At 37.5% G+C, this 288,358-nt stretch overlaps 3 protein-coding genes and 1 pseudogene across 17 annotated transcripts; 2 read left to right on the top strand and 2 right to left on the bottom strand.

The window, feature by feature from the left end:
- Positions 1 to 104,268: 104,268 nt before the first annotated feature.
- Positions 104,269 to 184,867, top strand: DPH5 (diphthamide biosynthesis 5). 9 transcript variants are annotated; one of them, XM_045036301.1, is made up of 10 exons: positions 104,269 to 104,373; positions 109,415 to 109,571; positions 129,803 to 129,954; positions 138,048 to 138,172; positions 145,745 to 145,853; positions 157,257 to 157,377; positions 160,143 to 160,182; positions 161,630 to 161,733; positions 166,136 to 166,261; positions 181,969 to 184,867. In XM_045036301.1, exons 3-10 carry the CDS (start codon positions 129,820 to 129,822, stop codon positions 182,064 to 182,066), a joined length of 858 nt encoding a protein of 285 aa, XP_044892236.1. In that variant the 5' UTR covers positions 104,269 to 104,373; positions 109,415 to 109,571; positions 129,803 to 129,819; the 3' UTR covers positions 182,067 to 184,867. The 9 variants fall into 9 exon arrangements, 5 of the variants coding, with proteins under 5 accessions (XP_044892236.1, XP_044892234.1, XP_044892235.1 ...); XR_006584591.1 differs by lacking the exons at positions 104,269 to 104,373; positions 109,415 to 109,571 and adding exons at positions 175,700 to 175,864; positions 177,734 to 177,798; XR_006584589.1 differs by lacking the exons at positions 104,269 to 104,373; positions 109,415 to 109,571 and adding exons at positions 175,700 to 175,864; positions 177,734 to 179,785.
- On the bottom strand, positions 179,158 to 263,126 carry SLC30A7 (solute carrier family 30 member 7). The gene is made up of 11 exons (XM_003990369.5): positions 262,848 to 263,126; positions 262,525 to 262,626; positions 249,448 to 249,561; positions 245,080 to 245,167; positions 244,299 to 244,425; positions 235,386 to 235,529; positions 230,680 to 230,730; positions 226,618 to 226,753; positions 197,611 to 197,701; positions 190,798 to 190,947; positions 179,158 to 182,449 (listed from the first exon to the last, which is right to left on the bottom strand). The coding sequence occupies exons 1-11, from the start codon at positions 262,925 to 262,927 to the stop codon at positions 182,402 to 182,404; spliced, it is 1,131 nt and encodes a 376-aa protein (XP_003990418.1). The 5' UTR covers positions 262,928 to 263,126; the 3' UTR covers positions 179,158 to 182,401.
- LOC109502501 lies at positions 213,236 to 216,602 on the bottom strand (annotated as a pseudogene).
- Positions 263,127 to 263,196: 70 nt separating the features above from the next.
- EXTL2 (exostosin like glycosyltransferase 2) lies at positions 263,197 to 285,840 on the top strand. 7 transcript variants are annotated; one of them, XM_006934947.5, is made up of 6 exons: positions 263,197 to 263,469; positions 264,172 to 264,336; positions 266,677 to 266,754; positions 279,723 to 280,150; positions 280,795 to 280,865; positions 283,765 to 285,840. In XM_006934947.5, the coding sequence occupies exons 3-6, from the start codon at positions 266,750 to 266,752 to the stop codon at positions 284,251 to 284,253; spliced, it is 993 nt and encodes a 330-aa protein (XP_006935009.1). In that variant the 5' UTR covers positions 263,197 to 263,469; positions 264,172 to 264,336; positions 266,677 to 266,749; the 3' UTR covers positions 284,254 to 285,840. The 7 variants fall into 7 exon arrangements, with proteins under 7 accessions (XP_006935009.1, XP_006935007.1, XP_006935008.1 ...); XM_006934945.5 differs by lacking the exon at positions 263,197 to 263,469 and adding an exon at positions 263,499 to 263,662; XM_006934946.5 differs by lacking the exon at positions 263,197 to 263,469 and adding an exon at positions 263,724 to 263,942.
- Positions 285,841 to 288,358: the final 2,518 nt, after the last annotated feature.

The following is a 288,358-nucleotide window of genomic DNA, read 5'->3' as shown; positions in this document are numbered from 1 at the left end:
TGGCCTGACATAAAATAATCCTATTCCAATGAAGATCTCATGCTGCATATTACACTACAACTATGGGGCTTTCCTGACTCTTTGGGATCGTATTCGGGATCCACTCAATTCATATGTTGTATATATTTGTGTCCCCTAATAAGTATTCTGGGATTAGGATATGTCTGTCCTTTAAGCTAACAACTATTTTTCAGCTAATACTTCATCCATCTTTGTCACAGTTACATTAGGAATTCTGTTCAGCATGAAAAAAAAAAAGCAACACAACATTGTGACTATAATTAATGCCACTAAATTATACACTTAAAATGGTTAAAATGATAAATTTAATGTGATATATGTTTTACCATAATAAAAATATTTTTAAAAAACAAAGGAGAACAGATATAGATTTTTTTTTAATTTTTAATGTTTATTTATTTTTGAGGAAGAGAGAGAGAGACAGAGCGTGAGCAGGGGAGGGGCAGAAAGAGAGGGAGACACAGCATCTGAAACAGGCTCCAGGCTCTGAGCTGTCAGCACAGAGCCTGACACGGGGCTCGAACTCATGGATCACGAGATCATGACCTGAGTCGAAGTCGGACACTTAACCAACTGAGCCACCCAGGCTCCCCCCGCGATTTTTTAAATTTATTTTTAAAATTTTATTTAAATCCAAATTAGTTACCATACAGAGTAAATAATGGCTTCAGAAGTAGAATTTAGTGATTCATCACTTACATATAACACCCAGTGCTCATCCCAAAAAGTGTCCTCCTTAATGCCCATCACCCATTTAGCCCATCCCCCCACCCGTAACCCCTCCTGAAACTCTCAGTTTGTTCTCTGTATATAAGAGTCTCTTATGGTTTGCTTCCCTCTCTGTTTCTATTTTATTTTTTCTTCCCCTGTCTTATGTTCATCTGTTTTTGTTTCTTTTTAAATTTTTTTAAATGTTTATTTATTTTTGAGAGACAGAGAGAGAGAGAGACTGTGAGCGGGGGAGGAGCAGAGAGAGAGGGAAACACAGAATCGGAAGGAGGCTCCAGGCTCTGAGCTGTCAGCACAGAGGCCAATGCAGGGTTCGAACTCACGAGCTGTGAAGTCATGACCTGAGCTGAAGCTGGACGCTCAACCAACTCAGCCACCGAGGCACCCACCCCCATCTGTTTTCTTTCTTAAATTCCACATATAAGTGAAATTGTGATATTTCTTTCTCTAACTTATTTCGCTTAGCATAATACACTTTAGTTCCATCCACGTTGTTGCAAATGGCAAGATTTAATTCTTTTGATCACCAACCAATACTCCATTGTATACGTATACCACATCTTCTTTACCCATCCATCCATCTATGGACATTGGGCTCTTTCCATACTTTGGTTATTGTCGATAGTGCTGCTATAAACATTGCGGTGCGTGTGTCCCTTTGAAACAGCATTTTTGTATCCTTTGGATAAATACCTAGTAGTATAATTGCTGGATCATAGGGTAGCTTGATGTTTAATTTTTTGATGAACCTCCGTACTGTTTTCCAGAGTGGCTGTACCACTTTGCATTCCCACCAGCAGTGCAAGTGTTCCCCTTTCTCCACATCCTCACCAACACCTGTGGCTTCCTGAGTTGTTAATTTTAGCCAGATAAAAGCTATAGATTTTTGAAAAAGTTAAGCTATAGGGGGACTATAAATATAAAAAAATTAGCTTATGACAACAAGTACTCCCAAAAGACCTCAGAATGTATTTCCTTTTGTATAGAGGAAATATGAGTTGAACTTCAGAGCCCAGACAAACTCACATGTGCTATTTGCAAAGAGATTTTGGAAAAGCAAAGATGTTTGGCCTCAACAACAAATATTAACTGAGCATCCATAAGAGTTTTAGCACTGTACTAGTTAATTTGGGACTACCTATATTTAACTATGTTTAGTCTCCTAACATATTCTTCTCTATATTCCTAGTTGATTCCTAGAGGGACTGGATGGCACTACTCCCTCTGACCCAACTACAAGTAAAGGTTAAAAGGTTTACTAGACTTGGAGTAAGTAGATAAAAGTTAGGAGCTTCTTCCACGAATGGTTGGGCCTACTCTTTCTACAGTGAATAAGTCTCACTTTTGAGGAGAGTTTCAGATCCATAAAGTGCTCCATACTTAATAAATACTAAGTGTCACACTTTCAGTGGGTACACAGTAACTGTAACTGACTCAGTAACCTGTCCCAACCCTTTAATCAAGATATCCAGTATTAAATGTCACCAAATCCTGTCTTCAAGGTGCAAACTGATTGACTCTGGGGTCTAGAAAAGAATTTTCTACTTAATATCACACAACTGAATTTGCTGCAAAAATGTTATATGGAGTTAATCTGAGGTGAAATTTGGGCCAGTACATCAAAATGAGATTGAAATAAGAAAGAAAAGGGGCGCCTGGGTGGTTCAGTTGGTTAAGCGTCTGACTTGGGCTCAGGTCACAATCTCACCGTGGTGGGTTTGAGTCCCGTGTCAGGCTCTGTGCTGACAGCTCAGAGCCTGGAGCCTGCTTTGGATTCTCTCTCTCTCTCTCTCTCTCTCTCCCTGTCCCCCCTCTCCCTGCCGCCCCCGCTGGTGCTCTGTCTCTCTCTCTCTCAAAAATAAATAAACATTAAAAAAAACATTTAAAAAAAAAAAAAAGAAAGAAGAAATAGAAAAAGATACAATAAAGTCTCTCTTAACAATTATTTGATTCTTCTAATTTTTCACCATGGAAATATTGCTAATTTGTATATTTATTTCAAGAAAAATAAACTACCAGTACCTGAAGAAAATTACACACAACTGTTAGTTAAATCCCACTAGTTAGTTTAACTAGTTGTTAAATCCCACTAGTCACTTTTCCTTAAACTTCCTACAAGTCTTAATCTTATCTACCATTTTTACCAACAGGCTGATTTACCTAAATTCTCTTCTTCCATTTGTATACATATTTATCCAATCTGCCTTCTCTGGTGAGGGGTTGTTGTCTGTGATCAGTCCAGCCTATAAGAGACCAAGAAAGAAGATAGAAGATAGGAGACAGAAGATAGAAGACAGAAGACAGAAGGGGCACCTGGGTGGTTCAGTCGGTTAAGCATCTGACTTCAGCTCAGGTCATGATATTACAGTTCATGAGTTTGAGCCCTTCGTTGGGCTCTGTGCTGACAGCTCAGAGCCTGGAGCATGCTTCACATTCTGTGTCTCCCTCTCTCTCTGCCCCTCCCCCACTTGCTCTCTCTCTCTTTCTCAAAAATAATAAACATTAAAAAATTTTTTGAAAAAAGAAGTTAGAAGACAGAAGACAGAAGTGCCTTTTGTGCAGCACTGAATCCTGTGTGGAATGAGACAGAAAGCACCAAATGTTATCTTCAGGAAAGACTACTGAGAGAAGTACCTCTCAGCATACAAATGCTCATCAAAGCAAGTCAGAAGGTGCGTCGGAGATTAACGAGATCCTTGTTGGGGAAACAAGTGGTCAGAGAACAAGAAGCAGCAGCAGGTCCAAATGGGTGAGCTGCATTTTTGTATGTTTCTTAGCATAATGCTGTGTAAGCAGACCCAATTTATCTGACCAAGAGGGTTAGGACAGATGATGTTCCAATACCCTCAACATGGATCAACTAATATTTGTGTAGCATTTTTAAGTTCCCCAAGCAGTTTCAATTGTATCATCTCAAACGTCCCTTGAATCAATCCTGTGATGTAGATGTTAATAATATCCACATTTACAGGTTAAAGATAGGAATGAAGACTGTCATTCCACTATAGAAACAGCATCTGGAGTTTGGCCTCCACTCACCAAGTCATCTAGAAGCCACCATATCTCTGTCTAGATGCATGTTGGAGTAGCCAGTCTAATAATCTATTCCCTGCTGACCACCTACTGACTGGATAGTCAGAGAAGCATCTGTACTAAGAACTGCACTCAGGCTGGGAGGACAATGAGATCTGGGAGATCTTGGTGAACCTTCTGAGATCTCAGTGTCTCACTTAAAAGGTCCTAAAAGAAAGGTAGTGGGAAGGAGTGGCCAAGTATGAGACCTTATTAAGTTGTCCACTGATAAATCTCCAATTTTTAATGGAAAGATTACAGAATGGGATGCCTGGGTGGCTCAGTCAGTTAAGTGTCCAACTCTTGATTTTGGATCGGGTCATGATCTCGTGGTTCACAGGTTCGAGCCCCATGTTGGGCTCCATGCTGATAGTGCGGAGCTTGTTTGGGATTCTCTCTCTTGCTTGGGATTCTCTCTCTCTCTCTCTCTCTCTCTCTCTCTCCCTCTCTTTGCCTTTTCCCCACTCGTGTTCTCTTTCTCTCTCTCTCTCTCTCTCTCAAAATAAATAAGTAATCTTAAAAAAATAAAATAAATAAAATAAAAAAGTGTTAGGGAATAAATCATTTTTAAAACTAAAGAAAGGGGGCGCCTGGGTGGCTCAGTCGGTTGAGTGTCCGACTTCAGCTCAGGTCATGATCTCACAGCTTGTGAGTTCAAGCCCCGCGTCGGGCTCTGAGCTGACAGCTCAGAGCCTGGCGCCTGCTTCTGCTTCTGTGTCTCCCTCTCTCTCTGCCCCTAACCCACTCACATTCTGTCTCTGTCTCTCTCAAAAATAAATAAACATTAAAAAAAATTTTTTTTAAAAACTAAAGAAAGATTACAGAGTGATTTGGGGCATATAACTCAGAAGCAATGGAAAGGGTTTAAGAAAATTCTCATTTAAACAAACAAAAAGCCCTCCTTCCAGAGCTATCTACTTATGTACATGAATAAGGCTTCTTAGGATATACAACTACAAAAATAAAACTAGAGGTTTTATTGATACCAAACTTGTCTCATTCTAGCAAAAAGCAATAACTATTCATGAATAGATACATTAGCTAAGTGTAAAAGAAAAGCCCTAAAATAAAAGGGAAAAAAGGTAAAATTTGAAAAATTTAAAGCCTAATTCACCTCACAGCCATCTCATTGAGATGTATTTCTAATAAAATTATGTATACCTTTAGGTCAAATAGTAAAACTTCTTTTGATCAACTGTATATTAATAATAATTGTAATGGTGACTCATTTCAGAAAATGTTTGGGCCTCATGGTTACAGGAGATATTTTTAATTTTAAATCTTAATCTATAGAAATATTTTTGTTGAAATAAAACATAATAGGTTCATCAATAAAAGATATTCAAACATAAATATATATTATATTAGAATAAAATTCCATAGGTGAAGTGGAATGAAAGCATAAGTTTAAGGGGGAAAATGACAAAAAAAAAATAAATAAATAAATAATAAAATAAAATAAAATAAAATGCTCAGATTCACTATTAAGGAGGGCACCTTTTGGGATGAGCACTGGGTGTTGTATGGGAACCAATTTGACAATAAATTTCATATATTGAAAAAAATAAAATAAAATGCTCAGATTCATAAAAAAAGGGGGGATGACATAAATATCTGTAAAGAAAGCTTAATGATTTACTTTTTAAGTGGATGGTTGGAGTGTTAAATTGCCATGGTATTTAGATCATGTTAATTACTATTAAAAAAGTAATATAGCAGGTTTATTTTTTCAGTAGAATTTTTACAACATGAAGAAAATTTCATCCTCTGCAATTATCAGTACCATAATAAAAATTTTCAGCTGTCATCAATGTGCAAGAGGGGCACAGGGTGCCTGGGTGGCTCAGTCTGTTAAGCATCCTACTTCAGCTCAGGTCATGATCTTGTGATCCATGAGTTCGAGCCCTGAGTAGGGCTCTGTGCTGACAGCTCAGAGCCTGAAGCCTGCTTCAGATTCTGTGTCTCCCTCTCTCTCTGCCTACCCCCCCAACTCACACTCTGTCTCTCTCTGTCTCTCAAAAAAGAATAACCGTAAAAAAGTTTTTTTAAGAGGAGCACCAACCTTTTCAAAATTCTCTGAGGCTGTATGTGAACTGGAAAGTTTAAAGATCACTAATGTCATAGGAACACATCACTTTGTCTAACACATACAAGAAATGCAGATTTTTCTAAAATCTGATGTAGGAGGCAGAATATCTAGCCAAAGAGTACAAACTCATAGCAATTCATTATTAAAGCAAACATAACTACTGAAATACGTATCTCAGCGAATTCGTGTCTCCTACAATTGTCCGATTCTTTCATGACTACATTTGAAAACCAGTTAATTGGGCATATCAGGCAAGAACTAAGAATGTGAGAATCTGATATAAAATAATCACAATTTTGTGATTTGTAGTGATAAGCCACACTGTGACAGATGAAATTCTGTTACATAATAAAGGAACAGACATACACATGATCACATAACCCTTGACCCCTAATATAACTCACCTGGCTCACGCGTGGGATTATATCCGTTTTCCAAGAGTTACTCCTAATGACTAATCGGGAAGTTACTTACCCCCATGGAATGGCATACACCTAAATAAAAAGGCTGACATTGTGCACAGGAACAACAACACATCAAACAGGAAATGACAATCTCTACATGTTTTAATTTATCTTTGGGGCAAATTGACAATAAACCATCAATGTTAAAATGGAACTGAATTTTAATGAAAATTCAGGGGGAAAAGTATTTAAAACAACTTTGCTGGGGCTATTAGAACATGGAGTTCTGTTACAGAAGTGCTTGGAAAAAAGCTTGATAATCTAAACACATTGAAACTCCCTAGTGTAAAACTCTCTAGGCTAAATTATGGGAAAAGCCAATGTCGTATCAGCACCAAACAATCGTCCAGCATCAGAATGAAAAGAAGGAAATGTTGTTCTGAATAGCTTGCCAAGGCTAAAGAAAAGTAGAACAGTTGCTGAAGACGGATTGGTTGTGAGTAACAGACCAAAAGGATGCATTCTAATTTGTGTTTGCCACTTCAATTTTGAAACAGGTCATTCTCTTTAAACTTAGGGTAAATACAGCTGCATTAGAGAAAACCAGAGACAGGGAACGAGAAAGAGAGAGGGAGAGAAGAAAAAGGATGTAACAGGTGACAGTGAGAAAAGCATTTTAGTTTTTATGTTTTTCTCAGTCAATATGTCCCATAACCCTTTATAGGTGTATGAATGCTGTTTTCCCTTTTTTAATTCTTGGTGTGAGACAAAGATTAGGTTAAGTATAAAAAAAGTAATCAGGATACTCCCAAAGTAAACCAGGGATTGACAATGTATCTCTTATGTAGTCTTTAGTACATAAACTTTGCTTTGAACAACTTGACTGAGTATCCAAAGGAAGAATTTGTAAGCAAAATTACTTGACAATTTAATATAAGGCAGTGGCTACCAAACTTTTTGGGTGGAATGATTTTTAAGGTTATTATAAGGGAAATTTTCAAAAAAAAAACCCACAAAGTTTAAGGGAAAGCTACACTAACTCTCCATGTATCCGTCATCCAGCTTTAAACAATGATCAACTCATGACCAATCTTCTGCCATCTACCCCAGGCTATTGCGAGGCAAGTTTAAGATATGAGATGATTTAGTTTTGTTTTTAATCTAAAACATTTGAGGGTACTCCCCTGTCATGTTACAGTGGTTGAATTTTAATATTACTCAGAGTAATAAAATGTACGTGTATATATGGATTATTGTCCACTCCACACCCACTTCTTTGCTATGACCCCTGTGCTACCATTCCCAGAGGTCTGCGGCCCATGGCGGGGAAACTTCTGGCATAATGACAATAGCTGTTAACAGCATTGAGAAATGTGCTTATTTATTAGCACCTTTACATATACTCACAACACAAATACAGCTAATATTTCTTTATTTCTCAGGAATATACTTGTCACTACAGGTTTACAAACAAATTATAAAAAATTGTGTTAGAATTTTTAACAGAACTTTTTTCCTCTTGCCCACTAACCCGAGCATTTCTTGCCTAACATAGAACAAAGAACTAACACAGGCCACTGCTTTCTAAAAGTTGTTCTCCCCAACAGCTGTTTAGGGGCCTTTATGACATTGACATCACCTATGAAAAAAAGTCCAGATCTTTGTGGGCTGGAAATCCTTGCACAATACAGCTTGAGGGTTGGCATGCTTGTTGGCAGGCTCCCCAAGAAGCTAAGGAACAAACGAGCAAAGACTGTGTTCACACACTTGGAAATGACAATTCCACACCAGAAGCCTTGGTACACCCTGCACACTTCCTTTCTAGAAAAGACTAATATTCAATGCTATTAGGCCAGAACTCCTCTTATACATGAAATTGGCTTTTGTAACAAGAAAAAAAAGGAAAAACGCTTCCCTCTTCTCCATATGAGAGGGATAATTTCTTTAATTTCCTTGGTAAGGGGCATGAAAGCAAATCTTTCCTGGTTTCTGCTTAGAGCACACCTCATGTAGTACTGATCAATGCTAAAGGGATTTACATATTTTAAGAATAGTATACTGTATCTCACAATTATAAATATCATTCAGGAAGTTTGTGAATGGATTACTGGTAGACATTCAATCCGGGTCAATTTCAACCCCTAAAACACTTATGTTAAAATGAACAGAATTATCTCCACTAAATTATATTCAACACTAATTTTAGCTGCATAAAGAGAAAAAATATGAGTGTTACATTTACACTTTACTTGAGAAAAGCAACCCACTCAAAATGAATTATCTTCCTAGTTTTATGGGATATTCTGTTTTGTAATTATACATTTCTGAACAAAAAAATGTCACCATTTGAAGATTCCAATTTTGGCCTTATTTTTCTAAACATGTCCATCATAGAGCTGAGCAAATAGAATACGTAAGACAGCAAAGTCTTGCTTACATAGTATAATGTTTTTCTAAAACAGTTCAGATGTGAAAGAAGGCAATCTGGTTTTCAGCCAGGGAAATTATTATCTGCTTCATATGTACCATATTAATTAGATTAACCCAAATCCTAGTAGTTTGCATAATTGTATTTAATTTGCCAGAGGGGTCAAATTATAGCATTGGACCTCTGTAATGCTGTTTAGTCAGCAAAACCATATCACATTCTAAAGAAACTGAAATGCATTTGTAATCTTAGAATAATAAAATGCGGTCTTCAGAGTCTCAATTTGAATAGAACCCCCCCTCCCCCGCCGGCCCCAGAAATGCACCTGGCAAATATTTAAATTCATGAAATATGGTTAAACATTAATTAGAAGTTTATTTACTTCACCCTCTTCCAGTTTCCTGTCAATTCCTCAAGTGTATTTTCTACTCATGTAGCTAAACTATCATTAAAATATAAAATTTCAGACACTGAGCTTCTTTGTCCATTAGTTCCTTCTCATGGGTTTAATATGTTTCCTCTATATTAAATAATTTTTTTTCCCTCCTCACTTCTACCCCTCAGAAATAGGGTGGAATATAAACACAAAGAAAGCAACTGAGGAAGAAGTTTTGGAACTTGTTTATAATGGGGACCAGAGGATCACTAAAATTCTAAGAAATAAAAAACGTGCTGTATAAGAATGTCAGGATGTTTGGCTAAAACAACCTTCTTCCAGATTTTATTGAATGTTAGACATTCAAAAGGTGCCCAAGCAAACTTTGCGGTATTTGGTATTCAGTGACTTTGGCTTTCTCTGAGCCACTTGGTCTCCCACCAGCCACCCTGAAAATCCACCAGCCGGGTCTACTCTGGAATTCTGTATTATAAAAAAAAGCTTGGCCCAGTTCTGGGTTAGTTCTCAGCTGATGTAACCCCTGTTTAAAGCAGTGATATATTCAAACACAGATTATCACCAGAAACACTCAAGGCACCTTTGACAAAATACAGATTTCCAGAGAACCAACTTAGGTTTACTAAATTAGAATCTTAGAGGTGGAGGTTTACGTGGCAGTAGGGTGAGACAGAAGCTAGGAATCATATTTTTTAAAAAGTTTCCCAGAGAATTTTTTTAATGTTTATTTGTTTTTGAGAGAGAGAGAGAGAGGATGAGAGGGAGGGACAGAGACAGAGGGAAACAGAGGATCTGAAGCTGGAGCCTCACTGACAGTGGAGAGCCTGATGCAGGGCTCGAACTCACCAACTGCAAGATCATGACCTGAGCCAAAGTCAGATGCTTAATTGACTGGGCCACCCAGGCACCCCTCCCAGAGGATTTTTTAAAAACAGCTTTATTGAGATATAATTTGTATACCATACAATTCAGCCATATAAAGAATACAATTCTGGAGTTTTTAGTATATTCACACATATGTGCAGTCATCACCACTGTCAATCTTAGACTGCTTTTATCACCTCACAGGAAACACCATGCTGTTTAGCTACTATTCTCCTATCCCCCCATCCCCACCTTCAGCTCTAAGAAACCATTTCTGATTCTACAGATTTCCCTATTCTGAATTTTCATATGAATGGAATCATATAATATATGATTTTGTGTCACTGACTTCTTTCCCTTAGCTTAATGTTTACAAGGTCCATCCAAGATGTAGTGTGTATTAGTACTCCATTCCTTTTTATGGCCATATAATATTCCCTTGTATGGATATACCACCTTTTGTTTATGCACTGGGCCACTGATGAACATTTGGGTACCCAGAAGATCTGCTCATTAGTCATATTTGGTAACTATCAATAGAAAAGGACCAAGTGTTGACCTCAGGGCAGTTCCAAGCTCTCCTCACAAAGTAGCTGAGGGTTTTGTACTGCAAGCGGGGAGAGGAGCATGTCCTGAAAAGCAGGACTGAGGATGGAGTTCTGACTCTGCACTTAGTCATATGACCTGGACAGTGTCTCTCTCTTTTTTTTTTTTTAAGTTTATTTATTTATTTTGTGTGTGTGAGAGAGAGGGCTAGGGACAAAGAGAGAGGGAGAGAGAGAACCCCAAGCAGGCTCCATGCTGTCAGTGCAGAGCCTGATGTGGGGCTCCATCCCATGAACCGTAAGATCATGACCTGAGTGGAAATCAAGAGTCTGATACCCAACCAACTGAGCCACCCAGGTGTTCCTGGGCAGTGTCTTTCATTCTATCTCCATTTGCTCATTTGTAAAATAAGAATAATGATTTCTACTTTATGGAATTGTGAGGATACATGGGACAATCTGGGTAATGTGTCTAAAATTGCCTACATGACAATTTTATTTTGTACATTTAGTATTTTATATATGGCAGCAATTATTCTTACTTTCATTTTCTGGGTTGAAGTAAGCCAAAACAATGCTTACATATAGAGTTATAGAGGTTGGATAGATTATTTTCACCTAGAAAATAAATTATTATAAATAAAATAAGCCTCTCCAAGTCATAAGTAAAAAGACAGATTGGAAAGTGAAATTCCTTTATTTTTTTAACTGAAGTCAAAGTAATGAATAAAGACCACCTTTTCATTTGAAAAAAAAAATAGTTGTTTTTGTTTAAGAGTACAAATCAGGGGCATCTGGTTGGCTGAGTTGGTTGGGCGTCCAACTATGGCTCAGGTCATGATCTCACAGCTCCTGAGTTCGAGCCCTGCGCTGGACTCTGTTTTGAGACCTCAGAGCTTGGAGTCTGCTTTGGAGTCTGTGTCTCCCTCTCTCTCTGGCCCTCCTCTGCACTCATGCTCTGTCTCTCTCTCTCAAAAATAAACTTTTAAAAAATTTAAAAAAAAAGAGTACAAATCAGATTTTTCTTGTTCCATTGCATTTTCAAAGTCTACATATTCTGCACATTCTATGAATCTTTTGAAAGTTCTACCCATATAAGTGCATGTATGGATATATGTGCACACACACACATGAACACACATACAATTACAGTCAACACTTACTGAACCCTTGACATATGCCAGGCGATATACTTTATGTGCATTCATACACATATCCTTCCAACAACTCTCTGTGGTCAGCTAAGGAAATTGAAGCTCAGAATTGTTATGAACCTTGCTCTGGATCATATAGCAGGTGAGTAGCAGAGCCCAAGCTCCTAACCACGACACTTGTAGTAGTTTTTCCTCCATATGTTTGTATGTAAGATTATGGAAAAGATATTTTTTGTGAACTACAGAATGATATTTCTACAGCTTGAAGGAGCCTTTGACAGTTACTAGTGAAATCCCCTTAATCTACAGGTGAAAAGACAAAGCAAGGCATTGAAATGGCAAGCCCAGTATATTTAGTTCAGTCTCCTATCTTCCAGTCTGGTCTCTGCACTGCACTACACCATCCAGGCACGAAGGTTCCATGTCGTTTCTTACAGGCAATGTATTATGAGAATGCCAAGCATGTTTAGGGTACTTATGCTTTTATGTGTGCCTTAAGGATCCTTACCTCACTCTCCTGCTGGAAAATTCCCACCTACTCTTAAGGCTCAGCTCAAATGTAACCTTTTCTATGACAATTCCTTTCCTTTTATAAAGTTCAGTCCTGGTGTCCTTCTTTTTGTTCCCAAAGTACGTTGCACTCCTTATACTATTGCATTTTGAGCCCTGTTTAAAGTTTGCACCAGAGAAAAGCAGCATTGTAAACCAGCAGCACTGGTTTTCAAAGAGCTCTGTGGTACCTCTTTACTAGAGACCCAGGGATTGGGGAAGGAAGGAGCTCTAGGTTTCGCACTCTGATTAATCAAAGAAGTTCTGCTTTTATCTGTTTGGTTTATTTTCATCCCAACTTTGATCTATTTGGCTTATTTTCATTTCAATAATAAGATTCTTGATAGGAAAGAAAAAAATTGAAAACCACTGGCATAGTTGAAAGACCCTGAGCTTTGGAGTCAGACAAGACTGACCCTGAGTCCCACTTATGCTACTGCTATCCCAGCTGTACATTCTTGGTTCCAATACTTAACCACTTTGGACTGTAGTTTCTACATCTGTCAAACTCTGCAGTGTTGGCTGGAGGGTAAATAAACTGTGTGTAATAGAATTGTGCTTCACACACAAAGCCTGGATAAATTATTCCCTCCCTTATTTGTTATAATTATTTCTTTATTTCCTTGCAGTTTGTAGGATCTTTACATTCTTTCTACCTAACATAGCCTAGCTCAAATAGGCACTTAATGCATGTTTTATCGAGGGAAGCAAATGTGATGGGATACTAAACTGTCTTCTTTTTCCTTTTTTAAAAAATAGCTTTATTTAGGTATATTGGAAGGTTTTTACATCCCTGTCTCCATAATTCATAAAAGGAGGGAAAATTAGTAAGGAGATGGGATCCTATAACAAAATAGTTTCAATATTGAGGATAAGGGTGGATTATAAAAAGCTTTGAATGCTATGTTAAAATTTTAAATTGAAAGTTTTGAAAGGTAGAGGTGTGACAATAATTTGTTAGCAAAACAGATAATGTAGTACAGTGATTCTTTTTTTAAGTTATTTTTTTAATGTTTATTTATTTTTGATAGAACACAAGGAGGGGGAAGAAGAGAGAGAGGGAGACACAGAATCCGAAGCAGGTTCCAGGCTCTGAACTGTTAGCACAGAGCCTGATGCAGGGCTCGAACCCATAGACCATGAGATCATGACCTGAGCTGAAGTCAGTTGCCCAACCAACTGAGCCACCCAGGCACCCCAGTAGTACAGGGATTCTTAACAGAAGGTGCTGGAGTATATATATAGTAGTTGAAAGTGTGGAATCTGAATTCAAATCACAGCTCTGTTACTTATTAGCTGTAGGACTGTGAGCAAGTCACTTAATCTCTTTCTTTCATCGGTAAAACTGTTTTAATAGTAGCACTTACCTCAAGTGTTGATATTCAGATTAAAAAGTTAACATACATAAAGTACTTAAGATAGTATCTGGCACATAGTCAGCAGCATGTAAGTGTTATAACAATGATAAGAGGTAGCTTTATTATTATTATCACAAGCCCCCTAAAGGCACACATAAAAGGAAGAAGATTGCAGAATCACTTGGTCCACCTTTGAAGATTCAGAATCATCTGAGATTCTTTTATAAACTTAACAGAACTTTGTGTTGGGAGGAAGTGCCATTATGAGGCACTCTTACTATTGGAAGTGTATTGTATTCCTCAAGTATGTTAGGACAAATAAAAAGTTGAGAATCTCCTCTGTCCTGATAACATCGAGGAGGGGTTGTAGTGGAAAGAGTCTGGAAGTAAGGAGACGAGTGAGGAAGTTACTACAATAGTCCAGGAACTTAAATCAATAGTCCAGACAAAAGTGAAACACGACCACCAGGGAAGTCTGACTTAGAAATGTCTTGGGGGACGCCTGGGTGGCTCAGTCAGTTAAGTGTCTGACTTCCACTCAGGTCATGATCTCGTGGTCTGTGAGTTCGAGCCCCACATCGGGGCTGTCTGCTAACCTTTCAGAGCCTGGAGCCTACTTCAGATTCTGTTTCCCCCTCTCTCTCTTCCCTCCACCCTCCCCAACCCCTCCCCCCCCCACCACCACTCCCACTCTGTGTCTCTGTCATTCTCTCTCTCTCAAAAATAAATAAACATTAGAAAACATTAAAAAAAGAGAGAAATATCTGGATTAAATCAGATCCTCATTGGAGACTGCCTAAAAGTAACTTTGAGGCTCTTAGGAGGCCTAGAACTAGCCCTTTCCATTGATAGGATACTCCAAGGTTTGGAGTGGAGTTCCCAGTCGGACCATTTACTCCTGGAGACTTGCTCTAGTTCAACTTAAACACCTAAGGCAGTTTGTAGGATCCAAATATCAGACTATGATGTCAGGAGGCCAGGAGGCTTTCTATGCTGGTTGACATAGTGACCCAGTTAGGAGAGGCCAACAGATCTTCTAGCAACAGAAAATGTTTCCAGTAAGCCATGCTTCATGATGGAGGCTTTCTTCAATTGGCTTTAGTTATGAGCTGTTAATCAGGAAGCATGCAATTTCAAGAGCTATAAGCCATCTATAAGGGAAAAAGTTTGGGAGGAGATTTTGCTGGAAAAGAACCCCAAACATGTGTAAAGTGTGGTTCTCTCTTAGAGCCTTATTCTGAGTCCCCTCCATGCGCTTCCTTATGTGTGGTAAGCAGAATAATGCTCCCCCATCATCCCCAAAGATGACCACATCCTACTCTCTGGAACTTGTAAATACGCTGCCTTACATAGCAAAAGCAAATTTGGAGATGTGGTTGAGGTTATAGACCTTGAATTTGGGAAAGTATCCATCCACATTACCTTGTAGTCAGAAATCTTCTTCCAGCTGTGATCAGAGAGGAGCAACAAAAACTCTACCCACCACTGCTGGCTTTTAAGATGGAGGGAGAGGGCCATGAGCCAAAGAATATACTAGCCTCTAAAAGTAGAGAATGGCCCTTGGTTTACAGCCAGGAAGAAAATGGGGCCTCAGTCCTTCAACCACATGGAACTGAATTCTGTCAACTCTTGAATGAGCAAGAAAGTGAACTCTCTTCTAGAACCAAGAGAAAGGAAAATAAGCCTGAGGACACTTTGATTTTAGCCTGGTGAGACCCATACTGGACTTCAGCCTACAGAACTATAAGATAAAAACTTTGCATTGGGTTAAGCCACTAAATTTGTGATAATTTTTATAGCAGCAGTAGAAAAACTAACACTTCACATTACTATATTTTGGAATAAAAATTATTTCCAGTGGGCTGTGGAAACAGAAAATGTAATTTAAAAGTAGTTATTTTAAATTAAATATTAATCTGTTATTGCTACTAAGTGTGACTCTATTTCATTTTAATTAGCTTATGGCACTATGGGGAGTTTTTGACTGTCATGAATATGTTCCTCTTGTTTCATGAAAGACACTCACAGGATGCAGGCAAATGCTCTTCTGACTGTTAGGTTAACTAAAGTTAAGTGAGCAAATACCCAAATGTTTGAGAAATAGGATGTAACTAAAAGGAATCATTAGGACAGCAATTCTTGTGCTATTAAATAGCTACAACATGCATAGGCTTAAGCAGTAACACTAAGACATTGATGACCTTGCTCAAGATGGTGACATAACTGGACCATCAAAGGCATACAAGGGCACTCAACACGGTGAGGAAAGAAAAGATTTTCGGTAATCTGGAGAAATTGATTTTAAAAATCATGCTTGGGATTGTAATATTTTACTTCAAACATTGCCAGTTCCTACTGATCTTCCTTTCTAGTGTCTCAAACACCTTATACAATGAACTCTAAGATCCTATCTATGTTTGGCTGATGAAGTAACAAACGTGATTTTAAATAAAAGAACTATCATTCCAAGATTAGATTTAGATTTTCTCCCATAAAGGATTTTCTTGAAATAACATTTGTTGCAACAAAATTTGAACTATAATGCTCATTCAGTTCCATAATACCTGGCATCACAATTCCCTTATTTAATACAGTTAACATTCCATATGGAATTCTGTCTCTTTTTAATAAAGATTCTATCATGGATTAGATCTCTGCTTAAGCTTATTATCTGATCTTAGTTTTCATTATAGTTTGTCTATGTATGTCCCCACAGGACTGCTATGCCCGGCTTTTCTTTGCTTATTCTCAAATGAAGATGAGCAGTGCAGAGCCGTGAAAAAGTTGCATAATTGGATAAGGTCATCTGTCCCACCTCCAGGCTTCTCTGTCCCCTTCCAAGAGCCCACCGCCTTTTTGCCGTGCACCTCTCCTCCTCCATCAGAACAGGAATGAGTGTGATATCATCATTTATAGCTAAAACTGAATCAGATATTTGTGTTTTTAAGCTTCTTATCTCTAATTGTAGAAGGAAAGGATTTATCAACAGTTGAAGTGATTTTTTTTTCTTTTAGGCAAAACAGCTAGTGGAAGGGAAATGCTGGGTTAAATGCTAACCCCAAAGGCAAAACAATTTTAGTTATAGTAGGGTGTTGTGTGTGTTGGGGGAGGAGGAAGTTGTGGTGAGAGAGGTTTGTGTGGAGAAAGATGATCAGGTATCAGAGCGAATACCAGGCTATGTAAGAACCCTTCTTATTCCATGTCTTCTTTTCTTTTAAGCTTAATGTATCTCCTTTCATTCTTTGGCTCAAGAGTCTCATATTTTGGAGCTCTAGGGTCCATTCATTCCTCAAAAGCAGAGCTTGATGCATGAATTAAGTGATTAAACTTTGTATGGGAGGTGCAATCCCAGGGTAGTGACCGTGGGGGAGAAAGAAGGTAAGTGTGAGGAGGGTAAGTAACAGTGTCACTATGCTGGTCACTACTTCATAATAAGCCATAGAGAGATTAAGGCAATCACCTGCAAGTTTTCATCTGCTCAGCCACACTGGGAAACTGTGCCTGAGAATGGATGGGAGGGAAAGAGGAGACAGAATTGACCTTCTGTCACAGAATTGTGGCTCCTTCTGGTCTCCTAGCTTCCAGTGGTTCTGGGAATTAACTCTACAAGGAGTTAATTCTCCTATGCTTCTAGGTATAGCACTGGACTCATCAGAAAGCCAGATTCCATGCCCTGTAGTGAAGTGTTTCATCCGAGCCCATAAATGAGAGAAGCAGCCAGAGACTTTGGACTTATGGTTGGCTACCTGGCCACACAGTGATAACCAAAATGAAGGGTCATAATTCTTGGACAAGCAATTAGTTCACTCCCAGACAGCAAAATCATTTGAGGCGTGAAGTAGGTATACCATAGAAGCTTTCAAGGAGGAGCTGATGGTCCAGAATGCAAGACAGGCAAGGCCAGTGAAATAAATCAAGGGGGCTTGTAAGCTACATCTTATATTTTTTCTACTTTATGAAGATTATAAGTTCTTTATTTTTAATCTTTATTTATTTTTGAGAAAGAGAGAGAGAGAGAGTGTGTGAGCAGGGGAGGAACAGAGAGAGAGGGAGACACAGAATCCGAAGCAGACTCCAGGCTCCGAGCTGTGAGCACAGAGCCCAACACAGGGCTTGAACTCATGAACCATGAGATCATGACCTGAGATGAAGTCAGATGCTTAACCAACTGAGTCACCCAAGCACCCCTAAGATTATACGTGCTTTTAGGGCAGGACTATGTATTTTCATCTTTGACTCCTCCATAGCTAGAATACTACATGCTGAATCTTAGGTGAGTTTGACCTCAAGGTGTACTTTTATTTTATTTTATTTTATTTTATTTTATTTTATTTTTTTAAAATGTTTATCCATCTTTGAGGAAGAGAGACAGAGTGTGAGTGGGGAAGGGGGAGAGAGAGAGGGAGACACAGAATCCGAGTCAGGCTCCAAACTCCAAACTGTCAGCACAGAGCCTGATGCAGGGTTCAAACCCACAAGCCGTGAGGTCATGACCTGAGCAGAAGTCGGATGCTCAACTGACCAGGCCACCCAGGCACCCCAAGGTAGCTAGCAGGGAAGACGAGAAGCAGGACTGAGCAAGCCAGGAGAACCACTCAGCAGTTCAAACTAGAGTTAGTAAAGAATCATGTTGAGCTAGAGCCTGATCAAAGACATTGCTAAGGTGGTCTAATTTTCCTGAGATATGGTAACAATGGAGATATTAAAAATCAGGTGGTAGAGCATCCTGCCTCCATTGGAAGTGAATAACATGTAGCATCCCATTCAACAATTGATGATGTAGGGCACAAGATCCAGTTCCCAGGAATAGAGCACAGGATACTAAAGATCCAGCCATTGTAATAGTGTCCATGGTAGATTTCAGCTCTAGGCAGAGAGCTTGAATTTTAAAAAAACATTTTGTTTAATGTTTATTTATTCCTGAGAGAGAGAGAGCATGAGCAGGGCAGAGCAAGAGAGGGATACAGAATCTGAAGCAGGCTCCAGACTCCAAACTGTCAGCACAGAGCCTGATGCAGGGTTCAGACCCACAAGCCATGAGATCATGACCTGAGCAGAAGTTGAATGCTTAACCGACTGAGCCACCCACGCGCCCCAAACTTGAATTTTTTTAAAAGGGGGAAACCAAGACAAGAGGGCTCATAGTTGGGCTATATGAACATGGGATTTTATGGATTAGTGAAATTATTAATAGTATTTGAGTTAATACTAATAATTTTTAGTCAGTATTGATTATGTATATTGGTTATTTTTCTATATTGCTTAATTTTCCCCAAAACTCTCTTATTTATTTATTTATTTATTTATTTATTTATTTATTTATTATTTATCTATCTGTTTATTGAGACAGAGAGAGTGTGTGTGAGCAGAGGAGGGGCAGAGAGAGAGGGAGAGAGAGAATCCCAAGCAGGCCCAAAGGCCTGTATTTCATTATTTATTAGCAGTGAGACCTTGGGGGAAATTAGTCAACAGATATGAGCTTCAAATAAGTCAGAACTGTACCTGGCAGAGTGCACACAGCATGTAGTAATAATTCAATAAAAGCTTGTAAAATAAGCTCACTGCTTCATTTCCATCCTTTTCTACTCAAGAAAACAAAACAAAACACAACAAAACTAAACAAACTCAGAGGCACCTGGCTGGCTCAATCCCTAGAGCATGTGACTTTTGATCTCAGGATTGTGAGTTCAAGCTCCATGTTGGGTATAGAGCTTACCTAAAAATGCATAAATAAGTAAATAAATAATCATCACCTTTTTTTTTTTAAGTTTATTTACTTATTTTGAGAGACACAGAGACACGCAAGTTGGGGAGGGAGGGAGAGAATCCCAAGCAGGCTCCACACTGTCAGCACAGAGCCTGACGCGGGGCTCAAATTCACGAGCCAGGAGATCACGAGCCAGGAGATCATGAGCTGAGCAGAAACCAAGAGTCAGACGCTTCACTGACTGAGCCGCCCAGGCACCCCTAAAAAATCACTACCTTAAAGCAAGCAGTAAATCATTACAGTCTCATAAAAAAAATTTTTTTAAAAACCCCACCAAAACCAAACCAAAAACTATCCCCAGTACACAGCTGCTATTTAAATTTCTAATTACCAAGGCAAATTCATCCCACTGAGTGTAGCTACTTTTCAACTAATATAATTTGTCACTCACATGCACCTAGCATCTCAGCAGCCTCCCAATTTGTACCCCCAACCTGCAGCACAATCAAAGAAAAATGTGTGATGTGCTGCTCCTCTCGTCCTGATTCTGTGCAGCTATTCTTGTGTTATTCGTTTATCTGAAGCTATTTTGATTTGACAAGCAGGAGGAAAATTAAAAAGAGTGGGTATTTATCCCCCCAAAGCAGGTCTATTTTAAAGAAAACCATTCTCACTTTTAAAACCATAGTGCAATTATACATGAAAATAAATATATATTAAAAGGAACAGGTCATCTCTTTCATCAGTAACCTTTCACTGTAAATATGAATTTCATTTCCTGGGACTCAAAGAAAATAATGCTTTAATTCATGAGGGAGGGAGGCAGGAAGGGAGGAAGAGAGGAGGGGGAGGGGGAGAGAGAGAGAGAGAGAGAGAGAGAGAGAGAGAGCAAGAGAGGAAAAGAACATTACTGCCACCTCTCGCTCACTTCTCTAGAAATGAGAAAACGTCCAGGAAACCTGGCACTTGCCAAAGGTTCACAGAGACAGTCTGACTTTTGTTTTTACTTCCATGACCTTTGCTGGGTTTCAGTGCAGTCAGACCAACTTTGCATATATATTGACACTATGGAAACCACACAGATAAGCTTTGGGTTTGGTTTGTATGCTGTATTGACTTTGGCACTTGACAATGATACACATATTTTCCTGTTAGAGCTCCCAAAGGCTTTGTTCTGATCTTGAGTTGCTGGTCTCTTTTATTCAGCTTTTGAGTTTCTCCATAATTACTTCAAAATGCATGTATTTTTAAACTATTTATTTTTCTGCTTAACTATAGTTCAGTTTTGTGTTGGAGTGCATGGTAGGAATGCTGGCTTTAACAGAAGCGGGGAGGATTCTGTGCAAGCTGGGAAACACACACTGTATTGCTGAGCTTCCGCAGGGACACAAATAGGGGAACCTGGGTCTCTGGAGGAACAGACCCTCAGAGGGTCACCCTCTGAGATACAGACATTCTCTATTTCTACCCAGGAGTTTCAGAGTGCCCTGTGTCTTCTCTGATTGTCTTTTAAAGATTTTTTTTTTCAATGTTTATTTATTTTTGGGACAGAGAGAGACAGAGCATGAACGGGGGAGGGGCAGAGAGAGAGGGAGACACAGAATCGGAAACAGGCTCCAGGCTCCGAGCCATCAGCCCAGAGCCCGACGCGGGGCTCGAACTCACGGAGCGCGAGATCGTGACCTGGCTGAAGTCGGACGCCCAACCGACTGCACCACCCAGGCGCCCCTCTGATTGTCTTTTAGAACTGGTCCCTCCTATCCTTCTGGCAAGATACCATTTACTTCAGTTAGTTCCCACCTCCTCGTAACACAGGGGACAGAGTATACACTCCTGGAACTCTACAGAAAGACATCTCAGGAATGACAATTTTGAAAAATCTGATAAATATATTCTAATTTTTAAATTGTGGTTGCTGTGGACTGAATATTTGTGTTCCCCCCTCCCCCGCCCCCACTGCCCAAATTCATATGTTGAAGCTTAAATTCCCACTACAGGGCGTTTGGAGGTGGGGCCTTTGGGAGGTAATTAGGTCATGAGGCTGGAGCCCTCATGAATGAGATTGGTGTTCTTATGAGAAGAGACAGGAGAAAGATGATTTTTCTCTTAGCCATGTGAGGATACAGCAAGAAGCAGCTGTCTCCAAGACAGAAAGCAGGACCTCGTCAGACACCAAATCTGCTGGCACCTTGATCTTAGACATCTTAGCCTCCAGAACTGGGAGAAACAGATTTTTATTGTTTAAGCCACCCAGTCAATGTCATTTTTATTATAGCAGCCTGAGTTGAGTAAGGCATAAAAAATGAAATTTACCGTTTTAACCCTTTTTAAGTGTACCATTCAGTGGCATTAAGTGCATTTACATTATTGTGCAACCATCGGTGATATCCATCTCCAGAACTTTTTCATCCCAAATTGAAACTCTGTGCCCATTATATAATAACTTCCTATTATTCCTTTCTCCCATCCCTGGCAACGACCATGCTACTTTCTGTCTTTATCAACTGGACTACTCCAGGTACCTCATATAAGCAGAATCATACAATATTTGTTCTTTTGTATCTGACTTATTTCACTTAGCATAATGTCCTCAAGGTTCTTCCATATTGTACTATGTGTCAGAATTTCACTCCTTTCTAAAATTCAGTAATATTGTTTTGTTTCAATAATAACTATCCCAGTGGATGTGAAGTGGTATCTCATCGTTATATTCTGACTTTTGAATAAAATAAAGTGTGTGGCCTAAATCTCCAATTGTTCTTATGAAAGATTTGAACTCACCACTGACAATGTTATAGCAAAAAGAGTATTTTATAGGCTGCTTAACATGGTGTCATTTTACTGGAGTAAATGAATAGTTAAAGAATGATTAGCTAAATAGCTAAAAAGAACCAGGCAAGATAGATGAATATGGGAAATAGGCTTGAAAAGTTACTTTCGTAAAATGCACAGGACTTCATGCCATAATTGGATTAGAAGATGGAAGAACATAGAATGTCTTTCATGTTTCTTACATGGGCAATTGATAGATAATAGCGCTATTTATCAAGATGTGAAAAACAGGGGTGAGAGGACTGCTTTGGGGAAAGGGAATTATAATAAAATATGCTGTGTGTCCAGACGGACATGTTCAGTACGTACCTGAGTCTAGCAAACCAGAGAAAGCTGAGGGAGATGAAGAAATTTTGGAGTTATTAGCTTATGGTGATGCCATCGGCTTGGAGACCTCCTCAATGTGCAGGCTGAGAAGGGATGGCAAAGGACAGATCAGTGGGATGCAACAGTAGCTGGTGTGGACAGAGGAAAAGTAAGAAGGAATGGTTACAGAGTGAGGAGAGATGGTTCCATGGAAATCAGGTGGAAAAAAAAAAAATTAGCCCAGAGTGTTAAAGGTTGCAGACTGATTAGATAAATAAACAATGAAAACTGCCTACTGGATTTGGCACCTAAGGGCCACAGGTAACATTCATAGAGCAGTTTCAGTTTGGGGGCAGGGTAGGAGCCTATGGGGATGGAAAGAAAGTGGGGAAAGCAAATAATGCAGTTTTTCAAGAGGCCCAGGAGCAAGTAGGAGAAATTCAGGATGGAAACTTGAGAAATGCACTTTTTTTTTTTAACTGAGAAAGACTTGACCTTGTTTACAGGCTAAAGGGGGAAGAGCTGAAGAAGAGAAGGAGGCTGAAGGCACAGGAAAGAAAAGAGACAGCTGATGGATCCAAGTCCTCAAGGAGGTGGGAGGGAATGAGATCCCCAGCACAAGTGGCTGGATAAGGATGAGGTTTGAAACTTCTTTTGGAGCAGGGAAAAGAGGCTAGGTTACAGCATATGCAGATATGCTTGTAGAAGTGGGGGGAAGGGCAGGAAGTTAAGAGCATTCATGCTTGATAAATAGCCTTTGTGAAATAGGAAGTAAAGTCATCTACTAAGAAAGGATGATATTTTGGAAAATCAGTATGGTAGAATAGTGTTGTACATGTTGAATGAGGTAAGAATTTACAGTAGAAGGAAACTAATGTAATAGTCTAGGCGTGAGGTTATATGGGACTTAAGTGGAGTGATGGGCAACGGGGTTAGAAAAGTGAGATAGGTCTCATGCTCCTTCTCCTCATATTCTTCTGAAAGTTAGAAGGATTACTTTTCTTCTGATGAACAAATCCCAATAGACAACACCCATGCCAAGGGAAATGCTAAATGACACCAATAGTTTTAAATATCCAGGGCTAGAACAAAGCATCCTTGGAGCAATTATACTTTCTTTTTTTTTTTTTAAGTTTATTCATTTATTATTTCTGAGAGAGAGAGAGAGAGAGAGAGAGCGCACGCGGGCGCGCGCACACACACACACGCACACACACACACACAAGCGGGGGAGTGGCAGAGAGAGAGAGAGGCACAGAATTTGAAGCAGGCTCTAGGCTCTGAGTGGTCAGCACCCAGCCTAATGAGGGGCTCGAGTTCATGCACCGCGAAATCATGACTGGAGTTGAAGTTGGATGTTTAACTGACTGAGCTACCCAGGCACCTCAAGACTTTCTAAAGACAAGTTGTTATTAAGAGATGCATATCAATATCAACTGCCCTACCTACTCCAATCTTTGAGCTGTTGGTCTTAATGTTTCTCTTTCTCTCCCTCTCTCCTTCTCCTCCCCCTAACCCCCACATTCTTTTTTTTTTTAAGTTTATCTTGAGAGAGATTAAGAGAGAAAGAGAGGGAGAGAGAGAGAAAACATGATGAGGGGAGGGGCAGAGAGAAAGGGAGAAAGAGAATCCCAAAAAGGCTCTGCGCTGTTAGTGCAGAAACGAAGTTAGGGCTCAAACTCACAAATGGTGAGATCATGACCTGAACTGAGATCAAGAGTTGGAGTTGGTGACTTAACTGACTGAACCACCCAGCTGCCCCCCCCAAACCCCCACATTTTTTCTTTGGTACATATACACAGAAAGTAGAACAACAGAAGAACTAGGGTAAAGGCACAAAAAAGACTGATGCAAAACCCTATGTAAACCAGAAATAAAGATCATGATTATGAATAACTCATTTTTTAACATTGTGGTAAAATATACATAACATAAAATTTACCATTCTAAAACTTTAAAAAATAAATATTATTTTTGGAAGAGTGCAAGCATGGAGGAACAGAGAGAGGGGAACAGAGGATCCAAAGCAGGCTCTGCACTGACAGGCTGACAGCAGGGAGCTCACTGTGGGGCTGGAACTCAGGAACCACAAGATCATGACTTGAGCCGAAGTCTGATGCTCAACCGATTGAGCCACCCAGGCACCCCTACTATTCTAAAACCTAAGTGTACAATCCAGTGGCATTAAGTGCATTCATGTTACAGTGCAACCAATAACACTATCCATCTTCAGAACTTTTTCATCATTCCAAATTGAAACTCTGTACTCATTAAACAATAATTGCCCACTCCCCCTGGCTCCTGGTAACCACTTTCCACTCTCTGTGTCTATGAATTGGACTCCTCTAGATACCTTATATAAGCAGAATCATAAACTGTCCTTTTTTTTCTGGCTTACTTCATTTAGAATAATGTTTTCAAAGTTCATCCATGTTGTACCATGTATCAGGATTTCATTCTTCTTGAAGGCTGAATAACATTCCATTTACATATACAACACATTGTGTATATCCATTCATCCATCAAAGGACAATTAAGTTGTTTCCATTTTTTGCCTATTATAAATAATGCTTCTATGAACATGAATGTACAAATATTTGTTCTAGTCCCTGATTTCAACCATTTTGGATATGTATCTAGAATTGCTGGGTTATATGATAATTCTGTTTGATTTTTTGAGTAACCACCATACTGTTCTCTACAGTAGTTGAACCATTTTATATTCCCTCCAGCAATGCAGAGTTCCAATTTCTTTACATCTTTGCCAACACTTTTTATTATCTGTTTATCTGTTTTTAAATGTTTATTTATTTATTTTGAGAGAGAGAGAGAAAGAGAGAGAGAGAGAATCCCAAGCAGGCTCCATGCTATGAGCCCGGAGCCCGACACGGGGCTTGATCGCGAGAACTGAGAGATGATAACCTGAGCCATAATTAAGAGTTGGATGCTTACCAACTGAGTCACCCAGGCACCCCTGTATGCTTTTGATAATAGCCATTCTTTTTTTAAATTTTTTTTAATGTTTATTTATTATTGAGAGAGAGAGAGAGAGACAGAGCATGAACATGGAGTGGCAGAGAGAGGAGGAGATACAGAATCTGAAGGAGTCTCCAGGGACAGAGCCGGACACGGGGCTCGAACTCACAAACCCAGCGAGATCATGACCTGAGCTGAAGTCAACCTCTTAAATGACTGAGTCACCCAGGCGTCCCTAATAATAGCCACTCTAATGGGTGTAAAATGGTATCTCGTTATGGTTTCGATTTGCATTTCCCTAATGATTAGTGATGTTGAGCATCTTTTCATGTGCTTATTGGCCGTTTGTACATTTTCTTTGGGGAAATGTCTGTTCAAGTCTTTCACCATTTTAAAACTGGCTTGTTTGGGTTTTTTGTTAGTGAGTTATAGGAGTTCTTTATATATTCTGGATATTAATCCCTTGTCAGATATACGATTTACAAAAACTTTTCCCCATTTTGTGGGATGCCTTTTCATTCTCTTGATAGTGTCCTTTGATGCACAAAGCTGTAAATAGTTCATTTTTGACCCCAGTGGATACAAAGTGGTGTATTAAAAGAAGCTTCTGAAATAAATTTGAAACAAAATCTCTAGTCATCATCTATTTATTGAATATCTTCATGCTACTGAATTAAAGAAAATTTGCGCTGAAAAGGCACAACCTCTTATAAAAATTTCTGTAAATGTGGAACAACAAATTCATTCATTCATTCATTCATTCATGCATCGAATGAATATTTATTGAGCCCGTATTTTTCCAGGTCTCCCTTGTCACATGTCATTGGCAAAAGATTACAAAGGAACCATCTTAACGATCTCATTATTAGGACACAACTATTTTTCAGTCAACATGAAGCAAGTTATCTGTCCCAGGCTACTGATGCCTCTAGACTCTGTCTTCCTGGATTTTCTTATTCTGGCAATAAGATATGATAGGCTGAGGAGAACAATGGCCAAGAATCCAAATAACCTAACTTGTTTCTATCATGATAAGTCCTGTAAAGGACATTTCAGTATTAATCCTCCTTTCCAGAAATACTGACACTCAACTAGCATTGAAAATCACAGAAAGCTAGCCTATGTTTTTCACCCTTGCAGATGTCTGACTTGACTACATGATAATCTGTTTTATCCTATAAAAGTACAACACGCTGGGCAGGAACCATGCTCCTTCTTACAATATCAAAAAAGCCACATAAAAATCTGGATGTCCAGCTTCTCTTGAAAAAGTGTATCTGATAACCCTCAGCCCACCATCTCACCTGTTAAGAAATGGATAGTGCTAAGGAAGAGTTGTCCTTTGTAGATATTCACCACAGTCTCTGTTACTTCTTATTGTGTATAGGTATTTCTTTCTTTTTCTTTTTTTAAATGGATGTCCATTTGTCCATTCATTCATGCTGAGTATCCACTCTAGGGAAGCCATTGTGTTAAGCATTAAGGATTATTCAACATTGCCACTGGACAATTTGCTCCAGGCTTTTAGGGAATAAGATAAAGCAGAAAACAGATCTGGCTGACCCTGGTCAGGAAAATTAAACTGCCTCTAAGTGCAGCCTTTCTTAACAGAGTGACAAGCATTTCAAACTGAAATATTAGGCCCTACCTCGTTGAGCACTGATCTTGAAGTTGGGGTAGGAAGAAAGATACAGTGTCAGGGTTCTTATGAAATCCTCCCATTTGCAAGAGGCTTCCCAGGTAAGTGGATATACAGGTCCAGTTTCCAGAGAGAAAGGACAGGCAGTAAAGATATTAGGGTTTTAAACAATAAGAGTTGGTGGTGGTGGTGGTGCTGGAGGCGATGGGCAGTACATTCACAGGTGGGGCTGAAACCACTGTGGGTTGCTCCATTGATAAAGATTAGGCCAAGGAACTGAGCAGAGCTGAGCCTGTAAAACTGAAGGCTCTCAGTTCTTATACTTGAGAAAGATAAGAGAAAGGCATAACTGATTTAATAGACTTGTTTATGAACTACTAGGTATCACAGAGAAGAGAGTTCCCCCTGACTTGGGGGACTGAAGAGGTTTTTCCAGAAATGACATTGTAACTATTTTAATCTTCAAGGATTAAGTCAGCGTTTCACAGATTGAGATGAGGTTAAAAGAACAGTCATCCAACATATAAAGATGAATACATTAGGGACTTACTTTCAAGTAGCACAGTCTTATGGGGAGGAAAATATATAGAAATCATTAGAATAAATTAAAATTAGCACAATAATATAAATATTAATATAAAATAAGAAGGCAACATAACAACAAGAGCAAAGAATTCTTCTAGTAGGAGGGAGGGGAGGAGGTTCATTCAGAAGAGTTCACCAGATGGTGAAGATCACTTCCAGGAGTTCATCAGGCAGATTGTGAGGACATTCCAAGCTGAAGATGGTGTGTGACTGAGCATCGAAACTTGAAAGTACATTTCAGAGAGCTACAGACAATTCATCATTGCTGAAGCTAAAGGTAAGAAGAAGGAAGCAATGAAGATAAAGCTGCAGAAAGATGAGGGCTGGAAAACTTGGCAGGTTGGAAAAATGCCAAATAGTCTGCCGTGGCTGGAGTATAAGATGCGTGGGAAAGAATGGTTGTTGCTAATGTTGTGAGACAGTATAGAAGGGATTGTTAAGGCCAATGTATGTTATGGAGCTGCGGTTTTTAATTTTTTTAGAAGTATAGTCCCCTTTAAGAATAGGTTATTTCTGAGGACCCACTCCCAGAAACTACAGAGGATCATAAATATCCTGAAGTCCACATATTGTTCTCCCAGGGTTCTCAGGTCTCAGTTAAGAACCTTGCTTTAAAGAGGTGCTTCCAAACCTTTTAAGTAAAGCCCCTCCCCCCCCCCCCAATAACCAGTAATATTTGAATAGTATACTGGGGTCATCAGAAGGAACTGCTTTAGGTTAGAGGCAATGTCCCAAAGGCTATAGTGATCTTGTCACACCAGTAACCCATTCTAGTGAACTATGAACCACTAAGGGTTTCCAAGTAGAAGAATGAAATGATCAGTTCTGCATTTACAAAGATAACTCTAGTAGCAAGGTAGAGAGTAGATGGGAGGAAATCACATCAGTTAGAAGTTTTCCTAGAAGAGCATACGGAAATGGCTGTAAAGGCTTGTCATGTAGCATTGGTGGATGGGAGTATAGACACTTTTAAAGACAGAACTAAAAGACCTGATGCCAGTGATAGCTTCTAAATTTCCACACAGAAGGAGCATGATATCCATTGGGTTAGCAAAAGGAAATAGGAGATTTGCAGAACCACCAAATATGTTTATGTAGATAGTTTACTACACAAGTGAAGTCTTACTGGTATGTGCAAAATGATTTACCTGAAGCTCATGTTGTTTTAAAAAATCAAATCTAGGGGCACCTGGGTGGCGCAGTCGGTTAAGCGTCCGACTTCAGCCAGGTCACGATCTTGAGGTCCGTGAGTTCGAGCCCCGCGTCAGGCTCTGGGCTGATGGCTCAGAGCCTGGAGCCTGTTTCCGATTCTGTGTCTCCCTCTCTCTCTGCCCCTCCCCCGTTCATGCTCTGTCTCTCTCTGTCCCAAAAATAAATAAACGTTGAAAAAAAAATTAAAAAAAATCAAATCTAAGCGTGATAAAAATCATTTAAGTCCTCTATTAACATAGATGTTTCAGAAAATTTTAGCCTGTTGAAAGGCAACTTGATAAGCAATATTGTTTAAAATGTTGTTACAAACTAATTAAAGAGTCTGATAAATTTCCATTTTAGATATTTTATGTCTTATAAATCCTTCTAAACACTGGCTCATGAATATAAGGGTTTTTTTTTTCTCCCTACATCATCATATTTTAGCTTTATCTGATCAAAAGGGTGGGGTTCATGATCCACAGTAACCACTAAGCTGCCTAAGAAGAGGCAGCAGCATGGCGTGTGAAAATCATTTAGGTATGCAGCAGTGAGTATAAATCGAATAAATTATGTTCAGTGCTCTGGTACTTGATGCTGTGAAGTTTAATAATCTAGTTAAAAATATGTCTACCGAATTCTGCTCCTGCATTATTATTTTTATTTGTCACCATGGAGGTACCATAGGTGTGATTTTTTTTTCTAAATAAAACTGTTGAGGGGATTTCCTACCTCTTTTCTCTTTTGCTCTCTAAAACAAAGGTTTAGAGACTTTTTTTTTTCCATAAATGATTACATGGGTACTCTGAATTTTAAACTGCTTTATTTTTCTACAGAAATCAAAACTATGGTCACATTTCCTTGAACTCCGGCAGTTGAGAACTCAAGGGACCCTCAAGGAGCAGAGTGCAGCTTAGGAAGGGAAGGACTGACCGACCACACTGCTCTACAAACCTGCTCTGTGCAGTTATCTGGTGTAGGCAGCTGCTGTACGTTTTGTGCACAATTCACTTGAAGACAAAAAACATGCTGAAGTCAGATGCATGGGAAGGTGAAGCTGAACACGTCAACCAAAAGAATGAGTAGGAACTATTATACATCTCCCTCAGAGTGAAAAAAAAAAAACAAAAAACAAAACAAAAAAAACACACGCAAGAAAATAGAGTGGTTTCAGAGAGATTCCCACCCACTTTACTGCCGGAAGGAAACCCAACCCTCAGAGACCCAGAGAGGAACGCTGAGCTGGATGGATTCTCCAGCACAGAGAGCCAACACCTACAGAGAGCGAATTTGCATAGGTATACTGTGCATGCAGCACTTCCTCCGCTTATAAAAGCTGTTGTAAACTGGTGCTCCTATGCCAAGCTAATTGTGGCTGCCCTACATGTGACTAAAGAATCAGAGAAGAGAGGGGTCCCCAGACAGAAGGAAGTATGACACTGCTTCTCCAGCCAAGGCTGATGTCCAGAACAGTTGCAAAAATATTTCCCAGGAGCTCGTGTCCTATCAAAAAAAAAAAAAAAAAAAAGGGTCTGAAAAGTCTATAGCCTTTACACTCTAATATTGAGCTAATTATCACGTGCATTCCTAGATTTTCCAAATTTGCCAATATCATGCCATGGTTGAAAGCAAATTTTCATTACAGTATCTGAGCTGACCTAAAATAGTTTACCTCGGCCTCAGGACAGGATTAACTTCCATCAGAAATTCTTGGTGTTGGTGATACAATAAATTTCCTAAACGGATATTCTTAGAAGCAGTGAGATATTAGACCTACATTCATAACTAGGGAGTATATAACTAGTAAGGGTACAAGCTGTCAATGTATCATAGCCAAATCATGATTTCACTGCAATGGGAACTCAAGTTCAGTTTTTCTCCTCTTTTCTGGTCCTATTTACAGCATGACCTGAAAGGAGATCAGCCATCATAGTCAATAACACAAATAAAGATCTGATTTATTTATTTTTATTTAAATTTTTTAAAAGTTTTATTTATTTATTGTCAGAGAGAGAGACAGAGACAGAGACAGAGAGACAGAGACAGAGAGCATGAGCAGAGGGGCAGTGAGAGTGAGAGAGAGAATCCCAAGCAGTGCAGAGCCCAGTGTGGGGCCTGAACTCACAAACCCTGAGATAACGACCTGAGATGAAATCAGGAGCCCGGAGGCTTAACTGACTGAGCCACCCAGACGCCCCTGACTTATTTTATTAAGAAAAGAGAGGGGCGCCTGGGTGGCGCAGTCGGTTAAGCGTCCGACTTCAGCCAGGTCACGATCTCGCGGTCCGTGAGTTCGAGCCCCGCGTCGGGCTCTGGGCTGATGGCTCCGAGCCTGGAGCCTGTTTCCGATTCTGTGTCTCCCTCTCTCTCTGCCCCTCCCCCGTTCATGCTCTGTCTCTCTCTGTCCCAAAAATAAATAAAAACGTTGAAAAAAAATTTTTTTTAAATCTGCAAATAAACAAAAACTTTTATTTCATCTGATTATGTCAATCTTCTTTCTCAATATAGCTAAATTCATAGTTGAAAACAAACACACACGTATATTTATATATATGCTAAATTTTGGTAGAAACTCCAAAAACTTGAATCAGATGTGTTTTTTACCACTACATTTAGGAAATAAATGGTTCTGATTGAATGAATCTCCTAGTTTATTGAGAATAAGAAAACTTTTTTGTTTTGATCTATGTAGTGGGAAACTTAGCTAACATATATTACTTTACCATCTTCCCTTAGTAGGAAGAATATGACGACCATGATAAATGACCGTGGATCTTAGAATGCTGAAGATTACTTTCACTTTTTACTTTTACTTTTAAAAGTAAAACTGGCCATCATAGCCAGTAATACTTTTACTTTTCCCCCTTATTAATTCATTCATGTGACAAACACTTACTGGACATCTACTCTGTGCCAGCTCCTATGCCAGGCAAAAGCTCTATCTGATGGTCATTATACCTGCTATAGAAAGGTATGGACAACAGAGTTCTACGTGTAGAAATTCCAAGTTACTACCCTGGAAACTGTTCTTAAAAATTCTTATCAGCTTGTGGCGCCCAGGTGGCTCAGGTGGTTAAGTGTCCGACTCTTGATCTCAGCTCAGGTCCTGATTGGCTCAGGGTCGTAAGTTCATGCTGGGTGTGAAGCCTGCTTAAAAAAAAATTCCTATCAGCTTGTTTTTGGTAATATTGAGATTTTGCCTAAAAGCTTACAATCTCTTTTCTCTGCGTGCTCTTAAAATAAAATCTGCTTAATTGCACTTCCTGGTTAATCACATTTTTTACTGCAGTACAAGATATTTCTATAAAGCAATTACTACAATGCTATGGGAACCAGAAACTGTTTACTCGTGTATGACTGGCAGAAACGCACTGTGTAACCAGCAGTCTTTTTTCACTATCTATGTGAAGAAGCCGTCTCCTGAGAGAAAGGATAGGCAGTGTGATACAGAAACAGTACCACCTCAGGAGTCAGACAAACCTGACAGTTTGACTCTGGGTTAAGTTCTTCACTTGAGTCTTGGTGCCCTTACTTGCGAAATAGAATAATACTGCCTAACTTAGTGTTATTCTGAATATTTGAGAAGATAAGTCATTCGACAGATATTCACCAAGTGCTTTATCCTGAGAGCAATGGAGAATCGCTATAAGGTCTTAAACAGAAGAAGCAACATAATTAAATATGAACTTTGGAAACAGAACTCTGGCTGCAATACAGGGAATGAATGAGGGTAAGGCAAGATTGGAGGGACGGAAACCAATCAGGGACCTGTCATTATTCAGAAATGAGTGTAGCCTTCGTTGAAGTAGAGGCACTGAGGATGAAGAGAAGTAAATGGGTTTGAGCACTATTACGAAATTAAAAGTACAGCATAGGGAGTGTAGTCAAAGGTATTTTAATAGTGTCGTATGGTGGCAGATTGTAGTTACACTTGTGAGCATACCATAACATACAGATTTGTCAGAATGCCTATGTTATATGCCTGAAACTAACATAACATCATGTGTCAACCATACTCAAATAAAAAAATGAAGAAAGTAGTATCAAGAAGAGAGGGTGACATGTTGCATGTGGGAGGTAAGAGTTGTTTGTTTGTTTGTTTGTTTGTTTGTTTGTTTGTTTTTTACTGCAGGAACATGTTAGTGGATATCTTGGATCTCTTGCTTGGATATCTGAGTGGATGGAGGTGCCGCTAACTAGAAGAGAAAACACTGGAAAAGCAGCAGGTTGAGAGAAAAGTGACAAATTCTGTTCTGGACAGGTAAGGTCTTCTGAGAGGTGCCTGTGGGATGCCCAAGTAGTGATATACACCATCAGGTTGGAAATACAGGTCTGGAGATAATTCAGAGGAACATGACAAAAAATAGAAACTCAGTCTCAATCCATTACTCAACAGATCTCTTACATGGTTGAGGATATCTTTGCTTCCCCCACTGGCCTGGAAACATCCACTGCTCATGGACCATGAGCTACTTATTATAATGCAGCGTAAGTAGTTCATCTTTGGAAGTTTTAGCAACCCCTTATGCGACCTGGATGACCTGTCTAGATTCTGTCTCAGCCTCTCAGTTTTCCAAATGTCATTCAAAAAGAATCATTCTCTTCTTTCATTTTCAGTGGTCTATATATTAGTTTTCCACTGTGGTTTCTGAGAACTTCATACTTCTGAAACTCTTTTCAAGATGTGCTTAAAATATGTACCTACTCTCCCTCATGTTAGTTTTGCATATAGCTATTGAGTGTACCATGCTGCTGTCTCATAGGTATACACTGTACTTCATAATTGGGGAGGAGCGTTCGAACCAGAGAAAACACGAGCATCCCTAAGAGAGAAGACCAGTGTGCATTCCCAGCCCAAGGTGGAGCCATGGGGCACCTAGTGTATGACCCAGTGTATGACCTGACACAGGAGAGGCAGGCAGGGGTAGGAACATGCTGGGAACATGCAAAGATCCAGAGCTGAGAACGTCACTTGTTCAGAGAACTGAAATTTCAGTAATTCGGAGAATAAAGAGGTGGAACTTCAGAAGTATTTGCTAGAAGAGTTTCAGATCAGGAAGGGGCTCCAAAGCTACATGAGGAAGTGTGGACTCTATCCTGATAGCAATGGGAAATTACTGAAGTTTTACATAAGGGAGACTTGAAGTTTAGAAAGCTCACTTTTTGTGCTCCTTCTCCAAACAAACAAACTTTATGTAAAATGTCGGGGGGGTGGGGGGGAGTGCTCCTGGGCGGCTCAGTCAGTCAGTTGAGAGTCTGACTCTTGGTTTCAGTTCAGGTCATGATCTCACATTCCTGGGTTTGAGCCTGGCAATAGGCTCTGTGCTGACTGAGAGGAGCCTGCTTGGGGGTCTCTCTCTGCCCCGTCCCCACTCACGCACACAGTGCATACTCCCCCCCTCTCTCAAAATAAATAAATAAACTTTGGGAAAAAAAAAAAGCTCACTTTGGTTCTCACATGGAGGATGGCTGGATGAGTGGTGGCAGCCAGGGGTCTGTTACAAAATGCCAGATGAGATAAAAAGGTAGCTTAATTTATGTCAAGGTACCAGGGAAAGAAAGAAGTGGATACTTTCGAGAAACACTGGATAGGAATAATTTTCAGTCTGGAATATCTGGATGTGGGTGGGGAGTCAAGGAAGGCGTAAAGCATGACTGTCACCCAGGTTTCTGGTGTGGGCAACAAATGGAGGCATCATTCTACTCTGTCCCTCTTTCTTCTAAGGAACTTTCCTTTGCCTACAGTTGCCCTTGCACTTTTTTCCTCTGCAGTGGTGACTATAAAAATACTTATGTTGCTAAGAGTCAGTTGATATTAAGTTGATATGGAAGAAAATGCATGTTGCTCCTGTTGCTATTTGCTGCTACTGTTGTTGCTACTTGCTCCACTGATGGAAGTTCTTACCCTAAGAAGTCAGAAGCTGAGACCTGGAAGACAGTGGTTTCCCTGCTCCGTTCTCCAGGGTGTTTTAAGGAAAGAGCACCAAGGGCACCAAGCCTTATTCCTTAAGAATTTAAGTTCCCTACTCCTGCTGCCAAAGTATAATATATAGAGTCACAGTTTCTTTTAAGTTATCATAAAGTATATTCCTTTAGTCACACAGCTGCAAAATTCTACAAATTGCATTAACACGTAGCAGTACCTGTCCTCACCAATTCTAAGATCTGATTTATTGAAACGCAAACCATTTCTAATTCCTCACACACTGACCACAAGCATGAGTCACAACTTTGTTTAACAAGTGTTTTGAAAACTATCATGGCTTAACATAGTACCTTGAAGAGCTTTTTTTATACTAAAGCCTATCATCTGATATGCTCAGAACATATCAGAACTTTCTTTCAATGCAAAATATTTTTAAATTCAGTTACCCTGAAACTCTTGCTTTTAGTTTGTTAGTAATTCTGTTTCAGACAGGATGTACTTCATTTGAAGAAAAAAAAAGATAGTAAAGGAACTTCCAACAGTTTATTTCTCTGAAACCATTTTAAGAAGTAATAAAGATCCACTCCTTTTTTCCTGAGAACTAAGAATATTTTTTAGTAAATGCCATAAAGAAAATGTCCAAAATTTTATGAAAACACAGTATTTTAGGCTATATTTGTTAATAGATTGTGGTATTTGAACACTTTTAGTGAAGAAGAAAAATACTATAGCAGAATTTTAGGTGAGCCAAGAAACAGAAATAAGTTCATTAAATTGGCTATAGATTTTCCTCTCTTCCGTTTTAAAAAAAGTTTATGTCTAGTGTTATGTATCTGACAGGTGCTTAATCAATATATTTTCTTTTTGACTAAAGGTCCTGCATTTTTCAGTCTGAGAAGGCAGCATATTTTTGTTTAATGTTTGCATTGCAACTTGAAGTCACAGGTCTTGTGTTTGTTTATAAACACAGTCAAGGCCCTCCTTTTGTCAATCAACACTATTGTCATGAGTCTTCCTTGCACAAAAGCATTTTAAAGAACACAAAATAAATGTTTTCAAGGAGACAACCTAGTTGGAATGCAGTTTTTTGTTGGCCTATTCACTTGTGGGAGAAAAACTAATGAAAACCTCATTTCAGGCCAATGGATTGTGTAATTTATTTATTTATTTATGTATTTATTTATTTGTTTGTTTGTTTGTTTGTTCTAGGAAGGATGATGTCAGTGATGTTGAAACCAGAAAAAGAAAGGCTTTCTTCTGTGCATGTCCTGTCTCCAATTTTTTATTAAATAGTATTTATGATGAAAATAGTACATGCTCCATGTTCTTATTTCACTGGTAGAGATGGTCAATACATAACAGACGAGCCTGGCCATTATTGATGTTTTAAGTAATTTAAGCATTTTCTCAACATGACAGTACTTTGATTCTTTTTTTTTTTTTTTTTGTTCTGGGACTGTAACACAAACAAACCTGAAGCACTTTATTTCCACTGACAGCAACTATTTTGCTTTTAGAATCTTTTTACTTTTTATCACTGCTGAGTTACATTGGAATAGAAAATCTGACATTTGCTAAATGTAATACATAGTCATCCCAAATTTTAAATATCAAAAATTAAAGTTATTTTCTTTATTTGGAAAGAAAAACCTTCTAAGTGTTCAGTAGCTAGGAGTAGATTTAAATATATTGTGTAGTTTATATATCCCATATCACTTGGCATTGCCTCCAAAGGATCTGACATCAGAAAATTCCATGTGTCCTTAGAATATTTTGTTATACAGAAATAACTGGGGGTGCCTGGGTGGCTGAGTCCGTTGAGCATCTGACTCGACTTCAGCTCAAGTCATGAACTCCTGTTTGTGAGATCTAGGTACCACTGCCACCCCCCACCCCCCAACTCCCTGCCCCCAACATTGCTGTCAGTGAGAAGCCTGCTTGGGATTCTTTCTCTCCCTCTCTCTCTGCCCCTCCCCTGTTCTCTGTGTGTGTGTGTGTGTGTGTGTGTGTGTGTGTGTCTCTCAAAATAAATAAATAAACTTAAAAAAAACCTGCTGGTTAAGATGATTTCCCCCATTTTAGTCTTCATCATTAGAGTATGTGTTAAAGTGCCTTATATTAGTATTTACCCTTTTTAATAGAGTACTTTTCTCTATAACCTTTGATTTCTCTATTACATAGCAGATCCTGATGAGGTTTTGGGGTGATGGTGGGGTGGTCTGGAGCTCATGGCCAAGAAAGAATTTTTGAAGACATCTTTGGTGCAAAAAGATAATTTTATTTAAAGCACAGGGACAGGACCTATGGGCAGGAAGAGCTGCATGGGGTCATGACGGGTAACTTGTTACATACACTCAGGTTGGGAGGGGGTCAGGGATAGAGTAAGTCTCTAAGGAATTTTAGAAGCAAGGTTTCCGGGACCTTGAGGGGCTAGCTGTTGCTAGGAAAACACCGTTTATTATCATTTAGTAAAACCTCAGTCATGAGAACCTTCAGATGTATATCAGGGGGCCATAAGCTTGGAGTACGATTGCCAGAATACATCTTGGGGCAGTTGAGGTAAAGGAAGCAAACTTACAGGATCCTGGAGGTTGGGACAATGTTAAGCTAGGACTCTTCTTTGCTGCTAGCAAAGTGTCATCATCGAGGCAGCTGAGCTCTTAGAGGGAGGTCACTCTGCTGATTTCAAGGACTTGTCAATGGGCTTCAGGTGGTAAGGGAATTTAGTTTTTCATTTGCCTTAGTTTCTCACTTTACCATGGCGAGCACTTAAACCCCCTTCCTTTGTTCTTGGGTAGCCTGGAGTGTCCTGGGAATATCACACATATTCCACCTGTGGGGGAGGGGCGAGGGGTGTGCCAGCTTGTATTTTGTCCTCAGCCTGCCCCACACTCCCTCATCAAGCCTAATACCTATCTACTTGTTAGGAGTACTTTATATGGGATTCCTTGCACTGAAAAGATTTGACTAGGTGATCTTTCCTAACATTCCACAATAACAAGAAGATTATAAGGTTGTCATATGTTATCTAATTTATTCTCCTAACATTGGTCTGAAGTAGAGGAGTAAGCACACTTACTCTCATCTTATAGCTGGAGAAAAGAGCTGTAATTCTCCCTACATAATGCAAGATCTAGTACCTAAACCCCAGTCTTCTGACTTTCTCTCCTTACAGAATAACCACAGTTGCATATAAACAACGTGTCTATTTTCTGAACCTTCTCAGATGACCTCCCACTTCCTAAACTCCTGCAGAACTTCTTTCTCAAGAGTGATACCAGTTCTATAATATGCTGATAGAGGTTTGAAGTTGAGCTAATCATGTGGCTTTAGATGAATCATCAAAGCAAGCCAGTGGGAAAATTGAAAAAGATTGAAACATGTAAAAATGGGATTTCCAGGATCAAACGAGCTGCAGACACCAAAATACATTGCAGGATGCCGGGTAAATGCAGTTTTGGCCTAATTTTACAAATATGAACTACTTGAGAAACTGGAGATTCTTTGTGATGAAATGCACTATCTTGCAAAACTTAAACATTATAATAACAACACAGCAGTGTTATTCTCTTATAAATAAAACTTTCTTTGTTAGGAGTTAGTTGTTTTACTATTCCAGGAGATATATCTGGAAAGGGTCTAGTTCACACTAAGTGCTTGATAAATATTTGTTGAACGAATAAATAGATGTCTCAAGTCTAGAGAGGAGTCTGAAATTCAGAAATAGATTGAGAGCCACAGCTAAAGAGGAGGGAGCTGAATTTATTTATGCCAGATGGATGAAAGACAAGTATGTGGATGAGAATTTCTCAAGAAAGCACCTAAATAAGAAGTATAAACATGGATAGGGGGTAAAATTATTACAACTATATTATGTCATCTAGAACTGGACTTCAGTAAGGTAATCAGTATAAAAGAAATATAAAAATCAGTAACTGTCAGACACAGAAAATAGTTTGGAAAATGTAAAGGAAACTGTGTCATAGATAATATAATACATATGTAAATAAATAGAAATAAATGTTACAAAAATATATAGAACTTACTTGAAAAAATTATAAATACCCACTTAGAGACATAAAAGAAGACTTGAATAATGGAGAGCTAATCCCAAACTAGAGGATAGATTTGGCAGTCAAAATTCCAATAGCCCACTATGTACCTATTAGAATGGCCCAAATCCAGAATGCCAACACCAAATGCTGACAAAGATGTGACACAACAGGAACTCTCATTCATTGCTGGTGGGCATGCAAAATGGTACAGCCACTGTGGAAGAGTGTTTTGCAGTTTCTTAGAAAATGAAACATATTCTTATCATACGGCCCAGCAATTGTGCTTCTGGAATTTACCCAAAGGAACTGAAAACTTATGTCCACACAAGGGTGCCTGGCTAGCTCAGTTGGTAGAGCATGTGACTCTTGATCTCAGGTTGTGAGTTCCACATTGGGTGTGGAGATTACTTGAAAATAAAAACTTACATCCATACAAAAAAAGATATTTATGGTGGCTTTATTCATAATTGTTAAAACTTGGAAGCAACCAAGATAACTTTTAGTAGGTGAATGGATAAATAGCTTAGAAAAAGAATATAGCTTAGATAACAGAATATTACTCAGTGCCAAAAGGAAATGAGCTGTCAAGCCATAAAAATATGGAGGAAACTTAAATACATATTACTAAGTAAAAGAAGCCAATCTGAAAAGGCTACACACTGTATGATTCCAACTACATGACATTCTGGAAAAAGCAAAACTATACAGACAGTAAAAAGATCAGTAGTTATCGGGGTTGAGGGACAGGAGGGATGAATAGGCACAGCATAGAGGATTTTTTTGGGCAGTGAAAATGTTCTGTATGATACTGCAATGATGGATATATATTATTATACATTTGTCAAAAGCCAAATAAACAATACCAAGAATTAACAAGGTACACTACAAGGTATAACATCAAGAGTTAACCCTAATATGAACTATGGACTTAGGTGATAATGATGTGCCAATGATGGCTCATTCATTGTAACAAATGTACCATTCTGGTCCTATGTGATGGGAAGGTTGTGACTGTATGTGTGTATTGGGAGTGGGGGTCATGGAGTACATGGAACTCTGTACTTTCCACTCATTTTCACTATGAACCTAAAATTGCTTTAAAAAAAAAAAAGTCTATCAGAAGAATTCTAAAGCTTTAACAAGGAACCTGAGTGAAGATTATAATATTTATCTTGTATAGCAAAAGTACCAAAACTTCCAGGAAAATTCTGCAAAGGAAGAATCCTGGGAGTGAAGAATTGAGCAGGGAATTGGTCCTGAAAAATATCAAAGCATAACGTAAAGCTACATTACATAAAATAGTATGCTGTCAGCATAGGAAGAGGCAGATGGAACTCTGGGTCAGAACAGAAAGTCCAAAAAGGGACTCAAATCAATATAAGAATACAGAATACAATGAAAAGAGGCATTTGAAATCATTGGCTCAAAACCAATTTATCATTTGGACATTATGGTGATGGACTAGCCCGTTGGGAAAACAAAACAAAACGAAACAAAACTGAAGCTGATCCCTACCTAATTTTTCAAACCAACTATACATAAATGGATCAAAAAATTTTACACATTATAGAAAAAAACACATAACATAAAATTTATCGTTTTAACGTGTATAATTCATAAATGTTTTTATCACCCCAAAAAGGAGCTCTGTATCCAGTCTCTCTCCTCTTTCCAGTCTCTGGCAATCAGTAATCTGCTTTCTGGGCCTATGGATTTGCCTGTGCATTTCATATAAATTTAATCATACAATATGTGACCTTTTGTGTCTGGCTTCTCTCACTTAGTGAAATGTTTTCAGGGTTCATCCATGTTATGGCATATATTAGTACTTCATTCCCTTTTATGGCTGAATAATATTCTTTTGATTGAATATGTTTATTCATGAATGTTTATTCATTAGTTGATGTATCAACGATTTTTTAAAAAATGAACTCCTAAAAGAACTGAAAGGAAGATACTTGAACATTTTTATATTTAACTAAAGGATAAGGCCTTTAAAACATAAAATATAATTATTTGAAATAAAACATGTAAACAAGGAGCATTCTGTATAAAGGGAAGAGAGAAGATGTATTCTTCAAAAATGTCAATGTCCTAGGGGCACCTGGGTGGCTCAGTCGGTTAAGCCTCCAACTTCGGTCCAGGTCATGATCTCGCAGTTAGTGGGTTCGAGCCCCATGTCAGACTCTGTGCTGACAGATCAGAGTCTGGAACCTGCTTCAGATTCTGTGTCTCCCCCACTCTCTGCCCCTCCCCACTTGTGCTATGTCTCTCTTTCTCTCAAAAATAAACATTAAAAAAAAGTCTAGGTCATAAAAGACAAAGAAAAGCTGCAGAAAAGTTCCAGATAAAAAGAAGCAAAGAAATATAACAATTAAATACAATTCCTGGGGCTCTTGGGTGGCTCAGTAGACTGAGGAACAGACTTAGGCTCAGGTCATGATCTCATAGTTTCTGAGTTTGAGCCCCGCATCAGGCTCTCTGCTGTCAGCTCGGAGCCTGGAGCCCGCTTTGGATTCTGTATCTCCTCTCTCTCTGCCCCTCCCCAGCTCACATTCTGTCTCTCTCAAAAATGAAGAAACATTAAAAAAAATTAAAAAAAAAAATACAATTCCTGACCCTAGACTTGATTCTGTACTGGAGAAAGATAAGAAGAAAAATTGATTTCTTTAAAAAAATGTTTTTTCGGCGGGGGGGGCGGTGGTGCCTGGGTGGCTCAGTCAGTTAAGCATCGGACTTCAGCTCAGGTCATGATCTCACGGTTCGTGGGTTCGAGCCCCGCATTGGGCTCTGTGCTGACAGCTCAGAACCTGGAGCCTGTTTCAGATTCTGTGTCCCTCACTCTCTACCCCTCCCCTGTTCACACTCTGTCTCTGTCTCAAAAATAAATAAACATTAAAAAAATTAAAAAAAAATTTTATTATTTATTTTTGAGAGAGAGAGAGGGAGCGCACATGCGGGGGAGGGGCAGAGAGAAAGGGAGACACAGAATTCGAAGCAGGCTCCAGGCTCTGGTGCTCAAACTCAGCAGCTGTGAGATTACTACCTGAGCTGAAGTTAGACGCTCAACTGACTGAACCACCCAGGCGCCCCTATTGATTTCTAATAGTAGTAAGTTTAGTGTGTCTGGATAAATAATATTTAATTTTAATTGTAAGAAGCAAAACTCATCTCTTTCATACAATTCTGCCATAGCTCTCCATGTTTCTACTTGGCTTCACAGCCACTCTCTCCAGTCATTTGTCCTCCAGGCCAAATGTATCAAATAAGGATCTAAAAGCAACATAAAATCACTTTTGCATCAGTAAAGGGCTCTCAACTGGAAAAAAAAAAATCATCCTAGCCTGCATGCATGTGAGAAGATTACATATTTGCACTCCTCATTCCTCTGAAAAAGCTAATCCAAGCTTCATTACCGTCAAGCTTGTGAACATTTACATAAACGATAGGTTTGTTATCACTTATTACTGGATTCAGCAGATTACATGCAAAATGTGCAAAGACACGATTAAAAAATCTTTGAACTTCTAATCAAAAGAGTAAGCAATATTAATTCATTTGGACAAGTGTGATACACATACTTTATTATAATACTATTTTGCATTTGAGATTACCACACTACGATAATTATTCTTCATTAACGAAGGTTTGTTGCTATGTAATTTCACTGTGGCTCTAGGCAATAACATCCTTTCTAGAGAATTAGTTACATTTGCTGTGAAGTTATTTTACAAAAAAAACCCAAAAACCCATATTCTTTATAAAATATAAATTTTACCATCATGGTATTTGATTCTGTAAAGCTCATAGAAATATCACTGAGAACTATGAATATGGGAAGAATGAACAATCCTCAAATGGAATAAGAAATAAGCTTCAAATTTAAAAGCCTAGTATATTTCTGTAAGTATTGATTTTGTGAAGCCAAGAAAGAAAAAAAGTGCCCCAATCTTATTGCTGCCCCACTCTATTAATGGAGATAGATGTAGACATAAATAATTATAACACAAAGAAGGATGCACATTAATGTAACAAAAGAAGTGACATGCTAATTATTTCTAGACGGATCCTGGAAGGTTTCATGGAAAAGATATTTGAATTCATCTTTGAAGAATGGGTAAGATCAAGTAGTGGAGGAAAGGAGAGAGGGGGAGCAGGATGTAAAAGGCAGACTCCTGAATGCCAGCCTAAATGGTGAATCTTTGTTCTCAATAAATAGAAAGCCACAGGGTTTTGAGTTCCAAAGTAAAGAGCAGAGCTATGAGGAATAGCCTGAGGGTACTGTAAAAGGGACATTCGATTGGGAGAAAATTATGGGCCACAAAGTTATTTCAGTGATTGGTCGGTTTGTCTGTCTGTTCCACAGAGAGTGGTCACAGGCTTCTCCAGCCAGACACCATGTTTTCCATCACTTTATATTCCCTGAACTACACGTATTTAGCAAGTGCAGTTGAGTGCATAGATGAAAGGGAACCAGCTCTTGTCTATGCTAACGGTGGAGGGAATGAAATGAAAGAGGGACACTAAAATTGAGGAGGTGGCATTGTAAAGAGATGGTTGGATATAGACGCTCAGGGAGACAAAGGAATGAAGTCATTACTCAATTTACCCCAATAAAAATTTACTGAGCACTTATTATATGCCAGATGTTAAATGTGGCAGATGTTAAATATACAAATATAGATGTGGCAGATGTTAAATATACAAATATGAGTTAATACCTGGTCTTTACTATCAAAGAACTAGGGTAGAAAATAAGTCTAGGGGTGACAGTGAAGGAAACAGATAATAATATAATATGCAATAAATATGTGTGTATATACATATAGATGCAATAATATGAGTGGAAAGTTCACAAATAGTAAAGAAAGAAGGAATTTATTTTGCCTAGGGAGAATTAGGGAAGACTCCATTGAGCAAAGATGGTGGAGTAGGACTTTGAAGAATAAATAGGAGTTTTTAAGGTAAGGGAGTGCAGGAAGCCATCTCACAGAGAGGAATTAACATTTGCAAGTATGTGGAGGTCTTAAAAACCTTAGTGTGTGTGTGTGTGTGTGTGTGTGTGTGTGTGTGTAAGTAGTTTGGAATTGCAAAGGCATGAATTGCAAGACACAGCTGGGAAATAAGAATGAGATCAGAAAGCTAGGTAGGGGATAGGAAGGTTTTGCATTGCAAGCTAAAGAGTGTGAACTTTATTCTGTGTGTGGATGAGAGTTAGTGAAGGTCTTCGAGCTGCATAGTTATGGACAGATCTATCTACCTTTTATTTTTTTTATTTTTTATTATTTTAGAGAGAGAGAGAGAGAGTGCAGGTGCAAGTATAGAGGGAGAGAGAGAGAGAGAGAGAGAGAGAGAGAGAGAGGGAGAGAGAGCCCCAACATGCGGCTCTGCCTCATGACTCTGAGAACATGACCTGAGCAGAAATCAAGAGTTGGACACACACCAACTGAACCATCCGGGCACCCCCTCTATCTACTCTTTAGATGAGAAGCAGGTTAATGAAAGCTTGGCAAATGGGTGGGTCACAGGGGAGGAGAGTGGGAGTGAGCAGAGAATGGTAATAGTAAAGACACTGTTGCAAGGGTCAAATGAGAGAGAAGGAAATCCTACTAAGACAATGATAATAGAGAAGGACTAGATAGAATAAAATCAAGAGATATTCAGTGATAAAACTGGACAAGCTCAGTGACATGGGATGTGAAAAAGCCAACTCCTAGGCATTTTGACTGAATTACTCAAGTTGAGAGTTGTACTACCCAATGAAGATTTGGTCTGGGGTAGGAGAGCCTGAGGCATCTGTGGCATCATACCCAGGGGCAAGTTTCTAATAGAGAGTAAAATTCACATCCACAACTTCGGAGAAATGTTAGTGCTAGCATTCACATTTCACACATGAACAGATGGTGATATTATTAACCAAGATATGGAATACAGGCTACAGATATGCAATGGTTTAAAATGCAAACTATAATGTTGGGTTTTTGATGGTTGATTTTGATTAGCTGGTGGGATAATCATGTGAATATGTCCATAAGGAGTTTAGAAGTATGGTACTTCCATATGACAGAATACTATGAAGTCCTTTAAAAGATTCACTAGCTCCATTTGCATCAATTAGAAAAGATATCCATGGTATGTTATAAAGAAAAAATACAAATTGTAGAATATGTAATATGATCCCACTTTTGTAACAAAATATATACATATATAAATATGTATATATAAATATATTACTATATACATATATGTATAAATATAAACACATACATATATACATACAAAATAAATTTATGGGAGGAGAGACAGCTAATCAATCCTTTACTGGATAGTCTACTATATTCTTTATATTGTTACAACAGACATTCATTGCTTTTTTTGTTTTTTTCAAGTTCTTTTCAGGGTTAAGAAATTGCAGGAAAAAAAACTAGAAAAAAATAAGGTTGTCAAGTGAGAATGTAAAAGGAGGAAAAGAGGGACAAAGACAGAAACCTGAGACAGGCACAAAGCAGAAATACAATTTCAGAGTCAGATAGAGAAGAAAGATGAGGATGGAAAGATATCTGAGGGTTAACAATCCGGAGAAGTGGTTGGTGTTGAAGACTTCAAAAAAAAAGGTGGAGCCTGGGTGGCTTTGTCAGTTAAGTGTGGAACTTCAGCTCAGGTCATGATCTCACAGTTCCTGGGTTCGAGCCCTTCATCGGGTTCTGTGCTGACAGCTCGGAGCCTGGAGCCTCCTTCTCTGTGTCTCCCTCTCTCTCTGCCCCTCCCCTGCTCATGCTCAGTCTCTCTCTCTCTCAAAAATAAATAATCATTAAAAAAAAAAAAAAAAGGCCGATAGAATAATGACCTGACAGTGGCAAATGGGGTTAGAGATTGGCCAGTTTTGATAAAGCAATTTCTTGAAGGCACGATCAGATTGCATTTGGTGAAGCATGAGATTAAAATGAGTTCGTAAAGAAGAGTGCAGTTAGTTACCAGGGAACGGGCATCAGGCAAAGGGAAACTACAGCATCTGTGTAATCTAAGGCTGGAGAACCAGTGTTCTGACAAAGGCTGAAAACACAAAAGGAAGAGGGAGTAGCTGAGCTATTTCATTGGATATATTTAAATTTCCTTTAAAAAGGGATTAATACTGTATGCACTTTTATATTTGATTTCCAAACCTAGTATGCTTTTATTTACATTTACATTTGACTACAAAGAATCACGCTGGGGGCTTTTACAACTCATTTTTAATTCCCAACTTTGCCATTTTTCAGACAAAAACAGGAACCGGAAAGAAGTGGCTGGGCAGGCTGTCTGTGGTGTGACGCACACTGCTGGCCCAGACAGCTAGAGGAGATGTTGTCTTGGTTCTCATGAAATGCAGTCTTCTAACGTTGGATCAAACAACCTTAATTGTTCAAAGTGACAGTAAGTGTTAGAATAAACCACAACAACTAAATCCGTTGGCAGTAATAGAACTCCACCCAAAGGCTGTTTCGAAAATACACTTGTGAACACTGCTATTACATGTATCATAGACCTCTTTGATATAGGAGTTGGACTATTTTTCTGCAAGCTGTTCATATCTTGACTTCACATGCACAGACACACACAGGAGAACAATGAAAACAGCCATTTAAACATATATTCGTTTGGGGATTGTGCAAGACAAGTTTTTGTCCTCAGACAGTTTCCTTCCTCATCATCCATCAGAAACTTATCAACATTGGCATATGGTTAGAAAATGCATGTTAATTTTAAATTTTAAATGCTGACAGCCTGAAAAAGGGAAAGTCTATGGGGCATATCTCCTAGGTAAGATAACAGAGTAGGAAAGCAAAAAAATGCATCCTAAATTTAACTATGCATGATTTTAAGATTATCTGTGAAACTAAGATTATTTATCATTTGGGGTGATGCATAGTGCTGGTAGAAGGTTGGCTATATTGAAGACAAATCTATTCTATCAAATTTCCTCCCCCAAATAAATTGGTCTTACTTCACAACCTTGAATTAAAATAAAATAAAATAAAATAAAATAAAATAAAATAAAATAAAATCTATCTAAAATGCCCGATGAGCATCTTCTGTGGTAGTGTCACATATGGTTGGACTTTAGAGAGTTTAATTGTGTAAAGAAATAATAAAACCAAAAGAAAGAAGGTTAGAAAAGTGGAGCAGGGTTATACAAAGCCTTGCATGAAATATTTAACATTTTGGGATTATGTCAGGCACCAGATATTACCTTTAAGATTGTACACTCTCTCCTCTGTTACTGTTAGACCTGTGCATATTTACTTTGACACATTTATTTTTTTAATTTTTATTTATTTACTTTTAAGTAATCTCTACTCCCATTGTGGGGCTCGAACTCACAACCCCTAAATCAAGGTCGCATGGTCTTCCAACTGAGCCAGTCTGTTGTCCCTTTATTTTGACACATTTATTTTATGTTTTATAATTATCATTCATGGAACTCTCTCCTTCCAGATTATGAGCAATCTGAAGAGCAGGGAAAATGTCTCTGTTGTAAAATCTTTTTATCCCAGAGTCTAGCATAGACTAGAAGCTCAGGAAGCGCCCAAAGAAATAAATGAACAGAACATATGGATGAGTGCACACATGTAGTACATGGACACAAGGCCATGAAAAGTGGGCGTTAAGACAAACAGATATTTCCAGATAAAACTGTTAGGTCTGGACTCTGGACTCTCTCCCATGGCTCTACTTTTTTTTTTTTTTTCTTTAAATTAGGCTGATATTCATTTTAGCCTTGCCCAAGATATCCCTCTCTATCTTCAGGCTTGATCCCAAAAGCAATGCGGACCATGAGGGCCAACACTGAGGCACAGTCCACGGGTCAAAGGCTGATGCAGGGGTGTCATCACTTGGAACAGCAAAGAGGAAATAGAATCAACTCCGTGTAAGGAGATTTTCAATGGAATGGACCAAAACGGTTGTTAGGTCTTTGAGGCAAGTCCTGGGCTAGAAATGGGAGCTGCAAGTAGTTTGTATTCTAGGCAAATGCAGTAAGGTAACAAAAATTGGTGAGAACAAGAGAGAAGGGGGTCCCAGCACTTGGCATGTGATGAAGGCTGCTCTCCTGAAGTTCCTTCCCTTTGGGTGCCACTGTGCAGCTGGGGTAATAGGCATGACAGGGTAAGGACGCACAGGCCCCTCTCAGCTTGGTTTCTGGAGTTTCCTACAGTCTCATCCTCATCTGTGGGTTTCATTCAGTGAAGCATGCTTCATGTGTTACCATTTTGTTCATTTTGTTGCCCGTAGTGTAGCAGGCACTAAATGAATGCAGTGAGTGAGAAAACACAACCATGAATGCGCCACAGTCCCTGCACTCAAGGAGCTCTCAGTTCAAAAAGGAAAACAGACACACGGACAAATAAGGAGAGTAGGCAAATAGTCTAGGGGAAAATGGACAAGTGCTATGGAAGCTCAGAGGAAATGCCCAAGTCCACTTGAGAGTGGTAGAGTTGGGATGGGAAAGTCTTTAGGAAAAATTTGATAGAACAGAATCCGAAAGGCTGGAGTAGAAGTTTAGCAGGCACACTAGGAGGACAAGAATGACCCACGCAGGTAGAAAGATTAACCAATTGAAAACCAGCACATTAAAATTTGAGGTACATGAAAGAGTAGGATATATTCAGAATTCCAGTCATTCACAAGGTGGGAAGAAGTGGTAAGATATAAGGCTGGAATTGTACCCAGTGGCCTAAACTGCATGTCCTACGGTACCTACTAAAATTAACCAAAACTGGAAGAAAAGTTAGGTGGTAAGAAGTACAGATGTCATGAATTTGACCCAAGATGCTGGCGAGGGGGGATGGAGAGCAAGGCATACACGTGAAAAGCAATCTGTAGGAATAAATTGCCCAAAGTGCTTGGTGATATGATGGCATGTGCATGGTGAAGTGTGGGATAGTCATGGATGAGCCCTGGGTTTCTGGAGCTGGTGGCTAGATTGGATGGGGTGGGCCTATCAAGACTGGAAAAACAAGAGAAATGGCAGGTGTGGAAGAGATGAGTTTGGTTTGGGACATACTGAGCTTGAGTTAGTATGTCCAAAATTAAACTCACAGACATAGCAAACCATAGGAAGAGGCCAATAGGTAGGTGAAAATATGGTTGGGTCATGACCCAAATTAAACATCCCTCTTCACTTCTGTCAAGAAGGTGGATGCCTTCTTGACTTTTAATTCTGATAAGCCCATGTCACACATGACTTATTCATGAATGTTCATTACATATTTCACTCTTCGGTGAGAATATGAATTTTTTTGTTTAATGCCTAAATCAAATAGGAGTGTCAGGCTAGAGGAAGAGTGAAGTCCCTTCTAATGTTCAGATCTCTGCGTGTGCATAAAATCTGTGCCTTTAACAAAATTCTAAAAAAAAGAAAATGTGAAAACACATTATTTCTGCTTTTCCTTGCACAACTTATGTAAAAGACATTTTTGGTTTTGGCCTCCCAGTACTACGTATCTCCAGTTTCCTTCCGGGGAATTAACTGTGTATTGTGTTAATGTGAGAAGACTCGGGCAGCCTATCACATGAGCTAGGCTAATCAGGCACTTTCTCCCAGGATTTTGTATTTTATGGGCAATGCCAGGATGGGGGACAGTGGCAGGATGGTGGTGGCACCTCGTGTAGGTCATCCGTTGAGGAAGCAGTCACTGTGGGGTTGCATCTGGCTTTTTGACTCTAGTGACCTTTTAGCTCCTGCCTATTTCCAAGCGTCCTGTGTTCCAGTCTCCTGTTGGTGTTGTGAACCTGACATCCTCTCAAGAAATTCTCTTTGCTTCAATTAGCCAATCAGTTTCTGCTACTCTTGATAAGAAACCTGGCAGAACATTAGAGTAAATTAAGGCATTTGGCTGAAAAGAAATACTGGATATTTATTTCCTAATTAAATCTCTAGCTAAAATAAAGTAATAATTACTATCAAAGGCATTGCATGTAGCCCAGAATCAGAAAAGATCTCAACAGTGAGTTCTTTTGAAAAAAAAAAAAAAAAAAACAACTTTATTGGCCTATCATCCATTCATGGCTAGACACATTCCTTCCTGTCTCTGTGGTTATATGGTCCTTACAGTAAGTTGAACATAAGTAGGGTTTTTCTAGCAAAAGTTGATTGAGGAGAAATTTTAGCAATTTTTATTTTTCATTTGGTTTTAAATTGTAGAAGACTTATTTTGTGCAGGTAAGTGTCTGACTAGGAAAGGTATGTTGTTCTTATTAATTTGGTAACATCTGTCGAGTGGTTATTGCACACAAAGCAATGTACTAGATGTTGAACAAGTATGCTCTTTCACCAGTTTGTATTTTATAGTATTTGGCATATTGATGCTTGTATAGTGAGTTCCTTCTGTTCTCATGAGAGAGATGGGGCAAAAGCAGATAAAAATAATAACAGCACGTCGTAGCACACACTATGAAGCACACAGACCAGGAGCTGAGATTGTGACCAACAGTGAGACCATCTCCAACACAGGGGCCAGGGAAGGCCTCCCCAAGGATGGGACATATGCTTACGCCCAGAAAATAAGAAGAGGCTGCCATAAAAAGTGTGGAGAAGTGCATCCTGGTTTCATCATTTACAAAGTGGCACTTTGGGCAATTTATTTAAACTTTCTGTGTCTTTGAGGGCGTCTGGGTGGCTCAGTCAGTTGAGCGTCCGACTTCGGCTCAGGTCATGATCTTGCAGTCCGTGGGTTAGAGCTCTGCATCGGGCTCTGTGCTGACAGCTCAGAGCCTGGAGCCTGTTTCAGATTCTGTGTCTCCCTGTCTCTCTGACCCTCCCCCGTTCATGCTCTGTCTCTCTCTCTCTGTCTCAAGAAAATAAATAAACGTTAAAAAAAATTAAACTTTCTGTGTCTTTGTTTGCTCATCTGTAAAATGTGGAGCACGATAGTACCTATTCCATACTATTGTCGTGAGGACTAGATGTGTGTATTATACAGAGGGCTCTTACAACAGTGCCTGGCGCATAGAAACAGCAAAAGAAATTGTAGTAATTTTTACTGTTCAAAAAGGGGGACCAGCAGGTGCAAAAGCCTGAGGTACTTGAGAACTTTGGCAAGTTAATTAAACTGAAGTAAGATTACAGTGGCCAGAGCAGAATGGACAGAGACAGTGGCACAAGATGAGGCTGAAAACACAGACAGGGGCAGATCACACAGGGCCTTGCAGTTCATAGTAAAGAGTTTGGGATTTTTAATTGTTGTTGTTGTTGTTTTCTGAGTGACATGGAAAGCCATTGAAGAACTGAAGCAGGAGACTGATGTTACTGGATTTATGTTTTAAGATGATCCCTTTAGCAGCTATGTGGAGAACAGATTGGAGGGGAACAAGAGTAGAAACAGAATGACCAGCCAGGAGGGTACTGTACAGTAGTCAGGGTGGGAGATGATGATGGCCCAGACTGAGGTGGAAGGAGCAGAGAAGAAGAGAAGAGAACAGCTCATGATATATTTTGGAGACAGACTTGACAGTATTCACGAATTGAGTTTGGAAAATGGGGGAAGATCAGAAGAGGGCTGCCACATACAGTTGTGAGGGATGTTCACTGTGTAAGAGTACCAAGGTGACAAGGGCACATAGAGCTGAAATCTATCACACACTGAGCTCACAAAGCCCTGTCCCACCATGGGCTACATGCATGTGCAAAAAGTGCCCTTTTCTGATTTTTACCAAGGCTAGAAGCATTCCTACCTTTAATTCTGGCTTGGGTAACTAGGTAAATGGTGTTGTCATTGACAGAAATAAGGGCATTAGAAGGGAGATGAGATACATTTTAGAGAAAAAAAAATCAAGGATTTGGGCCCTGTTAACAGTGAGATGACTCCAAGATACCCACGTAGAGATCTCAGATTGGTAGTTGCCTAATACTGATTTTTTACTCATCAGCCTTGTTATTTCCAATCATTTATCTGTAGATGCTTTTGAAGTATCACTCAACACAACTATATACAAATAATGGAAATTTTACTAATTCCTCTCTAATCTGCATACTTTTATTTTCCTTTAATGCACCTGCTCAGACCTCCAGAACAAGGCTGAATATAAGGGGTGATAGTGATCATCCTTGACTTATTCCAGATCTCAAAGATAAAGCTTTTGGTGAATCTCCATTATGTATAATTGCTAATTGTTTCTTTGTAGAGATCCTTATCATATTAATGAAGTTCCTTTCTATGCTTAGTAAGCTAATTTTTTTTGCCATAAAAAGATGATAAATTTTATCAAATGCCTTTTCTGCATCTATTGAGATAATAAAGTTTACTCTCAAAATTTTTCTTCCTTCCTCATAATTTTCATTTTTCATAATACCATTAAATTTTGGTAACACAGTTATGTTGGCCTCATAAAACAAGTAGGTCACTCTCTATTCTTTGGAACAGTTTGTGTTGGAACGGATCCCTCTCTTCCTTTAATTTTTGATAGAATCCATTGGTAAAGTTATCTGGACCTGAACTTTTCTTTGTGGAAAGGATTTTGAATATAGATTCATTGTCTTTACTTTTAAGTTTATTTTTATTTATTTTTGAGAGAGAGAGTGGGGGGGGGGGAGGGTCAGAGAGAGAGGGAAAGAGAGAGAATCCCAAGCAAGCTCTGAGCTGACAGCTCAAACTCATGAACCATGAGATCATGACCTGAGCTGAAATCAGGAGTTGGACACAGCCGATTGAGCCACCCAGGTGCCCCAATATGGATTCATTTTCTGTAAGAGTTATGACTACTCAAAGTTTTCTATTCTCTTTCTTTACTTTTGGTAAATTGTGTTTTCCTAAGAATTTGTTCATTGCAACAACTTTTTAAAATTTATTGATGAAGGTGTTTAATAACATTAGTAACATTCTCTTCTTATCTATTTAGAAAACTGCATTTGTTATTTGTGTCTTCTGTCTTTTTTTTTCTTGGTCAGTCTAGTCAGAAGCTTATCCCAAAGAACCAGCTTAGGGGAGTGACTGATAATAGGATGGGTTTTTTTTCTGGGGTAATGATAGTGTTTTGAGATTAAATATTGGTGAAATTGGCCCCCCAAAATACAATTGTAGATTCAGTAATCCACGTTCCTTAAATAACCTTTGCTGTGAGAGATTGTACAACCTCTGTGAATATACTAAAAACCACTAAACTGTACATGCTAAAAGGATGAATTTTATGTATGTACCTTATGTATAAGTTATTTTAAAATATATATATATATATATTATAAACAAAATAATGACCTGTATAACCTGTATAAATGTCAATTAAGTTTCTCATATTAGCCTATATCAAGGCTTCCAGTAATATTGCTTGTCTTTGTTTTTGAACACTGTTAGGTTCTTTATGTCACCTAGGTGTTGACAAATTAACCACATGAATAATATTGCTGGGAAGGTAAGAATCATTAATATATGACTTCTTTAAAATCTTCATATTTTAAATAATAACTAATAGTCTTCAGAGAATTCTGGTACATGTTCTGTCCATACAGACCAAACCAGTCTAAGGAAAGTAGGTCAGAGAACACAATCCAATCCAAACTTGGCACAAGATGATGCAATGTTTTTTTCTTCACATAATCATGATGTTCTAATCACTCTATGATTCTGACCTTTAAGTCAGTGGGTAGTCTATTATTACTTGGTGGCTGCTGAATCCAGAGTCAACATTTTGGAAGCTAAAGAATGCCCATCTTCTTTCAAAATCTTTTGGCTTATTACAAGCTGAGCCCGGCTAAAAACTCTTGCCAGAGTTTAGTTGTTTCATGCATATGAACTAAACAACAACCAGAACACAGTTAGCAGAGGATGAAGAAATAGAGAGTACATTTATTTTCTAACATATTAAAGATGTTAAAATCACATTAAATATACTAAAACATTTAAAAATAAATTACCATAAAGCACATGATAGTCTTAAGAAATTATGGATCAGACTTTCCTATTTCTCAAAATATGTTATTCTTTTTCTTTCTATAGATAGTAGACAAGAATTTTTAATCAGGTTGGAAAACTTAAATTTTAAAAATTCAAGTGACAGAATATCTGCTCTACGTATAGGCTACTGATAAGATATATTCCCTGTCTCTAAAGGATATATAACCCTGGGCACCTGGGTGGCTCAGTGGGTTAAGCATCCGACTTCAGCTCAGGTCATGAACTTACAGCTCATGGGTTCGAGCCTGGCATCAGGCTCTGTGCTGACAGCTCAGAGCCTGAAACCTGCTTAAGATCTGTGTTTCCCTCTCTCTCTGCCCCTCCCCTGCTCACTGTCTGTGTCTCCCTCTCTCAAAAATAAATAAACATTAAAAACAATTAAAAAAATAAAAGATACATAACCCATAAATTTACAAGGAAAAGGAGGAAAAATAATCTATGGTTATAATTGAATACCTCTTACAAAAGTGCATGTGTGTCCTTTTTGGGTTTTTTTTGTTTTTGTAAGAATAGAGTCAAGCAGTTTCCTCTCTAATAAGAGCAATTATTCATTTATATTAGTACTATATAAAGTGTTGAAGTTATTTTTAAATATATTTTCAGGTTTTCTAGGGTCTTTTAAAAATTTTTTTTAATGTTTATTTATTTTTGAGAGAGAGAGAGAGAGAGAGAGAGAGAGAGAGAGAGATGGAGAATGATTGGGGGAGGGGAAGAGAGAGAGGGAGGCACAGAATCTGAAGCAGGCTCCAGGCCCTGAGCTGTCAGCACAGAGCCCGATGTGGGTCTCGAACCCACAAACCGTGAGATCACGACCTGAGCTGAAGTTGGACACCTAACCGACTGAGCCACCCAGGCGCCCCTCTAGGGCTATCATCTTCTATCATATCCAAAGTTTCTTTCTTAACAAAAAAAATTCTAGAAACAGAACATACATATAAGAGATGGTTAGAGGTACATATAAGAATACTTAAGAAAAAAGATTTGAAGTCTTGACTCTTTAAACAAATGTAATTGTCCTTTTACTGAGGAATACGTAGTTTCCATATAGTGATTTATTTGGTATTGTAATAGGTTGCCTCTTTGGAAAACTAGATATATAACTCTAAAATGGGGTTTGTAGCAGTGCAGTACCCTCTATCCATGAGAATGGAAAGAATTAAGTGCAAATAACTTAATGTATAGGTGCATATCGAGGAATGAAAACAAAAATGACAAATACAATTTTATTTTTTATTTTTTTAAGTTCTATTTATTTATTCTGAGAGGATGAGAACACAAGCAGGGGAGAGGCAGAGAGAGAGGGGCAGGGAGAATCCCAAGCAGGCTCCACACGGTCAGAACAGAACCCAATGTGGGGCTTGAATTCAGGAAACCTGAGATCATGACTTGAGCTGAAATCAAGTCAGCTGCTTAACCAACTGAACCACCCAAGTGCCCCAACAAATACAATTTTAGATCCAGTAATCCATGTTTCTTAAATAACCTTTGCTGTGAGAGGTTAAAATACTATGGAAGTGTGAAAAAATGGTTTATTAAATATTCATTCTTTAACTTCAGGCACCTATGCCTTCATGTAGTCAATGATGCATAAGAAACTTTCAAATCATACCCTAAAGAAAATCCTTATGACACATAACAGACAAAAAAATTACATATGTTTTATAAAGAATTCCTACAAAGCAACAAAAAAACATAAATCAATAGAATAATGGGTTCTGGGTTTGAACAGATAATTCACCAAAGAAGTACAAATACATAGTAAAGATACGAACAGATACTGAACTTTACCGGTTAAAAATTTAAGTTAAAATAAATATATTTTTTCTAATCAAATTAGAAAAATTTAAAAGATTGATATCAGCGACTGTTGGATAGGTATGGGGTGTAGAGAAATGAACTATTATATTGTTGGTGGAAGTATAAATTTGCATAAACTTTTGGAGGATAATGTAGTTTTCCCTATCAAAGTTTGAAAAGTATATGTTCTATTACCGAGTAATCCTATTTCTAGGAATCCATCCTATAGACAATGGTTATATGGTAATATAAAAATAAAATAGAAATGGTTGTTACAGCATTATTAGTAACAGCAAAAATTTAGGAACAACTTAAATATCTACTGATAAGTAAATAAATAAAGGTATAGTCTTAAATCATTGCAGCCATTAAAAAAAAGAACGGATAGGGTTTCCAGTGTATTGACAACTTTCTTCTTCTGAACCTTAGTAGTAGATGTAGGGATGTTCACTATGTGTGTGTGTGTGTGTGTGTGTGTGTGTGTGTACACACATAATGGGCATGTCATTATGTTTATATAGTATATAAAAAACAAAGAGGATATTTGGCAAACCTCTGGAGAATGGGATTATAAGGATGCTTATAGGAGGAATGGAATAGCATTGGAGAGATTTCATAACTTCTCTAAAATATTTTTGATGGTATATATATATATATATATATATATATATATATATTTACTTTTATACATGTTTCAATTGACAAAAAAAAAGGAAACTTGCCCAGGACAGTTGAAGAAAGCAAAACAAATTTAAAAAGACCAAATCTGAACACGTTCCAATAAATATTTATCCAGCAATAGAAAGTTCATTATTCAGTTAACGGACAGTATTCAAGCATCAGTTGAGCACATAACAAAAAGTTGAGCACATAATAAAAAGTACTTGCTAAGGGATAGTTTGTACAAAAATTTAAGACACTGTGGTTATACCCATGTTTCTCACACTGTAGTTAGAGAAATAAACTTATCAACTACGGCTGATCCATTTTTTTTCAACGTTTTTTTGTTTTTGTTTTTGTTTTTGTTTTTATTTATTTTTGGGACAGAGAGAGAGAGAGAGCATGAACGGGGGAGGGGCAGAGAGAGAGGGAGACACAGAATCGGAAACAGGCTCCAGGCTCTGAGCCATCAGCCCAGAGCCCGACGCGGGGCTCGAACCCACGGACCACGAGATCGTGACCTGGCTGAAGTCGGACGCTTAACCGACTGCGCCACCCAGGCGCCCCCAGCTGATCCATTTTTAAACGTAAATTTTATGGTAATAAATATGAATTCAGCTAGAAATCATAACACATTGAAATATTTTTGCAAATGGTAATAAAAGTAGACATTTGTTCAGTGCTAATTAAGTTCTAGGCATGATTCTAAGTGCTTTATATGTGTTCATTTAATTATCACCACCAATTGTTATAACCATGTCCATTTTATAGATGAGGAAAATGAGATATAGAGAGGGTAAGAAACTTAAAGCTTACAGCTTGCAAGGAGTGGGGCTGGGGTCAAACCCAAGCACTTTGATTCTAATACTTCCATCATTCTATACTGTCTTTCAAAGTATTTCCAGTAAAACCTAATATTCATTTCAAATAGTGTGCTGTTATATTAAAGTACATTTTGTGTCTACTCCGCAAGGCACATAAAAATAGCTGTGAAAAATATAAAATGCTATAAAATGTAAAATATTATGATTGCAAAGCTTTAGTCACTCCCTCCTTCCCCATAACTAAAAGATGGTTTACTACTACAGTGGGTTATACTGGATGTTATGCTTATTGAGACAAAGTTCGTGTTTGAAGGAAATAATATATAATTTTGAGAAACTGATCAAAATGAACTGTTTCTTATTTATTTACATAGACTAATGCTAATTGCCCCAGCAATTATTTTTATATATTCTAATGCCAAGGAACTATGGAGCAAGTTGTCATGATTTATTTATTAAGATTTATTCTGTAATAATAGATACAACTTGGGAGTAAATAGACAATGCAATTCTTTTTTTTTTCCAGCAAACTAAAATTCAATTTAGAAGATGGAAGGCATTTAAAACTCTAGAGAATAATAACAATGTATATAAGGAAGGATTAGAATGAGTGTCAAAGGCATATAAGAAATATATAACAGTTCAAAAATATATGAAATACATAACAGTATAGACACTGTCGAGATATGAAATGCAGGAATTTTTATGCCTAATGTAGAACTGAAATTTGGTCTGCAAGGGAGTGAGAGAATCGAGGAGTCATAAAAAACTTTGGTTTTGGACAAATAAAATAAATATAATTATGATATTATTTTACCTACTTAGGAGACTGCTAAAATTATGTCATATAATTATGTTAGCACCTTTTGAAAAAATACTTTACACTCCTCAGTAGGAAGGTTGCTAGTCATTTAAAACCAAGAATGTGATAATGTTTGAAAAAAATGTTCTTCCTTTTCTTTAATCCAAGTAACTCTTCCTTTGTAATTCTTTTATTCATGAATTACTAGTAATTAATTACTGCTTTGACTTTAGTAGTCAAACCCAAACAAATGTATGGATCAGTTGATTACTAGTCATCATACATACATCTTACTAATAAGAAATGTAAAGGTTGTTGGCCAAAGTTACCCAGTAATATTCAGAGCTTCTAACTTTCACTGCAAAGCTTTACCATATTCCAGTCCTCATGGCATGGAAATATGAAAGCAAAAACACCACGAATCTGGAATCTCAAGTGAATCATAAGATGTGGAAAAAGAGCAGGGCAGTACAGTGATTTAACATCTCCCAATTCCTTAAAATGCAAATATTTGTACCGGGAAAAATCATCTCAGTAAAATACTTCATGCTGTAGAAGGGGAAAGGAAGTTACATGAGAATTGGCTATTCAGGAAAGGTCAAGTTAGAGACAATTTTAATGATGGAAATGCAAGGAAGTGGTTAAAGAATATTTCCTTTAAAAAAAAAATCAGAGCAACTAGTTTTATTATCTTTAATGAGCTCCCTGGGCCTTATCTAATGTTTTCCCAGAAAATCTCTTGTAAATAAATTTACAGTGGTTCTTAAAAGAACTCCCACTCTTCCCACTACATACAGGGAAAAGAGTCTGTCATATTGTGGGGAGAGGACAGGGCAGTGGGTAGGTATTAGTGCCAACAGACTGAGAGCTTGTCCCAAAATAAATGCCTGGAAAAAATCCAAACTTTCAGTCATCAATATTCAGTCCCTATTCCACACAAACAAAAAGGAACAAAATACACAGAAAGAAAAGCAGACAAATGAAAAAGAAACTATCAGAGACCCTCCCAAAATGGTTTCTTTTTAAAGTGGGTTGGAGAAAAGGTCAAGGTCAGTGTATCTTTCTATACAGATTGTCCTTCTGATTAAGGCTATAGCAAAAGCAATATGGAACAGTAACCAAAACAATCACAAAGGAAGTGGAGGAGAATCTTGTTTACTAAGGTTGTCCATATTTGGGTCCCTCAGGAAAATGAATAATACTGAAATTTAAGTGCACTGGGGCATGACCTCAAATACAAATTGCATACTAAAATTTCCAGCTTGAAATTTTCAAAATTAATTTTTGAAATTAATTAATTTTAATTAAATTAGAACACTCAAATCAGCAACTGGGCTTTTTCTGCATGTGGATTTTTCAATTAGGTTTATAGTGTTTCAGTCAATGAATGGACTGCTTGATTTTTTGAGGATTGGAAATAAAACATTACTTTCCAGTAGCTAGGTCAAGAGTATAGACAGCAATTAATACTACCTTTTCCTTGAGCCCAGAGTGTTTTAAATGGGATATATTCTTTGTCTACACTCTTCCAATAGCTCCTCATTCCCAGAGGGAGAAAGAAATTTTACCTTATTTATAAACAATAAAATCTTCCTTGGTGCCCATGTTCTTCTCTCACTTGTGCAGATAAGCATGTGTCCATAATGGAGTTGGGAAAAACAACTTACCAAACCTCATTAATAACATGTACTATGGGGTACCTGAGTGGCTCAGCTGGGTAAGTGTCTGATTCTTGATTTTGGCTTAGGTCATGATCTCATGGTCTTGAGATAGAGCCCTGTGTCAGTCTCAGCGCTGATCATGGAGCTTGCTTGGGATTCTCTCTTCCTCTCTTTCTCCCCCTTTCCTCCACTCCCTCTCTCAAAAAACAAACAAACAAACAAACAAACAAACAAACAAACAAAAAACCCAGTAAAGTCATATACTTTATGATGGGCCTCAAAAAGATTGGTGAGCAATATGACAAAAAGCATAAATAATAAGAACCCAAGACACCAGTCCAGTGTCTAGTTTTATTACCTTGTACAGATGACACCTTCTTAGCCTCAGTTTTATCATTTATTTTTTTAAGTTTATTTATTTATGGGGGGGGGGGTAATGAGAGAGAACCCTAACCAGGTTCTGTGCTGTCAGTGCAGAGCCTGGCATGGGGCTAGATCTCATGAATCCTGAGATCATGACCTGAGCCAAGATCAAGTTAGAGACTTAGCTGACTGAGCCATCCAGTTACCCAAGTTTTGTCATTTATGAACCTACTTTAACACTAGTTATGAGAGGGGTGCAGGCCATGCCTGGCTGTAAGTTGAAAATAAGGTATCCATTGTGAATGGTCACAAATCTAAGACCCCACCACCATGGGAACAACTACTAGGGTTAACTAGCTATTTCTGCCATTTCATTTAATATAAACTTTTTCTTCTCGAATAGGTAGAAAGAGAATGGGCAGAAAAGTGAAAAAAAAAAAGCTATTTTGTAAATGTGTATTGTCTTTTTAATTTTGAAAATTAGCAAGCTCCAATAACTTAAAAGATTTAAAATGTTGATGATTTTTATCATTATATAATTATTATGCCTATACTTCCAAATATCTAAAATGCTTATTTCTCTGACTTTGCATTGACCTAAACTATATTACATGAAACTAAAAATAATGCAATTGTAAGCAATAAGAACCCTGTAGCGAGCCTGGAGCCTGCTTCAGATTCTGTGTCTCCCTCTCTCTCTCTGCCCCTCCCCTGCTCATGCCCTGTCTCTCTCCCTCTGTCAAAAATAAGCATTAAAAAAAAATTTTTTTTAAAGAACCCCATAGCATATAAAGCATATAGAGGAACTTCTAAGGGGAGACCGTTTGAAGACATGGCAAGAGCACAGGCTTTGTAAATAAAGTCTTGGGATGGAAGGTCCACCATGAGTGGGCCCACCACCCATTTATTCATTCATAGCATCTGTTGCTGTTACCTGCCTATGTTTCAGGTAGTGTGTGTTATGCATGGGATTTACAATCTATTTAGTAGGGAAATAGGAATAAAACTTACAATTTTACAAGCACTAATTTAAACTTAAAGTGTGATAAGCTATTCAAAGTAGGAGTATAGGGTACCGTGAACATCTAAAAGTAAGATCTAGGAATTAAACAGAATAAGGAGAATTTATATTTGTTAGTTGAAAGATCTTTTACACTTTAAAGTTTAGATACACTATAAAGTAAACAAAACAAAACAAAACAAAACCCTGCAAAATAGTGTGAGCAGTATGATTCAATTTCATTTAAAAGTTCACACCCCAAAATTGTAAAAATATTATTACATATAAACAGATTCATAAAAATTATAGGATACATGAAATATATATATGTATATAAGATACAAGCAATGAGTATGTATTACTTTTGTGCTTGGAAAAAAATAAATAAAAATGCATTTAAAAATAAAATTTAGGGGTGCCTGGGTGGCTCAATCATTAGTCATCTGACTTGGGCTCAGGTCATGATCTCACGCTTTGTGAGTTTGAGTATCACATTGGGTGAGCTCGAGCCCCACTTCAGGTGAGCCCTTCTCGCTCTCTCGCTCTCGCTCTCTCTCTCTCTCTCTCTCCCCCTCCTGGGATTCTCTATGTGCCCCTTGTCACTTGCACCCTCTCTCTAAATACATAAATAAATAAAAATAAAAATAAAATTTAGGAATATAAAACACTGCAACATCAGTGTGGCATTTAGACATTGACCTGAAACTAGTAAATACTCAGTGAAAGCTTTAATTACATTGGTAGAAAAACATACTAACATATATATTTAAGTGTATATAAAATATTCTTCAATAAAACAAAGAATGTTTTTTAAAACATATTAACCAGTTTATTTTATGGTACAAGTTCAAAATTTCGTATTCATCATTAAGGATAATTATATTTTTCCATTTGCAAGACAAATCAGAATAAATCCTGATTTTCCTTAGTTTTCAGGAATACTGAAACAATTAACATAAAGATGATTTTGGCTCTCACAAAAGAAAAACAAACACATTGAGTATTTATTATGAATAAACACCATGCTTAATGCTTTGGAGGAAAATATTGATAAATAGTTTGCCAACTCAACAAACATATACTGGGTAGCTACTCTGTACTGGGTCTTGTGCAATGCTCTGCAGATTCCAAAAAGAAAACAACATGGATTCTGCCTTCAAAATACTCCCTTCAAAAGAATCACATATGGGGGCGCCTGGGTGGCGCAGTCGGTTAAGCGTCCGACTTCAGCCAGGTCACGATCTCGCGGCCCGTGAGTTCGAGCCCCGCGTCGGGCTCTGGGCTGATGGCTCAGAGCCTGGAGCCTGTTTCCGATTCTGTGTCTCCCTCTCTCTCTGCCCCTCCCCCGTTCATGCTCTCTCTCTCTCTGTCCCAAAAATAAATAAACGTTGAAAAAAAAAAAAAAAAAAGAATCACATATGTCTCAATGTGATAGAGACACATAAATATACTACCAGAAAAATCAAATAACCATAGGTAATTTTTATATCTACACATAACTCTAAACATGCTACTACATGCACGTTCTTCCACAGAATGGCACAGAGTTGTGCACTTTATAATCACGGGAACCAAGGGCAAAGAGCTTAAATAGCTCCCTTTGTTGCAAAAGCATAAAAAATAAATTTGGGCTGAGGGGACAAGAAAAAGGAGAAAGACAAATTTTGTTCACATATCTATCATACTTATAAAATTTGGTGGCTCCTTTTGAAAAAGTCACTTTCTAGGCTTTATGAAATGATCCTGAATTGTGAAATGGTTTAGCTGCTGACAAGGTAAACCATTATAGGAAAGGTCCTTCTCATATCTCAAAAAGTTCTGCTTCTCTCTTTTTGTCAGTTTGTCTAGTGGTGACTGTGGTAACAAAGAAAAGCCTTAGATCCATAGTGATAAGACAGAGTAGTTATTTTTCTTTCTTGACAGTCAGCATGGGCATTTATATTGAGAGTTCACTAACAAGCATTTTCATTATCCATGTAATGAAACTTCTTTGTAATGGTGTTTGGAGACAGAACTAGCTCTTACTGAGACATTCAATCATTCATCCCACCAACACCTTTCTGTCATCTAGAATTTGCCAAATAATTGCTGGACCCTGGAAGTAAGAGGTGAGGAAGGCATAGTACAGGCCCTTAAATTCACACCGAAGCTTATTATATAGGCAACAAGTTTCCTATAATCTGGCATTATGGTTAATAGAATTAACTACATACCCTTAACCATATAGTCTTCATTTCTTTATTCATTTAATAAATATATGCTGACTTCTAAGTACCAAAAATTGTACTATACATAAAATAGTTATAAAAATAGGCATGACCTCTGTTCTAAAATATACTTAGCCTGTCTGGGGCAGACTGAGGGAGAAATTGTTAGTTTCCTAAACAATTTCCATTCTCCCTTCTTTCTCTTTAAAAGAAACCTGATTCTTGTCTGGGGAGCAATATGTCAAGCTCCAAACAATGGGTCACAATTAAGCCCATGATTCTCAAACTGTGTGCCTAGTCTCCAAGTGCCAAAGTAAACTCACTGTGGGCCATGGCATAGTTTAACTTTCAAGGGAAACTGGGACTCAACATCTGTTGCACAGTGTGCAACCTACTAGTGTAGAGTACAGTTTCCATATTAAATCACTACATTCTTTTGACTATGCCATATCAGAGGAGCTGGATTTTCAGTGGTTGCCATGATTATTAACAAACAAAACAAACAAACAAACAGGTATGGATTAAAAGCATGGAGAACAACAAATGGCACTGTCCAATCTGATTCTAATGTTTACGAAGTTGCAGAGCACCAAACAGGTATTAGATTCAGGTATTACATTCCATTAGTAACATGTGGTCATTTAAACGTGAAAAAAGTATTACTGTTCTTTTGATTTATGTGTGTAATTTATTCAAATACCCACTAAGGTGTAAATGGAACTTTTATGGGTTTTTTTGTTTGTTTGTTTGTTGGTACCATGAGAAAATTACTGAGACCCAAAGGGAGCTGTGAACCAAGAAAGCTTAGGATCCTTTGGTCAAAGCCAGTCATGTCAATCCTGTTTTCTGCTTCCATAGCTTCCTTGCATCTAAGTGTGACCATATGACCCAATTCCAGATATGGGCTTGGAGGTGAGAGGGGAAGGACAGTGCTGAGACAGCGTTTGCTTTCCTGATCAAAGGGGACAATGGCAACAACTGTTAGTTGTCCTTCAACAGTTCAATTCCTTTAGTAATACAATCCTACAAGTTACAGGTTCAGACCACATATTCCAGCTTCCTTTCCACCCACATGTGACCAACTGACTAAGCTCTGACCAAAGGTACATGAGCAGAAGGGATATATGTAAATTCTGGATCATACTACTAAAAGGAATGGGCATGCCTTCTACTTCTTTCCCCTTTCTTGACAGGGCCCAGGAAATTAAACAATTATCTTCAAATACACATAGATAATACCAGCAGGATTCTGAGACAAGAATGTTAGGCCTCCTTATTTCTAATGCACTGCTTTTTCTATATACCACACTCATTGAGGTCTTGGAAATCTCTGCTATAATTCTATATTCTATACTCTATATGTTAATATGATGAAGTATATTTGACACGGTATCATATTATTTATTCAAAGTAATAATAAGATGAATACACATTATAAATGCATTTAGAACTAGATCCTAACTCATGCCTCTCCAAGGGGCAGTTCTCATGGGAGTTGGACAGCTCCTATGGCTAGGAAGAGCTGTGAGGCATTGCCTTGTGAATTGGGGTTTCTCTCAATCACGGGTGAGAAGGCAAGAAAGTGATTGCTTTTTATTCTATAGAATGCAGGGGGTTCTAGTTCTAGTTTATGTAAAGTAGCTGAAGTAAGTGTGACACACAGAGACATAAAGACAAATGGACAGCTAAGGACAGACATGAATCACGAGACTATAAAATAGCAAAATAATGAATTAAAAGATTAGCAAGAACTCAGACATCACATCTGAGGCAGTTGCCTTCGTAACTAAATTATTGGGAGTTTTGTAAGAAAACATCTAGAGGGATTTCAAAACACAGTAAAATCCTATTTCTCAAAAAACATAGAACTATTTATTTTACCCAATCTGCCATGCTCAGATTCACACCACTCACAAAATTATTTAATTCCTTAAATATAAAAAAGAATGGTTGAATTCCTAAAAAGATGATAATGACTGAAGATATCTACAAAGCATACCTATGTACTTTATTCCAGGTCATCTATAAGACCTCAGACAGAACTGTAGAGTGTTTGCAAAACCATAGCTACTGAGCTTAAATATTGTGGTGACCCAGGGATCCTCATGTTTCATAACACTGTCCTTGATGGCTTCTTCCAAGAGACATTTAACACCCATATTTTTTGGCGATGCTGGTGTGATGAGCCCTGGATTCTCTGAGTGCATATATCACAGCTTTATTGGAGTAACCACCCTTAGGAAGTACTTAGGAGAACAAAAAGCAAAAAACAAAAAACAAAAAACAAAAAAAAAAATGGAAGATGGTGATCACTAACATTTTAAAAGGCTTATGTTTTAATATTATTTTCCACTAACTTTGGGTCCTTAATATCATGTGTAGATGACTTCTTCATATAATTAAAAACTTTAAAAAATATATGAGGTTGAAAATGAATGTATGGTGAGTTTATCTGACATCTAACTGAAAAAACAAGGACATCCTGTCTATATCTGTGTAAAAAAATACACATCAGACTTAGTGAAGCCAAGGAAGGAGAAATTCAAAGGTGTATTAAAAAGAGACACTTTACGCAAAAAGTGCCTCATTTGTTTAGGTTATAATAGTCTTAGTGACTCATGTCTGAAAATGGCTTAGTGCATGTGTATTTGTTCTCCCAAAATGTGAAGCACTCCCACCTCAAATGAAAAAAAGTTCTGAGTGGATCAATAAAGAATAGTTGAGGAATTAGGCTAAGCAGCAAGAGTATTAAGAAGCTGGAAATTTGTGGGGCGCCTGGGTGGTGCAGTCGGTTAAGCGTCCGACTTCAGCCAGGTCACGATCTCGCGGTCCGTGAGTTCGAGCCCGGCATCAGGCTCTGGGCTGATGGCTCAGAGCCTGGAGCCTGTTTCCGATTCTGTGTCTCCCTCTCTCTCTGCCCCTCCCCCGTTCATGCTCTGTCTCTCTCTGTCCCAAAAATAAATAAAAACATTGAAAAAAAAATTAAAAAAAAAAAAAGAAGCTGGAAATTTGAATCCTAATTTTCTGCCCCTTCTTTAGTCCTCATTCTCTTTCCAGTCCTGTGGATAGGCCTAGACATACTAACACTTCCTATGTTTTGAAAGAGAGAGGGAACTCCAGAAAATACCTCATTTGTTAGTTAGAAAATTATTTTGTAGCATGTAATTTGCTTTTTGGTTTGGTGCCTCTCTTTATGCTTGCTAAACTGTTATGCACCCTGTGGCAATAAGTATTTGCCAAATGACATATAAGATGAATTCAGAATAAGATGGTGGAAAAAAATTTAATTATCAGAGAAGAAATAAGTATAGCAGCAAAGACTTCTTTACTTGTAACCATTGACCCATATTCTTAATAACAATATAATTATTAACCTTAAGTAAGTACCCTGGTGACTTATAATTTAGTATCAAGAATAAGACTATAGGGGCGCCTGGGTGGCTCAGTCGGTTAAGTGTCTGACTCTTGGTTTCGGCTCAGGTTACAAGCCGGTCATGATTTCATGGTTTGTGATTCTGAGTCCCACATCAGGCTTCATGCTGACTGTGTGGAGCCTGCTTGAGATTCTCTCCCTCCCTCTTCCTCTGCCCCTTCCCTGATCACTCTCTCCATCTTTCTCTCAAAAATAAATAAATATAAAAAATAAAAAAAAAGAATAAGACAACTATATAAATAACTATAAAATATGACAGAATATGTATTACAAGTTTTAATGAGAAATGAAATATAGGCCTCACCACCAAAAGGTTCTATATTATCATCCTTTTTCTTCAAACTCATTAGAGTCTCCAGGCATTTTTTCTTCCATTCTCTCCCTGTTTTTCTCTATCCTCTCTCCTTACTTCAGTTCCAATCCTTTTTAGATCCTATAGGTCATCAATCCATGTTTTGCTAATACCTCAATTTCCCCTGTTTTATTATTCATGTTACAACCCATCTGGCTGTCCATACTGGTTTTCTCTCAGTTCTTCAAATATACCCTGTTCATTCCCACTTCAGGTCCTTTGCATGTGTTGTTCCCTATACCTAGAACACTCTTTCTTGTCCCCAAATTCCTTTAATCCCCTCTTACTTCGCCTAGCTAACACCTCTTCATTCTCCAGATCTCTTTCTATACTGCACATCAGGGAAGCCACAGTTGATTCCCAGGCTGTTATTCCCTTTTAAACATGTTGTCCCAATCCTTTTAAAACCCACGACAAGTGAAATTAGCTATCAGGTCTTCTTTTTTGTTAGATTATAACCTCTTTGGGTGTGTTTGTTGGGGGGTACCAACTCTGTCTTAGTCACTGTTAAATCCCCAGCACTAGTTTATCATTTGATACATGTTAGGCATAAATATTTATTCCATACAAATAAATGAAAGGAGAAAAGACTCCACAAACTCAGCTAAGACGATCAAGGAAAGATTTATAGGGAAGAAGGATTGTGAGTTAGGCTTTGAAAAATGGACACAATAGTGAGAGGCAGTGGGAATAGTTGGTGCTAAGGCTTGGAACAAGAGAGCCAGTGGGTGCTCAGAGAAGAGTGGACAGTCCACTTTGTAAAGTACGGGTCATATAGGGGAGTAGGAAAGATTAGACAGGAAAGGAAGGTCAACATAATATGGTGGGGGAAGGCCTGATTTGAAAATCAATACTTAATTTCATAGTTGATAAAGAGACAATGAAGGAAAATGGTACATAGGCTAAGTGAAAGCAGAAAGAGAGTGTATGTAGGAAACCTGTTCATGAACTCATATAGTACAGGCAAGGGATAAAAAAACTCAGCTGCTGACTGTGAGAAATAAATGGAAAAGAAAAAGCAGTGATAGAAAGAATTATATGTTTATGGTGGATTGTGTGGAGAAAGACTAAAATATTTACCTTAGATATTTGGTGGGGACAAGGAAAAGAGATAAGCCAGTAGTGTGTCTCCTAATGTTTCTGTGAGAGTAACTGGAAACATGGTGAAACCAGGAAAGTTAGGATATTCTGGCTTTAGGGATGGTGAGGGGAGGGAAGTGACGAGTTATTTTGCAACATTATTGAGCTAGATGAAAAAAAAAATTCACCTAGAATACAGTATTCTTAGGGTACGCTGTAAATCAATGGCTAAAGATTAATGCAGAACTTCTTCTCTAATGAGATTTTATATTTATATTTCTGGAAGTCCCTTAGTCACTTCACAAGCTTTTGCACTACAGGGTGCTTTAAACAGTAGGGTAAACACAGTATGTCTTCTTGGGGAAATAATCATACAGAAAATCTGATACAATAATTACCAACCAACTTAACCCTTTCTCCAACTTAAAAATATTTTTATTTTAGGGGCGCCTGGATTATTCAGTTAGTTAAGCGTCCGACTCTTGATTTTGGCTCAGGTCATGATCTCACAGTTTGTGAGATTAAGTCCTGCATTGGGCTCTGTGCTGACAGTGCAGAGCCTGCTTGGGATTCTCTCTCTCCCTTTCTCTTTCTGCCCCTCCCCCACTCATGCATGGGCATGCGCTCTCTCTCTCTCTCTCTCTCTCTCTCTCTCTCAAAATAAATGAATAAACTTAAAAATATATATATTTTTTTATTTTAGAAGTATGTTATGGAAGAGGGGTGCTTGGGTGGTTCAGTTGGTTGAGGGTCCAACTGTTGATTTGGCTCAGGTCATGATCCCAGGGTCATGGGAATTGAGCCCTGCATCAGGCTCCGCACTCAGCTCAGAGCCTGATTGGTACTCTCTCTGTCTCTCTGTCTCTCTCCCCCTTTGCCCTTCTCCCCCAAACACTCTCTCTCTCTCTCAAAAAAGAATGTTATGTAAGAGAATACAGGATTCCCATGGATATTTAGATGATACTCTCAAATCAAAGAAATTCGCAAATTGCATTAGTGTTTATGTTCCTTATCCCAATCTCCACACCCCTCACTTTGAGTTTATTTTGCTATATAAGTTGTCAAAATAGTTTGTCCACATTCATACAGCTAATAAGTGGTAGAACAAGAATTTTAAACGAGGGCTCCATAGAGCCTGCTCTCTTAAGTATTTCATTATATACTATTCAATAATTTAATGGTTAAAAAAATTTTTTTATGTTTATTTTTGAAAAAGAGACAGAGAATGAGCGGGGTAGGGGCAGAGAGAGAGGCAGACACAGAATCCAAGCAGGTTCCAGGCTCTGACCTGTCAGCACAGAGCCTGACGCAGGGTTTGAACCCACAAACCGTGAGATCATGGCCTGAGCTGAAGTCGGACCCTCAACCGACTGAGCCACCCAGGTGCCCCAATAATTTAATGGTTTTTGAGTTTTAGTTAATATTATATTTAGCATCACTAACCAAGTAAATGACAACATAAAGCCAAATACTGGCAGCTGGTGTTTGTCAATTGTGAATTAGCAGGGTCTCTAAGAATGCAATCGGAACAAGTAATTTTTCATAGTGTTTAGGGGAGATTGAAGATGGGATCATAAAGGAATTAGTGAGGTGTTTCCTAGTTCACTGATGATTAATCAGGTGGGTATGTTAAACATTCTTTTAAGGCTCAGTCCATCCTTCAAACTTTTAAAATACTGAGCTGACATCACCTTCCTATTCAAAACCTTTAATGCACAATTTACAAAGTTCTTCACAATCTGTTCCAAATTGTCCTTCAACAATGAATCCCCAATACAATCAGCTCCAAATACACTAGATTTTCAACCAGGAGTTAAGACAACTAAGGTTGTTAAGACTTAAGGTTAAGGTGAAAGACTTCAAAATTTAAGAGTAAGAGTTGGTCAGATTAAGGGGTAGGGGGCACAGAGTTGGGAGGTAGAGAGTTCCAGGCACCAACATGCAGAAACAACACCATGTAGGAAGAGAGAGCCAGGCCCACCGAAGATAGCTCCGTGCAGGAGAAGTGGAGGGAGATGAGGCAGAAGCCAGAGCCAGAAAGAGGACTTTATGAGTCACGTGGGATGTGGCCCTTCCCTCTGAGGACAAAGGGGAGTTAGCGAAGGGTTTTGAGCAAGGAGCAAAATGCTCAGATCAGATCTGTGCTTAAGAACATTTACTGTAGGGGTGCCTGGGTTAGTGTCCAGTCGGTTACGTGTCCGACTTCGGCTCAGGTGATGATTTCACGGGTTCGTGGATTTGAGCCCTGCTTCGGGCTCTGTGCTGACAGCTCAGAGCCTGGAGCCTGCTTCGGATTCTGTGTCTCCCTCTCTCTCTGCCCCTCCCCTGCTCATGCTCTGACTCTCTCTCTCTCAAAAAATAAATAAACTAAAAAAAATTTAAAAAATTAGACACCACTGGAAATGGCATTAACAGACACTGAACTATCACTACCACTTCCAGGTTTTACATGTTCCACTGACTTCTACAGGTAAATGTGGAAACTGATTAATGGATTTACCTAACAAAACTATAGTTTTGAAATCTTATCAGATTTGAAGATACAGAAATTAAGGCTTTCCTCTTAAAGCCTCTCAGTGCATGTTAGCATGGTTTTTATAAACTTTAGCAACCAAAACAAACAAATGACTTTGGAGCACTCTATTTTTAAAATGTTGTTCAATACATGAAATGTGATAATACAGTTCCCAAACCACTTTATAATCCTTTTATAAAAGTGCTTATTTAAATACACAAATATGATCAATGAATACAGAATTACATAATCACCAAGAGAAGTTGCTAGAGTTTTCATAACGGTCTCTTGGCTTTTCCTCTGCTGATATTGGTGCCAAAGAAATTAGGTTATAACTATTGTTTCTCTGTGGCTGAAGAGACATTTCCAAGTACAGAATGAATGGAGTTCATTCAGAGGCCTTGCAAATGGGCTGTGGCCCCTTTTTATGCACCGTGGGTTCTAGCAAGGATATGTAGAACAAAACTAACTTTTACTTTTTAACGCATTGACAAGGTCCTCACATTTTAAAGGAGCTCCACACAGTGGATTTATTCAGGTTTATATCTTCTGTCATCCCAATTTCCAAAGAAGAATATATTAAGGATGGCAGGAAGTCTTCCATTCAGAGAAGGCAACTGAATTTTCTTTTTTAATAACAGGGTAAATCATATGTTGTTTAAAACCTAAATTACAGAGGACCTGGGAACTTCCAATAGATTAGGCTTTACATAACGACATGAAATGATAACATTTGAGAAAAAAAAGCAGCCAATTCCTGTGGAAGGAAAAAAGGTGAAAAAGTCACGCATCTTTCAATGAACCTTTTTTTTTTCTTGTGGTTACTATTGTTCCTGAATATATCAGGGCTGCGTGTATTTTTTTGAACTGATATTTTTAAAGACAAACCGAGACTCTACAGTTGGGAGAAAAAGAGGTTGTAACCCACTTCCTCCACACCCTCTTGATACTTACCATCCACCCTTTGTGTGGTCTTTGGCTTATGCAGTATCCTGTCTCATTATGACTGGACTATCAAGAGTCAAACAACTGTCACCAACAATACAGTATCAAATTGAAGGTCTCATTTTTTTAAAAAAAATATCCATTTTGTCAATTTACTTTTTTGTTTGTTTGTTTAAACCACAGAACAACCCCCTGCCAAGTTCACAGCTGGCAAAGTAACAGAGCAGTAAACTGGAATCTAACGCAGGATGGCTCCAGAACAACGCAGTGAAAATATTTTAGTATGAGCCGAAAGTAATTTCAAATTATTTGACCCATGAGTTTAATATTTAAAGGTTCACTAATACTTGTTCCTATCTTAGTAAGGGAACTAATTTATTCCTAGGTTGGTCCAAGGGCAGATCTCCCCTTCTCAAAGTAATTTGCGGGTCGGCCTACAAAGGACACACAGAAATTCAATGAAAAGAGAGTAACGAGGTAGAAAGAACACGGGTTCTTGGCGTCCGCTTGCATTTGAGCCCGCAAGTCTGCCAACACCAACGCAGGCGAGCCTGAGGGCAGCACCCAGCGGCTGGCTCAGGAACCTGTATCCTGCACACTTCACTCAGCGGCAGGGGACCCGTAAGCGTAACGCTCCTTCCCTCTGGCCTTTTGAAGCACTTGACAGAAACTCTTCTTAATGGAGATATTAAAGAATAAAGACCAATTCTGAGATTCAGATGGAGAATCAAAAACAAAAAAATCTAAGTCAAGTGAAACTATCTCTGCTATAAGTTCTGCCGAAGAGAGGACAGCTTCTCTGCCAAAGAAGACACACAGTCATCAAGGGTTGGAAGCAGCAGAGACATAATTGCTAATTAATCCTCTCATGTTTTCCTTAAGCAAATATTTTAACTTACTGCATACCCTGAGCTTTACTTTTATTAGAGAAATGTTGTATAATGACTGTGCATGCACTCTAAGCATTTTATTATATAATAATATTACATAATTACAGTGGAAATAATGGTACTATCTCACCAGGTTGAGGAAAGGACAAAATGAAATAAGTATAAAGTCCTCATAAACCATATTCTTGAGGCATTGTATTTGCTCAGTAAATGGTCATTATTATTATTGCTGTTACGGAAACTGTTCATGTAAAGCTTCATTTCTTGGTCCAGCTAGAAACCACTATTAATGGAGATACTAGAGGGTAAATAGTAACTCAGAGTTTAAGTAGGATCTGAAAAAAAAAGAGAAGAGAGAGAGAGAACATTTTGATCCAGAGGTATTTGAAAGGTTTTGAACCACCCCAAGACTTGAAGACTTGGGTTTCCTGTAGTTTCTTTAATTCCTGAAGTTTCTGAAGAGATACGCACTTTCAAGAAGTTAGGCTTTCACATTAAAATAAGGAATTCGAATCCTGGTTCCATGACTTAATCTCTCTCTATTTTAATTTTCTCACGTATAATATGGAACGATGAATTCTACCTATACCTCAGGGCTGTGGTGAGGATTAAAGAAGCCCATGTGTGTAAATGCTTCAGGCAGTGCTGGGAACATAGTAAATGCTAAACCTATCTTCAAATCACTACCATCCTCATTATCACCAAAGGGCAGAACAGGCAAATGGGATTTATGCCTCATTGCCTAAGGTTATCTCTGATTTTCTGTTCTCTTTGTTGGTAAGAGAACTCCAGTTTCCATTTTTTTTTTAATGTTTATTTATTTATTTTTGAAACAGAGAGAGAGAGAGAGGCAGAGGGAGAGAGGCAGACAGAGAATCCCAAGCAGAGCCCAATGCAGGGCTTGAACTCACTAACCGTGAGTGAGATCATGACCTGAGCTGAGATCATAAGTCAGATGCTTAACTGAGCCACCCAGGCACCTTGAGAATTCCAATTTTGGTTGTTCTGTAGCTGAGCGTTCCAAAATATAAGGCAATTACTAACCTTCCTGTTTATAAACTGGAGGGGTATCTTAGAACATGGTGGTTATGAGGAAAATAATCACACATTTGGTAGGCTAAAGGAAAGGAGGAGAACCCAGCAAGGCATGAAGCTACCTTGTTCATCCCCCAGGGACCACAAGGCCAGGCGTGTCCTCATCTTTGCTCTTTTCTGTAGGTGCCCTTGCTCTCCTCTGCTTCCTCAGCAGGACCCCAGTCTTATCTACCTGGCTTTTAAGCCGAAAGTCACTCATCCATTTGTGTGGGGTTTTTTGTCTCTAAATTCACATTCTTGAGAGAGAATGCTGGTACCTTAGTCTACCCTTGGACAGATTCCTGTAGTAATACTTGGTTTTGTTTTGTTACCTCTCTTCCTGAAGCTCTTCATTTACAATTTCTGATTTAAGAAATGAAAAGAACCTGTTTCTTAATTACAGGATCAGACTCTTGAATCAAGTTGGCTTAAACGTATTCTTAGGAATTTGAATCTTGAGTGGAGGTGCCTGGGACAAAGGATTCATGAGCTTCTGATCTCGAGTCCTCAGAATTGTCCCGGTTTATAACCTCCCTGAAGCTTGCTAGTTCAGAGACACCATCGGTTCTGTGAGCTACTCTAGCAGTTTTCCTTTTTAAAGGTCTGTTTCTTAAGCACTTTTCTGTTTCTTAGAACTAAGAGACCTTCTGTGACTGAGTTCTCTCTGGGGGATTTAATCAGCTACAGTCTATTACAGACTTGGGCAAGCCAAACTAAGCTAAAGGAGATGGCAGGTGTAGTAGGCAATTTGATATATCCATTACAGGGGAAAATGGGTTATAATAAAAGAGTCATACTTGTATCTGTATCTATCATAGTCCTAGCAGGATATAAAAAAACCTCATTTAATTAAATTGTATTTAAGTCAATAGGCATTCATTAAATAGGAATTCAGGGAATATTTAAGAGGGTAAAGCTAAATCTTTGCTCTCAAGTAATACCCAGTCTCAGGGGAAGAATATATGTACATATATAATTGTAATATAAGGCAAGGTATCCTCACTACTATGCTAATTAAATAAGAACATGGAGAAAAAGGACCACTAATTTGGGTTATGGGATTAGCCAAACAGATCAGCCTGTCGAGAAACTCAGATACCATGTTGCAAGCTACAGATACGAAGGCGAGAAGGATTCCTTTTCAGAAGCTATGGCTCTATGACATCTTAAGCAATCTACAGAAAGAAAAACACTGCCAGGGCTTGTAGGCACTAGGGAGACTTGATTGCTTTCTAACTCTCAACCTCACTTAAGCATGGGCCTAAGTAAAGGTCTTTAGTGGTCTATAGAAGGTCTATAGAAGGTCTATATCCCTTCTCCCCAGCAAAGTACTTCTCCCCTCCCTAACCCTAGTCCTGGGCTGGAAGGAAGAATTGTGATCCATGGCCAATTTCTTCACCAAGGCAGTTCTCCATGCCTGAGTTACCTCAACAAGGAGAAAATCTGAATTTATGGTGCCCACACCTTTGAAGTTTCAAAGGTAGACAGAGAAAAGCAAAGATGAGAGTATAGAGGTAAGTCATCTTTCTCATATCTAAATCTGGGGTCTCAGCACAAATTCTAGTCACAAAGCATCCCTCAACCAGACTGAGTATCCACTGTGCCAAGGATGAGCCCTGGATACCAGTGTAACCCGTGTCTCCTTACCTTCTCCACTGGCCCTATGGGACTGACATTCTGCCCTGGATATAGCCCTTTTCACCTGAGAACTGATTTCCTAAATCTTAACAGTCTTCTCTCTGGTTATGATTCTGGAGTCTGGACTATGTATTCTAAACCCTAGTCCGATGAGCAATTCTTTTAGAACCCAAACTGATGTCCTCCATACTCTAGAGCAGGAAATGACAAACTTTCTACGAAGGGCCAGATGGTAAATATCCTAGCTTTGAGGGCCAAAGGGTCTCTGTCAAAAGTACTCAATCTGCCATTGTAGCACTAAAACAGACACAGATAATACTTGAACAAATGGGTGGGGCTGTGTTCTAATAAAATTTTTACAAAAAGAGAGAGTGATTTGGCCCCTGAGTGTAATTTGCAGAGCCCCCTGCCCTTGAGCATCATTACCTATGCATTCAGGATTCCTTAATACCATGATCCGTCTGTTGGAGAGATAGCTCACCTCCAACTTTCTCCATCTGCTCTTTATTTGCAAGGGTCTAGGATGACTCACCCGGGTCATAGTTATAACATCCAAGATGTTCGTACACTTTATTTCAGTTTCTGGGATACTCCAGAGCCCACAAATAACATTTGTGTGTACCCTGTCTTTGCCTCTTTCCCTCTAGAGTCAAAGTGAAAAAAGAGAAACCAGAAATTATGTAAATAATATATACATATTTAGTTATTAGCAGTTAAAAACAACAACTGAAAGTAACTGCTAGCTGGGTGATGGGTATTAAGAAGGGCACTTGTGATGAGCACCGGGCGTTGTTAAGTGATGAATCACTAAATTCTACTTCTGAAACCAATATTGCACTGTATATTAACTAACTAAAATATTGAAAAGTACAAAAAGAAAGAATAAAAAAAGAAAATATGGTAAAAAGCCTTACAAAAAGTAACTGGTTCTTAATTCAGGAACAATAGGAAGGGAGAAAAGTTATGAGACAGTAATCTGTTATATTCTGTAGGGAGCAGATATCTTGGTCAAAAGTAAAGAAAGTTAGCTGTGTTACTCCCTAGAAAGTGACAAGAAAACTGAGGCTCATAAAAGTTAAAAGAGAGTTCCACACTGATGTGTCATGGAATTGCTCATTAGGCCTACCTAGAAGCAAGGGAAGGGGGCGGATTACAATATCCCAGATTGGAAATTTGAATATATTTTCTGAGTAAAGTTGTTAAATAGAGTGATTTTTTTAAATAGGGTGGGCTTCATAATATTTTGTAAGTGGACTAAAAATACACACAATAACAATAACAATTGACATTTAGTTAAGTGCAATGTAGTGGACACTTTTCTGATTTTGCCATCCAACACCCATTCCCCTTTCTCCTGATAATATTCCCTGTATTTTCCTCTGGGAACCATGCTTCCTGTGCCTTTGGTCCTTATGCTTTGAATGTTGCTTAAACTGTCCCTGATTCAAGAGGTGGGTGTGTGATCTAGGTCTGGACAATCAGAACATTGAATTTCCCTGGACCCACAACTGTTTCAGGGATGGAAACATGCGAAAGCTGATTTAATCAGAGCGAGGCCAGGACTTTTTAAAGTGTTTCTGAGGAGAGTTGCTCTTTTTTTCTGTTAGATTGGAAACCTACAAGATGTAAATATAGAATTTGTAGGAGTCAGAATTAAGAAAATACTTCTTTCATAATAAAGCAAATATCAAGGAAAGCAAGCCAGAGAAATCCAGGGAGATCAAGTCCTGAGAATATAGTTTGAATGCACAATATTTTAGGAATGAAACAAAAGCTAATTTTTAAAATTCTAACAGGTTTTCTTTTTTCTCTCTCCATTCCTCACTTTATCTTTCCTTCTCTCCCTCCCTTCCTCCTCCCTCCCTTCTTTCTTTTTCCTTTATGCCTGTAACTAAGGGTGCTAATACAGTCTATTTTATGTTAGCCAGTATATATACATTTTCTTTTCTTTTTAAAAAATGTTTATGTATTTATTTTGAGAGAGAGAGAGAGAGAGAGAGAGAGAGAGAGAGAGAGAGAGAGAGAGAGAATCCCAAGCAGGCTCTGTGCTGTCAGTGCAGAGCCTGACATGGGGCTTGATCTCACAAACTGTGAGATCATGACCTGAACTGAAATCAAAAGCCAGACACTTAGCTGACTAAGCCACCCAGGAGCCCCTATACATTTTCTTTAACCCACAAAACAATCTTATGAGAGAACATAATTATTCTTGTTTTCAGATCAGTCAACTGAGGAAATTGCAAAGTATGCCCATGGTCATGCCCTTAATATGCCTCAAAGCTGTGATCCAACCTCAGACCAGTCTGACTCCAAAGCAGGTGGCTCTCACTGCACTCCCTGTTCTCAGGGGACAGGGCTCCTAAGGGATCCCGCCATGGGTTTCAACAACTCACATCTGTTTACAATTTAGGGACTGTATCTATATTAGAGGCACGGTGTGATGATAACATTTGCTCTGACTTGTGATGTGAAAAGAAAATTATTTGCTTTAGAAAATGTAGTGATTCTGGGGCGCCTGGGTGGCTCAGTCAGTGAGGCGTCTGACTTGGGCTCAGGTCATGATCTCACGGCTTTGGGATTGAGCCCCGCGTCGGGCTCTGTACGGACAGCTCAGAGCCTGGAGCCTGCTTCGGATTCTGTGTCTCCCTCTCTCTCTCTGCCCCTCCCCTGCTCACATTCTGTCTCTGTCTCTCTCTCAGGAAATAAATAAACATTAAAAAAATTTTTTTAATAGAAAATGTAGTGATTCCTTGACTATAAAGGATATTTCCTTTATCCTTAGTCAAGGATAGTCAAGGATAGTCAAGACTATTCCTTGACTATAAAGGACATTTCTTTAAAGCAAATTGCACTTTCCACTTTTAGCCTAATGTCAGGTGTATGTCCAAGAAAAAACTTTGGTACTCATTTACCCGACAATAGACATTTGGAGATGTTAAGGCATTTAGAGCATACCAGGCACCAAGTCTAGCAATGGAATAATGATACTTGGATGCCTAGAACAAAAACTTGGTATAGGAAGGGCATCTTAAATTAATAGGGCATCTTATGTTCCCAGCATCAGCCTGAACTGGTCATATCCTGGGAGTGAGTCTGGCAATGTAACACTGTCCTCTACATGTGAAACTTCATAGGGAGCTACTTTTTCCAAACAAAATATAGGAGCCTGAGATGCAGTACTAAATAAACCCTTCTGTGCTTCAGTTTCCTCATCAGTAAATGAGGATGTATAATATAGCACTATTATTATTTGTACCCCATCCTTTCCTCAATTAAATAAACTACTGAGTTGCTATCTAGTTTTTAGATTTAAATATTTATAGATTTTTCATAGAATATGATTCACTTTTGTCTCTTTTGTGTTTGTGCTCTTTCTGACACACACACACCCATGAATATGCTAAAAAATTACCTCCAAAAATGGGTAAGTTGTAATACATGCCCACAATTATAAGTTAAATGCGATTTTGTCAGGAAACGACCAAAGGTTATTACCGTATAGTATGAAATAAGGAAATATATCAAGATAGTTTTATTTATTTTTTAAGTGTATTTATTTATTTTTGAGAGAGAGTGTGCATGTGAGTGGGGGAAGGGCAGAGAAAGAGGGAGAGAGAGAATCTCAAGCAGTCTCTGCACTGTCAGCATGGAGCCTGATGAGGGGCTCAAACTCACGAAACTGTGACATCATGACCTGAGACAAAATTGAGAGTTGGTCGCTCAACAGACTGAGTCACCCAGGTGCCCCAAGATAGTTTTCATTATAGAAATATATTATTTTAAAATACCTCCCCTCTCAAATTTTCTATCAACATTAATGTAGCTATGTAGCTTATATAAGTTATAACAAAATGGAAGCCAGTTTTCTTGAACCATTTAATGTATGGTTACTTGAGAGCAGTGATATGATTATCACTCGAATAATGTAAATATTGTGTATACACATTACTTATATCTATTTAGAGGAGAAAGAGTAGACTGAGGCAATGGGGAAATATTTCAAATAATTTTAGAAATCGGAGAAATTTTCCTTTATTCCTTTCACCATAATACATTAGGATAGCTCATTGGGATCTACTTCAAACAAATCAAAAGTCTCTTAGTGTTATTGAATTGCAAAGACCAAAATCTCTAAATTGTTATCTCGGAGCAGCAGACAGCTTAGACAGCAAATGTACATTTCTTTCTTTTCCTCAGCTTTACTGACGTATGATTGGTAAATAAAAATTGTATACATTTGGGTTGTACAACATGATTTTTAAGGTGTACAATGCAATGATTTCATACAATTTACATTGTGAAATAATTGTGGCAGTCAAGATAATTAACACATCATCACTCATATAGTTATCTTTTTGATATGTGTGGTGAGAATACTTAAGATCTACTTTCTTAGTAAATGTCAAGTATATAATATGGTATCATTGACTATAATCACCATGATGTACAAGTGATCCCCAGAACTGATTCATCTTGTAACTGCAAGGTTTTACCCTTGGCCAACATCTCCCCATTTCCCCCAGCCCCTGGAAACCACCTACTCTCTGGTTCTATGAGTTCAACTTTTTTAGATTCCATATATAAATGAGATCATACAGAATTTGTCTTTCTGCATTTGGTTTATCTCACTTAGCATAATGTCCTCCAGGCTTATCTATGTTGTTGCAAATGGCAGGATTTCCTTTTTCCTCTATGGCCAAGTGATATTTTTATATATATTATATATGTGTATATATGTGTGTGTGTATACATATATATACATATATATATATACGTATATATATGTATACACACACACATATATACACATATATAATATATATTATATATTTATTTCCTGTATTCATTCTATCTGTTGATGGACACTTAGATTGTTTCCATATCTTGGCTATGGTGAAAAATGCTGCAATGAACATGGAGGGCAGATATCTTTTCAATAGATTTGGGTAAGTACCCAGAAGTGGAACTCTGGATCATATCCTTGTTCTATTTTTAATTTTGGAGGGGAACTTCCAAATCGTTCTCCATAGTGGAGAACACCAATTTATATTCCCACAGTGTACAAGGGTTCCCTTTTCTCCACATTCTCACTGATACTTATCTCTTATCCTTTTGATAATAGCTATCCTGATACCTGTGAGGTTTTTTTTTTAAGTTTATTTATCTATTTTGAGAGAGAGACAGAGGGAGGAAGGGAGAAGTAGATAGAGGGAGAGGGAGGGAATCCAAAGCAGACTCTGCACTTATCAGCGTAGAGCCAGACATGGGGCCCCATGTCACGAACTGTGCAATCATGACCTGAGCCGAAACCAAGGGTTGGATGCTTAACCAACTGAGCCACCCAGGTGCCCCCTCATTGTGGTTTTGATTTGCAGTGCCCTGAGTGATGTTAAGCCCCTTTTCATACATTTGTATGTTAGTCATTTGTATGTCTTGTTTGGGAAAATGTCTATTTAGGTCCTTTGCTCACTTTTAAATTGGGTTTTTAGTTTTATTGCTATTGAGTTTTATGAGCTCCTTCAATATTTTGGCTATTAGCCCCTTATCAGATATATGGTTTGCAAATATTTATTCCCATTTCATAGGTTGCCTTTTCATTTTGTGATTCTTTGCTGTACAGAAGCTTTTTAGTTTAATGTAATCTCAATTGTTTATTTTGCCTTTGTGGCTTGTTTTCTGTGTCATATCCAAAAAAAAATCATTGTCCAGACCAATGCCAACAAGCCTTCCCCCCTGTGTTTTCTTCTGGTTTTCTCTAGAAGGTGTTACATTTAAGTATTTAATCCACATTGAGTTGACTTTTTTGTAAAGTCCAATTTCATTCTTTTGCATAAAAGACATATTTCTTTTAGTGTCCATAAAAGGCAGAAGGAAGCCATGTGGCATACTGGTTAAAGAAGAAGGACACTGGTGCCAGACAGTTGTGGGTTCAGATTCAGGTTCTGAATGAGGTTCTTAGACTAAATGCATTATTGTGTGTAAAGTATTTAGCATGGGTACTGGCATTTGGTAAGCACATATATATGTATAATAATGCCAGATTTACAAAATAAAAATCTTCATAGAAAGGCCGTTAGTGACAAAGGAAATATTAAAGGTAAAAACGACTATATATTCTTGAAGTTTCTTTACTGGTAACACATAAAAAACCCACAAAAATCAAATTCTTAATATAGTTTTATGAATTAAGAGTTAAACCACTTGGGCATATACAAAGGACTATGTAAATGCCAGGAAGATGCTGTACTGGTAGAGAATAATGCTTGTATTGCTATGTAACTATTTTAACTATATTCAACTCTATTGCCCAACATCTTATTAGTTCAGATGCAGTATGAAATGCTATGTTGTATGCTACTATACACTTGATTTGCTTAGTTATAATATTTGGGATTGTTACTTTTTACAGTTTTTTATAAACTTGACAGTGAATGAACACTCAATTTAGCTTCAGTTACACAATTATAAGATCTTTTTCATCACACAATTATTCTTTTAAAATTGAATGTGCAAGTACAAATGTCCAGAGTGTAGACAGCTGTCTAAACAATAGAACTCTATGTATCAGGACAGGTGCTGTTATTATCCCCCAAATCCATAACACAAGTGTTGGGTTTATAAAAAATATGGAGGAAAAAGACTTAATAAACAAAAAAAGAGATAAGTATCCCAGTAGTAAGTAATTTATTCCATGCACAAGAATCAAAGAATAGTCAATGAAGACTTTAAAGAAAAGTATAGGAGATTGTCCACTGCTTTGGAAGCATTTTGATACCACATAATACCAATTTGGGATGTTGATTAGAGCTTGCTAAGCCCAAGGCACTGCTTCAGTGTTACTAAGAATCATCTGGCACATTTACAAAACCTGACAAATCAACTTAATTTACAAATTATTAGACTATTAGTTACTTCAGGGCAAGGTCCAACTTACTCTCATGGTTTTGCTAGTACCTCACACAAACTGGCACTTATTAAATGAAGGAGCATGGCCAACTGAAGTCCTACACCTACTGGAAGAAAAGCCATACCGCAGGTCAGTTTGCACTATCCCATATGCTTAAATCAATGGCCAGATTTTCTAAAAGCGGTAGTTCTCAAGTAGGGGAGCTATTACCCCCTCGGGGACAATTGGCAATGTCTGGAGTCATTCTTGGCTGTCACAACTGTGGGGATATGATGTCATCTGGAGGGTAGAGGCCAGGGATGCTGCCAAACATCCTATAGCGCACAGGACAGCCCCCCAAAACAAAGAATCATCTGGTCCACAATGTCAATAGTACTAAGGTTAATAAGCCCTGATCTACAAGTTAACTGAATATTTACAATAGCATGAGATAGTCATCCAGAGCAGACCCCATTAAACCCTATCTTGTTTAATTAAAATGTTTCCTTATACAATTCACTACTCATTTTCCCAAAAAGAAATTCTGCTGAAATGGATGGAAATGTGGAAGCAGAATGAAAAGCCTTCCATTTAACTCCCAACTAATGGACAATTTTTCATACAGCTTTGTGTTTATCACTACACGTGATATTTAGGAACCATGGGTAAACATAAGTGATGATGGTATGCTTCCACATAAGCTGTTGCTTTTCTCCCAAAAAATATATTGACTTCTGTTAGTGAGACATTTAAAGAGGTCAAATATGGGAGGGCTAGATTGGTGCTCAATCCTGGCATAAGATTAGAAGAGGTAAAGGCAGTAATGATAAAGAAGATAGTTCACATCTTTTGGGTGCTTTCAGTCTTCCAGGTACCATACTAAGCACTTTACATGTGAGTTCATTGAGCTGGAAAGATCTATCAATTTCAGAAATTGAGTGTTCCAGAGAGAATATTCTTTTCTCATTTATATAAACATGGTTTCATAGTTTCTCTTTGACCTCTCTTTTCCTCCTCTAGCCTGAGATCTTCTGGAGGCGAGGGTCTCTTGTCTTATTCATCATTGCAAAGCCAAGGAGCTGGCACTTCACCACAGCATAGGGCATTCATTGCCAGTTTGTTACATGGATAAGGGCATCACTGCTCAGTGAGATATAAATCTAGAGACACTATCTAAAACCCTCCAGATTCTGAGAAGAGGGGCTGCCACAAGTCTAGTCTGTGAGCTCCTCTAAAGATAGGACATCTCTGTTATCTTCGCATTCACCGTGAATTCGCAGTTACTAGAGAAGAGTCTAGCACACAAGGCACTTGGAATATTTTGAATTGAATTTATCTGGAGACTGTACCTATCTTCAGAAGTTCTTCCAAGACAGGGAAATGTGATCCACTCCTTTACTTGGGTCTTGACTCAGCAAATACAGTTACTCCTGTTTTTCACACGTGTTTACAGCTCTTGTGTGATTCCTGCTTTTTAGGGGTTTAGCTTGGATAATAAAAATCAACGGCACTCAGACAAGGTCAAAGGGAGGAGACATTTCACCCGGACAATTTCTTCACTTGGCTATACATTTACCAGTGTGAGGTGCAGAGTGTTTATAGAAGGAAAGGCAAATATTCCTTTCTAAGTCTAACACCGGACTTACCAGCTGCCCAGTTAGCCTGCTGCCCTCTGTGGGGAGTCATCCTGTGGTGCTCCGGTGGATACTGCAGGAAAGGGAGGAAGAAAAGAAGTAGGAACAAATTGAATGTGCTGAGGCAGAAACTATGTCTATTTGGGGCATTTCCCACTGTCAATCTACCCTCCTGATGTTTTACCAACAGAGACAAGAATGACATGTTTTCTGTGTCTCAGCCACTCAAAAAAGTTTTCACTAAAATTCAAAAATTGAACACACTGGCACAACAACGGCAATGATAAAACATTAGCTTGCTTTTGTTTTAGAAAAGATGCTTTTTCATTCTCTTCATGAATTAATGTTTATGAAACACTCATATACATGCTTATCTGTCATCAATTGCTTTGAGAAAGTTAAACAGAGAAGTTTCTGCCCTCTGAGTTTCTGTATTGTAGAGAATAAGGGAGAGTAGAAGAAAAGGTTATAGTCTCTTCCTCTAAAATGTCATAACCCAAAATACTGTATAAGTAAATGTTTATTGTAACCAGGCAAAACTGACAATAGTATAGATCTGACTGAGCTGAATGGAGAATATATGCCCTCAGAGTATGGAGTGGGTAATAAACATATAAAATATAACACCTTCCAACTTCCCTCAACACAACTTCTGGGTTTGTTGGTTCTGAGATAAGAAGAAAAGGTCTCTTAGATTATCTGTGGTCACTTCGGGTCAGTCTCCAACAGCAGATCCCTTCTTGGTCTACTACTCAAGGAGTTGAAAGACCCCACAGTGGGCCGCCAGAGAGCCGTGACACATGCAAAGCACTTGCAACCCGTCTTGTTTTCTTATTTTCCCTGTTTCCATTGGCAGAATTTTTTTCCCTGCCCAAAGCAGAGCCGCAAATGAAAGCAGCTGCCCAAAGTGGAGGAAGTTCAAAGACCGGGGAAGAAAGAGAAAGGAGGTGGGGGTCAAATGAGGAAAACAACTGAGGACAGCAGAAGACTCTTGGCAACTCTGCCTCGTACAAAAGTCTGAAACAGAAAACATACGGGGGGCAGATGGACTGGTGGCAGCCGTGGGCAAAGTGATGCACCCATAGGCTTTCAAGAGACAACTGAGTATTGTATTTTACACAGACTCACAAACTTTTAATGCTTCCAGGGCAAGAAATATTTCAAAATATCTTCTTTTGAACTTCTGGTGGCCTTTTCTGCTTCCTGCCATATATTCATTCATGTTTCTGAATCATGCTGGAGGTGAAAACCTATTTGAAATTATTGTATGAATTTCTTCTTTTGGTTTCATTACTTAGGGGTTATCGAGAAAATATAGGTATGGTTATCTTGGAATCTGACTTCAAAAGATTCACTTAGAGGAATTAGTGCAGATCTAGCATTTATTTCTTAACTTCAAGGTTTTAGTGCTTCATTAGATATTAATATTTAATCTTGAAATTATTATAAAAGGATTATAGTTAAAATGTTCCAATTAGTTGCTTTCTTTTGAAGAACTTAAAAGAAGTAAAATAAATACAACTTATGAGACATTTCAGAATACACTTGAAAAACAGGTTTAAAGAATATATAAATAACCTTACCATATTTTAGGATTTTTAGCAACATTTTATGCAATTTAACTTTATATACTTATAATACAATGTTATTAATATATGAATTCAAGCATATTGAATGGAATGTGGGAATTCCAAAACAGATTGGAAAACTCAATGGACTGCAGATTCTGGGAGGACACTTGCTTGAATATATTCACAAGTTCAAGCATCTACATTTTTAGCACAAAAATTTTCTATTGCTTCTTTAAAAAAAATATATCTACAAAGCAAGACTGACTGTGAAATAGGACGTGCAAATGTTTGATCTACGTAGAAATTTCAGGAACGTAACTGCAGAACAGTAAACACTTTTTACAGACTGACTGCCAAATCTAGAAGTCTTTTCTTTCAGTCAACACTTTCCCACCATCGTGAGAACCATTTCTCATTAACAACCAAATTGTTTTCAGATGCTGTGCTATAAGGGGTTTCCTTAGAAACCATTTGGTAAAAGACTGTGGCTTTCTTCCATAGAATCTCAAGCAGTGAAAAGGCAGATTTTCTGGCATAAATCAAACCCAATTTCTAGGGTTCACTAAACCCTTTCTCCTCAAAATAATGTTTTGTGACTTGATCTTAGCAGTTAATAGTACATGCAGGAGAGCTGGTGTGAACCAGTTTTGAATGAATCTTATTCCATTTCTTTTGTAATTCAACTGAAATCATTTCCAGGGCTTGTTATACCTTGATGAAGGTTTAACTGCACAACTAATGGACAAAATAGTACATTTCATTGTACGGCAAAATCTGTAAATTTTTTTCTACTAAGTTTGCTCAGGTGGATTAATCTTTATATTGATAGGATAATACTATCTCTTCTAATTTCAGAGTTGTTCTTGCTTATAAATACACTTTTTTTAAAAAAAGTTAGGCAACAAATAAGTTTTTTTGTACTAAAAATATACACATTTCCTCTGGCTAGTATATACACAAATATATACAAATGATGTTTTAGGGAGTTTCTAGATACATGCAAATTCATAAGAAATACACTGAAAAGAAGCATTTGTATCAATAATTATGTCTCAGGTGTGGACTTGGCAGAATACCTTAAATGGAAATCTAAAATTATTACTGGGATGTAATCACGATTTTCTATATCTTCATACCTTTTGCACACCTTGTTCTTTTTGCCAGCAATGTGTGTCTGGCTACCCAACAAATCTTATTCCTCCCTCAGACTCTGCTCAACCATCTTCTCAGTCATTTATTCATTCACTCATTCATTCTATAACTTTTTACTGAGCATCTACTATCTGCTAGATTCTATGTTAGATGCTGGAGAGAACAAGACAATGTCCTTTCCTCATGAAGCTGCTGGCTGAATCTGAATCAGTCATCCTTCCCTAACTTCGACAGAGCTACTACAATTTAGCCACTTGACAAGAATTTAAGAGCATTTACTAGGTACTAATTCTAGAAAGTTGCCATATTATACATAGTGCAATCATTTATCTGTGAATCTATGTCACCTCTTTGTGTGAGCTCTTTGAGGAAAAGAGCCTTTATATATTTTTGTATTCTCAATACCTAGCACCATTTCTGGAACACAATAGGAAAAAAAATAAATTCTTGTTGAATAAATGATTAAACTAAAATATTGTAGCTAATAAAACAAGCTTTCTTCTACTTGAAAACTATCAATAACATGCCATGGGTTTATAAAATTATTGGTCCCAATTTGCTGAAAACTTAAGCTAAGCATTTTAGAGAGATGAAAGATGGAAATCTGTTGATGAAAATCAATTAGAGAGATGAAAAATGGACAAACTGTTCTAAGAAGTTTGGCAACTAGATCCTAGTTGCTGCTATATTACCAGGCAAGTCTTTCCCAAGATTGAGTTAATAAGCTTATAAGATGATCCACCTAAGTTCAAAAAGATAATCCAAAATGGAATTGGTCTTCTTAACTAAATGACATGTCTTATGGCAATTTGGTTTGAGGGTATTTGAATTAAAAAAATTCAACCCTTTGTTTCCAAAGTCATCTCACTGGGAGTAAATGCCCCAAATCCCTACCCTATAAAGCCCTTTAAGACCTGGCACTCTGCCCCCACCTCTCCATGCTCATCTCCTGCCACTCACTCCCTCTTTTCCACGTGTTCCTACCAGACTAACCTCCGTGCTATTATTCCTTGATATCTGAGCAGTTCTGCCGTAGGACCTTGGCTTCTCCCTCTGCCTAGAAGACTCTTCTTCACATACCTTCAAAGCTCACTTTCTTCTTCCTACACTCTTTGCTCAAATGTCACCTTTTCAGTGAGGCCTTCCTTGACACCAAATCTCAAACAGCAGTCCTTCCCTCTCCACTCCCAAGCACCCCCTAAACCCTTTACCCTGCTTTCATTTCTTCATAGTATATCCATCCCCATCTGACATACTATGTACTTACTTTTGTTTCTTTTGGTCTCTTTTCCCTAGTAGAATGTAAACTCTACAAGGCTAAGTATTTTGACTATCCCCTTAGTGATTAGAAGTGTGCCTTACACATAGAAGACACCCTCTAAATATTTATTGGGTGAACTGAGTTGATTAACCTATCAAAAACTGTATTCATTATTAATTCTTTATGTTGTACTGTGCTAATAACCATGGACTACAAATATGGTCATAGAAACCCCCTGAATTTGTGGATTCAGAATTTATTGTTTTGATCTGATATGTACCTGAAACTGATTCAGAAGCCCAAACCTACCTAGCACAACTCTACTGCTGCACTTTTGTCACCCAGATCTTCTTGCCTCAAAATCATTACACTGGAGAAGGCAGTTTTGTGAATACCAACAGATTTATAAACATTTCCTGTCTATATGAAATTGGGATGGAAGTAGGGACATGATCCCCCCCCCCCACACACACACACAGTAGTTTTAATCCAGTTGGGAACTTCAAGTTGAAAGCCTCATTTCCTCTATAGAGAAATTCTTGTGAGAAAGTTTCAAGCATAGCTAATTATTTCTAAATGGGAAAAAAAGCTTTAAATTAGAAAACTAATTTCACTGACTATTGAGGGATCTTTTTGCTTTATAAAACTATGGAAATGAATCAGTGATTATAGTGTGTTCAGTCAAAGTCATCAAATGCAAGAAAAGATCAATTATCATAAGGTTGTCAACATTTGTAAGACATTTAAGATGCATTAAAAAAGTCAACTGTCCACATGTTCTAATTGAAAACATTTAATTACCTTCTTTCTTTCCCTATCTCTGATAATTATCTAATTCATCTCAAAATTCCCTGTAAAATATTAATGTATTAAGTTAGAAATAACCAGTTATTTGATTTGGGTTTATGTCATATTATCTTATACTTAATTCTCATAGAGATATAATAAAAAGCCTCAAGGGCTTACTTCAAATTTATGATAAATAAAATTGAGAATATTCTATTAAGTAATTCTCCCAGCTATTAAGCCATTCCTTACTTAGTATTAGCCAGTTACTACCTTAGTTCCACTGATATTTCCAAAAATTTTTCATAGCATTTATTCCCCATCAACAAACATACATGTACATGTGTGTATACACATGCATGTACACACATACACAAATACATAGAAAGAAATCTTGGTCAAACCCTACTTTTCAGCTTTATCTATGATGTCCTATAACCTTTCACTCAAGCAACTGACTTTCTTTCCTGGTCCCTGAAGTTTCTTAAGTGGCAGAGTGTTTTAATTTGCAATCTAGTATTGCTTTTAATTTGAAGCTGGCTTGGCATTCTCATTCAGTACTCACTGACACACTTCAGGAACTCAACCCTCACATACATTTTCTTTTTTAACTCTCAAAATACATAGGAGACTGTTAAACTTGGACTAAATTAAGCAGCAGATATGTTGAGTCTTCAGCAACAAGGGCTAGAGTCATCGGGGAGAGGTCTGGTCTATGCCACTGGTATGATGACCAATTCATCCTGCGTTAGCCAGGATTTTCCCAGTTTAATACTGAGATTCCCATGTCCCAGTAATCCCCTCAGTCCTAGGCAAGCCAAGAGAGCTGGTCACCCTCATGGATGACAGGATGAAGGAAACTGGACTGACAGGAGCCTGGTCTCTTAGTGTGGCCCAGTGAGCTACTTCCAAAGGAACAGTAAGTGCGGATGTGGCTCTAAGAGTCAGGCCAATGGAATCTGATTCAGTTGGTGAGGCAGGAACAGCAATGCCTATAGACAGATAGCAAGAACTGGAATCCAATAATTTGCTATTGGGTTAATGTGACCTCATGGGTATTTATGGAGCACAAAACACAAAGCCTGTGCAAGGAAAGCTAGCCTAGGCTCTGATCATTTGGTAATATTAATGGCAGTGAAATGCTCTCTGACCTGCTGGGAATGAGTTTGCTGGTGGAGAACTTCCAATTACATCTGCAAAATCGATGGAACACAGTCATGGATGAAATTAACATTCAAATGGGCTCAGGGTTACATAGCTAGGAAGAGGCACAGCTAAATTTTAAACCTAGATCTTTCTGCCCACGTGTCTGTTGCTCAGGCATTGAAATAAAGGTTATAGTATAAATTTTACTCACAGAAATCCATTTTCTTATAGTAGTTGTGTCCATATCATTGTCTGTCTTTCAGGTTGTTAAATTCTATGGGGGTAGGGGCGCCTGGGTGGCACAGTCGGTTAAGCGTCCGACTTCAGCCAGGTCACGATCTCACGGTCCGTGAGTTCGAGCCCCGCGTCGGGCTCTGGGCTGATGGCTCAGAGCCTGGAGCCTGTTTCTGATTCTGTGTCTCCCTCTCTCTCTGCCCCTCCCCCATTCATGCTCTGTCTCTCTCTGTCCCAAAAATAAATAAACGTTGAAAAATTCTATGGGGGTAAAGACTATTCTTCATTTATCTTTGTGTCCTTTAATTAGCAAAATATTCACAAGAGAATAAACTTTTGACAATTGTGGTTGAATTAGAGAAAAGAGACTTGCATATTCCTACTCGTTAACTTTACTCTTATTTGGTATTTTTGCTTGCCTCATGGAATAGCCTTCTTTAAATTCTATTCAACTGCCAAAGCCCAACTTAAGTTTTAGAATCTTTACTTGAGGTCATAGAGATCTCTCTCTTTTCTGAACTCTACCTCAGCATTTAATCTTTCTTGTATTTAATTCTTCTTATTCTCAGAGGTGTCGTTAGCTCGTTTGTACCCTTCACTATTATGCTTCAGCAGACAGCCAATCAACACTGGTTACTTGAAATCCAGACGAAAAAGTCTGTCAATAAATTTGTTCTCTTAATCAACAACTCAAAACAGGAATGAACATTCAAAACAGGAAAAGAATTCTAAACTTCCTAACAGCAGCCAGACATTACTATAGTCTGGGTGTTGCTATTTAGTGTGCAAAAGAATTCTTTATGTCCTTTATGAGGAAGGACATGGAGACTGTCAGTAGATTGATAAGGTTTTTTTAAGAAGAAGAAATCATTTCCTTACTAAAAGACATTCTCAGCAATTTCTAAAAGAGAAAAATATTAATATATAGTTTGTATCAATGCTGTTAAAATAGAGTTCTTGGTATAAAAACTAATAAAAGCCCAATTACTGTTGGGGAGCTACCTTGCAACAAGCTTAGTTGTGAAATTCAAGTTTAGAGCATCATTATTTCCACGTGATTGACTGAGGGAAACAGATGAGACAATCAACATGAGGACTATTCCACTTACTAAGTATGGAAGTAAAAACAATACTTTCTACTTTTAAATCCAGACTTTTGCTTATTTGTTTTTGTTTTATAATCATTAAGATTCTGTATTACAGGGTTTTCTGGGTGGCTCAGTCGGTTAAGCATTGGACTTCAGCCCAGGTCATGATCTCTCAGTCTGTGAGTTTGAGTCCTGTGTTGGGCTCTGTGCTGACAGCTCAGAGCCTGGAGTCTGCTTCGGATTCTGTGTCTGGCTCTCTCTCTGCCCCTCCTCAACTCTGTGTCTCCCCTTCTCTCTGCTCCTCCCTGACTCACACTCTGTCTCTCAAAAATGAATAATTGTTAAAAAAAAAAAAAAGAGAGAGAGAGAGAGATTCCATATTACAAAAAGTCTCGATTTCTTCCTCTCATCCAAATCTTTAGCATATTATTTTCCAAGGGCCTGCAGAAACTTAGTATGTAACTGACTTTTGTCAGTGTCAGGTAATTATGAAGTAAAAGTCACACCAAAAACATATTTTCTGATTCCCATATTTAGTACCTAAACAAAAAAAAGAATATTTTTTCCAGTTCAAGATTATAGTCTGAATAATTCCAAAACCTTATAATCTATATGTGATATAGAATGACTGTACATATTCAGTCATTTTGAGAGGGTGCAAGTGAGCAAGGGGCAGAGAGAGAGAGAGCGACAAGTGGGGCTCACCGGGACTCATGTTTTTACCAGAAGTGGGGGTCTTATTTACCCGAAGTGGGGCTTGAGCTCATCCAAAGTGGGGCTTGAGCTCACCCAATGTGGGACTCAGACTCACAAACTGTGAGATCATGACTTAAGCTGAAGTCAGATGCTTAATGCCTGAACCACCCAGGCACCCAAATGACGGCGCATTTAAAAACACTGATGCTAGGGACACCTAGATGGCTCAGTTGGTTAAGCATCTGACTTTGGCTCAGGACATGATCTCACAGTACATAAGTTTGAGCCCTGCATTGGGCTCTCTGCTGTTAGCACAGAGCCTGCTTTGGATCTTCTGTCTCCTTCTCTTTCTGCCCCTCCCCCTCTGGAGCGCTCTCTCTCTCTCTCTCTCTCTCTCTCTCTCTCTCTCTCTCAAAATAAATACATTTAAAAAAAAACTGATGCTAAAATCAGAGACTGATTTACTATGAAGCTAATGAAGTACAACCTCCAAGGATCCTTTGCACAGTTCCCCTCCAAGGCAATGAATTTAATGATCATACATTTTTATACAATTTTTGAAGTAAAATACATGAACTACAATTAAGTTAGAAGCAGTGTTTCTATTCATTATGACTTCATCACCTTTCCTCATGTTAGGTGTGCCAGAGTGGCCACATGCATCTTGGGATCCAGCTAAGAAGATTCAGTTAGGGATATATGTAGCTTGGATTTAGTGGGATAGGCTTAATGTGGTCTGCAGAGTTTATGTATAAGTAAATTGTAACTAGCCAACCAAATTCAAGACTGGCTTCTAGCAATAATCCTATCATTCTGTGAACTGACACATCCATAACTGTGATGCAATGATGAGTCCAGAGGTCATACTATGGCATGAATGTGTCTTATAACTGGAAGTGTGGAGCTAAGTCCCAAAGACATTTGAGAGAGGTATTCTCAAATTAGACAGCAATATTAAAAATTTAGAACACAATTGCTAATATCAAGTTTAATAGTGAGTTGTGAACTAAACAACAACAACAAAAAAGCTTTTCTTCTAACAATAAAAAAATAGGACCTCTAACTCTACCCATGAAAGATTTTGACTTCCCACTGTAGACAACTAAACTAGACAAAATATATGAAATATGGCCTCCAGATACTGCACAAAAGGCAATGCAGGCTTGTGATCTCTGAAAGAAGGGTCATGAATTAGTAGTAGGATCAAATTATTTCCAAAATAGAGGCCTACAATAACAAGGTTTAAACGCAAGCCTTGGAAGGATAAAGCCAATATACTTAACTGCACACTGGAAAAAGCCCAATACTCTTTAAAGAAATGCAGCAAAATCCAGTAACCAACCATAAACTTTAGTACTCAATAGTAAAATTCACAAGGTCTAGCATCTTGGAAAAGTATTAGGCATGCAAAGGAGTGAGATATTATTACCCATAATCAAGAGAAAAATTAATTAATTAGAAACATATCCAGAAACAGCCACAGATCAGGAGAAAATATTTACCAAAGACATATAAAATGGAAGACTGTTATCCAAAATGTACAAAGAACTCCTAAAACTCAACAGTAAAAACACAAACAGGGAGCCCGGGGGGCTCAGTTGGTTAAGCGTCCAACTATTAAGATCTTTGGCCAATTAAAAAAATTGTTTAATGTTTATTTATTTTTGAGAGAAAGAAAGTGCACATGTGGGGAAGAGGCAGAGAAAGAGGGAGACAGAGGATCTGAAGCAGGCTCTGTGCTGACAGCAGAGAGCCAACATCAGGCTCCAACCCACAAACCTTGAGATCGTGACCCAAGCCAAACTGGTCACTTAACCAACTGAGCCACCCAGGTGCCCCTAAAATCTTTGGCCATGCTGACAGTTCAGAGCCTGCTTGAGATTCTCTCTCTCCTTCTCTCTCTGTCCTTCCCCTGCTCTCTCTCTCTCAAAATAAACTTTAAAAAAAAAAGAAAAGAAAGAAAAACATGGAAGGATTTTAAATGTATATTACTAAGTGAAAGAAGCCAATCTGAAAAAACCTACATACTACATGATTCCAACTATATGACATTCCAGGAAAGGCAAAACTATGGAGATGATAAAAACATAAAAAGTTGCCAGGAGTTAGGGTTGAGGGAGGAATGAATAGGCAGAGCACAGAGGATTTTTAGGGCAGTGAATCTACCCTAAGTGGGGATACATATTATTATACAGTTGTCCAAACCTAAAGAATGTACAATCCCAAGAATGAATCCTAATGTAAACTATGGACTCTGAGTGATAATGATGTGTCACTGTAGGTTCCCTCATTATATAACAAATGCACCATTCTAGTGGAGGATGTTGATAATAGGGGGACTATACAAATGTGGGGACAGGAGGCATATGGAAAATCTCTCTACTTTCCATTCAATTTTGCTGTGAACCTAAAGCTGCTCTCAAGGTGCCTGGGCGGCTCAGTCAATTAAGCGTCCAACTCTTGATTTCGGCTCAGGTTATAATCTCACGGTTTATCAGACTCTGTGCTGACAGCTCAGAGCCTGGAGCCTGCTTTGGATTCTATGTCTGACTCTCTCTCTGCCCCTCCCCTGCTTGTGTCTGTCTGTCTGTCTGTCTCTCTCTCAAAAATAAATAAATATTTAAAAAAAAAGAATAAAATAATTAAGCCTGAAGAAGCAAACAAACAGAGCATCAGTAACCTGTGGGACAATATCAAGTAATCTAACCTATGTATAATCATAATTCTAGGAGGAAGGGTATGTGACATAAAAATATTTGAAGAAATAATGGCTGAATGTGCCCAAATTTTATAAAAACTATAAACCAATGGATCCAGGAATCACAATAAGTCCAAGTAAAAGAAACATAAAGAAAATCAAGCTAAGGTAAATCACAATCAAATTGCTGAAAATCAGTGATAAAAAGAAAATCTTCAATGACCAGAGGAAAAAGATACATTGTATTCAGAGGGACAAAGAAGAAGAGCCAATTTCTCATCAGAAGTAATTCAAGCCAGAAGAAAATGGAAAGGCCACTTTAAAGTGCTGAAGGAAACTATCAACCAACAATTCTAACCTCATCAAAAATATATTTTAAAAAAGAAACATGGACTTTTTAAAAAATGAACAAAAGCTGAGAGAATTCATCACTAGTAGGCCAGTACAAAAACAAATGTAAAAGAATTTTTTCAATCAGGGAAAAATGATACCAGACAAAAATTTGGACTTACATCAAGAAATGGTGAGTGCCAGAAATGACAAATATGTGAACAAATATAAAAAACACATTTATCTCATTTTTATTATCTTTAAAAAATAATTATTTATCTGTTTATATTTATAATTATAATTATATAATGTAATATATACTATAAAAATATATAATTTTATATTTATATATTATAAAGTATATAAACATATAAAATTAAAATGTATGACAAAGGCATATAAAAGATAAGGAGGAATGTCATTGTATTATTTGAATGCACACCATGATAAGTTAAAGGTATATGCTAAAAAACCTAAAGCAACAGCTAAAAAAATAAAATGAAACCAGCCAATTAGTGGAGATTAAGTACCCAATTAATATTTTTAAAAGCAAAAAAAAAAAAAAGAGAGAGAAAAGGGGGAAATTAGATGAAATAAATAGTAAGATGGTAGACATAAACCAAGTAGTATTAATAATTATATAAAATGTAAAGATTGAAACAGTATAATTGAAAATATAGATGTCAAATTGGATTTTTTTTAAAAAAGGATCCATTTATATACTGTATACAAGAAATTCATTTTAAATACAGAGATAGAGATAGAGATAGAGATAGAGACAAAGATAGAGATAGAGTTAGAGTTAGAGATAGGCTAAAAGTAAAAGGATGGAAAAATATATACTCTGAAAATACTACTCAAAAAGAAAAGTGTAATAGCTGTATTACTAGTAAGGTCTTTGAATCAGTAATCAGAAAATTTTTTTAACAAAGAAAATTCTAGAACCAGATAGCTTCACTTGTGAATTCTACATTTATATAATAATTCATTCTAATCTTTCTCAAACACGTCCCAAAAATTGAAAAGGAGGGAACACTTCCAAACTCATTTTACCAGGCCACCATTACCCTGCTACCAAAACTAGACAAGGGTACAACAAGAAAACATTATAGGCAAATATCCCTGATAAACATAAAGACAAAAATCCTCAACAAAACATCAGCAAACTGAATTAAAGAATACATTAAAAGGGAGGCACCTGGGTGGCTCAGTCAGTTAAGTGTCTGCCTTTGGCTTTGGTCATGATCTCATGGTTTGTGGGTTCGAGTCCTGCATCAGGCTCTCTACTGTCAGTGAGGAGCCCACTTCGGTCTCTCTATTCCCCTCTCTCAGCCCCTCTCCCACTCATGCTCTCTCTCTCAAAAATAAATAATTTTTTTTAAAAAGTTAAAAAAGGGTGCCTGAGTGGCTCAGTCATTTAAGCATCAGACTCTTGATCTTGGCTTAGGTCACCATCTCACAGTTTGTGAGTTCAAGCCCCACACTGAGTTCTGAGCTGACAGCTTACAGCCTGCTTGGAATTTTCTTGGCCTCCTTCTCTCCCTACCCAACTCATGCTCTCTATCTCTCAAAAATAATAGATAAGTGAACTTTAAAATAATTTAAAAAAAGATAAATAAAAAAAAGAATACATTAAAAGGATAATATACCATAATCAAGTAGGCATTATTCCAGGAATTCAAGGATGGTTCAGCATCCCCAAATCAACCAAAGTAATAGTCCACATTAACAAAATGGAGGATAAAAATCACATGATCATCTCAATACATACAGAGAAAGTATTTGACAAAATTGAACATCCATTCATGTTAAAAAAAAAATCTCCACAAAGTGAATATAGAGGGAATATACCTCAACATAACAGAGGCCATATATGACAAGTTCACACCGAATATCACATTTAGTTTTGAAAAGCTGAAAGCTTTTCCTCTAAGGTTAGGAGCAAGATAAGGATGCCCAGTCCGGCCACTTTAATTCAACATTGTGCTGGAAGTCCTCGGCAGAGCAACTAGGCAAGAAAAAGAAACAAAAAGCATCCAAATCAGAAAGGAAGAAATAAAACTGTCTCATTTGTAGGTAACATGATATTAGATATAGAAAACTCAAATGACTCCACCAAAAACTATTAGAACTAATAAACAAATTAAGAAAAATTGCAGAAAACATAATCAATACAGAAAATTTAGTTGTGTTTCTATACAATAATAATGAACTATCAGAAAGAGAAATTAAAGAAATAATCATATTTACAAAAGCATTACAATGAATGAAATACCTAAAAATAAATTTATCAAAAGAGGTGAAAGATCTGTATTCTGAGAACTATAAGACATTGCTGAAAAGAAATGAAGAAAACACAAATAAATGAAAGATGTTCTGTGCTCATGGATAAAAAAAATTAATATTGTTAAAATGTCCATACCACCCAAAGTAATCTACAGATTCAATGCAATCCCTATCAAAATTCCAATGACATTTTTCACAGAAATAGAACAATCCCAAAATTTACATGGAACCATGAAAGACCCCAAATAACCAAACCAATCTTGAGAAAGAAGAACAAAGTTGGAGGCATCACACTTCCTAATTTCAAATTGTATTACAAAGCCATCATAATCAAAGCAGTATGCTATTGCCATTAAAAAAGACACATGGGTTAATGGAATAGAATACAGACTTCAAAAATGAACTCACACATACATGGCCAATTAATTTACAAACGAGTTAAGAACATACAACAGGGAAAGGACAGTCTGTTCAATAAATGAAAACTGGACAGCACATGCAAAAGAATAAAACTGGACACCTATATTACACCATACACAAAAATCAACCAAAATGGATTAAAGACTTGATTGTAAGATCTGAACTTTGTAAAAGTGTCCTCCAAGAAGAAAACATGCCCTTGACATTGGTCGTGGCAATGATTTTTTAGATTTGACACCAAAAGCAAAGGTAAGAAAAACAAAAATAAGTAAGTGGGACTATATCAAACTAAAAACTTGTGCACAGCAAAAGAGTCCATTTTAACAAAATGAAAAGGCAACCTATAGATGGAAGAAAATATTTGCAAAGTCATATATCTTATAAGGAGTTAATATCCAAACTATATAAAGAGTTATACAACTCAATGGCAAACAATCTGGGCAGAGAAATGGAATAGACATTTCTTAAAGAAGATATACAAATAACCAATAAGTATATGAAAAGGTGCTCAACATCACTCATCATCAGGGAAATGCAAATCAAAACCACAATATCACCTCATACTCCTTTTTTTTTTTAATTTTTTTTCAACGTTTATTTATTTTTGGGACAGAGAGACAGAGCAAGAACGGGGGAGGGGCAGAGAGAGAGGGAGACACAGAATCGGAAACAGGCTCCAGGCTCCGAGCCATCAGCCCAGAGCCTGACGCGGGGCTCGAACTCACGGAGCGCGAGATCGTGACCTGGCTGAAGTCGGACGCTTAACCGACCGCACCACCCAGGTGCCCCCACCTCATACTTCTTAAAATTACTGTTATCAAAAAAGAAAAGAGATAACAAGTGTTGGCAAGAATGTGGAGAAAAAGTCAGAGGGAAAGTGGATGGGGGGATAGGCGATATGGTTTAAGGGGAAATGGAGCTACAGGCTTCTAGTTATGGAAAGAATGAGTCACCAGAATAAAAGGCACAACATAAGGAATACAGTCAGTGATATTGCAATAGTGTTGTATGGTGACAGATGGTAGCTCCACTTGTGGTGAGCACAGCATAATGTATAGAAAGTTGAATCACTATGTTGTACACCTGAAACTAATGCAATATTGTGTGTCATCTATATATTTTTTAAAAGGATGTAGAGAAAAAGGAATCTTTTTGCACCATTGGTGGGAATGTAAATTGGTGCAGCCACTATGGAAAACAATACAGGAAAACAACCAACTTAAAATAGAATCATGACATTATTTGGAAATCCTATTCCTGGTATATATGCAAAGGAAATGAAAACAGGATCCTGAAGAGATATCTGCACTCCCATGTTCATTACAGTATTATTTCCAATAGCCAAGATATGGAAACAACCTAAGTCTCCATCAATGGATGAAAGGATAAAGAAGATATGTTATACTCTCTCCCTCTCTCTTGCTCTGACCCTACCCACTTGTGCTCTCTCTCTCTCAAAAATAAATAAACATTTTTTAAAGGGGGGGGGGTGCACCTGGGTGGCTCAGTTGATTGAGCATCCAACTCTTTTTTTATTTAAAAAAATTTTTTTTAAACGTTTATTTATTTTTGAGACAGAGAGAGACAGAGCATGAACGGGGGAGGGTCAGAGAGAATCTGAAACAGGCTCCAGGCTCTGAGCTGTCAGCACAGAGCCCAACGTGGGGCTCGAACTCACGGACCATGAAATCATGGCCTGAGCGAAGTCGGCCACTTAACCAACTGAGCCACCCAGGCGCCCCGAGCATCCAACTCTCGATTTTGGCTCAGGTCATGATCTCACAGTTTGTGGGATTGAGCCCCGCATCAGGCTCTGTGCTGACAGCATGGATCCTGCTTGGGATTCTCTCTCCCCCTCTTTCTGCTCCTTTCCCACTCACATGCTCAACTCTCTGTGCCCCCCCCCCCCACCCAAAATAAATAAATAAACTTAAAAAAAAAAGAAGATATGTATATACAATGGACTATTATTCAGCCATAAGAAAGAAGAGATTCCTGCCATTTGAGACAATATGGATGTACTGTGAGGGCATTATGCTAAGTTAAATAAGACAGAGAAATACAAATACTGCAGGGTTTCACTTATATGTGGAATCTTAAAAAAAAAAAAGTCAAACTCATAGAAACAAACAGAAAAGCAATTTTGGGATAGGGAATGGGAGAAATAGGTAGAGGTTGGTAAAAGGATACAAATTTTCCACTGTAAGATGAATGAGGTCTGAGATCTGTATAACACAGTGACTATAGTCGATAACACTGTACTGTATATATAATTGAAATTTGCTAGGAAAGAACTTAAATGGTCTCACCAAAAAAAAAAAAAATTAAAAGAGAAATATGTGATGTGATAGATATGTTAATTAACTAGATGGTAGAATCATTTCATAGTGTATATGTACATCAAATCACCATAATGCACACTTTAAATATCGTACAATTTATATGTCTATGATACCTCAGTAAAGCTGAAATTTAAAAATTATTAAAAGGTTAACACAAAAATAGAACTACCCAATGATCCAGCAATTGCACTACTAGTGTTTGTAGAAGCATTATCAACAATAGCCAAACTATGGAGAGAGCCCAAATGTCCATCTGCTGATGAATGGATAAAAATTGGTATGTATACACACATACAATGGAATATTGCTCAGCCATCAAAAAGAATGAAATCTTGCCATTTGCTATGATGTGTGTGGAGCTAGAATGTATTATGATAAGTGAAATCAGTCAGTCAGAGAAAGACAAATACCATATGGTTTCGCTCATATGTGGAATTTAAGAAACAAAATAGATGAACATATGGGAAGGCGGGTGGAAAAAGAGAAAAGAGGGAAATAAACCACAAGAAACTCTTAATAATAGAGAACAGACTATGGGTTGATGGAGGGAAGTGGGTGGAAGATGGGCTAGATGGATGATGGGTACTAAGGAGGGCACTTATTGTAATGAGCACTCAGTGCTGTATGTAAGTTATGAATTACTGAATTCTGCTGAAACCAATATTGCACTGTATGTTAACTAAAATTTAAATTTAAAAAGGAAATAATTAATTAAAAAACAGTATATGTGATATATTTATAATAGTTTTATCAACTATTCATTCAATAAATATGTAATAAACATGGGGAAGGAATAAATAATCAAAGACTGCCTTTTATGTCACAGGCATGCTATTGTATTTAATCACCAAAGATATGCTTTGAGACAGGCATTAGTATCACCAATTTATTAATAAGACAGGTGAAATTCAGAGATTAAATAATTTCCTTAATGATACATAACAAGCCGGAAGAATCTGAATGACAAGAAAACCCACTTCTTTCCTTTATACCATTCTGTTTTTTTCTGCTGGCTCACATAGATAATGCAAACATGAATATGATATTGCCTTTAAATAGTCAGTAAAATAAAGTGTTTAATAGGCTAATACATAAAAATGCATGTAATCTTTTTAGAAAAGAGCCCAGCATAAAGGATCCACTATATATGAGTAGTTATCACTGTTGTTGGCTCCAGGTAACCTGCTGCACTGTTCTGAGTTGTCATTTCTTAATCTGAAAAAGGGCAATATTTATAAGCCATAACATTATGAATATAAACCATATGTTATCTCAAGATAGTATACTGTTAAATTTTTATTTAAATCTATTGTTATTTAACAAAACCCCAAAGTGTAAAAATATCCTAATAAGAAATAGTGTTTTATTAAATTCTAGTCACTAAAAAGAAAAAAAAAAGCCAAAGTTGGGCAGATCTGTACAATAAAAAGCTAGAAAGTAAGTTTTTACAAATAAACATATAATATAAACACATTTAGTTCTCCATAGCTATTTATTGATTGATTGATTTGCATAAAGGAATAAAACCAAATCAAGATTCACAGAAACAAAGTCATTCTGTTATCAGGAATCTTCATTTATTTAAGCTCTCCTCCCTCTCAGAGGATTCCCACAAAAAGCGCTGTCACACTGAATCTAATCATGTGGAGGAAAAACCTGAAATAACACTTTAATATCATCAAAGCTTTGAACTACACATGCCATCATAGACATCCACATCTTGTTATTGGCTAGGATCTAACCACATAGACACTCTTATTAAAGGAACTATTTTTTAGTATGCTTACTCTTAATATAGTAGGAAGTTATAGGTTCCGATCCTGGTGTGCATAAAAAGATAAACTCTGTAAGAAAACTAAAACACAATTTACATTCAAACTTGTTGGTTACAATTCAATTTTAATTATAGGCAATTCTTTTAGGATTTGCTTTGAAACAAAAAGGAATCTCTTTGAGAAATATAACTGACATCTATAATGTGAATGCAGGCAAAACAAAAAAAAACAATGTAAAATAGTGGATACTATTTTAAAAAATGTATGATTAATAACAGTCATTTGTTTCTCAGGCTGTTACTGGAACTGCAAAATAGAGTCTGTCCTCTTATCTCAGAGGAACAGCCGTCCTGCCCACTTCCAAATAACCCCCCAGCACTGTGCTTGATGGCCTTCCCTAAAAACTATGCTTAAGTTGTATAGCTGTTTCTGTATCTGTGTCTCTATCTTCATTTCTGAATCTATATCTATTGCTGTGTAATTTATCACCATATCTATCTTTCTCAATGCAGTTTTTGCCTCAAACTACAATCCTATTTTTCTTTTACTAACACATCTCCAGGAAAAAAAGAAAAAAGCAGTTTCCACTTTAAGTGCTCACTAACTCCTTCCTTAGGGCCTTGCCATATAGCTTCCTACCTCACTACATCTCTAAAGCAACTAAAATCCTTTCTACTGGGTTGATTAGTGTCCCTTCTCCCTCAAATTTATGCCCACCTAGAACCTGTGAATATAAACTTATTTGGAAATGGGTCTTTGCAGATGTAATAAAGTTGAGACCACACTAGATTAGAGTGGGTTGTAATCCAATGACTGATGTCCTAAAAAGAAGAAAGAAATCTGGACACTGAGACACAGACACTCAGAGGGAAGATGGCTATGTGAAGAAGGAGCCAGAAAACGAAGTGATGCAGCTATAAGTGAAGAAATGTCGAGGACTGCCAGTAACCACCAGAAGCTAGAAGAGGCAAGGAAGGATTCTTCCTTAGAGTGTTAGGAGGGAGCATGGCCCTGCTGATACCTTGATTTGGGGCTTCTGTCCTGCAAAGGTGTGAGAGAGTTAGGTTTCTGTTGTGTTGAGCCATCCAGCTTGAGGTATGTTGTTGCTAGAAAACTAATACATCCTCCTAATCACAAAATCCAGTTGTCCCTCACTTTCCTCGGTTTAAAGAAAATTTTATAGTAAAATTCTTCCATTGGATTTGAAGACTCTATTAATATCCCCGTGAGCTCCTTTCCCTCCCTTTTTGCCTTTTTGTGGGCTTTCTCCAAAACTCTTTGCTCTTCTTTTCATTCCTTCTCCTATAAGACCTCTCCTAGTCTCATGATTTCAACTCAATACAGATAACTTCCAAACCGAAATCTTCGCCTCTGACCTATCTTCAGAGCTTTACATCCTACATTTTTACCAATAGTAATTTTTAAATTCTGCGATCTGTTTTATTTTATTTTTATTTTTATAGGCAATTTTTCTGATAAAAGTCCATAGCCACTTATATGTGCTAAGCACGTTACATATATTAACTTGATAACATTCATAACAACCTCATGAAGCCATTACTATTATTATGCCTTTATAATAGCCGTTACTATTATTAAGATGAGAAAGTTGTGTGAAGCACTGAGTGGTGACATTAACTTGTCCAAGGCCCTGCAGTCGGTAAGTTATGGAGCTCGATACAGACCTACACAATTTCACGGGGTACAGTAATTCTTAAGCATTTAGGCAACTCAGACTTTTTTGAGAATTTGCTGTAAACGTAGTTATTCTCCACAGAAAAATTCTTTCCCATAAAATTTTAGAGAGTTCAAGAATCTCTTAGAAGTCCACTTATGGATCCTAAGTTAAGAACACCTGTATTGGAAAAAACTGAGTTACCACGGACATTAGGAATAAGAAAAACAGAACTGGATTCAACAATCTAATTTGATCCATTAATTTGACTCCCTAGGAAAAGATAATTTCTGCTACACTCAGCAAGTTAGTAGATCTTTATCATAAAGAAAATGGTGAACATCATGCTCATTCATTCAACTCAAGTTAATGAATGGCTCCCAGTCTAGGAGGGAAAACAAAATACTTAAACAATTGTTTGCTAATTTTAAGACAAATACTTAAACAAACATAAGAAAATGCAATAGTTATGACAAGAACAATAACGTTTGTGGATATGTGGAGAATAATATAAAAGGATGGTGATGAACAAGTAGATCAGATTAGAAAATCATTTTAATTAGGTTAAAAAATCCATGCAGGAGATGATTAGAGAGACTCTAACAAAATGCAGTGGAAATAATCTTTCCCAATGGGTAAAAAGGAATAGATTCAAAGATTACAAATGAGACAAAATTGTCCAAGTTAGGGGCCAATTAGACACACAAGATGACAGAGAGAAGGGGAATAGAAGGACAACTCTGGAGATTGCTAAATAGGATGACTGAGCATAAGAGATGCCATTAACTGAGACAGGAAATAACAGAAGGGAGTTGGGGTGAGGAGAAAAAATTCCATTTGGACATGCTTGTTTTAAGATTAGATTCAGGCATCAATGTAAAATAGAGTTCAGATAAAAGACTGGGGTAAATATTCTGGAGTCAAAGATATATTATGGACATAGTTGAAGAACTTAAATGGATGAATTATATGAAGCATGATGAATATATAGCAAAGGGATATATAATTAGAGTCCCCCAGAGAAACAGAACCAATAGGAGGGGTGTGTGTGTGTGTGTGTGTGTGTGTGTGTGTGTGTGTGTATTTTAAAGAGATTTCTTTCTTTTTTTTTTTTAATTTTTTTTTCAACGTTTATTTTTTTTTTTTGGGACAGAGAGAGACAGAGCATGAACGGGGGAGGGGCAGAGAGAGAGGGAGACACAGAATCAGAAACAGGCTCCAGGCTTTGAGCCATCAGCCCGGAGCCTGACGTGGGGCTCAAACTCCCGGACCGCGAGACCGTGACCTGGCTGAAGTCGGGCGCTTAACCGACTGCGCCACCCACGCGCCCCTAAAGAGATTTATTTCAAGGATTGGCACATATGATTGTGGAGGTTTGGCATTCTGAAACCCGAAGGGCAGGTAAGTCTGAAATTTTTATGATGGGCTGGCCAGCAGGCTAGAAACTCAGAAACTCTAGCAGAGGTTGATCTTGAGGCAGAATTTCTTTTTCTCCAGAAAATCTCAGTTTTTGCACTTAAAGTCTTCCAACATTGGATGAAGCCCACCCACATTATCTTCTTAAAGTGAACTGATCTTAGGTGTTAACCACATCCACTAAATACTCTGTATCAGTGCTTGATTAAATAACTGGATAGTACAGCCTAGCCAAGTTCACACATACAGTTAACCATCACAGGAGTGAAGACAGGACCCAACAGTCAATGGGAAAACAAAAGTATACTGACAAGTAGTCAGAGACGTAGAGAACTTGAAGACAGGGATCAAAGATGCCAAAAATAAAAGATTATCAACATGATCAAAAGTGTCAGGCACCATGCCTGGGGTCACATGAGATAAGAGCTGAAATCTGTTCATGGACTTTAACACTTAGTAGTTGATTGTGACCCCAGTGAAACCTATTTTGATGGAATTTGGGGGAAGGGGACAGAATTGCAGTGGATTGAAAAGTGAAAGGCAGTTGAGGAAGTAAAAGCCTAATTGCAATGTATTAGTAGGAATAATAATTGAAATGTTCCAAAAAACATTTTCCCTTTCTTCAGCTGAGGCCTCCCCACAACCAAATTATTTAGGTCTTCCCCAAAGCCAGAACAACTCCCTGAGGGGCCACCCCAGCAACAGGTGCAGTCACGGCTGTTTAGAGGTCAAGCATTATGAAAATTAGCTTCATGTCACAGATGACAAAGTAGACATTAAAATGGAAATTCTGGTAATATTTTTAAGAGATATAAGAAAATCCCTAGAAAAGTTCTAATTTTTTTTTGTGGAAATAAATGCAAATATATTCATTAATAAATATTACTTTAAAAAATCATGGGTAATCTATATACTTTTCTGGTATCAGAAAAGATTCCAAAAATGTGTTAAATGTGCAGTTTGTTAAGTGGTCATACTTAAAGTTTGGATATATAGGTAAGTACAATTAATAAAAAAAAAGCATTTATGAGAAATGGGTACATAGAATTATTTCATTATGATAAAATAGTACTTAAGTTATTTGTCAAGGTTAAGTCTTTGCCTCTAATAAAATCAAGAAGTATTACTTGAAATGCAAATGCTTTCTAAAATACTTGAATTTCACAATTGTTAGAAATTCGTTTGACATATAATCTTAATACTTATTTGATAAAAGAATAATCTTATGTGTGTTTCTTAACCAGATACATATATACAAATTATCTGGGCCTCCCCAAGGCTAAAACTACTTCTGAAGGGCTTCTCTCAGCATTCAGGAGAAAGACCATTGGATCTATGAATTAAAAACAAAATTAGACAAAATATTTCTTTTTTAACACTGGTCTTGGGATATAGGACCTATACTTAATTTATAGGCTACTCATGGGGCATCTGAGTGGCTCAGCCAGTTAAGTGTCTGACTTCAGCTCAGAGCCTGGAGCCTGCTTCGGATTCTGTGTTTCCCTCTCTCTCTCCCCTTCCTCTGCTCACACTCTGTCTCTATCTCAAAAAATAAATCAGCATTAAAACATTTTTAAAAATTTATAGGTTACTCATGATACATATAGTTTTATTGTCAATGAAGACTTTACCTAATTGATGAATAGTTCTGCAGACCCAATTATCTTCAAATACTTTGGTAAATGAGCTGTCTCTTCTATTTCCCATTAAAAAGAAAAAGGTAAAAGGTTAAATAAAATAAAATTACTGAAAAAAAGAAGAGAAATATTTTTTAAAGGCAACAGTAAAACAAATTATCCAGAAACACAACCAAGGGCAAGGCAAGTGCCCCTGTAATAAAGAACAGGACACCTTATCAAGTGGAAAGTTGGAGAGATGACACAGCAAGGGCTTCTCTTTGTTTCAACATTCACAAGAATTTTTTATTATTAAGTTTTAAATTCCATACATCAGGGGTGCCTGGGTGACTCAGTCAGTTGACATCTGACTTCGGCTCAGGTCATGGTCTCATTCATGGTTCATGAGTTTGAGCCCCACATCGGGCTCACTGCTGTCAGTGCTGATACTGCATTGGGTCCTCTGTCCCCCTCTCTCTCTGCCCCCTCCCACTCATGCTCTCTCTCAAAAATAAACATTAAAAAAAAAATCCATACACCACCCAGTGCTCATTCCAACAAGTGCACTCCTTAATCTGCAACCATTTCACCTATTTCCCCACCCACCTTCCCACTGATAGTTTGTTCTCTATACTTGAGTAGTCTGTTAACTTGGTTTCTCTCTTTTTCTTTTAGTTGTTTCCTTTGTTTCTTAAATTTCACATGATTGCTATTATATGGTATTTGTCTTTCTCTGACAGACTTATTTCGCTTAGCATTATACTCTCTAGTTCCATTCGTGTCATTGCAAATGGCAAGATTTCATTCTTTTTTATGGCTGAGCAATATCCCATTGTGTGGAATCTTCTTTGTCCATCTTCTTTATCTATTCATCTATCAATGGACACAGGCTGTTTCTGTATTTTGGCTATTGTAAATAAGGCTTCAATAAACATAGGGGTGCATGTATCCCTTTGGATTAGTGTTTTCATATTTGGGGGGTAAATACCTAGTAGCGTGAATGCTGGATTGTAAGGTAGTTCTATTTTTAACTTTTTGAAGAATCTCCGTATTGTTTTCCAGAGTGGCTGCACCAGTATGCATTCCTGCCAGTAGTGCAAGAGAGTTCCTAGTTCTCCACATCCTTGCCAACATTCGTTGTCTCTTGTGCTTTTGGTTTTAGCCATTCTGACAGATGCGAGGTGATATCTCATTGTAGTTTTGATTTGCATTTCCCTGATGATGAGTGATGTTGAACATCTTTTAATGTGTCTGTCGGCAATCTGTATTTATTTGGAGAAATACCTGTTCATGTCTTCTGCCCATCTTTTAATTGGATTATTTGTGGATTTTTTTGTATTGAGTTGTACCAGTTCTTCATATATTTTGGAAACTAATTCTTTATTGGATATGTTGGGTGCAACATCTGACACAGGAAGGGCTTCCTAATCATAGCTCAAAGTGTTTGAAGATTTCACCATCAGACACTAAGACTTGACCTCCAAGAGAGGTATATGCAATCTGTTTTTACTGCAGGCCCATATATGGGCAGGCAACATGAACTGTTCTTCCTCCCACACTCCTCCTCCTCCTCTCCCTCTACAGGCTCCTCTCACTCTATTATTTATTTATTTTTTTTAGCATTTATTTATTTTTGCGAGGCAGAGAGACACTATGTGAGCAGGGGAGGGGCAGAGTGAGAGGGAGACAGAATCCGAAGCAGGCTCCAGGCTCTGAACTGTCAGCACAGAGCCTGGTGTGGGGCTTGAACTCCAGAACCGTGAGATCATGACCTGAGCCGAGTTGGACACTTAACCCACTGAGCCACACAGGCACCCCAAGTCTCCCCTCACTCTAAAAGGTCACTCTTTTAAAAAAATTTTTTTAGTGTTTATTTTTAAAAGAGAGAGAGAGAGCACAAATTGAGGAGGGCAGAAAGAGGGAGACACAGAACCTGAAGCCGGCTCCAGGCTCTGAGCTGTCAGCACAGAGCCCGATGAGCAGCTTGAACTCAAGAACCACGAGATCATGACCTGAGCTGAAGTCAGATGCTTAACCACCTGAGCCACCCAGGTGCCCCAAAATCCACTCTCTTTTTGATGGGCACTTGGGTTGTTTCCAGTGTGAGACTTTTATGAATAGAACTGCTACAAAAACTCTTGTACAAGTCCTTTCCTGGGCATATGTATTCATTTCTCTGAGATAAATACTAGGAGCTGAATGGGTACGTCATAGGGTAAGTACACATTTAATCACAAGCAGGCCTCCAAAGTCCCCTCATCACTTTACACTCTACTGGCAAGATAAGAGAATCCAGATATTCTACATCGTTGCCAACATTTGGTGGTGTTCATCTTTTTAATTTTAGCCATTCTAATAGATGTAAAGCGGAATCTCACTGTTAGTATTAATTTACATTTCTCTAATGACTAATGATGTTTTGTATCTTTTCCTGTGCTTACTAGCCATTAACCAATCTCAGATTCATTCTCAGGTGAAGTGTCGTCATTCAAGGCAGTTTTTAAAATGAAGTTTTCTTATTTTTGAGTAGCAGTGTGAAATAATAATATGTATGTTGGTGGTCACTGCTCCCAATTTCTGACACAGAGCTCCTAAAATGCTTATAAAATAGGGATGCTATGAGAATATTTTGTTCTAACGTTTAGTCAAATTTGACCTGGCTTTCTGAGACAGACCTCCTAAGACCTTTGTAATCTCCTGAGTGACAGAGGCATCTGACACTGAGGTTCTGAATGCCCTGGAATTTCATGGGTGACAGGAGCCTCTTTTGTTCTAATGAGGTGAGTCTTGGTGGGCCCCTGGCTGGGGGCTGATCGCCAGAAAGAGAGCCACAATTAGAAGCTTGGTACTTTCAGACCCCCCCCCCCCGCCCCCCCCCCCCCGCAATCTCTGCAGAGGGGACAGGCTGTAAACAGAGTTAGCAATCAATCATGTCTATGTTATGAAGTCGACATAGAAATTCTAACAGTTCAGGGTTTGGGAGTTCCCAGGCTGTGAACACAACCATGTGCCAGGAGGATAGCATATCCTAGTTCCACAGAGACAATTCTTGTGCTTGAGACCCTTCCAGACCTCAACCTATGTATCTAATCATATAGCTATTCTTGTGTATCCTTTATCATATCCTTTACTATACAACAAACCAGTGAACACAAATGTTTCCCCGAGTTCTGTGAGCTGTTCTGGCAGATGATTAAATTGAAGGAGCCATGGGAACCCTCAATTTATAGCTAAACTGGACAGAAGTTGTGGGTTACCTGGTATGATATTGTGATTTATAACCAGAAATATAGTCTTCATCTACTGTTCCTGGCACATCCTCCTAAAACCTTGTTATTTTCTATACAGTAGTTTCTCCCCGCCCCCCTCGCTGCCCCACTTATCCGCAGTTTCACTTTCCATTATTTCAGTTATCCATGGTGAACCTCTACCTGCAAGCAGATGACATTGCTTCTGATGTACTGCCAGGTCATTAGTAGCCCAATGCTACATCACAGTACCTATGTCATTCACCTTACTTCATCTCATCACCCAGGCATTTTATCATTTGATGTCATCACAAGAAGGGTAAGTACAGAGGCACCTGGGTGGCACAGTTGGTTAAGCGTCCGATTTTGGCTCAGGTTGCGATCTCACAACTTGTGAGTTCAAGCCCCACGTCAGGCTCTGTGCTGACAGCTCAGAGCCTGGAGCCTGCTTTGGGTTCTGTGTCTCCCTCTTTCTCTGCACCTCCACAGATCATGCTCTGCTTCTCTCAGAAATAAGTAAACATTAAAAAAAAAGGGTGGGGGTGGGGCGCCTGGGTGGCTCAGTCAGTTAAGCATCCGACTTCAGCTCAGGTCATGATCTCGCGGTCCGTGAGTTCGAGCCCCGCGTCAGGCTCTGGGCTGATGGCTCAGAGCCTGGAGCCTGCTTCCGATTCCGTGTCTCCCTCTCTCTCTGCCCCTCCCCCGTTCATGCTCTGTCTCTCTCTGTCTCAAAAATAAATAAACATTAAAAAAAAAATTTAAAAAAAAAAGGGTGGGGGTGAGTATGGTACAATAAGATATTTTGAGAGAGATCACATTCACATAACTTATTACAGTATATTATTATAATTGTTCTATTATTATTGTCTCTTATTGTGTCTTATTTATTAATCAAACTTTATCATAGGTATGTATGCACGTATACAAAAAACCATACTATATACAGGGCTCACTCTCAGTTTCAGTATCTGCAGTTTCAGGGATCTACTGGGGGTCTTGGAACCTATCCCCTCCTGATAAGTGGAGGTGTGGGGGGGGGCACTGCTTAAGGGCCATGGGGTAACTTTGTTATACTATTCGCCCTTTTGTCATAAGTTCCTGAAATAGTTCCAAAGCCAAAAAGGTAAGGAGTGTCTTGTCATTCACAACCAGCCCTTTTAAACCACACCTGAGTTAATGTTTAGGCGCTAACTTTTGTAAATGCCAAAGGGTGAGGGCCACTTGCCAGGGGAACCAACCCTGATTAGAGGGTTGGAACTTTCAATCCCATCCCCGAGCCCCCAGCCTCCAGAAAGGGGAGAGGGCCTGGAGGTTGAATCAATCATGCATATGTAATGGAGCCTCCATAAAAACTCCGAAGTAGAAGCTTCAGAGTTCCCAGGATGGTGAACACCTGGAGATGGTGACAGAGAGGTGAGCCCAGACAGAAGGGAAGCTCTGTGCCCCTTCCCTCGTAAGTCACCTACACATCACTTCCATCTGGCCACTCCTGAGTTATATCCTTTTAAAATAAATCAATAATTTAATAGGTAAAATGTTTCTCTGTGCTCCATGGACTGCTCTATCAAATCAATCAAACCCAAATAGAGGGTGGGAGGAACCTCCTATCTAGTTAGGTAAGGTAATAACCTGGACTTCAGTTGGCATGTGAAGCGGGGACAGTCTTGTGGGACTGAGCCCTTAATCTGTGGGATCTGATACCATCTCCAGTTACATAGTGTCAGAATTTAGTTACATTGTAAGACAGTCTGTATCCACTGAGAACGGGAGAATTGCTTGGTGTTGGAAAAGAGATCATACTTGGGGACCTACTGCTTGTGATTGGCCTCTAAAGTGGGGGGCAGTCTTGTGGGACTGAGACCTTAACCTGTGGAACTTGTGCTAAGTCTGGTTAGTGTCAGAACTGAACTGTAGGACATGCAGCTGGTGTTGGAGAATTGGTTGATGGGGGGAAACCCCACATGTTGGAAGTAATGTGGTAGCAATGCAAGAGTAAGGGAGAAATAAGGAGTTTTCCTTATGAGAAGGAACTTAATAAATTATTCAGATACGAGTCCTTTGTCAGATATATGCATCTTGAATATTTTCTCTCAGTATGAGACTTGATTCCTCCTAATGACGTCTTTTGACCAGAACTTTAGATTTTGATGAAATTTCAATTTATCAGTTGCTTTCTAAGATTGTTGCTTCTTTATGCTTTTATAAGACATTATTTTCTTAGAAAAGAAATTATTTTCTTGATTTATTCTTCAGTTTAAAAAAGTTAACTGTTAATAACAGTCTATTTCAATTTTAAAGCTATTGAAGTTCAGTAAAATATTGTCTCTTATAGTTCACATTGCTTCATTGTTTTAAGATTTAAACACAAACATAAAATCAGTGGCCACACAGATTGTCAGAACTGAAGGAATTTAAGTTCTGTCTCTTTGCTTTTAAGTTACTGTACTATCAATGACTTTAAGTCTATTATTTAACAAAAGACTGTGCAGTATCATTGAGCTACTTGAAGAAAGCTCAAATAATTTCTAACCATAATGAACCATAAACATTTTCTGTAAAGGACCAGATAGTAAATACTTTACATTTTGCAGGCCATGCACAGTCCCTATTGCAACTACTCAACTCAGCTGTTCTAGTGTGAAAACAACCACAGATAACACGTAAATGAATAAGCATGGCTTTGTACCAATACAACTTCACTTATGGACACTAACATTTGAAATCCATATAGAGTTTTCATGTCATGCAATATTGTTCTTCTCTTGATTTTTTTCCAGCCATTTAAAAATGTAAAAACCATTCCTAGCTCACAGGCTATACAAAACAGGCAGCCGGCAGATTTAGGTATGCAGTTTACTGACTTCCAGCCAACGGAATGTTTTTTTGTTAATATTCCTTGCTGTCCCCCTTTGTAGGACAGGTTTACATCTAGTTCACCCTCATACAGAAGGTGAAACCTTTTGAGTATAGATCTCCTCACAACAGGTCTCTTACTAGACCGTTTGGCTTTGGTAGGCTGTAGTTGGTCTCCCGCCCTGGTTACCCTGAGTTGTGGAAATAGAGCTCAGGGGCCAAGTGCTTTTGCACAAATCCCTGGGGCAAAAAAGCAGCTTGAGTGCTACTTCATCTCTCTGGATTTCTGTATTCATATTGCTTTTTTTTTTTTTTAATTTTTTTTCAACGTTTATTTATTTTTGGGACAGAGAGAGACAGAGCATGAACAGGGGAGGGGCAGAGAGAGAGGGAGACACAGAATCGGAAACAGGCTCCAGGCTCTGAGCCATCAGCCCAGAGCCCGACGCGGGGCCCGAACCCACGGACCGCGAGATCGTGACCTGGCTGAAGTCGGACGCTTAACCGACTGCGCCACCCAGGCACCCCCATATTGCTTTTGTCCTCTGAGTTTTCAAAATTTCTAGCCAGCTCAGTTAAACATTTTACCCATCATGTATAGCAGTTATCAGTAGAAGGGTTAAAGGATTTTGCCATTCTGCATAAACAGATCTTATAATCACAAATAATTTTTATTCACACTACCAAAAAGCACTGGGTCATTTTACCCTCTTTCCTTACATTACAATTTTTAAAAGTTTTGGAGGCTAAAGTCCTAGATAGACTGTTAGATTTCTTCCTAGGAGTTATATACTTCACTCTAACGTATCTTAATAAGAAAGTGTCAATATTGGTACAATAAATTTAATATTGTTTGACTACTTAAAGTACCTGTAAATGTAGGCAGAAACTTTAACCAAGATTTAATTACTGTTTACAAACAAATCCTGGATTAAATGGTAAACAGAATTTTAAAATTTTAAGTTAAATCAGTAAGAAATACCACATGGAGAAAATAACATGTCTAAGGACTATAGATTACTTTGTCTATTCAATCTAACTTAAATGATGTAGGACCCAGCAAGATTTCACAGACCATCAGCTTTCGAAGGATCATTCAAGTTCCATTCTGCTTATATGCTATGAACTGTCCGCATTAGTGGAATTTCTGAAACACATTCTCTAAATGAAGTTGATGTAATCTAATTCAGAAGTATATCCTGATTCTGATCATTTTTTTTTTTTGGTATGGACAACCTCTAGCAGACTGCCAAATGAAAATTTATGCTGTCAATTCAGTTTTTAAGTGTCATTTAGACAATCTGTACATGAATTCCAAATTCCTTGCCCCCCCCTTTTTATATGAGAATAAAGTTTACTCTCTTAGCAAATTTCAGCTCTACAATATTATCAACTATAGTCACCATGTTATATATTAGACCTTAGACTTTATCTTATACCTGGAACTTTGCAACCTTTTACATACTCTCCATTAGCCCGTCCACCCCATACAGTTTCTATGAGCTTGGCTTTTTTTCCCTATTGAACATATGATACCATGCTGTATTAGTCTTTCTGTCTAGCTTATTTCACTTAGTGTAATGTCCTCAAGTTCTATACATGTTGCTGCAAACAGTAGGATTTCCTTCTTTCTCATGGATAATATTCTATCGTGTATGTGTGCATACACACACACATCTTCTCCATTATCCATTGACAGACTTGGGTTGTTTCTGTATCTTGGCTATCAGAAATAATGCTGCAATGGACATAAAAGTATGAGTATCTCTTCAATATCCTGTTTTCATTTCCTTTGGAACATGGCCCTTTCTTGACATGACTATAACAAATTCTGGACTATCAGCGTAATTCAGGTTTTGTACATGCTTCAGTTTTGGTGACCAACTTGTTTTTTTTATTTTAGATGGCCTAAGACTGTTGGATGAAGAATGTGACTGGCCTGTCCCTGGGTCCTGGGTGGTAGGCTCTAAATCCTTAGAATTTCCCCAGTGATAGGAGTGTCTTTGTCATTCGTGGTGGGCTCCAAGAAAGTTTACATTAGCGGGAGAATCAGGATGGGGACTGGACAAGACAGAAAGACCAATCACATGTCTAGAAATTTGGGACTTTGAGCCACATGGTATCTGCCCATCCATCAGGAGAAGAAGTGGAGACATAGACTTAATTGAACCTCATAGCCAATGATTCAATCATGCTTATGTAATGAAAACCCCCTAAAAATTCTGGACACTGAAGCTCAGATGAACTCCCCCTATACACTGTCTTACATCAATGGGGGGCTAAGGAGAGTGCTCTGACTACAAGAGGAGAGGACATGGAAATCTCATATTTGGGGCCCTCCCAGACTTCACTCTAGGTGTCTTTTCTTTTGGCTAGTTCTGATCTATCTATCTATCTATCTATCTATCTATCTATCTATCTATCTATAACTACAATCTAAGTATAGTGCTTTCCTGAGTTCTGTGAGTTGTTCTAATGAACATGGGAACCTCCTAAATTTGTAACCAGCTGGTCAAAAGTGAGGGTAGCCCTGGAGTTCTCAGGCTTGCAGGTTGTATCTGAAACAAGAACAGTCTTGTGGAGCACTGTACCCTTACCCTATGAAGTCTGGCCTAACTCTAGGTAGTTAGTGTCAGAATTGCAGTGCAAAGGTCTTACTGTATTTACTGTCACATGTATTCCTGAGCTACTGTCTCGATCTTTAAGTTCTTTGGTTCATATAGGAGTGACCATTTTTTAAGAGTAAGCCTATTGTGCATTACATAATTTTTTTTTAAAAGCACTGTCATGGTAGATAGTAGTGATTATTTCTGAAGTAACCAGAAATGAGACATATTTTTATACAATAAATTTTTATTAAGTATATTCCATAGGTACATTCTAGTTAGCAGGATACAAAGACAAAATACGTAACTTCTACTGCCAGGGAGCTTACATTCTAGGAAAGACTCAGACAAACCATTATAGCAGACTTAATCAGTGCTATAAAATAAACAGAAATAATAAGTAAGGTAAGGCCAACTGAATAGATGAAGAGAAGCAGGAGGCTTGGAAGGAGTGACATCAAGACTGATGTATGAGAATGGAGCAGGGAATAGCCAAGAGGAAGAGGTTAGAAGGGAAAAGAGAGGAGCATGGAAGGTGGAATGGAGTGCTACCTGGGATCTGATACAAAGTTGAACTGCATAAAGGAGGTAAGAGTTGTGGTTAGAGAGAAACACGAGGCCAGAACACAACATCCCTATGTACACTATGCTAAGAAGTCTGGATTTTATCCTGGATGTGGTGCAGAAGCACTGAAGAATTTCAAGCAGGGGAATAAATTCATAAGAGAGGTGTTTCAGAAAAAAAAGTTTTATAAGCAGTGTTATGAATAGATTATATATCAGATGAAATTGGAATCAGTCTTAGGAAGTGATGAAGTAGTTCCAGAGGAAAACAGTAAAGCCTTGGAATTAGGATAGAAAAAATAAATCAGCACCAAGAGACATAAGAAGGTAAAACTGTATTGGATTCAATTGAATTTGAGGGGATAAGCACTGGGGAGATATCAGGGTTCGGTTTCAATGGTGCTTCTCTTCACTAAAGGGAACTGAGGAAGAAAAACATCTATGGTAGGAAGAGTAGAGTTCAGTTTTGCACACATAGAAATTCTATGGAAGAATTAAGTATGCAGTTGAATAGATGAGATGGTAGCTCAGGAGAGAAATTCCAAGTGAAAATACAGATATGAAAGTCATAACTTTAAAGTGACTCTGGAGCCATGGGAGCAAATAAGATCATTACACAGGAGTTTACAGGGTAAAGAAAGAGTAAGACCAAGAAACAAATCCTGAGAACACCAATATTTGAGGAGTAGATGGACTTAGAACATACAGGAATTCAAGAGAAAATAGTGTCTGCATCCAGTAGCAGATTTTTCCCTGGTTTAATACCATGCAGGTCATTAGAGACCATGGCAAGAATAGTTTCACTGAAAGTGGATTAAGAAAATAGAGACGTGGGCGCCTGGGTGGCTCAGTCAGCTAAGCATCTGATTTTGGCTCAGGCCATCTCATAGTTCGTGAGTTCAAGTCCTGCTTCGGATGGTCTCAAGCCCTGCATTGGGTAAGCTTGTGCCCTGTTTTGGGTAAGCACGGGCCCCACTTTGGGTGAACACAAGCCCTGCTTCGGGTGAGCCCCACTTCTCTCTCTCTGCACTTCGTAGGATTTTCTCTCTCTCTCTCTCTCTCTCTCTCTCTCTCTCTCTCTCTCTCTCTGCCCCTTGCTCACTTGTGCCCTCTCCCTCTCTCTCAACAACAACAAATAGAGAGGATGAGGAATCTGAGATGACCTCTGCCTATAGTTTCAATATGCTTGTGTGTGAAAGGAAGGAAAAGTTTTGGGAAATAGCTAGATGGGGGCAACAATTAGAGGAAAGCTGTTTGATTATTTTTTTTAAGTTTATTTATTTTGAGAGAGGGAGAGAAAGAGAGAGGAGGGGAGTGGCAGAGAGATGGGGAAAGAGAGAACACCAAGCAGGCCCCATACTGTCAGTGTAGAGGCTGATGTGGAGCTCGAACTCATGAACCATGAGATCATGACCTGAGCTGAAACCAAGAGTCGGATGCTTAACTGATTGAGCCACCCAGGCACCACTGTTCTGATTTTTTTTAGTATGGGTACATTCTAATATGCTAAAGGGAAAAATCCAGCAGGGAGGGAGAAATGGAAATTGTGGAAGAGCATAATAGGTAAAGCAAGGTCTCTGGGAATGTGGGGGAAGAGAGCCAAAGAAATTCAGAGAAGGGGTAGAGGGATACATATTTATCAAACAAGATGAGGAATACTGTATTCCGAGTGGGGGGGGGGGGGGAGAAACAACCGTAGGGAAAGGATTACAAAGAGAAAACTGAAGTTACCACTCAAAGAAAAATTATTTACAGGGACAAGGGATTGCAACTCATTAGCAGGAAAGCCCACTCATCTTTGAAAATGATACAAAACAAGTAACAATTTATGCAAGTTATCTATAGATGAGTACCATGCAGAATATCAAGCCCAAAGAATAAGAAGTATTTCCATGCCATGTTTCCTTTTCCTGAGGAAGCCAGGAATTAGCTATTGAAACAGATACCTAAGTGGAGATCCCAGAAAGCATGGCCATACCATGGAGGAATATTTACAACATTTTAAACTAGTAATCACTATGCATTTTTCTATGAAAATGGTTTAAAACAGCTCACAAAAACTGACTGGTTACATCCTATAACTAAAATTTTACAATAGAATGTTGGCAGTTTGCATAAAGAAAAAAAAAAGCCGCTCTGAAATGATGATGTTAAGTAGCTGGCTAGAATCTTCATAAGGTGAGTGACTCATTCCTGCACACCGATCCCACGGGGCACCTGATTTAAATTTATGCCTCTGCAAATTACAAATCACTTCATGTGAAAGATCTTTAAGACTGCTTAAAAATTAGGAAATCAAATCCAGAATACCAAGTGTCTATTTACTTCATTCACTTAATATTATAACTATGTCCCAGTTACAAAAATGAAGAGAACACTGCTTCTGCCTGCCAAGAGTACAAACTCTACTGATGGACCTGAAACAATGAATTACTGTAAGAGGATATGTAGTACTAGGTGCAGGAATGAGAACACAAAAAAAGGCCCTGTTTTAGATGTAAGAGTGTAAAAAAGACTTCTTGGAACAAAGTCTACATGAACTGACTCCTAACAATGAAGAGGAGTCTACTTGGAAGATGGCTCGGGGGGGGGGGGGGTGGTTCTCCACTGAGTGGGAACAGCAGCAAAATGGTGACAGAAAGAAAACTTGACCTCTGGAGAAGTCAAGTTTGGCATGGCTGCAATAAAGGATACAAAACAGAAGAATGGAGCAAGGATTGGAAAAATAGGCAAAATCTAAATTAGAAAGGTCTAAGGAATTTGGACTTTTTATATGTGGATATGACAGAAGGACTGAGGAATTTTAAAGAGATTGCAATGAAATTTCTTTTTAGAGAGCACACTCTTACAGTGTAAAAAAATGGATTGGGGCAATATTTTAGATAAGGGAGGTGGGTTAGAAAGCTACTCCAAGGTGCAGGTGAGAAATGACAAAAGATAGAATTAAGGTTTGAACAGTGGTCATGGAGCATACTGGAAAGATCTAAGAGTTATTTAGGAGACAAAACTAACAATATATGAAGAGCAATTAATCAGGGGGTAAGAGAGAGCATTCTTAGTGTTAGTCTACTGCTAAGAAGCTGGCATTCTGGGTAACCTGAAAACTCCAGGTAACGTGTCTGTAAGGCTGAAGTCCACCTGCAATGCCGTCCCATCTGCAACAAGCTGGGATCCCTGGACAACATCCCATCAACACAGTTCCCCCAAACTGTGACCAAATAACCTTTGGTTATCTGGTAAGCAGTCAAACATCCAGAAAGAGCTTTTATGTGTTACCTAGATACTATAAAAAGAACAGTATTAGACCAAGCTATTAGAGCAGTAACCAGTATAATTAATCTCCCCTGCCCCACTCCCCTGCTGTACTACTTGTACCTGTAGGATAGCATGTATCACTGTATATTATTAACTTGTCCCTATGGAGCACAGCTATTTATGCTGTTTCCCCCACTTGAATATAATCTCTAGAGGGTACAGATAGTAGCTTACACTTCTCTTTAACCCCGAGAGTACAGAACACCTAGCCGTATGCATGACAGGCACATAAATATTGTTTTGTATTGAAGCAGGCACAATTATGGCCAATTAGATATTACAGGGCTTCAAATTAGTTGTGGGAGGAATTACGCTAAATCTTCGCATGTGATGAACCTCAGGAGTGTGCAGGAATCTGTCAAAAATGTGATCCTCTGGAAGTAAGTACAGCTAGCTCTCAGGAGGCTTTATGGGTGAGGGGTGTAAAAGTATTGCCCAAAGATCTGCAGAAATGAGTAATAATCTCAGTTCTCTCAATATGCCTATTCATTCCTATGTCCAGCTGGTTACAAGAGAGGAGTAAAATCCCACAACTCATTCTAGTTCTGTTGAAATCTTACCATAAAAGTGGGGTTGTTGTTTGTAGTAATCCAATGTGACAATAGCTCTAGAAAGGCCAGATGAGAAATTTCCTAGGACCCATTTCTTTGTGGTTTTAAACATTTAACTGAATGTAGAGTGCTGTTAACTAAATGAAAAAAAAATTCATTTTTATTTTTCTGACATTTGACAAAACTTTTAAATGTAAGAAATTGTTTCCAGTTTGGATTGATGTCAGGTTTTAATCAGTATCTGCTCTCCCCCCCCATTTAATTTTGGTCATGGTCATTCACATTGAGTTATACAATCAACATATCTCACTCAAGTTACTTGCTTAAATACAGTGTATTTAAGACTGATTATCACCTCAGGCATAATTCACTACAGTAGTTTACCAAGTGACTTCCCCGTTGCTGGCCTCTTTCCTTTGGATTTCATTAAGTGTGTTGTCTCTTGAATGCTCTTGGTAAGCAGCACTTTCACCAAGATGTTCTACAAATGTTCAGTTAGCATCTATCATGGGCAAAGCACTGATACAGGTGTTACAGAGGACATAAAGACAAATAAAACACTGCCCTTTTTCCCTAAAATCTACAGTGTAACTAAAGAAATAACATAAGATATTGAAGAAAATCAAAAGAGGAAGGAAAGAAATTGCAGCTTAGGTGAGGTGAGAAGATACCATAGATGAGGGGCTTCTAAATCACAACTTAAAGGGTAAGATTCCTATGGGAGTCTTCCAGGTGGACGCAACAACATTGAACAATGGGTGGCCACTAAAGTTGAGACAAACCAAACAGAGACAAGATACAAAGCGCAGGGTATCAAATACTTAAAGAAGACTATAAACACTGGGGCATGAACCTCAGCACATGTTGTCCAGTGAAGACCACTCTTTAAAGTGTTATTTCAGCATATAATGATATGGCACGTATCATTAGTTTAAAACAAACAAAAAGTCAAGTAACATAAGATCCAGGGTGTCTATCCAAGCAGAAGCACAGCAGGTGAAAAAGGTTAATAGGCAACAGGTCACTGGGCCACCATGACCAGTTGAGCAGGTTGTATGTAGTCCATGTGACTGGCACTTCCTAAAGCTGTGCAGGGCACAACCCGTTCAAAAGTACTCAGTGAACCTGACAGTTTCACACAGCTAAATACCTAGCTTTTGGGGAGTCTTGCTTTGCAAAAGGGAACATTTATGGTGAGGTGGAGTCAAGGGCAAGAAATCAAGTCTCTATTAAGCATATCAGTTGTATGGTTCAATCTCTTGAAATAATAAGGCAGAGATGCATATAGTGATGAACTAGGTACAAAACGAGGAATTCTATTACTGAGAAACATGGGGGGGGGGGAGACAGAAGCACAGGTGAGCAGAAACAAATAATGTTGAGTGATGCCAGTCTCAAAATTAATATGATTTGGAGTGTAATTTCTATGGCCCCAAAGTATTACAAAGCCATGCCCTACACACCCCCAACCTACTGATGAAGTTTAACTGGCCACAGGATAGTATTATTAGAAACTAAAAAATGTCATCACATCTTTATTCAAGAGGAAAATGTTCAAAACTCAGTTTTTTAAAGGTCTCAGTGCCACTTTCTTCTTCCTTTCATTACAAATAACATTTCATGTTATAATTTTTAAAAGCTTTAAGCATTAGCCTGGAAATCCATGTCTTCTGAATACCAAATATTCTAATCGCAAATTCACTTTTTTTTTTTTATGGGAGGGAGGATGGTACAATCTGACCAGAGCACATAGAAGTTGTGTAAACAACCAGCCAGAGAAAATCTTTAGTAGGCCTTTTGACACATACTTTACTCATATTATCTTATTTAATCCTCACAAGAACCCTAAAGACAGTAATTATTTACACTGGCAGATAACACTTACTGAATGACTACTAAGTACAAGACACTGTTCAAAGCATTTTGTATGGACTATTACCTCATTTAAGCCACATGACAATCCTATGAGAGAAGTACTTTAATTATCTGCATTTGTACAGTTCTGTAGTCTGACTCCAAAGCCCAAGCTCTTACCCACAGCTTTCTACTGCTTTTGCAATTGACTTACATGGAATAAACAATATTTTTGATATTACTGTTAGAATTCCATCAACTATTATTTAATGAATACCTTAAAAGGAGCAGTAACGAGAAGAAAAGATAGGATTGAAATTGATTCTATGTGAGCCTGGATCCCAATAAGCCATTATTTTCAGAAAATTTAATGAGCTCTTATAATAAGTTGTTAAAAAATGCTAAAAAGAAACAATGCTATTCAAAGAATCGGAAAATATTAATGCGAAACAAACCAAAAAAACAAATAAAATCAAGTAAAATGCAGGGAAATTAAGATTAGAATAAATCATATCCTATGCCTGCCTAGGATTTAGAAAATGCAAACCAAATCCACCCGAAGAAAATTAAGCTTGTGGAAATTCTGCAATTTGATATAGGCAGGGGTTTAATTTTGGTTGAAAATGTTTCTAGATTTATCATGGAAAAAAAAATCACTCTAAGTACGATAAGTGACCATGCTGCTAAATTTGAGTAATTCAAGGTCTACATAGTTTATTAGTGTACATATTTAATCACAACTAATATGGTTTAAAAAATTTACATTCTGGTTATGTTAATTTCCAGGCTTCAGGGATTATTATACTGCTCATTTTCATATTAAAATCTTTTAAAGGAGGTAAGGTAGGGAAGGAGGAGTAAGAGGAAGAGACTTACTATTGAAGTTTAGATCAGGAAGTAGAACAAAGGCCACAAAGTGCAAAGAGCCCAGGTATGTGTAAGTAAGCTTTTTTTTCCCCTTTGTTTCTAACCCGTTTTTTTTTTTTTTTAAGTTTTTTTTTCTTCAATGTTTTTATTTATTTTTGGGACAGAGAGAGACAGAGCATGAACGGGGGAGGGGCAGAGAGAGAGGGAGACACAGACTCGGAAAGAGGCTCCAGGCTCTGAGCCATCAGCCCAGAGCCTGAACGCGGGGCTCGAACTCACGGACCGCGAGATCGTGACCTGGCTGAAGTCGGACGCTTAACCGACTGCGCCACCCAGGCGCCCCTCTAACCCGTTTTCATACCTGGTGATTTCTTCCTCCAAAGTCTATTGCTAAAAAGGTAGAATCAGGGATACACACTTTCAGTCTTCTTATGTTTAAACAACTACACAAATTAAAAATCCATCCAACTATATACTTATTATTTTGAGGACTTTGCTATATGTAAGGTATATCCTGTCTCCATGGCATTCTTTTGCTCAACTTTCTTTGTGAGATTCATTCATGTTGTTTTGTTTAACAGTAGCTCATTCATTCTTTTTACTGTATAGTATTGTATGAATGTACCACAACTATCCTTTTAATTGCTATTGGGCATCTAGAAAACTTTTAGATCCCAAATGAACGCCTTTTCTGCTCACTATATTTCATGTACTAAAATATTACTTGTGTATTAGCCATCTTATACTTTAGGTATTAGCAAATTACCAGGCAACACTTATTTGGTGCTAACCAAGTCTACAGTGCTGAACTCTGTGCCACAATGATACAAAGACAGTTTTTTTCAGAAAGAGCACCTCAGAGTATAACAATGTTCACTTAGGATGACCGTTTGTGAATCAATAAAGTATAGTATCTAAAGGATTGGTCTATAATTAATGAACTCATATAATTATTTCATAGAATTATTGTGAAGTGGGAAAAAGAACAAGAACCAATCTAAGTGGGATGGAGAACACTAATTCTCATAATCTGATAGATTCTGCAGATAAGAATAAAATTAATTTCAAACTCTATTACCTGTCAATGTTTATTGAGTCTTTACCAATTGCCAGGTACTATGCTAAGCCCTTTATATGTATTCTTTCATTTATCCTCACAATAGTCCTATGAGAGGTGGTACCATTATCTCTATTTCACAGATGAAGCAACTTGAGATTTAGAAAGGCAATAACAGAACTACTGAGTGGAAACTCCTGGACTTAAGCCAAAGTCTCAATGACATTAAAATATTTTATTTATTTATTTTGTAATGTTTATTTATTTTTGAGAGAGAGACAGACAGACAGAATGTGAGCAGGAGAGGGGCAGAGAGAGAAGAAGAGAGAGAGAATCCCAAGCAGACTCCATGCTCAGCATGGAACCCAACTCGGGACTTGATCTCACGACCCTGAGATCATGACCTGAGCAGAAATCAAGAGTTGCACGCTCAACACACTGAGCCATCCAGGCACCCCTCAACATATATCTACTGAGCACATGCCAAACACTGTTCACATTGGTAAACCAAATGGAAAAAAAAAATTTCCTGCCTTTGTAGTGTTTATATTCTAGGAAGACACTGATGATAAAAATGGACACAACAAATAAGTAAATCACACAGTTACATTAGAAGGGGAACAGTGCTATAGGGGAAAAGAGCAGATGAAGTAATTGGAAGTGTACAGTTTTGCAGCTTTTGTAGCAGGAGGTGACTCAGAGATGTAGGACAGTGGTCTAGTGACTGGGAGCATGTGACTAATATAGAGCCTGGTAGGCCCCTTTTCAAAAATTTTGGCTTTTGAGTGAAGGGGAAACCACCCTCCTTCTCCTGACAAATCTTGGCTAATTGTGATATGACTCCCTACATAAATCTTAAAAGGGCACTGTGTAGTTGTTTAAACATAGGAAGAACAAAACTATGTATCTCTGGTTCTACCTTCTTAGCAGTAGACTATGGAGAAAGAAATCATCAAATATAAAAATGGGTTAGAAACAAAGGAAAAAAGCTTACTTATACACACACGCACATGCGCATGTGAGCGCGCGTGCGCACACACACACACACACACACACACACTCAAGAGTAAATATCCTAGGGAGCTACTTTACACAAAAACACAGGTCTCCAGGCAACTTTCTTAAAATCAGTCCACATGGTTACTCTCAACCTATTAAGCCTGCATTAATAACAAAAAATCCTGTATTTTTCACAGAAAATAGTTCTAGATTTTTTATTTTAGTATTACACATTTTACATGATCAGATGATGTAAAACATATAGATGAGTAAATAAAATCACTGAATAAAGTGATTTTTTTCCTAAGCCAATGCACATTAGAATAACTTCAAATCTTGTCTTAATCTTAGTAAATAGAACTTCCCTAACACCATGCTATCTTAATTATCACTTATTTGTGAATTGATAGAAAATAATGGCTATCAATCAATTTGAGGTGTCTAAGCTCTACAAATATTAATCAAGATATCCTCTAACAATGAGGCAATCTCTGGGAACATGGAGGTTAAAAGGCCAGCTTCAGAGTAAAATAATATTCTCTATTCACAATAAGATCACATGGAGTTTACCCAGTAGCCCTGATGTCTTCTTTTCAATAGGCAAACAATTAACTGAAATAGGAAAATTGAAGGATGACTTCTTTTAGATGTAAGTTAATTATGATTTGTTCATAATGTAATGCAGTGTCCCAACTGTTATCACTTTAAAATATAACTACTATATGATGTGTTTATGACAATGGAATGGAAAAGCCATCAGTATTAACTTCTTATGACTATCTATATCTTTCACACTTTATGACTACTGCCTGAAGGTCACAGATTAGATATAAGGAAGAATTTCTGACAGTGTGGGTATAAAAATGAGTTACTGACAAAGGTTATGAAAACTGCTTAAAGATCTTTCAGGAAAAGCATAAATGTTCACCCTGAGGGATGATTTGGTACTCTCCTACCTGCAAGCGGAATATAAAGAAGAAAACTCTCTAGGCCTTGTTATTTTTTTTTTTAATTACTTTTTAATGTTTATTTTTGAGACAGAGTACAAGTGGGAAAGGGGCAGACAGAGAGGGAGACACAGAATCTGAAAGCAGGCTCCAGGCTCTGCACTGTCAGCACAGAGCCTGATGCGGGGCTCAAACTCAGACTGAGAGATCATGACCTGAGCTGAAGTCTGATGCTTAACCAACTGAGCTACCCATGTGCCCCTATCCTTGTTATTCTTTAAACTAAAACTAAAAAGGCTTTCATTTCATCCTTTTCTTTTTTTTTAAGCCCTAGAATCACAGTTCTTTATAACCATCCCCCCCCCCCCCCCCCCCCGCCAGATGTGAGATTCAAACTTGCAATGGCATTATAAATATGTATTCTGACTAACTGCTTTCATTATCATCAAAATAAGCTATGTTTTGTTAATCTGTTTACCTAGATGAGGGGGTTATCTTTCATGCAAAATGCAATCAATATGTGTACTTACGTCTGCAACTCCCTTGGAAATGCATCAAAAAATAAGATGGGTTGATGGATGGATGAATGGATAAACATGTGATAAAACAAATACAGCACAATGTTAACAAGTATAGAATAAACCTAAGAGGTGACTATATGGATGTTTATTATAAAACTGTTTCAACTTTTCTAAGTGTTTGAAATTTTTAATAATTGGGGCGCCTGGGTGGCTCAGTCGGTTAAGCGTCCGACTTCAGCCAGGTCACGATCTCGCGGTCCCTGAGTTCGAGCCCCGCGTCGGGCTCTGGGCTGATGGCTCAGAGCCTGGAGCCTGTTTCTGATTCTGTGTCTCCCTCTCTCTCTGCCCCTCCCCCATTCATGCTCTGTCTCTCTCTGTCCCAAAAATAAAATAAACGTTGAAAAAAAAAATAAATTATTGAGGGAAATGCAATCATATTTGAAACTGTTTTAAATGGTAAGAGAGAAATGTCCAAATCACACAGAATAATTCTGCAAAAAAAGAACAGCAAGAGTTTGCTGGTTATATTTGTTGAGTTGGGGAGATTTGCTAACACCTTTACTTTATCTCCAGAAAAGTTCCTAAATTTACACTCTTATTGAGAAATGAAGGCAGGTAAAAAGGTTTAAGAATTCTATAGGGAAAGCAGTTCCTTTGAATTCTGAAGAGTAAAAACTGAAATTGCTTCCATATCTAAAAAGAATATTTCCTTACCTACCCAGAATAACTTCATTTTCAATACAGATTTCCTAAAAGGAGATAGACAACACCTTCCTTTTGATTAATTATTCCTTTTGACGTTGCCTTTTCACTGTAAATCTACCTGGAATTACCCAAAGCAAATCTGACAACAAAAACATGATCAGTACATTGGAAAGCTTACCTACTCAACAGGGTGCATATGAAGTATACGTGAACTGTGTCATAAACCTTTTAACGTAAATAACTTTCTGAAGTGGCATAAGTGAGGCATTGTTTTTGTTTGACATTCCATCAACGACTTTTTGGGAGTCATCTAAAATATACCACACCCTGCATTTATTTCATAAAGATAGGAAACTACACCATAATTCAAAGAAATTGCTCAGCTACTAGTGTATACATAAATGATCTATTTAATAATTATTTACTGAATACCTACTATGTGACAGACACTGCACTAAGTGTATCTTGGGTAACTGTATAATATACAATTGTGTAATTGTGTAATATAAGATACAGGCCCTAACTTTATGAAATTGATGGTTTGGTTAAGGAAGATACACAAATGGACAATTATAAAACACTTAAGTTGATTGATAAGTATATGCATACAGTATTATTGTAATTACAAGGAGATACTCAACCCTACCTCAGGGATCTCTGGGAAGGACTCCTAAACTTAGTCTTAAAGAGTGAGCAGTGGCCTAGATAGGAGAGAATGGGAGAGAATATTTAATGTAGAGGTGGCAGCCTGACTAAAGTCACAGAGGCACAAAGGGAGAATGTTGTGGGCACAGAAGAGTAGTGCCAGAGTAAAAGCTCGTGGTATGGAGTGGAGAGACATGAGGCTAGAGAGAGGTAGGCAGAGGTCACTCCAGGGATGATCCTGTGGGATATTTTGAAGAGCCTGGACTTTGTCTTGGCCTCAAAAGGATTTTTAGAAGGGAATGACATTTTCAGATTGTATCCTAGCTAGATCTCTCTGGCCCCTAGAAGTATGAATGTGCAGGAGACATGGTGACCAGCTGCAGGAGTGACATGAAGACCTAAAGAAAGACTGCGACAGTAGGTAAGGTTTCTACCAAGAGAGGCAGATATGTTAGACTGAATGGGGGTAACTTCCACGTGTCTGGCTTGCATAAGTCTGTAGTTGATAATGCCTTCCATCCAAAGTAGATAATAAGGAAAAGCCAAGTTGAAAGGGAAGAAGATGGATTCAGCTTTGAATGTGATGTCTCTGGGTTATCTAGGTGATTTCCAGCAGAAAGTTAAATATAGGAGGCTGAAGGGGAGGTCTAAATGGGAGATTAAAATCTGAGTCAGCAAAATACTAGAGATACCCAAAATTATTGAGAGTGAATATTCAGGGTTTTATTTTGTTTTTGCTTTTAATTGTAGCCATTCTTTTATTACTATTTTTATTTTTGAGAGAGAGAGAGACAGAGGGTCACAGAGTGAGGGGGCCAGAAGATCTCAAGTGGGCTCTGTGCTGACAGCAGCAAACTGGATGCGGATGCGGGGCTTGAACTCACAAACTGTGAGATCATGACCTGAGACAAAGTCGGATACTTGACTGATAAGTCAGATGCTTGACTGACTGAGCCACCCAGGTCCTCCAATTTCAGCCATTCTAATAGGAATATACTAGATTCTCACCGTGGTTTTAATTTTTATTTTCCTAATGTCTAATGATGTGGCTTATTTGATGTTAGTGTATCCTCTTTGGAGATCTGTTTACCTTATTCTCTGGGAGATTTTTTCAAATTCTTTGCCTACTTAAAAAATTAAGTTGTTTTCTTATTTTTACCTTTTGAGAGTTATTTATGCATTCCTGATACAAATCCTTTACCGGATACATGTTTTGCAAATGTTTTCTTCCAGTGTGTGGCTTCAACAATGTCTTTTTTTTTTTTTCAACGTTTATTTATTTTTGGGACAGAGAGAGACAGAGCATGAACGGGGGAGGGGCAGAGAGAGAGGGAGACACAGAATCGGAAACAGGCTCCAGGCTCCGAGCCATCAGCCCAGAGCCTGACGCAGGGCTCGAACTCAAGGACCGCGAGATCGTGACCTGGCTGAAATCGGACGCTTAACCGACTGCGCCACCCAGGCGCCCCTCAACAATGTCTTTTGAAGAACATGTTTTCTCTCTCTGAACTTCAATTTCTCAATTTTTCTTTTCTACATCATGCTTCTGGTGTTGCACCTGAGGAGTCTTTGCCTAAATAAGATCACAAATATTTTCTCCTATCCTCTCTCTAGGAAGTTTTATTGTTTTGTTTTCCATATAGTTTATATGTACATCTATGATCCATTTGAATTAATTTTTGTGTATGGTATGAAGAATGGATGGATGTAATGAAACTGGATAGAATCAGTCATGAAGAGTGTATTGAATGTGAAGTGCAAAGGGTGGATGAAGCCTAGGAAAAAACATAAAATTAAGGGTTAAGTAACAGGTATTGGGCAAAAAAAGACACAAGGCATTGTCTGAGAAGCAGCAGGAAAATTCTGAATAATCAACACTGCCTAAGATAAACAATGGAAACTGTCTTCTTAACTTGGATGAAGTCACTAGTGACCTTACCAACAGCATTTACAGTCAAAACAAACCATTTCGATATCGGAACTACATCTAACTAACTACTTTATAGGAATTCCCCCTGTGGAAGCATTAAGTCTGAAATTCCTGAGCACTCTTAAAGGTCACTTGGAAAGGCACGGGGGGGGGGGGGGACGAGAGGGCGGCTCTGGGCTTCCCGACACTGAGGATGGCTGAGGCACATCCCAGTCACGCCCCTCGGGGCACTTCGGAATGAGGTCTTGGGGTTGGGGACAAACCCCAGGAATCACCGCCCCGCTAGGAAATCAGAGTCACACTGATGGCCGGGTTTGGCTACACTGACACCTCATCAGGGAGGTAGCTGGTTAAACGATAGCGGAATGCCAAGGCAAGGATGGAAATCTCTGCACTAGGGCGATCCCGAGCAAATTAGGGAAGTCCGTCCCACACGTCACCCGTTCTCGTGACCGAAGGAGAAAAGGCGTAATGCGCCGCGCTGCGCTACCCAACCTCGGGTCCAGCTCCTCCCAGGCAAAGAGCTCCTGCACTTACCCTGTCCTAGGTTGGGGAGGTGTAAAGCGACTGGCTAAGGGGATCGCGGGTGCTCCTCGTCCTTTCCCAGAGGCCATGCTGGGGACTCTAGACACACTGCCCGACCGACTGACCTTTCGCTTCCCCAACCTAGCAGCGGGCGGGTCACTTCTGGCGCAGCCGGCAGATCTCCCCCACCCCACCCGCAGAGGCGGCTTGCCCGCCCCTCCAGCTAGTCGTAAAGTGCAGTAAAGGCGCTGACGTTTTGCGGCACCGTCGGTGAGGCCGGCGGCGTGGATTTTCTCTGTGCGCGAATCATCGCTTTCGGTAGCTATATTTTCGGAAAGGCTGCTTTTAGGCTTTTGGGGACCCAACTACAATTCTCTCTAGGGTAATTGTGTGCTCCTAGGTTGGTGTAACGAGAAAATGCGGGGTAGGGTTGTTCGCAAACATTCATTCCGGTCCTTATGTAAGAGGCGTGGAGTGAGGTTCTCAGACCTCGCTCGTGATTGCCTTCTCTTCTCCGGCTGTTTTGGTTTTCAGTTTCCATGTTCATCACTAGATTTTAGATATCCTCGGTGTAGCTGACACATGTTTTTCTTGTTCGCTTCGTCCTGCAGTCTCCCTGGACTTTGAAATGCTTTACCTGATCGGCCTGGGCCTGGGCGATGCCAAGGACATCACAGTCAAGGGCCTGGAAATCGTTAGACGCTGCAGTCGGGTGTATCTGGAAGCCTATACCTCAATCCTGACTGTAGGGAAGGAAGTCTTGGTAGGTGCTTAAGGATCTCCAGTCCTGGGAAGAAAGCTAACAGCTGGTTTTCATTACACTAAGCTGAACGCAGTTTTCAGGTCTGCTTGTTGAAACCTTTTGAAACCCATCCCCTGCTCATTAAGGATCTGAGGAGTACAAGAATGGAAATAATACAACAACCAAGTGACTTGGAAAATGAAAGGGTGCTTTTGTCTTACTTTACAAGTCTAATTTTGTGGTTTTCTCCAGTAAATAGGAAAGGAAAGTTACTTTACACTCCTGGGGATAGTTCTCAAAATCCCTTATTTCATGAGATAGTCCATTTTTTTCTGAGTTGAGTGCTAATGAGGTACTGACATAGCCTTAATGAGTTGGTTATATATTCAGAAACCACGCTGAAAGCTTCTCCCTTTGAAGTATTTCCATAGGGAATGGTAATCGCCTTTCTGTCTGTATCCTATCCAGAGACGGCTTACCTTTAAAAAGACTCCCCGTAAGGCTTATACACATACTCTTGTGTATACTGAATAAGCCTGGGACTTAATAAACTTAGGATTTGTTAATTTATCATGCATTTAGCTGGCTCTTGTTAAGGGCTCAGTACATTTTGGAGGAGGGGTTAAGTAGTTCATGTCCATTGTCAAACTCCAAATGGAATGTAAATTAAGATGAACAGAGTGTTGGACGTGTTATAGGAGGAGGGAGAGGATTTTAGAATTGTCTGGTCTATCAAGGCTTCTAAACAAAAAAAAATGACCTAGAGAATTTCAGGTCTAATGCCCTCTCAGATTCACAGCCCAGGGAATTCTGGTCTCAGAGTTATAAGGAATTAAGGACTGCTACTTGAATTGGTATTGATATGAAAGTTGCATCTAACAACCAGCTTTGATTTGTTGACTCTGATTTGTTAGGATGGAAGCAAAGTGTCTAAGCTCAAGATAATAAGTATTCCTCTCTTAACAGTAATTAAGGAAAACTAGAATGGACTTAAATTCATCTAAGAGAGTAGAGACAAATAAAACAAATCAGCATTTTTTAGGGTAAGATGTCAGGATTTAGCATAGAGGAAAGTTTGGACCTGACTTTAAATCTTCTCTGTTACATGTTACCATGTAACCTTGGACAAGTCCTTTAACTTTAGTTTTTTAATTTGTGAAATGGGGATAAGAATGACCACCACATAGGTTCTTAATGTAGTGCCTGTCACAAAAGTCTCCAGAAATGGTAGTTGTTGATAGGCACATTTCTGGATTTATCTAAACCTCAATGATCTCATTTGTGAAAATAGAGATAATAACCAGTTGGAGATTTTATTAAGGTAGGGTTTTATTAAGATGATATATTTGAGGTGGCTCAGTTGGTGAAACGTCCAACTCTTGATTTCCACTCAAGTTATGATCTCATGGTTTGTCAGAGCCCCATTTCGGGGCTCTGTCTCACAGACTGTGCACTGTAAGCACAGAGCCTGCTTGGGATTCTCTCTCTTTCTCTCTGCTTGAGTTCTTTCTCAAAATAAATAAACATTAAAAAGATAACTTAAAAAAAGATGATATATTTGAAAGTGCTTTGTAAATTTTAAGTGCTAACTAATGGTAATGTTGGTTGCTGTAATTTTTTCAAGTATTCTTTTCCCAAAAATGTAGAATTCGGGCTGGGCCCAACCTCACCTACAGGTAAATTATGTGTTTTTTGTTAAGGTGCTGGAATATTCATTTCTCTACAATAATAAGTGCTAATATTAATAGAATACTTACTATGTACTGTTCTAAGTGCTTTATATGTGGAACAGGATTATTATTCTATAATTACTGTTCACAGTTTACAGGCACAAAGAAACTTGCCCAAGGTCATACAGATAATGAGTGATAGAGCCAGAATATGAGCCGAGGCAGTCCTGAGTTGAGAACCACCACTCTTCACCTTTGTAATATACAGTGTCTCTGTATACTCAGGGATAGATCATAGCTTCACAGAATAATAATTTCAGAGAAAGGTAGCATTCAAGCAAAATGGTCAATTTTGAATCTTCTTATCACAAAATTCCATCAGTCTGTTCTTCATGACTTTCTCCAGGTCTTTAGTTCATGTTTTTCCCTGAGCAACTTTCTGTGTGACATCAGCCACCTTTAGTGACTCTTTTCTAGAATAAGTTAAGGTATAAATAAATAAATAAATTCATGCCTTACATTGTCCAGTAAAATGTCAGAGCCACTTTTTCTTCAGTGACTTCCTTTTTATTTTTCATTTCTACCTTTTCTTTCTTTAAACAAATTGATTTTTAAAAATTGTTGACACGTGCTCACACCTGTATGTGCAATCTGGACTCAATAACTGGATAATTATTACACAGTGCAAAAAAAAGATTGGAAAAACCTATTTTCTGCAGTGAACATGTGCTTTCTTTTATCAATAATCACACAATTATGAAAGCCATATATAGATGTTACTAAACAAATCTGGAATTTATCTGTTCTTACATTGAAAGCTATTGTTTTCAAATTGCCAAACAGGTAGTATTGTTTATATGTTCTGTAGTATTCAAAAGTTCATTAAACTAGAGACAGTGAATCCAGGGAAGAGTTTTAGTTTTGTTATATACACTTTGAATTTCTTTAGGCGCTTTCTGTGAATAAATTATGATCTTCTATGCCGATTTGGTGTAATACACTTGTAGTGCCTTATACAAAGAAGTAAAAGGTATGGCCTTTGTTCTCAAGTGGTTCATGATTTATCTGTGTTATACCCAGGAAAACATAAATAATAAAGGAAGATTTAAATAACAATTCATGACAACAGTGAAAGAAGCTATAAAATTATATTACTGGGAAGAACTTAGATGATCTTACTTAAGCCAGTGCTCTTGTTTTCATGAATTAGGAGAAGCTGCCTTACATAATAAATAATTACTAGTTATTAATTCTAATTGAAATCCATATAAGAAAGAAGATCACTTCATGGGGCACCTGGGTGGCTCAGTTTGGTTAAGCATTCAATTTCAGCTCAGGTCGATCTTACAGTGCATGAGTTTGAGCCCCATATCAGGCTCTGCTGTCAGAGCAGAGCCTGCTTCAGATCCTATGTCTTCCTCTCTCTCTCTCTGTCCCTCCCCTGTTCGCGCTCTCTCAAAAATAAACATTAAAAAAAGAAGAAAAAGATCACTTCAGTCCGTGGTGGTCAAGGGAGACTACAGAATAGATGGAATTTAAGCTGTGTCTTAAAATAATGCATCCCAATCTTTTTGTTTTATTTCTTTTGTTTTCATAGTCTAGATTGAAAATGGCAATATTTGCACGGCTCCGCAGGGTAAATAGAGAAAGCAGCTATGGCCAAAAGGAGCTAACTTTGGGGCTGTAGCCACCCTGTAAAAAGCAGAGGAGATCACTAAGCTCTCCCTGTCTATGGCTTATTTATGATACATGTGATGTTTTGTAATCAACCAAGGTTCTGTGACTTTGGACAATCAGTTAACTTTTCTGTGGTCTTTTTCTTATCTCTAAAACGGGGATAAAAATAGGGGCTATCTCATAGATTATAACGAAGATTCAATGAATTCATAGGCATAAGTTCTTAGAACTATGCCTGACCCCAGAGTGATCCTAATGTAAATATACTATAAATGTTGTTATTATAGATAAGACTTGGCAAAGGGAAGAGAAAGAGACAGTTGTTATAGATAAGATTTGGTAAAGGGAAGAGAAAGAGCATAGTGTTCTTTACTGAAGGAAAAATAATTATGAGCAAAAGCATGGAAAAAACAAGCATAATAATTTGCTATACTTGTTCTTGGGCATCACTCAAATAACTTTCATTTTCTTCCAGTATGTGTGTTCCCTCCCTTTTCTTCCTAGTCTACTTCATCTGGGTACCAACTCGCTCTAGTTCCTGTCTTCCTATCTGATAGCTGTGGAATGATATTGGAGGGATAGAGGAGAAGACAGTAAAGGCCTTCCCACTGAGAAAGATGAGGCAACCAGCTGTGACCTTCATTAACTTCCCATTAACTTCCCATTTGTCCTTGCCCTAAATCTGAATCTGTTTTCCCTCCAGTCTTAGAAAATGACTTGTTAGGCGCGTGTGAGTGTCTCAGTCAGTAGTGTCCAGCTCTTCATTTTGGCTTTGGTCATGATCTCACAGTTTGTGGGATTGAGCCCTGCATTGGGCTCTGCGCTGTCAGCACAGAGCCTGCTTCAGATTCTGTGTCTCCCTCTCTCTGTCCCTCTGCTTGTATTCTCTCTCTCTCTCAAAAAAAATAAATAAATAACTTAAAAAAAAAAAAAAGAAAATGGCTTGTTAATTGAAGTTCTCTTCCTGTTCAAGACTAAGTAGATGTGTTTTTCTCAAACCTCTTCCTCTCCCTTACTCTGAAACTTTATTCCCATCAATTATTCTTTCTTCTTTATGTTCAGTCTGTCTTAATATGCTTCTCTCCTGAACCTGAAACCATATTCAGGTATTGTCTCTTTTGAAAACTCTCTCCTTTAATTTTTTTTTTTTTTATGTTTATTCATTTTTGAGACAGAGACAGAGCGAGTCGGGGAGGGGCAGAGAGAGGGAGACACAGAATCTGAAGCAGGCTCCAGGCTCTGAGCTGTCAGCACAGAGCCTGATGCGGGACCTGAGTCGAAGTCAGATGCTCAACTGACTGAGCCACCCAGGCACCCCAAAATTCTCCACTTTTAAACATCTTTTCTCCATAGTTTCTATTCTCTTATTTATCCAAAGTTTTTGAAAAAGCAGCATACTTTTATTGTCCCTACTTCACTCATGTCTCATACTCCTGTGAGCTGATTTCCATTCCTCTGAAATACTTGTTGAGCAATTATTTAATAGCTGAGAATGCCAGAGGATACTTTTCAATTCTTACCTGTTTTACTGCTTTTGACATACTTGCTCACTCCTTGAAGCTGGCCTTTAAGACATGACTTTTTCTTGGTTTTATTTGTACTTTTCCATTTTTCTCAGTCCCTTTTGTAAACCCTGTTTCTCTGTTCTTTCTTTAAATGTTAATGTGTGTGTGTGTGTGTGTGTGTGTTTAAGATTTTGTTTTAAGATTTTGTTTGTTTACACATTCTACTTCTGGCCTCTACTTTTCTATTTTTTTTTTTTTTGACTAGGTAATACATTGTATGGTATAAAATTCAAAAGATATTAGGGGTGCCTAGGTGACTCAGTTGATTAAGGGTCCCAACCCTTGATTTTGGCCCAGGTCATGATCTCACAGTTTGTGTGATTGAGCCCCATGTAGGGCTCTGTGCTGATAGCATAGAGTCTGCTTAGGATTCTCTCTCTCGTTGCCCCTCCCCTAGTCTCTCTTTCTCTCTCAAAATAAATAAACATTTAAGAAAGAATTTAAAAGATACTAAATGGTATATACATTGCAATATTTCTAGCCCAGTTCCCCTTCATAGAGGCAGTTATTACTAATTTTTCATGTATCCTTCCAGGAATACCAAAAAGTAATTTTAATTTTGAGTTTTTACCTTGCCCTCCTTATGCAAAACCTGCCAACTTAAAGCAAGAAGCTTTAAACATTGCTTTCAACTTAAAGCAATGAATTTTTTGAGTCTTACCTTCATTTTCATGGAGGAGATTAGGGCTGATGCTATACAAAAACTGGCTAACGAGTCATTTGATAATGTATAATATAAATTTAAAATTATTTTGTTAAATAATACTGCTTTTCCCTCCTGCCCCTTCCCTGACTCTTAATAGATTCCATGCTTCTATAGCACTTAATGATGTGGTTAGATAATTCCCCACTAGACATTATAAGCCACAGGATAGGGGCCATGTATGTCTCATTCAGCACTATTTGCCGACAACAAGCATAGAGGTTGGCTTGGAGGTTGTGTATAGGAAATAGTCTTTGGGGCACCTGGGTGGCTCAGTCAGTTGAACGTCTGACTTCGGCTCAGGTCATGATCTCACACATTGTGAGTTTGAGCCCCGTGTCGGGCTCTGTGCTGACAGCTCGGAGCCTGGAGCCTGCTTCAGGTCCTGTGACTCCCTCCTTCTCTGCCCCTCCCCTGCTCATGCTCTGTCTCTCTCTCCCTCAAAAATAAATTAACATTAAAAAATTTTTAAAAAAAGAAATATTCTTTGAGTAAATGAATAAACAAGTAGGTAAATTAAGAATAATGTAATACCAGTTTCTTACTACTTTTATTGTCTCTTCCCTTTTTTACATTTTTTTTTTTCAAAAAGATCAGCTATTTGGTTATAATGGAGTGTTTGGGGTGTATGTGCACAGTTATGCATATGTGAATACTTTTTTTTTAATATTGTGTTTCAATTAGATAATGAAATGTTTCTTAAGTAATAAATATGGAGTGATACATGATAGAAGTCTTGAGAAGAGTGGGGTTTTCTGTTGTTGAATCATCAAGTATTGAATAGGATTTAAAATTACTGCTAGCATTAAGCTAGTCACATGTGATTTTTTAAAATTTTTTAAAGAAATGTAACAAGTTCAGTGAGTGATGGGCATTGAGGAGGGCACCTGTGGGTTGAGCACTGGGTGTTGTATGGAAACCAATTTGACAATAAATTTCATATTAAAAAAAAGATGTTAGAAGTTCAGGAAAAAAAGAATTTCCTTCAGTTTTCAGTAATCATGTGTATGTCTTAGATATATGTCAATATAAATGTTCTACCACTGATAAGTTTTCTGGGCTCATGAAATTAAAGGAAGTTATATGCAAATGAATTATTAAGAAAAAATATAAAAGTGAAAATAAAGAGAACACTTTTTATCTGTAAAAACATTGTTGTCATTGGGAACTTCTGGAACATCTCTGCAAAGATATGCAGAGAAAGGGAAGGGATCTTTTTTCAAGAACAGATTCTAGTTAAGTATTAAGAAATAGTTATCAGAGTTGGAACTATAGCCTTTATCTTCAAATGCTTAATCATTTGTTCATTTACTCTTTTGCTTGACAGATATTGAGTACCAGATAACGCTTCTATTATAGCAGTCCTTGTAACATTTGACTTCTAATATAATCTTTATAGCTCAAACTTCTCAATATGTAAGAAATAGTATTTGTCTATGCATCCACTTTTACTATATTTGAATTACATATTATTCCACAGGAAATCAGTTAATAAGATTCATGACTTTGCATAATAGTTTGTAACCACTGCCATATGACCACTGGCACACCAGTTCACTCTCTGTACTTACATGCTGCCACCCATTAAGGTCAGCCTCCTGGGTTTATTCTTTAGAGTTGAACTTCAGGGAATTGGTTCACAAAGCAGTTTGTGTTGAGACTTCCTATATACTTAGAATTCTTTTCCCTCCCCTGCATCTCTGCCTTTTTAGCAGGAAGTAGGAAATACAGTTGTTATTTATTTTTTTATTTTCTTATTATTTATTTTAGAGAAAAAATGAGTGGGGAAGAGGTGCAGAGGGAGAGAGAGAGAATCTTAAGCAGGCTTCATGGCTCAGCACGGAGCTTGACGTGGGACCCATCCCATGATTCTAGAATCATGACCCGAGCCAAAACCAAGAGTCTAACACTCAACCCAGGCACCCCAGAAATACAGTTCTCAATCAATCTTTCCTGCAATTATATAGGAATGTTTGCTGGTTCTGTAAATAACTGAATCTTAATTTTCTATTATTTCTCATTGAAGTTACCTTTTATTTTAGCCAGAGTCCTATAGGTTTTCCTATGGAAAATTTAATTAAACCCAAATTACCATGTATGTTTATAGTTATTATTTAATATATTCATTTTTATTAGTATGTTTATGAAGTAAGGCTCGTACAAACATGTTCTTTGTTCATTCTACAGTATTCTGCCTGGTCTGTTAGACTCAGATTTAGATAAATTTAAAATGCAGAAAGTCTCAGATGTTAGAAGGTCTGCCTCCTCTTGGGATATTAAGATAGCCCCGAAGACAGAGTTTAATTGCAACATGTTATAGAGTGCTAGCTCACTGATGAGTATTCAGTGATCTATGTGTGGATGTCTGGATGGTTGCCAAAATTTGCACCAGCCGCAGACAGAGATTAGTGTGTGTGTGTGTGTGTGTGTGTGTGTGTGTGTGTGTGTGTGTAAATGGTCACCTGCTGTCTCATTTTGATATTGGACTTAAATCTGTAGGAAGAGTTCTACGGAAGAAAATTGATTCTTGCTGATAGAGAAGAAGTGGAACAAGAAGCAGATAATATTTTAAAGGATGCCGATATCTGTGATGTTGCATTCCTTGTGGTTGGTGATCCATTTGGGTAAGGCAAAGCAGATATTTTAATTTATTTGCTTGTTTTTAACTCGGTAAGAATTATTCCATTTAAAACTTTTACTTGCCAGGTCCTAATAAAGGACTGTGTTTACCTAGGTTCTAAAATCTCATAAAGTTTCATTATCTTTGAGATTAGTGAAGAAAATCTGCTTGATAAGGATGTCATCATATGTAACTCTTACATTGGTTATTAAGGGTCTGTTCTAAAGTTTGTATCATTGCTTTTGCTATTCTTTTAGAAGATAACTTAGGACATCAAATGACCTAACTAGTATATCATTATTAATAAGTTTATTACATTATCAACAGTTATACCTACCATTTATTTTTCAGGTAAATTGCAAGCATCTTCTGATTTCTTTATCCTAGGCTTTTTTTTTTCTTTTTTAATCACTTCATATTTATCAACATTGTCACTTTACTTGCCTTGAATTTAAAAATCTATCAAGCCTCAGATTTCAATTTCTTATATCCCTTGGGAGCTCTGTTCTTTCCCCATTACTAAAAAGATGGGTTTCTACTTGTCTAGTCAAGCATCATCAATCTCTAATGTCAAGCAAAACAGAGGAGTTCTTTGTCTCCAGCTGGTGACCCAAGATTTATGTCACAGATTTAAGGAACATAAGGACAATTAAAGCACTATGAACTCACCACCAAGGATGTTTTTCAAAAAGAATGGAGTTACATGTGCATGTGTCTGTCAAAAAAAAAAAAAAAAGTAATTTACATCAGTATGGTATGCCAGAGATTATGTTTCCTTATTATGCTTGGTTGCAAATGACATTGTATAATCACACATTTAAAAATAACAGTTTGTTTTAGCCTATGACATTGTTTCCTGTAAGTCTTCCTCCAAATTAGCAGTACCTATTTTTCCTTTATTTATTTCTTTTAGCCAGAAAATAGTAAAATAAAATAAAGGTGATGAAAAATTCTATGTATAAAATGTCTTGAAACTTTTGTAGGATTTTCTCATTATTGCACTGGATTCCTGCCAAAATTCCATCTTTTTTTATAGTGATACCTTCTGAACTCACCAAACTTTCTTACTTGATGGTATAACAATTCTTACAGTCACCTAAAAGAGTAATCTCAGAGTTACTTTTGACTTCCATGGCATCTAGTCACTGACAGAGCCCAATAAACCAGTGCTGCTCAATGTGAGGTTTATAGACTGGTCCCAGCCCACAAATTTACTAGTCCATGATGAGAACTACAGAAATTGAGAGTAAGCATTTAGAAATTCTATAGCAGTTTTTAGAAGTAATTTTATCTCTGCTGAATCTCATAATTTGAAGCTTATATTTTGTATTTTATGGTTTAATTTTCCTAATCATTAATTTTGATTGCATTTTACAAAACTATTGTTCCATGACCATTTAGAACTTAAAGTATTGACCTTTTACTAGTTAGTATGAGAAGCACTGCTTTTGACCTTTCTTTTTTTTAACCAAAATTTTTTATATCTTTTTTATTCCCTAGTTTAATCTAGTAGCCTTTTGTCTGGTCCAGGTACAGATTCTTATTTCATTACCTATGTTGTAGTCAAATTTATATTTGTGAAACCACAATTTGAAAATCTTACTTGAGCTCAAAGTGGGAATTAGTAGCTCTGTCCGTTGGCCAGACATGAAAGGTACTGTCCAGCCTGCCCTTCTAACTGTATCTGGTTCTTTTGTACTGGTTTGCCCACACTCATGCCAACCAGTTTGTTCTTCCACCATCATCTTGATTTCTCATTCTATACATCTGTTCAAACTCTTCCCTGCATCTATAATACCTTTTGGTATATTTCTGATTGTCAGAGTCCAGCCATCTTTTGAAGCCTGACTCAGACATCATATTCTCAGTGATGCAGTCTTTTATTACCCAGATGAGAAGTTCTGTTTCTAACTGCTGAAGTATTATTCATATGAGTTTTCATACATTGCCTCACAATGTATTTTTTTTAATAAATGTATACCTCTACCTTTTATATTTGTAGGCTGTCCTTCACAATTTTATCTCCCTAGTTTCCCTCACAATATAGTAGATATCAATGAAATATTAATGGAAAGAGTTGTTTAATATTTTGCCTGGGGTCACAAAGGAAGATGAGGCATATCTTAGACTGACATTTCTCCATTCAATAAATATCTTTGGAACACTTATATCATGACAGGCACTCCTACATGCTGGATATATGTTAGATGATAAAACACGGGCTTCACAGTTTAGTAAGGGAGGCTGACATCAATGACAGAAAAAATAACAAATTAAAATTTTGATAGGCCTGTAAGGAAAAAAAGGACTCACAGGAATAGGCTAATTTGTGCAGGGCATATGGAAAAACCTTTTTGTTGAGGTAATATTTAAACAGGTGTCTGAAAGATGAAAGGAATAGCAGAAGGGAAGAACATTGTAAGCAGATGGAACAGCAAGAATGTATTCAAAGACCTAGAAGGCCAAAGTGACTGGAGTAGCAGGGAGAGGGAATGAGAGGGAGTTAAAGAAGTGAGTGAGACCCAGATCTTGTAAGGCCTTGGTGGGGGTAGGGTTTTGTTTGAAGTACTCTGGCACATCTTTGGTGGCTTTTAAGCAGGAAAGAATCACAGTCTGATTGACATTCTTAAATGATCATTCTAAATGCTTGCATGAAGGGATTTAGGGAGACAAGGTGGCTCTGGTGGAAGACAGAAAAAGGCAAACTGGGAAGAATTTAGAAGGAGGAATGCCAGTATTATGTATGTAGGTGAGGAAAAGGAAAGAAGCAAGTTTTCCAGAATTCTGGCTTTAGTTACTGAGTAGTTGATAGTGCCAGTTCTTGAAATGATGAAAACTTGTAGGGGAAAACAAGAATTGGTTCTGGAAATGTTTTAAATTTGAGATGTCATGTAAGCAATTTGATTTCTGCTACTTGAGCTCAAGGGGTTTTCTTGGATATGTGGCTTTTGAATTCATGAGTATATATGGGGTGGGAGAGAGGGAGAGATGCGGTGTTTAAAGCTAGAGAAATGGATGAAATCACTTTATTTACTTTTTAATTTTTTTAATGTTTATTTTTGACAGAGAGAGACAGAGACAGAGCATGAGTGGGGGAGGGGCAGAGAGAGAGGGAGACACAGAATCTGAAACAGGCTCCAGGCTCTGAGCTGTCAGCACAGAGCCTGACGCAGGGCTTGAACTCACGGACTGTGAGATCATGACCTGAGCCAAAGTCGGACGCTCAACCGACTGAGCCACCCAGGCATCCCTGAAATCACTTTAGAAAAGAACAGGGGGAAAAGAAGAAGACCTAGGATCAAGCCTTAGGAAACTTGTATTTCGTGGTCTGTCAAGAGCCAGACAGAGGAGGAAGAAAACCAGAGTGTGTTGTCACAGAAGCCAAGAAAAGAGATACTTTAGAGAGGAAAGAGTGGTGAACTCTGATACACTGCTGAAAGATTAGGTCGAGGATGAGGATAGAAAAGTGTAAATTAAAAGACAAAGAGTTTGGAGTTTTTCTGTGGTGGTTTTATGGAGGAGTTGGTGCTTGAGCTGGGTCTGTGTAGAATTCAGTAGGTGGAAATTGTGGAGGAGGTCTGTGGGACTCAGGGGGTAGAAGGGAGAATTCCACATACATGAAAAATTGAGGCCTAAAGTGCCTCGATGCTATTACTACCCTGCTCAAAAACCTTGAGTAGACACTGAAGTTGACTTCATGGCCTAAGTCTTTTAATAGTCTATGTACTTTCTTCTTTGGTTACTCTTTGTTTTTATTGTGCTAGAGTCAGATTGTACAGTTTTGCCATTTCGTGTTTTTGCAGTATTTATCTACCATGTTTTTGCTGCTCGTACTTTTTCCTTAAAATAGACTTTTCTTGCCAGTTTGTTTCTTTTATTACCAATTTATTGACATTTAATTGGCATAACAGCACTGTGTAAGTCTAAGGTAAACAGTGAAATGACTTGACTCATTTTGAATGGATTACCTCAGTAAGTTTAGTTAACATCTATCATACAAAAAGAGAAAGAAAAAAAAGTTTTTTCCTTGTGATGAGAGACCTTAAGATCTACTCTCTTAACAACTTTCAGATACACTGTACAGCAGTGTCAACTGTAGTCATCCCCAGTTTCTGTTCAGTAAAATAGTAGATTCTTTAAGACCCAACTCAGATGCCACCTCTTCCATGAGTCCTCCATTATTTTATTCAGGAATGAGGGCAGCCTTTTTTTTTTATTTTTTTTTTTTTTAACTCCTGGGCAATTAATTTGCTCTATGTCATTGACCAATAATCATGCATAATCTTACATTCAGATTTGTGTAATAATTACTGTACCTTGGTTATTTTTAATTTACCCACTGGATTACTATTGAGATATGGTAGTTGCAGACAGAATGGTGGGGAAGGTGTACATTTTCATTGGGCCTTGAAGAATTAGGATTTGTGTGCATTAAATGCATAAACCTGGAAGAAAATACGGAATGCAGCAAAGCACCAAAATTCTTCCTTATGTACAACCACAAAAATTTTTTATTTTTAAATCCCTTTCCCCTTATCTGAATATAAACTTTGAAAAGTACTTAATCTCAAATTCTTCATTCTAATATTTTTAAAATTGTGATAAGGTTTATATAACATAACATTAACCATTTTAAGCATTTTATTTTATTTTATTTTATTTTTTTAATTTTTTTTAATGTTTATTTATTTTTGATACAGAGAGAGACAGAGCATGAACAGGGGAGGGTCAGAGAGAGAGGGAGACACAGAATCTGAAACAGGCTCCAGGCTCTGAGCATTCAGCACAGAGCCCGATGCGGGGTTCGAACTCACGTACCGTGAGATTGTGACCTGAGCCGAAGTCGGACGCTTAACCGACTGAGCCACCCAGGCGCCCCCCATTTTAAGCATTTTTAAGTGTGCAGTTCAATGACATTAAGTACATTCACACTGTTGTGTAGCCATCACCATCATCCACTCTTAAATTTTGAAAGAAGGTAATTGAAAGTCAGTTAAGTCAGTTGATATAGGTCTCATCTTTTCCCTTTTATCCAGGTTACTGATAGGAATGTGGAAGTTAATCACATAAAGAATGTAAATGACTCTAAAAAAAATTGTATGTCAATAGATCTGACCCAGTCATGTGAGCAATGACAGTCTTAAGCTTTCTATCCCCATAAAGAATTTAGTTGACCAAGGTCACGGTTAAACAAATTTTAATGGTGATTCCATTTTGTTATTCCATTCTTTATTTTAGTATGCTCTGTAGCCGTGTATATTTTATAAGCAATGAACACATAATTTTTTTTATCCTTATGTTGTGTGCCTTTTCCTTCATGGCATACACATACATAAAAACATATCTTTATTCACTTGTCTTCTATTTGCTTTAATGTAGGTCATTTGATTTTTTTCCATTCCATGCAATGGATGTGCTTGGCATCTAGTAGCTATTCAATAAATGTCAACATTATTATCATTAGTCCATTTATTTCTCCAATATAAGTAAAGCTGCCGTGTATGGATTAATGTATATGACCCTTTTCCCCTCCTTCCATTCTCTCATCCCTACATTTTGGGTTTTTTTTCTCCAAAAAGTTTATAATACCAAAGAAAAAAAAATCAAAAGTTTTGAACATGGATATTTTCAAGCATGTATTGTCAAATTACTTTTCAAAGGACTGTACCAATTTATAATGCTTCCAGTAGTTTATGAGAACATCACTTTCAGCATATCATTACAAATGTTAAGGAACTTTCAGATCACAAGCCATAGCACTGTCAAATGTGGCAGTACTGTATCTGCAAACTAACGTTATTATAAAATAAACATTCCAAGTCTTACACATTTAAATTGGTCACCTTTATGTTCTTTATTTTATTGATTCCATTGATCAGAACATTCTTGAATCTCTTTTGAAATTGCTTTCAGAGCAATTCCAAGTAATAAGAATATTATTAAGATAAATTTGTTACTATTTCTTATTTCTGGGCACGTGGCTCTATCCAAAATCATATATACATATGTATACACACGTGATTTTGGATAGAGCCATGTGCCCAGAAGTAGTAATAAATTTGTCTTTACACACACACACACACACACACACACACACACGCACACACACTTTTCCAGTCACCAAAATGAAGCATTTTCATGATTTGTGATCTAGAAGGAATGCCCAATATGATGGTTTAAACCTGTGTTTCAAGCCAGTTTTTTCTTTTGCATGAAGCAGTATGATTTGGGTAATCATGATGATAAAATACCAATTTTTTCATAGCAGAAATCTGAGGGACTCATTTAATCACATTCATGGCAGTTTCACAAAATCAGATCACTTTGTCAGGTCATTAAATCTTCATAGTATACCAACCACATCTGGTCATTTTAAATGAAGTTGTGGTAAAGAGAGGTATAATTTTAAACCAGGTTTTCTTTCTGCTCATCTGTTCAAATAACTCACCAAATAACTAATTCAGTATTCTTTAATCTTAGTGTTAAGTAGTGAAATTCTGTTGAAGACGATATTAAAAACATTCTTTATAACTGTCATTTATATTATTTTTTAAAAGCTTGCTCTAAATCAAATTAATGATTGTTTTCCATACTAGTTTTTATTTTATGTGTGATTAAAAACAGGCTTCCCTGGTGGGCATTTGTTAATCTGTTTCTGACTGCCTCATGGGGTGAAAGCCCTTGATCTTCCTACTTGGTATGCATTGACCAGTTGACAGGTTCTGCTGGTTTGTATGTAGTTTCTCAAACATGCTAATGTTGCTTTCCCCAGCAGGACCTGGAGTTTTCATCCAGGGGAAAAAGGCTTTTAATAATGCAGTTCTAAATTGATGTGGGGTTACATTTCATAGTATCCATACTTGCATTTACATATATTCTCTCTCCACCAAAGTCTTATCTTATCATAATCATTAGATTTATCTCAACAAAGGAAAGGCAACAGGCAGAATGTGCACTCACATACACATGCACACATACAATTATATACAGTAACCAGACTGAAAACAGTTATAAATAAAATCACTGCTAGACAGATGTAAAATGCAACTACGATTATGTCAGATAGAACCCTAATATAAAGGCAGAACTTGATAGCCTATAAAAATGTTCTTTATCATCTGTTCTGTAGTATTTCAAAATACAAAAAAAGAAACCTTCAAAATAGAGCAGAAAGTATAGAGTAGGTCTAGTTGTGCCATCATTTAGAACTCAGAGCAGTCATTTTAAGAGTTTAAAGGGGTCCTAAGACCAAAAAGTTTGAGAATTGCTGCTCAGGAGTTTGCTTGCTGAACTTCCATTCCACAGATGTGTTTGCAGGTATTAAAGGGACAAAAGAGTAAGTACAACTTCCCTTTTTCTCTGTAGCTACCAAGGCGGCTCTAAAAGGGTAACAAGTGCAGTTTAGCACTGTGAAGGGCATGTGTAGACTTAACACTTTTCTTGTCAGAAAGCCCCCAAATTGAGGAAAAGGAGCCCCCATAACCCTTTGATTGGCTTGAACTCATGAAATATTATACCTTTACTCTCTTAAAAAGTCAGTGTTACTTTAATCCAACCTGATCTTTTCCCACTACAGGGCTACCACACACAGCGATCTTATTCTGAGAGCAACAAAACTGGGAATCTCTTACCGAGTTATTCACAATGCTTCCATAATGAATGCTGTAGGCTGCTGTGGTTTACAGGTAATGCTACGAAGATTTTTTTCTTAATGGTAGTTAGCAAAAGTGTTTTAGAAAACTACAAATTGCAGGTAGATTTTGTTATATTTCATGAATTTTAAGATGTTATTTTATGTAATACATTAATGTGTACTAAATTTTTAAATATTAAATATTTTATACTATTTCCCTAGAACTTAGATCTTTTTCCCCCTCATTGAATAGACCACTGAAATTAGCTACAGAAAGACTTTAATCTTATATCCAACTTTCGCATACAAAACGAGGGAAATTTAATCTAATTAAATTGGTTCTGTATTCCTAAAGCCTTTTCACACTCTTCCAAATAACTTACTCTGCATCGCTGATGCATGTTTTTCCATATGGTTATTATTTTCTGTCCCATCACGAGCATCGTGATACAGCATTTCTTAAAGGAATCTGTAAAAGAGCCAAAAGCCAATCATGTTAGGCTTTTAAGCCACCTATGTAATTATCTCAGTGTATTGGTTATTTTTAACCCAACAGTCTTAGTTTTGAGGAGTTAAAAGAGTGCTCCATAACTGTTTCTGGGGTTTTCTTCCAAACTGCTGAAGTTTGGTATCTTGTGTTCTGATGTTCACACATATATGATCTATGGCAACTGTGACTGCTCATGGCCAACAGTGGTTTTAAGACTTAATTCCTTGTTAGGACTTATTCCTATTTCAGATACATTTTAATAGAAAAAAAATGTACATCTTAGAATCTATGAAATGAGATATCCCCAGTGTGTCTTCCTGGAAAGCATAATTTAAAATAGATATTTACAACAAGAAGAAACATTTACATTGGACACCAGTTTGTGTCTGTTGCTTTAGAGGTGTCTTTATTTTCTGCGTTACCTTGGGAAGAATATCTCAATTTAATTGACATGCTAGCCAGTCATCTCAGAAATATTGCCTTTGGTTCTGAAGAATCAGAGAAAAGATATAAATGATTCACCTTTTAGTATTCATTACTTGCACTTAGTTAATTACATTTAAACTGGCAAAGAATTTTGCTCTCTTTTGTCTTCTAATAAAATGCATACTTAAAAAAAAACCTTGCCAATTCAAGGCCTTTTTGCACTTTTTTTTTAAAGTTTATTTATTTTGAAAGAGAGAGAGTGTTTGTGCACCTGTGCTCGCGTAGGGGAGGGGGCAAGAGAGAGGGAGAGAGAATCTCAAGGAGGCCAGGCTCTATCTCGTGAACCATGAGATCATGACCTGAGATGAGATCAAGAGTCCAATGATTAACTGACTGAGCCAGCCAGGCGCCCCTCTTTTTTACACTTTTAAAAACCCTCTTGAACATTCCTGTGCTGGAGTAAGTGAATGGAATTTCCTGATTCATAGTCCAGTATTCTTTCCTGTAGACCATGTACTTTTTAAGAACTGATGGTTGCCAGGAGAAAGGAAAAAAAGAGAAGAATAAATTAATCATGTGATACACAAAGATGTGTAATAAACCTTAAGCTAATGGAGTATATATATTTTTTTCATATTGGTTTTATTTTGATTTCTGGTGAGGAAAGTTACCTAGCTCCTTTCCATCATATTTTGGTCTAAATTATCATGACTTATCATTTAAAGTTTTTTGCTTCTTTCTAAACATAAAACTTTTCAAAAGATTTTTGTCTTCATCACATGCATATCTGTTATTTAGACTGGCAGGAACTAAATTAGGGTGACCCTGTCCTCCTCCTGATCCTCTAGGTTGATAGACAGGTACAGTGTTATTGTTCTCATGTTTGAAATAGATGAAGGTATTTCAGAGGAAATTTACTGTGAGAATTGACAGTCTCCATAAGCCCTTAAGATCATATCCATATTACATAGATTATTTTTAACAATTCAGCTTTCTCTCAGTTTTATATAGGATTTTTCTGGGCAGCTACAAAGTATTGTTTCCCCATCTTGGTTCTATTCTCTAATCTGGGTATGAAAATGACTTACTACTTGTGTGAAAAACAGGAAGTGCCTTTTTAGGTTCTGCCTTAGGTATTTGATAAAATTTCTATGAAAGTATACTTTTTGTACCACCCAAGTTATTTATATTCTAGGAGAAAGAGGTAATTCTTGATACTGTTTCTAAGTGTTCTAAGATAAAAGGCATTAAAAATACAGTCATTATATTCATGGCACTTTTACATTTTAAAACAAATGTATAGATACCCTGCATAATACCTAAGGTTTTCAAAGTCCCCTTCCTTATAGTAGCTGCTCTTTTTCTTCTAAGTATTTAGGGTTAGCATTTATGGGAAAAACAATAACTTACACGAGTGGTTCTCAGACTTTAGTATTCATGAGAATTACTTAGAGGGCTTATAAAAGAGATTGCTGGCCTTCCCCTGAAATTTTCAGATATAGTAGATCTGGGGTGGGGGTGGGGGTCTAAGAATTTGCATTTCTAGCAAATTCTCAGGTGATGCTGAAGTTGCTAGTACATTTTGAGAATCACCAAACTAGACAGATAAAAACTTTCTTAGAAAGTTAATGAACTTGTGCTTTTTTTTTTTTTTTTTTTTTAGCATGGCCTAATTGAAAGAGTAGATTTCAGTTCTCAGAAATATGTTTGCTAAATGTAGAATGTTAACAGGTAACCTTGCCATGCTATCTTTCTCAATTTTTTAAAAGGGAAGTGGGCACCACTTTCGAAAGAGATTCTGTCATCTCTGTGAAAGCTTTCCCATGAGTTCAAAAACAGCCATCAAGTTATTGAAGAGAAGTACTGTTTTGGGTAATGTGACAGACCTGAATAGTATATGTTTTACAACATTTTTACCTTAGGTTAAAGAGTAGCAGTATGGAATTCCTAACATGGAAATAATGGGCACAGATTTTTTTAAGCCTATCAGTTTGTTAGCCCCTTTTGAACCTATCTTATCATTGTTTTCTAAAGCAGCATAGAGAGCTCAGAATCAACTATTGAGTATTTTTCATCAACTTTGTAGTTTATTAACTAGACTCTTGATTATCAGTATTTTTTTTTTCAATGTTTATTTATTTTTGAGAGAGCATGAGTAGGGAAGGGGCAGAGAGAGGGGGAGACACAAAATTCAAAGCAGGCTCCAGACTCTGAGCTGTCAGCACAGAGTCCAACGTGGGGCCCAAACCCATGAACCGCGAGATCATGACCTGGGCCGAAGTCAGACACCCAACCGACTGAGCCACCCAGGCGCCCCTTGATTATCAGTATTAATGAAGGTAAGTAGGTGTGTAGACTAACACTTCAAAACACACAAAACCAGTTGATACACATTCTATTATAGGCATGCCATAAAATAGTTGTTTTTATTGCAAACCCCATATTCCTATGAAAATGTTTCTTCTTAAAGGGAATGTGTAGTAAAGGCTACCAAGTTAGACATCATTAAGAGGTTTAGTGATCCATTTATTCAACAAATATTGTTTGCCTATTTATTATTTGCTTGCCTTGGATACACTGATAAACCTGTCTAAAAAGGTCTCTGCTTTCAAAGAGCTTACATTCTAGTAGGAAGGAGAGGCAATAACAACAAGAAAATAAACATCAGGTAGTGGGAAGTATAAGAAATTCAAGTAGACTGATATATGTTAGAGATTTGGCTGGGTCTCTGTTGTAATTGGGTGGTCAAAGGAGGCCTCTCTAAAGTGGTGTTACTTAAGATTAGATATGAATCAAGAAAGAGTGAACATATTCCAGTCAAAGGGAATGGTTTGTGCAAAGACTCTAAAGTGGATATGACCTTGGCTCATTGAAGGAACCAAAGAAGGGCTTATTGGAGAGTAGCAGGCAGGAGAAAAGTGGTCTGAGGTCAGATAGGTAGATAGGGTTGGATCACTAGGCTCTCTAATCCAACGTCAGCCGTTTGGATTTTATTTGTAGTGAATTGATCATGTAGCAGAGTGTGATTAGGTTTAATTTACTTCAGACTCTGAAGTCTTTCCTTTTGTCTTGTGAGGAATTAGTAGTCCTGGCATAGATATTAATTACATGTATGTTAAGTGAAAGAAGTTTGACACAGAAGACCATATATTGTAGGATTTTGTTTATATGAAATGTCCAGAAAAAGCAAATCTGTAAGATAGAAAGTAGTTAGTGGTTGACTGGGATTTAGAACAGGTATTTCTTATAAATGGACATATGGAATCTGATTGAAGTGATAAAAATTTTCTAAAACTACATGTGGTTGCACAATTCGGTAAGTTTACTAAAAATTGAATGTACATTTGTAATGGGTGAATGTTACGGTATGTGCATTATGTATCAATAAAGTACTTTAAAAAATGAATTATAAGAGGTTTGCTAAATGAACAGTAAGGCAGATACCTTCCCAACACAGGGAACTATACAGTTAAAGAGAGTCATGAAGCACTTTGGAATCTTCAAGGTATAGAAATACACAGACACCAGTGAATACATACATATGTACCACAGAAACCTTGGTTACCTAGAGATTAATTAACACAAGACTGAGAATATATATGTTGGGTAAAAACTGACTATATATTGAGTAGAACTGGTAAAGAAAAAGTAATAATGGAAAAGGTTGAGTTTAATTGCAGATTAAAAGTTCTTGGTTTTATATTTGCTCAGGCAGTAATTAAGGAGTCCTCTAACTTCTCTGGATCTCAGGTTTCCTAACTGTAAGGGGATGTGAGGACAGGGAGGAACACCGGACATGGTCAATGGTTTTCAAAGTGTACCAGGATTTTTGAAGCTGCTTCAGCAATTCTGCAGAAATTGAAGTACTTGAGACCAAATAGCAATGAATAAATCCCCAGGGAGACTTGATCTTTAACCCTATTGATGTTTTATTTAAGAATTTATTTGGAAAAAAAGACTTGGCACTAAAAAGTATGGAGAATACTAACTGAGATCAATTCTAATGTCCTCTAGATTTAGAAGCCAAAAAACCTGGCCTGTTTTCTAACTTCAGGCAAAGGTTACCTTAACCAAGATACATTAGATGCTCAAATTTTCATTGAGTAAATCTTAGGTTTTTTCCCAATTCATATACTAGTTATAAACATATAAACTTTAAAATCATGTTATTTGAAATTCCTAAGTAACAAATATTTCTAAAACTTGTGAAATTTGTATTTTGAGGATTTTTCTAATCAAAGGAAAATCCATTTATTTGTGTAGAGCCAGGCAAGTTGGTTGTATTTAGGCATTCCTGATAATGAAATATCAGGGATTTTTCTCACTACGGAGACGGCAAGAACAGAGTCTTTTTCTTGAATTCTTAAGGTTAAACATTTGGCACCTTAGTCATGCAGAACCAGAATTGTTTTCATTTACCATTGTCTCTGCTTTAGAAAAAACTGTTTTTAAAAAATATTTTTATTTTTCTTGATGATAAGTGACATATATACTCATAGAAAATTAGGAGAATATAGTAAGTATAAGGAAGAAAATATCTGAAGTCCCACTACCTGGAAGTAACCATAGTTAGTTACTAGTTTGGTATATTTCCTTTCAGTCTTTTTTTTAATGTTTATTTATTTATTTTGAGAGAGAGAGAGAGAGAGAGCGAGTGAGCAGGGGAGAGGCAGAGAGAGAGGGAGACAGAGAATCCCAAGCAGGCTCCATCCACCTTATCAGCACAGAGTCCTATGCGGGACTTGATCACATGAATTGTAAGATCATGACCTGAGCCGAAATCGAGAGTCAGACGCTTAACCAGCTGAGCCACCCAGGCGCCCCTCCTTCATTCTTTTTATTCAATTCTTACCTGGATACATTGACCTGAAGATGACAGGCCAAAGAAAGAAGAAATTACAAATTCTGGCACACTTTCTTTATGTGGTATTTATCATTTCTTGTTAGTCATTTGTGTGATAGAATGAATCTTTTTTTTAAAATTTGGTGACTGAAATGGTTTTGAGACATTTTAAAGGACAGATAAATGAGACAGTTCAGTGAAACCAGGTAGCAATGATTTCTGCATAAAAACTGCATTATCAGTTGCAGCTGACTTCAGGGAAAAGATTGTATAATTTTCTCATCATTACGAAATGCTTCCACTTTCTCTGGCTGTTGCATGAGTGACCTTGATTATTGCCATATGTTCCTCTGTTTATATAATACATTTCTACTTTGGAAAATATGTATATTACTTTTAAAAAGTAACAACTCATTTCCTTCCTTTTTTTCATAGCACAAGACTCATTGTGATAATCAGCATTGTTTTGACCTTGTAGTAGTTCTTACTGTTAGTTTTCAAAAGCATTGAATTGATTTCATTGTTGTCCAGGGACTAATGTAGAAATGATAAAGTCTAACCTTGTACAGTGAACACTAAACTAGGTAATAAGGGGATCCACACTCTACACTGCCACGTAACCTTAGAAGAACGCATCTGAGGAAGCTTCCTGTTCTTTCAGTCACTTTGGAATTATTTTGACCACCTGCGGAATCATGGGCATATTAAAAATGTTTTTCTTTCCATTTCCACTGGAACTGTTTTTAGTCAGTATTTTAATAGCCATCTTCTCTCCCGCTTAATAGTTTTATTTTTAAATTGCAGATATGATTGTACCATTCTTCTACTTGCACAATCCTGATACATCGTCATCCCATACAGAATATTCAGTTACTTTATGTGTTTATGTGTTGGGCACATAAACTTCCTGATTTACTCATCTTCACATCTCCCTTTGTGCTTTATCACAGTACCAAAACATATAATCAATATGCAACAAATATTTGCTGAGTTGAATTGCTTATTTATTTACTTATCCTTCCCACCCCAGCCCAAGTTGGTTTATTTTTGGAATTATGTACTTTAAATTAAAATTCTTTCGTTTAATTCATATGTGGATTCTCTCATTTATGTGTGATAACATAAATTTTATAGCTCTTTTGTCTTCAACTTTATGTATCTTGTATACAGTGGGCATGTGCATAATTTTTTTTAGTGTCAGCAAAATCAGTGTTACATAAATGTTAAGCAAAACGCATGTGGAGATTAAAAAACAACAACTCCAAGACCGATATTCTGTATAGAAAACTAGTAACTCTTGATTATGTGGTTTGTGGTGTGTTTTTTGACATCTTTGCTGGCTCAGCTTTCTTTTACCTCACAGATTTAAGTGATCTGATTTAGGATTCATGTTTATATATAAAAGATACATGTGGGGCTTCACAGAGTTGTTTAAAAAAATTTTTTTTAATGTTTATTTTATTTTTGAGAGAGAGACAGACAGAGCACAAGTGGGGGAAGGGCAGAGAGAGAGAGGGAGACACAGAATCCGAAGCAGGCTCCAGGTTCCAAGCTGTCAGAACAGAGCCCGACACGGGGCTTGAACTCACAAACCGTGAGATCATGACCTGAGCCGAAGTCGGTGCTTAACCAACTGAGCCACCCAGGTGCCCCACAGAGTTCTTAATAGCAAGTTAAATTTTCTGATTTTTCTGTATGTTGAGAAGATATTTTTTAACTTAGAAAATCACAAACTATTTTTTTTGTTTGTTTATTTTGAGGCAGGGGGCAGAAAGAGGGAAAGAGAATCCCAGGCAGGCTTGCACTGTCAGCGCAGAGCCCAACATGAGGCTGGCTTCCATGACCATGAGATCGCGACCCGAGGCAAGAGTCGGACAGTCAACCGACTGAGCCACGCAGGCACCCCAGTCACAAACTATTTTTTATTTGAATATAGAATGACAAAAGTATTAAATCATAATTATAAAAATGGATTTTACAAAGCATTCTGTGCTTCTGAAAGGAAGGAAACATTGGTGGCAGTGCGATGAGTTAGAAGATTATTAAGGTCATTCAGGCAAGTGGCATTAAGGACTCAAACTAAGGTAGTGATAAAAGAAATGAAGTCGGTTCTAGATATATTATAGAGCTGGCATTGACAGGAATTGGCACATGGTAAAGCTGTCGGGAATTAAGAGATACTTGTTAGAGGCAAGTCGGGCAATAGCTATTTCTAGATAATTGCTTAATACCATGCTAAATATTGCCCAACAGTTCCCACCTCTGTTAAGTTGTTCCTTCCATCTTGTTCTTCCCCCAAGATCAAGTTCCCCCATCTTTTCCACCCTTTAAGGTCCAGCCTATATCCTGTCTTCAGGAGTTGTCTTCAGGTGCTTTCCAAGTGGGAGTAGTGCTGAACTCCTTCAGTACTGTCTATGTCTCATTTTTTAGAATTATTATTTACTACCTAATATTTATCTTTCTTATGCATCTTCTTGCTTTAACTAGATATTGCTTTATATGTTAATTAGATCATTTTGAGTTTTTATCTTCAACAGATAAAAACACGATCCAATATCAAGTTGGATAAATTGCTTTCTTTATAACTTGCTTCAGATTCAAACAAACAAACAAAAAGACCTGTGTTTATCTACTGTTCTTAGAAAACAGCTCTTTTTATGGTCTCTAAATTTAGATTTGCATCAATACTGTTTTGGGGGAAAATGATCACAGTACAAAGGCTAACATGTATAAGACAGTGCTTAGACTTCTGCAGCCTCAGTTCTCAACATTGTTTTACTCCAGTTTCTTTTATGGTTTACTGGTAAGTCCTTGGATTGTGAAACATGGCACTGATCTTTCTGTTCTTTGAGGGACTGACATCTTAAATGGTGAAACTCTTTGCATAATGTTCCAGAACTCATTGAAGAAGTTTGCAGCACAACCATGGGAATGGTTACAGTCTATAAATCAGGGTCCTAGAAAGCAGTGCTTATGTGAGGCTTTCTTTTAATCCCCCAAATTAGACAATTCCAAGAAGCTTTCCTACAGCATGCTGCAGCTAGTGTTTATATGTGACTAGCATCTCAATTCTCTCAGAAATCATCTATCCCTTTCTTTCTGAATGAAGAATTTACCTTCATGAGTATATTTCCATGACTCTTCAAATATTGAAGGCCCATTTAGAAAAGTGTTTATATATGGTTGCATACGTAATTGTCTTTAACCTCAATAGTTTAATTTTTTACAGAGTAATAGCAGTATTTCAAAGTCTGATCAGAGATGCCAAAAATCCCTTTTAGAATGTAAACTGTTGAACTTATCAGAGCTAAATCATAAACTTATTTTCAAATATTTGGTAATATTTTTGAGCTCATTCCAGTAAGGAAAGCAGTTGGATTATAGCAAGACACAGCATTTTAGACCATTTTTATATCATCATTATAAACATTATTATATCATCAAATCCCTAACGTTTATTGTTTTTACTGTGTGCAATGTATTAGGCATTCTACACACTTTATGTCATTTAATCCTTTAAAAAAAAATCACATTATTAGGTTTATAATTATGCGCATTTTCCCGGGGAGTTTCTCTTGAAAGTCAGGAAGGTTATTTGTTCACGGTGGCCCATCTATTAATGTTTATTTATTTTTGAGAGAGACAGAGACAGAATGTGAGTGGGTTAGGGGCAGAGAGAGAGGGAGACAGAGAATCGGAAGCAGGCTCCAGGCTCTGAGCTGTCAGCATAGAGCCCGACACGGGGCTCGAACTCACGAGCCGTGAGATCATGACCTGAGCCAAAGTCAGACGCTTAACCGACTGAGCCACCCAGGCACCCCATGGTGGCCCATCTATTAAGAACCAGCGCTGTGACTTCAGAGCTCTTGCCTGCTCTGTGAGGTATGTGCAAGACTGCATTCTCCATGAGGGCCAGAGCTCGGATTGGCTTCTCACTTTATACCTGTGCATAGCATAATGTGTGGCACATAGTGGATGATCTAGAATAAATATCTTTTAGATAAATTTGCCTCTCATAGAACAATAACAGTAGCAGAACCCCCACCCCCAGCCCCACCCCAGCAGGGCTAGGCCTATCTCTTGCAGCTTGGGTGAATGTATTCCAGGAATCCCACGTTGGAACACATTGGAACTCATCAGCTGGATGCATTTTTCACAGAGAAACATTATATACGTGGCAAGAAGATTCATGACTCTGAATTCCTGCAGTTACATGGCTCTTGCTATACTGATCTGAGAATTTGTCAGAGGATGGCATGGCTTCCATAGATCTTTTTTAGACAGTTTGCAAGTGGACTTTGAGAATAAAGCTCATTGGTAGGTGAGTTGGAAGTTGTGGCCATGTGAGGAACCTGATGAGCTTTCCCTTAAGAACTCAAAGTCCCCATTAAGAGTATCAGTTACAGGTTTTATGCCTCAGTGTACAAAAAGTGAGAAAATTTGAGCTTTCCTGGGGTGGAGGGATAGAGGGCCTTGAATGCTCCAGCTTTTCTGTTTCTGTTCTTTCTGCCTCCCCCTTACCTCTTGCAGCAGCTTCTGAACACTGATTGGAGAAGCCTCAGGATGATAATCCCTTCTGCAGACCAGTTCTTCATTTGAAAAATGAAAAACCTTGGGCTTAGAAAAGTTCAGTACTGTCCTGTGCACAGTTTGTGGCAGAGGACTAGACTTGATTTCCTGTGTCTAGTGCTTTCCAGCTCTTATAAATTGTTTCAAGCACTGTTTCAATTGAATAATTAAATCTTTACCTAACAACTTTAGTTTTATGTTTACCATGTATTAAGTCTTTGAATTTAATTGTCCTTTGCACAGTGACTAGATAAGAACTAATATTAGCATATTACTTCACAGTTTGAATAACTTTTTACATGTTTACAACCCCATGAATAGGAAGGACAGTATGTTTTTACTATCCCTATTTTAGAGATTTAGAAGGAACAATGTCACACAGCTACCAAGTTGCAGAACTAGGATTTAGAACTGAGTTTTCTTAGCATAAGATGTGGAGTTGGGCTCACTTCAGTGAACTGTGCAGCCAGACTGGAAGCAAGCTGGAACAAAGCAAGCCTCTTGGTTGTGTGATGGCCAACTGGGGTGGGTAGGCCACTTGGGAAAGGAGGAGGTTTGGGCAAACCTTCATTGAATTCTATAGTGAGGAATCAAATCGTGGGTAAAGTAAGGGGGTAGGTTTTAAGAAATAGCTACAGTGAATGTACTGTCTGAATTGTCCTGAGCTGCCATGGTGGAAAGGAGCATTTCTTGGACCTCAGTTTGAGTCTTTTTCATTACTCACTAGCTGTGAGACCCTGGGCAGATGAGCTTGATGTTTCTGAGCCTTGGTGGTCTGTAGTGTGAGGATAATAAAATTAACCTAGTGAACAGTCCCTGCTCTGACTGCTCAAACGTCTTTGTTTATTTCCTTCTGGGTTCTGTTTCAGTATTTTTAGCAACTACATAGCTAAATCGTGAACTGGTTACATATGTTGCTATACTGAATGCTGAACTACTAGGAGCACTACTGTAAAGGGCATCAGAGAGACACCAGCTGCTGTGGACCAAAGAGAACATGTATTTTGTGAGAGATTTGATCCCCCACTCATCTCAAGTCTGGGTCTCACTTTATGTTTTGGTTGTTAACTTTGAAAGAGTAAGCAGTGAATTGTTCTATCATTAATTAATGTTTTTACTTTTTCTAGTTGTATAAGTTTGGAGAGACGGTATCTATTGTTTTTTGGACAGACACTTGGAGACCAGAAAGCTTCTTTGACAAAGTAAAGAAGAACAGACAAAATGGCATGCACACGTTATGCTTACTAGGTGAGGGCTTTGGAGTTTCCTTAAAGTCACAATATGGAGTCATCGTATTATTCTCATTTTGATTTTGTGTTCAGGTAAAGCTGTTCTGTGCATAACTAGCTAGAGGTTAAGGAACGACCTGGTCTAGCTGCTCTGTGTGCCACATGCTTCCCTTACTCTCAGGGAGATAACGCATTTTCTGCTCCAAATACCACCTGGCTATTCCCTTGTATATACCCTAATTCGTGCTACTCCCTTCTTATGACCTCATGAATCCACTCCAGCATTCTATCATCTTACGCGTTTATCCATCAAAACCCTGTTCTTGTCAGTTTACTGCAATTCAGCAGACCTGTATTAAGCATTTATTCTTACCAAGTGCCATCCTTTGTCTTCCTAGAGATGTTTTTTGAATACCACAGTATTGATATCAGAATCACAGAATTACAGATCTGAGAGAGACTCTGAAGATCATGTTATTGAAGCCCATTTTACAGATGAAGTTGAGGCCCAGAGATATTTAATCATTTTTCCACTGTGTCACCCAGTTTATCAGTGGTGGAATTGGTGGAATCCAGATAACCTGTCATTCACAGCTTTTTACTATATCATGCTGTACTTTATGCCCATTGTAGAGTTAGGGTTTTTTGGAATACTAAGGAAGTATTAGACATGCGTCCTGCCCTCAGGGTTTTGAAATTTAGTTGCTATGTACACAAAAGTTTAAAGAACAATTAAGTTATGTTGTATGAAGAGGCAGGAAGGACAAACCAGAACTTTGGCTCTCGATTTCTCTTTCTAAGAGCTTCCCCCTTTTCTTGGCTTTCCTGGGAAAAGACAAACAAGGCTAAACAATATATCTTCCTTGCTCTATTAACAAAAACAGGAACAAGGTGTGAAGTGTAAGATATGATTTCAAATCCTCAAACCGTACATCTCATCATTTAATCATCTGGAATGCTCATCATTTAAATTAGTATATATTTATTGAATGCCTGCTGTGGTCCAGACCCTGTAGGGATTAGTGAGAATATACCATGTTAGGATACTACAGAGAATTTAAAATTTACTTGAAAAGACCAGATATATATGATGTAATTAAAGATTAACAAAATATAGTAATAACTATATAGATATTTCAAAGAACAAAGAGCTTTTGAGGGGAAGTTAACATAGGCTTTATGAAGGAGTTGGGACTTCTGTTACTTCAGGGGTAGTTTAAGATAGGCTGGTGTGTGGGTAATAGTAGAGCCACATGAATAAATTGATTCAGTAGACTTTTATGGAATATCTATTGGGTACTTTGCATTATGCAGGGTGCTGGCACTAAAGTGAAAAGGAGACGCTTACCTTTAGCAAGTAGAAGTAGAAAGGAATAATTCTGGCCTGTGTGAAGACAAGGGAGAAGTATTAAGACTGGTCTGGCTTGATATTAAATATTTCATAATGTAGTCTTACGTTCGATCAAAAAGCATTTGCCTGTAAAAATTCTCCCCAGCCCTCTTCATACTTAAAACCAGGTTCTATAGAGCAGATCATTTAAAAAGTTAAAATACTAAAAACTCAACATTTCAGAACCTCAAGGTGAATGAACTAAATGAATGTGTTGAATTTTTAAAAATCTTGCAGGTACCATATAAAGGAAGTCTAAGTCTATTAATTGTATTGCAGGCCATTTTCAATAACTGATATGCATTTTTTCTTATATGTGCTAGACAAGTGGAAAAATTAAATAATGATATTTCGAACCTGAAAGGTACATTCACCACTGGTTCCAAGAACATTTACAAATACTTACAAGGGCTTAACCTCTGCTGTATTTTCCTAGGAAACTCTTTAGTCTCCTTCATAAGAAAAACTTTGATAATCACTTAGGAAAGCTGTAGAAATCCAACAAAAAGACCCTTCAGTTGCAGTGTATTTATTTTTGCAAAAGCAGACTTTGGCTGAACCATTTGTTTTTAGCATGTAGAACAGGAAGCAGCTGTTGCTCTTGCTGTTGTATACTGAGTTCCTGTGAGGATGTGGAGTGATTGTGCTTTTTTACCTTTTACCAAACTGTGTGGCTGAGCATCAGTGATTAAGAAGTAAAAAGAATCAAGGATTTGTGACACTTGCATTTCAGGCTTCATGAGAGCAGAGATTATGTGTGTTCTGGCCTCTGTGGTAGCCCCATACCTGGCAGTCAGTGCTTGGGAAAGCGCTGTTTATGAATATTGGGTATTAAAGGGTTTATTTACAAGTTATTAGACATGTCTTAACCATTCACAAGAGAGCAAAGGTTTCTTTTCAAAATGTGGTGAAAGTTTTCTTCTGTTACATTACATGCATTAAAGCTTACGTTCTAGTGCCTGAAAAAATAGGTTAAGAATAGGAACATAAGAAGACTTCTCAGTTGGGTCTGTGCACTTACCAGCTAGTAGAAATGAACACAAAGATTTGGATTAGCTGTTAGGTAGTGTATATGCCAATATTTATCTAACTCTTTCCTGTGTCTTCTTTTCCAAGAGGAAATTAGATCCTTTCAGGATGGTCTTAGGTCCAACCTCATGTTTGTTTTCTAACTAATGACCTTTACACACCACAAGCTTCCATTCTTCTGTATATTTCTATAAAAAAGTAGATGGATACAAGTGTGGCGGAAGAATGACATGAGCTCTGAAATTAATATTTTGGAGACTTGACAAAAACGCTTCCCCCAAATTTAAATGACTCTACCGAAGTTGACACACGGGGTTTTGGATAAAGTAGTTAATTAAAAGAGAACTATTTTTCACTTCCTACAGACATCAAAGTAAAGGAGCAGTCTTTGGAAAATCTAATCAAGTAAGTTCTTATTCTGAGAATGCTTATGTCTGTTTCTAATTCCTTATACAATAAATTCTACTTAAAGGACATGGGTTCTAAAGATTGTTGAAAATTAGCTTTCCTTAACTGCTAAAAATTAATCACCTCATCTTATGACGTGAAAAGCAGTGTGATGGAGTGGAAACGGCAATAGATCTTATGGATTCAGGACCGTGACAGTGGTTGACACCTAATAGGCACTCTGTAAATATCTGTGGTGTGAATTAATGAATTGGTGGTCAGAAGAAGACGTGGATTTGAGTCCTGAGTCTGCCTCTGGTTATGTGCTCTTAGGCAAGCTACTTTGGTTTCTGGGTCTACTTTGCCTCCTATGTGTGATGAGTGCTAAAATCCTTTTTTTGCTTATCGAGGCAATGTGCAGTACAGTAGCTACTACCCACATATAATTAATGAGCGCTTGAAAAATGGCTAATGTAATTGAGGAACTGCCTTTATAATTTAATTTTAATTAATAAAAATACTCAACTTAGTTATTAGAAAAGTATATTTGGAGTAACTTCACTGTGTAAATCTTTTGCAACCATGAATTTTATGAAATTTAAATACAGATTAAGTATTTCCAATGAAAATTTAACACTTGAATTAATGCTATAAGTATGAAATAACAGATGTCAAAAACTTAGTACAAAAATAATCTCTTTAATACTTTTTATAGGAGTAAATGTTGAAATACAACATTGTGGATATAGTGGGTAAAACAGTATTGTTAAAATTAATTTTGCCTTTTTTTTTTTTTTACTTTTGTTAATATGACTACTGGAAAATTTAATACTCTGTGGTTTGCATCATATTTCTCTTGGACAGTGCTGACTTTGAGAATTTTTTTGGGAGTCAGTAAGATAATCTGTATGAACTGTTTTGTAAGCTATGAAAACAGTATTTTTATTATGATCATGGGCAGATGTGGTACGCTTTGAGGTATCAGAAGTAAACATATCTAACCCTCCAAGATTTTTAGATATTTACCACTTTAGTTTACTTTTCTTAGAGAAAGAAGTGAAAAGAGGAATATGTGGTTTAAACGTGGTAATAAAAATGAACACGATAGAACCTGGTTAAGCCAGGATCTAGAACAAATTGCTGCTTAATTTGAACTGGTTTTGCCTGGGTTATCACTTTAAATAAAAGTAACTTTGATTTAGACATTTATCATTAAGTTGTTGGACTTTTATTTCTGCCAGCCTTTCGGTGAGATCAGAGGACACTTGAAGTAGAACAATGAAAAAAGCTTAAACTTAAACAATTATGGTATTCATGTTTTAGTGTATACTTAAATGGGTAATGTGTGAATGCTTCAAACCATGTAGACTGTGGTACCTGAGGATTCCTGGGGGAATAACTGCATTAAAAATGTGTTATGTAATTTCATGGCTGAGGACAGTGGCATCTAGTTTTATATTTACAGGGGAAGGAAGATCTATGAACCTCCTCGGTATATGAGTGTAAACCAAGCAGCCCGGCAGCTTCTGGAGATTGTTCAGAATCAACGAGTACGAGGAGAAGAGCCAGGTACTCAAGGCCCTAAAAGGGTTCTCATGTTTCCCCACTGCTGTACTGAGATGTGCACATGGTATAACTTCACACACACCCCCCACTTCTGAAGTGAGGTTCAGTGTGCTTGCATAGTACTTTTTCTTGTCTTTTTTTTTTTTTTTTCCAGTTTTCACTTAAATTTCGTAGGCTAAAAGTAGTACTGAAGGAAAAATAATGGAGTTCTTCCTAGGAACATTAATACCATTCAAGAAAGTGAGGATTTTTCACAAATTAACAGTAAATCAGGTTTAATGTAAACATGTTAATAAATACATAGGTAAAATGCAGAACTTCCTTTTTAGCCTAAATTTATGGTAAGATCTATCCTGCAAAAATACACTTATTCTGCTTTTTCTCTTTGTTCTCACTGAGACTGGAGGTAGTTTTCCTCAGGATAAAAACAAGAGAATTTATCCTTATATTCATAATATCTAGACACAGTACGTGGTATATAATAAAATGTTTGTCATCAGTAAATCTTTATTGAGAGATTCTTTTTTTTTTAATGTTTATTTTTACTTTGTGTGTGTGTGTGTGTGTGTGTGTGTGTGTGTGTGTGTAAGGCAGAGTGAGAACTGGGGAGGGACAGAGAGAAGGAGAGACACAGAATCTGAATCAGGCTCCAGGCTCTGAGCTGTCAGCACAGAGCCCGATGAGGGGCTCGAACTGAACAGACCGTAAGATCACGACCTGAGCCAAGGTCAGACCCTTCACAGACTGAGCCACCCAGGTGCTCCATTTATTGAGAGGTTTTTAAAAGAACTTGTCATTATATTCTGTTGTAAGTTGCTGACTGCCTTTGAGCACCAATCTCTTGATAGAAAAAATACATGAAGAGATTCTTGAATGACTGTTGCTTATTTTTTTTCTCATTAGTAGGTCTCATTAAAGTTATGAAACAAATAATTTGCAAGGGTATTCCATATCCATAATTTTGTTTTTTTTTTTAATTTTTTTTTTCAACGTTTATTTATTTTTGGGACAGAGAGAGAGCATGAACGGGGGAGGGGCAGAGAGAGAGGGAGACACAGAATCAGAAACAGGCTCCAGACTCTGAGCCATCAGCCCAGAGCCTGACGCGGGGCTCGAACTCCCGGACTGCGAGATCGTGACCTGGCTGAAGTCGGATGCTCAACCGACTGCGCCACCCAGGCGCCCCGCATAATTTTGTACACTTAAGCCTAAACTTGCATGCCTGCTTGTCCTTGTAGATATCATTGTCCCATTTTTTAAACATGTATTTCTTTATTTTAAGAGAGAGTGAGTGAGCAGGGGAGGGGCAGAGAGAGAACGAGACAGAGAATCCCAAGCAGGCTTTGCACTGCCAGCTTGGAGCCCACCTTGGGGCTCGAACTCACAAACCATGAGAACATGCCCTGAACTGAAATCCAGAGTCAGACACTTAACCACCTGAGCCACCCAGGTGCCCCTCATTTGCCCCATTTTGATCATTGTTCAATCAAGACAGCTTTCCCAACTAAACAAAATCATGAAAAGGTCAGCACTTAAAAACATAAGTAATGTCATTATGCCCATTATTTGTTAAGGGCTCTGTAGTTTATTAAATACTTTCATGTCTGTTATCTCATCCCTTACAACTGCCATTTAAGAAAGATAGTATTATGTTTTGAAAAATGAAAAGAAAACTGAAGTTTGACATAGGTGATTATGTGGCCAAGCAAAAATTCAAATCTGTATATTTATCTCATACTCCTCTTGTTTTTCTAGTATACCTTGGTCACTGGGAACATATATCAAGCAATTTATTAAAAATATAGGCAGGTTTGGAGCACCTGGGTGACTCAGTCAGTTAAGTGTCTGACTCTTGATTTCAGCTCAGGTCATGATCTCATGTTTCTTGAGATCAAGCCATGTCAGGCTCCACATTAAGCATAGAGCCTGCTTGGGATTTTCTCTCTCTCTCTCTCTCTCTCTCTCTCTCTCTCTCTCTCTCTCTCTCTCCCCCTCCCCCAATCTCACTCTCTCTCTCAAAATAAATAAACTTTAAATATTCATAAGTACCTTAAAAAATATATATATGTTTGGGCAGATAATAAACATTGTTCACTCAGAAGCTATATAAAGACAAATGCTGGGGCACCTGGGTGCTTAGTTTGTTAAACGTCTGACTTCAGCTCAGGTCATGATCTCACGGTTCATGAGTTTGAGCCCTGCATCAGGCTCTGCGCTGACAGAGCAGAGCCTGCCAGAGATTCTTGTCTCCCTCTGTCTCTGTCCCTCCCCTGCTCATGTGCACATGTTCTTTCTCTCCTCTCAAAATAAATAAACATTAAAAACAAAATAAAGACAAATGCTAATCAGTTGTAAAGAGTATGGATATAGGCAATTGTTTATCAAATCCTGAAAACTTAAACTAGGGCAAGCCTTTGGAATTCCAAAAGGGTAAAGTTAGGAAGAACTGCTTTATATGTCAGGTAGTGCATATAATTTAGAAAAGCCTTAGGTAAATCAATAGATAATTGGTCTGTAATATGTGACTAAGGAGATTTAAGATATTCAGGGCTTCTTTAAATGTACTTTTGGTACTAATGTTCATTTTAATGTTGGACAGGATAATGCAATTGCTGATTTGAATGGCAGTATCTTTTTCTTCTTCTTCTTAATAGCAGTCACCGAGAAGACACTCTGTGTTGGCTTAGCCAGGGTTGGAGCTGAGGACCAGAAAATTGCAGCAGGCACTTTGCAGCAAATGTGTACTGTGGACTTGGGAGGACCGTTACACTCTTTAATTATCACAGGAGACAACATGCATCCATTGGAGATGGAGATGCTAAGTCTGTTTTCCATACCAGAAAATAGCGCAGAATCCTAAAGCATTGATGGAATGGAAGCATAGACATTTTCTATTGTTAGATGTTAGTTTCAGTCATATATGCACATACCCGTATTTGTATAATGAACAATTCTTTTGGTGTACCTAATAATTATAAAACAAGTGACCAAGAAGAAAGATCTTGACTCAATAATACTTAGTTTCCTGTGGCAGTGAGTTTTTTCCTTATGACATCATCATCTGTTGCTGCTATTTTGGTGATTTTTGAGGATGTACACACATGGAGCAGACCAAGCCTTAAAACTTGCGGACAGATATCCATATTGTTATTTAAAAGCAGTTTTTACTTATGAAATGAGTTTATACAATGTGGAACTTTCTTCTTTTTTAAAAGTCAGCTGTGCTGACCACAAGATGAATTGTCCTGACAGTAGTTGGTATTAGTGCTTTAAGCAGAGGTGGGAAGAGTAAGTACCACCCAACCGTCCTCTTACTTAAAGCTCAGCTGAGTACATGCCACAAAATGACATCTTTCTGAATTGCCTTGTCTTGTTTAGCTGACACTCTAATTATGTGGTTCATATTCTGCTGTATTTTGGAGGTTATATAATTGTTGAATTATAAATGTTCAGCCAGCCATGGACAGTTGCTGTTTGGTTTTAAATAGCATCTTTCACATCCAAGTGGACAAATGGAAAACTTAATGACTATAAAATATGGCTTTAAAAAATTTAAGTTTGAAGACATTGGGTTAGGCAAGATTTGTCATATCACTTAACTCAGTAATATGCCACCGTATGTATGTAAGTAGTCACATTCTTTTTCCTAGTTATAAACAGCTCTGCATTTATAATATTTCATGACTACTGTAGAGTCTTGTACTTTTTGTTCGTAACAGAAATAGCTTTGCTAGATGCTAGTTTGGTTGGTCTAACTCTAAGTATTTCCATGGCTTAATCAACCATAGCTTAAATTTTGTTAAATTCATTGGAAGTTGAACATATACTTCCCTAGTTCCTGGGAGCATTAATTAACAAGAGATTATTCTTATTTCGTTTGAGATAAAAGGTATTTTAAATATATATGAAATATTCTGTTTTTAATCTGTTACATAAAAAGGGAGAGAGCCAAGGACATTTAAGTACCAGTTCTGTGTTGTTTTCTTCTGAGGCATTAAAGCAAGCATTGAAGAATTATATAAGGAAGGACTTCTGGCTTTGGTAATGGTGGAATAGCTTGTAATGTACAAGCCCTCCCAATTATAAACTCTGGGAATAACATAACTGTCTGAAGACACTGGGGAATGACCAAAAGCAGGCTGAGAACTATACTTATATATAGCTTTTTCCCTCAGGCCATTCCCCAGTCTGTCTGGTAAGGGATGGCTGGAATTCAAGAGAAGGCTAGAATTCAAGAGTCTTATTGGCTTGAGGTGTCAGAGAAATTGGGGGCTGCTAGAGGAGCTGTAAAGTGAGGAGGAAATTCTAGAAATGGAGATGGCACTGAAGGAGGAGCCAGCCTTACAGTCTGTATACGAATCTCCTCTTAATTCTTTGGCTAACTGCTGAATTATGCTTTGTACAGGGGAAGACTCCATGAACCTGGTGGAAAGCCATAGCCGGAAGGCTGAAAAATCTGAGCAAAGTTTGTTGCTCTGTATTGCAAGGGAAAACAGTTTTGAGTTTGAATCCCGTCAAGTTAGAAGGCTTGGTAAGCACTTTAGGCTTTCTGTCAAATCTCTAGAATGGCTGTGTATTAGAAGAGACCATGCCCAGGACTAAGGATTTGCCTAAAACTAAAGACAAAACCTTTAACATAATGTAAAATCAATCCTCCATGAAATCAAGGTGATTAGTCCATAATTTAACTGCCTGCTGGAACAAATCTTAACACTTCTAGGGCATGATAACAAATTGAGTCTCTTTAGCATATCAACAGTGACTAGGAACAATAGTTGTAAATGAATGTATATAGATGAGTGCTGTCAGAGAAATGGAAGCAAAAACCCAAGTGGTTGGACCTAACAGCAGAGGGCAGATGACAGGTGGATAGAAATTGTCCTGATGAATAAAGGCTAAAAAATAACTGGAAAGAAGAAAACAGCACACTGCTTCAAAGTCATGGGGGGCAGTATTCAGCAGTCCAATGCATATGTAATTGAATTCCCAGAAGGAGAAGAGAGAGAAAATAGGGCAGAAAAATTATGAGTAGGTTAAGATCAAAATTTTCCCAAGTTTGGTGAAACTATCAGTACATAGATCCAGTAAGCTCAGTGAACTCCAAACAGAATAAATGTAAAGAAAACAAGACCTAACACATCATAGCTAAAACTGATGAGAACCAAAGATAAGAGAAAAATCTTAAAAGCAACCAAGAGTGGTAGTCGGGAACCCACTACACACAGGGGAGCAATAAATGTTGGGCTGCTTCACCTCAGAAACCGTGGAGGTCATGAGACAAAAGAAGGACATCTGTAAAGTACTGAAATTAAAAAGTAAAACCAAACCAAATTTTATCAGTCCAGAGTGGCAGAGTTCTTACATTTTATTTAAAGCAGCGGAATACTAATTGTAGACTGATCAGGTCTATGTAGGTTATGTATTGAAATCTTTTGGCAACTGCAATAAAAAAGAAAGGCAGAAGTAAAAAAAAAAAATTAGAGGAATTAAAATTGAATACTGAAAGATATATGATTCATCAAAAAAAAAGGCAAGAAAGGAGGAAATATAGGTACAAAATATATAGGACAAATAGAAAAATAGCAAAATGATAGACCTAAATTTAACAAAATCAGTAATTACTTAAATGTAAACCAAACACTCCAATTAAAAGAACTAGATTTTTTTAAAGGTCCAACTATATGTTGTCTATAAGAGAGTTAAACTTTAAGTGTAAAGACACAAGATGAAAGTAAAAGAATGAGGGAAAAACAGACTATACAAACAGAACACAAAAGAAAACAAGTGGCTCTATTAATAGAAGATGAAATAGACTTCAAAAGGAGTATAATGGAGATAAAGAAGGACTTTTCATAAAGAAAGGATAGTTCATCAAGAAGACAAAATCCTAAAGGTATATTCCTTGAATACCAGCTTTAAGGTACATAAGGCAGAAACTAATAAAAGCGAGATACAGCCATATCTACAATCAGAGTTGAGGATTTTAACAACCTCTTGGCAACTAATAGGCAAAACATTAGCAAAAATACTGACAGTTTGAACAAAAACCATTTGCACCCAACTGATACTGAAAGATCACTACACCCAATAGTGGTAGAATAGACCTTATTTTCAAGCATGTATGAAACATTCAGCAAAGTAGACCATATGCTTGGCTATTAAATTAAAAGTCACCAGGGGCGCCTGGGTGGCTCAGTCGGTTGAGCGTCCAACTTCGGCTCAGGTCACGATCTCACAGTCTGTGAGTTCGAGCCCCGCATCAGGCTCTGTGCTGACAGCTCAGAGCCTGGAGCCTGCCTCGGATTCTGTGTCTCCCTCTCTCTCTGCCCCTCCCCCATTCACACACTATGTTTCTCAAAAACAAACATTAAGAAAAAATTTTTTTAGGGGCGCCTGGGTGGTGCAGTCGGTTAAGCGTCCGACTTCAGCCAGGTCACGATCTTGCAGTCCGTGAGTTTGAGCCCCGCGTCAGGCTCAGGGCTGATGGCTCAGAGCCTGGAGCCTGTTTCCGATTCTGTGTCTCCCTCTCTCTCTGCCCCTCCCCCGTTCATGCTCTCTCTCCCAAAAAAAAAAAAATTGAAAAAAAATTTTTTAAATCACTATCAGTAACAAAAAGATGTCTAGAAAAGTCCCAAATATTTGGAAATAACATTTAACTGAATAAAAACTATTAAATATGAAAATTTGTGGGATGCAGGTAAAGCAGTTCTTAGAAATTATAGCTTTGGAAATCTATATTAGAAGACAAGTTTTAAAATCAATGATATGTTTCCATCTTAGCTAGAAAAAAAAGTGTATAAAAACTAAGTAGAAGAAAGGAAATTCTGAACATCACGGCAGAAATCAGTGAAATAGAAAATGGTCAAACAATAAAATTAAAGCCAATGGAATGTCAAAGATTTTGAAGGCTAACAACAGTAAAAGTTGCAAGGATATGGAGTAACTGAAATTTGCCTGCTGTTGGGAAGAATATAAATGGGCATAACTACTTTGGAAAGTAGTTTTCAGTTTCTTATAAATTAAAGCCATGAACTAGTAAAATCAGTTCTAGGTATTTACCCAAAAGAAATGAAAACATTGACAAAACAATTGCATAAGAATGCTTTTAACTTTATATATTTATTCGCTTATAGCCCCAAACTGGAACCAAGCCATGTGTCCAGTAGGAGAATAGATTTTAAAATTTGCTGTATTTTACAATGGAATATTAATTAGCAATAAAAAAGAATGAACCATTGACTCCTACAACACGAATTAATTTTAAAAACATGTTAGCAACAGGGAAAAGTAGTCACAAGAAAATAGTATTTGCCCATGGAGAGAATGAAGATTGACTGGCTGGGGATAATAGGGAACCTGAGGTAATGGAAATATTCTGTATCTTGATTGGGTGTTGGTTGTATGGGTATAAACATTTACCAAAATTCATTCAAATATATACATTTAGGATCTGTGCATTTTTCTGTATTAGGATTGCCAGATCAAATAAAGTAATCCAGTTAAATTGAATTTCAGATAAACGTGTGTGTGTGGGTGTGTGTGTGTGTACATACACAGAGGTGTGTATATATATATATATTCAGAACAAGTATGTCCCATTCCGTATTTGGGACACATTTATACTACAAATGATTATTTGAAGTGAAATGTTACTGGGATCCTTTATTTATTTATTTATTTATTTATTTATTTATTTATTTATTTATTTATTTATTTGCTAAATCTGGTGACACTATTCTGTATGTAATTTCACCTCAATTTAAATGAAATTGTAAAATGAAAAATGTGTATTATTCATCAGCAGAAAAAGGAACAATACTATTTTTGGTCTGTCATGAAATCCCAGTGTTTGGTAGTTAAATTAGAAACACCTGAACACTACATTTGTTTGTTTAGTTTTTAGCTCTTTAAATTCTCAGTGAATCCACCCTTATAATCTAGACACAAAAGTTTCATCACCAAAAAAACTTCTTCCCACTATACCTATATATTAATGCCTCTACCCACCCACTTCTCACCAATTATAGATATAGATATAGATATATGCACATACATACATACGAATGTTAAAACATTCACATTTAGGTTTTTATGTGACATGAGTTTTAATTTTTCTGGAGTTAGATAGGAGTGGGACTCCTGGTCATACGGTAGATGCACATTTAATTTCACAAAAATCTTCGAAAACGATTTGCAGAGTAGCTCTATCATTTTGCATTCCCACCAGTATTATGAAAGAGTTCCTGTTGCTCTGTATCTTTGCCAGCATTTCTTACTGGCAATATTTTCTATTTTAGCTATTCTGGTAAGTGTGTTGTGGTATGTCATCTTAGTTGTGTTTTTGTTTTGTTTTGTTAATATATGAAGTTTATTGTCAAATTGGTTTCCATACAACACCCAGTGCTCATCCCAAAAGGTGCCCTCCTCAATACCCATCACCCACCCTCCCCTCCCTCCCACCCCCCATTAACCCTCAGTTTGTTCTCAGTTTTTAAGAGTCTCTTCTGCTTTGCCTCTCTTCCACTCTAACCTCTTTTTTTTTTTTCCTTCCCCTCCCCCAGGGGTTTCTGATAAGTTTCTCAGGATCCACATAAGAGTGAAACCATATGGTATCTGTCTTTCTCTGTATGGCTTATTTCACTTAGCATCACACTCTCCAGTTCTATCCACGTTGCTACAAAGGGCCATATTTTATTCTCTCTCACTGCCACGTAGTACTCCATTGTGTATATAAACCACAATTTCTTTATTCATTCATCAGTTGATGGACATTTAGGCTCTTTCCATAATTTGGCTATTGTTGAGAGTGCTGCTATAAACATTGGGGTACAAGTGCCCCTATGCATCAGTACTCTTGTATCCCTTGGGTAAATTCCTAGCAACTACTGGGAAGAGGAAACAACCAACAAAACTAAAAGGCAACCAACGGAATGGGAAAAGATATTTGCAAATGACATATCAGACAAAGGGCTAGTATCCAAAATCTATAAAGAGCTCACCAAACTCCACACCCGAAAAACAAATAACCCAGTGAAGAAATGGGCAGAAAACATGAATAGACACTTCTCTAAAGAAGACATCCGGATGGCCAACAGGCGCATGAAAAGATGCTCAACGTCGCTCCTCATCAGGGAAATACAAATCAAAACCACACTCAGATATCACCTCACGCCAGTCAGAGTGGCCAAAATGAACAAATCAGGAGACTATAGATGCTGGAGAGGATGTGGAGAAATGGGAACCCTCTTGCACTGTTGGTGGGAATGCAAATTGGTGCAGCCACTCTGGAAAACAGTGTGGAGGTTCCTCAAAAAATTAAAAATAGACCTACCCTATGACCCAGTCATCATAGTTTTAATTTGCATTTCCCTAGTGGATAATGATGTTAACCTCTTTTCACATGCTTATTAATCATTTTTGTATCCTATTTAATGAAGCATCCATTTCATGTCTTTTGCCTACTTTTAATTTGGATTGTTTTCTTATGGTTAAGTTTTAAACATTCTTTACATATTCTGGACACAAGTCTTTGCCAGATACATGATTTGCAAATATTTTCTCCAAGTCCATAGCTTGTCCTCTTATTCCCTCAACCATGTCTTTAGTAAAAACAAAAGTTTTTCATTTTGATGAAATCAAAATCGAGAGTATCAGTATTTTCTTGTGTGGATCATATTTTTTTGTTACAATGTCCAAGAACCCATCATCAAACTGAAAGACACATACATTTTATCCTATGCTTTCTTATAGTTTTGCATTTTCCATTTAGATCTAGATTTAGAGTTAATTTTTGTATGAAGTGTAAGTTTTAATGGAAAGGATCCTTTTTTTTTTTTTTTTTTTTTGCATATAGATGTCAATTACTCCAGCACCATTAGTTTTTTTAAAAAAAGACTGTCCTTTCTCCGTTGAATTGTTTTAGCACCATTGTCAAAAATCAGTTGGCCATATTAGTGTGGATCTTTTGCTGTTATGTTGATTTATGTCTCTCCCTTCTTTGATACCACACTGTCTTGATTACTTTAGGTTTATGGTAAATCTTAAAAATAGGTAATGTGATTCCTCTAATTTTCTTCTTTTTTCAAAACTGATCGATTCTAGTTCTTTTGCCTTTCCGTATGAATGTTAGAATGAACTTGTTGACATCTATAATAAAACCCATGAGATTTTGATTGCATTTATTTGATTATGATGCATTTAGGTGTGGATATTTTGGGGTTTGACCTTTTTGGAGTTTGCTTAGCCTCTTGAATCTATAGCTTAATGTCACCAAATTTGGCAACTTTTCAGCCATTATTTCAAATATTTTTCCAGCACTGTCTGGTTCGGCACTGTATGCAGAATCCTTTCTTTCCAGGACTCTGATAACATGAGTGTTAGACATTTCTTATTGTCCCACAGATCTCTGAGCTCTTTTCCTTCCTTCCTTCCCTTCCTTCCCTTTCCTTCCTTCCTTCCTTCCTTCTTTTTTCCAGCTGTTATTCTCTGCCATTCAGAATAGATAATTTGTTTTAAGTTTATTGATTTATTTAGTAACCTCTACACCATGTGGGTCTTGAACTCACAACCCCAAGATCAAGAGTTTCATGTTCTTCTGACTGAGCCAGCCAGACATCCCTAGAGTGGATAAGTTTTATTGATCTGTCTTCAAGTTCATTAACTCTTACCTCTACTGCATTTGCTGTTGAATCCATTTGTATGTGTCTTTTTAAATTTAAGTTACTGTTCTAATACTTCCATTTGTTTCTTTTTTATATCTTCTATTTTGTTTTAATATTTATTGCAAGATTATTTCTGATGGCTTATTGAAGTATTTTTATAATAGCTGCTGTAAAGTCTTTCTCAGATAATTCCAATATTGATGTCATCTCAGCCTCATCTATTATTTTTCTAACATAAGTTGAAATTTTTGTGGCACTTTGCAGGGTAATTTTTGATTATAGTATGGACATTGTAAATATTATTTTAGAAGATTCATTCTAGATCTTGCTTAGATTCTATGGAGAATGCCAATCTATTTATTCTAACAGGCAGTCAACCTGGTTAGGTTCAGGTTGCAATAACCAATCTACCTGTGGTCTATGGTTCCAGTGTCAGTTCACTTTTCAAGGATTGCGGTTCTCTTTGGATCTATTTCAAGTTTGTGCTACTCAGTGTGGGACCTAGACAGTCTGCGACCTAGTTGATTGGATAGTTTAGTTCTGAAGGTGTTTTGGTATGCTGAGTAGGAGCAGATCCGAGCATCAGTGACTTGAGCATGTCCCTTGGGGTTTGTAAACAACTTTATGAGATTGCTTTCCTGTGCCCCTCCCATTCCATGACCTCTGTGCCACTTCCTCATTTTCAGTCCTCTGCCAGAAACTTGGGGTTCTAGTTACTCTATTCTGTTGCTGTCTGTCTCAGAGCTTCATGATTGAGCCTACATCCTGACCCATGTGGAGGGACAGAAAGAAAAAAAGCAACAGGGGGTTGCTCTATGCTTTTGAAACCACAGCTCTAGGAAACAGAAAAATTCCCTCCTCTTGCTGGTAGCTATTGTGGATTTCCATGGTTTTTGGTCACCACTACAGAATTGCTTGGAGGAAGTCTCTGGAAGCCAATAAGAAGCCTTTGCTTCAACTATTATTATTACAAGTGTAGTAACTTTGTTTTGTTGTGAAGTTCTGTAGAAATCTATCATCTGTGTACAAAGTATTGCTCAAGGGGAAGTAGTATGATGCACAGATAACCCCTGTAAAGTTGGACAACAGTCTGACCTCACTTAATGCCTAGGGTGGGAAGAGTGATGGCTAATCAGATAGATATTTATCATTTTGGAAGTGGTATGTTATTTTCAAAAGTCCAAGCCAAATAGTAGGGTTTTAATTGATGTGAAACTGTACTAAGATTAGATATGAATCTGAATTTTATGTTTATTTATATAGTGTACTCTTTTAAAATACTGTTATCTGCCTACATTTAGGAAATACTTTCAAATGCTTTTTTTTTTTTAATTTTTTTGTTTTTAATTCTTTGATTTTAGCAGTGGCTTGCAGTTTACTTGACAGTGTATACAGAAACATTTTCCAAGGAGGAATTAAACTTCATATTAAACTAATCAATTTTCCCAATAAATTTTGATTGCCTAAAGTGTGCCAGACTCCATACATTTTGAGTATTATCTTACTGTTACCATTTTTACTTCTCTTGGTTATAGAAATTTAGCAGATAACGTTGAAGTGTACATTTAAAGTTAATAGCATGTGCTAAGTCTGAAATACGGTAGACTTTTTTTTAAACCCTTTTTTTTTTTTAACCTGGAAATAAGGCTGGATGAGCTGACAGATTGTTTGAATGAACTAGAATCTCATTGAAAGGCTGTTTTCTTTTTCTTTCATTTATTTCCTCCCTCCCACCATTCCTACCTTCATTTGTTTTTCTAGAATGAAAAATACTGAATTGCTGTCATTCTATCTGCATGTTGGGCCTGCTGGTCTCTCCCTGTCTGCTCTTTCCCTGGTCTAGAGTGTTGATTATTTTGCTTATTGCCATGTTGTGGGTAATTACATTGAACAGGGAGGAGAGGAAAAGCATTATGAGTTTCTAAAGTTGTTCAGAAGAATTTGTATTTGATGAGCATTAGGGAGCCACTAGATTCCTGAGCTGGAGGACTGATACTGAAAACTGAGAAGCGCGCTTAGTCTGTCAGTACAGTAACAGGGTGGCTTCTGTGGGGAAGGAAACAAAAACTCTAGATAAAGATAAGGTAGTGGAGTATTGTAGTAAATAATTTGCTTACACCAGTATATAAACAGAAGAGGCTGCTCTGAGGGCGTGGTGATGGGCCACTGTAGTTTCAGATGCTAATTCTAGAGAACACAGGAAAGGCAGGGAGTCCTGGCAGGTGCTCTAGATCTAGCAGGTCAAAGTCCAGGGTACAGAAGGGCCAACAGAAAGTAATCAGGAAGCCAGGGTAGGGGAATGTTTTCAGAATGCTTGGGCAAAAGTCTGATTCTGCAGAAATCCCTTGTACTTCCTGCCTATGGCCAGAATTGTGTTTGTGGTGATGTGGGGAGGCGGGGGTTGGGGGGTGGGGACTGACATGGAGGTGGCTCAAGCTGGGCATGAAAAAGACAGAAGCTAGGTAGTCTCACATGCATGTACTCATCACGGACATCCCGGAATAAGGCAGTGGAAGTGGAAAAGGTGAATTTAAAAGATATCAAAGGAATGAAGGGAAGGATGTTGCAATAAGGAATTTAGAAAATGGAGGTGGCAAAAGCAGTGTTTTGATTTCCAAGCATTATGTTAGGGAGTCTGACAGAAACTGGTAGTTGAGAAGAGATTTGAGTGGGAAAAAAATACATTTTTTTTCTTTGTTGATATTGAGATGTATGAATGTAACCAGAATTAAGCCACGATGGCCTCTGATTAACTTCTAAAATATAAAGAGCAAAGCCGTATCAGCAGGAGCTATGGAAATGGTTAGAAAGGACACATTAGAAGCACATGCAGACCACAGAAAAGGTGTCAACAGTAGACACACTAAAGATAAAGCCCTTATGGGGCGCCTGGGTGGCGCAGTCAGTTAAGCATCCGACTTCAGCCAGGTCACGATCTCGCGGTCCGTGAGTTCGAGCCCCGCGTCGGGCTCTGGGCTGATGGCTCAGAGCCTGGAGCCTGCTTCCGATTCTGTGTCTCCCTCTCTCTCTGCCCCTCCCCCGTTCATGCTCTGTCTCTCTCTGTCCCAAAAATAAATAAACGTTGAAAAAAAAAATTAAAAAAAAAAAAAGATAAAGCCCTTATTACAGAACAGAGATTAATAGTAAAGAGGCTGCTTTAATAGACTATGTGTGAGAAGGTGGGATGAGTGGGATCTTAGATTTTGTGGAGAAGTGATTTTTTTTTTTTAACTGCTTCTGAATAGAGGGAAAAAATTTGGAAAGATAACAGAGGCTCATGTCTGGTTTTGGTTTTTATTTCTTGTAAGCTGATATCATACACAGGGAATGAGGTGAAAGAACAATTCAGGGTTAATCCAAATATCTGGAAACAAATACTGTGAGATGGTGTTCATCAGGTAAAATAATCAGAGCCACAATGAGGACCTTCACATGTTAAGACCTTACCAATCTCCAAGCATCTCCTCTCTCTGGTGAGTTTTCTTGTTTTTTGGTCTTGAACACCATTCTTTAAGACTTCTAGGATTGATTCCAATACTTGTTTGGTTCGCAATGTTCCTTTCAATTTGTCAAACTAATAGACACAATTCAGGTGAAGGTTTTGAAACAAATTTTATTGGAAGAATTTTGTTACAATTGTTTATTCTTTTTAAATACATCTGAAGTTAAAATATATACATGAATGTCTTCAAGTAGAAAAAAGTGAAATATACAGGATGGATTTGTTGTATTACACTTAGGCAAATCATAATTGTTCACTTTAGCATATTCAAACCAAAGTACAACAGTCTGAAATTTGACATTGTAATCTAGCCTTGTACTCAAACATTTGTTTAGAAATGTTTTGATGCCATAATCTTCACCAAAGGAATCAAACCCAAATTCAAACTTGGCAGGAAAAGACAGGGAGGTAAAATGTTGTAGGGGTATTTAGAATATACTGAGAAGGGATTTGGCAATTTTTAATTCACAGTATTTCTGATATAAAAAGATCCATTCTGTTTACTGATCAAACTCACCAATGTCGGGGCAAAGTATCAGTTGGGAAGAAATATCTCTGAAATTTTGCTATCAGAGGAAGCAATGGGATTACTTAGCAAATTCTTGACAGGATACTTCTAGTTCAAAACCAAATCTTCATTGAGGCTAACTAATGCATGATACGTGGTACATAAACAAAATTCAAATACTAAAATTAAAAATAAAGCTTTCTTTTCACTTAGAAAAAAGGGGAAATTTTACCGTGGCAGTAGCAATTAATTAAAAGAGATGAAAAATAAGAAATATAGAGAAGCTCTACTAAAATTTAAGATTTAGAGGGGAAAGGGGAAAAAAGGAAAAAAAGCCAAGAAATATTTAAATCACTTAATACACGTAGTGTTTGTTTTTTTGGAAGCACCTTTATGATATACCACTAAGAGTTTTGGATAGTCCTACATATGGGGATAAATGAAACAAAGTATGTTATACACAGATCCTTAAAGTAATAGGAATATGGCAATTTTCCATAGAAACCAAGGAGGCAATGTGGTTTCTCATTTGGCAATACATAATGTAAAAATTCAAGTGACCCAGCTTCCACGGTCCCAGTTCTGCCAAATTCCTATCCAACAACATGGATAACATCTCTATACTTGGTCTACTGTTCCTGGATTAAAATTGAGAAGCAGCTCACAGGGTTTCTTGAAAAAAAAATGGCCAAAGTGAATACAAAGTCACTTACTTGTGCAAAAATGCCAAAGAAAAGTTGAGGTGTCTTCTGTAATAAACAATAAATTACTGGTTCTCTCTGTCCACAGCCCATACTTACTTTTGTATCCACTACCATCTACAAGAGTTACTCACTAGTTGACCAAACATTTACTCAGCATATAAGCTCGTGCTAAGTTTGGGGATAATGGGATGGATGAAGAGACACTTTTTTTGTTGTTTTGTTTTTGTTTTTGTTTTTTTTTACAAACTTGCCAATATTACCAGAATTGCAAATACTAAATTTTCAAAGCCTCAGGAAGAGTTCAAAGTTCAGTATTATTATTAAGCATAGATTGCTACTAATTAAGAAATAGAGTTCTTCCTTGAAAAGGTGTCTGTACAATGTAATGTTGTAAATCAAATCCTCAGATCCCTCTCCAGCAGCACAAATTATTTGTACTTCTTGGAAGAGAATTCCCTCATCAATTAAGTTAACCTCTCTCTTAGCCAGGGTGAGTTCAGGTTCTCCTTACTCATACATAGGCTCTCTTCTGAATCCCTCCCTTTTTTAAGCAGCTTAATCTGAGCATTAGTAAAACTTTTTTTTTTCCTAAAGATTTTGAAATACTGATTCTGATTATTCTTTTTAGTAAAGGGCCCTGCAGGGCAAGGAGGTGGTGCGAGGTGGCTGCACAGTTTAAATTCAGTGGCAAAGGTAGGAAATACGCATGAGAGCACTGAATGAAGGAATGAATTTAAGCAATGTATATGGAACTATTGCACCATAATCTATTTTGTCATGGTAATTGTTCACTGATTTTACTGGAGAGTCTGTTTAAGTCAGCTACAACTTCTTGGGTCTTTAAACCACAGCAGAATGAAGTACTTAATACAGCAGTCATCAGAAAAACGCTGGATTTAAGGTCAGTACCTTACCACTGGCTATCCCTCAGGCAAGTCATTTAAAGTCTCCCAAAACAGCTTCCTCATCTGTAAAATAAAATGCAGTTAAGAATTCCTTCCCCAGAGCTGGGGTTGGGGTGGGATTTGAAAATGCTCTATCAATCATAAAAGCATGCAAAATTCTTTATTGAAATATGAGGATTTCAAATGTGATAACCTGGAAAAGACCACACAAAGAACCTGACAGAGAAATACTAATATACGTTGACCCCCAATCTTTCTGTTTTAATCTGTAGTTAGGAAATGGTTAAACATAAACCAAAAGATGGTCTCATCAAAAAGACTCCCATCTATTTAGCTTTTAACTATACTTCTCCGCAGATGTTTTTCTTTTGATACGTAATTTTTCATTGTATTTGTGGGTCTAGATTCTATGGTAGAGATCTAGATGACTAAGGCTTCTGGTGGATCATGTCTTGAAACCATCTTCTTCCATTAATAAAACTTTTGGTGAGCTTCAAAGAATAACATTTATTTATTTTTGCCAACGTTCTTGTGAACTGTAAAATAATTTGTTTTGAAGATGGTAACAGAAAGAAAAAAGTTTAACTTTATCAAGGTAATGCTTTTATGTTGAAAGTAAGCAACTGAATATTTGGGGTTCAGGTAAGACTTCAAAAATTCACCCTATTGATTTAAAAAACTTGTTTGGTTCTGTATTTCATTTAATGCCCAATTTTGTGTGGCTCTGAGAACAAATATTAAAAACTCAAAAGCTCCCTAAGTAATAAAACTGCCAAGTGTCAAGACTGAAATGGTATATATAACCCGTGAGAATTAGCCTAGTTTCTGAAAAGTACCAGCTCAGAGAATATAAACAAAATAAAGAAACTAAGCAATCCTTAAACTGGGTTTAGCCTCGAGCAATTAACAGAAAATTTCACTCACAAGTTAAAAGTATCCAAGAGCACAGATGTCATTGTATTTTAAAAATCAGGAACTGGTTTCATAAAAGTAAAAAAGTAAAAGAGAGTACAAAAATTATATTTTCCACAAAGAATATTCTAAACCTCATAATGAAAGTATGGAAATAATATTCTAAATCTCATAATTACTTATGAAAAACAAGACAATAAAACTCCATTTATAAAGTGCCTTAATGTACCAAAAATGGAGGTCAGCTTCCCTTTATTTACAAATGATTTTTCATCACATTTACAGAAAGGCAAATATTACACTGGAGAGGCAGCACAACAGAGTAGAAAGAACTTGACTTGGAGTCAGAAGACCTGGGTTCCAGTCTTGGCTTTGCCACTAATTCTCTCTGTGACCTTGAGTAAATGACAGCATTTCTGGGCTTCAATTTTCTCATCTCTAAAATGAGAGGTAGAATGAGACTGCTTTTAAGGACAGTCCCTTAGATGTAAAATTCTGTTACGCAATGTAATCTTTTTGTTCTTAAATCCCAGCATTGTAGGAGCATGCCACAATGTTAATAATCTATACAAAATTGATTATCCCATAGTAGGTAAAAACATCATAGAACTCTCATCAACTACATTTGGAGTCACTGACTGGGCTACTTTACAAAGGTGCACAAGTCACAGTATTTTGGTTCCTGGCGAATACATGTAGGCTTTGAAGAATGCCGAAGCATCTGGATACCAGTGCCACTACCTACTACTTCTTTATGCCTCTGCACAAGACAGCTTGGCGACAATGAGAAGAATATGGAGCTACAGATTACACACTGCCCCTCACAAAAGTGCACAGGGAGTCAGCAAAATAAAACACACACAGTAAGCCCTTTGAGTAATATAATCTAGATTTCAAAACGCAAAACTAATATAGGTAATTTCAGTTGGGGAAGTTTACCTTGCTAAGTAAACTGCCCCAGAGCAAAACAAATTTGTTCTCCAGAGAATATTTTGGTTTTTAAAAAATTGGCAAAGTTCTACTCAGAGATTCATCCCCCTCCCTTGAGCCCCAAGAATTACTTAGCTCAATAATAAAGACGTCTCAAATCTTTAACAACAATCAGGTAATGTTTCTGAGTGGAATTATCTATTTTAGCAGTACACCTGTGCCAAAAACACAGATGAGACAGAGTATTTGTTATAACAGTATTTGTGAGAACAAAGTTGCTTTTTTTCACACTAATTTGTCCTTACTGCACACACAGGTTTAAGGACATTTAATTAAAGCATAAATGTAAATGCCAACCTGCTAAATCATACAAGCTGGCAACCTCTTGTAACAGGTGCAAAATTAGAGTTCCATATCAGTCTAATAATATGTATGCTCAGTGCCTCATCAAAGAAAAGACATACGCATGCACTTGTGTATTGAGAATATAGTTAAAATGATGCAAAACTTCACTTGGAGTGGAGGGCCTGGTGAAAGGCAGAACTGCATCTGCAAATGCACTGGTCAGTTTTACAGGCCAGTGCAAATATTATCTCCACATGTGAACAATCAGTACAATTACATATAATATTAGTTTTTAAAGGCACACAACCAAAATTCCTGCCTTCATCTAGACTCACATTTTCCACAATATGCCAAAACCCACAGAACACCCCAGGCTTCTATCAGGCTTGGTAGTGGATGAAAACTTCCAAATGACTACTTAGACTTATAATGAAAAACCAGTACATTATCAGGACGTTTCCTTTTATACTTTCCCTCCTTAAACATCTCAACAGTTGTTTTCGTCAAACATATTCTGTTGCAGGAATTCTTAGCTTCAGAACTGCCTGGCAGTAAGTAGAAATGCTTTGAAAATACTGCTTAATCTGCAAAACAGAGACTGTCAACAACTCATAGCAATCTGCAGCAGTTTAGAAAAGCATAAAGTAGTCCAGTTTTCCTACTATAGTTCATAAACTGTAGATCAGAAATAGGGAGAAAGATACTCTCTAACTTAGACAAAATAACAGCGATTTCTGCCCCATCAGTGAAAAAGTGCTTATTATTGGTTGACATTCTAAACAAGTATTTCCATCCTGCAGGGTTTTTTCCCCCAAGAATTCAGTTTTTTAAAGTTAAAAGGGAAGATACCTTATGATAAAACAAAGAACAATGGGTAAATGTCTATCCAGATCAACATTTCTTCATAAACCACAGAGAATCTTTGAGTGTTCAAGCACTTGTCATCTCAAATCACGATTTTATTTTTCAAATACACCAGAACCCAGAAATCAACTTATTTATTACTTCTAAGACACCTGTTTTATCACAACTGATCTGTATCTTCAATAGTTCAAACTCAATAAAATGTTGCTTTTGGGATTTCTGAAAGCAACTGTATTTGTGCAAGGCTTGCACAAGAAAAATTGTATGACTTAGCATTTGAAGAATGAAAAAACACAATAACATTGTCACAACTATTTCTGCCTTCACTCTACATTGCCTTTCCTTTCTTTAAGAAAATCCATCAACAGCGAGGAGACATAGCAAAGGTTATCACAGACAAGTAGCTTTTAGAGAAATTTGGGATTTAGCAGATGTTTTAAGTTAGTCAAAACAACCATCTGTAAAACAAATGCTTTGCAAAGTTTTGAAAATACAGTCCATGGAATAATGCAATGTGATAACTGAATTTGATTTAAAAAGCAAAATAACACCTGTTTTTTGATGAGGTAAAGCAGTAAGAGGAAACTTTTCATATATTTAAACCTATGCTGGAAGGACACGAAAAGACAATCTGTATACATCACTAACAAGAGTCTTCCACCTTGTACAGATTACAGAATTACCCATTAAAAAACATATGCATGACCTTTGATGGTACATTTTTATGCTGGCAAATACATTTTCAGATACAAAGGCACTTTGAAAACCCAATATGGTTTGGTTCATAAGTTTGCAAGGTACAAACAATTTTACAAACATATGATTATACTGAAGAACGTCAACAATCGTGACATTACATATAAAATGATTTCTTTTTTTTTTTCTTTTCTTTTCTTTTTTTTTTTAGTAACACTAGTTTTGTGGAAAGGAAGCAGTGGCTTCCATCAGCTTCAGCGAAGACATTCAGATGCCTGGAGGCCCATAGTCCGAATTCTTACTGGCTAGGAGGAGAACTGGGAGTGAGGGCATTTTTGAAATGGAAAAAGAAAAGAAAGGAAGCAAAAACTAACATCCTGGACCAAACTAGAAACCTCAGAAATCAAAATGGTTTGGAGGGAACAGCACAAAAGACAAGACCAACAGTCCAGGAGGGACCCTCTTAACTCTGATCCCTCAGCTGTGAAGTCCTGGCAGAGCACAAAAGGCTGACGCTACCTGGTGTACTTGGAGCTGGGGATTTGTAGTGACGATTTCCGTCTTAAAAAGCTAGGTACAGTGTTTTGGATTGTACAGTACCAGAAATATTGGGTCCCCCAAAAAGGACAATTTCTTTTCATTCATTACATGGCCGCAAAGTCAATCTGTACATAAAGCTGTCTCACTCCAGCCTGAAAGGTAAAAAAAAAAAAAAAAAAAAAAAATTAGAAAATCAAACCAATAACACACTACACATTTCAGAAAATTAACTTAAAAAAAAACTTTTTTTTTTTTTTAAAGGAAAGCATTACTTTTCTCTTCTGCCTCTGGAACAATAATTCTCTATTTTTCATCATAAAGGGCCAGCAATGTTACTTTAGAAATAAGCATAGTGACAAGTTGCAAAAAACATCCTTCATTTGCCTCTAGGGAAGAAAGCCATGCTACTGATTATAAACCATGTCCCAGCGAAATTTGGAACAATTAGGTTACCCGTGTACTGTTACTCTGCCAGAGAACACCATAGTGCTTGCTTAGTTGGCTACTAAAATCATAAATCGATCCAGGCCCCATCTCCCTGTGACGGATGATTAGTAAACACGTATGACCATCTGTTGGTCATTTAAATACATTCTACTCCTCTCTTCCATTTTGGATATGAACTCACTATTCAAAGACCGTTCTCTAAATTGCCACCAGCTCTCCTACATTACCAATTTTTGTGTATTTGCCGCCTACAATTTTTTCTCTCTTCTCTTGAACACATTTCAGCTGAACTTTTGCCACCCACCACTTTGCAAAGCTGTTGGTCAGGGTCGCCTCCAAGGTGCTCAGACCAGTGCTCACTTGTCAGTCCTCTTAGCACTTAGTCTATTAGCAAGGACACAGGCGATCTCCTCTCCTAACGAAAACGCTTTTCCCCTCTTGGCTTCCAGAGAATACTCACTGGTAACTTTTTACTTATTTATCAGTCTTCCTTAATCTCCTTTCGTGCTTCTTTCTCCTAACTTGGAGTACTGAGCACTAACTACCCAAAGGCCCAGTCCTCAGATTCCTTCTTTTTCTGCACTGTTCCCTAGCTGATCTCGTCTAATATCCAGACTTCCAGTACCAGGTATATGCTCATCCTCCCACATTTGTATTTCCACATTGGAACCTACCAACCGTCTACTTGACAGTTTCAGCTAGATGTCTGACAAGTATTACAACACAGCCAAACTGAACACTATTGCCTCTCCTCAAAGCCTGGTGCTCTTGCATCTTCTGCGGTTCAATCCTACCCTTAATGTTACAACTGAAAGACCTTTCTCTCACACTCAGCCCATTAGGAATACCGTTTGCCTCACTTTCAAAACACCACAGTCCCAGAATCTGACCACTTCACATCACCTCCAATTGCTGCCACTTTGGCGTGAGGCACTCTCATCTCTTGCCTGGATTTGGTAATGGCTTCTGATCTAGTTCCCATGCCTCTGCCTTTGCCTTCCTTTGGTCTACGTGCAGCAGAGCAGTGGCAGTGGTATCACTCCAGCACTCAAAGCCTACAACTGCTCATCTTCCTTGGTCCTTACAGTGGCCTACAAACCCCTGTGACCTGGTCCCAATTTCCTCTCTGACTCCTCTCCCCTTGTTCCAGCTTCACTTGACCCTTCTGCCACTAACAGCGTTCCCTGAGATAACCATGTGACATGCTCCCTCTCCGGTCAGACACCAGTGAGGCCTACCCTATATAAAATGCATTCGGTTCATTTATCCAACAAGTATGCTCCCTACCCTTCCCTAACCCTGATTCCCCTATCCACAACACTAACCACCTCCTGACACATTATAAAATTTAGCATTTGCTATGCTGCTGTGTTTACTGTTGCTCACCCATTATCATGTGATCTCTCCAAAAAAAAAGGATTTTGTCTTTTTTTTCACTGCTGACCTCTATACCTCAAGTAATGCCTGGCACAGAGTAAGTAATCAATAAATGTTTACTGGATGAACAGAAATTCTACTACATTCCTTCTTTCGAATAAAAATAATTGTTTAAATGAAAGCATACAATAGTTTAAGAATTTTCTTGTCAGTACCACAGAATGAAAGGTAAATTAGAATATTAATGGAAAGGAAAAGAGCCAGAGTGGGGGATAAAAATCTATTAACACTACCATCTTGAGGTAATTTCTAGCATGGCTTTATTTCCTAGCGTTCACGGCGGAGGGCTCTGCACGGCACTGATGGGTGTGTGGGAGGAGCAGGAGCAGGAGCGACTCTGATGGGATAAAACACTGGGGAGACCTGGAAGCTTCCCAGCACAGAACACCCTTCAGCTTTCTTGCTGCATTAAAAAATAATAATAAAATAAATCTTTGCTGCGGTCCAGTTAAAGCTGTTATTCAAAATTGTTATTTGTTATTCAAATTTCCGGAAAATACATTTAATAGCAGCCTCTCCTTAAAGAGGCTTCTGGCAGAAAACAGGATTTGGGGCTAACATTTAGAACAAACCTCAATTGTCTCATTGTAAAAGCGTCGATACATACCAACCCTACTCATCTCACAAAACTGTTACGTGTTCATCCAGTATTTGACAAATGTTTAATAAAGCCTTGTTCCATACCAGGTACTACTGGAAGGAACATATGTGAACATATAAGAAAGGATTTCATGTGCTATTAAAGTCTACGGAAACAAATTATTATGATTCATTCTAAGTAAGTGTATTTGATTTACTCAACCCAGATGGCCTCTGAAATAATGAAGGAACTCTTCTGCAAAATTCCTGTATGTCTGACCTTAAAAAAACAACTTCGGCCCAAATAACTGGCTTAATTTCTTATCTCTTTTAACAAAATTGTTAATGAAAGTAAAATGGGCAAACTAAGTTGGGCTCCTGTCACTAGCCCTGTCACTTTCCTCACTCCCAGCCCTACTACAGTGAAAATGGTAATAAGAAATGAGGTTAGCCCAAGGCAATAAAAAAAGAGGAAAAACAAAGAGGCTAGGTAAATTGATCTTTGCATAATCATGAGTTAATTACTCAAGCTTGTATCATTCCCCTGAGAGGCTACAGCTTTACATAAAAGCTGGTCTAACAGAAGCAGTCATTTTGCTTCATCCAGCTGTCCTGAGGGGGACAGCCTCAAGTCTTCCAGCTTCCCATGTTCCTTTCTCCGTCTCCTTCAAAGTAGAGAAGCAGAATTGCCAAAGAATCCTATACTGAGTCATGTACTCCCTGAATGCAAACCAGGTTTTCAATACAGTTTACTCACCATAAAGAGAGGACAAATACTCTAGCAGATCAAAACAGGGCTTGGTTACATTAAAACATTCTACCACTGGGATGGCACCAGGAGTCATAGCCTGGCAGGGGATTGTCTTTAAAAAGTGAAAACTATATAATACTCATTGTATCTTATATCATGAGAGTAATATAAACCAGAATTCAGTCAACACTTTTTAAAACTAAGACTTATTTTTTAACACACATGCACTGCTAAGAAAATAAATGTTAACCTGGTGCCATAGACTTAGAAAATCCTCAATAAATACTCACTGTTGTGGAAAGACAAATGACTCAGAAACTTTTAAAAAATTAGGAAAGTAAACAGGAAAATGACTACAGAAAATTCTGGTTCGTGTTCTCTACCAAATTCTACAGAAGCTTTCTACTTTTTAGTTTTTGAATATATAATATTAACTTTATCCTTTTATTTATTTATTTTTAAACATTTATTCATTTTTAAGAGACAGTGTAAGTGGGGGAGGGGCAGAGAGAGGAGACACAGAATCTGAAACAGGCTGCAGGCTCTGGAGTTGTCAGCACAGAGCCCAATGCTGGGCTTGAACTCGCAGACCATGACATCATGACCTGAGCCGAAGTTGAACACTTAACTGACTGAGACACCCAGCCGCCCCTGACTTTATCCTTTTAAACTGAAGTGTTGAAAACTGCCTTACTCTTGCACATAAAACTAAAGCATCTCAGAATTAGTGAAACAGCGAGTGAATATGATAAAATTATTTTTTAATTTTTTTTAACGTTTATTCATTTTTGAAAGAGAGAGACGGAGCATGAGTGGAGGAGGGGCACAGAGAGAGGGAGACACAGAATCCGTGACAGGCTCCAGGCACCAAGCTGTCAGCACAGAGTCTGATGCGGGTCTTGAACTCATGAACCGTGAGATCATGACCTGAGCCAAAGTCGGATGCCCAACCAACTGAGCCAGCCAGGCACCCTGGTGAATGTTATGAAATTGTAAGTCATGAGCAATAACTTGGGCCCGGGTTCCTTCTTCTAAAAATTGCAAATAATAGAACCTGTTTTGTAAGGCTAGATTATTATGTTAAGCACCTGTCAAAATGCTTGGCACTGGTGGGCTCTCAATAAAGGTGATTTGCTACTGCTATTATTTTCTGCCCTCCATCAACCAACCAATGAAAGCTTAAACCTTGTGGATTAATTAAAAACAATAAACCTAGGGACCTGTCTGCCTCACATCCTACGGCTGTTTACTCCAACCTCCTCAGAAGGTGCACATACAATGAAAAAAATGTAAAGTTGGATAAGGAAAAGTTGAAGAGTTGGGAAGCAGAATTGATACATAAAAATTAAGATTAAAACCATCTACAAACAGGAAAGGGGTAGGTAGCTTCTCCCACTCGCTACCCTTACCCTCCAGCAGACATGAGGCTGGGGGAGGTCTATGGTCAGACAGGGAGGGATTAGGAGCATGGAGGGATGGGGAGGTTCCTGAAACGTGGGTAACTCCCATTTGCGCATGTGAAGAGGCTTTCTGGTTCCTTCCTGGATTATCAGTATGAACTTCTATTTTGAGGCTAGAGAATACAGCACAAAAAGCTGAAGCAGGAAGCAGGGGTTCAGGACTTAATATGCATAACAGACACAGGAGAGTAGAAAAGATGAAAGAAATCATGATAGAAGTTCTATCACTGAATAAAGAGCATGTCTTAAGCTGGACTGTCTTCAGTGCTTTGTGGAACTGATGAGGGCAATGAAACTGAAGCCTATTTGAGATTTTTTTCTTCAAACATTATTTCTAACAAAACAGTATATTAAAAAAATTAACAGATGATATCAGCAAGTTTTAAAGAAACATAAAATGTTAAATTGCCGTCTTAATCCAGTATCCTTTCTCTTCCTGTTCATACACCAAATATAAAAAATAAGTTTTCTATCTCCTCAATTGCCAAATGATAACTCATTTTTTAAAAGTTAGTGCAGGGGAGAATGGGAGAGAGAACTTTTTTTATGACAACAGAAAACCTTGTAGTTTAAAAATCGTATTATCCCTTAACTAAAAATCCCTAAGGAATCTAAGTTCACCAATTCACTTGTTTTACTCTCTCTTCATGCACAGCAAGCCAACTCCTTTGGCCATTAAAGATTAATTGATAACCAAGGAAAATGAGAATAAAAAGGACATGCCTAATATACAGTTCTAAAGAGTCATGAAGCTTACAGTTTTATCACCAGAATGGAAAATTATAATTCGCAGACTGATGTTGGTCCTTTCAGTTTAAGGTTACTTCATATACAGTTTAGCAAGAACAACTTACTAACCAAAAACTATTACTTAAATTCTGATTTAAGATCAGCTGTAAGAAAGACACCTGAAAATGTCATAAAACCAAGAAGTGTAACTTATTATTGAGAAGATCCTTCTCAGTCTTTTGGAACTTCAATTTCTGCTATGTCAGAACCAAAACAATGATCACCAAACAACTGTAAAATAATTAAAGGATGGAATGAAACATCAGTAGGGTGACCCCCGCTCCCCTCTAGAAAAAACGTGTTGAACCATCTTCACTGCAAATCCCTGGTGTCTGCTGAGCGTGGAACAGGGTGGCTTGACCCTGGCTGATGAAAAGGCTTAAAATATTTTTCAGAGCTTAAAAATTTCAAAACCCAAATACAGTCTCCAAAACCAAAGAAGCAGCTGAATAAACTTTCAGCTTCAGCCATTTGAAAAGCCAAGATTTCCAGGGTTACCAGAAGAACGTCCTCCACCTACTTCAGTTACAACTTCAGCAGTTCCTAAGCACAGACACAGCTGCTTATGCATTTCTAAACCTAGAAGTGGCATTTCCTTTGCAGAGGGAAAACCGTGACTAAGCGCCCAAGTCACAGAAGAGTACAGTGTGTCCTACAGGTCAACAGAGGCTCATACAATGGGGGTGTGAGGACATGGTAGAACCAGAAGAAAAAGGTAAAGGAGAGAATGATGATCTAGAAATAACGGGGGAAGAGCAAAGTTATTGCTAGCCACATTCTCCTTTGGCCTCTAACACAGGAAGGAGGTGGGAGAAGGATTCAGACGTACTGTGAAGGTCTTGCACACTTCATTATGACATGAAAGTCATAATCATACAGACTATATTATAGTGTCTGTTAAGAAAAGACACGTAGTTTTTCAGATCCCAGAGTAAGTGGTACCAGCAGACTGTTTTATACTAGAGTAAGTCTTGCTGTTGCCTATACATAAAATTATTCCATTACTTATCCCCCAAGGAACATTAACATACATTTCTCATTATTAGAGAAGAGAAATCATTTCATTTTTTTTCCTATTTTTTTTTTGAGATGTCATTTAATTTGTACTAAGGTCCTGAACTTAACTAAACTGCATATTATGTTCCATTGTCCATGTCTGAAGATAATGATGTTTCTCTCCCTCTCTTCCTTTTTCTCTCCCTCTTTCCCTTTCTGTGTGTGTGTGTGTGTGTGTGTGTGTGTGTGTGTGTGTGTCTGTATATATCATGACCGTATTTTTGTGTTGTGGTTAAAAAGACCCATGAGAACCCAACCATACTTTTTCCATACTTAGCATATGTAAAGACAGTTTTGTTCAAATACAATTTTAAGAATTTGTTTATTCAACAAATTTATTATACATGTACATTTTTCTAAGTATTGGGAATGCAAAATCATGATGTCTGGAAGGAACCTGCAGATAAATATGTATTATCACAGGATAAAGTAATGCTGCTTGGAGGGGTTTTTAGGCTTCAGAGGGAAAGTAACAATTGAAATGGACCTTTAGATTAGAGTACAATTTGTCCCACACAGGAAAGTAAATAGTCTGGAGGGATATGAAGTACATGGGAATGAAGAACAGGAGACTTGAAAACTGAATTGGGCTGTGCTGAAGTTTGGGTTTTATCCTGGTGGCAATGAGGAGTCTCTAAAGTTTTTATTTTTTAACTTTTTTATTTTGAAAAACTTTAAGATCAAAAGAATATTATGAGATAAATACCTATCTACCCATCGCCTACATTCTGCCACATTTCCTTTATTTCTCTAAAAGGAATCTTTTCACTTTTGCTGAACCATTTGAAAATCAGACATCCTGATCCTTTGCCGCTAAATCCTTCAGCATGTATCTGCTCAGAATGGGAACTTTCTTTGATAACCACAATATCATTATCACACCCAAGAAATCTAACACCTACACAATTATTATGAACTATTCTGCAGTCCATATTCGAATTTCCCAATCACCCAATAATTTCCTGTGCCTGTTTTTTTATTTCCAATCCAAGATTCAACCAAGGATTATGCATTGCATTTAATTGTGAAGTCTCTAATCTAGCATAATCCCCTAGTGGTTATTTTCCCCCTTTCTTGACACTGACAGTTGGTAACAATGCAGGCTAACAGTCTTGTAGAAATTTCTACAAGCTGGGATTGTCTGATTGTTTGCCAGTGATTAGATTCACGTTAACCATCTCTGGCAAGAATACCACACAGGTGGTGTTATATGCTTCTCACTGCTTCACACCAGGAGGCATGTGCCAGTTTTAAAGCACACAGTTTCAAGGCATGGAAACAGTTCCTCACTAGATCTATGTGCTAGATAATTTTGGCAGCAGTGTCAACATCTAGATTATTTTGCCAAACGTTTCCAGCAAACTGGAGTGAGAGAATTTCTATTTTCTCACTCTCTCCTTAGATGTTCTTATTCTCCCAATAGATAAGAGAAGAACACAGTAATCACTCCTCCAATGGTTATTGGTCACATGACTATGTCAACCCACGATGGCTTAAGCATTAATGTAATGAAATAATTTGGTTGCAGGCATGCATTGACTAATTTATGAACCCAAACACAACAGCATATTAAGCTTTTACATCAACACAGAACTATGGCTTTGCTATCATACAAAACTGCTAACACAGTCTACTTTTAGCTAAAGCCACTGACAAGGCATTATTCTTATTCCAAATGCTATTTTAGTTCCTGGCTTTAAAAAGCATTTAATATGCCTTGTAAGGAGTATACAATAAAGGAGGATCTACTTTTTCTTAAAAGAATTCAAATTAGTGCAATAATGAGTAAATAGGAATATCTTCCTTAAGAGTATTAACTAAAATTAGAATCCCAAATTTGACAGTATGAATGAAAAAAGTACTTTATACTTTCCTCATAGGATAGGATAGATATAAGTATTTACTCTGTTAAATAGTAAATATTTTTTAAGCTAGTAGATAAATTCAAAGATCCTTAAGAAGTTAATAAAAGAAGTCATACCTGAGTAAAAATGTTATGTGTTTGGCTTAAAATCCACCTGGCATCAGCATCAGGTGCTACTACTAATTTCAAGGTCCCAACGTAAACATCAGAACATAAGGTCCAGAAGTGCTGTTCTTGTAAACTGTAAACTCCTTGTAACTGCTGCACCTGAAATATAAAGGACAGATATTAGCATCGTAATCAAGCACAAGGGCCCCCTTATTTTATTATGTATGTTATTTTATTATTATTATATGCAACAGTTCAGTCAACTCTTAAATTATTAACCATAATATTATCATATTATTACGTGGCATTTCAGTAAACATGGATTCTATTCTCTGGTTCAAAAACGGGGTTGGAGAGGGGTGCTTGGGTGGCTCAGTTGTTAAAGGTCCGACTTTGGCTCAGGTCATGATTTCACAGTTTGTGGGTTCGAACCCCACGTCGGGCTCTGTGTTGACAGCTCAGAGCCTGGAGCCTGCTTTGGATTCTGTGTCTCCCTCTGTCTCTATCCCTCCCCTGCTCACACTCTGTCTCTGTCTCTCTCAATAATAAATAAACATTAAAAATAATGTAAAAAGGGGCTGGAGATATTTGAATTAACTAGCAAATACCTATTGGGTACTCATTATGTGCTGTGGCAGGTGTTTGGGAAATATGAATGAAGCCCTATCAAAATATGTAGGGTACAGCTAACAGAGCACCTAGATGGAAATTTACATTTTCAAATACATTGATCAGAGAACACAAATGAGCTAAGAAACTAGAACAACAAAGTGAACTCCACGAAATTGGAAGGAAGGAAATAAAGGACAGAAATTAATGAACCAGAGATTTAGAAACTGTTAGAATTCACAATATCAAAAGTGAACTCCACGAAATTGGAAGGAAGGAAATAAAGGACAGAAATTAATGAACCAGAGATTTAGAAACTGTTAGAATTCACAATATCAAAAAAGTAGCTCTTTGAAAGATTAGTGAAGTAGAGAAGTCAGTATTTCTTAAAGGGGGCATATTTTGGACAGGACAGTTCTTCACTGTGCCAGAAACTACAAGACCTTTGCATCCCCAAGCCCCCAAGGAGCTAAATGCCAACACAAACCCTTCTCTGAATCATGTGATAACAAAAAAGAGAGAGAAGTCGCTAAGTTTTTCCAATGGCTCCTTAAGGTTGTCCTTAAGCTGACAACCATTGGGAAGACAACCTCTGATGGAGGCTTAAAAAAAAAAAAAAAAAAATGAAAAGGGAAACCAACTACACACAACAGATTTTAAAAGTTGAATACAAACACTTCTCACCATCTCCACTGCTATCAGCCTAGCTGAAGACAGCATTATCTCAAGTCTGGATTATATCAAGTATATCTCAATTATATATCTCAAGTATATATCAAGTATTATTATCTCAAGTATAATTATAATAATAATAAAATATTTTAATAACTGCTCTATTTCTATTCTTACACCTCTTCCATCTATTCTCATCACAGTAGCCCGAGTGCGATCCTGTTAGTTTGGGTCAGATGCTGCCACTTGCCTGTTCAAAATCCTCCAAGGACTTCCCATCTTACACTGAACAAAAACCAATGTTTTCACGATGACTTACACGGACCCGTGTCACATGGCCCCCCCTTTACCTGACCACCTCATCTCCTATTGCCCTGGCCTTGCTCCTTCTTCCCCAGCTAAACCAGCGTTCTCACCACTGGCTGAAAAGTCTGGCACACTCCCGCCTCCGGGTATTTGCTGTTCCCTCTGCCTGCAGTGTACCTCCCTTCCTGACTTCTACTCGCTCGACTATGTGTGGGTTTTTAGGCAAATGTCATCTCAGTAAGTTACTATAACTCTGTGCTCTGGGTCTTCTGTTACTTTATCTAAAATAATGTTTTCACTTTCATGTTTCTCTGCTTTTTTTTTTTTTTTTTTTTTTTTTTTTACTTTTTAGAGCATATTGTCACATATTGCATTACTCCTTTATATTATTTATAATTTTTATTGCCTGTCTCTCCAGCAGAACTTAAGCTCAAAAGCAGCAGGGATGTATTTTTGTGTTTTTATGTTTTGTATCCTTAGCACCTAAAAACAATTCTTGCCCCAAGTAAGTTGCTCAGTAAATTGTGTGTGTGTCTATGTGTGTGTATAATATATATACATAAACACACACAAAATAAAAACATGATTTTGAAAACCTAAACAAAATGGATACGTTTTTGGAAATACAGAAAATGCTGTAATATGAGAAAAAAAGTAAATGTGGGAAAGGACCATTAAAAATTGAATATGTAGGGGTTAATATACAAAATATAAAAATAACTCATACAACTCAATAGCAAAAAACCAAACTCTCTGATTAAAAAATGGACAGGGGTGCCTGAGTGGCTCAGTCAGTTAAGCATCCGGCTTTGGCTCTGGTCATGATCTTGCAGTTCGTGAGTTCAAGCCCCATGTTGGATTCTGTGCTGACAGCTCAGAGCCTGAAGCCTGCTTCGGATTCTGTGTCTCCCTCTCTCTCTACCCCTTCCCCACTCATGCTCTGTCTCTCCCTCAAAAATAAATAAACGTTAAAAAAAAATGGACAGAGGATTAGAATAGACATTTTTCCAGAGAAGACATACAGATGACCAACAGATAGGTAAAAAGGAGTTCAACTCATTAATCACTAGGGAAATGCAAATCAAAACCACAATGAATTACCACCTTACACCTGTTAGAATGCCTATTACCAAAAAGACAAGATCCTTTTCAATTCTGAGATTCTCTGATTTTTAAGTAATCCATTTGGGATGTTAATTAAGAAAAAGTGGAACTTAGATCTATCAAAAACATTCATTTTTATCAGAATTTGATGAACGTAGGCATTATTTTCTATAAACTCCAAGACAGTTGGTAGGAAATTCGAGACACTACCCACCATGCCCTTTTTAAAAACTGCTTTTACTGGGAAAAGAGGTCAAGGTGGACTTTTTCTTCCTCTTTCAGGACTCTGATGATGTAGTGGCTAGAACCTGATTATCACCCTACATTTTTCTAAATGGCATCCTCAGGGGATATACTGTGAGTGAAATAACCAACTGAATAGATTTCTTCTACCTCTAAGAAAGCAAGTACTCTTGTAGTAAGACTAAGGAATGATTCCTAGACAAACTGACTTTAACTCTCCTCACGTTAAAAAATATGGGGAAACTGTAGTTACAGATGAAAATCTGTGTTGCTTTTCCTACTCTGGTGGTGTGGTAGAACAGAAAGGGCATGAGCTTTGGAGTCAGATGGATAAGGAGTAGAATGCTGGTTAAGCCACTAGCATTTGTGACCTTGGATGAGTTAAATTCTCCGAGCCTCAATTTTACCTATGCAAAGGACGATAAAACTTACCCTGTATAAATATGGTGAAGACCAGAAACAATATATGTAAAATACTTAGTACAGGAACCAGCTTTATAGTAAACATTCAATAAATTGCTCCCTTCTCTTCCATAATTATGATGACTATCCTACCTTACAATCATAACCACAAATGTCAAAATGGGCAACACTTCACTTTCCCTCCTTCAAAAAAACCCCCCTTTTATACCTTCTTCTTTTTTCCTCTGGCTTTCTAAGCTTTTTTGTTTGATTACACTGCCTTATAAATCATAAAGAAAATAAAAGTACATAGAAAATCCCTTATCCTATACCACCAAATCCACCAGTTGACCCTCATCTATGTCAGCACATTTTTTTTTAAGTTTATTTATTTATTTTGAGAAAGAGAAAGACAACATATGAGCAGGGGAGGGGCAGAGAGAGAGAATCCCAAGCAGGCCCCACACTGCCAGGGCAGAGCCCGACACAGGGCTTGAACCCAGGAACCATGAGATCATGACCTGAGCCAAAGTCAATGCTTAACTGACTGAACCCTATGTCAGCACTTTCTGCCCCCCCGCCCCCTCCAGGGATACAGTACCCCTGGCTTCCTTCTACACTGAATTCCCCCATAGGGCTTTCAGTTCTATCCTTTTTCTTCTTCTTTTTTTTTTTTTTAAATTTTTTTTTCAACGTTTTTTATTTATTTTTGGGACAGAGAGAGACAGAGCATGAACGGGGGAGGGGCAGAGAGAGAGGGAGACACAGAATCGGAAACGGGCTCCAGGCTCTGAGCCATCAGCCCAGAGCCTGACACGGGGCTCGAACTCACAGACCGTGAGATCGTGACCTGGCTGAAGTCGGACGCTTAACCGACTGCGCCACCCAGGCGCCCCTCTATCCTTTTTCTTCTTAAGAACTTCATTCTTTCAATAACCACCTTTACTACCATACCATCGATTTCTTCCTCTAGGATGGCCCATCCCTATCAATAACAAACATGCTCCTGAACTACGCTGTGTAATACAGAAATAACTACACACATGTGCCTGTTTAACTACATGAGAATTAAAATACATTAACAAAGTCAGTTGTGCTAGCCATACTTCAAGTGCTCAATAGCCACATGCTGTTTCTGATCTCTGTACTGGATGGTGCAGATTATACAATATTTCCATTACTGGGGAAAGTTCTATGGGACAGCACTGTTCTAAAATATCTTATTTTAAAAACTGATACTGCCTGATACTACATCCATACCAGGCTGTCACCTCATTTCTTTGCTCCTTTTAACAGCAGCACTTCTTTTTTTTTTTACTTTTTAAATTTTTTTTTATTATTCTTTTTAAATTTTTATTTAGTTTATTTTTTTAATTTACATCCAAATTAGTTAGCATATGGTGCAACAATGATTTCAGGAGTAGATTCTCTAGTGCCCCTTACCCATTTAGCCCATCCCCCCTCCCACAACCCCTCCATAACCCTCAGTTTGTTCTCCATATTTATGAGTCTCTTCTGTTTTGTCCCCCTCCCTGTTTTTATATTATTTTTGTTTCCCTTCCCTTATGTTCATCTGTTTTGGCTCTTAAAGTCCTCATATGAGTGAAGTCCTGTGATTTTTGTCTTTCTCTAATTTCACTTAGCATAATACCCTCCAGTTCCATCCATGCAGCTGTAAATGGCAAGATTTCATTCTTTTTGACTGCTGAGTAATACTCCATTGTATATATACACCACCTCTTTTTTATCCATTCATCCATCGATGGACATTTGGGCTCTTTCCATACTTTGGCTATTGTTAATAGTGCTGCTACAAACACTGGGTTTTACAGCAACACTTCTTAAATAGTCTTAGCTACAATCCCTAATTTCCCCAATTCATTTTCTCCTTAATCTACTCAAATCATGCTCTCCTCCCCAAACTCCTCTGAAACTGGTCTTATCAAGGTCATTAGCGATGTTCATGATGCCGTCAATGGTAACTTCTCTGTTCCTACCCTGCTTGCCCCTCAGAAAGATTCAGGGCAGTTGATTACTGCTTCCTTCTTCAGTTCTGAGAGACTACGCTCTTCCGGTTTTCCAGTTCCCTTACTAACCACTCCTTTTCCTGGTTTTCTACCGCCTGTGCTGTAAATCTGGAGGTGAGAGTAAAGGCAAAAAGAAGAGAGCTTAATTCTCCCAAGGTAATCTCATATAATCCTAATATTTTCAATATTCATATATTGATGTCTCAAAACTCTTCCTAGTCCTACCTAATCTGTCCCTGAATACCAGATCTGCATATCCAACCACTGCATTTATATTTCCCCTATACCAATAGTAGGTGCTTCAATTCTAACATATGCAGAATAGAACTCTTGATTTGGGGGATTTTCCATCCTCAAACCTACATCAATACAACCTTAATCTTAACAAATGGTATCAGCATCTACCTAGCTGAGAGGCAATACTTTTTCTCCTCTCCACTAATATATAATCCATCTCCGAAAATGTATCCCAAATATGTCCTTACCTCCATCTTCACTGCTACCTCTTTAGTCCTAGCCACTATTTCTCCCCACATAGATAACAACAGCCTCATCACTGGCTTTCTTTCTTTCATTCTCTCTAGAATTTGTTCTCCAGCAGCAAGCAGAATAATCTTTTAAGAACCTAAGTTTTAGGACACTATTCCTGCCTAAAAATTTTCTAATGCTTCCCACTGGATTAAAATTAAATCTAAACTTCTTGGTAAGACCAAAATCTCTGTATGATCTGGCCCCTACCATTCTCTGCAGCCTTTCCAGCCACTCATCCCTTTGTTGATTACACTCCAGCCACAGTAGCCTTTTCTTCTGTTCCTCACAATTCAAAATTACTTCCAGCCACAGAACTTCTGCGCTAAGCATAAACTGTTCCTTTGCCTGAAACCCTCTCCTCCATGACTTTCATAAGGCTGGCTCCTTCATGTCATCAAGGTTTCGATTTCCTTGAATATAATTTCCTTAGTGAATCTAAGGTAACCATCCACGTCTACCACATCACTTTGTTTTATTTCTATTACAGTAACGTCATGGATATTTTCTTACTTCTCAAGGTATTTAGTGTCTGTTTTTCCCCACTAGACCGTACACTCTTCGAGAACAGAGACATTGTCTGTCTTGCTTACTCTTATATCCTTAGTACCTTATTAGAATACCCGGAACAAAGTAGGAGCTCAAAAAATACAGGTTGAATAAATGCTTATATCATCTGCTATTCATACCTATATTTTAAAAGAACTGCTCAAATTCTAAACGGGGACAAGTTCTACCACATTTTCCTTAGTAAAGTTCCATATTTTCCAATGATTTTATTCTGGTTTGTGTAAATAGCATTCATGGTCAGCATTCAATCTTGAAAAAATACTAAATTATATACATATGCTACCCATATTTGTAAAAGTTAAAAACCCTAACAGCTTGCAAACAACATAAAATTTAATGGCTTGGAAGCTCTGAAACTTACCCTCTGATAGCACTGAGGCAGAGTATTTTCCAACACTGGAGGGGTTCTCTGCATTAATATACCAACAGATTCTCTTAAAAGAGGAATAACGCTAAAGAAAAGGAAGAAAACATTTATTAAATCCATTCTGACGATCCCATTCTGCAAGAAAGTAATAATATACCTCCCTATACTAGAACATAGTAAGATTTACCAGAATAATATGAAGAAGAAAGAATCTAGTCACTGTTCTAAATTTGTCCTGTGATCGGTAAGTTATTATTAAAAATAAAAGAGCTAGATAAAATGCACTAACATACGAAACACTGAACTATACTACTGAATAGTATTGAAGCATCAAAAATCTAAACATAGGAGTCATTCAACTGCTATTTAAAGCATTATTTCAATTGACCAGAATCTTCCAATGTAATCTATAAAATATACAATGGCCAACTGGTCCTTATTGTTTATCAAATATTACATGTATGTATCTGAATAGTATTGTAAGGAAAAATACAAAAAAAATTAATATGGTATATTAGTTCGTTCATCCAATATTTTTACAGCCCAATTACATATCAATTATATATCTTTCGTTACCAGCTATAGATCTTTCATTATTTAAAAAATAGAAGGGAGGGGTGCCTGGGTGGCTCAGTTAAGCGTCTGACTCTGGCTCAGGTCATGATCTCACAGTTCGTGAGTTCGAGCCCTGCATCGGGCTCTGTGTGACAGCTCGGAGCCTGGAGCCTGCTTCAGATCCCGTGTCTCCCTCTCTGTTCCTCCCTTGCTCGCACTCTGTCTCTTTCTCAAAAAAATAAATTAATAATAATAATAATAATAATAATAATAATAATAAATAAATATAGATTTAAAAAATTTAAATAAAATAAAATAAGAAGTAGAGAAGCCTCGATGTAACCACAGATCTAGTGCATCAGCACCTTTAGTGACAGGGTCTGAATGTCTGTGTGTGTTGCTGTAGCCAGTCCTCCACCAATATTTGGAAATCACTACTTTAAGCTCTTTGGATGGTTAAATGTCCACAAAACAACTAACAGTACAATGATGAGGGTGACTCTACTGCAGTAGTTCTCTTAACTATCTAGACATCAAATTCACCTTAGAGTCTTATTTGTTTTCATTTCTGACAGATTAAATCAGAATCTTTGAAGGGAAGTCAAGGCATCTGTTCTCATTTGTTTACTATTTTTTAAAAGTTTTTATTTATTTATCTTGAGGGTGAGAGAGAGAGAGAGAGAGACAGCACAAAGAGGGGAGGGGCAGAGAGAGGAGAGAGGAGAATCCCAAGAAGGCTCCAGGCTGTCAGTGTGGAGCCCGATACGGAGCTCAAACTCACAAACCGTGAGATCATGAGCTGAGTCGATACCAAGAGGTGGACACTCAACCAACTGAGCCACCCAGGTATTCCACGGCATATGTTTTTAAAAAGCTCTCCACATGATTCCAGTGGGTCAGGGTGGCCAGGCACAGCTCTACTGCTTGAAGCAGACTGAGAGGAGGTCAGAAAAAACTTCACTGCACTAATAACTTAAGCCAGTGCTCTCTTTTAAATGTGGACAATCTCAAAATTTCCAAAGTAAAATCCCTTCTAGTTACAGCTGTAGGAGACAGAGACAAAAGAAACATATATTTCAAGATAGGCAGAAGTTGAAATGTACCTTAAATATTAGTGATATTTCTTTTTTTTTTTTTTAAGTTTTGTTTTTATTTAAGTAATCTCTACATCTGATGTGGTGCTTGAATTCACAACTCCAAAATCAAGAGTCATGTACTCCTCTGTTTGAGCCAGCCAGGCACCCCCCAAAATTAGTGATGTTTCTGACAGGTGGAAAGGAAGAGGAGACATTCAAAGAACAAAGACAATGAGAACAGAGAGGATGCTTGTCTTCCTCACAATTCCCAAGGAGGCCTAGTAAAGTGCTGGTTCCAAAGTCAGCCCACAATAAATACTTGTTGGTTAAATCAATGATAGATAAGCAAATATTAGATGTTTTAGAATCTAGATTAAAGATAGGAAATGGGCAGAAGGAAGCAATTACGAGACTGTTCCCACACGTTAAGTGCACAGTGATAAGTACTTGGATAATGAAAGTAAGATAGGAACAGAGATAACTAGGAAAATTAAACAGATATGGAGAGAAATAACTGGTGTCTAACTGGATGTAGTGAAGAAATAGTGAAGTGACACCAAGGACAAGTCCAAAAGACAAAAAGCATGGAGGGAATGGCAGTAGTGAAGATGAAAACTCAGTGTAGACAGGAGGTTAAGTCACATTCAAGTGAAAATATTCTTTAGTCAGATTAAGAGCTAAGTACAAATAATTAGATGCCACCTTTAATTCCTTCTTCTCCCTTTAAACCCCCATGCTCTAAATCACTAAGTTCTCAAGATTTAACATCCTAAATCTCTCTTGCCTCCATCCTTGTCATTCTACTACACTTGTCTACAATAATCTCTACATCTTCACTTGGATTATTATAACAGCCTCCTAGCGGGCCATTTTTGCCTCTAGTCTTACTTCAAGTCCATTGTGATAAGCAGCTTCAAAGATAGATCCCAATGGCCCATGCCTCTCTACTATTCATGTTCTTGTGCAATCCCCTACTCTTGAGTGTGGGCTGGACCTACTGACTTGAATACAGCACAGCAAAAGTGGGACATGGCACTTCTAAATTAAGGTTAAAAGACTCTGGCTTCCATCTTGTTCACCCTGCTCTCTTACGCTCTCACTTTGCTCACAGCTGTCATGTTGTGACCTGTTCTAAGGAAAAGCCCAAGTGACAAGCAACTGAGGGATGCCTCCTTAGAGGAACTGAGACCCTCAGTCCAATAGTCCAAAAGGAACTCAGTACTTTCAACAACCACTTCAGTGAGCTTAGAAGTGGATTCTCCCCCAAATGAACCTTAGAATGACTGTAGCCCTGGCTGACACCTTGACTGCCATCTTGTGAGTGACTCTGAGCCAAGGATCCTCACTGACTATGACCAGGTTCCTGAACCAAAACTATAAGATAATGCCCATTATTTTAGCTACTAGGTTTTTTTTATTTGTTATGCATTCTTAGATAACTAATATAACCATTCTTTTTAAAACTATTAGACTAATCTATCTAAAATCAGTATCTGACCCTATTATCCCTTCCCCATTAAAAAAAAAAAAAGATCCCTTAAAAGCTCCCCACTGCCTAGGGGATTAAACGTAAGCTCTTGAACATGGTATATTTTTGGATCTGCCCTGCCTAGCTTCACATCCTATCAATCCTTGCTTCACATTTTAAGCCCTCAAACCAAACATACTTGCACTTTACTTTTAGCTGTTTCTTCTTTTCAGGCTTACTCATGCTGTCACTTCTGCCTAGAATGTCCCTAAACTGCCTTGTAGTCTGGCTTTCATTCCTTCTCTAAAATCTCAAGTGTCACCCCTTCTAGGGTATATTTCCTGATCCCAAACTGTTCTTCTCTCAACTGTACGAAATGTCCTTTCTGTGCTCCTTAAAAAAAAAAAAAAAAAAAAAAATCTGCGCTACCTATGGCAACGTTAGAGCAACTAGAAGTGAGGTTAAGGATTTTTACAGCAAAAGAATAGTGGTTATTCCTTCATGTAACCTGAAGAGCAGTGTCTGTTTCTATCTACTGTGCTGTTATTATTATACAGGTGAGGATGCCCTGGGTTTATAAAAAAGGCAAAGAAAAACATGTTGGTAGACTCACAGGCTACAACTCAACCATTATAACATTTTTCTTTCCCCTCTCCATCATTTCTCAAGAAAAAGAAAGGACCAGTCACAGAATATTTTTACAAACTAACTTACAATTTTTATGTTTTCCTTCTTTCCTTACTGTACTTTTCAGAAAGTGAGGCACAAAAATGGTTCTTCTATAATGAAAGTTTGAGAAAAAAGAGGTTTGTTTTTTTTTTATATGTACCTCTTAGAACCACACAGAAAAATTTAGCTATTTTGATCATTTCTTCTTCAATCTTTATCCCAAGGAACTGCTAATAATGCCTAAAGATATCTGAGGTAGAAAATGGACTCATGATACTTGGGTTCTAATTCTGCCATTAAATAACTCTGGACAAATTGTATAGCCTTCCAGAGCACCAATTTTCTCATCTGTAAAATGAGGAAGTGGATTAAATATCTAGGGAATTCCTTCCATCTGCACTTTTCATTCCATAAGGAAAAAAATGGTCAAACTACAAGGAATACTAGTGCAAGAATATATTTGGAAATTAAAGAAAATGTTACATATATATGTATACGTATATATACATCTGTATATATGTATATCAAGCATCACAAAATGAGGAGAGATCTACTTGGCAAACTGCTTTACTCCTGCACATGGATTTTAAGCAATCAATATGAATAAGCAACTATTGAACTATTTGGTATCATATTTCCTAGAACTAGATGGAATCTTACTCTAGATTTGGAAATGATGGTCTAGAACACCAAAGGAACTTGCTGAAGGACACAGCTAGTGAGTAGGAGAGCTAGAATAAAAAGACCAAGACTTTGGACTCCAAATTCAATTTTGAAAAGTTCAAGTCAACATTTATTATATGCCTACTATGAGCCAAGCATGTGCTAAGCACTGGAAATAAAACGATAAATAATACACAATAGCTACTTTAATGGAATCCACAACTTTTGAAAAAGCCTATAGAGAGGTCACTGGAAATCAGGCAACACACACTCATTCAGGGCCCAGCATTTGGAAGAAGGTGCATATGAATGGAAAACAACTAGAGACGATGCCTGTATCCATTTTCATTTCCCATGAACTTTTGGCGAACAGTTTTCTTTATTAATGTGTTGGTAACTTACTTTTAAATATCCCTTTTAAAATAGAGAAAAATGGGCAAAAATAGAAAAGAATACAGACCTTACTGTAGCAGAAGGCAAACACTATGAGCAATGATATTATTAAACAGCAGATGGGAAACATCTTTTTGCAAATGACTTTTAAAATATAATGTTTTAGGGGGCGCCTGGGTGGCTCAGTCGGTTAAGGGTCCGACTTTGGCTCAGGTCATGATCTCACAGTTTGTGGGTTTGAGCCCCGTGTCGGGCTCTGTGCTGACAGCTCAGAGCCTGGAGCCTGGAGCCTGCTTCAGATTCTGTGTCTCCCTTTCTCTCTGCCCTTTGCCTGCTCACACTGTCTCTCTCTCTCTCAAAAATAAACATTAAAAAAAATTGTTTTTAAATATAATGTTTTAGAATACCTAGGCATAGTCTAGTTTTTCTAATTTTTGTGTTAGCTAAAACACAGTAAGTAAGAGATGACTGAGTCTAATCTATAATAATCCTTGAAGAGATCAGCCTTAAAACCTTAAGGACATTTCCCCAACACAGTCTCTTAATAAGGCACCCAGAACAACCATCTACAAATTTATCCAAACCTTTGTTCAACTTTTTATGTCTATATTCCATGTATGTTGCTTCCCAAAGCCAGCTATGCCTTGCCATCACATTTGTTTAAAAAAGAAGGAGGAGGAGGAGGAGGGTGGGAAGGAAGGAAGGATGGATGGACTAGTATTTCCTCTTTTCTCATAAAATTCATTTATTCACATGTGGCTTAGTTTGAGGATTCTAGAACTGGTGAAGAAGTTCCATGATCACAGATAACACACTATTAGAATTAACAGGGAATTTAGAAATCATTTACTTTAACACTCAATTTAAGAATCATAATGCAAATAAACATTTTAATAAAATTAATTTTAAAATAACTAAATAAAAGATATCAATGATATAAGGAAATAATATATAACAGCGGTTTTTTTTTTTTTTGGTAAGGGTCAATGAGGTGTTTATTGATTTTGCTATATTATAAGATTTGAAATGGCTGCCTGCTTCAGTAGAAATTTAATAAAATGTTTATATTCAACAGCAGCAAGCATTTCGCCAAAGCACATGGATGTGTCACACTAATTCTGTCTAATAGGAATTCTAAAATCATGTAAGGATTTCAGAGGTAACTAGAAGTAGGTCATGAAACTGTGGAAGAGGGAGAAAGGTACTTGCTAAAACCTTTCAGCAATTCAGAACCAAGGTCAATTTCTGTAACAATTTCAAAGATCATAAAAATGTAAAAGAAACTTGCAGAAACTTTATTTTTGCTTTTTAGTGTTTAGCTCAGGAGTTTGCGTCCATATTTTTCTGATTAACTATCGTAATGGGAAATCATAAAACAGATTTTAGCATGGATCTATCTACCCATAATGAAAGGATACTGGGAAAAAGACAAGCTTAGCAAATTCCTGACTGAGCTAACACTTAGAGCTTCATCCAAACCCAAAGAGGAAGCATTTGGAAACAATTAGAGGTTCACTTCTCGTTGACTAACTCAATTCTAACTTTAACAGTGAAACACCATTTTCCTAACATATATAAAAGGCATGAGTCATTAGGTATATGAGTTTACCAGTAAAACAGGGTAATGGTTTTATTCTTCAAAAGCTGAAGGTAAATCAAGTTTATAATCATATAGTCATAAACATAAAATTAATGTGAAAGTTTAAATGCTGGCAGATTAAATAAGCAATAGTTATTACTCTTTATTGCCAGTAACTTTGCAAATGAAAATATACTCAAATCTTACTTTGGAAGCAGCTTTTAGTGAAAGTCTCACCATTTCAACAGTAAATTATCTAGCCATAATTATGAATAAGCCAAACAAAATAAAAGGGTATACATTATGAAAACTTCTGAAGAACAGACTAGTGATAATCATAATGCTTAGCAATAAAAAATTTCAGAGGGCTGAAACTATTACTTAGATCTGAGAATAAACACCTATAATAATAATTAAAACATAATTACTGATTCAACTTTTTGAATTGGCTTATGGGCTCAGTCCTTGGGCATATTATCAGGGGTTCTTATAATCTACAAACATAGAAAAAGATAGTTGCACTTTTTGAAGAACCCATACATTGGAAGGTCTGGTATTTGCCACACACTTGAAAATATTTACTGGACAAATAGCCAAAGAAAACTGACCCCAAACTGAAATGTACTCTATGTTTCGACACAGTAGTCCTATGGCAAGCTGTAAATATGCAGTCATATTTGCCTAAAAACAATTATTTCATACTGATGAACAATTACCTTAGTTAACCCAGAATACCATAAGCCTAATATAGAAGAGATAATCCCAAACCACAGGGATTGTGGTGTACCTTATAATTATATAGAATTTCAAAACCTATGGCTTAAATCAATGCACATTTACAGAGTACCTACTTTACTCAATAACGGTGATAATAAGATACCCTAAAATATGCCTAGAACTCAGAGCCAAAGTCATGAAAAGGTCATCCTTTATTTCTTAGACTTCTGGAACTTAATTATAACACCTAATGCATCTGGTCTTTGGACCAAAAGCATTAGTAAATACTGCCAAATCAGTAAATAATTAGTAATGTCTTTGTTTAGACAACACCTAATAGTTTTTAAAGTCCTTTCGTAAATTTTTTCTAATTTGATCCTGACACCAGCCTTAAGTTAGTAACCTTAAGAAAAATATCCCATTTTGGAATAATCGAATGTCAGATGCAGAGATCACTTAGGCCAACTCTCTCATTTTACAGAAGAGGAAACCGGCTCAGAGACGTTAAGACAACTCGCTCTCTGTTACACACTGCGGAGAGGCAGAGTTGGATGTGCTGATTCTAACACTAACGCTCTCTGCACGGCACTGTGGTGCCTTATCATGATGAAGTCCTCCAGGGTCAGAGATCATGGCATGTTCTTTTTATTCCCAGTGCCCAGCACAGTACTTGGAATATAATAAGCACTGAACACATATCTGGTGAATGTTTAATGTGTTTAAAAATTTTAAACACTAGTGGAAGATAATAAGAATACAGAATAGCCCTTGTTTGATGTGACTTTCAACCCGTCAAAGTAATAGATAAATAGGAAAAGAATAAAGTTGCCCTCAACTTAGTTATTCCCCAGAAGAATTTCTATAAATAGAAACAAAAGTTTCTTATTCTCTGTTCAAGTATGGGTGAGAAAGAATGACACTTCAGCAGGAGCAATCACCATTCCCAATTCTTGATTTGTAATTTCTTAACTTAATACAAGTTCTTTTCTTCATTTTCATGAAAAAGAAACTAAAATCACACCAGTAATATAAGAAAAAAAATATTAATGATCTATTAATGATCTATTCTGTATCCATAAGGAACAAAGGTGTAGGTAAAGAAGAAAAATGAATACAAATTCACACTGATATCCTGTCAAGAGGTTGAGAATTGGGACGAGACAATAGAATCAATGAAGTAAGAGGGCAAAAGTTGTAAAAAATATACAGTTTTGAGAAGACTTTTGAGAAGACTGAAAAAATTCACGTTATTTGTATTAAATATGGTAACATTTGTATTGAAAAGATAATGTGATCTGGAAGAGCCGCCCCACTACTTCTGTAACCCATTTAAAGCAGTAGCTAGACTAGGATGGGCAAAAGCAAGAGATAACGTACTTCAAGGAAATCTGCATTTTAAAAAATTTTATTATTGGAGACAGAGAGAAAGAGACAGCGCACAAGCAGGGGAGAGAGGCTGAGGGAGAGAGAGAGAGAGAATCCTATGCAGGCTCCCCATTCAGCACAGAGTCCGATGTGGTGCTCAATCCCATGACCCTTGGATCATGACCTGAGCTAAAAATCAAGAGTCAGACGCTCCACCAACTGAGCCACTAGGCGCCCCCATTTTTAAAACAGTATAGAAGTGAAGACACAGGATCTTGTTTAGAAAAACCAAATAAGATGGCAAGAAATATTGATCACAATTATTAAAATCAAATTAATTATCATTCAGATAGCTTCAGTGATCACAAGTTTTAACTGAGAACAAAAAGGCAAAGGCCTTGTGGTCAGCAAGAAAAATCCAAAAGGAATAGAACCAAAGTGCTGATTATCTCTAGGTTCAACAAAGCTATTAGGAATCTGAGCTAAAATGTGTCTGTCTGGTTTAAGTTAAAAAATGGTATACCTGTAACTGATTCAATCGATGTGGTATTCAAACCTTAACATTTCCTCACCATACAGTGATAGAGCTTTGCCTCTAGATGGCTGAATGTGTTCCTCTGAAGAAATCTAGCAGCCAGGAAGGATACCACAGAGAAGTAAAAAGGGGCACTGTTAACATGCAGCAACTCCTGTGCCCTCCTAAACGATGGAGGCAGTCCATACAATGAACTGTATTTCTTTTATTCTCTCCTTCCTTTCTCTTTTTCCCCTAGTTGATAATGAATGAATGAGGGTCAGTCGAGGGTGGCGGGGGAGGGGGGGGGGAGGGAAGGGCATGTTATCATCATAGGAGAGAAACCATGTAAGTGAATGGTGCCTGCTATCCAACAGCATTCCTTTGGGGAAGGAAGGTAGGCAGGCAATTAACACTCATACAGTGCTTCCCATTTTTTTGCCAATTTGTTCTAGACTTTATATATCTTAATCCATTTAATCCATACATAGCAAATTATGAGGTAGGTATTACTATTAACCCCATTCTAAAGATGAAAAATTGAGGAACAGAGAGGCTAGGTGACTTGCCTAAGGTCACACAGCTAAATGGTGAAACGAGGATTTGAACCCAGGCACTTTGGCTCCATAGCAAATGCTCTTAACCACTCTGCATTATTTCCTCCAATGAAGTCATCAAAGTGGCTTTGCTAGCGATCACAAAGTGCCTTTGCCTATAGGAGAGTTCTGACTTTAGGAAAAGCTGATCTTCAAAGCGTACAGGATGTCTGGACCACAGAAAGAAATTTAAAAGCTCAGGAAAAGATGAGCAGTAGTAACGATATGAATGTTACTGCTGACCGGTATTGTCAAAATTTAAATAGAAGCAAATCCCTAGTTACCATTATGGACCCATCTTCAATGATAACTTCCAAAGTCACGTGTTTGTGAGAAGTAAACCAAACATGGGAAATACAGAGCAAAGGCAAAAGGACCTTTATTTAATTGTTTACCCAAATTAAACTTTTAAAATACCACTGTGAGAACAGACCTTTTATTGAATATCTCAAGGTAGGTTTCTAATTGCTACATTATGTTGCATGCTGACTACATGAAAATACTTAGCTGCTGAGACAGGGATAGAAATCATGTTTTGCAAGTATTAATTAAGCAAGAGAACAGAGTAACTTAAGTGCAGGCTATAGCTAGTAGAGGAGAGTTAGAAATTGACTACACACAAATTAACAATGAACATTAACATTAACTAAAAGGGACTATTATTTTTTTTTTGGCAACAAGTGAAAAATAGTAAAAAAAGAGTAAGAGTGAATAAGTGAATCAGAGTTGAAAAAACTTCATGTGGTTTCCATTTTAAAAATTTACTTTTACTTTTTGAATGAAATCTTGCCATTTGCAACAATGTAGATGGAACTGGAATGTATTATGCAAAGTAAAATAAGTCAGTCAGAGAAAGACAAATATATTTCATTCATATGTGGAATTTAAGAAACAAAACAGATGAACATAGGAGAAGGGAAGGAAAAATAAAATAAAAACAGAGAGGGAGGCAAATCATAAGAGGCTTTAACCATAGAGAAAAAACTGAGGGTTGCTAGAGGGGAGGAGGGTGGGGTGATGGGCTAATGGGTGATGGGCATTAAGGAGGGCACTTCTTGGGATGAGCACTGGGTGTTATATGTAAGTAATGAATCACTAAATTCTACCCTGAACCTCCCCCCATCAAAAAACAAACAAACAAACACCCAGAAAACAAAGCAAACAAAAAAACTACATGAGGCACACAAGAATGAAAAATAACAGTGTTTGAATTATAAATATATTGCTACCCAAACAGAACAAATCCAGAATCCTTCAAAGACTAAGAAACAATACTTTACCCACTTTCCACTCCTGGAAGACACTGTAATCCATATCGATAACTGGTCCTTGTATATGATGCTGACCACCTTTTAGAGTTTAGAAACTGTTTACCTTTCCATTAACAATTATAATCTGTTACATGAGATCAAGTCAGACAAAATAACCCCAAGAAAACAAATGCTTACAGATAAGAAAAGGTTGGTAATCGCCCCTTGCTTCCTGGAAGAGTCCCCTGCATGTGATGTACTAGAAGTGTAAGACAAAGGAGCCTGATAGAAATGTAGCTTTACCACACAGAAAACAAATAGGAAGGTAGAATTTGCCATTTCAGGGCAAGAGATACAGATATAACAGTATCTTGTAGGAAGATGGAAATTGCTCAGAGGCTACAAACCAACCTGTTCTCCTTACAAGGAAGACTTGTCTAACTCCACCAGAGATCCATTTCCCCTTCTTCTGGACAAATGCCACTTTCTGAATATGTTCCTCCTCTTAACAGAATGCACAATCAGAAAATAAAGCAAACTAAAAGTGAACTTAACAAAAGCATAGCCACCTCATGAATGCATGAAAACAAAACCCATGAAAACTTCATGAAGATTAAATGGCTAAGAGATTGCTTCTGATTTTTTTTTTCCCAATGGCAAAAATAAGAAGGAAGAGTTTTGTTATGTTTTAAATGCTTGGGATTTTTAGTAGACAGTCTATAAATATTTTTTATTTAAAAAATTTACTTATAGTTTGGATTGTATTTTTTTTTTTTTTTTACATTTTTATTTTAATTCCAGTTAGCAGGGGCGCCTGGGTGGCGCAGTCGGTTAAGCGTCGGACTTCAGCCAGGTCACAATCTCGCGGTCCGTGAGTTCGAGCCCTGCGTCAGGCTCTGGGCTGATGGCTCAGAGCCTGGAGCCTGTTTCCAATTCTGTGTCTCCCTCTCTCTCTGCCCCTCCCCCGTTCATGCTCTGTCTCTCTCTGTCCCAAAAATAAATAAACGTTGAAAAAAAAAAATTCCAGTTAGCTAACATACAGTGTTATATTCGTTTCAGGTATACAATATAGTGATTCAACAATTCTATATATTCCTCGGTGCTCATCCTAAGTGTACTCTTAATCCCTCCACCCTAATTTTTTTAAAGGCTAAAAGTGTCAATAATTCCAAAGTCAAAAGTATATCTAAAAAAATATATTCAAAGTCTCACTTCTAATTCCTTCTCTCTGCCTAGAAGTAAACATATTATATTTGCTTTAGGTTTATTCTTGAGTTTCTTTTGGAAATTTATAAGAAAACATGCACATTATACACGTATCTCTTCTCCTTCTTATAAGAAAGGTAGCAGTGCTACCTTTTACATGTCTTTTACTACACACCTATACAGCATGTACTACATTTCAAGTGTTTTTTTACATTTTTTTTTAAGTTTATTGATTTATTTTGAGAGAGAGAGTGTGCACAGGTAGGGTAGGGGCAGAGAGAAAGAGAGAGGAGAATACCAAGAAGGCTCTATGCTGTTAGCACAGAGCCTGATGCAGGGCTCAAACTCACAAACCAGGAGATCAGGAGTTGGACGCTTAGCCGACTGAGCCACCCAGGTGCCCCTCAAGTTTTTTTTTTTTAATAATGTATCTTGAAAATCACATATTACCACATAGAGGTCTTCCTCATTCTTTATTATTATGATAAAAAACACATAACGTTAAGTTTATCGGCTTAAACGTTTTTTAGTAACAGGAGTGTTAACTTCATTGTGCAAAACTGCTCTGTAACTTTTCATGCTGTTACACTGAAATTCTATACCCATTAAACACTAATTTCTCTTCCTCTCTCTTCAGCCCTTGCCAACCACCCTTCTACTTTGTTTCTATAATTTTGACTACTTTACATATTTCATCTGAATGGACTCATATATTGTTTGCCTCTTTTGGATTGGCTTATTTTGTTCAGCATAAAGTCAAAATTCATCTATGTTTTAGCACATGACAGCATTTCCTTCTTTTTAAAGACTGCCTACCCAACACATTCAATGTATGTTATAGAGAGACTGCCTTTTCCCCACTGTAGAGTCTTGGCACTCTTGCCAAAAATCATTTGGTTATATATGAAAAGGTTTATTCCTGGGCTATTTATTTGTTCCATTGGTCTATGTGCCTATCTTTATGCCAGGACCACATAATACCTGTTGCTTTGTAGTACATTTTAAAATGTGGAAGTGTGATGCCTCCTTCTTTCTCAAGATTGTTTTGTCTAGTCATGGTCCTTTGAGATTCTATACAAATCTTGGGACTATTTTCCAGCAAAAAAATGTCATTGGGATTTTAATAGAGAATCCATTGAATCTGTAGATCATTTTGGGTAGTATACACATTTAAACAATATTAAGTTCTGATCCATAAACAAGAAGTCTTTCCTTTTTCTTATCTTTCTTGATTTCCTTACCAATGTTTTGTAGCTTTCAGTGTACAAGTCTTTTATTTCCTTGGTAAAGTTTATTCCTAAGTACTTTATCCTTTTTGAGGCTATAATAAATGGAATTATTTTCTGAATTTCATTTTTGGCTTGGTCATTGTTAGTATTTAAGAAAAACAACTGAGTTTTCAGTGCAGATTTTGTATTCTGATACTTTGCTAAATTCTTTTATTAGCTCTAACAGCTTTTTGATGGAATCTTTAGGGTTTTCTACATAGAAGAACAAATCATGTATGAACAGATCATTTTAATTCCTGATTAATTACAGGAATTAATTAATTAATTAATTAAATTCCTGATTAATTATTAATTAATTAATAATTACACATTTTCAATCTGTATACCTTTATTTCTTTTTCTTGTCTGATTCCTCTGGCTAGAATTTTCAGTACTATGGTGAATAGTAGTGGTGAAATTGGGCATGCCTATTTCGTTCTTGAGCTTAGAAGAAAAGTTTTCAGTCTTTCCCCACTGAGTATGATGTTGGTTTTTATATATGGCTTTTATTACTGAGGTAGTTTCCTTCTTTTCTTAGTTTGTTAAATGTTTCCACCATGAAAGGCTGTTGAACTTTATCACATGATTTCTCTTCATTGATTGAGATGATGTCTTTTTTCTTTCACTTTGTCCATTTGATATGTAACATCAATTGATTTTCATGTGTTGAACCATCCTTGCATTCCAAGTGTAAATCCCACCTGCTCATGATGTAAGACACTTTTAAAGTGCTGTTGAATTCATTTTGCCTAATATTTGTTTAGGATTTTTGTGTCAATGTTCATGAGGAATATTGGTCTATAGTTTTCTTTTCCTGTCCTGTTTTTGTCTGGTTTCAGAACCTGGGTAATTCTTGTCTCACAGAATGAGTTTCGGAGTCTCCTCTCCTCTTTAATTCTTTGGAAGAGTTTAAAAAAGAATTGGTTTGAATTCTTCTCTAAATGCTTGGTAGAATTCACCAGTAAATTCATCTGGTTCTGTGCTTTTTCCTGTTGTTGAGAAGTTTTTTATTAGTGCTTCAATTCTTTAATTACTGGTTCCTCACTAGTTATAGGTTTGTTCAGATTTTTTTATTTCTTCATGATTCAGTCTTGGTAGGCTGGACATTTCTAGAAATATATCCATTTCTTATAAGTTTTCCAATTTGTTGGCATATATTATTCATAGTAGGTCCTTATATTTCTTTTTTATTTATGTGATATCCGTTATAATGTCTCCTCTTTTGTTTCTATTTTAGATATTTGAGTCTTCTTTCTTCTTAGTTAGGGTGTCTAGCTAAGGGTTTGTCAATTTTGTTGATCTTTTCAAAAAAACCAATTCTGGGTTTTGTTGACATTTTCTGTAGTTTTTCTATTCTCTATTTCACTTATCTCTGCTCCAATCTTTATTATTTCCTTCTTTTGTTGACTTTCAGTTTAGATCTTCTTTTTCTAGTTCCTTATGATGTAAGGTTAGGTTGTTGACTTGAGTTTTTTTAAATGTAGGCATTTATCACTATGAAGTTCCCTCTTATTACTGCTTTCACTGTATCCCATAAGTTTTGACATGTTGTGTTTTTGTTTTCATTTATCCCCCGATATTTTTTAAATTCCTTTGTAATTTCTTCTTTGACCCACTGGTTGTTAGAGTATGTTACTTAATTTCCACATAATTTTGGATTTTTGTGTTTTCCTTCTGCTAGTGATTTCCAGTTTTATTCCATTGTGATTAAAGAAGATATTTTGTGTAATTTTAATCATCTAAAATTTGTTAGGACTTTTTTTGTTACCTAACATGTAGTCTACCTGGGATATTGTTCCATGTTTGCTTGAGAAGAATGTGCATTCTGCTATTATTGGGTGGAACGGTCTGTATTTGTCTCTTAAGCCCAAATGGTCTACAGTATTGTTCAAGACTACTCTTTCCTTATTGATCTTCTACTTGATTGCTTTATCTGTAACTGAAAACGAGGTACAATGTCCTTCTTTGCCTTTTGTTGTACTTTTTGTCTTAGAGTCCCTTTTCTCTGATATAAGTATGGCCACTCTAATCTCTTTAGGTTCCTGTTTGCACTGAGTATCTTTTTCTACCTTTTCACTTTTAGTCTATAAATTTAGATCTACAGTGAATCTCCTGTAAGCAAAACAAAACTGGATCATGTTTTCATTTGTTTTTTTTAATACTCATTCAGCCAGTCTATGTCTTTTTTTTCTTTTCTAATGTTTATTTATTTTTGAGAGGGAGACAGAGCGTGAACAGGGGAGGGGCAGAGAGTGAGGGAGACAGAATCTGAAGCAGGCTCCAGGCTCTGAGCTGTCAGCACATAGCCCAATGCGGGGCTTGAATTCAGAAACCGGGGCTCGAATTCAGAAACCGTGAGATCATGACAAAAGCCAAAGTCAGCCACTTAACCGACTGAGCCCCCCAGGCGCCCCCAGTCCATGTCTTTTAATAGCTATGCTTAATCTGTTTACATTTAAAAGTAATTACTTTAAATGTAAGGACTTGTATGAAAGGACTTACAATTGCCATTTGTTCCTTGTTTTCTGTCTTTTAGCTTTTTGTCATTTTTTTTCTCTCTTCTTCGTGTTTCACTGATTTTTCTATAGTGACATGTTTTGATTCACTTCTCATTTCCCTCTCTGTATAAATATCCTATAGCTATTTTCTTCATGGTTATCACGGCATGTGACAAGTTGTTGCTTTCAAGACTCTCACTTTACATGTGACATCTGACAGTATAGTTATGATGTGTCTCAGTGTATATCTCTTTAGATTTACCCTAGTTCTTTTGAGTTTCTTGAATTTGTATATCCATTTCTCTTCTTAATTTTGAGAAACTTTTGGCCATTGTTTCTTCAAATAGATTCCCTGTTCCTTTCTTTCTTTACTTTCTGAGACTCCCATAATTTGTATATTGTTTTTCTGGTCCATAAATCTCTCAAGCTCTCTTCATTTTTCATTTTTGGGCTCCCCTGCTTCAGTAAAATTTGAAAGTCCTATGTTCAAGTTCATTGATTCTATCTGCTGTCTGTTCAAATCTACTATTGAGTCCTGACAGTGAATTTTTCAATTTTGTACTGTTATTCTTTAGTTGCAGAATTTGTTTGGCTCTTCTTCATAGTTTCTATCTCTTTGTTCATACTCTCATTTTGTTCATGCATCATTTTCCTAATTTTGTTTACTTGTCTATCTGTGCTGTTTTTTTTTTTTTTTAATTTAATTAGGTATCCTTAAGATGGTAATTTTGAATTCTTTACCTGTCAATTCACATCTCCTTTTTTTTTAGATTTGGTTTCTGGAGATCTAATTTGTTCCTTTAAACATATTATAGTTGGCTGTTTCTCTGTAGGTCTTGTTTTTTGTTGTTGGGATTTGGGGATCTGAAGAATCAACCAACTCTTCAGACTTTGTAGTCTGGCTTCATACAAGGATGGCTTTCTCTATTCAGCGTGCTAGATTCTGGACACCTCAAAGGTCTTTTCCAGGTATGTGTCCTCTATGTGTTTTTGCAAGTAATCTGTCCTATTTGAAGATGTTTGCTGGCTTCTGCTCAGGAGCTCTCCCTTGTGTGTCTGTAACGTTGCCAATGGCTGGCTACACGAAATCACAGTCCAGGGACTCCATCTAGTGTCTGTCTATGGTACTGCAGACTCTAATGCACTGTTGCTGTTCTCAGGGGTGCTCAAATTGTCACCCTGTTTCTGTCCATACATGCATACAAGCAAGAATGACACTCTCAGGCAGCACCCCCTACCCTGCAAAAGCCAGCTGGAAGTATGTTCAACTCCTTTTCCTCTCCAGGGAGAATATGGCAGTTGGAGTTTTCCTCGCAAAATGTGTGAAGGGTGGGGGTAGAGCGGGAATGTGCTAATGAGAGTGGAAAGTATCACCTATTTCCTACCAAGCCTCCATGTAGTTGGCTTCCCACTAGCCTGGGGTGCAGGAACCCTTGAACCAGTTTCAGGATTTCTACAGATGTATTTTGTCAGTTTGTTGTGTTAAATTTCTGTCTCCAAGGAAGAAAGAGAATCTAGCACTTCGTATCCTGCCATCTTGCTGATGTCACTGGCCTCCCCCAACTTATTTTAATCATGCTTGATACTGTCAATGTTCTTTCTGCACAGATAATACCATTCTCATTTCTATCAGCAATGTTCTGCCTATTTTACTTATAGTCTTGACAAAAGATTATGCAAACTTTGACTATTTATCCACCTGATAGATAAGAGGTGGTGTCTCAAGGTAGTTTTAATTTGCATTTCTTTTTAATGAGTGAGGCCGAACTACTTTTATATGTTTAAAAGTCACTGTATTTCTTTTCATGTAAATTAAATGAACTTACACTTTTGCCCATTTGTTTATCAGCTATTAGTCTTAATTTTTCTTAGGAGCTCTCTCTATGTTAGGGAGGTTAGCCTTTCAAGTTGTAAGTGGCAAATACTTATCAGTTTATTACACCTTCGACTTCACTTTTGTTTTGTTTTTGTTTGTTTTTTAAGTCAGAAAACCAGTGTTTTATTTCTAAAGCTCTGCCATATGTCTCCAGAGGGTGCCAATGATCACCTGCCACCCTGTGACACCAGGCTGTCCACATAGCTGGCAAACAGAGTCTGGCCACCAGCAGACCAGCCCAGAGAGGCACACTGGGGTGGCTCTGCCTTGCTGCTGGAACTGATAACATTCTGCTTCAGTTCATCTACAATGATCTTGTCTTCTAAGTCCCAGATCTTGATGTGGGAGCCCATGGCAGCACAGAGTCAGTATCAGCTAGGACTGAAGCATGGCACATGAGGATGTCCCCAGCACCTCGCATATAAAGGGGCTTGTCTTCATTGAGGTCCCACAGCATGACTTGGCCATCCTTGCCCCCAGTAGCACAGAGGGATCCACCTGGAGTGACACAGTGTTCGGGGAGCCAGTGTGGCTGATAGGATTGGTCCTCAGCTTGCAGTTTGCCAGTCCCACACTTGACCAACTTGTCCCAGCCACAGGTGACAATGATGGTATTGCTGCTACTGGATGAAAAGCACACACAAGACACCCACTCCAAATGGCTTTCATCCTGGACAGTATATTTGTATACACACCGTGTACTCCACCGTATCTCAGGAGCCAGAGACAATTTGCTGGTTGTCAGAGGGTAAGGCCACACTTAGCACATCCTTGGTATGGCCTACAAATATGTTGTGGTGGTACACGTTGTTAGATCCCAAAGACAAAGAACAAACTGAGAGAGCAAACTGGCCACGTGAGGAGACGACCACATCATTAACAAAGTTGGAATGACCCGGAAGAGCATGCTGTGGAATGCCCTCATCCCTGGTCAGCTTCCACACAATAATGGTCTTATCTTGAGAGGCAGCCATAGTTAGTCTCATCCCTGGTCAGCTTCCACATGATGATGGTCTTATCTCGAGAGGCAGGTAGCATCATGTCCAGGAACTGGGGAGTGGTGGCGAACTGGGTCACTCAGCTATTGTGGCCTTTGAGGGTGCCACAAAGTGTCATCTGGTCAGTCATGGCAGCAGTGTGTGCAGGTGTCGCTGCGTCAGCAAGAATGGAGTTGGACAGCTCAGAAAGACTAGCACCACAGCCACTCCTGCCACGGCCCTGCTGAAGAAAAGAGCTTGACTTCCTTTTGATGCTTTCTTTTCCATGCCGAAGTTCTTTTTCGTGTAACTTAATTCATCAATCTTTTTTCCTACTGATTCTAGTTTTGAGCCATAGTTATTCCCCTAATATTCTCACAATATAAAATAATTCAGACATACTTTCTCCTAGTATTAGCATGGTTTCATGTTTTGAGAGCTCTAATCAATTTGGAATTCATTCAAGTATATATAGCATGAACTACAGTTCCAAATTTATCTTTCTCCAAAGGACTGTCTAGTTATTAGAGAGCCCATCTTCCCCCCCCCCCACTGATTTGAAAGGCCACCTTTATCCTTACTAAATTTATATTTGCACATAAATCTATTTCTGGATTTTCTCATCTGCTCCATTAGTTTGCTTCTTCCAGGCACCTCACTATTTTAATTATAAAGGCTTTACATTTTTTTTTTCCAGGGTTTTCTTGACCATTCCTCCTGTTTATTTTTCCTTGTAAACTTCAAGATCAACTTTTACTACCACCCTCCAGAAAAAAATCTGTTGGTATTTTTATTAGAATAGTTTCAAGTACATAAATAAACATAAGAGTTGACCTGTTTATGATGGTGATTCTTCAAAAACAAGAGGCTCTCTGTTCAAGCCCATTTGAGTTTTTTAAAAGGAAACTTTTCCTCACACAAGTTTTACACATTTTATCTACAGACTGGATTTTGCTTATGTATAAAGGGTATTAATTTTGTACATCAATTTTATATCTGTGACCTTACTAAATTATATTTGTCACGGTTTTTCCATTATTTTCATGAGCTTTACAGAAATAAAATCATAGATTTTACATAAAAGAATAATCCCTTGTCTCAAATTTTTAAGTCTCAAATACTCTCTTATCTAAAGTTCGTAGCTAATGATCACTAATACATTACTACACGTCCTCTGCTCTTTCTCATATTTCTAAGACTGTCTGCCACCCTTTCTTAACTAAAATTCCAAATCTGAACTACCAAAAACACACAAAATAATTTGAGTGACTATTTCTGAATTCCCCCAAGGATAGTAACATACGTAATACTTTTCTAGATATATAGGTGACAAGTTAATACTTACAAACAAATGAATGCCTTAGGGCATTCTTTCCCAGAATGCTGGTTGAAAAAGGCTGTTAGACTAATTAGTATTTATAAATGCTCTCACTATGGTTTTATACATGATTAAAAAATACAATTATTATATAATAATGTTCCCATTTGTTCAATTTTACAATACAGATACATACGCAAACAACAAGTTAAAATCTTAAGAAACTACTTACTTCCCCCTAGAAGTACAGTTCATAAATTATAACCGTTTGATAGCCCAGCCACAAAGGAAATTATTAGGCAACACCCAAAACCATTTTTGAAAAAAAAATCTTCATGATTTTTCATATATAGGAGTATTTGAAGATATGGTAGCTTCTTATATGTTAAAAAAAATGCTACTTTTTACTTCATATAGTTCACAAATAATTGTCTATTTAACCACAGAATCCACAAGATTTATCAAAATCAGTATCTGCTCCAAATCCTGTATTCATTAATAATGATGATCTTCTATGATTTAGAATTTCAAGTTTATAATTTTGTTTTCATTAATGCATACTCTTTTTCATTTTATATCACTATTTATAGACATAATTGTCATTTCTAAAGTCTGGAGTTTGCCTCTACAATTTGGGGGACAATTTCTTCAAATTGTAAGAAACAAATATATTACTTGAAAAACTTTTACACCTAACAAAAAGATAATTTTTGTTTAAGTTTTTCTGTATATTTACATATGATCATGGTAAAAAGGTACAAAGCACTACAAGGTGGTAACTCTGAGCTGCAGAAAATGGATTAAAAAAAAAAATTCCAGCACAGCTTCAAAAATACCACACCAGAAACAAAGATTATTTCTGCATCCTGTTTATGTATATTTTCCCATCATGCATAAGTACCTCTTTTATTTAAGTGAATTAAAAATCAAGCTACAGATCTACGTAAAGGGCATCACTTTTACATAAATCACAGTATGATTCAAAGCCATAACTAAGTGGTCAGATTTCTGACGCTAAGTATGAATCCACTTTCCATTCCAACTGAACTACTGAGAAAAAGGGAGAAAAACGACTCTGAAATCTGTTATAAGAAATGTATTTCAGAGGATAAAAAATTACACTCTCACTATTATACTCAATCTCCTACTTTTCATTGGGAAACAAAATTCATCACAGCACAACTCAGTTTCACTGAGCAATTTATAGCACCTTTTGCCTGTGTTAGAAAATGCTGAGAGAAAAACTGTCTTTTTCTAAGAAATCACTGTCACTGTGAAAGTGAAAACGGAACACTGGGCAGCTTATAAGAGAGAGATGTCTGTTTCCACAACATGTTCTCAATCAAGGAATATTTAGTCCCAGAAAACATATGAAGCCCTATTATTTCTTTTGCTCTTGGTGAATTGCAAATATATATAAGAATGAAGGGTAAGGAAAATTACTTCTCCATACTCTATTTTGTTGAGTCTGTAAGAATTTTCATAAATTTCCAAAATCAGCTTTGGATAACTAAGCAAACTTTTAGCCAATTTGAAAAACATCTCAAGAGTGTTCTACTTACAACTATTTCATTATCATATGAACTTAAAAGTAAATTAAGTTTTGTTTTGTTTTTTAAGTTTATTTATTTATTTTGAGAGAGAGAGTAAGTGATATGGGGAGGGGCAGAGACAGAGGGAGAGAGAATCCCAAGCAGGCTCCACACCATCAGTACGGAGCCCAACACAGGGCTTGAACTCATGAACCATGAGATCATAACCTGAACAGAAATCAAGAGTCAGATGCTGAACTGAGCCATCCAGGTGCTCCAAGTTTGCTTTCTTAACATAAAAATAGACAACTGGAATGTCTTTATTTTGTTCTTTGGAGCGACTTTTTTTTTAATTGCCCTGCATTTTAAAAAGTTAGGTTTTAAGGTAAAGTCAGAAATATTAGCTTGCCTTAGAGACATTAGGAAAGAAGCACAATTTTAAAATTGCACCACCACCCCCCCAAAATCAAGTAAAAAATAAAATTGTACCACTCCCCCACACACACATGTGTGTGTGTGTGTACTCTAATTAATTTTCCCCTGATATATGTAAAAAGAAATATACACCTTAGATATAGACTCTTCATAATAATGAATCATTCTACGTGTTGCCCTGTACCTTGTTTTATTTATTACCATTGAATTAAGGCCTTGCTACCTAATAAATCATTACATCTTTCATCTAGAACCTTTGAATGCTCTAATACTGTGACCAAGCTTAACAATCAGCATATAAAGTAGAAACTCAATGTAAAAAAAAGGTCTAAAAATGACTGTAAAGAAATGCTGTTAACAGTGGTAATGTGACCTCTAGGTGTTGTGATCCTGACTGATTTTTCTTTACATCTTTATGTTTTTCATCATTTTCCAAACTTTCTATAATGACTATGTATTATTGGAAAAAAATAAAAAAAACATTTTAATGTTTATTTTGAAAGAAAGACAGATATACCATGAGCAGGGGAGGAGCAGAGAGACAGGGAGAGAGACAGAATCCCAAGCAGGCTCTTTGCTCAGCACAGAGCCCAACCCCATGACCCTGGGAATCATGACCTGAGTGGATATCAAGAGTCAGATGCTTAACCCACCAAGACACCCAGGCACCCCCAAATTTTCTTAACAATACAATTTTGTATACATAATACAAACAAAAAACACTGTTTTTTAAAAAAGGGCTCAGAATAAAAGAAAAATCCATAAGAAAACCTACAAAAATATTAACATGGTTCTCTCAGCTATTGGAACTATGAGTACTTTTTTTCCCTTATCCTTTTCTATACCAAATTTCTTGTCAATAGAATTGTTTCCGTTATTAAAAAAATACTTTTAAATTCACAATTTTCACTAAATTCTTCAGCCTCTTCTCTCAATAGCCACAGCATGTTCCTGTTCTACGTGAAAACTGGCTATCCTATGAGGGCACTGTTCCCCTACAGCGCTGTTTTGTCTCCCATACTCCGTGTAATACCGGAGTTTATGGTGAGGTAAACATCCTCCTTGTTTATCTCTTCCACTTCTAGATCTTTGCTCCTCTTACTTCCCCCCCCCCCCCAAAATATAGTTCCTTTAAGACCCAGCCCATCAGATTATTCACCTTCTCTCCATCTTGACTACCAGTGCTACGATCCTGGATAGGTCCCCTTGGTCACTAAAAAGTGTAGTCATGGGCTTATTCTCTTTCCACCTCTACCTTTTTCATTACTCTTAGTTTAAATACCCAGGTGGGCAAGCCATCCAGCACACGTGGCCTCTATATGATGGGTTTATCCTGGATCCACCCCTACAGTCATACCCTACACCTGCACATCCCAAGTTCAAGCCTCTCACAACCCGAGCCTCCCCTGCTCGCTGCACTCACCCTCCTACCAGAGCTCCAACCCGCTAACAATCTCACTTTTTCGTCTCTTTTTCAGCATCTATTACCACCTTTAAATCTTCATTTCCCACCTCTGTAATACCTGCCGTGCTTCTTTCTCACTCTGTCAGTACTCGTCTGACAAAACCCCAAACCAGATGAATCTGGCTGTCTATCCCACACTTTTGACCAAGTAGCTGAGCAAGACTAGAGAAAAACACACTATGCTGGTTGTTTTCACTTTAAATTCAGGACCCCAAACTTCAGAGTGGGCCCTTGGTGCTGCCAGGAAATCACACTGCTCCCCTTTACAGCAAAAAGCCTTAAAAGGGAGTTGACTACAGCGGCTACCTCCATTTCTTTCCTCCCCAGTCTCTCTTGAAGCTCCTCTGAACAGGCTTTCCTTCTCATTACCCTTCTGAGTGTCTTGTCTAAGTTACCAATCATCAGTCACAGCAGCACATAACAGGGCTGATCACTCCTTCCTGTTTGAAACACTTTTTTTACAGGGCTCCTAAGACGACGTGCATTTGCATCTCTCCTCCCATCTCCCTGGCCGGTCCGCTTTCCACTCCTTTAGCTGGAGTTACCTCCTGTGCTCCACCTTCCAGGGTTCAGTCCTCAGACCTCCTCTTCTCTTTACCAGTTCTCATTCTCTGGGAAAACTCATCTGATCTCATGGTTTAAAGTACCATTCATAAGCAGCTGACACCCAAAGCTGTATCTTCCATGCTCACCTCCTCCCCAAACTCTAGATACTCTACCGCTGTGCCCTGAACATTGCACTTTAGCGACACTGCCCTTCTCACTGCTCCTTACACGCGTCAGGCGGGTTCCCACTGTACTGTGTTTACCTGAAGTTCCCTCTACCAAGAATAATCTTCTTCTGATCAGAACCCTGACCCTCTCCTTCGCTTGTAAGGTCTCTGTTCAAATGTCACTTTATGCAGGACTTTCCAAGCCCTTCTAAAATAGCACCCCCTTCCCCTGCTTCATAGAACTCACCCCGGTAAGATATTACATTATCTATTTGTATGTTCATCTGCTTTATTGACTAGAACCCCTATTAGAACATAAGCTCCATAAGGTTGGGTATTTGCCTATGGTGTTTACTGTCTAAAACATTTACTGAATGATGTTAAGATACGTTAAAGTTTTCTGCTTTATCTCCAAGAGGTGAGATTATGAGAACATTTCAATAGATAGGTTGCACATTTCAGTAGTACTTGAGTTTTTCAATCAAATCACTTGTGTCATCAGAACAAAGGAAACAGATAAAAATGTTAAAGTTTAACAATGAGAAAGAATCAAATTATATGAATTTGAGACTACATATTTTAAACTAGTGAGAAAAAGTTTTATAAACATATCAGTAGAACTTAGACAAGAATGATATATAGACTTTATATTGAAAGCCAACTGTAGCTGATTGGTTGTGGCTGCTTGAAACACTATATTGAAAGGGACCCTGAAGCTAAAGTGGGTTCTGCAGAAAAGAAGGATGTTTTCCAGAAAAATGGAAGGGGTGGGAATTTGATTCCTGCCAGATAAATGCCACTCCATGACTTTAAATCTTTATGTGTACTGTTTTCAATTCTTTGTATTTAGCTCAGATCTCCCAAGAATTCCTTGTTTGTACATCCATTGCCTATTTGAGATCTCTTTACAATGGTCTAATGAGAGATCTCAACTCAGTCACAAGCCAAACAGAACTTTTGGTCTGCAGTGCTCTTCAAAAAAACCCAAACAAACATTACTCTTCCCTTAGTCCTTCCTCTTTCATAAGGATACCTTCATTCACTAGGTTGCTAATGTAGAAACTCTAAGAATTACCCTTGATTCCTCCCTCACTTAACCATGCCCTAAACATTCATATCCATAAGCAAATTCTATTAGCTCTGAGCCCAAAGCATTTTCTAATTTTATCTGTATCTCTCCAACTCCTAGATGAGTACCTCAGACCAAGCCACCACGGTCCCTCATTTTATTGACACTAATAGCTTTCTAGTTGGCCTGCCTTTTTGTACTCTTGCCCCCTAATAGCCCATTACCTACACATCAGCCAAAGTAGTTTTTTAAAATACAAATCAAATAATAATGTCACTTCCCTATGGTTTCCCACTGCAGTTAAAATAAAACCCAAACTCCTACCCTGGCTCATTTTCCTAGGCCTATCTCTCCCAACTTTATCTCAAACCACTTTCCTCTTACTCCCTATGCTTCAAGTCATATTGGCTAACATTGTTTTCACTACAGGGCTTTTATACTAGCTGTTCCTTACAGAATGCTCTTCCTCTGACAGGTTTTCTTGTGACATTCAGATCTCAGTTTAAATGCTACCTCTTCAGGGGCGCCTGGGTGGCACAGTCGGTTAAGCGTCTGACTTCAGCCAGGTCACGATCTCGCGGTCCGTGAGTTCGAGCCCCGCGTCGGGCTCTGGGCTGATGGCTCAGAGCCTGGAGCCTGTTTCAGATTCTGTGCCTCCCTCTCTCTGTGACCCTCCCCCGTTCATGCTCTGTCTCTCTCTGTCCCAAAAATAAATAAAAACGTTTAAAAAAAAAAATTTAAAAAAAAATAAATAAAATAAATGCTACCTCTTCAGAAGACTTCCTTTATCACTCAATCTAAAGTAGCAAGCCAATCACTATCATCCTATCTTAACTCTCTGCACACTACAAATAACTACTTGATGTTTGTGTAGTTTATAAATTTGTTTGTTGTCTCTCTCTCTCTCTCCAACTATAATGTAAGATACTGTGAAACAGTATCTTATTACCACTCTGGTGACAGGGCCTATTTAATAAATATTTGTTGAAAAGGATTTGTGCAATTTTGCTTTGTTTTGGTTTTAGCATATATTTACTTTGTGGGACAGCACAAGTGGGGGTGGAGCAGAGAGAAGGGGACAGAGGCTCTGAAGTGGCCTCTGCACTGATAGGCTGACAGGAGTGAGCACAATGTGGGGGCTCGAACCCAGGAACCATGAGATTATGCATGACCTGAGCCAAAGTCAGATGCCTGACTGAGCCACCCAGGTGCCCCTGATTTGTGCAGTTGTTTTTAATGTGTTGTATTTCAGTAAAAAAAGTTGTGTGTATGTATTTTTATTCATATCTGTTGGCTAACGGAATGGGAATAGAACTAAGTAAGAATTCCCTATTTGGGAACAGAGAAAGTAATTCTCCAAGGTTGAAGAAACATGAATTTATTTTGATTCAAATCCAAAATAGACAAACTTTTAAAAACCTGGCAGAGTCTGGTACTGACTATACAACAATGACAAAACAATTTGCCCTCACAGAGCTTAAGAAAGAATAAACAGGCTATTTCAACTTGTTGAGTCAATGCAGTGAAAGGACAGTCAAAGGTGGTACAGGTAGGCATATTTAACTCAGCCTGGGAGGTGGACAATCCCGAAATCCTTCCTGAAGGAAGTGCAGTTTAAAACTGAAATCTGATCTGAAGGATGAGCAGTTGTGATGGATGTACTTGCGGGGGAGAGGGAGACAGGCACTCAGCATAAGAGTATTTTGGAGAAAGGAAATATAGTCAAAGCACAGAATCCAGACAGCTCATAACATATTTTCAGGAAACTGGAAGTAATTTGCTGTGGCTGGAGAGCAGAATATAAATTGAGAAAGGGTTAGAGAAAGACTGAGAAGTAAACAGGCTATCAAGATGCCCCACTGGGGAGTTTGGACTTTATCCTGAGGGTAAGAAAGCACCACTGAAGAATTTAAAGCAAGATAATATTTCCATGCACCAGAATCTTCATTTAAGAAAGATCATTGTGGGGGCGCCTGGGTGGCGCAGTCGGTTAAGCGTCTGACTTCAGCCAGGTCACGATCTCACGGTCCGTGAGTTCGAGCCCCGCGTCAGGCTCTGGGCTGATGGCTCAGAGCCTGGAGCCTGTTTCCGATTCTGTGTCTCCCTCTCTCTCTGCCCCTCCCCCGTTCATGCTCTGTCTCTCTCTGTCCCAAAAATAAATAAACGTTGAAAAAAAAATTTTTTAAAAAAAGAAAGATCATTGTGGGAGCACCTAGGTGGCTCAGTTGGTTAAGCTTCTGACTCTTCATTTCAGCTCAGGTCATTATCTCACACTTCATGAGACTGAGCCCCAAGAGTTGGGCTCCATGCTGAGTATGGAATGTGCTTGGGATTCTCTCTCTCTCTCCCCCTCTCTCTCTGCCCCTCTCCTACTCTCTCTCTCTCTCTCTCTCTCTCTCTCTCAAAATAAATGAATAAGAAAGAAAGAAAGAAAGATAGATAGATCACTGTGGCCACAGGACGGAGAAAAGTATAGAGGGAGACAGAGAAGCCAACCTCTTCGAAGTAATAATTGATAGGAGAATTAGGATAGTAATAATGTAGCCAAAAAGAAGCAATTATTAAGATCCTACTCTAGGAAGCATTAAAAGCCACTAAAACTTATAATACAAAACAAAATGAACATACAAATAGAGAGATACAGATATAAGTTACCAAATCTATCAGGAGTTAAGTTTCATAGAATCATGTGACATATCAGCTGAACTTTCAAGGAAGTATAGTTAAGATTTCCAAAGATGAAAAAACTTTGGAACTTTATAAAAGACTTTTACATAACAGAGTTGCTTCCTGGTACAAATAATTTGAAGAAATGTAAAAAATAAGCTGTATATTTAAAATCTATATCCTTTTTTTAAGGCAAGAACTTCAAAATTAATATTTATGACTAATTTACAATATTAGAATTCTAATTTACAATATTAGAATTCCATCATAATTAGGTATATTCTATTCAACCGCAAGCTATAAAAATCATAGTCTGTCCTCTAGTGATCATTAGAAATCAAGTTTTACCAGCAGTAAAATTATTACGGATAAATAAAACAAAAATAGTCAAATCAAGGTATATGTATACATAATTACTAAATATATTAAACAATTCAAGACTGAAATAAAGGCACATATTATTCCATTATTCTGATAAAAATTAAATAATAAAATGTATTTCAGAGTGAGATAAATCTGAGATATTACACAATCTAATTTAGCAAATATTTACTGAGAATTCACACACACACACACACACACACACACACACTTTTACATATACATTAGAAAAATGGTAGGCAATAAACAACTAAGAGACAGATCCTTCCTAAAGAATTTTATAAGTCTAATTGTGAGACAGATATATGTATACCTCAATAAGCATTTTTATAAGACTTCGGCAATGATAAGATGACTTTATGAATTAAATAGCTGTAGAAGAGACTTTAACATCCTTTTGCATCTGATAACATAAGATATAGAATCAGATTCTAAGTATAGCCAAAACATTTTATATTTTCAATGTTCTACTCTACAGATAGAATATTGGATTTAAAAAAATTACTACTAAGTTGAATTACAAGCCAAAAAGATTAATTGCTAAATACCCAAAAGAAATGTCAAAACCTAGGCAAGACATAAATGGCAAACAGAAAAAATAGGAAGATGAGAAGAGAAATAATCTACATCGGAGTTTGTTAACGGCCAAAGAGAAACCAATATAATAACAATTTGTCTTTCAGATCTGTAATTTAAGTAGCACACTAAACACCTCTCATTTTAATATCTGAAAGTAATGTATAACACTTACCTTACAACTATAAGCATGGCTATCAGGATTGAACAGATAGGATCTGCTATCATCAGACCAAAATTTTGCATCATGATGGCAGAGGCAATTACACCAATACTCCCAAGTGTATCCGCCAGAATGTGTAAAAATACACCTGGAAACAAAGCATAATTAAAATCAAAACAGTATCTTCTGATCAGTGAAAAATACAAATATTTCTTAAAACTATATTCTTCATTATATATATAAAAAACTAAATACCAATTAGAAAATCAGGATGAATGTAGATTCATTGTTTAGTAGTGAATAATAGGGAATTGAAATAATCTTCACTTTTTCAAATCACCAGGGGTTAAAATAGCTGATTCATAAATCATACTTGTTTTTCATGATTCTTAGTATTTTGGTACAACATAAATGAAGAAGAACAGAAACAAGTTGATTTTAAGCACATTCATCTCTGGTTAAGAGAGTCCATATATTAATTAACAATTTGTTAGAAAAAAATTGCATTAGGCTGAAAGAATTGTTCAAGTAGCATTGTTTACTAGGAATACGTGTACACACAGAGCCCTCTGCTGGTAATTAAAATTATTACTACTTGAGACAAGAATTTCTTTTGGATCGTAACTCTACAAATCCTGACATACTTACTTATTAATTATCCTGAGGGTTTTGTTACCTAAAACTACACATTAAGCTCAAACCTGATGTGGAAGAAAGTAGAGATCTGAATATTTTAAAGTAAATATATTTTTTAAACTTTCAATAAAAACTAGATTGGTAGGATACTGATATTCTAACCATTCAAGAACCTAGATATAATATTGTGACATTGTGATTTATAATAAGAAATACCTATTTGGCCTTCATCCCTGTTTCTAGAAAAGCCCTGGAACTTCCCAAGTGACAGCAACAAAGGTGTCTCTTGTTAATGTTAACATACTTTTGGACCCCACCTGAGGATGGGGGCTGGCTGCCAGGAGAGCCAATCTGTCCTGTGATCAGAGGATTGGAACTTCCAGTCCCAAGCCACTGACCTCTGACCTCCAGGTATCAGAGAACTGCTTGCTGGTATGAGAGTATATTCTTCATTCTTCCATAGGAATTGTGCACAGAATCTTAGTTGGAGGTCAGATGTGGGATCAGAACCAGAACCCACTTCTAAATGTTAACATGTAATAATTGACATTTGATTATTAAACTATTAAAAAGTATCAAGAGGTAAGTTTAAAATACATTATTTCTTAAAAAGACTAACAAAACAATAAGTTATTCAACATTTAGATCTTTAATAAGTAAAATTTACTGTACAGCAAAACACTGTTCTTGAAACAAGCTTAAACCATGTTACTAAAAATAGAACATTTTAAAATAGCATTTGCTCTATCTGAAAAGAAATACTTAATATGTAAAAAGCATATGTCTACATTAGAAATACTTATTCTACTTCTTTATTATTCACTGGACAATTGAAGGCAAATCATTTATTTTTTAGGTATATACCATAGATTTATTAAACTTGAAAACACTTTCTAATAATTTAAAAACAGACTATCACTGAGTCCAATCAAATCTTAATGTGCTATAGGAAAATATGCTTCAATTCATTTACTACTGTATAATTTTATATCAAGTATTATACCAAATATAATTCATCCCTCAGTACTTAATATACACTTTTTCATTCATATGTAGACCTTTATAACTACTCTTCAAAAAGCTAATGGTTCTATTTCCCATAACGAAAATATTATGCCAAAGCATACTCATAGAAAAAAAAAAAAATCTGTTGCTCTAGGGTGTTTCAAATAGCAAAGAATTTAATAAGTGTCGAGCCCACATTAGGTTAAAAAAAAAAAAAATGGAGAAAAGTGTCCATCAAAGTAGATTGAAGGTACCTAAGCTTCAAAACTCTTATGTGACATGTGATGTCAAGCCTTTATATTCTTTAATTAGTGTCTTAGTAGGATCAGATGTAAAAATGACTCTAAATACTAAAAGGGGGAAAAAAAAAGTATCATTTGTTCTTGATTTCTCTTCCACTAAAAAGTCCCTGAATACATCTTATGTTCTGACCTAAAAACTGGCTTTTTTTTTTTTAATGTTTACTTATTTTTGAGACAGAAAGAGTGTGAGTGGGGGAGAAAGAGGGAGACACAGAATCTGAAGCAGGATCCAGGCTCTGTGCTATCAGCAGAGAGCCCAATGCGGGGCTCGAACTCACGAGCTGTGAGATCATAACCTGAGCCGAAGTGGGACACCCAACTGACTGAGCCATCCAGGCGCCACAAAACTGACTTTATTAGGAAGTGTCATGAATTTCCTAAGCCCTTCTTACTTTGTAGTGACTATTTCAAGAAGAATAATCACTAAAGAGAGAAATCTGAACTAGTATGTTTAACTTATATAAAAGTTGTAAGCCTTAGAAGACCTGGTAGGATACTGAAATGTTAACTGTCCAAGAATATAGAAAGCCAGAGTTCATACTGAAGAAGCTGCAAATAACCAAAAAACTTGGTTATGTCAGTTTTCATGTGTGAGTAGCCACACGGAAACTTTTAATGCCAGTTATCTCTATCCTTCAGCTATCTACTGGGCTGCGGCAGCCATTGGAAATTGATGGATACTCAGAAAATATAAAGTAATTTTCCTAACAGCTTGTATAAAAGATAATTAGGAAGGCAAATCTAACCTCCCTTCCCTCAACTTGTGATGATTTCCAAAACTAAAAATAAACTCATATTATCAAGGCTAATTTATAGCATTGGATATAGATGCATTACATATGCATGATTACAAGCTATTTCAGCAAATGCTGTTCTAAACCAATTCTATATATTTTGCAAATGGAAAACTAGTGACTAGAAGACACATTTAAGCCTCCTGAAATAAACTCCTCAGTATGAAGGAGCATATTCGCAGTGAAAAAATACAAAGCAAGAGCTCTATCAAGAAATAGTGAAGAAGAATAGGTGCAGTAGAGATTGGATCACGAGCTATTGAGAAAGTCAGATGGAAGTCAAAAGTTACTAAAAGCAGGAAGGTGGGGAGCTGGGAATTTGGAAACTTTGACAATGAAGTCTAAATGGAAACTCAGAGCCAAAGATTGGCTCACATCTCAAAAACAAACTATCATAATTCATAGACAAAATTGATTTTCTCTGCCTTGTAAAATTTTGTAAGGTATCATCATTTGATGCCTATGAATATGACAAAGGTCTCACTGTGCATATTTTAATATAACAGAGTTAAGTTTTTAGAGCAGTTTCACATTCATAGAAAAACTGAATGGAAGGTACAGATTTCCCATACACCCCTGTATTGGGCATAACATTCCAAATTGTCAAAATTCCCCAGCAGAGTAGTAAGTACATTTGTTACAAGTGATGAAACTACACTGACATGTCATTATCATTCAAAGTCCAACTACATTAGGGTTCATTCTTAGTGTTATACATTCTAAGGGTTTGGATGCATTACATTTTTTCCTCTAAATTTTTCCACAACGTAAATACATACTGAATACTGAATTTGGAAAAAATATTTAATCATCCTATGAAGGCAAATATATTACTATGGTGTTACTATAGCCATTGGCATGGGTGTAATTTACAGTTAACTACTAAATATTAAAAAAAAATTTTTTTTAATGTTATTTATTATTGAGAGACAGAGAGACACAGAGCGTGAGCAGGGGAGGAGTAAAGAGAGATAGAATCCAAAGCAGGCTCCAGGATCCGAGCTGTCAGCACAGAGCCCGACACAGGGCTCAAAGTCACAAACTGCGAGATCATGACCTGAGCTGAAGTTGGTCACCCAACCAACTGAGCCACCCAGGTGCCCCTACAGTACTAAATATTTTAATCTTCTTATTAAATCTAAGAAAATAGGCAAAAGTAACAGTTAAAAGAATATCTGCTAATATACCTAATAGTATATATTTTAAAAATCAGAAGAAAAGCTAATATTTTAGACACAAATATTACATTATACACTTTTCTTAAAGGAAATTTCCAGATAGATCAACACAATGAAATCCATTTCATAAAACAGAAATATACAAATTGCTTGTCATACCTTGTAAGATCTGTCTGCTGGGTCCTGTTGTTTCTTTTAAAGAGGGACCATCTGTAGAGAGTTAAGTTAAATTATTTTAAAATATATCTTCAATTCCTGATTCAACTTTTGCAATTCAGAGAACTTTTCATTCAAGTATATCATGAAGGATGCATGACTATACAGCCACATCAGACCTACAAAATTATTTTTTTAATTTAATGTAGTAACTGAATGGAGATAGACATGGGCATTTTAAAAATACACAGTATTTAGGTCATTATTATATTAAGCAATCTAGTAAAAGACAGTAAATTAAAAACACTGTGAAAGTCTTCTACTACTTGTAACATACCTTATACTACAGCTTGCTACACTAATATTACAACTGGAAAACTTCAGACAAAACAAATCTACTGCTTGAAGTTACAAGAAGTCGAAGTAATGAAGCCAGAACAGCATCCAGGATAACTGGACTGTGGCAAACAATAGTTTTCTAACAGCTTCTAAATGGATGTGGCAAGCTTTTCACAGAGAAGAGATAAAAATACTTTTTCATTAAGACTTTATGATGAAAAAAATTTAACAATACTGTAATTTCTATACTTACTCTGAAGATACTAAAGCAGAAAATATAGGTAAACAATCAGCAATATTGAGATCATGAGGAGGACTGATAAGCCTTCTGATCATGTCTAACAGAAAGCTTGTCTGGGGTCATGGTTCTTGGCCCATAGTACCTAAGAGCTGACATATCCTTACTACAGCTTTGATAGAGACTGTAACAATGCTTCAGAAAAGGCATAAAAGCCTAAAGCTGCACAATGATTTCTGTCTGGATATGGCACTGCTATGATGGCAGAAAGATGCAGCCACCTTAAAAAATCATGCTGACAGTCAAAAGTGTTGACTATTCCAAAACTCCAGCTCCCTAATCAAGGCAAGGGATTTGTCTATAGGTAGTAGGTCTAGACAAGGACAGTAATTTTTGACATAATTATTTGGAAGGTATATAATACTATACTAATATAATGGCTATGTAAAACAATTAACTTCCATCTATGTAAAATCTGACAGTACTTCTAGACATAAAATTTGTTATCTGTGGTAGAGACTGGGTAGTTGTTTATCACCCACTTCTTTGGTAAACAACTAATCTACATTTCCCAGGTTCCATTGAGTTATGTGATGTACGTGACTGAGTATTAAACAAAGAAATATGAGAGGTAAACCATTTCCAGGCTTGTAAGAATGTCCCCCGCCTCCAAAAAAGAATGTCCCACATGATCTTCTATGTAGTTTATCTCCGGGTAGATGCAGAGAATCCATGGGAGGATTCCAAAGGTCAAGAATCCCAGAAATGAAAGGAACCTGGATCTCTAGACTGAATGAGAAACAGTATCCATCCTCCTTTACCCCATCAACCCAAGAGCAAGATATAAACTTTTACTGCTTGAGTCACTGAGACATGAGTAGTTAAAGCAAGCAAGTTAAAAACCAGCTAGCTTTACTGACAGTAAGCATTCCAAAAACTATGAGGCTCACAGTATTTCCCAGTGAGACTACAATGTCTCTTACAGGCAAAATGGAATCATGGCCCTATTACCTTCATATCCTCAGATTGACTAATATATACTGAAGGCAGAAATAATAGTCAAGAGAAGATTTTGGAGTCAGATTTCCTTGTGTTTGAAGCCTAGCATTTCATTTTACTAGTTACTATGATACCCATGTGCCATGATGTCCTATAAATTCTTCTTTGCCACTTACGTTCTCCCCTTGGCAAAAAAAAAAAAAAAAAAAAAAAAAAGGCTACCTTTCACCTATTTAGAATCTTACTACAGTGCATTGCCAAAGGCATAGATAAAAAAAATTCTAGAGCAACAAACAAGTGGTGAATTGCAAATATTGGTGTTAATATCAGAAAAGTAATAACTGTAGATACTACCTAGCAAATCCTTTTGTAAGCAACGTGATTTCCAATTCTTTACTTTTTAATAAAATGTAGGGATTAGCTAATGAAACTGCCAATTTATAGATCATCAAAAATAATTTTTGATAATAGATCATTGCGTAATTTTTGGAATGTAATTATTTAAAAAAAAATTTTTAATGTTTGTTTATTCTTGAGAGATAGAGACAGTGCGAGCAGGAGAGGACAGAGAGAGAGGGAGACACAGAATCCGAAGCAGGCTCCAGGCTCTGAACTATCAGCACAGAGCCCGATGCGGGGCTCAAATCCACAAACATGAGATCACAACCTGAGCTGAAGTCAGACACTTAACCGACTGAGCCACCCAGGCAACCCTGGAATGTAATTCTGAAGTGTTCAAAGAATAGACTGAAACTGCTACAAACAGAATTTCTTCTATTTAAAGTTTCTTAGTACTTAAATTATAAAGCTAGAAAATAGGAACAGAACTATTGCCCAAATGTGTTTTATGCTGATGTCATTTATCCATATACTAATTGAGAAACAAGGAGCTCAAATCATCTCATTAATATATGTATTTCAAGAAAAATGTTTATGATTATGTATTATCAAAATTTTTAAAATACAATTATTTTGATTGACTTTTAGTAATAACCACAGTAACTCCATCCAAAATAAATGCTAAGTCTTATGTTTCTAGGACATAAAAAATTTTAATTTATACACATTTTACTGCCAAGAACTATAATACGAGGTCAATTAATCACACAAATATAATCCATTAGTATAAAATTCTGGAATGAAAATAAAACTTCAAGGAGAAACAGGATGTTATAAAATTTATAACTATTTACCTGTTTTTGCATGAGTGAGAGTGGGTCTCAAATCACTAAGTTATTTAGAGTCCAATGAATATATTTCAGAGTAATACAGAAGTTTCATTCTAAATATTATCAATAAGATACCTGAAATCATATTCCTTGCCATTATTTAAACAAGTAATTTTTTAGGAATCATCTTACTGTGTGAGGTATACACAATGTTTCAAAATTATTACAGGATGCATGTAAGCAAAATCTTGGGAAAGCAAGGTTTTAAAACATACCAGTGTAAAATCAAGAACATAAGAGGGGTGCCTGGGTGGCTCAGTCAGTTGAGCATCTGACTTTGGCTCAGGTCATGGTCTCACAGCTCGTGGGTTCGAGCCCCGCGTCAGGCCCTGTGCTGATAGTTCAGAGCCTGGAGCCTGCTTCAGATTCTGTGTCTCCCTCTCTCTCTGCCCCTCCCCTGCTTGCACACTATTTCTCTCTCTCTCTCAAAGATAAATAAAAACATTTTTAAAAATTAAAAAAAAAACAAAACAAAACATAAGAAACAACAAGTGTTGGCAAGGATGTGGAGAAAAAGGAACCTTGGTGAATTGTTGTTGGGAATGCAAACTGGTGCAGCCACTGTGGAAAACAGAATGGAGGTTCCTCAAAATTCAAAAACAGAACTACCACGTGATCCAGTAATTGCACTACTGAGTATTTATCCAAAAAAAACCCCAAACCACTAATTCAAAAGGATATATGTATCTGTATGTTTACTGCAGCATTATTTACAACAAATTATGGAAGGAGCCCAAGTGTCCATTGATAGGTGAATACATAAAGAAGATGTAGTATATATACATACAATGGAATATTATTCAGCCATAAAAAGGATTGAAAACTTGGCATTTGCAATATGGATGGATCTAGAAAGCATAATGCTAAGTAAGTCAGTCAGAGAAAGACAAATAACATAGGATTTCACTCATATGTGGAATTTAAGAAACAAAACAAATAACCAAATGAAAAAAAAAAAAAAAAAAGAGACACACCAAAAAGCAGACTAAACTATAACTAGAGAACAAACTGATGTTATCAGAGAGGAGGTGGGGTTGGAGGATGGGTAAAATAGATAAAGGGGATTAAGAGTTCATTTATCTTGATGAGCACTGAGTAATAAATGGAATTGTTAAATCACTGTATTTATTGTACACCTGAAAATAATTTAACATTGTATGTTAAGTATACTGGAATTAAAATACAAATAAATAAATACTAAATAAAACATACCAGTGTAATAGTACAAAAATATAGCAAATTTTAGACACTGAAAAATTAGGGACTTAATATTCAATCTCTAAGACCTTTTTTAATTATCAAATCAAAAGTTTGAGGATTCTATGTGGCAAGTACAGATAATACTTAAGCATATAACTTGTTGTCAGAGCAGCTTATATTAATCTATACTCTGCAATTTCACAGATAAATTATTTAAAATATAATTTAAAAATAAAAATTAAGTTGATAAATACCTTATAACTTAATACCCAATGCTATATAAGTTAGTACACAAGATTTCTAAGAGAACAAGGAGGCAAATCAAAAATTCTGCAATGAAAATGAAAAAAATTGAAAACCCCTATAAGCCCACATATAGCACAAAAGGCTTTATCATATTTAAAAAAAATGATTTTCATTTGCTAAAAAACAATTGTTTCTGATTCACTGACACTCATTTAAAATAGCGGCACATAGTATAATATATTCACTGAAAAAAAAGCTATATCCACTGCATTATATTGAGTTAATTTCATCATATACTAAAAATGAACTAGCCCTGTGAACCATTTAGTCCGATTCATTAGAAAGGAAGTTGATTACAAGACCCTTTCAAGAGACTATTTCAATGAAAAGAGTAATCTACACAAAATCTCTGTGTATTTGGAAGGCTATCCTTTTGAAAATCTTCTGGCTGTACTCACCATGAGAATGAAAGTGTCCATGTCCATGAGCATGATCATGGCTATGTGAAGCACCATGTTTCAAATCATGACTATGGCAATGATCTCCATGGCCATGTGCCTGATCCAGAACACCATTAAAAAGGGAATGACTGTGTCCATGGCCTAAAAAGTAGTTAGAACAAAAGGTGTGTAAACGTATACTACATAAATGATTACAATAACACTGATATTAGTGAAAAGAACTAGCTCTAAAAAGAGATTTAATTAAGTAAACATTTACTTGCAAGAAGTGTTACAGTGTGAAAACAATACTGAGTTCCTCCTACCATGGAGTATAGGAAGGACATAAAAGTACAGAGGCAAGTGGTAGACTTTATTGATGATGAAAGTAAGTGAGGAGTACACAGAGATATTTAAAGAGATTACAGATAATGTTATTCATTCATACAAGAGGAACACACTATGTTATAGGCACTGTTCTAGGCACTGGGGATAAAGTGGTGAAGAGCACAGAAAAAATCTTGGCTAAAACTTTGCAAAGTACCACTACATATACTCACAAAGATAAGACAAAATGTATGCATATGGTCATTTGAGGCAGAGAAGCTGCTGTATTTGTTCAAAGGATCAGTAGGGGCACCTGAGTGGCTCAGTTAAATGTCCGACTTTGGCTCAGGTCATGATCTCACAGTTTGTGGGTTCCAGCCCTGAGTGAGGCTCTGTGCTGACAGCTCAGAGCCTGGAGCCTGCTTCAGATTCTGTGTTTCCCGCTTGCTTTGCCCCTCCCCTGCTCGGGCTCTGTCTCTCTCTCTCTCAAAAATAAGTAAACATTAAAAAAAATTTTTTTAATAATAAAAAAAAAAGGATCAGTAAAACTACATTATAGCAAGTAGAATACTTAGAAAAAAACAAAATAATGCAGAATCCTCTCTCCATAGCAGACCTAAAACTACTAAACCATCAAAGAAATGTCTTATACAAGCTATTGCAAAGCACCTAAGAACACTGGATGTTACCCAATTCAAAAATATCACTAATATTCACAAAAATCTTAAATACCAGTAAACCAAATCCAGCATCGCATTATATGGAAAATCACGAATAATGGGGAGATCAACTCCCAAAATGGTGGAGAGAGGATACTGGCAAATTAGTTCTTTCTTTAAAACAATAAGAATACAAGGGACACATTTAAAAATCAACATCAGAACTCTAGCAACTAACCAAAATCACAAAATGAACTAAAAAGCACCCATCCAAGAAGAAACTACCAAACCTCAGTAGGACTACAGAGTTTCTACTGTTTTTACTTGGGGCTACTCCCATTTCACCTCCTGCCCTAGCTCAGCTGAAAGCAGCCAAAACAAACCAGCAGCACTGTAGACAATGAAGAGATCGGATTTCTTCCAGGGCTCTGTGAAAGCACCATCTCCAGAGCACAGTCAGTATTTTGTACAAACTTGCAATTCTTTAGAAAAATCCCTATCCTCAATGTGGTGACTATTAGACTCAGAGGTCAGCTCTAAAAATTTAACAGCCACACGCTGCAGGAAAGCCATCAGTCCAAGAAAGTCATGCAACAAGAGAAACCAACAGTATCAGCAACAACAAACTTTGAAGGGAGAGGTTGAAGTAATGATACCAGAGTCGTTATAATATAAAATGTCCAGTTTTCAACAACAACAAAAATTATAAGACATGCAAAGAAAGAGGAAAGTATGCCACACACACATGAAAAAATGCAACCAACAGAATATGTTCCTCAAGGGGACCCATATTTTGGGCTGAATAGACAAAGACTTTAAACCAGCCATTATAAACATGTTCAAGGAAATAAAGAAATCCATATCTAAAGACTGAAAGTGTAACAGTGAGGACTCACCAAATAGAAAATATCAATGACGAGAAATTATAAAAAAGAACCAAACAAAAACTCTGGAGTGAAAAAATACAATAACTGAAATAAAATATTTACTAGAAGTGTCAACAACAGAGTTGAGCTACAATAATGCAAACCTGAACATGGATCAACAGAGGTTTTCCACTCTGGTTTTCGAACAGAGCAGAAAAAAAGAAAATGAAGAAAAATAAACAGCCTTAGAGACCTTGATGTGTGGAAACATCAAGTGTACCAAAATAAACACAAAAAGAATCTCAAAAAAAGAAAAGAAAGTAGGAGACAGAAAAAAAATTTGATGAAAAATATTAACCACACATTCAAAAAACTTAGGAAAATCCAAAGAATATCCAAAGAATAAACTCAAATGGAACCATATCTAGAACCACCATAGTCAAACTGATGAATGCCAAAGAGACACTGAAAGTTGGAGACCAGGATAAAAAATAATTTACCATGTATAAAGAAACCTGCATAAGATTAACTGGGGACTTCTCCACAAAAACCATGGAAGTCAAAAGCCAGTGGGACGACAAAATCAGAATGTTAGAAAAAGGCTCAACTAAGATATCTAAATTCACCTCTCTCCTTTAAAAATAAAGGACATATAAGACATTGCCACATCAACAAAAACACTACCTGCCAATGAGATAAAAGAACACTAAACAGTAATTCAAATACACATAGAGAAATAAAGAGCATTGGTAAAGGCAATTATAAAAGAGGATGAATGTATTTTTAAATTGGTGACTCATTTCTACTGTAGGTTTTAAGAGACAACTGCATAAAGTAATAATTATAAAACTGCACTGATGGGCTTACAACATAAAAATACGTAATTTGTCTGACAATAATAGTACAAGGAAGGCAGGCGAACGTGGAGGTGTACTGGAGCAAAATTTTTGTGTATTACTAAATTACTATTAATCTGAACTAAATCATTTTAAATTAAGATACTACTTGTAATCCTCAGGGGAACAATTAAGAAAATATTCAAAACTATACAGTAAAAGAAACAACAGAATTAAAAAGTACATTAGAAAGTATCCATTTAAAAAATAAGAGAGTAACAAGAAAACAAGTAACAAAAAACCAAGAAGTAGAGTAACAAAAAGGACTGAAGATACAGAAAACAAATATTAAAATGGCAGATGTAAATCCTACCTTAGTAATTGCATGCAAATTGTTTAAATATCCTAATTGAAAGGCAGAGATAGAATTGATTAAAACAAATATGATCTAGTTATATTGTCTATAAGAGATACACTTAGACTCAGACACAAGCTGAAAGTAAAAAGAAAAATACACCATGCAAGCAGAAAAAAAAAAAAGAGAAAAAGAGAGAGAGAGAGAGAGCGCGCGCGCAGGGGAGAGCTGGAATGGTTATCATAATATCAGACAAAATAAACTGTAAGCCAAAAGTTATTGTGAGACAAAAACAACATCACATAAAAACATGTTCAATCTATCAGGAAGATATAGTGATTATAAACATATTGCACTGAACAATATAGCTCCAAAATACATGCAAAAAATAATTAACTGAAAAAATATACAATTGAATAATTAATTATAGTTGGAAACTTAAATACCTACTTTCAATAATAAATAGACAACTAAGCAGAGGATCAACAAAAAAACCGCAGAAGGTTAAACAACTATAAACAAATTACACCTAACATCTGAAGAACAGCAGAATACATATTCTCCTCAAGTGCACATGGAACACTGTCCACAGAGACCAAATGCTAGGTGATAAAACAAGACTTAATAAATGGAAAAAAAACCCTGAAGTCATATAAAGTGTGTCATCTGATCACAATGGAATTAAATTAGATATCAATGACAAAAGAAAATCAAAAGTAACACTCTTAAATAGCTAATGAGTCAAAGAAGAAATCAAAAAGGAAATTGAAAAATACTGTGAGGGGTTCCTGGGTGGCTCAGCGTGTTGAGCATCTGACTTTGGCTCAGGTCTTGATCTCACAGTTGGTGAGTTTGAGCGTCACATCGGGGTCGGTGCTGACAGCTTGGAGCCTGGAGCCTGTTTCAGAGTCTGTGTCTCCCTTACTCTTTGCACTTCCCCTGCTCATGTTCAGTTTCTCTCTCTCAAAAATAAACATTAAAAAAAAAAAAGAAAAAAAAAGAAAAATACTTTAAGATGAACAAAAATGAAAACATGACCTACCAAACTTACGGATCATATTTCAGCAATGCTTAGAAAAAAATTTGGCTATGCTAAAAACAACAAAAAAACCAAAAAAAAGCAAAAAAAAAGCAAAAAAACAAAAAACCCTCAAATTAATAATCTCATTTTCCATCTTAAGAAATTAAAAAAAAAAAAAAACTAAAGGCAAAGCATAAGGACATAGAAGTATTAAAGCAGAAATAAAATTTAATATAGAGAGAAAAACAATGGGAAAAAAAATCAATAAAACCAAAAGGGCACTCTTTAAAAAAAAAAAAAATCAACAAAATTGATAAACCTTTAACAGAACTAATCAAGAAAAAAAAAATGACAGAAGGCACAAATTACTAAAACTGGTAAAGAAAGGTCTTCACTGCTGACCTTATGGAAATAAAATAATTTTTTTAAAAAAACATACCATAAACAAGTAAACAAAGAAGATACTTTGGATGAAATGGACAACAAATGCACAAATGAACATTCCTAGAAATGTACACACTACTGAAACTGACTCAAGAAGAAATAAAAATGTGACCAAACCTATAGTAAGCAAAAAATAAATAAAAAAAATAAAATAAGAATTTAAAACCTGAAAAAGAAAAGCCCAGGCTTTTGAATTCTGCCACTTATGAATTCTGCCAAACATTCCGTACTCTTCCCCACCAATTCCCTTAAAAATAAATAAGTAAATAGAAGAGGGGCACCTGGGTGGCTCAGTCGGTTGAGCATTTAACTCTTGATTTTGGGTCAGGTCATGATCCCAGGGTGGTGTGACAGAGCCCTACATCAGGCTCCATGCAGTGTGGAGCCTGCTTAAGATTCTCTCTCTCCCTCCCTCCCTCCCTCCTTCCCTCTGCCCCTCTTCCCTGCTCGTGCTCTTTCTCTCTCTAAAATAAAAATAAATAGAAAAGAGAACATTTCCCAACTCATTACATAAGACCAGCATTACCCTGATACCCTGCAAACTACAGACTAAAAATTCCTTAAGAATATAGACACAGTGTCTTTAACAAAATACTAGCAAACCAAATAAAGCAATACATAAAAAAGATAAATCATGGCCAATGAGATTTATCCTAAGAATGCAAAGGTGGTTTAATACCCAAAATTCAAGCAATGTAATATGCCATATTAAAAGGATAAAGAATAAAAACCAACTATCATCTCAAAAAGTGAAGAATTTGTGACAAAGCCCAGTACCCTTTCATGATAAAAACACCTAGTAAACTAGGAATAGAAATAAACTTCCTCACAGCAAACACAGCTAACAGCATATTTAATGAAGAAAGATTGAATGCTTTCATCCTAAAATCAGGAAAAAGACAAGAATGTACTCTCTTACCACTTCTATTTAATATTGTACCGAATGATCTACCAGGGCAATTAAGCAAGAGAAAAAAAAATTTTTTAAAGGCATTCATATGGAAAGGAAGAAGCAAACTATCTCTATTTACAGATGACAGGACACTAAAAAATTCTACAGAATCCACTAAAAACCTATTAGAATACGGAACAATTTCAGCAATGTGGCAAGACACAAGATCAGTATACAAAAATGAACTGTATCCTTATACATCAGTAAAGAACAATATAAAAATGAAATTAAGAAAACAATCACACTTATACTACCTACAACAAAAAAAGAAAGCCTAACTGTAAAGTTAAGTGTGAAACATGTACGCTAATAACTATAAAACATGTTGAAAGAAATTAAAGAAGCTATAAATAAATGTGAAGGCATCCCATGTTCATGGACCAGAAGACTTACCATTGTTAAGATGACAATACTCCTCAAATTCATCTACAGATTCAATACAATTTCTATAAAAATCCCAACCGTCTTTTTTTTTTTTTTTTTGCAGAAATTGACAAGCTGATCTTAAAATTTATATGGAAACGCAAGAGGGGACCCAAAATAAGTAAAATAATCTTAAAAAAAGAAAAAGCTGGATAACTCACATGTTCCAATTTCAAAACCTACCTCAAATGTACATTAAACAAGACAGTAGGGTACTGGCATAAGGATAGACATATAGATCAATGAAAAAGAACTGAGAGTCCAGAATACTCTCACATTTATAGTCAACTGATTGTTGACAAGTGTGCCAACACAATTCGATGGGGGGAAAATAATCTTTTTAACATGGTGCTGAGATAACCAGATATCTATATATAAGAAAATGATATTGGACCCATACCTCACATGATATACAAAAATTGACTGAAAATGGATCACACACCCAAATGTAGATCAAAATATAGACACAAAATTTAAGGATGGTTCCTTATGAGAAATCTATCAATGTAATTACAAATTTTAAATTAACTAAGGAAGAAAAAATGATTACTTCAATAGATGCAAGAATAAAAAGTAATATCTTAACTTGATAAGACAGTTTCATCAGAAATAGACCATAAACATCAGACCAAATGATAAAACTTTAGTAGCATTCTTCATTAAATCAATGAAGAATGCATATTAAAATATGCTGATGTTTGCATTTTCCTCTGGAGATTCTGATAAAAATGTTCTGCGATTAAACCCGGGCATTAAGGTTTTTTTTTTTTTAAGTTACTCAGGTGACTATCCACTTTGACATAAGGATACAGACTTTAAGTATATCTAATCAACACTGTGCTAGGGGTCCTGGCTATACAATAAGACAAGAGGAATAATAATTTCTATTCTTAATAGTAATAAAAACATTCAACTACTTAAAAATAAACTGATCAAAAAATACAAAGATCTTTATTAAAATAGCTAAGATAATTTAGTAAAAGACATAAAAAAATTTTTATGCATTCCCAATCAAAATCCCAAAAAGATTTTTCATACAACTTGACAAGCTGATGAAAAAACCAAATGGGCAAGACAGGCCCAAACAATTTTAAAAGGTAACTTAATATAGGCTAAAAGTGTTGTTTTACATCAATGGGGTAAAAGGCAGGTTAATAACTGGTGCTTGGAAAACCTGCTTATTCACACTGAAAATAAAAAGTTAAGTCCTAACTCACCCTACCACAAAAACAAATTACATATAGATGAAGGAACAAAATGGATTGGGAAAAAAAACCCTAAATTTTAACGGTATTAAAATATGAGACATGTTTATGACTCAGAAAATGGAAATTTCTCAAAGTAGAAAACATACCAGAAAAAAAGGTAAGACAGAAAAACTAAGACTATATCAAAATTAAGAACACCTACATAAAAGTTTAAAGATAAGCCATAGATTGGGAAAAGATGTTTGCAACACATAAAACAAATGATTAGTATACGAAATATATAAAAATTATTAAAAATGGATTAACAAGAAGAGGATAGAAAAACAAGCAGAAATAAATAAATAGACAGTTCAAGAGGATAAACTTGAATGTCCTAAAACCATACAGAAAGATTTTCAACCTCACTACTAAACAAGAAATAACAAATAAAATGAGATATCATTTTTATCAAACTATTAGCAAAACAGTCTTAAACCCATAATAATAAGTTTTGTGTTTTTTTAAATTTTCTTTTAAGTTTATTTATTTGTTTTGAAAGAGAATGTGCACAAGCACAAGCCGGGGAGAGGCAGACAGAGAAGGAGAGAATCCCAAGCAGACTCTGTGCTATCAGCATAGCGCCTGATGTGGGGCTCGATCTCCTGACCATGAGATCATGACTTGAGCTGAAATCAAGAGTAGGATGCTTAACAGACTGAGCCATCCAGGAACTCCAATCGTAATAATAAGTTTTGATATGAGTGGAAGGAAATTAGTACTGACATTCATTGCTGGGATAAATGTGAATGATAGTAATTTTGAGGGCAATTTGCTATTGTCTACTGAAACTAAAAACTGTATTTCCTGTGTTCCAGCAACTCTACTTATAGTCCAGCACAGTGCAACTCAAAGAACTTTCTGTGACAATGGAAATGTTCTGTATCTGCTGTCCAATATGATAGCCCTATGTGGCTACTGAGCACTTAAAATGTCACTAGTGTAACTGAAGAAGTGAATTTTTAATTTTATTAAATTTAATTAACCATAATTTAAATTTAAATAGCCACATGTGACTAATGGCTACTGTATGGGACAGCAAAACTCTGGAAAAACAACTGCATATGTTCACAAGGATACGTTTCATATGGAAATGACTTACAGTCTACATACAGAAGACCAGTTAAATAAGCCATGGTATCCCACACCATGGAGTTTTATGTGTCAACAAGAGAAGGCCAACTGATACATACCAAATAGAAGGATCTCAAAGACAGATTGTATAATAAATTTCATAGCCACATGTACTGTAATTTTTAGTAACTAGATTGGTTTTATTGTTTCTAATGTTTATTTGTTGGTTTTATATAAATGGTGTCCACAGCTACAGAGGTGTGGAAGCATCTGTAACCAAACTTGATTATGTGGAACTCTGAGATGGCACTGAGATGGAGACACATGGAGAAGTGGGAGTGATGGTTCAAGAAGACATTAATAAGTGTCTATTAACATATTATTTCTGTTGTTAAAAATCAACATAGGAGTTCCTGGGTGGCTCAGTCGGTTAAGCATCAGACTCTTGATTTTGGCTCAGGTCATGATCTCACGGTTCGTGAAATAGAGTCCCATATCGGGTTCTGCATTGACAAGGCGGAGCCTGCCTAGGATTCTCTTCTCTCCCCCTCTCTCTCTGCCCCTCCTCCACTCATGCTTGCTCTCTCTCTCTCTCTCTCTCTCTCTGTCAAAATAAATAAACTTTAAAAAAAACCAACATAGACTTTAACTTTAAAATGTATCAATTTTCAAAAGTGATAATTATGATGAAAAGAGAAAATGAAGAAACAAAGCGTTCTAACCATCATACCAGAGCCATGAGAATGTCCATGACCTCCATGCTTGAAAACAAATATTCCTATTAGGTTTACCACAAACCCAAGAATTGAAACAAGAAGCAGTCTCTCATGGTGTACATCTGGAGGGGCTAATGCTCTCTAGAAAACACATAACACAAACAAACAGCATTGATATAATTTTTGAGTGATCAACTGGTAAAAACAAAAAGCAATCTTTAAAAATTTTTATTTTCAGAATTAAAAGTACTCTATAAATATATACCAAAACAGTTTCTAGAAAAAAAAATAGTGCTTACATACTGCAGACAAGGTAGTAATTACTATTTTTAAATACACACCAATATTTAAAAGCATGACTTTGGTCTAAAAACCATCCCTCTTTGGTATCATAAAATACTGCCATTCATTTCAGGTTCATTGATCTTTCAATTTTCTCTTTATATTTCTTTAATATGCCAAATATTACAGGTTCACTGACAAAATTCTCCGATTTAAGAACTCTTCCCAGCTGACCTCACTACCCAGACTGTGCCTTTACTTTTCACAGCATCTACAATTCATTCATAGCTTATAAAGCACTATCATTTAATGGTTTTCAATTTCAAGTAGTTTCACAAATATTTAATTTTTCCACTATTTTGTAAGCTCCTCTTACATATTTTACCTAATCTAAGACTGTCCTCAATAATACTTAATAACAATGTGAAGACAGCTTTATACATGTATCTTTAGTTCATAAACATTTTCATTGCAGAAATGTAATTTACTGACTCTAATCATTATCTACAATACCTCAACTCCTTCTGAGAAAATAAAAAAAGCAGTGAAGATCAAAAACAGGCCATTGACAAAGCCAGCCAGAACTTCCGCTCTAACATACCTAAAGAAGAGCAAAGTAAACAAATGAATTATTATTTCTTAAAAATCAAATCATACATTTATATACATTCAGAGATTCTAAACCATATTATATGGTTAAAAGCAGCCAGCAAAGTCCTAGTATTTATAGTATAGTATGCTTTATTCTATATATACTGTAGAAATGAGGAAATGACTTTAATTATTATGAATTATGTATAATAGCAAAATGCCATAAACCACATCCATCTCTACAAGCCAATCAAAAGACCTTCCTCGAGTAAGTAGGTTTAGAAAGACCCTGCACAGAAACATAAATTTCAAGTTGCCCCTGGAGAAGGAAAAATTGGACTGGACAAGGAGGCAAAGAAGGAAGGATCTAAGAAATAAAAAGTAGGAGCAAAGGACTTTTCTGAAAGAGGGGTTTAATAACTTATTTGCTTCTTTTCTAAAAACTCCTTATACTTTTTGTTTTATAACTTTCAGTTTTGAAATCTTTGGAAAATGGAACTTTGATCTGAAGGAAAACACAATCATCCTAGAGCCAACTTAAGATTTACATTCCTAATCACTCTTTTCTAAGATTAATACATTTAACAAAAACTTTTAAATTGCCTATTTTTAGAATCAATCCTGGCTTCACATAATTTTAATTAAACTATTTTTTAAATGCCTGCCTTTTTCTCTGAAGTCCTCTGAAGCTTTCTGCTTCCTACCTGCATGAAGCATCAGGGAAAGATTCTATTTTTCTGTTAAGGTATATGTGGCTTAGGTAAAGTCATTAGAAACTTCAACTTGGCAGTTTTACATGTCCTAACTTGATTCAAAGGGTGCTGAGAGCAGTTAATCACTATGGTCCTTAAATAATATAATAGGAACATCAAAAATTCTGCTTTTCCTAACTTTGTCAACTTCTAAATTATACAAGCTTTACTGTAAAAAACATTTTTAAAGAGAACAAACTATTTAAAATGTACTCGTTTCAGGGGCACCTGGGTGGCTCACTCAGTTGAGTGTCCGACTTTGGCCTCAGGCCATGATCTCACAGTTTTGAGTTCGAGCCCCACATCGGGCTCTGTCTTGACAGCTCAGAGCCTGGAGCCTGCTTAGGATTGATTCTGTGTCTCCCTCTTCCTCTGCCCCTCCCCAGCTCATGCTCTGTCTCTCTCACAAAAATAATTAAACATTAAAAAAATGTACTCATTGCAGTTATGTTGAAGTTTGCTCTTTCAGTACATTCCAACATAGCATGTATTTCTACATTCAGAAAGAATGCAGATTTCTACCTTCTAATACATGTGAATGAATTAGATTTACATATTTGTCAAAGCATATGCCTTTTTATTTTTCAGGAGAAAACATTCATTAAATTCAGCCTGCTTCCATAGTCAACACTTAGGAATTTACCTAATCTATCAGCAGGGTTACTAACCTCAAAATAAAAAAAGCACTTTCTTTTAACCCACTCTTCTATTCCCAAAGCTAATGCTTGATTGAAAGCCTTTTGTCCTTGAGTTCCACTGGATTTCAAGATCAGAGGTAGAAATGTTTTTCAGGCATCTTTTTGTCTCTCTAGTGCCTAGCTTAGTATGTGCTTACTAATAAATTCTGATCCGCTGTTGGACTCAAGTGATTTAATTAGGCTTAATATATTTGCTAACCTTGCTTGCAGGAATCAAGTGAAAATTTTGTGAAAACCAGACATACTTGACTCTACAAATAACTGTTTACTTCAACAGAGTGAGTCTTGGAATTAAAACATATAATTCACGAACATGCTATTGCCTAATTAAGTATGATGACATCTGGATTCTTTAGCCAAGGCAAAAAAGGATACATGTACATATACATATGTGTGAAGGCATGTACATACGTATCTACCCATCAGACATATATTATTTTTATACTGGCATCGCTATTTCAAAAATAGTGTGACCAGATACAAAAATGACTTTTCTATAGAGAAATACTGAAAAGTCTTCTGCCTCTCAGATTCCTCCTAATGTTCTATTGTAGTCAGTCTGCTATTGCGATCATACTGAATCAGGGTTTTGGAGATTCATCCCTAGGCTTAGTCTATCCAGTGTCATTTTGATGTACTGGTACCTATATTTTACTGCTTACTACTATAGCAATCATTAATAGGTTCAAATGTTGCATCAGATTTTATTCCCTAATTTTTTCCTTCTCAAAAGAAAAAGGCAAACAAGGAAAAGATAGAATAAGAGATAAAAAGATGGCAAGAATATTACTCCCTCATATAAATGAGTTGAAGTTGCACAGTTAAAACCGCTATGGTACTGAAGGTATCAAAGTTATGCCTAAAAACCATCTTACAGTGGAGACTACGCAACCTAAACAGAAAACAACAGATATCCTAACGTGTAAGAACTGAGAACTTTTATAGTCACCTATTCTTTATCCCAAAAACTTGTTCAGTAAGATACTCTAATCAGATTTTTGATATATGATATATATGAATTACTAATTTTCCAACACAAAATTAGAACTTTACATACAATTTTTCTTTAATGATTCAAAACACACTTAAGAATCTTTTGATTGCATAATGCCATGGAAAATGTTCTCTTCTGAGCTGTTTGGATTTATTTATATACAGATCTCTTGCTCTAGTCTATAAAAACAGTATAATTAGTGTTTCTGCCTCGTTTTTATAATCTTACAAATAATTATATCACTTCAGTTATACCCCAAATCAGCAAGTTTTGTCAGAATTTCATATATCTCTCTTTTGGCACTTGTCACAATGTACAGTCATTATGGTATTTTTACTGAACCATTTTTCCATCTGACCACAAGTTCCTCCAAGGCAGAAGACATATCTTATTCATCTTTATAAGAGGGAAAGGATTAGACTCACAGTGGGCCCTCTGAAGAGAACAAGAGCATGTACAAGAAAGACAGTGTGTGCTTGCTTGTTCAAGACCAAAAGCAAAAGGTGGAAAGAAAGAGGAAAGCAGTGAGGGAACAAGAGTAAAAGAACAAGGGGAATAAGAGGCAGTGCGCGAAGAGAGTGGATATGAGCAGGCAGGAGAGAATGAGAGACGCTGCAAAGGAAAGAGAGCCTTCCAGGAGGAGGATCAGGGAGAGAAGGAAAGAGACTGGGAAAGGGAGAGAAGAAAGACTTAGGGCGGAAGAGGTTGAGAGAGAGGGAGAAGGGAATAAGGAAGACCTGAGAGATACAGCAGTCAAGGGTAAGGGAGAAAACAAAGATGTGCGGGAGAGAGAAAGAGAGGACGGAGAGGGTGGAAGGCTGAGGGATAGACAAAGACCATAAGCACAGGCACAAGGAACTGGAAAGTACAAGAGAGGAGGTTAGGGAGTTCCGGAGAGATGACAGCGAGCATGAGGATGGGGATGAGAGTGAAAGAGAAAAAAAGTAGGGAAGAGTGAAGAAAGGAGAGAATGTGAGAGAGCACTCACAAGGGAGCTAGACAAGAGTCAACAAGTAAGAGGCAAGGGGGGAGCAGGAAGGAAAGAGAAAGTGGATGGGGAGACAGAGAAAAAGGGTACTACCTCTGAGTACTGGTTACATGTAAATACAATTACACTGCAAAATACTCTATGAACTCAAAAAAGAAAACACCCAGGCAGATCACTCGAACATCAGAAACTTCATTGCTTCCCCCAATCAGAGATGGACAAAAGGCAAACCCTGCCTCGAAGGGTACGAGGCTTGGAAGTGAGACCAGATGTGCCAATATGGTCTCTTCAGCATAAAAACTCTCCAAATATTTGATTAGTTATCCAAATTCAGCAAGAGTATGAAAAGAAGTATTTTTCATAAAAGCAGAACTGCAGAGGGTAATATAAAATCAGATTAGAAAATAATGATTTTAAATAAATTAACGGCAAAGTATCTCTTTAAAAAAGAAACATGACCATTTTCATAAACTGAAATATTTTTTCTTCTTCTTAAAAAAATTAGGTTAAGAGTTGAGGAAGTCCCCTATCCAGCAAAAAATTTCACTTAAAGTTTTCTGGCAAAACCAAGATGTCCTATCTCTAAGCAAAAGAACTTCGATGCAAAAACAAAAAATATATATATACTGTAGATTGCAATTACATACTGTTCAAAAACAGCTTAAAACTAATCCACCAAGTTAGGGAAGTGCTTGTTACTCTTGGGGAGCGACATGGGAAGGAACGAGAAGGAGGCATGAGGGGGAATTCAAGAGTTCAAGTTATACAAATGTGTTCAATTTGTGAATATTCATTATGCTTAAGATTTATTTTCCGTATTTCTTATACTTCGATAAAAAAGTTTTTAAAAGGTCTTACCCATAAGAGAAAGCATCATTATCTCTCCATTTGGAAATAACAGATGCTGCCAATCCAGCCAAAATGGCAGTGCTATCGAAAAACATGTGAAAAGAGTCGGAAATCAAGCCTAAGCTGTAAAAGAACAGACATATTGGCATATTATAATAGTAACCAAATAGTAGGCATCCTTCTATAAATTCTCTAAATATCCTTCTGCTCATCAGGAACTAATCTTCTAAACAGACAATCTTGAAATATGATATACAGAAAGACATTGAGGATAAGTTTTAAACATCTCAGAAGGAAACCCTCACACCCCCTGCCCAAGAAAAAAAACCAAGCTTCTACTGAAAGAGGGGTTTCTAGAAACAAAGCTAGCTGCTACTGGATGAGCAGCAGGAATCTGCCCACTCTGATCGCTGACAAAGGTCAGCCACCACTGAAAGAGAGAAAAAAAGACCAGCCATCAATGTCAGGGGCAAGTCTGAAGCCAGCTTGTGCCCAAGATCTTACATTGATATAAAGCAAAGGTCTGCTGTTGTTGGAAGAGGAGCAAGACAATCATTCCTTCTCTTGATACAAGGCTGCGGAGAGAGGTGGGAGAAGGGACAGGAACGCTAATAATAACCACTCTGGCACTCAGGTGACAACGGACTGCCTAAAATTAAAGCTCCAGCAGGAGGACCAAATTCTCTCTCCCCACAACCAAAGCCTTGACTAGAGTACAAAACAATAGCAATCTACCACTGAGAGCTAAGCAAGAGCACAGAGACTCCCCTATGGAACAGGTGAGCGTGACTTGTTGAAAGCTGAGAGTAGAGCAAGAACACTGAGAAAACCCTCCAGGGCCCCAGACCCTACACTAAAGACAAGGTGGTAGAAGCCACTAAAAAAATTTGAAGTTGGTACCTTGTTGAAACTAACTAGCAATAACAAAAAACACAAAACCCAACTAGCCAACTATGGATCAGAGACTCAAAACCCCACACTAATGGCCTGACAAAACAACAGGGGTACACATTTCTGGGCATAGATACTATCAACCTTGGTCGCTGTTAATCTTTTAAACATAAGATCCAGCACTCAATAAATATTTATAAGACACATAATAAGATCAAGGAGCAAAAACCAACCAACCAACCAACCAAACAAACAAACAAACAAACAAAAACCACTGTCAAGAGCTAAAGCAGTCAAGAGATCAGAACCAGAAAAGGCCTAGAGACTGGACTAGGATAAGGACTTTAAAACAAATATGATTACTATGTTAAAGGATGTTGTATAAAGCTGTTGAAGATTCATGAACAAACTGAGGACTTGCACGTACATAAAACTATAAAAGAATCAAACGGAAATGACAAAAACATTTTTAAAAAATCACAATATTGAAGAGAAATAATAACATACATGGGCTTCTGAGCAGATGGGACACAGACAGAAAGAATCATGTCAAGAGAAATTATCTAAGTAAAACACAAAAAATTAAAGGAGTGGGGGAAAGAAAAAACACAGAACAGAGCATTCAAAATCTGTCACATCTATCAAAGAGACTCAAATACAAATATTTGGATTCTCAGTAACAGAGGAAAAAAATAGGGTAGAAAAAGTATTTAAAGAGAAAATGCTGGAGAGTTTTTGAAAACAAACCACATATTTAAGAAATTTAATAAACCCCAAGCAGGGGGAAAAACCTTCATACCTCACAAACTGCTCAACACCAAAGAAAAAAGAGAAAATCTTGAAAACAGTAAAAGGAAAAACAAAGATAAGATTATTAGTATATTTTTCATCAGAAACTACTCAAGGCAGAATAATGGAGCAATGTCTTTAAAGTACTGAAAAAAAAATGCCAACCGAATATTCTGTATCTAACAAAATATATTGAAAAATGAAGGCAAAATAAAGATTTTTCCAGACAACCAAAACTGACAGAATTCACTGCCAGTAGATCTGAGTTAAAAGAATCAGAAGTTCTTCAAACAGAAGTAGGATAACAGATGGAAACAGATTTGCATAAAGAAATGAAGATCACTGAAAATGATAAATATGTGAGTAAATAAAAAAGATACTTTTTCAGGGTGCCTGGGTGGCTCAGTTGGTTAAGCATCCAACTCTTGATCTCATTTCAGGTCTTGATCTCAGGGTCCTGAGTTCAAATCCTGCACTGGGCTCCACACTGGGCATGAAGCCTATTTTTTTAAAAAAAGATAATTTTTCCACTTTTAGTATCTTTAAAAGATCATTGAGAACAGAAAAAAAAAAGAAAAAAAGAAAAGAAAAATAAACAAACCAAAAGCTGGTTCTGTGAAAATATCAACAAAATTCACAACCTGTAAGTAGACTAACCAAGAAAAAAGGTAAAAGATTCAAATTACTAAAATCAGGAATGAAAAAGAAAAATTACCACTGACTTTACAGAAATAAAAAGGATCATAAGAAAATACTATGAACAATTATAGGCCAGCAAATTAGATAACATAGAGGAAACAGACAAATTCCTAGAAACAGTCTTGCAAAACTAAAAAAAAAAAAAATTCGAATATAACAAGCAGACAAATTGAATAATTGTAAAACTTCCAACAAAGAAAAGCCCACACCCAGACAGCTTCACTGGAAAATTCTACCAGACATTTAAAGAACAATAGATACCATCCCTTACAAACTCTCCCAAAACACAGACGATGAAGGAATGCTTCCCAATTCACCATGTAGATGATGAAGGAATGCTTCCCAATTGACCGTGTAAGAGCAATATTACCCTCATACCAAATGAGACAAAAGACATCACAAGAAATGGAACAGACTAATCTTTTGCAAATATACACACAAAAATCTTCAACATACACTAGCAAGTGAAATCCAAGTATATATATTTGAAAAGTACATACCACAACCAAGTGAGATTTATACCAACAATGCAAGGTTGATTTAATATATGAAAACCAATCAATCTAACACATCATATCAACAGAATAAAAGACAAAAACCACATGGTCATCTCAACAGGTGTAATAAGAGTTTGACAAAATTTAACACTCCCCTTTATATTAAAAACACTCAACAAACTTGGAATAGAGAGAACTTTCTCAACTCTTAAATGGCATCTACCAAAAACCCAGAGCACCATTAAAGGCCAAGGACTGAATGCTTTCCCCTAAGATCGGGTATAAGGATGTCTCATCTTGCTACTTCTATTTAACATTGCACTGGAGGATCTAACAAGGGCGGTTAGGCAAGAAATTAAAAAAACAAATAAAAAAATAAAAAATAAAAAGTGAAGGAGTAAAACTATCACAATTTGCAGATGACGGGGATTTTATATATACAAAATCTTAAGGACGCTACTAAAAACCTATTAGAATAGATGAATTTGGCAAGGCTGCAGGATACAAGATCAACATACAAAAATGAACTGTATTCTTAATAGTAGTGATGTAAAAAAATAAAAAAGATTTCCATTTATAATAGCATCAAAAAATAAAATACTTATGGGGCGCCTGGGTGGCTCAGTCGGTTAAGCGTCCGACTTCAGCTCAGGTCATGATCTCACGGTCCCTGAGTTAGAGCCCTGCATAGGGCTCTGGGCTGATGGCTCAGAGCCTGGAGCCTGCTTCCGATTCTGTGTCTCCCTCTCTCTCTCTCTGCCCCTCCCCCGTTCATGCTCTCTCTGTCTCAAAAATAAATAAACGTTAAAAAAAAATTTTTTTTAATAAAATACTTATGAATAAATTTTACAAAAAAGTGTTAAATTTATATTCTAAAACTATAAAATATTGTTGAAAAAAATTAAAGAAGACCTAAATAAATGGAAAGATATCTGTGTTTATGGATCAAAAGACAACATTGTTAAGATGCCAATATTTCCCTAGTTGATCTACAGAGTCAACTCAAACCTATCAAAATCCCAGTTGACTTCTTTGAAGAAACTGACAAGCTGATCTTAAAATTTACATGGAAAAGCAAGGGACCTAGAATAGCCAAAAAAATATTGAAAATGAAATCTAAAGTTGAAAGACTCATACTTCCCAATTTCAAAACTTTACTATAGAGTTACACTAATCAAATAGTATGGTGCTGGCACAAAAAAATAGAGCAACGGAATACTATTTAGAATCTAGAAATAAACCCTCACATTTATGGTCAGCTGACTTTTGACAAGGATGTCAAGACATTCCAACAGTGGAAAGAATAGTGTTTTCAACAAATGTGTTGATACAACTGGATATCCACAGGCAAAAAATGACTTTTGACATTATAAAAATTACCCAAAAATTAACTCAAAACAAAATTAACCCAAAAAATTAACCCAAAAAAGATCAAAGACCTAAACATAAAAGCTAAAATATTCACCACCTTGGATTAGGCAATAGTTTCATATATACAGAAGACATCAAAATCACATGCAATAAATGAGAAAACAGAAAATATAGACTGGATATCACTGGAATTTAAAACTTTTTTTTCTTCGAAGGACATTATTAAGAAAGTGAAAAGAAAATGCACAGGTGGGAGAAAATATTTACCAATTCTATATATGACAAGGGGTTTGTACCCAGAATATATGAAGAACTTTTTTTTTTTTTCAGATTTTATTTTTAAGTAATCTCTATACCCAACCTGGGGCTCAAACTCACAACCCCAAGATCAAGAGTCACATACTCCACCAACTGAGCCAGCCAGGCACCCCTACATGAAGAACTCTTAAAACTCTTCCAAAAGATAAGGCGCTTGGGTGGCTCAGTCAGTTAAGCAACCAACTCTTGATTTCAGCTCAGGTCATGATCTCGTGGTCTGTGAGATCTAGTCCCGCACTGTCAGCACGGAGCCTGCTTGGGATTCTTGCTCTCCCTTTCAAAAACAATAAACAAATATTTTTAAAAAACTCTTCAAGAAGATAAGTAATCCAATTTCTTAAATGAAACAAAGAATCTGAATAAACATTTCTCCAAAGAAGACACACAAATGGCCAAAAAGCACATGAAAAGATACTCAACATCATTAACAACCTTTCAGGGAAATGCAGGTCAAACAATGAGAAACAGCTTCATAACCACACTATGACAGCTAAATCAAAAAGATCAATAACAAGTGTTGGTGAGGATGTAGAAAAATCAGAATTCTCCCACACTGCTGAATTTAATTTGGCAATAAAAATAGATGAATACTAATACACGTAGAATATGGATAACCTTTGAAAACATTATGCTGGGTGCAACAAACCAGTCACACTATATGATTCCATTTACATGAAAAGGCCAGAGTAGGCAAATACAAAGAGACAGAAAGTAGATTAGCAGTTGCCTAGAATTAGGGCAAATCAGGGGATAAGGGAATTAGAGGGCGATGGCTAGGGGTGCAAGGCTTCCTTTCAGGGTAATAAAAATCTTCTAAAATTGATTGTTCTGATGGTTTTACAACTCTGTGAACATACTAAGAGCCATTCATTTGTATACCTTAAATGGATAAATTGTATGGTATATAAATTATATTTCAATAAAGCTATTTTTTAAAAAAATGATATCTAAAGCAGGAATCAGCAAGCTATGGCCCAGACTACCATCTATTTTTGTAAATAAAGTTTTATTGGAAAACAGTTACACTCATCTGTTTATATACTGTCTATGGTTGCTTCTGTGCTTTTACAGTAGAATGGAGAAGTTGTGACAGAGACCTTATGGCCCTTAAAGCTTAAAATATTTGCCATCTGCTGTTCAGATAAAGTTTGCTAACCTCTGGTACAAAGCAAAAACAGGTACTGTATTATGGGGTTTAAAACACGTAAAAAGTGAAATGTATGACAATAATGGCACATAGGACAGAAGGAAATGGAAGTGTAATATTGTAAGATAAACATATTATTATTTGTGGTTAAGTTAAAAATTCCTATTACTCATGCTAGAGCAACCACTAAAAAAAGGGGCATAGAATTCTGCACCAACACAAAACACATGTCCTGCTACCACTGGAAAAGGAGCAAGAAACTTACTCTCACCCAAGACCATCCACATGTACAGAGCAGAGTTTTGCTTTCACAGAAGGGGCAAAAATGTTGGGGGGAGAAAAAAAAACCTACTCCCAGGGCCCAGGCTCATGGCACCTGCCTAAGGGCCTGGGTTAAGTTAATGAACGCCCCTTTGCTCTCACCACGAACTTAGCACTGAGTAACAAGAAACAGCAGTCTGCAGCTTGGTGGGATCGGTGGGGGAGGGTAGCCATGCCCCATTTGAAGAGTTATCTCTGTACTGTGTTACAAAACCACCAATAAAGACATTGCTTCTGATTTTGTTTTCTCTTCTATGATAAAGAACTAATATGGTAAGTTACTTTTAAAATTTAGTTTCAGAAAATTCTCTCTCTATTCTGATAAAATGTAGTTGTGTCGTAGTAAAACCTGACAATGAGAATTTTTACCCATCGTGCCTTAACTTTATGGAATTTTATAACTAAATTTAAAAGTCAATTTCAGTAACTACATTAATTTACACTTTTAGTAGGCTTACTTTTTTCCTCTCTATACACGATTCTTCATGTTTTTATTTCTATAACTTAAAGATTCTATTATATATGTGACTTTTATCTTAAATGGCCACAAATTAGTTGTAGAAGAAGGCAGGGTATTCATTCTAAATAAATATAAATGAAAATGATACACTGATGTACACATATATTTAGTAAAACCTGCTGTGAGTCGAATTGTGTCCTCTTCTAAATTCTTAAGTTGAAGTCCTACATCTCCAGTACCTCAGCTGTGAGCTAATTTGAAAACAGGGTCACTGCAAACATAATTTATTAAGATTAGTTTAGCAAGGTGGGCCCTAATCTAATATGACTATTGTCCTTATAACAAGAGGAAATCTGGAGACAGACATGCACACAAAGAGACTACTGAGTAAAAGATAAGGCAGATAACAGATGAGGCTTCTACAAGCCAAGGAATGCCAAAGATTGCCAGCAAGCAACTTGCAACTGAAGCTAGGAGAAAGCATGGAACAGATTCTTCTATGCAGATCTCAGAAGGAACTAACACTGCCAATACCTTGATCTTAGACTTTTAGTTTCCAGAACTACAAGACAGTAACTTTCTACTGTGGTACTTTGTAACAGCAGCCCTAGCAAATTAATACACACTAGCACTATCTTCTTTACAACACATTTATTTTAAACATATTTAGTGGACACCAAACACTGCCTACATGGGAGGGAAATGGTAAACCTCTTCTGTACACCACAGCAATTAAGTTCCCTTTTCAAGAGGTTTAGATATAGCTTGGCAATTTTAATACTCATCAAAATGAGATTTTAAATTTATTTAAATTTTAAGTAAATTTAATTTTCATTAAAGATTTTTTTTTCAGAGTGCATGCATGCACATGCACGCACAAGTGGGGAAGGGGCAGAAGGAGTGGGAGAGAGAAGCTTAAAGCAGACTCCACGCTCGGCGCGGGGTCCCACGCAGGGTTTGTTCTCATAACCATGAGATCATGACCTGAGCCAAAATCAAGAGTCAGACGCCTGACTGAGCCACTCCGGCGCCCCCAAATGTTATTTCACTTTTAGTATACTATAAAATATGATTCTACCTGAAAAACCACTCCCTCTTCTAAAGTGGAATCATGTTCTCTTAAAGCATTGCAATGTTTTTTTAAACCTGGTATCATGATTTGAAAATTACTCAGCTGCAACTATATAGACAGACTCAAATGAAAGAGTCTACTTCTAGTTCTCTGTTCTATCATACATCAAAACCCTACTCATGAGGAATGTCAATTTTATTGTTCATCTTCAATATTAGCAAATGTTTCTTATTATGAATTGTCATTTAAACCGCATGGCATAAATTTCCTTGTAAATAAAGACAGCATAAGAATATTTCAGGTTATATGATTTACATACCAAATGTAACCTAATAAAGAACAATTAGTTGTTAAAAGCAGCATACCTGTTTTAGGCTCCCATCTTTAAACACTGTCAGTTTCTCTAAAATTAATTTGTAAACTTTTTTTAAGTGACTACTTTCTAAAGATATTTTAATAAGGAAAACTTCTTAGAACATAAAAGAGAAACCTGATCACTGAAACAAAATATAATAAATGTGAATAAAACATTTAGCAAAAGAAATTCTCAAAAAAGATTTTATTTAAGGTAATTGGGGCAAAAACAAACAAAAGGGAGAAAGAGAGCCCATAAATTGAGATTTCAGAGACATATCAACCAAATATGCTTGGATAGGAGTTTGGGTCCAAGTATGATTTTGTTTGCATTAGATCTTATTTGGATTCTGACTTATAAAACTAACTGTAGAAAGAATTTCTGAGACAATAAGGATCATCTGAACCCTAACTGGACATTTGATATTAATAAATTCCTAATTTTTAAAGATGAGAATGGCACTGGGTAGTATTATGGGAGGGGGGGGCTTTTCTTATTAGAGACTCATACTGAAGTAGTTAGGAAGGAAATTATATTTGGTATCTGTGTTAAAATAATCCAGTGGTGAGACAGATAACACAGAGGAAATGAAATAGACTACATGTTGATAAATGATGGGAACATGAGGTCCATTAAACTCTCTTTTCCTTATGCTTAAAATTTTCCGAAATAAAAAATTTTAAAAAGATCTGGTAACTAAGCTAACAGTATATCTATAGTGTGTTGTTAAAGATTAATTCAAAACTGAAGACAGGGAATAATCACGATAAGTTTCCATGAGATGGAAAGTATAAAAACTTAACTACCAATTTATTAGGAAGAAATTAGAATACTGTCATTTGCATAAGTTGTTAAACTAATGACAGTTATAGTAAAAAACCCACAACTCTACTACATTCCATTATATAATCCCTTACTTAAAAATATTCTTAGCAAAGGGGCACCTGGGTAGCTTAGTCAGTTAAGCATCCGACTCCGGCTTGGTCATGATCTCACAGCTCGTGAGTTTGAGCCCCACATAAGGGTCTGTGCTGACAGCTCAGAGCCTGGAGCCTGCTTTGGATTCTGTCTCCTCTCTCTGCCCCTCCCCTGCTCATGTTCTGTCTCTATTTCAAAAATAAATAATAAACATCAAAAAAAATTTTTTTTTAATTTCAGCAAAGTGGAATATTTGCCTGCATTTTTAAGGTGAATAACAAAACTATAGGAAAGCAGAAGTCATCATCATAAAGTGGTAAACAGTGTCTTTTAAGAACGGAAAAGTTGATAAAAGACAAAGATAACTATGTTTTAATTCTACAGAAAAATGTGATTAATAGAAGCATTTTCTTTACCGAGTTACTTTACAAATATATGACATATTATACAGAAGTAGGAACAACTCAATGTCCAGTATGGCCTCACACATTTCCTGAACAAATATTTACTTTGGTAATACAAAAACATTTACCTTTAGAGTTATATGAGTTCCCTCTATGTCTAAGGGGAAAATTGTTGCAACAGCTTTGGTAAAAAATATTACTGAAGTTTTCTAACAAACAGTTAAGTACAGTTAAAAGAGCATAAGAACAAAGGTAGTGGAATACTGGGAAAAAAATCACAGTATAGTAGAAAAAAAAAAATCCCTGGACGACAGGTGCTTCTAGGCTTTACTGCTACTCTGGGGGGGGGGGGGGGGGGAACAAAACCTGGGCCTCGGTTTTCTATCTATAGAAGTCAGACTAGCTTATCTCTTTCTAGTCTCATTTCCTGAGCCTACAGTATCCATATATTTCCTTTCTTTTTTTGGTAAAGAATCCTAACTTTCAGCAGAATACCTGTTTGACTGGAACAAAGATGACATTTGCAAGTAGGCATGACCAATAAGATAAAGGCTTAGCACTGAACTGTAAGTGTTCTATGTGTGTCCAGATAAATCTCCTTAAAAGACACCATATACACTTTTTACCTCTTTTTCTCTCTGTTTTGGACAATCTGCTGCTAGGGATAGTTGGAATGACAGCCATCGTGAAAATAAAAGTTTTGTGATATGTAAGAAATCATTATTTGGGGATTTTTCTGCAACTTGAAAAAGCACTTAATCCTAGATGGTACAAAACCACATACTTATACTATATTAACTCAAGATGAAGTAGTTACTCAACAATAATACCAAAAGAAAATAAAATGATAGAAAGAAAAGAATCTTAAAAGGAAAGATCACATATGGTATCCCCATCATTTTCTTAACTTCAAAGAATAAGAGAAAAGAGGAGTTGTAAGCTTTTCCTCCTCTCTAATAGGGCAGTTAGTACACTTAGTGTCGGTAGATTAATTCCATACATTCATTATTCCTTCATTCCTTCATTTAGCAAATATACATTAGCCATACTATGTGCCATGTACTAAGGTGCCTGAATAAGATAGAAAAGATCTCTACTTTAAGGAAGCTTACATTATAGCAGAAAAGTAAAAAGCAGTGGATATTTAAAGGTGGAAAAATACACAAAGAACTTAGCTATTCTTCCACCGATGACACATTCTCACCATCAAAAATATGAACCAAGTCCTTCCTTTAAATAATGAAGGCTCTAAACAAGAAGCAGAACTATTTATTTTTTGCAACTAGATCAACAACTGTTTCTATTAACCTTTATTTGTGAAGATAGCATGTTTTATTCACCTTTTAATTCTATAATGGAAAAAAATTCTTGACATTTCATGTTCATAACATCTTGAAACTTACTTTTTATAGAATGAAAATGAACACAGAAATGACTATGACAAAATAAATTTTGGTGAGACATTTATTCAAGGAACTTAAAATCTAATTGAAACTTCAGGAACAAAGATAATCCAATTATATAAGGAAATTGTTGACCAGTCAACAAAAGGGACTGAAAACTGCGATATCTAAATAAGACACAGAAATCCAGATTATGAAAAGGCCCAAGCAGTTTTTAAACCTGTCAAGGCTTCGATAGCAATGTATTTGTACTTCCAACTCACTGATAAAAATTAATATCGGTAAGTGGTGTGGACATGGATGTTAGTATAATGATGAATACCTACTAAATGATTTAGGTAAGACAGACACTAGGTCAGAGCTAGATTTCAAATGTGGAAGATATAATAACACAAAGAGAGTAAATTGTCGGAAAAGAGATCCTAAGGTTAGAAAAACAAGCCACCAAAGGGCAGAAGAAAAAGTCATGTACCACTGACGTTTTCCTTCGGTACTGGTGACTAATGGCAAACGGCTTGGAAAACAATGGTTTTAGTACAGTGATTGAACAATGCAGGCTTGTTCACTTATATGCAGTTATTTTTCAACTTGGTACAGTACCAGAAATGTATTTTCTCTTCCTTATGATTTTCTTAATAACATTTTATTTTCTCTAGCTTACTTTATTGTAAGAATACAGTACATAATACACATAATATATAAAGTACATGTTAATCAACTTTATGTTATCGCTAAGGATTATGGTGGACAGCAGGCTATTTGAAGTTAAGTTTTTGGGGAGTCAAAAGTTATACACAGATTTTTTACTGTACAGGGTTCATTTCCCTAATCCCCATGTTGTTCAAGGGTCAACTGTAATTTCTTCAATAGATCTCTACAGATCAAAAAATTTACTTTATACCTAACTTTCCACGAAAGAAGTGATGTGGGCACTTCAAATATAATTCCCCTGAACAAGACATTTCACATAGTAATTTATGCCATAAAAGGCCACAGTGAAAGATAATGTATTGTAATGTAAAGTGTACATATATAAACCAAGTTATAGCCTGAATACAATCAGTACACATGCCACAATATGGCATAATTTAAGAAGAGCAAAATATATTATAAACACTGTATATTTACAATAAAGCATGATTATTATACTATAACACAGTGTTTTTAACATGCATAATACATTGAAGAATATTAATATTACAGGATACATATATCTGTTTCTCAGAGGGTTCAAAATGGTTATTACATACACTAAGATTTTACTATGTCTCAATATTCCTTTTAAAGTAGTGACTAAATCAATAACCTTCATAATGTGCTGAGTATTTTTTATAAAATTGAGTTGACATCTGAACTGAAAAGAAGTCCACTTTTTCATATAAAAATGTAAATGTCACAAAAAATGGTGATCTTATTTAACGTCATTGTTCAATCTCGATAAAGATCAAGGACAGCAATTCTCTCTAAAAATGGACTACAGAGGAAAGAGACTAATTCTAAGTAACAGAAAATAAAGCATAAATAGCATAGGTTCTTAATCTAGGGTTCAAAATCTATTTCAAGGAACTCCATATCACTCCTGAAGTTTTACATAAAATTTTGAGGGTTGGCTTTTATCAGATTCTCAAATGAGTATGAGATTTAAAGAGGAATCTGCACACTTAGAAATGTGACGATCTTATTGTTAGCTGCACAATTTTACAAGACCTTAAGTTATTCAACAGTAAATACCTGGAAATAATAATATTTCAATTCCAGAGTTCCTGGATTTACCTCTTCCCAAAGCAGGCTCAAAAACAAAAAAGCCCAAAGATGGCACAAAAACCCATCAATTCAGGGGCTGTAAGTTTTTAGAAAACTGTACCGGATTTTCTACTGCAATCAAGACCAGAGGAAAATCATGAGACAGTTGCAGCATAAAATGAAAGAGAAGAGAATGACACATATTTCTTTGGATAGCTTCTTTATAAAGCTCTTAATAATAAATTAGGTTGAACATCTAAGATATTCCCTCTCAGATCTTAAGGGTGAAATCCAGATGCCACTCCCCCAGAAAGAAGCAAGGAACACTCCCACCCCAAAGAGGCAGGAAACAGGTTTCTTCTAATTCCAAGAAAGTGGGCAAAGCTAAGGTTTGTAGTTAGGGATGACTCTTTCCATCGGCCAAAATGAAGAAGAGACTGGTCACTCTTACTTGACGGGGCGGGGGGCGGGAGGGGGATGGGGGCGGGGACCCAAATCTTAATAACTTCTGCACGTGATGGGCCCCGGATCTTAAACGTAGCCTTGCCAGATTGCTGTGGATATGAGAAAGCAACTCAGCAGCAGAGCTGAACAGCAAAGACCTGAACCTCCTGGTGAGGAGCTACGTGGCATTAAGCAAACAGTGCTTCGTTTCCCCCACCCCCTGCTTCCGCCCAAACCCTTTTCCCTTTGGTTACCAGTTGCTCCAGATGCCGTAGAGTAGTTCAACAAAAGCGAAAGAGAGGTTCAGGCACAGGAAGAAAAACAGGTTCCGGGACGTCTTGTCCGACAGGATAGACCTGGGAGTGATAAAAGTGGAGAAGAGGCGGGAGAGTCAAAGGGGTGCCAGGACCCGGAGGCTGGGTCCCGGTTTAAAGACCCTCCCAGCCCAAACGCTCCTTTCCTCACAGCGAAGGAAGGTGTCCCTGATGCTCCCTCCCTGGATCTCGGGCCATCCTTAGGTCTGGGCCTTCTCCCCTACGTCCGGATACCCCCTTCCCGCAAAAACAGCACCCCGCACCTAAACCAGCCCGAAATCTTGCCGAACAGATTGAACTTGGGTGGTTTGTATTCATCGTCCTTGATGGACAGGGGTAACATCTTCTCTGCCCGGCGAAGGGCCGGGCCTACTCCCCTCTAGTAGTGGCTCCGTGGGTGATGGTAGTGACAGCGGCGACGCCTCAGGTGGGATTCCCCAGCGTTTGTCCCGGGCCGCGTGCCGCTTCGAGACACAGACAGACACAGACACACACCCGGGAACTCGCCGACTTCCGGCCCGGGCCGCGCAACGAGTCCTGGGACGCGAAGGGGGAAGGCGGGGCTGGGGGGCGGGACCTGCGCGGTGAGGGGCGGAGCTTACGGCGGGGGCGCTGTAGGGGCGGAAAAAGGTGGCAACTAGTAGGTAGTTAAGGCGCTGGCCTGGGATGGAACGAAAAAACCCTGAGGTGGCGACCCGCAGACTGGGATGGCTGGTTGGTTGAGAGCCTGCTCTCGCCCACCCCGACCGCCTACCACTGATGTTCCCGGATGCGCTGGTGTCCAGCGCCTGCCCTTTCACCATTGCCCCCTCTTAACTAAGTCCCGGTGCTTTAGGTAGCAGTGCTTTAAAACCCAGAACGCGTTGCTGCCAGCCCGCAGGAAGCGTAAGTGATGGTGTTACTGGGTGAACTCTGGGGCACCCAAATCCTAGTAATCCGGTCCCCCAAAACAGCGCCTGGCCTTCCATACTGCCAAGTAGGAAGCAATCAATAAGTGTCTTTCTAAAGAATGTTAAATGTATCAGAAGACGCCCTTTAAAGGAAACTCCTAGGAGACCGTGTTGGAATTGAGGTTTGGGTAAGGCATTGCTTCCCGGACAATCTCAGCCCGCGAACCACCCGAAATTCAGTTCGTGCAGGTCCCTCTTCACTTCCAGGTCATCCTGAGGGCCGCAGCCGCGGCTGTAATTCTTGTCAGAACCGCCCTGCGCATTTGAGGGAAATGCTAGAGGAGCTGGCCGGTCGGTGGGATGCGAGGGATCGCGGGGCGCAGGGAGACGAGCCCTCGGGCCTGCCCCAGTCACCCACAGTGGTTGGAACCTTCCTGCGGGCGCCTTTCCGGAAAATTGTTTGGTTGGGTGAGATCAGGTGGTCCATCACGTGAATGATTAAAAGTTGTTACCTTGGGGAAGAAATGCGAGAAAGGAGGGCTGGCTTTTGGAAGTGGGCTAGAAACTACAAAACCGAGCTTCTTGGGAACTGCCTTTTAGTCTAACAGGAAGTGGAGCGTCACCGAAAGGGAGGGGCGGCCACCCGGGGACTGTCCCCTGCTTCAGGCGCTCACTTTGCGGGCGGTGTTTTTTCCAGGTTATCAACCCAGCGAATGAGGCTGGGTGGATGCACGCTGCTGGGTTTAGAAAAAAACAAAAACAAAAACAAAAAATGGGCAAGCGAGAGGCCCCTTCCGTTATATGAGAACCAGGCTGCAAGCAAGTAAATCTGCTGTCCACACTGCAATCGTCTGCACTCGAGGTAAGGAAATAGCAAAATGCTTTTGTGGTAAAAAAAAATGTTTGCAGTAAGGATATATGCATGTTTTGCTCTGGTTCTTGGAACTTTGTGCGTGAGTGAGATAGGGATTCGTTGGCTTTACTTTTGAAAATGTAATTTTATTCAGTGTTCATGTTAATTAAAATTGCTGTGTAAAACATCTAGGTTCCAGAAATTAAGTTCTGGAAAGAGTATTTTCTCTTTGCCTTTTTGGACATATATTTCATTATTTTAACTTAAACATGGAAATATTCTTAATCAGTAGAATTTACATATATTTTTTAGGAAGCTTTTATATTAGCCATAGACTTTGAATTTTACTCTACTGCACTGCTGGGGAAACATTAAGTGGGTGCAAACTAGGCTAAAGATAAGTATTTCCATGGTAATTGGGTTTTTCTCCAAACGGCTTTATTTCAATATGATCAAGTGGGGAGAGGAGGGGGAGATGTATGCAAATAACCAGCTTTCAGTAACTGATTTCCAGTGTTCTCTTAATTCATCAAGGTCAGATGCAATTTGAACCTGTGTTTTTGTATTCTGCCTTTGAAAATAAATTCTGCATTTTATCCTATATTGCTACAAATAAGAAATTTCTCAGCTGGTTTATGGAGAAATCTGCATTATCCCTTTCAAATACAAGTTGGAGAAATTGAAGTTTGATTTCAGTTACAATGGTTTCCTGGGACTCCCCAGTTTCCCCATTCCCCACCCGGAAGGATACAGATATTCCCGTGAGGGCCTTCTCCCTTCAAAAAGTGACAGTCCTACTTCACATCTTTCAGTCTTGGATGGCATGATTACCAACTTCAATACTAAAGTCACTTTGTTGGAAATACAAACTGGACACTAGTTAAATCAGGAAAAGTTCTAGGAGTGGGAAATGTTTGTGTCTCAGTTCTTTTGTCACTTGAAATATTTCTTCTATATATGTTGACCAATACATATTGTCCTATCAAAGTTAAAGTTAGTTTCTTTCATTCAGCATTTATTGTCTGCTATCTGCTAGGCTCTGTGCTGGACACAAGACAGTTGGAGGGAAACAGTTGAAAAGCCAATTAAGTCAAAAGTTCTTTCCCCAGAAGAATTTTTTGGGAAGAAGAAGCTGATGTGAGGAGAGAGGGCGGCAGGCAAATCAGTCTAGGATTTTAGAATTGTCTGATGTTTAATATGTGTACAAGGTATGCCCTTGGTGTAGCAAAGGGACACAACTGTCACTCAGAGTCTTTTGGTATGTATCAAGCCTTTTGTCCCAGCCATCCTATTTTCCCTTCAATAACTTGTATCATGAAGGAACATTATTTCAGAAAACCAAAAAATGATTCTTCAGCTCAATTCAGGTGGTCATTACAGAGGCAGGGTTTTGAAAGACTCCAACCATAATTCTTAATGCCTTCATGTCTTAAAAGATTAAAAGGGTTTTTAAGGTTATAAAATAGATATAGTAATGAACATTTAAAACTAATAAGTAGATTCCTATCCTGCACTTTTGAACATTTGTTTAGATCTTCTTCCACTAATTAATTGCATTGCACTAAGCAACAGAGAAAGCCCCCAGCTTCTCAGACATGTGAGTGAGGACTGTGAGAAATGAAAGCAGAGAGAATAAAGGGGCAGACGCTTATCTCCAGTCAGGGTTCCAGCTCCTTTCAGACAGTTGTCACTAAGGAATAGGAAGGATGCGATCCGTCATTCCTCAGTGATCAACCCTGGCATTTATCTGCAGCCCAATTTAGACCCCATGCTTTTTTAGATGCTTCAAATTGAATGCCCTGTGAACCTCGAGTGAAAAAAGAAACTGTGATGGTGTATAAAACTACAGATTCTTAAAAATCTAGAAATCGAGCATAAGTGCAAATGGTATTCCATGGTTTTGCTCCATGGCACATATATATGGCATATAGGTTTCAGTTGTGCAAACCCATTAGATAGGATGATGTGAGTTTTTTTTTTCTGCCTCTGCATACGTCCCAAAGATGAAGACAAAAATACAGCAGCGTTAGCTGCAACCTCACAGGAAGACATTCTCTATCTCACTGCCTAAATATTTATTTATTTATTTATTTATTTACTTATTGAGCAGCAGACAAAAGTTTATTAGAATATAAGATTCGAAAGTAAGAATAGTAGGAAAGCTCTCTTTACAGAGAAGGTACATTCAAAAGTGAATGCCCCTAAATGTAACTTTTAAAACACAGAACACCTAATTTTAATTTCTAAAAATAATTTGAAGCCTATAGACAATGGCATTAAAAGCAGTTTTAAAAATCTCCTGATGACTGACAAAAACATCACAGAAAATTCTTTGATTTCCCCTAATAGTGCCAAGAGATCCTGTTCCTATCAATTACAGAAGCCATAAAGGAAATTTTTAAAAAATTAAAACTTTACCATAATGAGGTAAGTGCCAGTATTTTTTTTTGTTTTTTTAATTGTGGTAGAGTACACATAATATTTGCTATCTTATCCATTTTCAAGTGTATAGTTTAGTACTGTTAAATATATTTACATTGTTGAGCAACCAATCTCCAGAACTTTTTCATCTTGCAGAACTGAAACTCTGTATCATTAACCAACTGCCCATTTCCTCCTTCCCCCAGCCCCTGGCAACCACCATTCTACTTTTTATCTGTATGAATTTAACTACTCTAGATACCTCATATAAGTGGAATCATGTTGTATTTGTCTTTTTGTGACTGGTTTATTTCACTTAGCATAATATCCTCAAGATTCATCCATGGTGTAGCATGTGTTAGAATTTCCTTCCTCTTAAAGGCTAAATAATATTTCACTGTATGTATATAACACATTTTGTTTATCCATTCTTCTGTTAATGGATATTGGATTGCTTCCACCTTTTGACTATTGCGAGTAATGCTGCTGTGAACATAAGTGTAGTACCAATATTTTTATCTGAGCAAAATGATTTCCTATAGAGGTACTCTTGTTTCCTTGGAAATAAAAGTTCTTACTTGAGCCGGGGTCTGTTAGAAAATACCATAAGGCCTCTTTTTAGTTTTATCCATTGAAATAGTTCAGCTTGGGGCGCCTGGGTGGCGCAGTCGGTTAAGCGTCCGACTTCAGCCAGGTCACGATCTCGCGGTCCGGGAGTTCGAGCCCCGCGTCAGGCTCTGGGCTGATGGCTCGGAGCCTAGAGCCTGTTTCCGATTCTGTGTCTCCCTCTCTCTCTGCCCCTCCCCCGTTCATGCTCTGTCTCTCTCTGTCCCAAAAATAAATAAACGTTGAAAAAAAAATTTTTTAAAAGAAATAGTTCAGCTTACAGAATAAAGCCAATACCCATATAGTTGAAATACTCTGGTACTAGAACAAAGCCGAAGATAAGAGACTGTGCAGAGAACACTGAAAATGCAAAGTGACTCACGTGTGAGAGTTTGGAGTTTGATGCGACCTACTGTGCTCAGGGAAAATCATTTAACATGCTCAGTCTTAGCTATCCCATCTACAAAATGGGGGTGAATACGTTTTAATTTCCTTCTCTAAAGTTTGACACATTGCCGATTTGAGATATTCTGTAGCACACAGAAGGCAGAGGTCTGCCGATTTTCATTACTGTTGCTGAGCTCCCTGAGGGCGGGACTGGGTGGTCTGGGCACTACCATCCCTGGGGCCTGAGGGTCTGGTGCAGGTGGGAGGGGCCTGTAAATGTTGACTGATGAATATTTACCATGGTATTTCGGCCTTCCTCTAATAATGTTAGAAAGTTTATACGAATTAGGATTGCTTTGATGTTAGGTTGATATCTGAAACTACTTATGAATTATAATTCATACGTATGAAATCTGTTTCTCTTAGAGAGCTATTTTGGAATGTGAGTTTATTGCTGAAAACCAGTATTTTGTAACAGAAAGAAGGTTCCATAGAATATTCCAGAGATCTGTTGCCTGACAGTCTTGCCTTCCCTCCATTTTCCTGTGACTGAAACAGAAGTTCAAATGAAAAGCTCTCTTATCCTAGAATGGTAAAAGTAATACATTTGCAGATGTACTTGGTTTCTTTTTGACCCATTTCTGGAACTAATTTTGCATGGCACTGTACTGAGCTAAAAATGCTTTTCTATTTCTAGGCTTTCTTCTTAGGATGCATTGACTCCTTGGATCCTTACAAGTTGTGGATGTTCCTCTTAGAAATAAAGCCATTCCTGCTCCTGACCCTAATACATGTCCATGGAATTGGTCATCTCCAAACATCATCATCATCATCTTCTTCATCATAGCTACAATTAATTGGCAGTTACGGGAGAAGGCTGCAAGGCTAAAACAAACTTTTATCTAGCATAATTTTATCTAGCATAACCTGTGCACTTTGAGAGTAGAGAGGACCTCGCTGTCTGCCTCCCTAACAAATGGCTGTATTAAAGGAGGCAGTACTTTTAAAAAAACTTTACACAAAATATTTATATATTATGTCCTCGTAAATGAGTGATGATTAAGTAAATCCAGTTAATTGACAGTAGCTGTCTGAGGAAGTATTAAAAGGAATATGATGCTTTTGTAGAGGCTTAGGAGGAAAAAAAAAATGCCAGGACTCTTGGGCAACCTTTGCTATGGATATGGGGTAGGATTGGAGAGGGAAATGGAAACACAGGTACTTATTGGCTGTTATCCCTGTTTTAAATGCTGCCCTTGGTATTCACTCAACCTTGATTTACCTATAAAAGAATGGCTCACTCAGCCAGGCTGCCTACAGGAGGACTTGATCTTCAATGTACCCAGTACAGAAATTGCTTACAGCTTGTAGTGAGAAATGACCTGTAGCTGCAGCATCTATCTATTCAAATGTGGTCTTGCAGTAAAGGTAGCTCTTTATCAATCTGCTTTAGCACGTCTGTTTCAGAACTACAGTTTCAGAATGAAGTGACTGCGGGACTAAGCCTTCTAAAAGACAGGCTTTAAATTGGCTGTCAGGGATCTTATATATGTCGGCAGTTAGACTGTGAATATAAAAAAAAGACTAATCATGTTCATGCTAGCAGCTAGTCCATGACACAGGTGATCTAGATTGTGGTCATCTGAATGGTCCATTCAGAACACTGTACCATTGATCATAAATACAGCATGATCACAAGATGAATCTGACACTGTGGACACTTTTATCATTTATTATGACTATAAGTCTATTCCCACTCCAGTTTTTCCTATTCCTAAATACAGAATATTTATTAATAACACAAAATAACAACTTATTTTGATGTATTTAGACCTATGAAGAAAGTAATGGGAGTTAAGAAGAGACTTGTAAGAACAGATGGATTCTTCAGGAGGAAAAGTGAGGGAAAATCATTTAGGAAGCAGAGAATAGAAGTTGGTAAAGGAGGGGCGCCTGGGTGGCTCAGTCGGTTGAGCATCTGTTGATCAGTCGGTTGAGCACCATGATCTCATGGTTCATGAGTTCAAGCCCCACGTCGGGCTCTGTGCTGACAGCTCAGAGCCTGGAGCCTGCTTCAGATTCTGTGTCCCTCCCCCTCTCTCCGCCCCACCCCTGCTTGTGCTGTCTCTCTCTGTCTTGCAAAAATGAATAAACATAAGAAAAAGTTGGAAAAGGATGAGAAAAGTGGTATGGCACTTAAAAAAATAGCAGTGAAAAGAATGAATTTCTTGAATATGGGGAAAATACTAACAGCCAAACTTCCCAGGATACCGTAGAGCACCTGGAAAAGACTTCTGAAGAAAAGTGACCTTCATGTACTATTTCTAGCATTCTATGTTTTGCCATGAAGTAAATTCTAGTTTGTGTGGCTCGAAATTGTAATGCAAGAGGCTTACTCCAGGCAATAGTGAATGACACTTGGGGGCAGTGTTCTCACTTAGTTTTCTTTTTCTGCCAATTGTCCTGAAGTCTAAGGGTTTGATTTTTTTTTTTTTTTTTTGTCAGTTTCTGAATCGAAACTAAATTTTCATTTCTCAGCTAGGTAAGATTGTATTGTCTGTTGGTTAATCGTGTATAGTGCCTGCCAGATGGAGTCCTACAGCTTCTGATTTTTGTTAGTCCCTAAAGGTTTGGGGAAATTCACAAGGGTGATCGTATCTAACGAGTGATGACTCCCCCAAGGCAAATCGGATCTTCTCCTAGAGCTTCCATGGAAACAAGAATGTGAAAAGGTATTTCAGTGCAGAATATCTTTGAAAAGATGTGGGGGAGAAATGAGAGTTGTGGGACATCTTGTATTTATCAGGTAGCTTGGTCCCAGAACTGATGGTAGAAAGGTGGCTTGTGCTTGAGACCACATTTCATACCTGGCTGTTCTAATCGCCAAATGGGGGATAACCCAGGTTTTTTGCATAGGGAAGGCTTTCTTGGGTACTGTATAGGCTTAAGGGGGCCTTTGTTTACATTTAATTTAAGTTCATTCTGTTAGTTTCAGGCATTTCTTATCCATTGTGTTGTTGAAGACAATTTAAACATAGATCCCCCCATGTCATTTAACCATAAAGAGTTGGAAGCACTTACTGAAATGGGCCAGGCGCTGTTGTGGATTACAGAGACTAACAGAAACTGCCCTCTAGATAATGTCACACTCCAGAGGGAGCATAGCTCATGGTCGTAATACCTGGAAACAAAGCCTTGTGACGGTGTGTTCTCAGTTCCCAGGAGCACTGAGATTTGGAGAGCTTGAGAGGAACCTTTGCAGGGGACGGGATTTTTGAAAGATATTTGGCAGGGGACAGACGGGAGTAGAAGTTTGTCAGGTGGGGACCAGGAAGGGCTTTGTAGGTAGTGAAAATAGCATGTACCAACACATGGAGTCCTAAGCCAGCACAATAACTGTCGGATATCATAAGAGAAGAGTCCTTTTGGAATTTGCCTCAGATTGAGCAATATGTGTCCATGTGACCATGAACCTGGTCAGAGGCTGCTCATCAGTTGCATCATAGCTGCCTCTTCCAACCCCTCTCACATGTTCATGGAAGGAAAGCCCAGGTTCTGAATTGGCTTCTGCATTCCACTTTGGAAATGATTTTATCTCTTGGCAGCCGCGGGCCCTTTTCTGAGCATCTATATTCTATAATCATCAGTTTTTAGGCAAGTACATATTTTGGAGGATGAACCAGAGGAGAAAACAATCTGTACAATATGAGGCAAATCTAGTAGTGAAATGGCAGAATAATTATTGCTCCTCTGCCATCTGTGGCATCAAAATGAAAATGACAGCTTCTCAATGTACGACGTCAGGCTGCTCACTGCGTTTCTACTTTCTGAGTCAGAGGACATAACTAATCTTTGTTCATACTATGCTCTGGCATATTTGTTTTCATCTTCTGTCTGGATAATTGTTGCCTTTTCAGTCTGAAGGAACTGGCCCTGAGAAAAGAATTATTCATTCAACATTTAGCAGCCTTCCTTCTAAGGAATTTTGGTAGATGATATAAGTAAATATCCGACTGAATAGTGGGTTTTTGACAATTCAAATTTCCTGGTCCATTTAGAGACACGCATTAGAGAATGTGCAACTGTTGCTTTATAAACTATGTGTTATTTACTTTCTTAATCTTCTACCTACCTTTAAGAGATTTTTTTTAACGTTTCAAATAATACTCTTCCAAAAGCTGTTCAGTTCTCAGATATTAAACAATTTCTGGGGCACCTGGGTGGCTCAGTCAGTTAAATACCCGACTCTTGATTTTGGCTCAGGTCATGATCTCACAGTTCATGAGTTCGAGGCCCACATTGGGCTCTGCGCTCACTGTGCAGAACCTGCTTCAGATCCTCTGTTTCCCTCTTTCTAGCCCTCTCCCACTCACCCACATTCTCCCTCTCTCTCTCAAAAATAAATAAATGTTAAAAAAAATTTTTTTTAAGATTCTGACATAGTGACCCTACAGCTCCACTGCTAAGTATATACCCAAGAGACATGGAAACATGTTCACATAAAAACCTGTCCATGAATGTTCAGAGCAGCATTATTCATAATAGCAAACTGGAAACAACCCGAGTATCCAGCAACTGATAAACAGGTAAACAAAATGTGTTCTATCTGTACGGGAATGGAACGTTACATGGCAATAAAAAAAGTAAATGAATGAGGTCCTGATGTATACTATGACATGGGTGAACCTTGAAAACATTATGCTGAGTGAAGCCAGACACAAAGGTGATGTACTGTACGATTTCCATTTATATGCGACGTCCAGGCGAGGCAAATCTATGGTGATCAAGTAGATTAGTGGTTGCCTGCTGCTGGCGGGGAGGTTGGGGAAAAGGAGAATGTCGAGCGACTGCTAATGGAGGGGTCTGGAGTTTCTTTTGGGGGTGTTGAAAATGTTTTAAAGTTAGATTGTGGCAGTGGTTGCACAGTTCTGTGAATATACTGAAAGCCACTGAACCTTTTAGTTGACCCTTCGAACAACATGGGTTTGAACTGCACGGGTCCACTTTCACGCAGATATTTTTCAATAAATACGGTACGGTGCTATAAATGGGTTTTCTCTTCCTGATGATTTTCTTAATAACATTTCCTTCTCTCTGTCATGGTAAGAATGCAGTATATACTACAGATAACATTCAAAATATGTGTTAATCAACTGTTCATGTTATCGCTAAGGCTCCTTAGTAGGCTACTAGTAGTTACGTCTGGGGGGGGGGGTGGTTAAAAGTCATACGTGGATTTTTGTGCAGGGTGGAGTGGTTGGTGCTCCTAATCCCTGTGTTGTTTGAGAGTCAATTGTACTTTAAGTGTGTGAAATTTATGGTATAGGAAATAAATCTTTTTGTTTTGTTTTTGTTGGTTTTTTTTTTTTTTGAAGTTTATTTATTTTTGACAGAGAGAGAGGCAGAGTGCAAGCAGGGGAGGGTGCAGAGAAGGAGGGAGACCCAGAATCTGAAGCAGGCTTCAGGCTCAGAGCTATCAGCACAGAGCCCGACACAGGGCTCAAACCCACAATCCACGAGTTCGTGACCTGAGGTGAAGTCGAATGCCTAACTGACTGAGCCACCCAGGCGCCCTGGAAATAAATCTTACGTTGGAAAAAAATACTCCAGCATACTAAGTATGAGTTTTTATATTATCTTAGAGACAGTGACAGTCTTGCGTACTGATTTTTTGATACATGATTGCAGAATTTACCATAACACAGTGGAAAGGGTCACCACGGACTGTGCCATCAGGAGGTCTAGATTCTTGCCCTGGTTCTGCTGCTGGTGTGCCGCATGTAGCTGCATGAACCTAGGCAAGTCCCTTATGCTGAACCTTGGGTTCTTAATGAAATAGGGAAGTTGACTTAGGAGAGCTCTGAGCTCTCTTTCAGCTTTCTGAGTTTATGTGTTTGTGCAGTAAAGCATATAAATATTGGGGAAGCTTTGGAGCCATGGCTTTATCACTTATGGTTCATAACCAAAGCATTGGGGTTTTCAGAGGCCACTTGGCTAGCACTCCTTCCCCCAATCATGTTCAAGTAGGTCTTGTTAGGTAAAATATATGTAGAGCAGGGTTTTTCAACCTCAGCATTATTGGCATGTTAGGCTGGATAATTCTTCCCCTTGGAGGGGTATCCTGTCCATTGCGGGATGTTTAGCGGCAACCGTGACATCTTCCCACTCGATAGCATCTCCTCCCCAGTCCTGACAGTCAAAAATGTCTCTGGTCTTTGCCACATGTCACCTGGAGAACAAAGTCATCCCCAGCTGAAAATTCCTGGTGTAGAAAATGCTAGAATAACAATATGAAAATAACCAAACGGATGTGCTCTCTACCTATGAAGAACTAACAACATATGTGCAAAAAAATACCATTTGGGAATCTTTGATTTTTCAGATAATCAGGAGAAGAGGAGGACTTTTTGTTGTGTTATGCTGACATTTACCTTGTTTATTAAGGTCACATTTAATCTGTAGTCATGGATTGGAGAAAGGCAGAGGAGGAATAGTCTAAGAGCTGTCAGATCCTTTTTAGAATGAGACAAGGTGTCAGTAAATCTATACAGGCATTAAAAAAAAATAAGAAAAAAATCTAAGAAGAAGGTGTAGGAATTGAGGGCAAGAGAGCTAGGAGGTACCTTCTTGGTTCTTTGCACAGAAGATGTAGACCATCCAGATGTGTTCTTTCTCGTATCTCCTGTTCAAAGCTCAAAGCTGTGAATTAGATGATAAGTTATTTCTCTAGAAAAAAGAACAGAAGAAAGCCATAAACTGGAATCCAAATAGCCAGTGAATTCCTCGTTCCTCTCCTAACGGATCTGGAACTGTTTCTGGTGGACCTGCAGTGGGGCTCCAGACTCCACCTGTTCTTGAAGCACACATGTGCCACTTGCACTGCGGTCTATGAAGTTCTTGCTTTTCTTTTTAATTTTGTTTTAGCATTTATTTATTTTTGAGACAGAGAGAGACAGAGCATGAATGGGGGAGGGGCAGAGAGAGAGGGAGACACGGAATTGGAAGCAGGCTCCAGGCTCCGAGCCGACGCGTGGCTCGAACTCAGTGACCGCGAGATCGTGACCTGAGTTCAAGGCGGACGCTTAACCGACTGAGCCACCCAGGCGCCCCTGAAGTTCTTGCTTTTCTAGACAGACTAAAAATCTTACATTAGCTTATTGGGTTGCATTGTTTAATAAATACCACATGAAATATTTACACTGTATTTCTAAAGATAAATTATTCATATCTCCCACAACATTTTGATACAGGTAAAATAGGGGATTAGAAGTTATCTGAGGAAATTTCTATGATGGGCATGGGGATAAATCCTGCTTGAAAGTCTAGACAAAAGTGAAATACTCATGAGTGTCTTTGACAATGTATATTTATAGTAGGCTACAGTAATTAATTTTCATTACTTTTTCTAGACTAAAATGCCAGATAGTTATGTGTCTACTTCAGAAGCTAGAAACACTTCTGTGTAAGTTTTACAATATGCTATTCCTCGTCAGCTGTGGAAAATGAACACAAAGATTTTAATCAGGGTATATTTTAATGCAGTTGCTGGATGATTCTTCGCTCTCGTTGTTTATAGCTAGCCGTTTTTATGCAGAACTGAAAATATGTTTTATGAGACCTGCTTTTGATTCAGTAGATTAGAAGGATTTTCAAGGCCTTTGAACCAAGATTATTAATTCATAATGGTTTTTGGTTGACTACTTTAATAGTATGTGTTTTAGTAAGAGGGTGCATGTAATGAAAACATTGTATTCTAAAGCCTTAAATTACTGTCCTTGAAGAAATAATCATAGTAAAGCTAAGGTTATTTCAAAAGTAAATTCATTTTATTCATCTCTTGAGTGAGGCCATGATAAAAGGAGAAACACAAAATTGCTTTTCTTAACAGAACAGGCTGCAGAGAAGGTCCTGGAGAGAGTATCTTTGAAAAATCTCTGTAAAGGTTACTACAAGGTAACATTGCTTTACAGATCTGGACTATTGAAAAGTGAGAGCTGCTGAATGACAATGACCATCCCCCTGATCTTATGAATAACCTCTTTCTTTGCTTGCACATGCCTCCGCCCACTGTACAATCATGGAGCGTATGCCCCTCCCCACCCCCCTTGGAATTCTCCATTCCCCATTCTCATAAACTTCAAAGGGAGATGTTAAAGTCATGGACTATATGGTCTCTCTATGTCCTTGCTGAACTATATATAAATCGTTTCTACAATTAGAAAATACTCTACCGCGTGAAACAAGATCACGAGAATGGGATTGTCCTTTGAATTCCACCGCTGCTAAATCTTAATGAAAAACAAAAGGTTGACTGAACATCACTTGGAAACTAAAGTGAGATTTCGTTGGGAATCTAATCTGTAGGATGGGAAGATTTACACCACAGTGTCAGGATTGCGTGTGGAATGGTAGTGTGGCAGCACATGCTGAGTTAAACCACAGGGTGTGAAGTCAAGAGCTTAGGTATCCACAAACACTGTACTTTTCTAAGGAGATGGAGACAACCAAAAACAAACAAACAAAAACCCAACTGTACAGAGGCAGTGTTACACAGAGAAGGACAGTGACAGTGGCTTGGTACAGTTAACATACCACAGCTGTGAGGGAGCAGTAAGAAGTCTCTTCTAGCTTTATCATATCTGTCTGTATTGTGGAATGGATGAGAGTATTCATTTATTGTATAGCCTAAGAAGAGAAATTGTACCAAAATATAGTAAGGGTAGACTATGGATCCATTAAAGTCATCAAGAATAATGAAACCTCATTCTTTGCGGTTCTAAAATCTATGTTTTTCTTAAAGGAATTTTTTAAGTATTTAGAAATGTCTGGTTGATTTTTGTTTTCAGTCCTTTAAAGGAATATGTTTTCCTCATTTTCTGGCTTTTGTACTTGAACAGAGCAGTCAAATGGATCTAGGATATATGCTAAGATGTATAGGAGGGCTCAGCTGCCGAAATGCACGGTAAGGACTTCCCTCACAGGCTTATGGAGGCTTGTGGAGAAGTAAGGGAAGTCTGGAATCAGAAGCAGAAATAGAAGAATACGAAACAGCAATAACTGAAAGTCAGCAGTGCTCCCAAAGGAGGCGGCAGGGGTCAGAGTGAAACTGTATTGGAGGCTAGGAAATCAAAGCTCCACATCTCTGTAAAACTGCTTGTGAGATTCAGCCTTTTCTGACGTAAGCGAATGAGAGGTCTGAGCAGACAGACGTGTTTGGCCAATGCATGTCCAGGCCACACGAATCGGGGTTCACCTATTCTGTAGCCACCTTAAGCACATCCTTCAGGTACCATGAGGGATAGGGGAGTACATAGCTGATTACAGTACCTGCTGACCCTCGTGTACTGTGAGACAGGGTGATTTGGAAGCTCCAAAGCCCTCCCCGACTTCAACCCGAATTGAAATTCAGCAGTATATTCCTAGCTCATAATGATGAACAGCCTGGCTCTGGCAGCAGATTTGCCCAGGTGTAGATTCCACATCCATTTCTTAGTTGCTTTGTAATATTGAAAAAGATATTTAACCCAGGCTACAATAAAAAATAAACTAGATCCTGTCAGTCTCCTGATCAGAACCCTATAATGGCTTTCCATCTCAATTAGAATAAACTCTAGGGCCGCCTGGGTGGCTCAGTCAGTTAAGTGTCCGACTTCAGCTCAGGGCAAGATCTCATGGTTCATGAGTTCAAGCCCCATGCTGAGCAGTCAGCCTGGAGCCTGCTTTGGATTCTGTGTCTCCCTCTCTCTCTGCCCCTCCCCTGCTTGTTCTCTCTCTCTCTCTCTCTCTCTCTCTCTCTCTCTCTCTCTCTCTCTCTCAAAAGAAACGTTTAGGGGCTCCTGGGTGGTTTAGTCAGTTAAACATCTGACTTCGGTTCAGGTCATGATCTCATGGTTCATGGGTTCGAGCCCCACGTCCAGCTCCGTGCTGACAGCTGGGAGCCTAGAGCCTGCTACAGATTCTGCGTCTTCCTCTCTCTCTGCCCCTCTCCCGCTCATGGTCTGTCTCTCAAAAATAAATGTTGAGGGGCGCCTGGGTGGTGCAGTCGGTTAAGCGTCCGACTTCAGCCAGGTCACGATCTCGCGGTCCGTGAGTTCGAGCCCCATGTCGGGCTCTGGGCTGATGGCTCAGAGCCTGGAGCCTGTTTCCGATTCTGTGTCTCCCTCTCTCTCTGCCCCTCCCCCGTTCATGCTCTATCTCTCTCTGTCCCAAAAATAAATAAACGTTGAAAAAAAATTTTTTTAAATAAAAAATAAAAAATAAATGTTGAAAAAAATGTAAAAATAAATAAATAAATAAAAAATAAATAAACGTTTAAAAACAAATCTATATTCCTTCATCAGCTGATAAGATCCCCGATAACCTGGTCCTTGCTTATGCCACTCTGATTTATTCTCTGCATTACCACTATTCTAAATTATCTTTGAGTTTACTTTTTGTCTGCCCCTCTCTACTGCTTCCTCTCCTTCTAACAGCAGAGACTTTGTCCATCTTATTCATTACTGTATCCACAGAACCTAAAACAGTGCCTGGCACAATAAGTGCTTATAACTGTTTGTCTATTTGATTGAGCGAGTAAGTACATATTATGACATGTGCAGCTCTTAGTACAGGACCTGATAAGTAGTAAACCCACTGTAATTGTTTGTTGCTGCTGCTACTACCATCATCATCTGTTTCTTATATTAGGGTTCTGCAAATGATTTCATTTGGAAAAAAGTTTGCTACCAAAAGTAAGTTTAAATTTGTGCACTGAAGTATAATTGACCCTTAAACAATGTGAGGGTAGGAGCACCAACACCCTGCACAGTCGAAAATCCACACGTAACTTTCAACTACCCCCAAACTTAACAAATAATAGCCTACTGGTGACCGGACGCTTTACCCATAATATAAACAGTAGATTAACACATATTTTGTATATGTATTATATGTTGTATTCTTACAATAAAGTAAGCCAAAAGAAAGAAAATGTTGTTAAGAAAATCATAAGGAAGAGAAAGTCCATTGAAAGTACTTTGCTATATTTATTGAATAAACTCCACATTCTAAGTGGACCCATGTGGTTCAAACCTGTATTCTTCAAGGATCAGCAGTATACACATAGCAGAACATCACATTGTACACTTCAAATATATACAATTTTTATGTCAAAGATATCTCAGTAAAGCTGTTTAAAGAATTAGTACACTACTAAGAGAAATGTAATCCCATTTGAAAAAATAATCTCAGTTCCAAATATTTCACATTAAAAGGAAGACAAAGTTTTGAAGGCACTGCTTAATTCTTTGGGCTTCTATGTAGATGATCTTTTGTCCATAACTGCAAAGCAAACAGGCCCAGGAGGTTTGTTCACTGTACCTTTTATTTTTACCTTTAAGAAGCCAGGAGAACTGTGAATTTAAATCAACTAAAATAGGGGCGCTTGGGGGGCTCAGTCGATTAAGCATCCGACTTCGGCTCAGGTCATGATCTCGTGGTTTGTGAGTTCAAGCCCCATGTCTGGCTCTGTGCTGACAGCTCAGAGCCTGGAGTCTGCTTCAGATTCTGTGTCTACCTGTCTCTCTGCCTCTCCCTTGCTCATGCTCTGTCTCTCTCGCTCAAAAATAAATAAGCATTAAAAAAATTTTTAATAAAAAAAAAATTTTTTTTAATCAACTAAAATAAAGTTAACTTCTGTCCTCCTTAAAAACAAAAACAAAGGGGGCACCTGGGTGGCTCAGTCAGTTAAACCTCTGACTCTTAATTTTGGCTCAAGTCATGGTCTCATGGTTCTCAGGTTCAAGCCCCACATTGGGCTCTGTGCTGAGAACATGGGGCTTGCTTGGGGGTTCTCTCTGTCTCTCTTTCCCTTTGTGTCTCTTCCCCTCTCCTGTTCACTCGTGTGCCCTCTCTCTCTCTCAAAAAGAAACAAAACAAAAACAAAAACCTGGGAACCAGTAAGAATGCTAACACTCTGTATTTTATTTCCATTTCTATTCCAGGTGCTGCCACATCTGCAAACTTCCTGGAAGAGTGATGGGGATTCGAGTGCTTCGTTTCTCTTTGGTGGCCATCCTTGTGCTGCTGCTGGTAGCTGGGGCTCTGACCACTTTACTTCCAAATATTAAAGAAGATAAGATGCTCACTCTGCGTAGGGAAATAAAATCCCCGGGCAAGTCCACCCTGGATTCCTTTACTCTGATAATGCAGACATACAACAGAACAGACCTCTTACTGAGACTTCTAAATCATTATCAGGCAGTGCCACACCTGCATAAAGTGATCGTGGTGTGGAACAACATTGGGGAGAAGGGACCGGATGAGTTATGGAATTCTCTAGGGCCTCACCCCGTCCCTGTGATCTTCAAACTACAGACAACAAACAGGATGAGAAATCGACTCCAGGTCTTTCCTGAACTGGAAACCAATGGTGAGTTGCAGCTGGGTTCTTAGCCAGCAAGGGCTGCAGCTAACCGGAGCTGGGAGGCGGGCATGTGTATTTCCGGCCTTCTGTCCTAATTATGCTGAGAAAGTAGGAAAATTTAATCAAAAGAAAACACTTTGAAAAACTTAAGGGGCCAATTTTCAAGATGTCAAGAAGCAGTTCCCTTGGGAAGAAATCACACGTCTTGCAACAGTGACAAAGAGGTTAATGTTGTGAAAGAAGATACACTATAATTACATATTGTATCGGAGAAAGTAGTAAAATGGCATTCAGCTTATGCTTAATATATTTCTTTGCCACCTCCCTTTTCCTCCCATTCAGAGCAGTTTTTTGAGCATTGCAATTTGCTTAAAAGACCCCCAGTCTTGTTTGTTTGCGTGATCATTCATTTCTAGGATAGTGGTTGATCACTGCATGATCATTTCCCGGTCAGGCAATTATGAAATCAATTACAATTCAAACACACACTTTTTCTACAAGACAAATGTCTCCAAGAATACATTTCTTGTTCACTTATTTTGTCCAGAAAAGTATTCCTTTGAATGATCTATCTAGACACCATTGTGTTATACTAGTTTTGTTTTCATTTCCAAACTGTTGGATTCAAATTTGTCTCTCTCTCGTTTCAGCTGTGTTAATGATAGATGATGACACACTAATTAGTGCCCAAGACCTTGTCTTTGCTTTCTCGGTTTGGCAGGTAATGTTGCTGTTTCCTTTACGAACTCCTCAGCATGAAGGTCTACCCAGGGTAGTGTGGATTAATGTGGGAGTCACCTCAAACAGTGTAGACACTATTTATCTAAAAGAAAAGTTTGGTGCATGGTAATCAAGATTTCTTGTGTTCAGTTAAGCCAACCTGCAAGTTAAGTTATCTTTTATCTGTATTTGATTTATATTTGGTATATTGGGGAGAAGAGCTGGAACTACTTTCCAGAGAACAATGAGGAAACTATCTGATATAGCCAAGACTGGAATCGAGGGACATTTTCTACAAGGCCACAGATCTGTATCTCAAAAGAGAAGTGTATCTCTGTATTAATATTGTATATAACTTGCTTTAAAAGAAAGCACTTTACACCGACAAAATTTAATCCTAATTCTGGAACCCCTTTTTAGAAATTAGTGATAACAGAAATTCCAGTGCATCATTGTGGTGGCCATTTTATTTATTTATTTATGTAGGTCTTTTCCTCAATCATAGCTGGAATAAACAGGCATAAATTGCTTGTCATTCTGTAAAAACAACTCTTTGCTCGTGGATATGTGTTAATAGTACTTGGCTTTTACAAGTTGTAGTTCAGGGGCACCCAGCCGCCTCCGTTGGTAGAGCATGCGACTCTTGACTTCAGGGTCATGAGTTCAAGCCCCACATTGGGCATGGAGCCTACTTAAAATAAATAAATAAACAAAAGTACCATGTAGTATCCAAAATCTTTGGGGCACCTGGGTGGCTCAGTTGATTAAGCATCCAACTCTTAATTTTGGCTCAGGTTATGATGTCACAGTTCACAAGAGAGAGCCCTCACGGGGCTCTGCGCTGATAGCATGGAGCCTGATTGGGATTCTCACTTTCCCTTTCTCTCTGCCCCCCTCCCCATGCACACGTGTATGCTCTGTCTCTCTCTCTCTCAATCTCTCTCTCACTCAAAATAAACAAACAAACTTCAGAACACAACAAGTTGCAGTACAGTTACCTGAAACCAGAGCAAACCACATACCAATAATCTGAGCTGTGTCAAATAATTAAACACTGTGCTACCCAATACTGGTCGAATTTGCACTATAGTACCTCTCCTTAATTAGCTACTTGGGATATAAGAACATTAGATATTAATGGTAAGTGGTCACAGTACCCTGTAGATACCACTGCTCTCAAAACTTCAGTTTCAAAATTCATGCTGAGTATACTGATCAACAAGTTTTTTTTTTTTTTCCCCCATCAGTGCTTTTTCCAGCCTTGTAAATAAAAGCTCTTTAGGCAAAAAATTCTAATGTAACACTCCAGCTGTGAAATTTCTATTTCAGGTAGAACATCAATTTACCTAAAATGTCTGGGGTCGAGGTAAATAGAACCATGGTTAATTAGAACAATCCAAGTAAACCATAATTAAAGATGGACAAATACGATTTTTAGGTTTTCTTCATAGAAGAACAAGCAAGAACAGTTTCAATCCATTGCCCAAGGTAACCCAACTCCCAAAGTCAGTCCCATCAGTGCCCTGCATGGTGTAGTGATGTGAGCGAGAGAGGCAGGCAAGGCTGGGATGGACATCTATCAGGCCTTTGTATTTATCTGCTTAGTGCTGTGACTTTTCCTCCTCTGGTCATCTCTGGAACTTCACTCATCCTCCTAGATTAGGTAAATGGCACATCCTCTCTGAAGCCTCCCGTCCTTTATCATCGACCCCCTATTCCCCTTTGCCTCCCAGCAATACAGCTGTCACCCTGTCCTCGGTGCTTCCAAGAGGTTTACCCAACTGTGTGTACAAGCATCTTGTAGTATGGGAATCCTTTGTTCGCATATCTGGATCATGTCCTCCCCAGACTATGCAGTTTTTGAAATGGGAATTAACCCACCTGATTTGTGTGTGTGTGTGTGTGTGTGTGTGTGTGTGTCCCTCGTTTAATGTCTGTTCAGTAAGTGAGTGAAACACAAATTACTTATGAGATTGAACTAAACCTTTTAACTCTATAAATTCTTACTTCTTTTCCATGCTTCACTGGTTTTCTCTGGTTTGGTGATTTTTATTTTTAGTTACTCTCATCTTAATATTATTGTTTTACTGCTATCTTTTCTTCAAAGATCCTGATGACATCTCGTTATATAGTTTTCCTTGTACTTTTTTTAAAGTTTATTCATTTTGAGAGAGAGAGAGCAAGCAGGGAAGAGGCAGAGAGAGACAGAGAGAGAATCCCAAGCAGGCTCCACACTGTCAGTGCAGAGCCCAGGGCAGAGCTTGAACTCACAAACTGTGAGATCATGACCTGAGCCAAAGTCAGGAGTCGGGCACTTAACCAGCTGAGCCACCCAAACACCTCATATTTTTTTTCTCATATTTTTAAAAAGGAAACACCCAAGCTGAAAGGGAGAAAAATATAACATTGTTTAAGATCAACAGTGACTTTCAAAAACATTGAAATCAACATGGAAAAACAGTAGAATCATACATGTAGGTCCATAATTTTATGTACTCCTAAGAGATTAAAACTATTTTTCAAAATAATCACACTGTATCTTTTTATCTGCTATAATGAATAGCACTCATATAGTCAGCTTCTCCTGCAGCAAACTTTAAAGAGCGAGACTCCTTGGTGACTAGAATTTATTAATATCAGATATCATTTGAATTAAAAAAACATTTGTAAGGTTAGAAATTTTGTTAGGTATTTGGGTTCCGATGGAATTTGACCTACAACTGATCAGGACATAGATTTATCAAGTTGCCTGGAGTCAGATGAAATTGAGATGTAGAAACCAGGAATAAAATGAAGTTGATAAATCAGTTCAATTCTCTCTGTAATAAATAATTGCCTTTTTTACCATGTCTGCTCTAAAGAAATGCCACCCTTAATTGTTCTTTTTTCCATCTTTTCAGCAATTTCCTGACCAAATTGTAGGATTTGTTCCTAGAAAGCATGTCTCTACTTCATCAGGTATCTACAGTTATGGAGGTTTTGAACTGCAGACACCGGGGTTTGGAAATGGTGACCAGTACTCTTTGGTGCTGATTGGAGCCTCATTCTTCAATAGCAAATACCTTGACCTCTTTCAGAGGCAACCTGCAGCTGTCCATGCCTTGATAGATGAAACCCAAAACTGTGATGATATTGCCATGAATTTTATCATTGCCAAACACACTGGGAAGACTTCAGGGGTATTCGTGAAACCTGTAAACATGGGCAATCTAGAAAAAGAAACCAACGGGGGCTATCCTGGAATGTGGCATCGAGCTGAGCACTTCCTGCAGAGATCTTATTGTATAAATAAGCTTGTTGATATCTATGATAGCATGCCTTTAAAATACTCCAACATTATGATTTCTCAGTTTGGTTTTCCATATGCCAACCACAAAAGTAAAATATGAAAGTAAAACAAACAAAATCAAACCTCAAAACTGCTTTGTATTTGAGTAGCTTCTCTGCGCTACAATTGGTGTGGGTTTTTTGTTTTTGTTTTTGTTTTTTTAAGCAACATCATGAACTTTTATCCACTACAGAAGTCTCTACAAAGGAGAAAATGTACAGTGCTTCTAGGACATAAAAGTCACATGAACTTCAAAAGCCAAGAAGCTGGTACTCTCTAGATAGGTCTTCTTGTGAGGAGTTTTCATCCGCAGAGAGAACTCCTTGGCCAGCGATTTTAATGTTTACATTCTGAGACTTCTAGACTTCTACAATTTCGTTGACTCATGGCATTTGCCTTAAGGACCTATTGCCAAGTTGTCTCCAGGATCAGAAACTCCAGAGAAGCATTTCTCAGCTTTTTCATTAAAGGATGATTGTTTTCATTTGAAGCCTGAGATGCCTCGTTAGCAAAAGCCTGTGGTGTAGAGAAAAGCCATGTGAGGCGAGGATAATCTCAATCCCTTATAAAAACAAGTAGAAAACTCATGACTACCATGCTTTCATTGTGGTCTTTCCAGCACTAACTCGGCCTGGCATGGTTTCGATGCATCAATCACTGCTTTTATTTTCATTGATAAGTCTGTTGTGACTGGAAGTGTTCATTTTAGTAGCTGAAGGATGTCTCATTGATCACTTGGTTTTTGTGAACATTTACTGCATGGGTCACAGAAAAGTGCAGCCTGTGTTTCTCATGTGCAACCTATATGCAGCAAGGAGTAAATGTGTTACTAGATTCAGGTAGTGCATTTTGGCCCTGAATCTGACCTTGAGAGTATACATTGATTCTTATATTTTACATAAACCATGCATTGTTGTTTAAGAAACTTCTAAAATAATCTTCTAAAAGAATGCTTTAATTAGGAACTGGCAAAAGTTAAAACCCTTGGTGTCAAGAGATATTTGTTGTTAGGGCATAGGTTACCTCATGGATACTGAAGTTACGTGTATTATACACAAAGTTAATTTCTTGTATTCAGAGCTGCTGCTGCTGCTGCTTTTAATTTCCCCCCAAAAAAGACTCAAGGCACCGTTCATCATGATGAAATTTTGATTACATGGATACAGGAAAAAAATAAGAGAACTGAATCATAGCAGAGGAATTTTATACAGAGTCTGCATCAGTAAATTGTTGAATTGCTCACTCTGTTGCGTGAATTAGTATCTGTGTTCCACACAGTGTCCGTGTTTGGGTCCTCGTTCATACTAGTAGCAAGGAATATTTAATTAAGCTTCATTACCTCCTCTTCTTCTTCCCCCTTCTTCTCCCATAATGTCATTATATTCTCACAATTGCAAAGCTGTGAAAACATTGTTATAATCATGGTTAATGTTCCAACAATGAAGTCTTTGTGCAATCAGTTCAGTACATGTTGTTTCTTTACCTTGGCATGTGTATGTGTCTTAATGCAGTCAGATAAAGCCAGTAGAACTCAGAACCTCACTAAAAATCTATAATGTTCATTATCTGCTTTGGTCAACCTTGGTAGTGATTTTTTTGCCTCTTGGGATTCCACTGGCAGATAAATAAAATCAACTTCTACCGTGAAGATGTTCTGTTAATTAAGCAGACTCACATTTTTGTGGTTGGTATTTTTACAATTGCTAAATGTTCTAATATATTGTTTAGGGTAAGGCAGAGGCATTAGCTACATTCTCTAGGGGGAGCGGGCTGGGGGCAGATTCTTCAGTGGGAAAGTATTCCCAGATTTTATTTCCCATTTTGTGTTCTCAAACTTGTCGGAGGCATCACATAAGTTAATCATGTCATGCTTTTCAGGCATTATAGAGCAAATATGATAACAAAGCGAAGGTCAATCTCTGATACAGGCACCCTTGCGTTGTGGCTGGAATTCTAAAACTGTTTTTCTCTGGGCACCTCTGGCTCCACATGATCGGGAGAAGAGAGGATGCTCGGGTTTGAAACTGCATGAGGAAAACAAGGTAGCTCAGAGGTGAAGGGTGCCAGGAGAGTGCTTGGATTCAAGTCCTTCCTTAGTCTCACGTTTACTTAACTTCCTGGAGCATCGGTTTCCTCATCTGCAAAAATGAGAGTAATATCTACCGAGGGGGTTGTTTTGAGAAGTAAAGGAGATACCTTGTATAAATATAGGAGAATGCTTTGCCCATCTTAAATGATCAATAAATGAAAGCTGTTGGGGTGTGTTATTGATAGTAAGTGCAGTTAATTCTACAACTCACCACCTAGGTATTAAGCCCCTGGACACACCAGGTGAGATATTCAAGAAATTATTTCTACATAACAGTGGGCAGACAACCAAGGAAATTTTCATGTCATTTTCTTTATTTCAAATGCCCTCTTTCTTATTCTTAAAACAACACCTCTTCAGGGGCGCCTGGGTGGCTCAGTCGGTCGAGCCTCTGACTTCGGCTCAGGTCATGATCTCACAGTCTGTGAGTTCAAGCCCCGCGTCCGGCTCTGTGCTGACAGCTCAGAGCCTGGAGCCTGCTTAGGATTTTGTGTGTGTGTGTGTCTCTCTGCCCCTAACCCACTCACATTCTGTCTCTGTCTCTCTCAAAAATAAATAAACATTAAAAAAAAAATTTTAAACACCACCTATTCACTGGCAATTTTGACTTATTCAGAACAACGTCAAGAAGAAATTACAAGCACACCACGACATTAACGATGGCTAAACATGTTTGTGTCTATTCCTCCTGACTTTCCTAGGCATACATTTTAAGAGCATAATTTATTTGGCATTTCATTAGATGGATAAACTATATATAATCAATGATACTACAATTTGGTTTGACTTCTTACTATTATAACAATATTTGGGTAAGTGCCCTTGCCTTTGAGCACATCTATAATGATTCCTTTATAATAAGGCCAAGAACTTCAATACCTGGATCTACAAGGTATGTGTGTTTTTCGAGTTTTTGATACATATTGCTATATCCTTCCAGAAGCATTTCCATAACTCACTATTAGTATCACATCTGAGGGTACCTGTTTCCTGTCAGACTTCCCAACACTGCATACTATTTAAAGTTTCCTTTCCTTTTTCTATGTACAAAACACATGAATGTTGCAGGATTTGGAAGGACTTGGCTATATTAAGAACTCTGTTAAGGCTGAAAAACAGGCAGCCAACTGTCAAAAGATTCAAAGGCAGTGTAAGCATTAGGAAACTTTGAAGTGAGTCTAGAAACTCTTTGCTCTCAGGCTTGAAGTATAGGCAAGGAATTTCTGAGCCTTTGCTGGTCCCAGCAAGAAAAAATTGGGAGCAACAACAGACAAAATGCTCACACTTGTTCCTCTTGGAAAGACCCAAGGTTTTGACCCAAAGGTGTGTGTGCATGCTAATGTGTGCACACTCATGCACACTTATGGATGCAGGCGGGAGGACAGGAGGTAGAGGGAATGGGGAGGAGGGAATGGAGTGGAGGATCATGCTGTGTTGGAGGAAGGACAGGGAGGTGCCAAGTCTCACTGGCTGCTAGGGCTTCAATGGTGAGAGGTGATCATCCCCTACCCCGTGCTATTTCATAAACCAGTGTTTATTCTGCAAGAGTTCCTCCGATTTCGTGTTCTCTCTCTCTCTCTCTCTCTCTCTCTCTCTCTCTCTCTCTCTCTCTCCTCCCTCCCTCCTCCCTTCCATTCTAACTTTTTGAAAAAAAAAATTTAATGTTTATTTATTTTTGAGAAAGAGACAGAGACAGAGACAGAGTGTGAGCCAGGGGAGGGACAGGGAGAGAGGGAGACAGAATCTGAACCAGGCTCCAGGCTCTGAGCCGTCAGCACAGAGTCTGACACGGGGCTCATAAGCCCATGCACGTGGCTGTGAGATCAGGACCTGAGCTGAAGTTGGATGCTCAACCGACTGAGCCACCCAGGTGCCCCTGTTCCTCCTTTTCTTCTTTCATAAAGGCTCTCTCAATATAAAACCCAAAGTTTTCAAAAACATACTTACTGTAGATGAAATGCAAACATTTGATACATTTTGGAAACACGCACTGAGTCCTGGCTCCACTTAATCTACACATTAGGGCATAATGTGTAGAGAGAACTTCATAGCATCAAGAAAACATGAGACTTTTTTA

Source organism: Felis catus, chromosome C1 (genome assembly GCF_018350175.1).
Source record: "Felis catus isolate Fca126 chromosome C1, F.catus_Fca126_mat1.0, whole genome shotgun sequence".
In the NCBI taxonomy this organism is placed as follows: domain Eukaryota; kingdom Metazoa; phylum Chordata; class Mammalia; order Carnivora; family Felidae; genus Felis; species Felis catus.
The sequence above is the reverse complement of the archived record's forward strand: the minus strand, read 5'-3'. Positions and strand labels throughout refer to the sequence as shown.

Coding starts and splice junctions, on each gene's coding strand:
- DPH5 (XM_045036301.1), top strand. CDS start 129,820: ATGCTTTACCTGATCGGCCTGGGCCTGGGCGATGCCAAGGACATCACA. Junction 138,173..145,744: donor GTGGTTGGTGATCCATTTGG/GTAAGGCAAAGC, acceptor TTCCCACTACAG/GGCTACCACACACAGCGATC. Junction 166,262..181,968: donor CCGTCAAGTTAGAAGGCTTG/GTAAGCACTTTA, acceptor TTTTTTTTTTAG/TAACACTAGTTTTGTGGAAA.
- SLC30A7 (XM_003990369.5), bottom strand. CDS start 262,927: ATGTTACCCCTGTCCATCAAGGACGATGAATACAAACCACCCAAGTTC. Junction 190,948..197,610: donor TGCCTCAGTGCTATCAGAGG/GTAAGTTTCAGA, acceptor TTTATATTTCAG/GTGCAGCAGTTACAAGGAGT. Junction 182,450..190,797: donor CACATAACATTTTTACTCAG/GTATGACTTCTT, acceptor TTTACCTTTCAG/GCTGGAGTGAGACAGCTTTA.
- EXTL2 (XM_045036295.1), top strand. CDS start 276,648: ATGGATCTAGGATATATGCTAAGATGTATAGGAGGGCTCAGCTGCCGA. Junction 276,704..279,722: donor CTCAGCTGCCGAAATGCACG/GTAAGGACTTCC, acceptor TTTCTATTCCAG/GTGCTGCCACATCTGCAAAC. Junction 280,866..283,764: donor TTGCTTTCTCGGTTTGGCAG/GTAATGTTGCTG, acceptor CCATCTTTTCAG/CAATTTCCTGACCAAATTGT.